The sequence below is a fragment of the Mesoplodon bidens genome (assembly GCF_964165515.1).
Source record: "Mesoplodon bidens genome assembly, chromosome: 1".
NCBI lineage: Eukaryota > Metazoa > Chordata > Mammalia > Artiodactyla > Ziphiidae > Mesoplodon > Mesoplodon bidens.
This window is the reverse complement of record NC_138176.1, coordinates 194,439,072-194,682,864: the sequence shown is the minus strand read 5'-3', so window position 1 is coordinate 194,682,864 and position 243,793 is coordinate 194,439,072. Positions and strand designations below refer to the sequence as shown.

Sequence of the window (243,793 nt, the reverse complement as noted above, 5' to 3'; positions counted from 1 at the left end):
TCCCTGTTGGTGCAGTAGTTAAGGATCCGCCTGCCAGTGCAGAGGGCACGGGTTCAAGCCCTGGTCCGGGAAGATCCCACATGCCACGGAGCGACTAAGCCCATGTGCCACAACTACTGAGCCTGCACTCTAGAGCCCGCAAGCCACAACTACTGAGGCTGAGTGCCACAACTACTGGAGCCCACGTGCCTAGAGCCCATGCTCCACAACAATGAGAAGTCTGCGCATGCAACAAAGAAAGACCTAACATGGCCAAAAATAAATAAATTTATTTTAAAAAAAAGTTTCCATTCAGGGTTTGTAAATCGAAACCCACATTTTCTTCCCACAGTTTCCATTTCCTAGCTACATTCTTTCCAGACAAAGGATCCTTCTCCAGCTTTCCCCCTCTATTTCTGTTGACTTCACATGGTAGCTAATCACCTCCAGCTGTACTGGCTCCTGGACCCTGCTGGCCTTGTTTCCTGTGCTTATGACAGGAAAACAAGGTCTCATGATTCCAACTCACTCAGTAGTTTCTAAAAATCTTTTAAAGCAATAGAAACATTTTTTCCAAATCTTTAGCTACAACTCAATCTGTAGAAACTGTGCTGATTGAAGTGGAAGTGATGGTGGTGATACTTCTCTTGCCAGATTCAGAGCCACTTCTGAGGTAGGAATCAAACTTGCTACCTGGTGAGGAGTCACACACATCCCTGTGGGGGTTTGTGCATTTCCTGACACTGTCTTCTGCCCTTAAATAGTGTCAGCTCTTCAGGAGTAGGTCCCAGAAAATCGTTGCACTCAGGTAAGATCAGTAATTCCAGTTAACTAGCTCAGAATTGGTCAGTCTGATGAGAAGGAACCAAGCAGTTTCTGGGGTCTTGGGATGGCACCTCTCACGACTGAGTGGAGGAATGCTGGCACAATTAGGAGTTAGTGAAATACGTTCAGTACTGAGAATCAGAAGCAGGTTCTTTGAAGCTGATCTCTTCCTTTTGGGCAGAATCAAAATATAAACCTCCCAGGTAGTGTGATATTGTTTTCTTTCATGAGATAGTCTGAGTTTTACAACAACTAAGCCTTGAAAATTCTGACTTATGTACCAGTCAGGCTCACAGGAAGGCAGCAGGAAGGGAGAATGAATTTCTTAGCCACTGTTAGTCAGTACTTGATCCTCACCATCAGAGCCTGGAGAAGATCTACCAGGGGTTCTGACAACACTCCCAGGGCCTGTGGCTGGCACAATCGGGACCCAGTAGGGATATGGAAGTTGGGGTCCAGAAGTTCCTGCTTTCCCAGAGGCCTGGAATGTTGTTAAAAAATAGCACACTGGGCTTCCCTGGTGGCGCAGTGGTCGAGAGTACGCCTGCCGATGCAGGGGACACGGGTTCGTGCCCCGGTCCGGGAAGATCCCACATGCCGCAGAGCGGCTGGGCCCGTGAGCCATGGCCGCTGGACCTGCGCGTCTGGAGCCTGCGCGTCCGCAACAGGAGAGGCCACAACAGTGAGAGGCTCGCGTACCGCAAAAAAAAAAAAAAAAAAAATAGCACACTGAAAATGTTTAACTTGTCTGCACACACTTTTGGCTTGTTCATGTTTTAATGTGTATTTTTATTTACAAAGTGTGATGATGTATAACATGATGCAGTTACAAACATTTGATATGTCTATTTTCATGAAAAAGTATATAAATATATTACAGGAACTTCTAGATAGTAAACATTAGAAATTGATACAGTAAACATTTGCTACCTTTTTTTCTATGCCAATATTACTGTCATTTAAAGCTTAAATACTGGTTTCAAGTATCCCCTATAAAATACCTCTAGTTTTTAAAAAATACTGGAAAATAATTTCGCTATAAACAAGATTGGTGCCTTAAAAATAGACTCAGTGTGTCCTTGTAACAATGTCAACTATAGTCAAATGCTGCCTTAATCATCCCTAAGATCTGCATTATTCAGTTAGTGTTAAAAAAATCTTTGATAATTATCACAGGTTAAAGTAGCTGTAAAAATACAGCATTTACCATTATTTATTGTTATTAAGATGCCCCTCTAAGGTAGAGGAGAATAAGCATAATGATGTTTTATGGACTTACTGCCCTGTGATCTTTATTTTAAATAGACAGCAGGAGCATCTGCTGGAAGTTAGGAGAGAAATGGACAGACATCCAGAAGGCTGTTCTTGTCATGTCATTTCAGAGGCTGGGCCTGCTCTTTCTCCTCTTCTTCAGCTTGAAGACGTGTCAGGACATAAAGGATGACTTGATAGCAGAAAATATACTGATCCTATAGCCCCCTCACCAAAAAAAAAAAAAAAAAAAAAGGAAAAAAAAAGAGAGGGAGAGAAGACTTTAGATGTATAATATGAATATATATATATATATATATATATATATATATATATATATATATATATATATAGCTTCACCGTTACTGGAAGTGATGCTTGAATAATTTTGAAAATATGAAAAATTGTGTCACAGGGTTGAATGTAAGAAGCAGGACATAGAATTGTGCACTGTCACAAAAATTATAAGAAACAGAAACCAGATTGACAAAATGTGGAGGGAAGAAGGCTTGGGGGTGGGTGGTGAGTGCTAACTGAAGTTGTCTCTGATGGGTGGACCACTTCTATTTTTTTGTGCTTTGGTGATTTTTATGATTTGCTTTTATAATGGAAAAATAAACTTCCTACAAAATTTCCTCTAGACTTATTGAACTCATCTTGATGTTTTGAAATGTCAAGAGATTAATACCCAAGAAACTACACAAAATAACTGTCTTTAAATATTTTGGAACAAAAGAATATTTTTGATTTCAAAAATCAATGTTTTTCTGAAAATTAACTTTTTCAGTGAAATTAACTCTCTATTAAGTTGATAGTGCAGGGATCTGAGTTTTCCTGTTACTTGGCAAGGAATTAATGAGCCTGAAAATAAATGGGAAAAATTCACAGTATACTAAGTGGAAAGTAACAGTAATAACTACAGTTGAATGTCATTTAAAACAGTTGTGTGCATGTGAGCACACACACTGTGCACTAAAGAATGTTCGGAATGTTGCCTAAAATGTTAACAACTCTGAAGAAGAGGAATACAAGTAACTCTTTTATTTCCTTTTGCCCATCTGAATTTTAATTTGCCCACATTTTCCACACATTTATCCTTGACTTTCTCTCACGCCACAAACAATCCATTAGCAAACACTTCACATAATGTCCTTTTCTCCCTACATCTACACTCACCACTCCAGTCTGGGCCACCACTGCTTGCAACCTAACCAACCTCCTGCTTCTAATCCTACACCCTCCTTCCTAATTCAATTTGATCTTGTTTTAACACAGCAGCCAGAGTGGTCCTTTAAAATGGGAGTCAGATCATGTCATTCTATACAGACAATCCTGCGATGGCCCCATCTCACTCAGAGGAAAGCCCTGGCCCCGTCACCTCCTCTCACACTTCCCCTCCTGCTGCCTCCACCTCAGACACACTGGTCATGATTATTCTCGAACACACAAGACCCACTCCCACCTTGGACCTCCTCGCAGGTGGTTCTGTCTGCCTGAAAGGCTCTTACCCCCAGACATCTGCGTGACCACCTGCTTCACGTCCTTCAAATCTTTGCTCAAGGGTTACGTCCTCAGTGGTGCCACTCTATTTAAAATATCACCCCAACCTGCCATGACTCATCCTCTTTACCCTACTCTTTTTCCCTCTAAAGCACTTATCAATTTCAAAGATCCTATATCGTTTACTCAGCTAATGGGTTTATTATCTGCCTTCCTCATCACCATCCACTAGAAGATCTTTGTTATTCCATCAGGGATCTTCATCTTATTCACTGATATGCTCCAAGCATCTAGAAGAGTGCCTGGCATATAGTAGGCACTTAATAAACATCTGTTAAACAAGTGAACTTCCTGGGTCTAAAGAACTGCTTATACAGATCAGTATGTTTTTGTTACCTAGAAAAATATGACTGTGAATCAGCTTAATATTTAGGAGACCTAATTTGAATTAAAAAGGTATAAGAAGGGAAAGTAGGCAAATTTAAATTTTAAAAATAGTAAACTTCTACATTCTTCAAGAGGTAGAGATAAATGAATTTATAGATATATGAAACTAGCTTCCACATCCCTCCCCCAATACAAACAAAAAGGATAATGGAACTATGCAGAGCAGACAGACTTTAAGTAATGCAGTTCCTGGGAAGAACCCAAGTCTGTAGTTCAGTGGGTGATTTAACCCATGTTTTGACTTTAGGTAAGAGAAATGAAAATGATCAAAACAGAGGATAAATGAACACTATCCCAAGAGTGCCTTCTCCAAGCTAAACAACTCCATCCTCCCTTCCTGCCTTCTGGTCAATGCTGTTGAATCCATTCCCTCTCAGGAAATTTCTGTAGCAAGAAGATTACCTTTTATCTCTTTTTTAGGTTGGAAATGGGGAAGGAATGCCACTAATTACATGCTCTCTTGTACCACCCCAAATTTTTGCCCCCAATATACCATCCTATTCTCTGTAATCTATTCATTGTAGATATTGCATTTCCTCATTTTTTAAACTGAAAGGCAACATTTTAAAAAGATAGCCTAGAAATATTTTCACAAAAATCTTCATTAGAAGGCACCAGCCAACACTCACCACTGTCTGAACCATTCCATGTCTTTGTAGTCTCATGCAGCGCACTAAATCAGAGATGTCAAACTGCCAAAGGAAACAGAATCTGTATGTTAAATAAAAAGGATAACTGAATTTGAACCCCAAAGATTCACTAAGGAGTGGCTTACATAGATTTCTGCACCCCGATCTCCTTCCCCTGCTAGCAGTCTTGAGAAACTGTTCTGGACAAAATTAAGTTGGTGAACTGACTTTGCCATCATTTGATAATTTTATTTGTTTTTTTTAAGAATTAGGAAGGTTATCCTATTTGAAAATCCCCAACAGAAATGCTCTTCACTCTGAAATTTGACTAATTTCTAATATCTCCATTAAAAAAAAAAGGCAAAGTATTTTTCCTACATTTTCCTGCTCAGAATAAAATTCCTGACCTTTTTATTTTCCCAAGGGAGAAACGGACTATTTCATTTGTCCTACTTAAATTATCATGAGAGTGTGAAGAGCAAGACAGAACTGTTTTTAGCAAATTCTTCAAGAGGTAATGATTTTAATTACATATTATGTGTACTAAGATATTCTAACATTCTAAGCATGATTTATCCTAATTTAGGTTTTAAGTAAGATTATACTCTTATTAGCTTTGTTTACTTAGTAATAATTTTAAAAATTGGGGGTAATTGTTTAGAGATAGACTATTTAGCATCAATTTGCATAACGAAGTATTTCCCACCTATAGGTAACAATAACAAAAAACCCAGTAAAATAAATATAAGTTTGAAGTATTATTTCTTCTTGATTATGGCCTATGCAGTTTTGAACGTTTACTAAAGTACAATTCTATGTAGTAAGAAAATTGTCATTCATACAAATTGATAAATAAAAAAAATTCCGAGTACTCACTTCAAGATCTTGACTGATTAATCCTAGAACCACATCTATGCATATCAGGGTCCCTGAACGTCCAATGCCGGCGCTGCAGTGTGTGGTGATTGGGCCCGATCTATGAATGTGTCTCATGTAAGAGATAAAAGTGAGCAAGTCGTCTGGCTGAGAAGGTGTACCATGGTCTGGCCAGGCAGTGAAATTCAGATGAGAAATATGTCGCACCTCTCCTGTCTGAAATTGTACAACAGAATAAGTAGATAAAGGCATACTATGTTGTTCACATATAATTAGTTCTTATTATTTTGTCCTTTTAAATTTTGACTTGGCCATTGGATTAGATACAAGGAAAAGTGAAAGACTCCATCAAACAAGACACTGAGGGCCTTTATCAAGGAGGCTACTAGATCCACACTTTAAATATTGGTAAAAACGACTTTTTGGAAACCCTAAAAGCAAATTTATGTTTTGATATGAATAGCAACCTTTTTTTAATGATCCCATTTCAAATTCACCTTAGATAAATAAAAGCCACAGTCATTGCAGTGGCTTAAAAGTGCTACATGATGTGGCCCGGCTACCTCTCAGACCTAACCTCTTGCTCCTGGCCACTTTGCTCCAGCCATAGGGACCTCTCCATTTTCTTTAAAAACACTAGGCACAGTTCAGTCTCAGGGCCTTTGCACTTGCTCTTTCTGACTGAAATGCTTCCCTCCCCCCAGATATCCCTGTGATGATGTTTTTCTCACAGCACCATCAACACCAGTATCTTTTCATTAGAAAGTAAGGTCCATGAGGTCAGGGATTTCCTTTTGTTTGTGTTGTTAACTTCTGATTCCCTATATTCCATAACAGGGCCTAACTAAGCTCTATAAACATGTGTTGATTAAATAAACAAGTCATTTAAGGAATATTGAACAATTGTGCTAGCATAAGTAATGGGTAGGCTGGTGTAAGTGAGTGAATAAGGAAGTATAATCTTTAATTCTTTGTAAAACCACAAATCAAAAATCATGAAGGAGTTTCTTAGGCTATGTTTACATGCCACCAATAACACTGAGTCAGTAAGTTTTGTTTCTATGAACGTAAAATTATTCTGTTTCTTTAACAAAGTTAAAATGCCAATAGGAAACACATTACTCAAACTGAGTATTACTGGGTGGAGGAAGGAAATAAAGTGAGGGGGTGTGTAGCTGAGGAAACAGTAGCAGCTTTACTTAAGGTATACCCACTTATCTAATTCAAGCTAAATTTATTCAGTGCTTAGGTGGCTGCAATAGGAATTACCTGAATAACAAACATTTATGCTACAATTGTTCCTGTATTACCAAATACGTTGTCTTTATGGGGGAATATTTGCTACTTAGAGGGTTTTAAAGAACAGTTTCATTGAGTCTACTTAGAGGTTTGACCTGAAAAATATATTTCCAGCACATAGCTTCTGAGCCATTCTGTGCTGTCTATCACAAAGCAAAGGATGATGGTTGATCCTGTAAAAGTCCTGTATTATCATTTTCATTTAATACAGTACATACTGGAGGAAACTATTTGGCAGAATTCATGAAGAGGATCACATTTAAGCTTATATTAGATTAAGGATAGTAGATGGAATTAGTTCCACTGAAATGGGACCCAAGAAGTCACTGGCTTTTATTCAGAAACACATTGATGTAATCATGGAAAGATTTAATCCACGTACCTGAATGTCTTCTAGGGTCATTGCCCTTACTACAAAGCCCTTTAGCTGCTGCACTCTCACAAGAGCCAGTCGAAGCCTGTTGCTGACCATTGTTGTTTTGCCTAGGACATTAGGCCAATAGCGCTGGCATTTGATTTTTTCCCCTTCCACTTCTTGGGTCATCATGGCTATCACTGTGGATTTTTGTTCCCAAATCATCTGCCAGAAATCTCCAACGGTTGTAGGGAGAGGTCCTTGGCAGGCAATGTAGACGAATTCTTCTCTCCCCACTGGTATCTTAATGAAGCTGGCGTTGATATATCCACCTTCATCTCCAAGAGGCACTCTTGTAGCATCGTCTGTGAATTTCCAACCACAAAACAGAGCCATCTATATCATGCATTTTTAAACAAGAGCCCTATAGACAAGGTGAGTCAAAGATTATTAGAATTTCCTCATAACCATAGATGAAATCACAAAAACATTTTAATAAAGGCATATTTTCAAACTGCAGTACAGTCAAATCATTTTGTACATTTCCCTCATGTTATAAGTATACTTAAGATGTCAACTCAGTTTTGGAAAAAATTAGATATTGTTCACATAGATTTGGTTGGAAAAAATCAAAATTAATAATGACTGCATTTAGAACTTCTTAATAACTAGGGAAACACAACTTTGCTACTTCTCCATTGTTATTTTAATAATGATGACAATAGTAAATTTAATATAATGAAAAATTTGAAAATTATTTCATAAAACAAAAATTAGTATTACAGTAAAACTATTAAAGTACTTATTACAAATATAATTGGCACAATTAATTCTTGCTTATCTAATTATAGTCTTTTGAGTAAGCGGCCAAAATAATAAACTAACTCAATAAATAAAAAGGTAGCACACTTTATTCTCCAGGCATTGTAATTTCATATAGTCAAAATACACATTTTCAAACCAAGCTCCCCCAGTAAAAAGTGTATATAAACCATCTCATCCAAGAGAATTAATCTGTATGTACTTATACATTAGAAGTCATTTCAATCTCACATATAACTGGTTATTTCTGTGATTACCAAATTATGACATTTAGTAATAGATTTCAAAATCCTCCATCAATTGCCCTTCTATTATTTGACTTCTATCTCTTGATCCACGGAAACAAATCTACTCAGTAGTTTTAGATTTATGGCTTATCCCATTCTGCTTTGAGATACTAGTCTGCCATTTTTTTTTGCCCGAAATAATTAGCATCTACTTTATGCCAAACCATAATCTATTCCATTTTAAAAATCCTGTCTAAGGGCTTCCCTGGTGGCGCAGTGATTGAGAGTCCACCTGCCGATGCAGGGGACACAGGTTCGTGCCCCGGTCTGGGAAGATCCCACATGACGCGGAGTGGCTGGGCCCGTGAGCCATGACCGCTGAGCCTGCGCGTCTGGAGCCTGAGCTCCACAATGGGAGAGGCCACAGCAGTGAGAGACCCGCGTACCGCAAAAAAAAAAAAAAAAAAAAAAATTCCTGTCTAAGATTCAATTCTTTTCTTTTTTTATTTTTCTCTGTACACGGGCCTCTCACTGTTGTGGCCTCTCCCGTTGCAAAGCACAGGCTTTGGACGCGCAGGCTCAGCGGCCATGGCTCACGGGCCCAGCCGCTCCACAGCATGTGGGATCTTCCCGGACCGGGGCACAAACCCATGTACCCTAGCATCAGCAGGCGGACTCTCAACCACTGTGCCACCAGGGAAGCCCTAAGATTCAATTCTTAAGGGAAGTTTTCTACGATGAATTTTGTGTCTTCCACCTTGATTGAAACAATTCAATTGTAGTATTATTTATTGCATGATTTGTCACTATTGGTTGTTATTTATCTTTGAATTTATGACTTCCTGGCAAAGATAAGGTCAGTATGTCATATCATGAAATCCAACATGATTATACATGTAAATGTGGCTTGTCATTATTATAAGAAGTTGCTAGTGTTAGTATTTTAGCTATATACATATATTCATATATATATTTTTAAAAAAACACGTCGATTGGTGAAATGGGTGAAATATGGGTAAAAAGAATTGCTATTTTTTTCTTCCTGTTATCTTAAACAATTCAAAGAACAATGCAACTTGGTAGTCCCATGGTGGCCACACACACGTATACAGCTGTTATGTACCACAGACATTTTTCTAAACTTAAAATAGTAGAATAAATAGATTTGATTGTGACACATGAACTAAGAAACTGCTTATCTAGAAGCCAATTCCTATTTTTAAAAAGACTTTAAAAATTCATCAATGTCTGAAGAAATGTTTAAGATGCCTCTAATCAATTTTCAGAATACACAGATAATTTAATTAATTAATTAATTAATTAATTAATTAATTAATTTATGGCTGCGTTGGGTCTTTGTTGCTGTGCACGGGCTTTCTCTAGTTGCAGTGAGTGGGGGCTACTCTTCATTGTGGTGCGCGGGCTTCTCACTGCAGTGGCTTCTCCTGTTGCAGAGTTCTGGCTCTAGGTGCACGGGCTCAGTAGTTGTGGCTCGCGGGCTCTAGAGCGCAGGCTCAGTAGTTGTGGCACATGGGCTTAGTTGCTCCGCAGCATGTGGGATCTTCCTGGACCAGGGCTTGAATCTGTGTCCCCTGCACTGGCAGGCAGATTCTTAACCACTGCACCACCAGGGAAGCCCCAAAGATAATTTTAAAAAATTCAGGTTATATATATAAATTTATCTGTTACTGATGTAAATCTCTGAATGTGTGTGTCTGCGTGTGTGCACACTTATGTGAGAGATAAGGTAAACTAGCATATAAGTTTTAAATCAGTTTAAATTATATTAAAATTACATTTGATTTGAAGCCTAATTGGAACTTACAGGGAAGTATATTTTTATATCGGTTCTTCCTTCTGTTTTCCTTAGTCTGTCCAATTAGACACTGATCCAAAGGTTTTAATTCTTGAAGATTCTGTAAAGCAAAAGTGGAAATAAAATTAAATTTGTTGAGATAAACAGTAATTCAGTAATGATTGCAAATGCTTTTTTAAAAAATAAATTTATTTATTTTATTTATTTTTATTTTTGGCTGCCTTGGGTTTTCGTTGCTGCCTGTGGGCTTTCTCTAGTTGCAGTGAGCGGGGGCTACTCTTCGTTGTGGTGTGCAGGCTTCTCATTGTGGTGGCTTTTCTTGTTGCGGAGCACGGGCTCTAGGCACGTGGGCTTCAGTAGTTGTGGCTGGCGGGCTCTAGAGCACAGGCTCAGTAGTTGTGGCCCACAGGTTTAGTTGTCCCGTGGCGTGTGGGATCTCCCGGACCAGGGCTCGAACCCGTGTCCCCTGCATTGGCAGGTGGATTCTTAACCACTGAGCCACCAGGGAAGCCCCTGCAAATGCTTTAAATGTGCAGGGTGCAAAACTGACTATTGATCAGGGCAAATTTGACCGTTAAGAAACAAATATGTCCTGTCAAGACAAATAAGCCTGCAATCCCAATACTAATTCAATATACCAGTTGTTGAAATATATTGTTGCAAATATCTTTAACATGTTGCAGTCAACTAACTTTGTGAGGCAGCAGTTTGTATCTTAATTTGAAATTTCAGCTTAAAGATGTGTATAATTTCATTTTAGAAAAAAACTCCACAATTCATGAAAACAATTTTGGCTTAAATTAATGAGCTGGAGCAGAATTTCTTGCATTATTGTCTCTGGGGTCACAGAATATTCCAAGTGGTAGAATTGTGGTAAGATAGTCCTAAATTCTAGAGTCAACTCTTTCTCACTTTTCATTCACTCATTAATTGATCCATCCATCCATCTAGCCATCCAAGTCAACCAATATACATTGAAAATGCCTACTATATGCAAGGCACTGTAATAAGTGCTGGGGATACATTAGAGAGAAAGAAGATATGATTTGGGCTGTCCTGGAGACCACAGGCTACTGGGAGAAAGAGGCAGTAAAAGAGTAAACAAACAAATATTGTGATATATGCTTTGAAGAAATTAACAAGCTGCTGTGATACAGAAAAATAAACATCTGCTTTATAAAGGGTTGTGATGGAAGGTCTCTGAGATGGTAACATTTAAACTTAAGACCTTAAAGAAGAAATCACGTCTGCAAAATGGAGAGAAAGAGTAGAACTTAACATTGTGAACCTGTTTCCAAATCCATACAATGGGATTTAAAAATAATTTGAGCATTATACACAAAGCATCTAGCACACTGTTGAAGCTCTCAGTAGGAGTTAGCTCCTTTCACTTCAGGGTCTACAAAAAGCTCAGGATGTGGGCAAGTAAGCAGATGGTTTGAGAGGGATGGGCAAGGTAGACCCCCAAACCACAGTGGTGCAACATTATTCTTTGGCCTAATGGTAAGTAATGGATGGGGCCAGCAAGACCACAGGAGCAAGGCCTCTGAAGCACTGCTGCTTTGAACTGGGGGGCACATTCTTGGAGCTGTATTAAAATAAAAACTGTTGCTAACGATGAATCACATCTTTAGTGTATTAACTATGAAGTTTAGTTGGATGGTTGGAATTGATACTTGACTTTTTAAAAAATCTCTTTAGCCTTACATATGAGGATAATCTTCAGGGAGATTTATCAAGCTCTGAAGCTGCTAAAGAGATCCCTTTAAATCAATACTATTAGGATCCTAATAAGAAAAATTAATTTACTGCTAGAAATGACAAGATGGTGCTTTTATAGTTGGAAGTTGTAAAGTAATAGACATTTTCAAGATTCTTAAAATTTCTCCTAACCTTGCAGAAAACTTTGTTGGAGAAAGAACCATTGTCAAAAGCCCCTTACCTCTAGCTCCTTAGATGGAATTCCTTGATCTAGTAAACCCCGCAACATTCGAATGACTGATTTCAACTCCGTACCGGTGTATTTACTGGAGGGAAGCAGTTTGACAATGGGGAGTGTGGTGAGCTCCTCATCTGTCAGAAAGGGATGACCTAACAAGAAGATGGCAGTTCATTTAAAAAAAAAAATCCCCCCAGAATTGATTTAGCCAATAAGAGAGCTAATTTTAGCCAATAAGAGAACCAATTTGATCCTATTCTCGCTTCATCTATTTTTTACAAAAGTGAGAGTCTTTGAATTAATAAGGCAATAGAACTAACAAGTAGGTAGATAACTACAATCATCAAAGGAAAATCCTGGCCATAGCAAGATCCTTGTACCCAATCCTTAAGGGAACACCTCACTGACTGTTCAGAGTTCTTAAGGCTCTTGGCTGTCAATTACTTATAGCTTTTAAAGGAGTTTAAATTGTTTCTCTTTGCTTCTCTGGACCCCAATGGCACTGTTTACTTGATAAAAATGTATTTAGTCCTGTTTTTATTTTCCATTTAAATTAGCCTCCAAGCACATGGAGAAAAGATGAAGGGAGATGCTTCAGAAATTCCTTACAAGGGGACATGGCACTAGAAACACTGATTTCTCCCCTCTCTACCCACCCTTGGTACTCAGTGCCACTATCCCTGTCACTTGATAGTTTTCTCCATGCAAATGAAATCCTAAGGGTCTTTAGGAGTTTATCAAACAAGTGCTATCAATGTCTAAGAAAAGGTATGTGTCTAATTTAGTACCTGCTCTACTTATGGAAAATGCTGATAACAGAAGGCAACTGTTATCCTGGAAAAAAGTAGGAGAGACTTCTTGCTATAGTCTGCACAAGTGTAGCTTTAATTACATCAATCAGTTGATAAAAACATTTTGATGATGCAGCTACTATGCACGCAACAGTAATTCCAGGCACTGGGGGATCTCAAGAAGCTTAAGTTCTGTCTGGGGTGAAGACTAGTTGTGAATACGAAATCCAATCATATGAAATATCTGTAAACTTTTACAGAACTGAGTGTGAATGCAACAGGAGCTCAGATGCTGGAAAGATGAACCTGGGTTACAGGATTTGAGCATTTCCATTGACACCAACAAACCAACTAAGTCAAAAAAGTGTTAATTCGACTCCTTTAATTTCTTTCAACAATGACTTCAAATTACAAAACTGTGTTCTTTCACTGCATTAATATAACATTTCTTTATACAAAGAAAAAGAAATAGAACGCTGGATAGAACTTCATTTATCTACTGGCTCAGTATAAAACAAGAGAGGCAGTAATAGTGAGGACAGACCAACTGACTCTTGCTCTTAAAAATTTTCCTATCTTTGAGCTATTCTTCCTACTTTACTATAAATAAAATGTGCTCCTAGATTTCTTATTCCAAGATGGCAAAATTGTGACTCTGTGTTTCCATTTAAAGTACTTACACATCTATTTACATGTTTTACTCCAAGCCACTGAGAATTTTAGCCTAATAACTGTGCAAATATCTGGTCAATAAATGAATGTTGATGTTTGTTTATGTGATTTAACTTTACGTATAGAACTTAATAATGCAGACATATGGTGAAATAACATATCCATATATTCTGAAAACTGTAATTTTCAAACACTTATTTTTTCTTCCTATAGTTTTTATTTTAAAAGTTGCTAATAAATTTCTTGCCTTTATTGGAATCTTCATGGTTTGTCACTTCTATTGGCAATTCATCACTTCCCCATGTTATTTCATCATCATCATCAGTCTTCTTTTCTGTTGACTTGTGAATTAAGCTATGACAACAAAACACATTTATATTTTCTTCAGTTCTGTGTCCAAAATAAATTGAAATATTATGTCCTTGAACTACATATTTCTACTACAATTATTATGGTATTTAAAAATAGATTATCTGATTAAAAAACCTTAAATCCACAATTCCTAAAACTTATTGGTAGATATAAATTAAATTGAGGTACAGAATTGTTTAATATAGTTTAAATTTTGTCCTCAAACAAATCCCAAGTCTTTGAACCTTAGGTTGAAGGAGTCCTCTTGGGGATGGAGAAGGTGGTGGTTTGTTTCCACCCTTCCACTTGGATGCATGATTACAACTGTGTAACTAGAGCTCTCTTTTGTTTTTTTTTAACAGCTGTCTACTATTGTACTGTATGAATGATTCTTCATTTAATTACAGAAGTCCCTACTGATGGACATCAGTGTTTCCCTACAATTAGGGGTGAAAAGGACACTCTGGTATCTGGGCACTCACTTAATGTAATAAAACTCAGTACAAGTTCTCATTATTCTAGGGGTGCACAGCAGATGCCATCTCTCAGGTAAGGTGGGTGGCTAGAAAAGAGAAACTAGGTAGAAGAATAACATTTAGTGATCAGATGAGATGAAAAAGGATAATGCAAAGGCCTGAATACATTTTTAACTTTCTGATGCTCAGGGGAACAAAGCAGAGTACATTTTGTCTGATGACAATATTATACACCATTAAGGCAGGACATGCACTAATGCTCCCAAAACATTGTAACAGGACAGCAATTATGCTGCTTTTATGGTGGATGCTTTCCTCTGCTCCAACTAATTGTACATCACACTTAACATGTAATTTGCAAGTTCTGCATCCATGAGGTCTTTTTGGTCTTCTAGCAAGTATGCTTTGTTTGGAAGGATATGTTTTGGAGATCCTCCCATAAGGATCCTCCCTTCTTTCTCATTCTTTTGAACAGCTGCTTAGTATTTCATTGTATGAGCACACTCTAATTTATTTTGTGTCTATTATGGTTTTTTACTACTATAAACAATGTTGCAATAAATATTCTTATAGAAATGCCTGCATACATATGTAGGATCAATTCTTAGAAATAAAATTGCTAGGTTGAAGGGAATGTACTACAGTTCTTTGAACCTATGACACGTATCATTGTAAGATATGCTATTCTGAATTAGGTCACAATGAGAGATACTTGGACTACCTATGTGCCAAACACCTGGAACAGCTGGCTGGGTTGTGGGTTCATAGACCCTGTCTTCACCCGCCAGTGACCCTGACCAGCCACAGGCCGTGAGGTCTCAGGGGGCCATTCCTGCAGTGGGGCCTGTGGTTGAAACATGGACTTCCTTGTCCCCAAGCAAATCTCTAGGAGTTTAGAACCCAGCGTTGACTAAGTCTCTGCTCGAAACCAGATCAGAACCATGGCTTAGGAGGGGCAGAGAGGGGAGACAGAGTGAATAATAAAGCAGGCAGGTAGTGAGGGCCACCATAAACTTCGCAGGAGTTCCTTTAAAGGCATTTCTGTTAACCGTACCCTTCTGAGATCTACATGTCCTTCGTGTTCCTTCGAGGCTGTTTTTGTCTGTTTTGTGGCTTTTTCCCCCTTCATTGTTATTTAAAAAATAAAATAGTTTATATATACATCAGCAAGCAGAAGAGTGTTTAGACTTTTTTTCTTTTTGGCAGATGAAGTATGGGAAGCAAAAGCCTTCTGAGGTTCTAGTCTAGTTGTGTTATAAAGTTGAGCGTGGCCCTGCGTGCCGGAACTCTTAAACAGGTCAGCTGCCGTCACCCCACTTTTTCACACAATGCCCAGGAGATAGGCTCCCAACAGGCCACTCTGAGGCCAACCTTATTTGGCAGAGAGGGAGTCTGTGAAGTCCCAGGCATTTAGGGCTGCGTGGGACATTTAGGGACTAGGACAAGGTGGTGGTAGAGGTGGACAAGTGGACGAGGCTCAGGGCCCGGCCCGCCCACCCCCAGCTTTAATCAGAGGAGTCCAGTATTTGTCTGTTTCTAGGTAGTAGCTGTATGGCCTTGGGCCACAGCACGTTCCTGTGTGCCAGATACCACTCTAAGTTCTTGAGGTGTATTGGTCATTTAATCCTCGCACAATCTAGGAGGTAGACAGATACTATCCCTGTTTTAGAGATGAGCACAGGTAATTTGCTCAAGATCACAGAGTAAGTGACAAAGCCAGGACACAAACTGGGCAGCTGGATTCCAAGCCCATGTTCTTAATCTCTACCAGTTTGCCTCCCAACTGACATGGGGTTGCTCACACTCTCTCATTTTCTCTCTTTTCCTTCTATTTATCTCCCATATTGGCCTCTGCACTTCCCCTCTGGCCCTCTCCAACTCATTCTCCACAGTACATACCTTATCATATTAGTCCACTGCTTAAAAAACTCCATGGCCCCCATTTCTCTTGGGATAAAGGCCAAGGTCCTTATCCTGCTCCCTTCTCATCTTGGGCCCCTCTCCTGTTTGCTGTCAGCCACTCTGGTCTAGTTCAGGCCCTCAGGTGGCTCCGTGCCCTCTCCTGCCCTGGGGTCTTTGCAGACGCTGTTCCTCTGCTTGGACAGCTCCACGCCATCCTTCCCCTACCCCTACCCCTGTCCTAGGCAACTCCTGTTCATGCTTCAGAACATAAATGTTTCTTCATGGAGAAATCTCACCTACTACTGTCTGAGAACATCAAGCCCCCAGGTGATATCCTCTCACAGTTTGTCATGACTTTTTACAATAAACAGCATTTTTCATGGTCTATGATGATTTATTTGTGGGATTATTTGATTAATATTTGCCTTTATGCTGGACTGTGAGTTCCTTGGGTTAAGGAACTTCTTTGTCTTGTTAACAGTGTATTTCAAGCACATTGTCTGGTTTATATTAGGTGCTCAATAAATATCTGGAAAATAATAATAATAAAAAAAGATACGCTATTACTTTGCTTACATTAAGAAATAATATCAGACTATAATTTTATGACCCTTCATGAGACGTTAAAATTTTTAAAAAGTGTTTCCAAGAATCAGTAACATGTTAATAAAATCTGTATGTTAATAGTGTTTTCAATTTGCCACCCGAAGAATTTATACTAATTTATTCTTCCTCCCTTCCCCTGTTGACAGGGAAGAACCTGTATCTTATTACTATTGGTGGCTGGCCCAGATATTTGCTAATCTTTTAAATATAAGACTATGCATTTCTATGTTAACAATATGTACCCCCTGTCTAACTTTACTTAGTGAAAAATTCACTGTCAATTTGCTTTTCTAGGAAAATGGAAATAGCTCCCTTTGACTGTTTGGTTATCATTTAATATGAAGCAAAATTTATGTACAACCACTTTGTTGGCCAACAATATATATAAACTCTTCCTGAGACATCATTTAGTGTTACAAAAAATCTTATTTTATATTAGAAACCGTTTTCAAAAAGAAAAACATTTGTGGGGGGTTTAAAATGTTTCTTACCTTCTTTGGTTTTATTTTCTTATTAAAGAGTGAAATTTGTGAAGTATAGAAAAATTTAGAGAAACAGAAAAATAGGTTACCTATAATCACACCAGGAGAAGCTACTATCATCATTGCTGGCACATTTCCTTTTAGACTTTTCTTGCATTTTTTCTGATGGTCAAGAAAATACATTGCTTTTTTTGAGCAATGGCATAACAAACACATTGTCACATGTCACTAGAACCTCCTTGTAACAACATTCAGAAACATTTTTAATATTCAACCATAGTTCCATAATCTACTCAATAAGTCTCATTTGACTGGAAAAGACACATTAATTTAAAAATCAACATCTAAATGGAAATCTTGAGAGCACTTCTAAAAAGAGAATGAAAGTGTTATAAATATTTGAAAAATAGTTTTTTTACCTTTCAGTTTTAACTTTTTCTTCACAATATTCTTCACAGCCATTCATTTTGGTAGACTACAACAGAGAAACCAAAATCAAATTAGCCCATTGTACCAAACAAACAAACCAAAAACAATCTTATATAATGTTCAATTTTATTTCCTATATTTACTGTTATTATTCATCATCATGTTACAAAGACACACGACATTCAATTAATGCATGCCAAACTGTGGCTAAGGCATCTACAGTGGCACAAGAGTTTTGGCTGGCTCCACTTATTCACCTCACACTCATCTTGGCTTTTCATTAATTTCTTTTTATATATATATAAATTTATTTATTTTATTTATTTTTGGCTGCATTGGGTCTTCATTGCTGCGTGAGGGCTTTCTCTAGTTGTGGCGAGCGGGGGCTACTCTCTCTTGCGGTGCACAGGCTTCTCATTACGGTGGCTTCTCCTGTTGCGAAGCACGGGCTCTAGGTGCGTGGGCTTCAGTAGCTGTGGCTCATGGGCTCTAGAGCGCAGGCTCAGTAGTTGTGGTGCACGGGCTTAGTTGCTCTGCGGCATGTGGGATCTTCCCAGACCAGGGCTCGAACCCGCATCCCCTGCATTGGCAGGCAGATTCTTAACCACTGTGCCACCAGGGAAGTCCCTTTCATTTCTTATATAAGGGATATGAATGTATAGAGGTAAGGAAAAAGAAAAAGGAAAATCTAACGAAACAATTAGATGTGCATATGTTTTTACACTACTTCAAATTTTATTTTATTTTTTTTGCAGTATGCGGGCCTTTCACTGTTGTGGCCTCTCCCGTTGCCGAGCACAGGCCCCGGACACGCAGGCTCAGCGGCCATGGCTCATGGGCCCAGCCGCTCCATGGCATGTGGGATCCTCCAGGACCGGGGCACGAACCCGCGTCCCCTGCATTGGCAGGAGGAGTCTCAACCACTGCGCCACCAGGGAAGCCCCCACTACTTCAATTTTAAAATCTAAAATTTCCAATGTGTTAAATTACCTTGCCCATTTATTTAATTTTTAAAATTTCAAATTAAAGTATAGTTGATTTACAATGTTTTGTTAGTTTCTGCTGTACAGCAAAGTGATTCACATACACACACACATATATATACACACACATGTATATTCTTTTTCATGTTCTTTTCCATTATGGTTTATTACAGAATATTGAATATAGTTCCCTGTGCTATACAGTAGGACCTTGTTGTTTATCTGTTTTATATAGAGTAGTTTGTAAATGCTGATACCAAACTCCTAATTTATCCCCCTCCCACCCCTTTTCCCCTTTGGTAACCATCAAGTTTTCTATAACTGTGAGTCTGTTTCTGTTTTGTAAATAAGTTCATTTGTATCATATTTTTTCCTTTTTAATTTTTCATACTTTATTCCTTATACTGATAGGTTAAGAAAGTAAAGTTTTCCTAAGTACTAATTCATAGATAATGTTTATAAGCGGGACACAAAACATTCAGTTTCACAAACAGTAATATCCAATGATCCCCTTAAATGCAATTTTAATCCTTACTTTAAGCTAAGTGCAAGAATAATACAATAAGCTAAATACGCACAAAACCTGTATATGCTGAACTACAAAAGTGGTTTCCATAGCCACACATGGTCTTAGTCAAGTACACATTTCCACAATGAACAAGTACTAACAAATAAGTTAATAAAACACTACCCCAAATGCTTATCCTGCCATCAGCTTTTTTCAGCAATGCCATCCCTGCTACTGAAAGCACTTATTTTTAGAAGCTTTGACCTGGGAAAATGAGTTCTCTTAAAAACTGACAAATAGTATAAGCCCTGAAGATTTTAAATCAAATAAGTCTTCCAACACAGAAGCATTCAAAGGAAAGTTTTAGTTTCTCAAAAATAAAAAAATTAAAATAAAAAAATCACTCTTATTATCTAAAGAAAAGAGTATTAAAACAAATTATCTTAAGACAAACACTCCTAAAAAAGGTTGTATTTTCTATCATTTCCTCCTTAAAGGTTGCATTTTCTATCATTTTCTCCTTAAAAGTCTTTTAATAACTTAAGACTACTATAATCTAAAAACTTTAGAATACATGAAACATATGTCTTAGCGATCAAAGGTACCATTGAGATTTCACATATTAAACAGCTACAGTGAAGCCTACAATGGCACAAGTACACCTAATACATAAATATTAATTCCTCATTTAGATGGTCAAAAATCAGAAGGAATTGAATGGTTTGCAAGGTACTTTGACTTACATGTGGTCATTAAAATCCAGTAATTAATTCAAAGTATGGTAATATAATGGCAGGCAATTAAAGGCTCAAATATCACTCTAAAATTGAAGACATGAAAATAAAGACTGAAAACGTTGTGGTTCTCTATCTTTCATTCACATGGCTAGATATCAGAACCTTACTGTGGAAAATATAGTTATTAAATATGGTTTCCCCAGAAAATAATGAAGCTTCAGAAAGTACAAAAAGTGTCAAGATCCATAGTTTGCTTCATCAAATGCTTTTCTAGCTTGTTTCAATTCTTCATTCATAGTAAGCAAGTCTTTAACCCTAGCAAACTTTCTTGGGTCCTTTCGAATCAAGAAGACGCTATCTTCAACTTGTACCCGACCTTGTCTTCCAATTGACATTGCCTTGTGAGTCATTTCGGTGATGAACTCTATGACAAGGTCTTCAAGAATATCTACTGACTCAGTATAAGGATTCTGGTCATCCCCAAACCCATATATCATACACTGTAATTCTTTAGAAAAAAGTCTCTTTCTTTCACCCTGTCCACCTTCTGCACCTCCTCCAATTTCTTCATTTTCTTCCTCAAAGGTGGGGTCTTCTTCTTCATCTGCCATCCCAGAAGCCAGCCACCTCCAGGGCCTGTATCATATTTTAGATTACACATATAAGGGCTATCATATTTGCCCTTTTATTTTTTAAAGCGAGGGGTGTCTCCCTAGGAAACTGAGATCAATCACGTCGTACTTTAACTGAGCATGGTGTCACAGAGACCCAAGTCCTGCAGAAGCAGTTTGCTACAACCAGAAGGAGATGCCAAGTTGCATTCTTACATGGTTAATCTTACATTTAAATCTTCATTAGGACAAATTATCTTAAATGGGAAATTCCTTCCATTTCAAGACCCTGCATTATCTGGCCTCTGTCTACCTCTACAATCCATCTGGTTTTACTCTCCTCTTCACTAACTAGGCTTCAAACTGATGGGCCTTTCTTTTAGCTCTTCAAAATCGCTCTTTTTTCACTTTTTCCTTGTTTAATCTAAGTGTCTTTACCTTCTGAGGATGTTTCCTAACCACCCAGTCTAAAAGTGGGTCTCCCTGGTATTCTCTTTCGTAGCGCTTTTTAAAACTTCATACACCTTGTCACCACTTGTAATTGTGTGTTTATTTGACCTTTTAGGTACAGACTCTGTAGTGTTAAAATGTATCTATAATTAAGTTACTCTGATATCAATTTCAGTTTATCTGAGGGAAACACAGAACTTCTATGGCAGAAGAAATAAAGTAGATTGTTTTTATCCACTGACAACTGAAAAAAAAGCTTCTTAGACCTTATCCGTTTTTTTAAAAAAATAAATTTGTTTTTCGCTGTGTTGGGTCTTCGTTGCTGCGTGTGGGCTTTCTTTAGTTGCAGCGAGCAGGGGCTGCTCTTCGTTGCAGTGTGCAGGCTTCTCATTGCGGTGGCTTCTCTTGTTGCGGAGCATGGGCTCTAGGTGCACGGGCTTTAGCAGTTGCAGCACGCGGGCTTAGTTGCTCTGCGGCATGTGGGATCTTCCCAGACCAGGGCTTGAACCCATTTCCCCTGCATTGGCAGGCGGATTCTTAACCACTGAGCCACCAGGGAAGCCCCCCTTATCTGTTTTTAGAAGCTGATAATTTTAGTCTGGGTTAAAACTTTTTTCCAAGTAAAGTCATTTGGATTTCTTATTCCCCATCATAATACTGATGTAGGAATCACCATGTGTGCAATCATTTTGCAAAGTATACAGCCTTTTATAAAAGTGTTATTGGGCTTCCCTGGTGGCACAGTGGTTAAGAATCCGCCTGCCAATGCAGGGGGCACAGGTTCGAGCCCTGGGCCTAGAAGATCCCACATGCCATGGAGCAACTAAGCCCGTGCGCCACAACTACTGAGCCTGCACTCTAGAGCCTGTGAGCCACAACTACTGAAGCCCACACACCTACAGCCCGTGCTCTGCAACAAGAGAAGCCACCACAATGAGAAGCCCGCAGACCACAACAAAGAGAAAGCCCACACGCAGCAACGAAGACCCAATGCAGCCAAAAATAAATAAATTTATTAAAAGAGTAAAGTGTTATTATTAAAATAAGATAAAGCTCAATTGGAAATACACTATAGCAATACTTGTATTAACCGATTTTTCACTATTTTTGCAAAGTTTACCTATGTATGGTTTGGGGGTGGGTCAGTCTCTCTTCGCATTCTGGATTGTAGGCTCTTTGGAAGAGGAGGAGGCTGTAGTATTGCCTCAAGGAAAAGATTTAAGGTTTTTATCATGGCCAGCCTGTTTGAAGGTTAGTTTGTAATCCTACTGCTCAAAGAATCCAGATCCAGCGACTTGAAGAGTAGAGGAGGTATCCGCTGGATCTAGGACCAGCTACATAATTTGTAGTGCCCAGTGCCAGATGAAAATAGCTTTCTTTGGCATGGCATGTAAGTCATTTCATGAACCCATCCCTGCCTATCTCTTAAGCCTTAGCTTTCAAGACACCATGTGATACCCTAATAGCAATGATTTAGTGCCCTGAATTTTCCATGTTGATCCAGACCTTCGTACCTTTGCTGAGAAGCTCCTCGGTATGGAATGCTCTTTCCCATTTTATCTCACCTATCAAAATCTTTAAAATGCTAATTCTCTAGGAGGCTTTAATAACCATACCCACATACTCCTGTATAGCCCCTATATTCCCTAATTCTTTATAATCCTCTCTGAACTCCACAGACACTCCATAAAAAAGCAGGATAAGTTTTACTATAGCTTACTATAGTTTTTTGTAGAGTTGAAAGTAAAATTATATGATATTAATTTCAATTTATTTGTGGGAAATCAGAGCTTCCATGGAGGAAGAAAATTTACTTATTTGCATGTGTACATCTCCCAAATTGACTGCTAGATTGTACAAGCAAATTTAGGACAGAAACCCTGAGGTCTCTTCTTACCCTGTTATCCCCACAATAATCAAACAAGTTCAGTAACAGCTGAAGTGAAGAGTTTTGAAACTTTTGGTAGTAATTTACAATAATGTATATGACTGGCATTCATTCCTTCATTCACAAATAACACACATTGGCCTGAAGTACTTCACTAAGACGTAGAGTAGTACCCCTTTATCTGAGGGGTGATACGTTCCAAGACACCCAGTGAATGCCTGAAACCACGGAAAGTGCTGAACTCTGTTTTCTGTTCATGTCTTCCACTCACAAATTGAATGCCTCTTCCATCTTAACTAAGCATTTTTCACGCACTGTGGCCTTAACTTTTTCAGTTTGAGGTGCAACAGCAAAACCAGCACAAATTTCTTTTTCCTTCTTCACAATTTCGCAGATAGATTTGTTCTTACCGTAGATCTTAGCAACTAACCTCAGCATACGATTTTTCTCTTTCCTTATGAAGTAGAGAACTTTCACCTTTTCACTTAAAGGAAGCACTTATGGCTTCTCTTTGGTAACATCCAGATTGCCAGCATCACTACTCTTGTACTGCAGGGCCATCATTGAATAAGAGTGACATGAACACGAACACTTCGATACTGCAATGACCACTCCGATAACCAAGATGGCTACTAAGTGACTAATGGGCAAGATACATTGGACAAAGGGATGATTTATGTCCTGGGTGGGATGGAGTAAGACAGAGCAAGATTTCATCTCACTACTTAGAATGACACACCATTTAAAACACGAATTGTTTATTTCTGGAATTTCCATTTAACATTCTCCAACTGTGGTTGACCGTAAGTAACTGAAACCCCCGAAAGTGAAACTGTAGATGGGGGGCAGGGGGCTACTGTAGTCAACTATAGAGACAATTAATTGCAGCAGAGGGACAAATGCAACGACTTGCACAAGTAGCTATCAGAGGGACAATCTTTCTTTTTAAAAAGGACATTCCTCTACTTTTTATAATACCAGTGGACAGCACCTTAACTTTTGACACATGATAAAACTTTCAGGGTTGCAAAATATACTGTTAAGAACCAATTCAGTAAATAATCATTTGTTTAGGGTGATTCCCAACGTGGCACACTTACAAAGTTCTGAATATTTAAAAAAACTCTAAGGAACTCTTAAAACTACTCAAATGTAGGTAATATTCGAGAAATGTTAAGATGAAACAAAACATTTCTAGAATACTGGTTCAGTCTTTTTTTCAGCAATGGAGATTAGTCATATTTGTCTCTTTTGAATTTGCCTTCTTATGAATATAATTACCATTGTGACTTTAACACATTTAGATTTTGAAACACATGAAACTTTTTCATGTTTTTATTTCAGTACCTTGTGACCTCTTTTCCTAAATTTGTTTTTTGCTTTCTTTGTTTTGCTTACCATTAGTCAAAATCTCTTCTAAAGCAGAAGTCTCATCTATACAAGTGCTAATTTGTTTTTCAGGATGGACTGGCCCGAAATACTTGGTCTTAAACATCTTGAATTCTCAAGACACAAATCTGTGGGCTCTATCTATACTTTGGTGGCAGGACAACTTATGTATTATTTACATAATATTTCCTAATACCTGGTAGGAATATTCTCCCCCCACGAACCTTAATTTTTAGATTTGTTCTGGATAGTTTTACATCCTAATTCTACTATGTAAACCTTAGAATGATTTCACAAAGCCACTCTGCCTCTCATTAAAACAAACAATGAAACAAAACAGAAACCTCAAAATATTTTATGGGACCATATTTAATTTAGGGGTGAATCTAGGGAGAACGTAAATTTTAGATTTTTTCTATCAAAGAACAAGGAATGTTTTTCTTGAATACTTCTTTTGTGCTTCTCTGTAGAGCTTTAAAGTATTCATAATATAAATATGTACACTTTTGGCTGAATTTATGCCTAGAGCTCTTGTTTTGTAACTATTGTGAATAAAGTTTTATTTGATTATACATATATATGTAAATTTTACATATCCACACAAAGATATGCACATGAGTGTTTTTTTCTTCTTTTTAAAAATTTATTTATTTTATTTATTTATTTTTGGCTGCATTGGGTCTTGGTTGCTGCACACGGACTTTCTCTAGTTGTGGCAAGCAGGGGCTACTCTTTGTTGTGGTGCACAGGTTTCTTGTTGCGGTGGCTTCTCTTGTTGCAGAGCATGGGCTCTAGGCGTGTGGGCTTCAGAAGCTGTGGCACGCAGGCTCAGGAGTTGTGGCACACGGGCTCAGTTGCTCCACGGTATGTGGGATCCTTCCAGACCAGGGATCGAACCTGTGTCCCCTGCATTGGCAGGCGAATTCTCAACCACTGTGCCACCCAGGAAGCCCTTGATTATATTTTATAAGTTGTTAAGGCAAAGACTGTGTTATAAACTGACCTGTGTCCCCCCAAAGTTCACAGGTTGAAGCCCTAACCTGCAATGGGCTGTATTTGGAAATAGGGTCTTTACGGAGATAACTGAGGCTAAATGAGGTCATGAGGATGGTCCTCTAATCAATAGGATTGGTGTCCTTACAAGAAGAGGAAGAGACACCAGGAGTGTATGCACACAAAGGAAAGACCATGTGAGGACACAGCTAGAAGAGAGCTGCCTGCAAGCCAAGGAGAGAGGTCTTGTCAGAAACCAAACCTGCTAACAACTTGATCGTAGACATCCAGCCTCCAGAACTGTGAAAAGATACATTTTCTCTCTCTTTTTTTAAGCCCTCAGGTTATGGTGTTTTGTTATGGCAGCCCAAGCAAACTAGAACAGACTACAAACTCAAATGCCTGAAAGAATCAGGAAAATAATATAAACCTTTGAAATGCTGGGGTGGAGAGCATAATTGTGTCTTGTGAGACCTAGAAATTACATTATAAAGAAATAGGAATCTTTGCTGCATTACTGTTTATAATAAATTTAATACTCATAATATATAGTCAGTTTAATAAATTATGGTATAGCTATGCAAGAGAATAATAGGGAAGAATTAGAAAGTATGAGACAGAGAGGGCAGACAGCAGAAGCAAAAAGAACTACAATCCTGCAGCCTGTGGAACAAAAACCACATTCACAGAAAGATAGACAAGATGAAAAGGGAGAGGGCTATGTACCAGATGAAGGAACAAGATAAAACCCAAGAAAAACAACTAAATGAAGTGGAGATAGGCAATCTTCCAGAAAAAGAATTCAGAATAATGATAGTGAAGATGATCCAGGACCTCGGAAAAAGAATGGAGGCAAAGATCGAGAAGATGCGAGAAATGTTTAACAAAGACCTAAAAGAATTAAAGAACAAACAAACAGAGATGAACAATACAATAACTGAAATGAAAACTACACTAGAAGGAATCAATAGCAGAATAACTGAGGCAGAAGAACAGATAAGTGACCTGGAAGACAGAGTGGTGGAATTCACTGCTGCAGAACAGAATAAAGAAAAAAGAATGAAAAGAAATGAAGACAGACTAACAGACCTCTGGGACAACATTAAAAGCGACAATATTCGCATTATAGGTGTCCCAGAAGGAGAACAGAGAGAGAAAGGACCCAAGAAAATATCTGAAGAGATTATAGTCGAAAACTTCCCTAACCTGGGAAAGGAAATAGCCACCCAAGTCCAGGAAGCCCAGCGAGTCCCATACAGGATAAACCCAAGGAGAAACACGCGGAGATACATAGGAATGAAATTGGCAAAAATTAAAGATAAAGAAAAATTAGTGAAAGCAGCAAGGGAAAAATGACAAATAACATACAAGGGAACTCCCATAAGGTTAACAGCTGATTTCTCAGCAGAAACTCTACAAGCCAGAAGGGAGTGGCATGATATACTTAAAGTGATCAAAGGGAAGAACCTACAACCAAGATTACTCTACCTGGCAAGGATCTCATTCAGATTCGATGGAGAAATCAAAAGCTTCACAGATAAGCAAAAGCTAAGAGAATTCAGCACCACCAAACCAGCTCTACAACAAATGCTAAAGGAACTTCTCTAAGTGGGAAACAAGAGAAGAAAAGAACCTACAAAAACAAACCCAAAACAGTTAAGAAAATGGTCATAGGAACATACATATCGATAATTACCTTAAACGTGAATGGATTAAATGCTCCAACCAAAAGACACAGGCTTGCTGAATGGATACAAAAAGAAGACCCATTATATGCTGCCTACAAAAGACCCACTTCAGACCTAGGGACACATACAGACTGTAAGTGAGGGGATGGAAAAAGATACTTCATACAAATGGAAATCAAAAGAAAGCTGGAGTAGCAATACTCATATCAGGTAAAATAGACTTTAAAATAAAGAATGTTACAAGAGACAAGGAAGGACACTACATAATGATCAAGGGATCATTGATGATTCATCAAGAAGAAGATATAACAATTATAAATATATATGCACTCAACATAGGAGCACCTCAATACATAAGGCAACTGCTAACAGCTATAAAAGAGGAAATTGACAATAACACAATAATAGTGGGGGACTTTAACACCTCACTTACACCAATGGACAGATCATCCAAAATCAAAATAAATAAGGAAACAGAAGCTTTAAATGACACAATAGACCAGATAGATTTAATTGATATTATAGGACATTCCATCCAAAAACAGCAGATTACACTTTCTTCTCAAGTGCGCATGGAACATTCTCCAGGATAGATCACATCTTGGGTGACAAATCAAGCCTTAGTAAATTAAAAAAAACTGAAATCATATCAAGCATCTTTTCTGACCACAAATGCTATGAGATTAGAAATGAATTACAGGGAAAGAAATGTAAAAAATACAAACACATGGAGGCTAAACAATACGTTACTCAATAACCAAGAGATCACTGAAGAAATCAAAGAGGAAATAAAAAAATACCTAAGACAAATGACGATGAAAGAACGACGATCCAAAACCTATGGGATGCAGCAAAAGCAGTTTTAAGAGGGAAGTTTATAGCTACACAAGCCTACCTCAAGAAACAAGAAAAATCTAAAATAAACAATCTAACCTTACACCTAAAGGAACTAGAGAAAGAAGAACAAACAAAACCCAAAATTAGCAGAAGGAAAGAAACCATAAAGATCAGAGCAGAAATAAATGAAACAGAAACAAAGAAAACAATAGCAAAGATCAATAAAACTAAAGGCTGGTTCTCTGACAAGATAAACAAAGTTGATAAACCATTAGCCAGACTCATCAAGAAAAAGAGGGACAGGACTCAAGTCAATAAAATTAGAAATGAAAAGGAGAAGTTACCAAAGACACCACAGAAATACAAAGCATCCTAAGAAACTACTACAAGCAACTCTATGCCAAACAAAACGGACAACCTGGAAGAAATGGACAAATTCTTAGAAAGGTATTATCTTCCAAGACTGAACCAGAAAGAAACAGAAAATATGAACAGACCAATCACAAGTAATGAAATTGAAACTGTGATTAAAAATCTTCCAACAAACGAATGTCCAGGACCAGATGGATTCACAGGTGAATTCTATAAAACATTTAGAGAAGAGCTAACACCCAGTCTTCTCAAACTCTTCCAAAAAACTTCAGAGAAAGGAACACGCCCAAATGCATTCTATGAGGCCACCAAAACCCTGATACCAAAACCAGACAAAGATACTACAAAAAAAGAAAATTACAGACCAATATCAGTGATGAATATAGATCCAAAAATCTTCAACAAAATACTAGCAAACAGAATCCAGCAACACATTAAAAGGATCATACACCATAATCAAGTGGGATTTATCCCAGGGATGCACGGATTCTTCAATATATGCAAATCAATGTGATATACCATATTAACAAATTGAAGAATAAAAACCATATGATCATCTCAATAGATGCAGAAAAAGCTTTTGACAAAATTCAACACCCATTTATGATAAAAACTCCAGAAAGTGGGCACAGAAGGAAACTACCTCAACATAATAAAGGCCACATATGACAAACCCACAGCAAACATCATTCTCAATGGTGAAAAACTGAAAGCATTTCCTCTAAGATCAGGAACAAGACAAGGATGGCCACTCTCACCACTATTATTCAACATAGTTTTGGAAGTCCTAGCCATGGCAATTAGAGAAGAAAAAGAAATAAAAGGAATACAAATTGGAAGAGAAGAAGTAAAACTGTCACTGTTTGCAGATGACATGATACTATACATAGAGAATCCTAAAGATGCCACTAGAAAACTACTAGAGCTAATCAATGAATTTGGTAAAGTTGCAGGATACAAAATTAATGCACAGAAATCTCTTGCATTCCTTTACATTAATGAGGAAAAATCTGAAAGAGAAATTAAGGAAACACTCCCATTTACCATTGCAACAAAAAGAATAAATACCTAGGAATAAACCTACCTAGGGAGACAAAAGACCTGTATGCAGAAAACTATAAGACACTGATGAAAGAAATTAAATATAATACCAACAGATGGAGAGATACACCAAGTTCTCGGATTGGAAGAATCAATATTGTGAAAATGACTATACTACCCAAAGCAATCTACAGATTCAATACAATCCCTATCAACTTACCAATGGCATTTTTTACAGAACTAGAACAAAAAATCTTAAAATTTGTACGGAGACACAAAAGACCCCGAATAGCCAAAGCAGTCTTGAGGGAAAAAAACGGAGCTGGAGGAATCAGATTCCCTGACTTCAGACGATATTACAAAGCTACAGTAATCAAGACAATATGGTACTGGCACAAAAACAGAAACATAGATAAATGGAACAAGATAGAAAGCCCAGAGACACACCCATGCACCTATGATCAGCTAATCTATGACAAAGGAGGCAATGATATACAGTGGAGAAAAGACGGTCTCTTCAATAAGTGATGCTGGGAAAACTGGACAGCTACATGTAAAAGAATGAAATTAGAACACTCCCTAACACCATACACAAAAATAAACTCAAAATGGATTCGAGACCTAAATGTAAGACCGGAGACTATAAAACGCTTAGAGGAAAACATAGGAAGAACACTCTTTGACATAAATCACAGCAAGATCTTTTTTGATCCACCTCCTAGAGTAATGGAAATAAAAACAAAAATAAACAAGTGGGAACTAATGAAACTTCAAAGCCTTTGCACAGCAAAGGAAACCATAAACAAGCCGAAAAGACAACCCTCAGAATGGGAGAAAATATTTGCAAATGAATCAACGGACAAAGGATTAATCTCCAAAATATATAAACAGCTCATGCAGCTCAATATTAAAGAAACAAACAACCCAGTGCACACATGGGCAGAAGACCTAAATAGACATTTCTCCAAAGAAGACATACAGATGGCCAAGAAGCACATGAAAAGCTGCTCAACATCACTAATTATTAGAGAAATGCAAATCAAAACTACAGTGAAGTATCACCTCACACCAGTTAGAATGGGTATCATCAGAAAATCTACAAACAACAAATGCTGGAGAGGGTGTGGAGAAAAGGGAACCCTCTTGCACTGTTGGTGGGAATGTATATTGATACAGCCACTATGGAGAACAGTACGGAGGTTCCTTAAAATACTAAAAATAGAATAACCATATGATCCAGCAATCCCACTACTGGGCATATACCCAGAAAAAACTATAATTCAAAAAGACACATACACCCCAATGTTCATTGCAGCACTATTTACAATAGCCAGGTCATGGAAGCAACCTACATGCCTATCAACAGATGAATGGATAAAGAAGTTGTGGTACATATATATAATGGAATATTACTCAGCCATAAAAAGGAACTAAATTGAGTCATTTGTAGAGACGTGGATGGATCTAGAGACTGTCATACAGAGTGAAGTAAGTCAGAAAGAGAAAAACAAATATCGTATATTAATGCATGTATGTGGAACCTAGAAAAATGGTACAGATGAACTGGTTTGCAGGGCAGAAGTTGAGACACAGATGTAGAGAACAAATGTATGGACACCAAGAGGGGAAAGCCACGGGGGGGGTGGGGATGGTGGTGTGCTGAATTGGGCGATTGGGATTGACATGAATACACTGATGTGTATAAAATTGATGACTAATAAGAAGCTGCTGTATAAAAAAATAAAATTCAAAAATTAAAAAAAACAAACGAACTAATAGTAAACTCTCTTTGGGTTATTTGTATGGAAATATGTTAATATAAATGTTTCAGACATTACATGAAATTCCTAAAAATCTTATAGGTTCTGGTATAATGTTATAAGTCATAATTCTAGTTTACTTTAAAATATATCTCAGAAGTAACTAAATTTGCCTGTCAATTGCATTATTATGAACTTTCATCAAATCTTAAACCGTGGTCATTTTTAAGTGTTTTGTCATTTACAGACAATTATGGGTTTACTCTGATGATTTTGCAAAAATGTTCCTATAAAAGGGTTTCATCTTCAAGGAATTCATTGAAAAGACTGACAAGTACAGGTATCTGGTAACTGACTATACTGCTGAACTGAATGAATAAGCATTTACAGAACTCTAATGGAAAACTGATGAATTCATAAAAGTGCTAACAAAAGATCAAGATGAAAAAAAATTAATTACATGGAACTGAGTGAACTGATGTGGATGATTATAATTTTTGTGACTTTCTGTTTGAATAAAAAAATGTGATGTAAATTTATGTAAAAAGAACTTAATGTAAAACAATGCCACTCTTCTCACATATTTTCTATTGTTTTGGAAAATATAGATATTTTCTGTTAAAAATGTGATTTATGCTGACACGTAATAGGTTGATTATTGTTATTATAAATGAATTAATAAATATTTTAAGTTACAAAAAGAAAAAGTATGAGACAGATTTTTACATATTTGTGTAAAGAGTGTAGTGATCAATTTTAACTGAGAACCAAATTTAGAATCACGTGACAAAATTATATTAAATTACATGTTTTCATATGCATAATAGAAGGGTAAAACCCAATATTTTAACAATAGCTATCTCAGATGAAGATGAGGAATGGGTAAAAAAAGGAGCTTGCATTTTTTTTTTTTTTTTTTTTTTTTGCGGTACGTGGGCCCCTCACTGTTGTGGCCTCTCCCGTTGCGGAGCACAGGCTCCGGACTCGCAGGCTCAGCGGCCATGGCTCATGGGCACAGCCGCTCCGCGGCATGTGGGATCTTCCCAGACCGGGCACTAACCTGTGTCCCCTGCATCAGCAGGCAGACTCTCAACCACTACGCCACCAGGGAAGCCCCAGGAGCTCGCATTTTTAAATGATTCTGTTTAAAATATTTTTTTTACAATGAGGATGTAATGTCTTCGTTATCAAAATAAAAAAAGCAACTTGAATGTAGTTTTCAGCTATAAACTTTTGTTATAATAGCTCAGTGTAAAAGAGAATCTATATTATGTTAAGCTTTTTTTTTTTTTTAAAGAAAAGGCATTGGATTTTGAAATGGCAATTAAAGATTTTTATTTACTGTCTTAGTTAAGAGACTTCAGAACATACATTTTAAGGAGTATTTTAAATAGTATTAATAAAAATATGATTATAGTATGATTTAAAATGTTCAGAAAACCTTTTTCAAAGAGCTATTTGTTATAATTATTAATATTTAGATAGTACAAAAGAACAGTAACTTAAGTAAAAACACTACAGCATGATACATTGTGAGCTATTCAATATTTGTGTAATCATTTTTTTAGATTAGGAAATACATACTAAAACAGATATAAGCTTCCTTGTATTTACACACATTAATTATATATAAGTATTTAATGAAAATAATCACGTGTATATGAGACTGTGTGTGGGTACCTGCATGGTAAGAATCCAGATCAGCTTAGTTTTGACAATTTTGAAGATGTTCAATAGGAAGAATCAGAAGCCTTGTGAGGGAAATTATCCTCGAACAATGGGCAAGATCAGATTCAGATAAATAGGGTGATGTCTAATTTGAGCAGGCTTACATATTATTTATCTACTATTTCATGCTGTTTTCTTAGTCAGCTCAATGTCCCAGAAGATCTGAAGTCTTAGTCTTAAATAAGTCTATGATTACATTTTTGAAAATTAATTGTTTCTTTCTCTTCCTTCTTCTTCTTTTTTTTTTTGGCTTGGGGAAACTTGAATAGTAATTCTTTCCCCGGCATAGGATGACTCTTAAATGCAAAAAATAAAATTAATCTCAGATGAGTCCAACTTTGGGGTTTTATTTTTTTTAAGATTTTAACAAACGTATATACTATATATTAAGCACTAATTCCTGTACAGCTTATTTTTACTAGTTTGTATCCAACTAGTTTAATGTATTATGAATGTCAGCTGTCTAAATCTTTTAAAACATGTCTCAACTGAAATTGCAGAGCAATCAGAGCAAAAGCCATGGAATAAATGAAAGAATGAGATGTTTCCATGATAATTAAGACCAAGGATCCATGAGGGGCAGAAGAAAACAGCACTCAAGGATAAAAATCAAGTTTGCTACCTAGGTTAGGTATTAACTGGAATGGGATCTTGGAATTACCAACTTTTATTTGGTGTAATAATAATGAAGCTGAAAAAAAAAAATGTTTTTGGGCACTGTTTTCCTGAATGGAAACCTTCACCAAAAGACGTTAAATGATTTAAAGGCAAGTTCTTTCTCCAAAATGAGTAAATGACATCAGTTCTAATTCTTACTGAGGTTACTAATTGGCCATCAGGATATTATCTTTAATACTTAGAAGGGAAACTGGTAGGTAGGGAGAGGTAAGCCCTCATCAGAGAATTCTAACAAGATATAGCATCACAGCGTGTTTACCTAGGTATTATCCTTACCTCCGTAAACTCTTCAGGTAAAGGTGAACCATCATAGTCTGTATCTTCTGCTCTCTCTTCAGATAACTTCCAACTGGTTTTCAATGCACCTGGGAAAGAAAGAAATAGGCCACGAGGAATTAAAATGCTCTGTAGAGGCCTTCCTGTACTCCTTCCATGTACCAACTTACTCATTCTGGTTCATCTACCTGGAGCACAGGCATCTCGTGCTGCATTATTTTGGTTTAAAAGATTCTGAGCTTCCTCATCCACAACATCCAGCAGAGACTGGATAACTTCAGCTTCTTGAGGATCATCATAAATATCATCTTCTTGTACATCAGATTCTTGAAAAACAGTAATTTACATGGGGTTTTACTTTTAAAAATATTGATATGAGAAAGAGACAATGTGTCAAATATAATATGCCAGGTCTTTCAAATTTTAAGCATCCACTTTGAAAAAGCAGCCACGACAGGAAAAGTAGTTTACACTAATGGGACCCAGGCATTTTTTAGTTCTAGAACTACTTTGGCTGTTATGACAAAAGACCACACAAATGCAACTGAATAAACCAAAATCAATCTCTGTGATAGACCTTTACAAAGGACATTAATAATTTAATGTTTATTTCCCTAACTTAATCCCAAATTGTTAATTTATAAAAGAAACTAAAGAAATTTCAACCAAAGAAGTTATGTTACAAAGATTAAGGATATAATAGGGCAGCCCAAACATCCCCAAGAAAAAATGTCTCAGTTATTAGGTAGCCAGTGAATTGCTGCTTCAAAAAATACAAGAAACAATTATCAAACAAAACTGCTATCTCTTCAATCATTTAAAAATCATTTTAATCTTAGAGATGAGAATGAATACTGGACATTTGTACAGTAGTGCAGCTAATATTAATTTTACGCTGTTCTTTTATTTCTCTGAACAATAATCTTTCCTTTTAAAGCTACGGGAACATGTAAGGCAAATAAGAAAGGCTGCCAACATTTCTTTATTACTTGAATTATTAGGGTATTTAGAGTAACTGGATGACTCGATTTGGGAAAGTACCTTTGGACAGAATCAAGTTTGCTGATTCCTTCATCTGATAAGTAGAACATTTTCCTTCAGGGTACAAAATTTCAATTATTTCTTCCCCATTAACCTAAAGTATAAAACCAAAGCAAATCATTAGTTTACTATTTTACTAACATCCAGGATTAGGGAGGGACTGCACACTGTCCCTCCATGTCCTTCTCCCCTTCTTTCTCGGTACAAAATCCTTCTTATATCTCCCCACCTTGGATCAGTGCTTCTAGGAGATACCAGCGCAATGAAATATGCAAAGGGTATGGGACTTTCCATCATCAGATATGCCTGGAAACACTAGATTAAGCAACATTAAATCAATATTTTTATTCTAAGAATTCTCAGAATGCTTACTAATACAAATTTTGAGTTGTCAAAAGAGAAATGCATTATGTAGTATTTCCTAAATTTATTTGACTGCAGAAATCTCTTTTTAAGGCATATTCTATGGGATCTGTCTTCCATAGAACTTTTTCGAAAAGTTAAATAGACCTACTAAACTTAGAAGTTCAGGGAAATGAAAAAAGTCAATCTTTTAAGTATTTGTGAAGTTGTTACATGGACATAGCCTTCAGTTTAGCAATCTGATCAACTGTTGGCTATAAAGATTTTCAAATCTAGTCTAAACCTCATCTCAATTTAAGGAAAATAGCAATGGATTCATAACTATAAAGTAATAATTAAATGGAATGTAACTTTTAAATTCAGTGGTTAATTGTGAAGCACTTCATGGCACTTAGCCTATTAAAAGAAAGATGATTAGGGCAAAATGCAATATTAAATGATTAGAATAAATTAAAATAATTTTATACAAATAAAGGGTGGTTTGCTTTAAAGATTTTACTTTTTTTATTAAGATAAAAGGTAGACCTAGAGTCTGTCATACAGAGTGAAGTAAGTCAGAAAGAGAAAAACAAATACCGTATGTCAACACATATATATGGAATCTAAACAACAACAACAAAAAAAGGTCATGAAGAACCTAGGGGCAAGACGGGAATAAAGACGCAGACCTACTAGAGAATGGACTTGAGGATATGGGGAGGGGGAAGGGTAAGATGGGACAAAGTGAGAGAGTGGCATGGACATATATACACTACCAAATGTAAGGTAGATAGATAGTGGGAAGCAGCTGCATAGCACAGGGAGATCAGCTCGGTGCTTTGTGACTGCCTAGAGGGGTGGGATAGGGAGGGTGGGAGGGAGGGAGATGCAGGAGGGAAGAGATATGGGGATATATGTATATGTATAACTGATTCACTTTGTTATAAAGCAGAAACTAACACAACATTGTAAAGCAGTTACACTCCAATAAAGATGTTAAAAAAAAAGATAAAAGGTAGAGATAGTAGATGCAATGAAATTATCTCTTCATAAATAGTGGTTACATAATGTCAAAAAATTTCACTGGATTGTAAAATTCTACTCTTCATGAGAAATTCATAGTACAGACATTAGTATTCAAGGACAGAATATCATTTGGGAGACTTCCTGGAAGATTTTAACGCCAACAAAAAATGTTCGCAGTCACGAATAACAAAAGTTCTCATTTCTTTTTCTTTTTCTTTTTAACATTCTTATTGGAGTATAATTGCTTTACAATGGTGTGTTAGTTTCTGCTGTATAACAAAGTGAATCAGCTATACATATACATACATCCCCTTATCTCCTCCCAGTTGCGTCTAATTTCTAGGGTCTTATGTTAATTTAAACAGAAACTCTACTTTTTCTCCCCTTCAACAACATGGTGATATGTACAAAGAAAATAAGCACTATACAGCATGACTAACAGTAGAAACACATGCAAATTCAGTTACTTCAGCTATGTGAAATTGGAGACTTTCTGAATAAACAGAACAAAATGTGTAGCTATATCTCAACCTACAAACATACAGACACCAAGAAATTTCTATTTTTGTGTCCCAATCATTTCTGCCTTATAATTCTTCTGTTGCAATATCTTTTCAAGACATGCTAAACCATGTCACAAGTTTGAGATAACACAGTGAAATGAAAGGCATAAAATTTGGGGCTTCTGGTCAATTAATTCATTTTCCCCTCCTACACTAAACCCAGCTCACTTCCAGAAATCTTGTTGAGCTGATAAGATTTTCAGATTACTGGGAGGGAAATGCCTCAGCTCTGGATTTTACATAGAAAGATATTTGAGTAGTGAGGTTCAGAATAGATTGCATGAGATATGTGTAAGATAAAACAGTTCCATGAAATGAAGATCCAGCTGGAAGCTGTGTATATTACATGCCAGAAAGTAAAAAGAAATGTTAGCCAAACAAATGGGTATAAATGTAGCCTTAAATAAAGAGCCTGAAAGTGGAATTTAGTTATGTATTAAAATATTTTTGTTAAAACACCTCCAGATTTCCCTGTGATAATCTTAAATGATTTAGGTTCTTTCATTTTATCATGTAGTAAAGCATATTCTATGTCTTTAAAAAAGCAAGTAAGCCTATTTCTTTTGCCACTACAGTTCTGCCTCACTAGTAGCAGAGATCTGTCATTTGAGAGTCACTGCTGGTCAATGTTAACCCACCCTTAATTACATTTTTCTCTTCTGGGTATCTAAGAGACAACCAAAAGAATTGTGCATATTAATAAAAAATACCAGCACTAAAGCTATCTATATAAGTAATCAGCCTATTTAAGAGCTGAATGTGTGCCGATGATGTAGGGTTACTTGTGTGTGGGCTTTTCATTGTGTGTTACTTAGTAAGTCCTAATAGTTCACTAAGTACCTGTATCTAAAAATCAATACATATGTCTAAAAAAGGCAAATATTTAAATATGAAATCAGTTTGGTTCAAAATACAAACAAGCTACTTATTTAGATAAGGAAGTAGGACACAAAGAAGGTGGCTTTTCACTTACCTTGGAGAATGTGTTATTAGGTGTGAGTGCTGGTTTGCCACAAGGCTCCACAATGTGATGACCTGAAGGAAGAACAGAAAGAAAAGGATGAGCCACTCAGAACCACATTAGGGACAACAAAATAGTGAAAGAAAACCCATATTTCTGTGCATGTTCTTATTTTTATTAATACACTAAGAGAGGTCATATCACAAAGTGACTTAAAATCAACTAAACGGAATCAAATATTAGAGAAGGGTTTATTCCAAGGACAAAGCCAATTTCTTAAAAGAAAATAGTTTGCATAAAAGCTCAGTTCGGGCTAAATGTTTCTAGTGTGAGATACTAAATATAGATTTTCCCAACTAAATGGAAGAGACATTACAGGTGCTGAACTATATAGTCACTGGAAAGATAGCAGGTCCTTTATCTCATTTCACAAAGACTATCAGTTTAACACAGGAAAATAAGTATGGATACAACTGGAAAGGACTTTTAGTATATTTATAAACCAAATGTGGATTTTAACTCTTAGACATAGGCATAAAAATTCAATACATATATTAAAAATGACATTGTTTCCCCTACAGTTAAAAATTAGATTCATTATTTCCAGGAGATACCTTATTAAACTACCAGGAAAAATAATTAAAAAGTATACCAAAAATGAACCACTGGTTCAAAAGAATCATATTGGAATAGTATAAAGCACAATAGTTTATTATTTGTAATCTCTCCCACCTGTTCCCCCTGTTTCTCTCTGCTCTCTGTCCCCAGGCAACCACTGATCTCCTTTGTCACTATAGATTAATTTGCACTTTTGTACAATCCTGTATAAATTGAATAATACAATATGGATTCTTTCTTTTTGTCTGGTTTCTTTCATTCAGCATACCTATTTTATTTTAATTATGTTGTTGCATGTATCAACAACCTATTCATTTTTATTGCTGAGTAGTATTCTGTTGCTTGGATATATTACAAATGGTTATTCATTCAACAGATTTTAGACATTTGAGTGGTTTCAGACTTTGGTTATTACAAAGAAAGCTGCTAAAAAATTCCTGTACAAGTTTTTGTGTGTGAATATATGCTTTGTTTTCTCTTTAATAAACAAACAGGAGTGGAACGGCTGGATCATATGGTGGGCATATGTTTAAATTTTTAAGAAACTGTCAAACTGATTTCCAAAATGGTTGTACCATTTTACATTTTCATCACTACAAGAGAGTTCCTATTATTGATACTATGTGACTTTCAGAATTCATAAAGAAATTAGGTCAAAGAATCCCATAAAGACAGATTATTAGGCAGTTTCTACAAGGGGGCAGGGCACAGCTACCCTCCTCTGCCTTGAAAGTTACAAACAGAAGTCTTCTCAGAGGTCACTAGAAAAATGCTCTCCTGACTGTTCTGTGAGGTAGTTTGACTCTAATGTGAACCAGAACTATTAGAAAGCAGCAAGAAGGACCCCTAAGGCATTCAGATAACAACAGAGAATGAAGATAATCAAACTACAACTGCAATTGGCAGATGTCTTTTAGCTATTTTGGTATTTAGATACTACTGCCTGATAACCTAAAAGTTTAGTTATATAAGAAGTACTAAGAAGTACTGGATTTACATTTCAAATACTCTTTAAGTTCAACCACATTCCCCTGTACCTAACATTCTTATATGAATACTATCAATAAAAGCTACATTTACTGAGCCTGATTATGTAAATGACAGCATGGAGGCAGACATCTTAGGTTTAAATTCTGGCTTGACTATTTATTAACCCTGTAGCTTGGGCAAGTTATCAAACTTTTCTGTGCCTTGGTTTCCCCTTCTATAAAAGGAGGATAATAGTAATACTCATCTCACAGGGTTGCTGTGAGGATTTAAGCACCTAGAAGAATGCTTAGTCCAGAAAAAGCATTAAATTAATGTTTGCTGCCACAACTATTAAGATTACAATTTCTATTACTATGCTAGAATATTAGACAGATACTTTGTTTACTCATTGCTATATTCACAATGCCCAGAACACTGCTTGGCATAGGGAAGAAATTTAGTAACTGTCTGAATAAATTATTATGTGACAATCATCGTGGTAAGTATATTATTGTATTTATGTCTCATTATAACCTTAACAGGTAGATACTATTAATGTTCTTATTTTACTGGTAGAAAATAGAGGCTTAGATACAGATCAAGGAACTTGCTAAGGTTACACAGGACTTGTAAACTCAGTTCTATCTGGCTTTAAATGCCATGCTGCTCCACTCTTTCCTATTATGCACAGAATATTAGAGATGCTTTTATTTAAGTGTAATTTTTTCACTCAGATCCTGCAAAACAGTCTGGAAGGGCAATAAAAACATTTTGGTCATAGTATCCAAACTTGCTTTTGGGGAAAAAAATAGTTACCTTTCTATAACTACTTGCTGTCATAAAATGACTATATCCTTACCATTGGCTTTGGCTGACTTTGGAGCTGAAACAGCAGACCTCTTAGAACTGGGAACCACTGGATGACCATCTCTGTGTTGTTTACAAAAAAACAAAACAAAACACAATTGCAAATTATTTAAGATGTTTGTTTAAATATCCTTCAAGCCATCTGTTAACTATTTAGCCACAGGAGCTTTATTTTAGATGGGCTTCAGGGGGTCTAGGTACTTCCTGAAGCTGCAGACAAAATTTTATCAGGGGTCATCCATACATGCTTGAGGGAGACGTTCTTGACTGAAAAAAGGTTAAGAATCCCTTCTTTACATAATCTTTCTTGGGTTTCAGTTCAATACATCACCATATTTCCCCTCTCATTTAAAACACTGGTAATATTCATGATCTAATAACTTAATTCACTGTCACTCAGGTGACAGTTCAAAGATAACTACACTCAGAAGCCACAGGTCACTAAGTTTTGCCTCTCTAAATCCCCTGATATGTGTTTTTCTTTGGAATTACTTAAAGTGAAAATCTAGACAAAATACATATATTCAAAGCATTATAAGAATAGTACCACCCAGCATGAAAAACAGTCAAGAGACAGCACCTTGGAAGAGGATTAGAATGTGATTTTATTGTTGCTAATACTTGAAAGAAAAGGGAGGTTGCCTAAGGTATACAGCGTTGGGAGAGGCAATCAATCAGCCATGGGTCCTAAGCATCCCTGTATGTTCTTGCTGGGTACCTCCGAAATGCAAAGAATCTAACCACGTTTTATCTAGGCCAATTCTCAAGGCTATGTTCACAGTGAGCAAGCCTGAGGAATTACGTAGTCTCTCTCCCCAAACAAAATGCAAGCTTTCTTACAGGCTGCCATAAAGTGGTGGGTTCCCTGGCTCTTCTTACAGTACTCTTCTCCTGTACTATAACTCACTGCATGTACAGAAACCCACTAGGCCCACATATGTCATCTCCATGGGACTTGGAGGACACGGGAACGGACACCAATACCGTGCTCATGCTGCTTGCTGTGCCTTTAGTAATAAAGTCTTTTGTTTCCGATACAGGAGTTTCATATCTTCTACCAGCATTCATAAAACAATAACTGGCTAGTTTATTAGTTTGTAAATGGGGTAAAATTACAGACACTTGACAGATAATTACCACAAGTATACAACCCTCCATTACTGTTACCCTGTGGACTTTATTTTATTATTTCTTTAATTTTTAAATAAATTTATTTATTTTATTTTTGGCTGAGTTAGGTCTTTGTTGCTGCGCGCAGGCTTTCTCTAATTGCAGCGAGTGGGGTCTACTCTTCCTTGCGGTGCGCGGGCTTCTCATTGCGGTGGCTTCTCTCGTTGCGGAGCACGGGCTCTAGGTGAACGGGCTTCAGTAGTTATGGCACATGGGCTCAGCAGTTGTGGCCTCTGGGCTCTAGAGCACAGGCTCAGTAGTTGTGGCTCACAGGCTCAGTTGCTCTGCGGCATGTGGGACCTTCCCGGACCAGGGCTCGAACCCGTGTCCTCTGCATTGGCAGGCAGATTCTTAACCGCTGTGCCACCAGGAAAGCCCCCCTGTGGACTTAAAAGAGGGCAGAAATAAAACAACAGAGGAGAGAGAGCTGGAAGAGGAATGAAGGGTAAGGTAACTATGACTGCTACTACTGTATCTTTAGTGACTCAGCAAAGATAAAAGTAGAAAGAGAAAAGAAACTGATTTTAGACCTAGGGTAAGGGGTGCTCTAGTGATTTGGAGGCAAAAAATTCATCTAGATCTATGGTTAGCAGAAATGTTTTCATAAAAACATATTCCACTTTCCTCCTCCACTAATTAACATACACCTATGAAAATAACTGTATGCCAATCTAATTTTTAGAAATATTGAAGAAAACCAGTCAGGGGTTATGTTCAAGGGAAAAAGTATACAATCTAACTTAAAGGTTCAGAAGGAAAAATGGGTTTATGATCAAATGATTTAATTAACAGTTTCTATATTTTGGAAGACATACTATATAAAACTCACCATGTATTGTAGATACAAATGTGAAGTTTTCTCTTATGTAACATAAGACTGTAATCTAGAAAGCCTGGGTTCATGTACATGTGGCAGGCAGAGTAATGGCTCCCCAAAGATGTCTGCATTATAATCCCCAGAACCTTTGAACATGTTACCTTGCATGGCAAAAGGAATTTTGCAGATGTGAGTAAATTAAGGATCTAGAGATGAGGAGATTATTCTGGATTATCGGGCTGGGCCCAATGTAATCACAGGGGTCCTTATAAGTTAAACAGAGAGGTAGGAATGTCAGAGTCAGAAAGATGTGACGATCAAAGCAAAGAGTGCTGTGACTGCTGGCTTTAAAGATGGCAAAGGGCTATGAACCAAGGAATATGGACAATGTCTAAAAGCTGGAAAAGCAAGGAAATGGATTTTCTCCTGGCGCCTACGGAAGGGAGCTTGCCAACACCTTGATTTTAGGACAAAGAATTTGTAGTAGTTTAATAGTAGTAAGAAACTAATACATAGAGACTTCCCTGGTGGTCCAGTGGTAAAGAATCCACCTTCCAGTGCAGGTGACACAGGTTCAATCACTGGTTGGGGAACTAAGATCCCACATGCCGCGGAGCAACTAACCCAGCACACCTCAACTAGAGAGCCCACCTGCTGCATACTGCAGAGCCCACGCACCCTGGAGCCTGCACCACAACTAGAGAAGAGAAAACCCGCACGCCACAACTAGAGAAGCCTGGGTGCCACAAAAAAGAGCCCATGCACCGCAATGAGCACCTCAACGAGTGCCGCAACAAAAAGATCCCACATGCCGCAATGAAGACTCAATGCAGCCAAATAAATAAAAACATTAAAAAAAGAGAAACTAACACATATTTTTTCTCAATTTATTTCCATTATTAAGTGAAAGAAAAGTTGCTATTAGCATTTTTTATAACGTGACATTGTCAGGAGGTATACTGAATGTGATAGTCTATGCCCCATTGGTTGTAGACATGAGGTTCAGGTAGGACTGACCGTGTCCCAGCTCTGGGAATTGGCCAGGACTGGCCTGGGCCAGTCAATATATTCTTATCCCTTTTCCTCATCAGGGCTGGTCTTAATTTAGGTCTAAGGCAATCAGCACACAGCCCTTGCTTTACTACAGTGATTGGAGAGACCTGTTTGAGGATTGTTCTGGATAGTGTGGGATGCAGGTGCGAAGCATGAAAACTGGCACAGACATTTGGCTACTATGAAGGAAACACATAAATTACTAACCCCCATTCACTTAGTCTGTGAATTACTAATTCAGGAATCTCTTTAAGAAAACCTAGTATCTTTTAATGGCCTGAAATGCATGTGCACACATAAACAAAATCCGTGAATAATTGCAGAGTACCTTGTTGCTTTCAGCACCACTGAAGGAAGTGACATGTCTAATGCTCTCTTAGCTTCTTCCAAAGTCATTCCTTGTGTGCTGACTCCGTTCACATAGTGGATGATGTCTAAGAGCTGGAGATTACCCTCAGTGGCTGCAGCTGACTTCGGATTGATATCACTAACATATACCACTCGATGAAGGCTGTCGTGACCTCCAGATAAGGAAAAACCTTCAGGGAACAGAAAAATATTTGTTTCCTTAGTCTTAACAGTACTTACTCTTAATCTAGCCAAGAAAAATCATACTGCACAAAGCTTGAATTTGCATTACCCAGCTCCTCTTTGTTGCATGTAAATGTAATGTCAGGTAGCAAATCAGGCAGCACTAGCATCCTGGGTAATTCTAGAACTCGGCCAAGAACTAATCTGACCGTTTGGGGCGCAGCTCGGAGTAGATTCACTGCATCTGTGTGAGTCATTTTTGTAACATCTGTATCATTAACCTATAAAGATGAGAATGGGGCAAAGTAGGATTACAATTACTGGAACACAGAAGTTGCCAACAAAATACAGTAATTTCCCTAACTTTTTATATAATTTATTTTAGCCAGTAGGAGATTCACAATAAAGAATGGTCTCTAGTTTATTGGTAATCCCCTCTACTGTGGAAATCATGAACACAATGACCAAGTAATTATAAATGAAATAATAATGTAAAATACCTAACAAATGTCATTACTTTGCTAATACAGAAAATTTATTCTTATAGCAATTTAAGAAACTTTCTCTCCCTGAGACCCAAGATAGCTTGTTTAATGCCTTAACTGAGATTAAGCATTTTCCAAATTATTACTATATAAAGGCCTTTACTTTTAAGAGGTGGAGAAGGAAAACATAAACCAAGCAGTGAAATAGAGTATTATATTAACTCAACCTTCTTGCTTTTCCTTCTTCAGCCCTGGATTGATCTTTGGCCACATTTGCACAAATAGAGTCTGCTTAAATGTCTCACCTTTATGAGCCGGTCCCCAGGTCTTAGCCTTCCATCACTTTTGGCTGGATCCTGAATGACATCATGAACATAACAACCAATACTCTGATTGCCTTTGGTTACTGTAAAACCCAGGCTTCCTTTTTCCGACTTAATTAGGGTAATGTGGAGTTCTATCTCCTAAGGGAAGAAAACAGTGATTCTTTTAGGTTGTCTATTTTGCTGTAAAGGCAAAGAGAAAGACAAATATTATTTCCATTGACTAACACAGGAGGACACTAAACCTTAAAAGGTTACTTAACTTGCCCAAGTGAAGAAGCCAGGTATGTCCAATTCTAGAAAATGCCTCCCTGCCCATGTAAGAGTTGAGTTTAAATTCAACATTATGTGCTTGTCTAGAGATAGCTGAGACAGAACTTACTCATGCTTCAATTCTTGTATTTTCAGAACAAACAGAGACAAACACCCATGCCAAGAGCAACAAAAGAAAGTTTTTTGGGGGGTAAAAACATGAAGTCTGGGTGACTAATATCACAACTTGAGGTATTTAGTTGTATAATTTTTTTTTAAGATTTCAATTGAGACAAGGTTGCTTACAGCTTACAGGCATGATGACAGACTTCTAAGGAAATCGTTCAAAGATTATTTTCACTCTGTTGCTGAGAATGAAATTGAAGATGTAGGTGCTACACACACACACACACACGCAATTATAGGAAAATGAAGTATCTGGAAAGATTAACTCCAAAATGTTTATGGTTTTTGAGTGGTGAGATTATAGGTGGTTTTAATCTTTGTTTTCTAATTTTCCTGTAATAAATATTTATTACTTAGGTAACAACAACAAAAAAAAAAACGGTATTGAAAAAGGGTGATTTTGAATTAGTGTTAAGCATATTATTCTTGGAAATTTGGCTTCCAAACTGAATTTGTAGCTTTAGAAGTTCTAGGGCTATTACTAGAGAAAAGGATTTCATTTAGGCACCCATAAAACAGTGTGGAGGAGAATAAAATTACATTCAAACTTGATTAAAAATTAAACAGGTAACTCATCAAAATTTGGGAAATAACAGTTACTGTGCTAGGTGCTCTACATACGTTATTTCATTTAATCCTCGCCACAATACTATGAGGTTACTAGTCTCATTTTAGAGCTAAAACTACTAAGACTCAGAGGATTAAGTAATTTGTCCATAGGCGCCTGCCAAACTGCAGCAAGTCAGTGGTAGAGTCAGGATTTATACCCAGGTCTTTTTGCCTTTTTCCCTAATTCTCAGCAGAGAAACATACCAGCCAGATATGTTATCTATTTACTGGACATAGATATGAGGCTAATCTAAAAGACAGCCTTTTCCCTAAAGGGAAACTGTGGAGGACTACATTTTACTTGAGAAAATATGGAATTTTCTTCATACAAAGGAAATAACTCACCAGTTCAAAGTCTTCAAGGTGGTTTTCCAAGTCATTTTTCAAAGACGTCAAGTTTTCCTGTCTAGTTGGCTCAGAAGTGTGACATATATGATATTTATCCATTGCATTAGTGGAAGCAGATGCTGACTGAGATTGACAACTCTGCCCAGGAGTTACATCCGGTGGTCGAGGGGAAGGATTACTACAGAGACAAAGTAAGACTATTTTCAAACACATTGCAATGTTAATATAGTAAGTTTGTGCCACAAACAGAAAATGCTCAACAAATATTTGTTTGCTTTTTATTGAGATCCTAAGTTACTTTTTGTCTGATTCTGGACTATGAATTTATTTCACATCTGTTCTATGCTAACATTACTGATTCTTATTCTCTGTCTACCTCTTTAAGCTGCATAAATCAGTAAGAGAAGTTAAATAGGTATACTTTTTTTTTTTTTTTTTTGTGGTACGCGGGCCTCTCACTGTTGTGGCCTCTCCCGTTGCGGAGCACAGGCTCCAGATGCGCAGGCTCAGTGGCCATGGCTCATGGGCCCAGCTGCTCCACGGCATGTGGGATCCTTCCGGACTGGGGCACGAACCCGTGTCCCCTGCATCGGCAGGCAGACTCTCAACCACTGCGCCACCAGGGAAGCCCTAAATAGGTATACTTTTGACTCCTAGTTGTTAATTCAAGGCTGAGGCTAATGTTATCAGAAGCCTAATGTGTGTTTCAACATAAGAAAAAGGAAGAAATAAGAAAAGAGTAAGTCTTATTCTTGTAGTTATTTTGGATGACACAATAGGAAAAAAACAAACAAAAAAAACTTGAACATATAGATAGTTGGACCTGAATATACCCAAAGTTGCAGCTAAACCATAAAATGTCTGAATAACTCTCACAGGTATAGATGTAGTCTTTCCCTTTGTATTCCTCTATGCTTTCGATCATTTCTTCTGGCCCCCCCTTCGGTACTCTTTTATGTCCTACCTTTTGCAAACTCTCTACCCACTTCCTCCCTACCGCTTCCCTTTATATGTCTACTCCTTACTCTTCTATCCCATCACTATCGAAATAGGTCTGTCCTCCCTCTGATAAGTAATAGGAATGATGGTGAAATACAAAAAACTTTCTTAATTACTAGTAAATATGCTCAAAAGAGCAGCAAGGCTCAGGTCAAATGGGTAGAGAGTGTGCTAACTAAAACTGTCAGACACAATAGCTAGATATCCAATAGAGTCACCTTCTGCCTAACGATTGTGAGGTTCACAGATAGACACATTTCATTCTTAGAGAAAAGGAGGTGGCTGCTCTTGTTACTAACACCAACCAGCTGCTTTGTGGGCTACACATAATATTGACAATACCTGTCCTCAAGTTCTGGTTTATTAGGTGTTTTCTGAGGATAGTAAAACATGGTACAAATGGTATTTCCTTGACTCTTGAGTGCGTCGTGTTGACTTTGTGCCTGTGACACCATGTTGCTTAGAGTCTGATGCAAAGCTGAACTCCAGCTCATATTTGGTGTCTTTGCTGGAGCTTTCACTAAGTCATCTTCTCCACTCCCACTACTGTCACTATAACTGTCTCTCCTGGATGGGGATGTGCATGGTTTCTTGCTTTTGTCAGACATTTCATTTTCATCTGAGCTGGTGCCTTGCTCCACACATGCTGTCTGAAGAGGGTCTTTACTGTTGTTTGGAGGTACTTGTGCTGGAGACTGCAGTGGGGTCTGTAATGGACACATTTAAAGAGATCATAGTGTGACAACTTATATTAACTTATATTTTCATTTGGTTGAAAATGAACTTGTTAAACATAAGCATTTCCTATTAAAATATTCAATTCATTTTTTGATAACAAAAGTAATTTATGCTCATTAGAGAAAAAATCATATATAAAAGTAACAGCTGTTAATATTGTACAACTTATACTTTCATTCATAATTAGAGTTACAGTATATATATTAATATCACACTTTGGACCCTGCTTTCAAAATTTAGGTTTCTACCGTGAGTATCTTCTGAGATCCTTAAATATGCTTTGAAAACAACTGCATAAACGGTATAATAATCTTACAGATGGCTATAGCTTTAATTTATTTCAGAATTCTTTTATTGCATACAGAGTCGTTTCTAGCTTTTCACTATAAATAGAAATCTAGAACTTCTTTGTATGTAGATTTTCACCTGAGTTTCTCATTATTTCCTTGTAATTTCCTGTAACAGAAATAGAATTTTCTCTATTCAGCATGTAAGATGTTTTTAAAGGCCTTGTTAAATACTTCCAGATTGCTTTCCAGAAAGATTGTATCAATTTACATACTCAAGAAATTTCCAATCAGTTCTTCCTATCTGGTTCCCAAAATCAATGTAGTCTCTTAAAATGCTATTTATAATGCACCTTACAGAAATGTTGCTTTCCTGTTAATGTCCTTATAATACTCCCTCTTTCTCCCGGATATAAGGGTTAAAGTTTCTGGGGCCAGACACTCCTGCCTTTCATACACAGGGATCATGTTCATTGGTAACGGAGCACTATTTTAAGTAGACAGGCCAGAGGCTGTCTTTCAATTAGATTATTATCCATCTGTGTATGGATTCTCACCTATCAGTATGCAATGTATAAATAACCATCAAAATAGATTTTGGATCCTTTAGCTATTCCTTAACATAAGAAAGGAAATGGACAAATATACTGCCTACTATGTGATTTCTAGTATTAAAAGTTAAAGCAAAAAATCTTAAATAATTCTCATTTTCATCTAAACTAGCTCAGAATGAGGATTACATTTCCAAATTTGGTTCAATGAAGAAATGGACAAAAGGTTTTTGTAACCAGTGTTTTATGTCTTTTTCTATTTATGTTTGGGAAATAAATCCCTAAAATCCTAGAATCCTAGAATCTTAGAATTGGAAGAGAGAGAAGAGAAAGTGAACTAAATTACTTTATATTACAAACATAGATTACATTCAGAGATTATGTGACCCACACAAGATAATACTCGTAGCTAAAGAAGTAACTAGGATGAAACCCAGGAGATCAAACTATGATGAAACCACTACAACTGAATTAATCATTCAATTGATACTCTGTAAATATAGAAATTACTTTTCCTAAGTCTCACCAAAGGAGCAGGGTCGATTTCTGGTAGCACACCAGGTGGTGGTCTACAGAGAAGCAAGGATACTTCTGGAGATGTTCCCCTGAGAGTGGATATGACTTCCTGTGGGTACCATGAGTGAGAAATGAAGATACAGTTAAACCAGCATTATGAAATCATTCTGAAAAGCCAATACAACTCATGAAAAATGCTGCACTCCACATGCTGGGGGCTCACCTGCTGAGACAGTCCTTTCAAAGAGGCTCCATTCACTTTCAAGATAACATCTCCCACATCAATTTGTCCACTTTCTGCTGCTGGCTGTCCCGGAAAGAGCTTTTTAACCCTTACTATGCTGATGTTCATTTGCTCGGGTATAAGATTATCTTCTCGAGAAAAACTGAACCCTAGGCCTGAGCTATTTTTAAACAATTTCACCTCAAATGTATTCTCTGGAGAAAAAAAAATATAAAGAAAGTAAATATTCTTAACAGGCTGTGTATACATATGAACATATAAACATATATACTTTTGATACATTTTAAAAAGCCCATTTCCACCATATTTACAGCTTTATATGCAATTATTGTATGCTTATTCTATATTTAAATCCTATTTCACACTCTCTATTATTAAGAAAACTTAAGCTGCATGAACTAATATGCTGTTTGAACAGAAAAGCGGGTTCTGAAATAAGGGTTCTGAAAATGAAACTATGTTTTAATTCCATATGTTTTATAAAACTGTACAATGACAGAGAAAAAGAGGGAGAAAAACAAGAAAGGAGAAGAATGAGAGAAATTCAGGTATACAATGGGAAAGAGATGGTAAGAAGAGCAAAACAGATGATAGAGAAGGGTTACGGGCAAGTGAGGTGACCTTCTAATATTTAGGTGAGGCACAATTTAATCCAGAAAACTGCAAAGCATTGTGATAAAATTCTCATCAACAAAAGAAATTAAAAGAACAATAACCCAGAAAGCATGAAAAACATATTTAGAGAAAGAGTAATGGAAGAAATAAAGAACGTAAAGCAGTGAGATTAAGTGGATACACTAATTGTATTTTCATAATCAGGAAAAATAATATAGGTTGGGATAATATTTTCTTTTTATTTTGGAGAATAATTCAGAGTTGCTAACATTTGTATAATCAAAGAAAAATTTAAAATAAAGACAAAACAATGACTATATACCACCACCACCATTTAGAAAGTAAAGGACATTTAGAACCTCAAAAGGAAGATAGATGGACTCAGAGGGCACTTCTGTACTATGAACACATTTAGCCTTATGAAAAACTCACTACCACATCAGCCTTAATTTCCTTATTTTACTTCCAATTAGTGGTATGTCCAAAGGCTAGCAAAGTTTGTAAGAAAAACCAGTATCTGGGAACTGTTAGTGAATTTCTGCCCAGGCTTAGCTTCACAAGTCCATACAATTAAACAGAAATATAAAAAATGTAAGAGTCAAGGTTTCATATGGGTTTGAAGCCATTCTCAGCAATTATTTATATTTATCTTTTTCCTGTACAAATTTTATTTTGAATTTGACAACTATTTAAGGCACTATTAAATGACCATAATTTGCTTCGTGCATGATTTCATTATCCAAAGCCTTTCAGACTTCAACAGCTATAAACGTGTCTGTTTTGTTTTTTTTTTTAATTTAGTATAGTGCTGCATCAGATTATTATTTACACTTGACAAGAATAAAGAGACCCAGGTATGAATTGTGATCCAACATGTAAAAATCACATTTTAAATAATCCAGGAGTAAGTTTAATGTGAGGTGACAGTCTCCCAAGGTCTGACCTTCAGTAACAAAGCTGTAGTCTTTGATGTGAGTCATTTTCTTCATCATTTTTTCTGGGGCTTGACCTTGGGCATCTGGATCTGAGAGGGTACACTGTGGGGTTACAGGGACATGTTCTTTGGATGCTGGAGACTGTCCCTTTTCTAACAACAGATGAACCACCTGGACAAACAGAACAGTACTTCATTAACTAAGAAGAAAGTTTTATAAGAAAGTAGGTAAGTTTTCAGGACTTTGTATAGTTGATGGTATAAAATGATTTAAAGTAACTACCTGGTCTACCAAAATACAAGTAGAGGGAGAAAAAAATAGAGGGAAAAAGCAAGGGACTGAAAATTTCAAAATCAAGGTTTTGAAAACTGTATAAAAAGATAAACTATTAGAAAGAAAAAAATTCTATTATAAAAATAATATAAACATGTTATAGAAAATTCAGGTATTAAAATAAAATCACCACTAACCTAATAATATAAAGATCTTTATAAGTAATTTGGTAAACTCCCTGACTCAAAATGTATTAGACCAATGTGAATTTAGCCTCTGGGCCGAAATAACTAGAAGTGAAAATCGCTAGATACTTGTAGATGTTTATGAAAAAATTTTAATGCAATCTGCCTCCTTCCTCCTGTCAGATCTCTGGTAATATAAGGGCTAAATGTGATAGAGAAAGCCAGCTTCCTAAATAAAAATCCTCATCATAATACTTGCTTCCCAGTTTGGAGGGAAAAATACAAGCATGTTTACACAAATAAGGCTTTGTTTCTTGACTAATAAATTTGGAGATCTCAGTGAAATTGGTATTATTCACACATTATTATGTTTTATGGTATCTAGAAAAGGTTGGTATAATGATCTATTACCTGTCCTGTATTTCTCAGTGTCTCCACAGCTTGCTTATGAGTAGCTCCTTCCAGACTAACTCCATTGACAGCTAGGACACGATCACCTACAAATTAGGCAGTAATGTTGAAAGAAGCAAATCATAAAATAAAGATCCTACATGTTCTTTAATACCATATGGTCTCGTTTTGTACTAATTGCTTGAGGAGAGACTCAGACAAATTCTGGACAAAACTGTGTCACAGAGTTTCTTTAACATGTACTTAATTCCTTTCTCAATTCTATGGCTAATCATTTTAGAACAGGATATTGTATATATTAGAAAATCAGTTTAAATTAGGGAAAAAAGATAAACTGAACTACAAATGTAGAGAGACTGGGGAGAACAAACCTAGTTAGTTCTTATTAGAAATGCAGATGTCAGTGTTTTTGCAAGGGCACTATCCCTTTTGCAATCTCTGGCAATTTGCTTCTTAGAAAGTATCAATACAAAACATGAACTAAAACACTGTCAAGATATTTTCTGATATGAGAGAATAAGCTTAAAATAAGAGTTTTTGGCCCACCTCCTAGAGTAACAAAAATAAAAACAAAAATAAATAAATGGGACCTAATTAAACTTAAAAGCTTTTGCACAGCAAAGGAAACCATAAACAAGACCAAAAGACAACCCTCAGAATGGGAGAAAATATTTGCAAACAAAGCAACTGACAAAGGATTAATCTCCAAAATATACAAGCAGCTTATGCAGCTCAACATCAAAAAAACAAACAACCCAATCCAAAAATGGGCGGAAGACCTAAACAGACATTTCTCCAAAGAAGACACACAGATTGCCAACAAACACATGAAAAGATGCTCAACATCACTAATTATTAGAGAAATGAAAATCAAAACCACAATGAGGTATCACCTTACAATGGTCAGAATAGCCATCAACAAAAAATCTACAAGCAATAAATGCTGGAGAGGGTGTGGAGAAAGGGGAACCCTCTTGTACTGTTGGTGGGAATGTCATTGGTACAGCTGCTTTGGAGAACAGTATGGAGATTCCTTAAAAAACAAAAATAGAACTACCATACGACCCAGCAATCCCACTACTGGGCATATACCCTGAGAAAACCATAATTCAAAAAGTCATGTACCACAATGTTCACTGCAGCTCTATTTACAATAGCCAGGACATGGAAGCAACCTAAGTGTCCATCAACAGATGAAGGGGTAAAGAAGATGTGGCACATATATACAGTGAAATATTACTCAGCTATAAAAAGAAACAAAATTGAGTTATTAGTAGTGAGGTGGATGGACCTATATATGGAATCTAAAAAAAAAAAAAAGGTTCTGAAGAACCTAGGGGCTGGACAGGAATAAAGACGCAGACGTAGAGAATGGACTTGAGGACACGGGGAGGGAGAAGGGTAAGCTGGGACGAAGTGAGAGAGCGGCACGGACACATATACACTACCAAATGTAAAACAGATAGCTAGTGGGAAGCAGCCACATAGCACAGGGAGATCAGTTCGGTGCTTTGTGACCATCTAGAGGGGTGGGATAGGGAGAGTGGGAGGGAGATGCAAGAGGGAGGGGATATGGGGATATATGTATATGTATAACTGATTCACTTTGTTATAAAGCAAAAACTAACACACCACTGTAAAGCAATTATACTCCTATAAAGGTGTTAAAAAAAAAACCCAACAAAAAACAAAAACTAAAAATAGAACTACTATATGACCCAGCAATCCCATTACTGGGCACATACCCTGAGAAAAACATAATTCAAAAAGATACATGTACCCAATATTCACTGCAGCACTATTTACAATAGCCAGGACATGGAAGCAAGCTAAATGTCCATCGACAGATGAATGGATAAAGAAGATGTGGTACATATATCCAATGGAATATTACTCAGCCATAAAAAGGAACGAAACTGGGTGATTTGTAGTGATGTGGATGGACCTAGAGTCAGTCTGTCATACAGAGTGAAGTAAGTCAGAAAGAGAAAAACAAATATCATATATTAACACATATATATGGAATCTAGAAAAATGGTACTGATGAACCTATTTGCAAGGCAGGAAAAGAGACACAGATGTAGAGAACGGACTTGTGGACACAGCGCGGGCAGGGGAGGGTGGGACGAATTGAGAGAGTAGCACTGACATATATACACTACCATGTGTAAAACAGATAGCTAGTGGGAAGCTGCTGCTACAGCTCCGTATAGCACAGGGAGCTCAGCTCAGTGCTCTGTGATGACCTAGAGGGGTGGGATACGTGTGGGGGTGGGGGTTGGTGGTGGGAGGGAGGCTCAAGAGGGAGGGGATATATGTATACATGTAGCTGATTCACTTTGTTCTACAGCAGAAACTAACACAACATTGTAAAGCAATTATACTCCAAAAAAATTTTTTTTGAATTATATCAAGGAATTTTTTAATGCCATAGTCTTAAAATAATTGATATGTTCTTATTTCATATTATGAATAATTTGAACGTCTGTATCAACTTTCCAATTTCTTCTTTATTTGTTGAAGTGATAATCCTATATGTAATTCCCATACACATAAACACTCTACCTTTGTGAATTCTGCCATCAGACTCTGCTGCTCCCTTGGGAATAACAGCTTTCACATAAATGCCACCATGTCTGACACTGGTATTCACACCTCCCTAAGCAAAGGCAAATAAAATAGCATTTTGTAATATGAAAAATTTCCCACTCTATCTTTCAAATCTGAGACATAGAAAGCATTCAATTCATCAGCCAAAGCAGCAGCATCACATCAGCACATGCAATTACTTCAATACCCAAGAATATTTCTAGTAAGTTTTCCAAATGTTAAAGCAGTTACTTTTTTAGAAAAATTCTTTATTCAGAAAATAACAACATGCCAGGTCTTGACTGTATGAGGAGTTGCTCTTCCTTTTATAAGTCTATACCATGCATTACGCACAAGCAGCAAGCAAAAATCCATCCATGCAAAATTAGTGTGAGAATATAACTGTCAGAAAAAACAGCATATGGAATAATATACTTCAGATCATATTTGCTAATCTGAAAGCAAATCTCATGAATCAAGGGAAAATTTTCTTTTCATTTTAAAAGATGTTGGTATAGAAGTTTTGTTACAGTGTAGATGAGATCTAATGGGTAGATTCTCCATCTCTTGTGGATATTCAGCTTTTATTTCCCTTCACAATAGGAAGATAATAAAATTCCAAAGAAGTTACGAACAAGGGGGAAAGGGTTACGGTATTATTAAAACTGAAAGAAAAGTAGGTTTGCTTTTTGATCTCTATATGTTAAGAGTGCTATTTCTACCTTACTTCTAAATGGCTTTTCATGACTAACAATATCCTTCAAATGTCATAAATGATAATGTTACACTTAGGGTACAGTGTATTCATTAATAGAATTCTAAAGTAATTTCATCAAATAGCCTATGCTCATATTTTAACTACTTTAAAAGTACTACATATATTCTTGGGAACTTCCAATATTAAGATACTAATCATATTTACATTTTAAGATGTATTATGAAGCGAAAGGCCATATAAATATTTATTAGACTTTACTTATTTATAATGTAGGTTAAAATGTATTATTCCATGCTAATGCAGAAGATGTCAAATGTATACAAAACATACTTATTTGTTAATAAGTATGTTACTTATTAACAAACAGAACATAATTTTATATTTTTCAAGTCTTGTATTCAGATTAAGCAAGTATGAGATCTATGGGGGAAAACAGCATTTGTCTAATTTCTTTTAAACCACAGGAAAAAGTGAGTAGCACACTCAAGTTTTTTAAAAGAAGTCTTAAGATATAATTCAATTTTTAATTTTGGAAATATTTGACAAGTTTCCCTTTTGAAGCAAAATAATTCAATTAATAAATTGACATACAGTAGGCTGCTGGAAATGGAGAAGAGAAAACATTTGAAAACCTTGTCAAACAGTACCGTGACACTTATCCCCAAGCTGTTTTCATTTTTAGCCAGTTCAACCTCAAAGGTATCTCCAGGTTTAGGAGGTGATGAAGGAAAAGTTTTAAAATTCATTTTGTTGGATGTATTCATTGAGGAGGAAGATTCCTTAACAAAGAAAAACAAACAAAAGGATTTCTTGTTAGAGTCAAACTGAATGGAAGATCGATATGTGTTTTTTTTAAAAAAATTAAGAAAAAGTAAGACATTAAGGGACAGAGTAGATCTGAAGATCATGAAGTTTGGAAGAGATCTTAGGGATCAACTAATCCAATGCCTTCATAGTTTATGGTTGAGGAAATTGAGGTCTAGAGATTAAAGGGCTTTCTTCAGGTCAAACAGATATGGCAGAGGGAAGCCAGAACCCAATTCAAACCTGGCTTTTACATAATCCTTATCCAATGCTTTTTATACACTCAAATTTAGAAAGTATTTCCATTTCATTTAAAAAACAATACATATCAAGCAGTAGCTTTTAACTTGGGCCTTTAAGATGAGGAGGCCTCATGTTTATTTTGCTAATGTTTACAAATCTGCTATAAACACAGACACAACAGCTAAGCCCAGTTTATAAGGACATAACTCTCTTACGAGGAATGTTTTTCAATGAACAAAGGGCTTAAGGTTCTTTTCTGAACCCGCTTGTGAATATGAGTATAAATTAATATCATTTCTAAAATTTCTAGGAAATGAACAATGTTCTATTTTGTTGCTATTATTATCATACATTCAGAACTTCAGAATAAATTAGGCTATCAGTAGTAAAGTCAACTGTCCATTATATGAACTATTTAGGAACAATTTTTTCAGATATTAAATTCTCTTATTAATATAAATATCAAGAGATAAACAATTTATAGAAAACAATCATAATCTGATTATTCATTCCTTTGTGTAATCACGTAGCACATTCCCAGAATGACAGCCATTTTGGAGTTAGTATTCAAAGCTGCTAATTTCTCTGAAAGTTAGCATCAAATGCAGTAGCAGTTAGTAGCATAATATATAAACTATTTCTCCTTTCCAGAGCAATGTACTCAGTTTATAGTAGATTATTGTGCTCTATAATATATTTGCTGTTGTTTGCTTTGTTAAGTGAAAAAAACAAAGATTCAAATTAAACAATGCCTTTTTTGGTGTTTGATGATCCCGACTGCTGGAATAAGTGGCTTCATCCATGTCTGATTCTCCACGGTCAGAGTAATCTGTTGCATCATACATGCCTGATTTTTTAGCTTTGTTTTGGTTACTGTCAGTAGAAGTCCCCTTTTTCTCAGTGGCTTTGGATATCACAGATGGGGAAGGGCTGCCGTGCTGTGATTCCTGCCAGCTTTGGTCACCTACATGGCTGACAAAGAAACCATTGACCTGGCTCTGGGACAAGCTGGCACTCTCAGTCCTGGAATCTTGAGAACTCAGGCTTCCCTCCCGCAGGCCCCCAGACAGCCCAAATGAGCTATCTGCGATGTGCCTTGGGGTGCCACGTGGGCAGCCGTGGTCCTCAGAAGAATTTACAGCACTGTCTTGAACGTAGGAAGCTTTCTTCATGTAGTTTTTCATGCCAATGCCAATGTGCACAGGAGTAGAAGGCACTGAAAAGCCAAAGTCAAAATCCGTCAATGAGGATAACAGGTTAGTGACACATGTTTGTGCTTACATACATGCACAATGTTCCCTGGTGATTGCTGGGAGGATTTTACACAGGATAACACATGTACAACACCTGAGCCAGGGCTTGGAAACATGACAAGGACTCAGCAAATGTAGCAGATGCTTTCTGTTTCCTTTGCTTCCTCTTTGGGTCTTTCTTTCCGCAGCTTCTATGCAAATGTGGACCCCCTTTGCCTAAACTCCTCATTTCCATTCTCCAAGACCTATTTCTAGTGAGTCTCCCCTGTGAAGACTTTCTCAATTCCCTAACTAGAGGTAACTTGAATCTCCAAAAATCCTTGATCCTTATTTAATGGTTATATATTTACTTGTTTTATATTGTCCTATCAGACTGCATTTTTTGGACTCCAAGTAATTATCAAGGAAGGCAACTCCAAATTCCTTACATACATAGTTCTTTCAAAAAGCCACTTACGAAAGCTTTCCTAAGACACAATCCACAGGTGACATGCGTAAAAGAATTACAGATGCAAGTTTATTAGAAATGAAAAGTCTTACATGGCAAGCAAAATCAAGGAAAACTTAAATAATATACAAAGAATTCCTAAAAGTCAGTAAGAAATATACAGTGTTAAGCAGTGAGACAGAATCTGCCCCGGACTCAGAGACCTTCCCACTGCTCACTGCACGTGCTGTGTGTGCTGCTTTCTAACACTGCCCCACCACTTGATCCTCGTGACAACTCTGTGAAAGACAGACAAGGCAGGGCCAGGTCACTGTATCCGCTTTAAAGAAAGAAAAACAACCATAGCTCAAGAGGATTTAAGTCACACAGCTAATAAGTGGCTCAGGTATGGCTTGAACTCAAGTCATCTGATCACTGTCAAGTGCCTTTTTTGTCACAACATGCTAATGGCAGGGATTATGAGACAAAACGATACGGTCTTGCTTCTACATTTCTGGTGTGCTGGTATCCTTTTCCTTTTATAATCGGGTTCACGACAGGACTTCATAGGTAACTGTTATATAACTATATTAATTAGGCAATGATTAAGAATTTTATTTCTGATTTGGCCTAAGAAGTGATGGAACACACCGAGTACTCAGAATTTAATTAAGTGATATTGATTTTGCCAACAAATCCATTTTTATGCATGTATTACTAAAGAGGAATAAGACAGAAAATCTTAGAAGTGATGAATGAAAAAGTTATGCTGATGCATAAAATTAAAGCAATCAGAACTACACATATTAAATTTTCAGAAAGGAAATAAATTTAAATCTAATTTAATGTTCCACGTATTGAAATTTTTGTGGAAAGTGAAACAGAACACACAGCTAAGAGACATTCACAACATTACCTTTGGATATCTTTTCTTTTGGCTGAGAGATAACAAGTGTCACGTCTTCAGGTGCATTTTGCAGAATTTCAATTGCAGCATGGTGGCTGACCCCCTCCAGACTCACACTATTCACAGATATCAAACGGTCTCCTGTAAAAATAGACAATCCAGTATTTTCTATATCAAAGAGAAATTCATGCTATATCTTAGAAATGCTACCTGCCCCTCATTATTTTTGTTTTGCCCAAGTTCTACTTTTGCCATCTGTGCAAATTCATGCCTGTCAGTTAAGTACTTAGGAAATTACCTAAATTACCTAAAAATAAATACCTGGCTTTAAGCATCCATCCAAGTCAGCTGGTCCTCCAGGGGTAATTGAACTAATAAATATACCTAGATCCAGTCTTCCCATTTTTTCTCCACCAATAATTTGAAATCCTGTGAAATAGCACATTTTAAAAAGATCTTCATGGGGAGAGGCAAGATAGGGGTAGGGGATTAAGAGGTACAAACTACTATGTATAAAATAAATAAGCTACAAGAATATATTATATAGCACAGAAGTATAGCCAATATTTTATAACTATAAATGGAGTATAACCTTTAAAAATTGTGAATCACTATGTTGTACATCTGAAACTTATATTATAAATCAACTATATCTCAATAAAAAATAAGTAGAAATAAAAATAAAAGGATCTTCATGATAATGGTGCTTTCAAGGACTAATGATTAGCCTTCGTGACACATAGAAGTGTAGAGTCTCATATCAAATATGATTTAATAGGTAACACATGTGAGATGGGACTTAAATTTGGTGGAAATATTGCTTGTAAGCATTTCATCTTTGACATTTCCTGACTGGGCAGGTTGGGTAAAGGGGATGCAGGTAGGCAGAAGTGGGCTGGGGCCTCAATGCCAATGCTATGCAACTGACTTTTTCTCTTTGAATTTCACAGACCTTTAAGAATCTCAGTGACTTACCTAAGCCATACTTCGTATCTTTTTTCAGGTTAACCAGGGTGATCTCCCTTTCTGGTGAAGATACTATGCTCCATCTTTTGTGCAGCACATCTATTGGAAATGCATAATTTTAAGATAAAATAAACATAACATGCTTGGGCATTAGACCGCTTGTTTTGATTTAAATAAAGCTCACTAACAGATTGCTCGGTCACTTTAAAATCATATTTTAAATAATATGCCATTATCTTATATGTTGATAGTGAGTTATAGTTTACCAAATGATTATGCTATCACATTTATTCCTTATACATGGTTCCCTGTGAAATATGTATTGATATATTTCAGTTACAAATGCATAAATAGATCTCAAGAGGTGAAATGATTTGAGCAGGTTTACTCAGCTAGTACAGGCAAGAGGTGAACCTTCAACTTAGGTTGTCAGACTTCATGTCTTTCTGTTATATGACAGGTGACTTCCTGAATTTGATACTGCTCAATATGTTAAGAATTTCCCGGGCTTCCCTGGTGGCGCAGTGGTTGAGAGTCTGCCTGCCGATGCAGGAGACACAGGTTCATGCCCCGGTCCGGGAAGATCCCACATGCCGCGGAGCGGCTGGGCCCGTGAGCCATGGCCGCTGAGCCTGCGCGTCCGGAGCCTGTGCTCCGCAACGGGAGAGGCCACAGCAGTGAGAGGCCCACGTACCGCAAAAAAAAAAAAAAAAAAAAAAGAATTTCCCACTAATAAGTGGTTGGCATTTCTACTTATAATGTGTAAAACATTCATGTAAGTTCTAGGGTAAAAGAGCAACACGAAGAAACAGGATTTATTCTTTTAAATCCCATTAATAATGACTTGGCTGGCACATTCTCAAAGGACTTCCGTTTCTTATTTTATTTGTGGAACAATCTCACGAGGTAAGCAAAGAGATTTCTAATCATTGTTTTGCAGATGAGGACTAATAGTTCATGACTTGCTCAACATTATCAGCTAGTATCACTGGCCAGCAAAATGCCTGAAGTTTTTGATAAATGCTAGCTAAATACATTGAGTGAATGTTGGCATCAGAACTAAAATTTACTTTTTCTTATTTCTACTTGGGTTTTTTTTTAAAGTAAGCTGATCATTCACAAATATCTCGTAAATTAAACCAATAAATATACCACTTAATTGTCATCTTAATAAAATTAGTTCATTTACTTAATAATTAGAGCATGTGAAAACACACACACATACACACACTTCTTGTTATGGGCTGAAATGTGTTGCTCCTCCCTTTCCTCCAAATAAATATGTTGAAACCTTAACTCCTAGTACCTCAGAAGTTAACCATATTTGGAGATAGGTTTTTAAAAAGATAAGTTAAAATGAGGTCTTTAGGGTGGCCTAATTCAATATGACTGATATCCTTATAAGAGGGAATTTGGATACAGACGTGTGTGCACAGAGGGAAGACTATGTGAAGAAAGAGGAATAGCTCCACCGACAAAACCAAGGAGAGGGGTCTCAGAAGAAATCAATGCTGTTGACACCTTGATCTCAGACTTCTAGCCTCCAGAACTGTGAGAACATAAATTTATGTTGTTTAAGGCACCCAATCTGTGGGATCTTGTTATGGCAGCTCTAGTAAATTAATACACTTCTTAACATCACCTGTAATTTAATAGTTTACACTGGTCTGTGTGTGAGGTGGTGGTAAATGAGTTCAACACACTCAGAAAGATATTTGTTTAAACTAAATCTGCAAATTCACCTCTACATAGTTCTTAAGCATATTGAAGCTTTTTGAAAACTAGAGATTATCTGCCAACATATGACTACCCATGGATTTAAAATTGTATTAATATGTTATAAATAGTAAGTCTGTTACACAACATATTTAAATGATGAAAATGTGATACTTCATATTCTAGAAATAAACTCCATTAATTTCAGAAAACAATAACAACCATTTGCTCTCTGGAGTCAATTAATCTTGTCCCTTAAACACCAAGTACTAGTGCAAGTTTACTAGCTCCCTGTAGTATACACGTCCCTATTCTCGTTTCTTTTTGACCAAAACTTAGTTATAAACTTAGTTATAATTAATAGGAGCGGTAGTAGTTCAGCATTTCTAATTAATTAATGAGATTCCAAAAAAAAAGATCACTGGACAATGGTGTGAAGAGCCTTATATATTTGGTTTATACAAACAAGCATAAAGTTCATGAATTAGTTATTGCCTAACTTAATATTATCTAGGTATCCAAGATACTTTTAGCCTAAAACAGACAATTAGGTCTAATTTTCAGCTAGAACCAAAGAAAAAATACAACAGAATGAACCCATAAAATAAAACAAATAAGGGATGAGGTCATGTTAGGTATTAAATGTAAACTTTTATCACCATTCTGAAGACAGAGTCCGTTTGTTTTAGACAGAGTGTTTCTGCCTTCAATTATAAAAGTGATCAATATTCTGAATGTTCCTAAGGAGTATCTGTTACAAGTCAAAGGTATTGATTCAAAGAATAAAAATGCCATTTCATTTCTTTATTTTCATTTCCAACATATGTACTAACAAGATTGGTTATTTATGTGGCTAATAAATGTATATGTGTATATGTATATTAAAACATTTCCCAGGTAAACAATATTGGAATATGTGTATAGACCCACACACACAAAATGTGCAATGTTTTTATGTTATTTATTTCTCTAACTAGAAGTAATAGATTAGGCTCTCTGTTTTCAAGGACTCATCAGTGAGATATGAATATTAATTCATTCAATTATACTTTCACCTTTCAGATGTTTGCTGAATAATTTTCCTGTGAAAGTCTCACATTAGGCAATTGGGGAAAATAAAAAGAGATAATATGAAAGCTGCTAGCATAATAAATGTAAGCGCAATCAGATCAGGCTAGAAGAGCAAAGATTTAGTCTGATTGATAAATAGAATGTTAAGAACTCAGAGAAATAGTTGTATTATGAAGGCATGAGTCAGCTGTAAGAGAGGAAAGGTTTCTTCTTGCCAGAAATAAAGAAGACTTCAAGGACATGAGGTAGAGTTTTAATAAGTGGATTAGGGAGATGGTTATACATAACAAGTAAGGCATTAACAAAAGCTGAGATGGAAAAAAGGCAGAAAAGGCTCTGCAAAAACGTCACAGATCAGCTTGGCTGGAGTAAAAGGTTTGAGTTGGGTGGAGCTGAATATTATTTGGGAAAGGGAAGCTTTGCTAACCTACTCTTTTTAATAGGGAACCCTCCCTTCTGCCGCCATGATATAAAGTGACTTATTAATGTGGGGATAGAGGAAGAAAGGATGTTGGTGTAGACCTACATGTTACTAGACACTACTGTGCACATGTTGAGTTTCTATTTATCTGGTATTATATTCATATAGATGTTCAAAATACTTTTCCATTGGCTAAAAATAAAAGAGAAGGAAGTATCTGAGGATATATAGTACATAAGAACCCAACTAAATTTAAAGTTATAGAATTCAATGAGGATTAAGTAGAATTTATGAATCATTGAAAGTGAGGAGCTAGATATTTCAAGTACCAAGACATTTCTGAGGTTTTTTTTTTTTTTTTTTGCGGTAAGCGGGCCTCTCACTGTTGTGGCCTCTCCCGGTGCAGAGCACAGGCTCCGGACGTGCAGGCTCAGCGGCCATGGCTCATAGGCCCAACCACTCCGCGGCATGTGGGATCCTCCCGGACCGGGGCACGAACCCGCGTCCCCTGCATGGGCAGGCAGACTCTCAACCACTGCGCCACCAGGGAAGCCCTCTGAGTTATTTTAATTACTGTATGGAAACAAGCATTAATATTCAAGGAATACATATTTTTACATCTTTAAAAGAATTTTCTTTTCCCACTAATATACTTTATGACCACAGCAAATTCTGCAGATATTTTAACGTGTAAAAGAGGCTCAAATAGAAATTTCCATTTCTTTAATTAATACATGCTGGTGTCATTCCCTATAATGTTTACCTGGGAAATATCTTAAGAATAATTGATAAATGTATAATTTAGAAATTAAATGTACACCCTCTCTGCATTTGAGATTGTTGTTCCAATGTTGCCTTTCTCATCTCTCACAAGGTTCATGTGGACATATTCAGTCCCCAACTAGAATAACTGTGGATACTAATGATAGATACATCTACGAGTAAACTATTTGAATTTCCTAGTAAAAGCATGTTTCTGATAAGGGCAAAGTCATATAATCAATTTAAGTGAGTCAACAATCTTTTTGCAAGAAAAATTCATTTTCTTGGTTATAGATCTAGACCCTTGTCAACTATCGGGCAGCTCCATGCCACTGATTCTAAGAGGAACTGGACTATATAGGTAGAGGAGGCTCCGGATAAATTCATCACTCACTCTAGGGAAAAAGACCCAATTCAAACTCGGGGATGATGGGTCAGTAACACCACATTGGTATAAAAACAAAGAGAGGTATTTTTCATTGTTATATTACTTAATACACTAACTGCTCCGGCAGTAGGTAAGGAGGATCATAATGGAAATTTTGGTGTTTTATTTCTGTGCTAGCATGAATTAGCTGAGTGAACATGAGCCATATAACATTTCTGGGACTCATTTAACTCATTCATAGAATGGAAAGGTTTGGTTTAGATAAACTTTTTAGTTCCTTTCAGTTCTCAATTTATTTGACTCTGTCTTTTGTTTCTGGTTAACTCTCATATCTGTTGAATCCTTTGTGAGCACTTTGGACTTTTATTTTTTATTATAATTTTCAACTTTGTATGTATTCTAATTAAACTTTAGGTGAAAAAAAAACTAGCATTTAAAGTTACATTGGTCCTTGACATCTGACTAAAAACTAATCTACTGTACAACATTTTATTACTAGGAATTAAGGATGGTCATAAAGACAATAATCAGTTCTAATATTGGGGAAAAAGTTTACTTAACTGTCCGTACAAGTTACTTTGCACAAGAATAAGCTTTTTCACATGGGTTTTTTTGCTTTTTGCATTTTGTTTTTGTTAAGAGTTTGGTGTTTGATCCCATTTTGTGGTTTGAACAGGAAGGAAGGTGACAAATCCAGCTAAAAGTTACTTTTCAATTGTACAGTAATCCTCAATTATAATAAAACAAGAAAAACTGCAAACCAATTTTACACAAGCCTTGCACAAGTTCTACACATTTTTTAAATGTTTTTACTTTTTGACTCTCTTAATGAGGAATATTAGAGGGGTTGATCACGATGGTGGAATAAGAAGACATGGAACCCACACCCACCCCAATGAATACATCAAAACAAGTCTATGTGTGGAACAATTCTCACTAGAAACTGGCAGAAAGACTCCTGTACAACCAAGGCTGTAAGAAAGACTCACATGTAGTCAGGTAGGAAGGAAACAAAAATGATCAGGTCAGGACCTGTGCCCCTGGAAGAGGACTCAGAGGAAAAGGGAAAATACATGGGCAGAGACCAGCTTTGGGGAGTAAGCGGTGAGAGCCGCAGACTGGGTGCTCTAGTCCTGGGGTCCTGCAAAGTGGACATGAGCCCCCATGGATGGCTGGAGGACTTTAATACCCCACTGACATCAATGGACAGATCAGCCAGACAGGAAATCAATAAGCCAACAGTAGTCTTACATGATACAACAGGCCAGTTGGATTTAACAGATATCTACAGGAAATTCCATCCCAAAACAGCAAAATACATATGCTTTTCAAATACACATGGAACATTCTCCAGGATAGATAAGGTCTCAACAAAACAAGTCCCAACAAATTTAAGACGACAGAAATTATGTCAAGCACTTAGACCTACCAAAATGGTATGAAACTAGAAATCAATTACAGAAAGAAAAATGGGAAAAGAACAAACATGTGGAGACTAAACAACATGCTACTGAAAAAACCAATGGGTCAATGAAGAAATCAAAGAGGAAATCAGAAAATACCTTAAGACAAATGAAAATGGAAACACAATTCTCCAAAATTATGAGATGTAGCAAAAGCAGTTCTTTTTTTTTTTTTTTTTTTTGTGGTACACGGGCCTTTCACTGTTGTGGCCTCTCCCGTTGCAGAGCACAGGCTCCGGACGCACAGGCTCAGCGGCCATGGCTCACAGGCCCAGCCACTCCACGGCATGTGGGATCTTCCCGGACCGGGGCATGAATCCGTGTCCCCTGCATCGGCAGGCAGACTCTCAACCACTATGCCACCAGGGAAGCCCGCAAAAGCAGTTCCAAGAGGGAAGTTTATAGTCATACAGGCCTTCCTCAAGAACAAGAAAAATATCAAATAAGCAACCTAACCTACCAACTAAAGGAAAGAGAAAAAGAACAAAGCCCAAAGTCAGCTGAAGGAAGGAAATAATAAAGATCAGAGAGGAAATTAAAAAAAAAAATAGAGACCAAAAAAACAACAGAAAAGATCAGTGAAACCAAGAGCTAGTTTTTTGAAAGATAAGCAAAATTGATAAACCTTTAGCCAACATCAGGAGGACTTTCAAGATGGCGGTGGAGTAAGACATGGAGATCACCTTCCTCCCCACAAATACATAAAAAATACATCAACATGTGGAACAACTCCTACAGAACGCCTACTGAATGCTGGCAGAAGACCTGAGACTGCCCAAAAGGCAAGAAACACCCCACATACCTGGGTAGGGCAAAAGATAAAAGAAAAAACAGAGACAAAAGAATAGGGATGGGACCTGCACCTCTGGGAGGGAGCTGTGAAGGAGGAAAAGTTTCCACACACTAGAAGCCCCTTCACTGGTGGAGATGGGGGTGGGAAGCTTCGGAGCCATGGAGGAGAGTGCAGCAACAGGGGTGCAGAGGGCAAAGCGGAGAGATTCCCACACAGAGGATCAGTGCCGACCAGCACTCACCAGCCTGAGAGGCTTGTCTGCTCACCCACCAGAGCAGGTGGCGGCTGGGAGCTGAGGCTCAGGCGTCAGAGGTCAGATTCCAGGGAGAGGACTGGGGTTGGCTGTGTGAACACAGCCTGAAAGGGGCTACTGCGCCACAGCTAGCCGGGAGGGAGTCTGGGAAAAAGGCTGGAGCTGCCAAAAGGGCAAGAGAGCATTGTTTCAGGGTGTGCGACTGGAGGGGATTCCTTCCCTGTCTGCCTAAACAAGCAGGCAGAGCACTGCCTAAACAAGCTCCAGAGATGGGCATGGGCCATGGCTATCAGCTCAGATCCCAGAGACAGGCATGAAACATTAACGCTGCTGCTGCAGCCACCAAGAATCCTGTGTGCAAGCACAGGTCACTATCCACACAGCCCTGGGAGCGTGTGCAACATGCCACGGCCAGGGTCCTGTGATCCAGGGACAAGCTGGCTGGGAGAACACACGGTGCACCTCAGGCTGTTGCAATGCCATGTTGGCTTCTGCTGCCGCAGGCTCGGCCAGCATTCCAATTATAACTACCATACCCTCCCTCCCCTGGGCATGAGTAAGCCAGAGCCCCCTAATCAGCCGCTGCTTTAACCCTGTCCTGTCTGGGCGGGAACAGATGCCTGAGGGCAACCTACATGCAGAGGTTGGCCCAAAACCAAAGGTGAACCCCAGGAGCTGTGCGAACACAGAAGAGAAAGGGAAATTTCTCCGTGCAGTGTCCGGAGCAGCAGACTAAATCCTCACAATCAACTTGATGTACCCTGCATCTGTGGAATACCTGAATAAACAATGAGTCATCCCAAAATTGAGACAGTGGACTTTGGAAGCAACTGTAGACTTGGGGTTTGCTGTCTGCAACTGATTTGTTTCTGATTTTTAGGTTTATCTTACAATAGTTTTTAGCGCTTGTTATCATTGGTGGATTTATTTATTGGTTTGGTTGCTCTCTTCTTTTTTTAACATTATTATTTTCTATTTTAATAATTAAAACAATTTACTATTATTATTTTTTTCTTTTTTTTATTCTCCCTTTTCTTCTGAGCTGTGTGGCTGACTGGGTCTTTGTGCTCCGGCCTGGTTCAGGCCTGAGCCTCTGAGGTGGGAGAGCTGATTTCAGGACACTGGACCACCAGAGACCTCCCAGCCCCACATGATATCAATTGGCGAGAACTCTCCCAGAGATCTCCATTGCAACAGTAAGACGCAGCTCCACCCAATGGCCAGCAAGCTCCAGTGCTGGATGCCCCATGCCAATCAACTAGCAAGACAGGAATACAACCCCACCCATTATTAGCAAAGAGGCTGCCTAAAATCATACTAAGTTCACAGACACCCCAAACACACCACCGGACGTGGCCCTACCCACCAGAAAGACAAGATCCAGCCCCACCCACCAGAACACAGACACCACTACCCTCCACCAGGAAGCCTACACAAGCCACTGAACCAACTTCACCTACTGGAGGCAGACACTAAAAAAAATGGGAACTACGAACGTGCAGCCTGTGAAAAGGAGACCCCAAATACTGTAAGTTAAACAAAATGAGAAGACAGAGAAATATGCAGCAGATGAAAGAGCAAGGTATAAACCCACCAGACCGAACAAATGAAGAGGAAATGGGCAGTCTACCTGAAAAACAATTCAAAGTAATGACAGTAAAGACGATCCAAAATCTTGGAAATAGAATAGAGAAACTACAAGAAATGCTTAACAAGGACCTAGAAGAACTAAAGAGCAAACAAACAATGATGAAAAAAAAAAAAAGGGCTTCCCTGGTGGCGCAGTGGTTGAGAGTCCGCCTGCCGATGCAGGGGACACGGGTTCGTGCCCCGGTCCGGGAAGATCCCACGTGCCGCGGAGTGGCTGGGCCTGTGAGCCATGGCCGCTGAGCCTGCGCGTCCGGAGCCTGTGCTCCGCAACGGGAGAGGCCACAACAGTGAGAGGTCCGCGTGCCGCAAAAAAAAAAAACACAAAAAAATGTCTATAGCAAAACAGAAACAGACTCATAGATAAAGAAAACAAACCACTAGTCACCAGTGGGGAGATGGAAGTGGGGAGGGTCAAGATAGGGGTATGGGATTAAGAGATATAAACTACCATGTATAAAGTAGATAAGCAACAAGGATATACTGTACAGCGCAGGGAATTACAGCCACTGTAACTTTTAATGGAGTATAAAATACTGAATCACTATGTTAAACAATGGAAGCTAATATTGTAAATCAACTATAATTTAAAAAAAAGAAAAAAAGCACTGTTATAACATGTGCCATTTTTTGAAAGGTTAAGCAACCTTTATTTCTTTTTGGAAATCACAATTAATCAAAGGATTGGAATCCTTTCCATATTTGTTTCACGAGATTGGAAGACTCCTTCCTTTCTTCTTTTATCTTCTAAGTTTCACACTCTTTATGGGTCTCTGAAAGTTGTAAAAGGTTAAGACTGAATTTTATTCATTGGTCCTTGTATTAACTGTTAAATAATTCAGTATTAACTAATGCTCATTTCTAATTTTCTCTTAATAATCTTGTTCAGCAATGAAAAACCCTGAAATTAGAATAAAAAGTCCTGTATTTGACCAACGGGCAAGTAATTTAACTTTTTAATCTTCAGTTACCTTATTTGGAAAAACATGTTTGCCAAGCTCTATTATGTCAAAACTCAATTCTCAACAGAGCACTAATTCAGGGCTACTTGGACAGACTGAAGGAGAATTTTGAAGAAAATATAAACTTGTCTATAAGCCAACTGGGAACACCTCCATGGGAAGGTGGGTTGGCCCCTCTGTAGTGGGCAGGTGGGAAGATGAGTGCCTGGAGGTTTAAACACAGACCCTACCCTGCACATGATGTTCATTTGGTACCCAATGTAAATTCATATTCTTTTCCATTAGAACCCAGGTAAAAACACATTTCAGGCTCTCATCCTTGAATAGATTATTATCCAGCTTATTTCAAAAGTTTATCTGGGAGAACTAATACCTAAAAATAATTAGGCATTATTATACTAGGAGACAGTCTAAAGAGTGGATTAGAGCATAGGCTCTGGAAACAGACATCCTGCATTCAAATCATGGCCCCAGCTTTTGCCAGCTCCATGACCTACTGTGCAACTCTACCTTTCTGTGTTTTGGCTTCTCATTTGTGAAAAGGAAGTAACATTAGTTCTGGCTCAACAGGATTGTTGTGGGGATTGAGAGAGAAACATAACGTGTTTAGAACAGTGTTTGGCACATCGTAAGCACTAAATAACTGTCAGTCAATGAGTACAACCGCTATGGACATGTTAATAACTGACCTATTTTAGGTACAGAGGTATTCTAACTTCAGTCCATGTAAGACATTTGGTCATCAAAAAGCTATATAACAAGGTCTTAGTAACTTAGGTCTAAGTATAAACTGACTTTTTCTTGAATGGTATGCCCTCAGATATTTTAAGGATTAATACATTAAAAAATAGGAGATGAAAAAATCTTTCATTTGCTATGAGTATTTAAGATATTATAAAAGTAAAAAGATTTACTTTTGGACACAATTTTGCTTCCAAGAAAAATGTTCCTCTCTTGAAGAACTGGTATGTGTATTTCTATCAGAGAATGAGAATTATACAAAATAGCTTACTGATGTCTGACAGTTTTGACCTACAAAAACAACCGTTTCATATGGTTCAACTAATTTTCATGCCTTCATTTTTGCCTTGGCTCTCAGGAAAATGAGAACTAAACTTAAAGCTTCATCAAGTTTAACTATATTAATACCTGTGATCAGCATATTTGCTTCCTTCTCATCACGCTTCTGATTATTACAACTTTAAGAATTTGAGGGTAAAACTTAAACATTTTTGGAGGAAAGTAGTATATACATAGTGATAATAATATTCTTTATACCCATGAAGGTTGTTAGAAAAATCAAATAATGTACATGAAAGTATTTTGTAACCTAAATTATAGAAATTGTGAACCCACTGACCTTCAAGTCATTGCACAAAGTTTTTTTCCTACAATTTTGTTTCTTCTTAGATTCTTTCTAAACTATTAATCTCAACATTTAAAGTCTTCAAATTCTTCCCAAAAGATTTATGATAAGACTCAAAGCTGGTCGCCATTTAGTTTTTGACCTTCACTCTGGCCCCAGCATACCTCCATACTGAGATTCTTACATCTCCCTGAATCTGTTATCTTCTCACAAGTCTGCATGTCTTTGATCACACTATGCCCTTGGTCTGGAATACTTATCCACACCATTCTGACTGAATAAATACTCCTTTTATTTCAAGATTCAGTTGAAGCATCCCTCAGTTAAAACTCTTTTCAATCAAAATTATCTCCTACCTAAGCTACCTTAGCTCCCCAATTAGTGTCCTTATCTCGAATTTGTCATTTCTCTAGTTCATCAACATTAGTCTAAACTACAGGTCCCATCACATCACTGAGATGCTGAAAACCACAACTCTCTTCTGACTCCAATGTAAGGCCTAAAATCCTTGACGTGGAATTGAAAGCTCTTTATTAGTAGGCCCATGACTATCTTACAAGGTACAAGAGAAAAATTATGATGGAAATGAGGGGAAAAACATTTTGAAAACCTACCGTTTTCTTTTAAGGGTACTTGGGATGAAGAATTTCCAGAACTATGCAAAGTCATTCCTGTGGTATAAATTAAATTATTAGACAGTTTAAAAATGGTCAGATACTATATACAGAAGTAATTTCTTCTGATAAATTCATAAAAATCAACAAAACATTAAGACAGCAACAATTTCTTTTATTTACACTCAGAAAAATATGTCTCCCCACAATGGGCTTTTTTTTTTTTTTTTTTTTTTTTACTACTTTTAATGTCCAAGTTAAGCAGATCAACTTGTTTTGCAGAATAAATTTAAACACAAATGTATTGTTTCTGACAATGACATTTTGATGTCATATATGAAATGATGAAACTAAAATGAGTTTTAAAAGTATCTGTTCAAATGTTAAAAGAAAGTTCAATATTCGATAAGAATGAAAATCAATCAAAAATAAATGCAGAAAATAATTTTTTTATGGTTGAATTTTATTTTACTTGTGTTTTTCTATGGAATATTCACTACTCTATATCTGATATGTGATGAATTTTTATGTAGAACAAAGCCTTCCTAATGAAAATAGCTTAGAATCTATAAGAGATCCCATTATATATGAATACACTTTGAAAATTATTTTCTGAAAGATTAAATCAGTGTCTTTTTAGGCTATTTTCAATGCATAGGGTGACCTATAAGATGGAGTCTTGTCTTTCATCTGTTTAAAGTTTTTTAACCAATTCAATTTAAATTGATGGTAGTATAATCTCTGAAAGCTGTAGAAACCTATATTAATAAAGTAATGTGACCTTCCATAAATACTTATCAATTATAGTGTAGTTCTCTTTGACTCCATTTACTCCACATATCCCCAATCCAATTACAGGGTAAGAAAATACTTTTTAACTTTGTATAGTTATGATCACACTTAGTTCCAAGGGAGAGTTAATTAGTATTATTTAGTAAAATAACCACAGAAAAGGGTATCCTTGTTGACTACTTGTCTGCCCAGCTGTTTCCTATTCTGAGTAGTCATTCAGACCTCTGTGCTTAAATGTCTACTTTTCTAAAAGATTGATTCCCATGCAGTTCACTTTTAAGATGCACAAAACAACAGGAATCCTTCTGTTTATCTTATAACATAGTGTGTATTTATAAACACAAACAACTTCTGTCTATACTTAAATAGTTCATAGGCCCCAGCTAGCTGGGAGAAATTGAGAAAACTTAAATCAACTAAGAATTTCTACCTAACAACCATAGCACATTTCATAAAACTATCTCTTTCTAGACACAATTCCATTCTGAAAGTACCCTAAATAAACTTTTCTTAAAAAAAATATAGCATTAGTGGAGTCTACTCTCACAGACTGTAAGGAAAATCCAAAGGAAGGCTATCCAAAGCCATGGCACCAGACTACTTGGGTTCCCTTGGTCAGAATGTCATGGCCTTTAACTGTGACCAAGAGAAAGCTAACAGTCTGTGCCATGAGGTAATCACTTGTTAAATCAATTTTTGATTTGACTTGGTACTTTTTAAGTAGCCTAAAATTTTATATTCACAAAAAGTTTTGGTAATTAGGACATACAACCAAAAATAATTTCCTGGTAATTAACACTGTCTCATTCACTTCATTATGAGCATGAGGTAAGGGAGAAAGAAGGTAAGCTTGTTTATGCTGACCTATAACATATGCTTGACCAGGGTCTTCAAAGGATGAGGAGTCTGATTCCTGTTTCCTCCTTTCAGGACTTCTGTTTAAACTTGCAACAGACTTTGAACTAAAGAGGGAAAAGGAAGGTGGGGGGGAAGTGTCAAGGTAAAAAAGTATGATGAAAATAATAAATTGTCAAAACAGAAACAAGAGTAGGAAATGCAGAATTTACACATATGTAGTTTGGGTTAGTTAAGTATGTTCTTACTTATTAAGTTTTGTGAATCCTGCCAAAGATTCCGTATCAGATCTCGCCATCTGGTGAAATGGTTTTCCTACCAACTCCGCAGTGGTTTGTGGTGGGGATTCCATGTTAACAATGACATTTTTCCGATGAGGATAGAGAGAGGCCTGACTCAGATCGTGGTATGATTTACTCATTCCTCTAGGCTTTTCCTCCCAAGAAGCTTTGTCACTCTTCTCTTTTGCACTGTTTTGCAATGGCTGGTAAAGCGACAGCTCTGAGCAGGACAGCCTCTTCAGAATCTCAGCTTGGACTGACAGAGGTCGAACGGCCAGTTTGTTCAGGGTGCTGCTGGCCAGACTACCAGTGCTGATTGCTCGTCCCATATTAAATCCTCTAACGGACTCTGCTTGGAGATTCAGGCTCCTAAATGAAGCTTTCTCTACAAGGAAATAGGATTGCTTTACATGATGGAAACACCATAGAACCTTTTATGAGAACAGCTATTTTAATAAATAAAAAACAGCATGCAATTTTTAATCATTTTGATTGCCATCAGAAGTAGGTAGCTTTCAGAGTGGCAATCGAGGATTTTAAAAAGGAGGTTGGAAGATTCTGGTTTTCTTACCATCTCTCCATCCTTGTAGCTTTCTCACAGCCAGGGCCTGGTCAGCATTGCCTTATTTCATCTAGTGATTTTCCTGGATCTAATAATGTTTGGGCTTCATTCAGGCTTGCTGACCCCAATACAGTTTTCAGTTAGAAAGGAGAATGACATTTGACAGAGAAAATTTTATTGCTAGTAGTGCCTCTGCTAAAATACCATCAAACCAAGGATGGGGAGAGGGAGAGATAAAACCTGGATAGGCCAATATAGTGAGATCATGCCTGAAAAGAGCTGTGCAGAGGAGAGTTTTGCCCAGAGAAAAAGTTCTTATTATATTTTTAAAAGCTTATGGCAGATTGTGGTGATGTCTGCACAACTCTGTTAACAATGTGGATATACTAAAAATCATTGAATTGTGCACTTTAAGTGGGTAAATTGTATGGTATGTGAATTAGGTTTCAACAAAACTACTACTAAAAAACAAACAAACAAAAACAAAAACACAAAAACCCCAAACCGAAACAAAAGCCTTTCATGGCCAATTTTCTGTCAGTTCATTACTATGCCAATACCACCTCCCCCCTACCTTGTAGACTTTTCCTGATTTAACTGAGGCCCAGAGGCCACAAAAGAACCACACATTACTTGTCTTTTTTGTTTCTGTTAATTAACATGATTAAGGAGCTGGGGTTCTTTTTATGCTTAAATTCCTTTCACTCCTAAATACATACCCAAAGTATTCTTGTAGGGGTCAAATTTAGAGATACCTTGTAACAAGTAATTGGCTATTATTTTGTGAGAACCAATGTCATGTCAGTATTGGAACATTTGAGGCTATAAACGAAAGCACTGCATCACAGAATTTTGGCATCAAAATCCTTTCATGTATATAAAGGACCAGAAGCATAGAATTTCAAATGGTTTGGTTGTTCATGCATTAGTAATCCACATCACAAGGCACCCTAATTGGTCTCCCCATGGAAAGTACCAATACAGCTTGACCACTATGTAAAACAGCTGTGAAAACTTGTTTTTTAAAAAGAGAATGTCAAATGTTGCTGATTTAGATCTTAAGATTCTGTTTCATTTATCTTCTAATTCCTAGGAGATTAATAATCAATATTTCATCTCAGGTGTAAACAGATAGGAAAACAATGCAACTCTTTCATATTCATGCATCAGAATGAAGTTTAAATAAACATGTCTCTTGAGGACACAGGGAGGGAAGGGGAAGCTGGGAGGAAGTGAGAGAGTGGCATGGACATATATACACTACCAAATGTAAAATGGATGGCTAGTGGGAAGCTGCTGCATAGCACAGGGAGATCAGCTCGGTGCTTTGTGACCACCTAGAGGGGTGGGGTAGGGAGGGTGGGAGGGAGGCTCAAGTGGGAGGGGGTATGGGGATATATGTATACATATAGCTGATTCACTCTGTTGTACAGCAGAAACTAACACAACACTGTAAAGCAATTATACTCCAATAAAGATATTAAAAAAAATAAACATGTCTCATCACCAGGAAAATTCAACATTCTTTCTCTGAAGTAGAAGTGGACACCAAGTTAAAACATAACAATAAAAAAAAACTTCTGTTTTAAAATTCCCAGTATAATCTTTAGCTTCTAATAGAGTTTTTATGAGAGCAGATAACATTAATTCTATTTTCTTTTACTTTGAGAGCAGACTTTATTCAAGGACGCAAAAACTGAGTCTTAAACAGATTCAACTACTGGGAAATGCCTCTATACCCAAAAGTTTTCTTCACCCTAAAGGAAAATGTAGACCAAACTTTGGCAGGCATAGGGACCACCAGTTCAGCTTATGTTATATCTGTTTTGTAAACATACCAAGGATTATGCAATTCAAATCCATTCATAGCTCATTCCTGGGTAGAACTTAAAGCATTGCACATATCCATGGGATGGAATTATAAACCACCCACTTATCTACTGTCCTACTGCCTTTCACCTGGAAAGGACTCCAACATGGACCACCAGGATGGGAAAGGACATTAGAATGAACCTACATCCTATTACTAATGTTTCAAATTTGAACTCAAAGCCTTTGTTAGTTCCACGCACAGTCTGCAATCCACACTGTGCTATTATTCAGTCTCTTGTACTTGTTTTGTATTTCCTTATACCATCAACTAAATTGTATGCTCTTTTGAGGAGAGGGGCTTCATTTATTTTTGTAACCCATAGCACCTAGCATGTAGCAAGTGCTCAGTAAATGATTATTAATCTTAACTTAATTCCATGCAAATTAGTTCTTTGGAAACTTATCAAATAGAAAGACTACTGGATTAGGAATTAAGAGATCAGGTTCTAGTCTCCTTTGACCTCTAACTATGAGGTTAAGTGAGACACTCTTTTCTCTGAACCTGTTTCCTCATCAGTAAAATTTTGGACTTAATGGCCTCTAAGGTTCTTTCTATCACCCACATCCTATGACTCTAAAGAAGCAACATACACTTGTGACCCCATCAACTTCCAATAGATAACACAGGTTATTTTCACTTGTCTAGTACAGACAGTTAAGTAGGCAGGTAGTTACTTCTAAGCTGCTTCCAAGCAGAAAATAATTCCTTTCAAGGCTTAACAAAATCAGGGAATAGATGTAGTAGATAACACCATCTTAAAGTCCTTTTACATATGAATTTAAGGATACATAGTTGAGTTCTTAGGGGGAAAACTGAGATATGTAGAACATTCCCACTTCATGGGTGAAGAAAATGAGACCTCAAAACGTCAGTTACTTTCCTAAGGTCATCCTACTACTACTATAACTAGTGGTAGTTGTGGTAAAACAATGTTGATGATGATGGTAATGAGGATAATGAATATTTATTCAATACTTATTTTGTGCCGGCACTTTTACATGTATGAATTCATTCCATCTTCACAATAACCTTATGATGTTGGTATTATCATTATGATAATCATTTTACCAGATGGGGAACTAAGGCAGAGAGTTTGAGTCGCCTGCCCACGGTTTCAGAGCTTGCAAGTAAGAGAGCATGGTTTGAACACTGGCAGTCTTGCCACACAGTTCATGTTAACTACCACAATATATCACTGAAATGCTGAGGGTGGAAAGCTGGTTCATAGTTTTGTCTTCTGACTCTTCACTATAGCACCCTATACCACATCTATAATAATGTAACCTTCAATTTTTCAATTCTGACTTGAATAGAATATTAATCTAAGTAGGCATATCAATGGCTCTCATAAGTTTATTTTACTATACTTTTTTAAAAATTTTATTTATTTTATTTACTTATTTTTGGCTGCGTTGGGTCTTTGTTGCTGCGTGTAGGCTTTCTCTAGTTGCAGCGAGCGGGGGCTACTCTTCCTTGTGGTGCGCAGGCTTCTCATGGCAGTGGCTCCTCATTCTTTTTTTTTTTTTTAACATCTTCATTGGAGTACAATTGCTTTACAATGGTATGTTAGTTTCTGCTTTATAACAAAGTGAATCAGTTATACATATACATATATCCCCATATCTCTTCCCTCTTGCGTCTCCCTCCCTCCCACCCTCCCTATCCTATCCCTCTAGGTGGTCACAAAGCACAGAGCTAATCTCCCTGTGCTATGCGGCTGCTTCCCACTAGCTATCTATTTTAAGTTTGGTAGTGTATATATGTCCATGCCACTCTCTCACTTCGTCCCAGCGTACCCTTCCCCCTCTCCGTATCCTCAAGTCCATTCTCTAGTAGGTCTGCGTCTTTATTCCCGTCTTGCCCCTAGGTTCTTCATGACCATTTTTTTGTTTTGTTTTTTAGATTCCATATAAATGTGTTGACATACGGTATTTGTTTTTCTCTTTCTGACTTACTTCATTCCGTATATTTCACTATACTTTGAAAATATATAAGAGCATACAAATTTTTTAGCAGAGCAAGCAGGGAAAGAAAAGGAATAATGAGATTACAGCAACAGTTATCATATTGTTGAGGAAAACCTGTTAAAATGCAGATTCCAGGCACCCAATGCCCAAAGACTGTGATTCACTAAGTGTCACACAGGTTTCTGGAACCTTCATTTTTAATCAGTATACAGACCCTACCATCTTGATTCTGAAAGGCTGAGAAACGTTTATTCATAGGTTGCCATCACCCCAGTCTGATCCTACATGGGAAGTTTCGGATAAAGAACTCATAGGGCTCTGCTGCACAGAGTCATCAGTGCCATTACATTTAATTTTTTAATCAAATTCTTGATTAAAAAAGTGTTTCACTGAAGTCTATAAGAATTTAATATGCAGAACTAGACTTTCTACAACTTTAATCTCTACATGTGGTCTTGCAGAGTAAGCTTTAAATATTTCAGTTCTGATTGAGATTTTCTTCAGAGCTAAATTGGTTTCTTCTGTTGGTTCCTTTTCAAAAGGAACTGAAAGTGCTCTCCTGAGCACTAATATTGGTACTATGGTTACTCACGTCAGTCTCAGAACAGGGACGTGACCAAGTAAAACTGAAATCTGTCACCCCCAAAACTGTTATGGTTCATGACTTCCCCATTCTGGGTGCAGAGCCCCCCACCTTGTTTCCCATGTTCTTTCCCTTATCTGGAAAGCCCTTCCATTTATCGTCAAGATACTTAATTATTTTTGTCCTGAAAATTCCAATTCAAGTGCCATCACTCACATACTCTATCCTCTGATCTCCTTTTCCTCCTGTAGTGTATATCAGAGACTGTACAATATAACCTGTTATTGAAACCTTACCCTCTATTGTGTATTACTGTTTCATGTTTGTTGGTCTTATCTCCCAGTGTGTAAGTTTACTATGGGTAGAGAATGTGTCTGAAACTTGTACAATATTTACATCAGCTAGCCTAACAATCAGCACAAAATAGTTCAACAGGTACTCCCTGACGGATGAGGGGTGCTGTTTTCAAAATAAACATGAAGTCGACATCTCAGCTTCATTTATGACACCTTTATGAACTTGACTTAGTCATTTAACATCTACATACCTTGTCATTTTCATCCTAAAAGTGGAAGTTCTTTTAAAGTTTGTGGCAAAAATCGTGCATCTACCCTGGAGTCATCTGACACAGTTTGCTTCTCCTTACCGATATTCTGGGCATCTTGGTTGCTCTGTCTTGCTCTCATTTGCAGCTGGAACTTATGCTGGGAAGAGCAGAGGTGCAGCAGGTACTGGCATATCTTACTGTTGTCTGTCTGGAAGGCGTGTTTTATTCCATCTGATGTATTCTGCAATGTGATTTTCTTTTTCTACGATATTAATCAAGGGTATTTAAAATTAGGATATTTTCCTATTGCTTCATTGCATGACCAAATGTTAGAAACAATGAGTAAGTACAGATATTATTTTTACTTCACATTATTAGGCATGAATACTCATTGACCTATATCTAATATAAATATAGAAAAATATAACTCTGTATTGTTAGAAATTTAGGAAATAAATGAAATTAATATTATTTGCCACTTTTAGAAATTGTAGCCTAAATCAGATTGTATAGACTGTATACCAGCCACCAGCAAGGGAAACAGTTTCCTTTAAAGATTACTGATATTTTGAGTTTACTGCAATGTTTACAAACACCAAAACTATTTAAAAAAGAAATTACAAGAAATATATGTTCTACCGCCTTAGACAAAGGAAATGAAGCTCAACAAAAACTGATATTAATATGCAATAATAAGCACTGTGATTCAATCAAGAAAAATCTTGGTGGCATGAAGGCTGGGATGGAAGATGTGGGAAGTTAAGGAAAATGTTGGAATGCAGAAACACCGGATAACATAACTGCTGGGCTGAGAGATGAAACACATCAATATTTAGAGACAGTTATTTTTGCCAAATTCTGGGAAAGGAAAAGAATCATTAATCAGTTTTATCTCCCTGTTTCTTAAAAACGAATGTTTCATATGTAAGAGGACATCCTGAAATATTGCGACCTATGTGGTAAGGCTTGCAGTGATCCATATGCCTTAAAAGACTAGCATTCAACATGTCAGGGATCTAAGACTAATGTCTCTGGAGAATTGCTCAAGCCCAGCTAGATTCTACTGTAGCTCTTGGCTTCTCTACTGTACAAATTATTTCCTCTATATCATGTCCCTTGTCTTGCTGTCAAATGCAGAAATAGGCTCAGACAAGTCAAATTTCGTAGACTCACAAAAGATATGATAACAGAGTATTACTCAAACTTCAATCAGGCAGGTGCCATCTTCATAATTCCTGGTCTTAAAAACAAAATAAGACTATTAAGTTCTTGCTAGATGTTGTTACCAATGAAATCTTGGGGACCCTGTTCTCTCTTTCTTAAGAAAAGGAAATCAGCAAGTATTAGAGAGGAGTTAAAGCTATAGTAGCACCAAACTAGTATCCTGACTACCAGTAGCATTCCTAGTAACTCTTCAAATAGTTGGGGAATTTTTCTCCTAACAAACACTGCACTTAACCACTATCAAGTAATTCCCAAGGATGTTGAACTCCACAGTTGTAAAGCTGTACAGGTTTGAAACAAATCATAAGGATAATTGATCCTAAGTGTTAACTGATGGACTGGACAAGAAATGTGCCTAAGGAAATTCAGTTGTAAGAGATGAGAAGGGCGAAGGGTAACTTATCCATCTCCCCAGAGGCCAGTGGAAGAAAAAAGGAGAGTATAAAAAAGAGAGCTCTGTGTTAGAGAAAGAACTACAGGATAAACAAGTTCTGTTAAAGACGGGAATAGTTTGCAGGGAAATGTGGGCTATTCTTTATTACTGGAGATCTTTAAAAATGAGCTAATCACAGCTAGTTCTATTTCTATTCCAGGGCTGATGTGATAGCTGGTAAATGATGGCTGAATGCTGGATGATTATTTGATTTGCTGCCCTTTTAAAACTGGTCCAAATTAGATGGGTATTTAATTCATCAAGGTTTCCTCTAGGCACTTGCTCTGCCAGCATTTTCATTGGGGAAGGTAAGTTAAACCTAGGTAATTTCCTGATCTTGACAATCTTGGAAAGATGAGGATGGTCTGGGATTTCCTGAGAGAATACATTATTATGTGGTAATCTTAGTGGTATCTCTGGGTTTCACAGGAAACCAACCAACTAACCCTCAGGTCTAGAAATGATTCCAAAGGTCTCTAGGTTGAAGATTATCCACAGTCAGTTGGGACCTTGATATTAAAAACTTATAAATTTTGTTTGTTCTGGTGAAACCATATTTCAGCCCAAATATAAACTAAAGATGTCAGTAGTCCCTGAATACCATTAGTAAAACAAATACCTGAACAGATTTTTGATTTACCTCTGGGGTTTGCCAATCACACTTCAACGTTCAGATTTTCCACCTACTTCCAAAATCAAAATATGCCTTTATAGTTCATTATCTTTCATAAACATGATTTTCTAAAAATTGCTTTCCTAACTTTATCTCCAGAGACTACACACTAAAACTTAAAACTGTAGAAAGTCCTGAGGCTAGTTCATAAAAGTCAGTAAATCTCTGGACCACTGAGATTCACATACAGTTCTGTGAGGGACCTATTACTAAACTAGACAAAGTTCACTGGGGTTAAGATAATTATCAGTCTTAAATACATTAGAGGGTTTTCTCCATGTGAGAAGTATTAGTACCCTAGAAAAAGTTCTGAATTAACAGAGAAGTCAACTTGGTTGTAATTTAACTAAAGTTAATTGAGCATATAACCAGCTAAGAATTCTTTTAAAAATCACCTTCTGAGAAAACCAAAAACAAAATCTCAATAATACTTCCCACAACTAAGAAAGAAGAGTTAAATAGTATTAAGACATATAAGCCCTACTAAATGCCGGGGTTTAAAGTTCGCTTAAGAAAAGTTAATTAATACGTTACATTTGAAATCGACAACACCAATTTAAATGTAGAATCAAGAGAGGTTAAAATGGACATACGGAAAAAGAAATCTTCTTGGTTTCCCTCCATGGAAAGCGAAGGACCAATGTGCGAATTCCATTGTGAACCTCAAACACAAGGACACCTTTAGAACAGACTCCAAGCAGTATTCCCGTTTGTGACTTTTTCTCAGGGTGCACCCGGTGAAAATGAACTCCATATTCTGTCAGTCTTTGGCAGACCTGTTGGAACAATACCATAACATAATGCACCTTGGAAAAGGTAACTTAAAGATACAGAAGTTGTACCAATGTCATTTAATATGGAAAGGATAGTCTCTTAAACAAACGTTGCTGGAACAACTGGATATTCGTGTGCCAAGAAAATAAATCTTGACCCTTACTTTAGCCAATATATGAAAATTATCCCCCAAACGATAACAGACTTAAATACAGGAGCTAAAACAAGAAAATTTAAAAAATATTTGACTGTGGGTTAGACAAAGATATCTTAGACGGGACATAAAAAGCAGGAACCACAGAAGGAAAAATTGCTAAACTGAAGCTTCATTAACATCAGAAATTTCTGTGCTTCAAAAGTCAATGACAGGGGCTTCCCTGGTGGCACAGTGGTTGAGAGTCCGCCTGCCAATGCAGGGGGCGCGGGTTCGTGCCCCGGTCCGGGAGGATCCCACATGCCGTGGACTGGCTGGGCCCGTGAGCCATGGCCCCTGAACCTGTGCATCCGGAGCCTGTGCTCCGCAGTGGGAGAGGGCACAGCGGTGAGAGGCCCCAGCGGTGAGAGGCCCGCGTACCACAAAAAAAACAAAAAACAAAACAAAACAAAAGTCAATGACAGGAAAACAAAGGCAAGTCACAGACTGGGAGTTAAGGAATCGTATCTAGAATACATAAAGAATACATACTTCTCAGATACAAAATAACCAGATACAAAAATGGGCAAAGGATTTTATTAGACACATCAACAAAGAAGATACATGAACGACAAATAAACGTATGAAAAGATGCTCAAAATAACAGTAATTAGGGAAATACAAATTAAAACCACAATCATAAACCACTGCTTACCTTATTTCAATAGCTAAAATGAAAAAAAAAAAAGAAAACAAAACTAAACATACCCAGTGTTTTTAAGGGTGTAGAGCAACTGGAAATCCCATACGTTACTGGTAGTACTGTAAAACTGTACAACCACTTGAGAACAATTTGGCAGTTCTGCAGAAGTAACACATACACTTACCATAGATCCCAGCAAACCTAATGGTAGGTATTTACTCAAGAAAAAGAAAAATCATATGTTCATGCAAAAATGTGTATTTGAGTGTTTAAAGCAGCTTTATATCCATCAACTAAAGAAAAAATAAACAAATCATTGCATATCTGTACAACAGAAAACTACTCAGCCATAATAAACAAACTACTATACACACCACACATGGATGAATCTCAAAAGCATTATTCTAAGTGCAAAGAACCAGACAGAGAAGACTATGCAATATATGATTCTTTAAATGAAATTCTGGAAAAGAAAAAATTATGGTGATAGAAAGCAGATCAGTATTTGCCAGAGGTTAGGAATAGGGGGGAAGGGACTGAATGGAAAGGGACATGAGGGAAATTTTTGGTGTTGGATGTGTTATATTTTTGGCAAACTTTTTATTTAAAGGGCTAGATAGGAAACATTTTCAGCTTTGTGGGTCATATGATCTCTGTCGTAACTACTTAACCTTGCTGTTGTAGTGTGAAAGCAGATACAGACAATAGGGAAACAAATGAGCATGGCCAAGTTCCAATAAAAGCTTACTTATAAAATAGGCAGACCACAGTTTGCTAACCCTTGTTCTTTATCATGGTTGTGGAAATGGTTGCTCAACTGTATATATATTTTCAACACTCACTGAATTGAACATTTAAAAGTGGTCAATTTTGGGCTTCCCTTGTGGTGCAGTGGTTAAGAATCTGCCTGCCAGTGCAGGGGACACGGGTTTGAGCCCTGGTCCGGGAAGATCCCGCATGCCGCGGAGCAACTAAGCCCGTGTGCCACAACTACTGAAGCCCGCGTGCCACAACTACTGAAGGCTGTGTGCCTAGAGCCTGTGCTCTGCAACGAGAAGCCACTGAAATGAGAAGCCCACGCACCACTACAAGGAGTAGCCCCCACTCGCCACAACTAGAGAAAGCCCCTGCGCAGGAACAAAGACCCAATGCAGCCATAAATAAATAAATAAATTAATTAATTAAATAAATGTATTTAAAAAAATAAAATAAAAGTGGTCAATTTTATTATATGTAAATTATACCTCAATAAAGCAGATTTACAAAAAGATATAAAAGTTTTTCAGAGGCAATATGATATATAGCAGAAGGGTAACCTTGGAAGGGTGTATTAATGAGATTTAAAAAAAAATTCTTAGGTTAGAAGAAAGATGCTCAAGCTGAAGAGAAAAGGAGTAACAGGATACATTATCAGAAGGAGAAGGGCAGCCTACTATGCATTAAGCACACTACTTATATGGGGAAAACTGAAGCTCAGAGAGGTTAAAGTACATTGTCCAAGTTTACCCAGCTGGTTGAAACAAGAATTCAAATCCAAGACTGTCTGAAAATCCCCATGCAAATTCTTTCTGCTGTGTTAATCTGTCTTCTACCTTTATTAATAAAAATATAACTTGAGGGCCTCCCTGGTGGCGCAGTGGTTGAGGGTCCGCCTGCCGATGCAGGGGATACGGGTTCGTGCCCCGGTCTGGGAGGATCCCATATGCCGCGGAGCGGCTGGGCCCGTGAGCCATGGCCTCTGGGCCTGCGCGTCCGGAGCCTGTGCTCCGCAACGGGAGAGGCCACAACAGTGAGAGGCCCGCATACCGCAAAAAGAAAAAAAAAAAAAAAAAAAAAAAAAAAAAAAAAAATATATATATATATATATAACTTGATATTTACTTCCCACAAGTATAAACATGTAATAACCGAGGAAAAAAATAAGTACATAAGGTAATGTCTTTAAAAGTAGAGTCAACTTAAAACAAAACACCCTGTCTTTCTTACCATGAATCCTAGATTAAAGGTGGTGTAAGTCTGTGAATGAAACCCCTTTACAGATATTTGTAGGGCTGGGAAACTTGGCTCCCTTCCCTTATTATGGAGCAGCAAATTTAAGGCGTGCTGTTACATCCTGGGGAGCTGCAAGAGGAGAATATTCTTTTCTTTTCTTTTATTTTTTTGTTGGCCATGCCACAGGGCATATGGGATCTTAGTTCCCTGACCGGAATTGAACCTGCATGCCCTGCAGTGGAAGCAGGGAGTCTTAACCACTGGACCACTGGGGAAGTCCCCTCAAGAGGAGAATATTTTGAAATTTCTCTTCTCAATAGAATATTATCATATATTTGCTGTTCACATTGGAAGTTTGCATAGTAGTCTTTTCTAATCATAAGCGCACTGTTATTCATCTGAGGTCTTATAGGAACATGGTGGCAGAACTGAAACTATAAATCAATTTTTCTAACCCCCTTCCCCTGTGTAAATTAGTTGGCATTAATGGAAAGACTATTTTTAGAAGATATAATTGAATCTTAAGCTTTTTAAGAAAAAACAAAGCAAAACAACTCTAGAATTAGTTTCAACTTGCCTTTCTTATCCAGACAGTCACAAAATCCAATTGTTTCTTCTTTATAATATATCTTGATTTTGAGAGTATGAAATAGGATAAAAGCATATAATCCATAGCCAGATAGATACGGGTTCAAATCATAGTTTTGCTCCACATATCAGCCACTGACTTTGGGAACATTACATTTCCTCTCTGAGCCTCAGTTCTCTCTTTTACGAGATGAGAATTAAAATACCATGGTTTTAGTCAGGAATAAGTGAGCTGAGATAAAGCATATAGCATCAGTTATTGGCACCTGAGCTTTTAGATGTATGTCTTCCAACACTTCTTCCTTACTTTGAAAAAGATAGTAAGTTTATCATTTGTAATCTTGCATGCTTACCTTTAAATATTCTAACTCTGTCTCTTTTTCAGAAGCTCCCACATAGGTATTATGCAATTTCGGTAACTCTTCTTTAATATAGGATAAATCAAGTTTCTCCATCACTCTGGGAGGTAAATAATGCTCCAGTCTAAAATAAGACACACCATGAACCTAAAAGGAGAGTGTTTTTGTAAGAAATTCTGTTTGCCCTCTTCCTCCTATCTTAAAGTTCTTGCCTCAACAAGAGATAAGGTACTCCTATTTATACTTCTCTCTGAGGAATGAGTTTTAGAGAAAGTACATCTGTCTTTCTCTTTTATTCAGTGAAGTAGAATGACTGAACTGATCAGCAAGCTTGAGGAGAGACTGACAATCAAAGGCCAAATGTCACTACAGTTAAGGATTAATGTTGTGAAGGATGCTGCCTGAGTGGCACAATCTCTTCTTGCTCCCTGCTTCCTCTTAGGTCCACTTGTATTCAGGTGCATTTGGCCTTGAACATGTGCTCTCCATACAGTGAGCTCTGCTGGGTTCTCAGCCTATTACTGCATTGATCCATGTGGAAGGTGGAAGACCCCTTTGATCCAGATTTGGCTGGTAACCCTTATGTCTAGTATCTGTTACTTAGAAATAGGGAGAAGGAAGGGTAAATGCTAGATATCCCAAAACTCTCAAACAGGATAATTTTTAAACAGAAAAAAAAAAGAAAGGAAGGAAGGAAGGAAGGGAGGGAGGGAGGGAGAGGGAGGCGGGGGAGAGAGAGAAAGAGTGAGTGAGAGAGAGAGAGAGAGAGAAAGAAAGAAAGAAAGAAAGAAAGAAAGAAATCCCACACTGCATGATTTGAAATAACCAATACACATGGGGAACTCGGTCATTCTGAGGCACAAAACTAGCCTCAAAAATCTCCAGATATAAACAGCAAACACCTTAACCAGGTTTAGTCTTTAATCATGCTGAGGATAAGACACCAATGCAAAATCTGTCGTGGAGAAAAAAATAAATCCTACCTCTGGTTGATAATCTCCATACTCAGCTTGTAGAGCCAAGGATGCTAGTAATAAAGAAGTCTCATCATCACAGTGCATCCTCTCCTCCAAGATATCTTTTCGCAGCTGAAGATAATACTGATGACAGGTCAGAGTATGTCTGGGAAAACAAATACATACACAAAACATCTAGGCTTTTGATCTTGAATCTTGGGGTGATTTTTTTTTATTGGCATATAAGTTTAGTTGCCAAGATGGCTTATGATTAAGCATAATAAATTAATAAACTATATTAAAGGAAATACTTCTTTTATGATAAAGAAGACTTTATCATTGATCAGAATAAAATAATTCAGAATAAAATAATAAGCAATAATAAATAAGACTTTATCATTGATCAGAATTCAATAATTCGATAATAAAATAATTATTGAAAATAATTATTTCAATAATTATTTGAAATAATTCAGAATAAAATAAATCAGTAAACTAAAGGGTCAAAACATCAGGGGCCAAAAAGAGAAACACAGACACTCTTGTGTACTCACTGTATTAGACTAACATCATCCATGAAAAATTTAATTCGAAAAAACAAAGTAAAATTAACGGAGGCTTTGCTCTTTTTCTTTGGTTCTTCTTTCCATCCCTCGGGGGCCACTTTGGTTAATTTTAGATCAGGATCAACAAAGAAATATTCATTATCTAGAACAGAATGAGAAATATTCAGATAAAATAAAAATACTTTCATGTTTTCTTTTAATTTCTTCATTTTTTGGTCAGACTTACAGAAAACAGTTTTACACCAGAATAAAACAGGATCGTTAAGAAGTATGACAGGGAATTCTGAGGCACTGCATATGGATGGGAGGCAGTATGGCTCAGTCTTCTATAAATGAGGGCATTGAAGACAGACAGATGTGGATTCAACCCCTGGCCACATCATTTACTACCTGGGTGATACTGAATAAATTATGTAACCTATCTAGACATCAATTTTCTTGTCTGTAAAGTCAGGATAGTGCTAATTGCTGCTTTTTAGGGTTGTTGTAGAGATCAAATGACATAATGGTTATAAAATATTTGGTAGTTTAAAGCATGTGGCACATGGTAAGCATTCAATAAATATTAGCTATATTTGTTATAGTTGAGCTACCATTGAAACCTAGAAGGAACAATAATCATCATTTTATTTTTAGTTTTAATGTCATCATTTAACTCTTGATTCTCTCCAAATAAAAGATTAGTCAGTAAAATCTGACTTATCCAGAATGTTTAAGAAATTAGATACAAAATTAGATACAAAATTCTGACTAACTGAATATTTTTATACAGATAGTATTACATTAGTCTAAAACTGCAATTAGTAAAGTGATAGAACATCAACTAATCAAATATTTATTGGATGACTCTACAAAATGAATTATTAGTGTTTAAGGAACAAGAATTCAATAAACTAAGTTGAAAGACATATTTCTTGTATGACAAAGATGGTGTTATCCTGATCTTGTAGGGTTTCAGGGTGATTTGTTCCTTCAATTATAATTTATTGTACTTTGTTGTCAAAGCTTTTTAGGTTAAATTTTGAGGTAAACAGGAATCTGAAATATTGAAGAGTAATTTATAAATATAGTAATATTAAAGAAATATTTATTTAAACCCAGCTCCAAAGGGTTTTTTTAAAAAAAAAACAAATTCTTTAAAAAAATTTATTTATATTTTATTTATTTTTATTTTTGGCTGCATTGGGTCTTTGTTGCTGCGTGTGGGCTTTCTCTAGTTGCAGCAAGCAGGGGCTACTCTTTGATGCAGTGCATGGGCCTCATTGCGGTGGCTTCTCTTGTTGCGGAGCATGGGCTCTAGGCGCATGGGCTTCAGTAGTTGTGGTGCACGGGCTCTAGAACACAGTCTCGGTAGTTGTGGTGCACGGGCTTAGTTGCTCCGCTGCATGTGGGATTTCCCAGACCAGGGCTCAAGCCCATGTCCCCTACACTGGCAGGCGGATTCTTAACCTCTGTGCCACCAGGGAAGTCCCCAAGGGGTTTCTTATTGCTATGACAATTCTAATTGATAAACATCAGCAGCTTCTACTGAATCTGTGTTCTGAGACCACCATGGTTGTGAACATCACAGGTCAGTGGATGTAATGCTTAAAAAATGTGAAATGGCTTATTTTCTGTCATCAACTGACAACATTTAGGAAGACACTGTTTCTAGGACAGTAAGCTGAAGAAGTTGATATGGAGATTCAGAAATAGGGTCCTGCTATATATTCAAACTCATATTAGTAGAATACTAATTTCTAGAGTATATATGTAGGCAAAATTATGGTCCCCAAAATATAACAATTAAAATCTATGTTTATATAGCCAGTGCCAGAGAAAAATCTTCATGATCAGGTACAGAAGATGCTAAAAAGACACGGCTATTAAAACAATGTACCTAGTTAGGAAAAGGAAGGGAGTTCCTAACTCCTATTTCTCAATGCTGACATATCCATGTAGTTAATATTTCCCAAAAGAAGGTTAGGCAGAACAGATACAGGAAGTCGTTGTTGCTAAGTTTCCATACTATACCCTGAATTTAAAATGCCTTGGTACCTTTGAGGGTAGCTAAAGCAAACAAATGATGTTCCACTAAGCCAATATGGGCCACAAGCATATCAAACACATCTTTACATATAGTTTTGGTATCACAAGTCAGTTCCAGTTTCTGTCCACTCAGAAGCATTATGTTTACTTTTCTTCGGTTATCCTCATTCTTCCCTTTCTTGGTCTACGATTGAAAAAAATGAATGGAAGTTATCAATGTAAACATTATAAGAATTTTACTGTTTTAAAAAAATCATTACTAAAATTATTTTCTAAAAGTGACACAAAGTGGTTTTATTACTTACAAGGATAGACCGCGGCAAATCCAAAGATATAAATGGTTCAATCGTCATTTTCACAAACTCAGGGCCAAAGAAATTCTGTGAATCACAGAAGTAGAATCAATAGATTTTATCATTTATTCTAGCTCTTTCTTTGAAAGGAAAATAATGTAATAATAATAATAATAATAATAAACAACTACATGTAAGGCCACCATATTAGAACTAGTGATCTGAAACAAATGTAAAAACTTTCAATAAAGAAGTACGGTGGAATTTGCCAAGAACGGGAATGGAATATGCTTTACACTAAGTGTGAACAGAAGTTGTATCAGCTTCATTTTCTACCAGCAACATAAAATATAAAGCCTGGCTTTATATTGTTTTACATAAATAAAGATTTTCATTTTTTGGACTCCAGGTAGACTCAAACTCCCCCCCTCAAAAAATAGCAGTCTCAATTATTGAAGTAATATAGAGTTGTCAAGTTCACATAAGGATTTGGTTTAATAATGCTAATGTATAAAGTTATTGAACAGAATTTCATTATTTCAGAGAATGATATTCAATTTGTCCTAAAACAAGTCTTAGTTATTGGACAACATCTATTTTGATATTACAAAAGACACATCCATCTGTAATCAAGTTCTTGGAATCCTGTACTTTTTTGTTCTAATTAGTGACAACTAGGGATATTATAAGTATCACAGTCTCTGCTCCCTATTGCTGCTTCTAGTAAGAAAATAATATCTCAGGAGCTGGGGAGAGTAGAGTCCACATTCTGCATTTACTTCTTTTCAATCTACTCTTTCCCTTTACATCTTGTATATCCAGGGTTTTCTGCCTAGAGGGGAGAATTGGTTGAAGAGATAACTTAAAACAAGTTAGACTCCAGGAGGGAGCAGCATTCAGAATTGACAGAAAAATTACGTCCAAATGGGCAAAAGGTAGAATGAATGCAGGGCTAATTTTTAGGCCAAAGGCAGGTGGTGTGTGTGTGTGGGGGGGCGAGCTTTTGTGCATGCATGTGTTTGAACTAATGGGGGTTTACTGGAGTTTTATTTTTGTTGGTTTCTTCTTTGCATTTCACTGTGCAGTTCATTTGGTTGCTTGATGTGGGAATTCTATCCAACAGCCAGGTGTGGAACATGTGACAGGTACCATTTAAGTAAAAGTTTAACAGTAAGCATTTGTTAATACTCAACGAACGAGTAGGACAGATTTTAAATGAGAATAGAAACAGAGTAGAAGGAATGACAATAGTCTGCCATGGAAAACACAGAATTTGATACAGATCAAATAAGGCAATAGAGTATGAACATTAAAAATTTGTCTGCATCAAAAATAATACAGAAAAAAAACCCTAAAAACTTATGTTTGGGTAAATAACATTAGTTCAATTGTGAAATTGTTCCTCCTAATACTAGTACTATTTTCAGCCTCAAGAATATAGCCTTCCTACTCTTTTTATTTTATTTATTTATTTATTTATTTGGCTGCACTTCACAGCTCTCAGGATCTTAGTTCCCCCACTAGGGATCGAACCTGGGCCCCCTGCAGTAGAAGCGTGGAGTCCCAACCACTGGACCTCTAGGGAATACTCCCTTCCTGCTCTTTTTTTTTTAGAAAAAACACTATGTGGTCCTTCAATGACCAATAGTTCAACTTCTCTAGTCATTGATATAGCATGTCTCTGATGAAGAAAGCAGACAGTGACTGACTGAAAGGAAACACAGGTTTTTAGTGAGATGACACATAACAGTGGCATACTATAAAGGTACAGACTCTCTAATGAGCCAAAGTTCTGCATTAGCTCTCTGAAACTACGATTTTAGAAAAAGATTTGTATATATGGTGCCTTTTATGCTTTATATGGGTCTTTAATTATTGGAAGCCCATGCTATCCTGCCTATTGCTTAATTTTGACAAATGTATTGGTTATAATGATAAATTGATGAAGCCTTATTTAATTTCTTCCCTTCAGCTTGAAATAAATTCAGTTGTATTTTATTGAAATCTAATAACTTTAAAATTAGACACTGTCTGGGCTTCCCTGGTGGCGCAGTGGTTGAGAGTCCGCCTGCCGATGCAGGGGACACGGGTTCGTGTCCCGGTCTGGGAAGATCCTACATGCCATGGAGTGGCTGGGTCCGTGAGCCATGGCCGCTGAGCCTGCGTGTCCGGAGCCTGTGCTCCGCAACGGGAAAGGCCACAACAGTGAGAGGCCTGCGTATCGCAAAAAAAAAAAAAAAAAAAAGACACTGTCTTATAAATTACAACCCAATTCCACATTTTAAAAATTAGCATAATGAGAAACAAAGTGGTTTAAAAATGTACATAAAGACATATTATTAGAAATTGAATTATTAGAAACTGAATCCAAGTCTTCTAATTTGTAGTTCAGTGTAATTTTCACCATGCAACACTGTTTCTTCTCCTTAGAAGACTATGAGGAAAATTTGAATTCTATCAATTTCAGGGTATACAAAAATGCTTTTAGGAAGATTCTTTGAAATAAGCAAGAAAACCCAAAACAGAATAAGATAATATACTTTCTTAGTGTAGGACTAAAAAGAAAAAAATCATTCTAGATTTTATCACTTTCCTAACATTTATTTTGCTTTTGAAGAATTATCTGTAAAGGAACAATACAAATGAGATACTGCCTCATCTATCAAATTGGTGATAATAATAAAAAAAAGAATGATAATATCAGAGTCAGTAAGAATATGGTGAAAACAGACATGATCAGAGGAAACATAAATTGGAAGAAACTTTTAAAGGGCAATTTGACAATATGTATAAAATGTCTTAAAAGGTATTTGCCTTTGACTTGGCTATTCTACTTGGAGGAAGTTATCTGCAAAGATTTAGCTATAAGGATGTTTATAGCAATTACAAATTAGAAACATTTTAAATGTCCAATAGCTGGAAACTGATTAAATAAATTATGGTACACAGTACGTTCACATAATGGAGTACTTTACAGCCCTTAACAATAGTATTATAAAAGTTGTAAAATGTTCATGATATTTTATATGAGAAAAGACTATGTTCATTTTGAGCTTATGCTTATAAAAATATAGAGGACATATACTGAAAGAAAAATAAACCAACTAAACACACAAAAGAAAAATTCCCCATGGATACAAGATTTGTTCTTTCTTATCTTTGGATATTGTAATATGAGGATATGATGCTTGGAGATAATGTAATCATCCTTTAACTAGAAAGAGAATTACTGTCAAAATTCTGAGAATGGCAGAGCAGAAAGATGGAATGCGCTTGATAGCATTCTTGAGCTTCTGAACCACCTCTGAACTCTCTATCTCTGATCTTCTCGGTTTGTGGGATAAAAAATTTCTTAATATTAAAAAACAACCCCCCACAATACTGAATAAAGCCAGTTGACTTTAGGTTCATGAATATATTTTTAAAATATACAGTTAAGATACTCTAACTCCATCTAATGTTTTTTAAAAAATGAAATCATGAAAATAGCTAAATATTTATTTTAGTATCAACCAACAAGATATTTAACACCAATGGAAACTAATATGAGATTTCAATTTTAACTACAGGCAACCTATAGGATACCTATAGAATTTTTAAAAAGTACTTTGTATAACATTTACCTGTGAGGCTAAGTTTAGGTGCAGTAACCTGAGAATCAACTTACTCTTAGTTTTCTTTGGGTCATGGCTGTTTCTAGGGCCATTTCTCTTAAGGGATCCCTGGTGTTGTCAAGCATGGAAGCTTTCAGTGTGTCTCCTGGATACAGGTTCAGTCGAGACTGTTTAAGGGCCATTCTGGCTTGCAGCTGCATCATTTCTTCTTCTTGTCGTTTTAGCATAATCTCTTGATTAATTAAGTTGCCTTCAAGGGGTGTTTCATATTGTCTGCTATATAGAAGAGAAAAGTAAGGTTTGGGAAGAAAACAATTACTTTAAGTCTAATCAAGAAAAGTCATGTTAAGTAAGGTATCAAGAATGTAAACAAATTTTATTTTTTCATTTCAGAAGAACCCTTGCAGTAACATTTCAGTCCTATTTTTAATATATTAATATAGTACAGTGCCCCACTTGTAGGTAGATCTACATCCTTCACCTCTTCTCTTAACATCCCAGCATCTTCTGAAAACTGCTTCCCCTGCAGTTCTCTCAGATCGGGGCTGTTTTATTCTCATAATCTTGCACCAGTGGGCCGGGACATGCGGTAGAGATTCCCCGTGATTTTTATTTCAGCTTCCAGATCATTGCTGACCCCTCCTCCAAGAGCTCCCAGCTTCCCTGAAGTACATGCTATGAACTCACACCATCCACTGCTCTGCTTTGTTCTAGACATTGTCCTGTGGTCAACTCCCCCTTATTCATGAAAGATTTAAGTGGCTGACTCAGTGGTCTTCACCACTACTGCTGTCATCATTCGTGGTGGTGTGACAGAGATTGAAGAGTGCTCCAACACCCTGGCCTCCTCCACCTCAGCCAGCAATCTACACCCATGGTTATGCTGGCTATTAAGAATAACTGCACCACCTCTAAAATTTCCTATTTCTATCTTTCAATACCCTCTCTATCTAATCTTATTTTTTCTAGCTTACTTCCTCTTACACTCCCCTTCAAATAATTCACCAACTTTATCAGGAATTTTAGTCCATTGACTCTACCACCTTCTCTCTATTAACCCTCTCTTGCCCTTACACTGCTTGAATTCTAAGGCCCATCATTAAAATCATTCCTTTGCATACGACCTCAACTCTCATGAAACTGCAGAACCATGCTGACTGATCTCAGTGGGTTCTTAGTACTGCCTGGTGATTAATTTTCTTAGAGAACTATTTCATATTTTCTTCCTTGTCTTTTCCTTTCAAAGCTCCAATACTTTCTCCCTCGTCTCCTCTCAATTGATGAATTTTCCTCAGTTTTCTTGGTGAAATAAGGAGCAATCAGGAAATAACTTCCTTATCCTTCTACCACTGGACTTTCCAAATCTACATCCGTATGTTCTGCTATCTTTTTCTGTTACAACGAATGGATCTCCTGCACACGTATACAGGTGTCAAACCTCTACCGTGCATGGGATTCCAACCCTCTCTCCCACCCAAAGACTTCGCTCCTGCAAGTACCCTCTCACATGCATCACTAGTCTCATGCACTAGGTTATTCTCATTAGCATACAAACATGCTGTACTATTTTCTACTTAGAACAAAAAAATCCTCCTTTGGTTCCACATCCCCTTTCAGATTCTGTCTCATTTTTCTGCTGTCTTTTAGAGTAAATTTCTTCAAAACTGCCCTTTAAATTTTATCTCCACTTCATCTCCCACTCTCTCTTGGACTCAGACCAATAGTTTGAGTCCTTACCATTTCACCAAAACTAGTCACAAAAATGACTACCTTCTGTGTTACCAAAGCCAAAGGATAATTCTTAGTTTGCATCTTACTTGACCTCTAAGCACCATATAACATATAGCTGCTTAAACATCCTCTTCTTAAACATCTGACTTCTGGGAAACCATGTTCTTTTTATTTTCCTTCTACTTCACTGGCTCCTCCCTCTCAGTCTCTTTTGCTGGATCCTCCTTCATTTCTAATCTCTTAATGTTAGACTGCAACAGTGCTCAGACCTCCAGATTTTTCTAGTCTCCATAGTCTTCATACCTACCTGATCTCATGTAGTCACCTAGTCTTAATTATCTTATATTCTCATAACTCCAGGCTCTCCCCTGAATTCTAATTCTACTCACCTGCCTAAGTGAGTGTTCTACTTGGATGTTAACATGCATCTATAACCTAACATGTCTAAAACCAAATTCTTGATACTTTTTCCTTACGAGCAACCTTCTCTCAGTCACTCACTGGTTGCTTAGGACACAACTTGGAGTCATTCTTGATTCCTCTTACAAATCCCACATCTGAATGACCAGCAAATCCTGCAGGGCACAACCTTGAAGAAATCTATATTTGAATCTTCTCTACCACTAGCAACCTAGTCTGTGCTGTATGCAGCTCAAATGGAGTACTGTAATTGCCTCCTAACTGGTCGTTTACTCCTGCAATCTGTTCTTCACAGAACAGATCAATCCCATTAAAATACAAATTAGATCATGGCTCTCTATGCTCTCAACCATGCAATGGCTTCCCATTACACTTAGATTCTAACATCTGAAGTGTTCACCTTAGCTTTTTATTTTTTATTTTATTTTTATTTTTTTTAGCGGTACGTGAGCCTCTCACTGTTGCGGCCTCTCCCGTTGTGGAGCACAGGCTCCGGACGCGCAGGCTCAGTGGCCATGGTTCATGGGCCCAGCTGCTCCGCGGCATGTGGGATCTTCCCGGACGGGGGCACGAACTCGTGTCCCCTGCATCGGCAGGCAGACTCTCAACCACTGCGCCACCAGGGAAGCCCCTCACCTTAGCTTTTGAGGTCTGATATGATTTGGGTCCTGGTTACCATCCACTCTGCACTTCACTCATTCTGCTGCCTTCTGTGTTATGCTGCCCTTCCTGCTATTCCTCTAACATGGACATATCTCCCCTACCTCAGGGCCTCTGCTCTTGCTGTTCCTTTTGTCTGGAACTCTCTTCCCCCTGATATCTGCATGTTTTACTTCCTTGTTGCAACTAGTTTTCTTTTCAAATGTCGCCACTTGGGAGAGGCCTCCTCTGATCACCCTACCTATGTAAACTAGAATTTGGACATCACACCCCTGTAGTTTCTATCCCTTTAGCCTGATTTATTTTTCTTCCAAGCACCATCACACTCTGATGGTGCATTACTTACTTGTTTTTTCAGTGGTTTACTGGCTATCCCTCAGCACTAGAAAATCTCTTGAGGGACTTCTTGATCTTGTTCATGACTCCATCTCCAGTACCTATAAGTACCCAGTACATGGCAGGTACTCAATAATCATTTGTTGTGCAAATGACTGAACATGATTTTATGGCTCACTCTCACTTAATGGGGTCAAGGAAAATGGTAAGAATTTGAATCTTTACATTTTAACTCACACCTGTCATTTTCATCAAATATATTAGCCTTCTTGTTCAAACTATTTTATACCAGAGCTACAAACAGGTAGCAAAAAATGACTGATCATCACTTTATCTGGCCCAACACAATATCTGGTAGAAATTCCTATAAAGACTGAAATGTTTGAGAGGCAAAAAACAAACAAACTAAACAGACAAAACAAACGAACAGGGACTTCCCTGGTGGCGCAGTGGTTAAGAATTCCCCTGCCAATGCAGGGGACATAGGTTCGAGCCCTGGTCTGGGAAGATCCCACATGACGCAGAACTAGGCCCATGAACCACAACTACTGAGGCTGCACTCTAGAGCCCGTGCTCCACAACAAGAGAAGCCACTGCAATGAGAAGCCCATGCACCACAAGGAAGAGTAGCCACCACTCACCGTAACTAGAGAAAGCCCGTGCGCAGCAATGCAGACCCAATGAAAGAAGGAAGGAAGGAAGGAAAGAAAGAAAGAAAAAAGAAAAACGAACAAAGAACTCAGAAAACCTAGATGATTTAGGAATGAATAAATAGGTTCTTTTGAGACAGAAAAAATGGTTACATCATTAAGCAGATAGGCACAGAAGCAGTGGGAATTGCACTATGTATAAATCGTACTTCAAAAGTTAACACAGAAAAAAACCTTAGAGTTGCTCTTTGGAAAACAGCTTTGAATATCTTTTTTTGGTCACTGAAAGACACTTTTGATAGCTCAAAATCCAAAAATTACTCATTCTTCTGGATCTGACTCATAACTTCCTGTTAATCTTCCCCCACCCACTATGATACAAATCAATAGCACTGTCTGGATCTGTTTTTCCATTTCATTCTAGCTAAAAAAATGGAAATTCTATAAAGAAGCAGGCAACATGTCTAAGTACAGAACTATTTATAGATCTCACAAATATGTGACCTAAAGAACAAACAGAACCTCCCGATTAAGTACCAGCATGTTAAGGATATTATCAGAAGCCTTTGTACACATACAGAAAACTCTGCACTTGAATAAGGAATCTAGACAATACTTTAGTTAATGTGTTTTTCCTTGGGCAGAAAGAAGAGATGGGGTACTCTAAAAGAAGTAGAGTTTAGCACCTTACATTAAATGTAATAAATACGCAGACCTGACAATCTACTCCTCCTTGAAATATTTTTTTTTCACCTATAACTTTATCTAATACAGATGCTTTGAACACTATGTTGTGTTTTTTACCCTCTTAAAGTGTGAAATAAAAGGTAGCTTATCACTAAATTACAATTTGATGAGCTAAGGCCTCAATGTTAATGTTTCCTAAAATTAAACCGGAAACAGTCAAAACTAAGATTCTCTTATAATGCTGACGCTTTTAGGTACCTTACCAAGAAAATTGAAATAAGACTCACAAAATGGTTCAATTTTGTTTGGAGGAATATGTATTTTAAATAACTAGCAAACTGACTATAAAATCAATCAACCAGGTTGGGAGTTTGGGATTGACATGTACACACTGCTATATTTAAAATAGATAACCAACAAGGACATACTGTAAAGAAAAAAACAGAAAAAAAAATCAATCAATCAACACATAATCCCAGCAATTCTTCCCGTTGTTATCTTTACTCCTACTTCTGATTAAGTTAAAAGGGCATCATATTAACTGTTTATAAGTTTTCTCCAAATTACATATATAGAGAAGAGTGACTTCCTCAATTCAACACAGAGCTTAGTGCAACATTTGCTTTGTATGGCTGGTCATCCCAAAACAGTTTTGCTTCTTTAACAAAATTATGTAATATCAAGCACAATCTGTCTTTGTCTCTTACCTCTTTGGTCAAAATTACCAAAATAGCAATCACAAATACTATTACCACAATGGGGTCATAAAAATAGAAAATGCTATTATGCAAAGATCATACCACTTTAGGTAAATGAATACTTATTAGAGCTTTCCTCAAAGAAAGTATCATAAACTACCTTTTTTTTTTAAGATTTTTTTTTGATGTGGACCATTTTTAAAGTCTTTATTGACTTTGTTACAATGTTGCTTCTATTTTATGTTTATGTTTATGTTATGGAGGTTTTCTGGCCTCCAGGCATGTGGGATCTTAGATCCCCATCCAGGGATTGAACCTGTACCCCCTGTGTTGGAAGGCAAAGTCTTAACCATTGGACTGCCAGGGAAGTCCCTCATAGACTATTTTAAAAGGAACAAGAGGGAAGAGAAAAACACACAAGTTTCATAAAAACTGGAATATTAAGGAATAATTTTAGTGCAATGTAATTACTTGGAGTCTAAACCCTGGATAAATTGTCTGCTTTAATCACATGGCTAGGGTTACCTGGTCTATTAATAGTTTACAGGTATGAAACAGTGTCTGCCAAAATTAATCAACTAAGGGGCAAGTTTTTGTTAATTTTCAAATGATTCTTTTGTGTGTAATGGCACTTGAACTAAATGAACTGATATCAAATTTAAGAGGAGTCCTGTCGGTTGGGAGTAGAATTTGGAAGCAACCTCTTGTTCTCTAATATCACATTATGAATTTCAAATTAATGCTTAACATTAATAATATGCTTCTGTTCACGTAAGGAACCTGTACACACCTGCAAAAGATACACATAAATATATTCACTACTGATTTGACACTTTTCAGTTCAAACAAAGTAAATCAATCCATGCCTATAATACCACCATTCTAACCCTAGCACAAGAATAATACACAACACCTTATAAGAAACCTGAGTATTTCAGTATGAAAATGAACTCTAAACAGCCCAAAGTGGGCTTTAAAAAATACAAGATGACTTCTTTTAAGCCAGGAAAGATGTAGTGAAAAATTAACTTTTTACATAATAGGTTATTCAGTAGTAACCTATTAATTATTCATTCAACAAATAATACTCACTGAAAGCCTGTTTGTTGAGCCCATTCAACCTCGAAAGAAGTATTATTCTCTTAGAAATCAAAGTTTACTATCTTCTCACAGATGTTTAATGCCGTGCCTTCAGAACTTCCTTACTGTTAATAAGTTATTTTATATTCATGTTAATTTAAAAAATCAAGCACAAACTATAAATAATCAGGGCCAATTCTAATTTTAAAAGATTCCAATAACTCAAACTACTGTAACATCTTTTACATAATTGAATGAATTTGCAAGAACTTAAAGAGAAGGAAAAGGAAAATGGAGAAAACAGAGGAAAAAGAATAATTTTTAAAAATTCTCCTTGATTCTAACAAAGAAAAAAAAAAAAACACCAGCAACAGGAAATATATTATCATTTTTTACATACCTTGGTCTCTGTGACTGGCCTTGACTTGGGGTTTCATCTACCCCTGGGAGACCACTGTTGGACTCAAATCTCTTTGACGCTTCACTTTTTCTCACTAATTGTGAATGAAACAAAAATAGTACAAGTGATAAAAATATCAAGTAATCTTACTTAAAACTCAAGCATTCAGCAGACACATAAGATAATTTTTACAAATCATATTCATGTAATCAAATTAGTGACATAATGTCAATAAACTCTTTAGAGGTAAGTCATGTTATTTTGAAAACAATTATTTTCTCTACTATGAAAATGACTACACTGCTATTTGATGAAACTGCTATCAAGTTCCTATAATACTGTTAAAATGAGTAAATGGAAGTTTTTTATAATTAAAAATTTTTATATAGAATTATTCTTTTGACACCTTATATCTCAACACTACTGAAAGAGAAGAACAATCACGGTTTCTTAAGAACATTTTGCTTGTTCAGATCCCTCTCACCTTTTCTGAAATCTGATTCAGAGGAAATAATAGATGGACTTTCACTGGAGGTACTAAAGGTATCACCGTGGTAAGTTTTGTATCTTCGAATTGGTTCTGAAAGGATTAAAACATAAACATTAGAAAGCAAACTCATTAGCTGTTCCACACAAATCAAATAAGGCACTAAATTTATTTATTTATTTATTTATTTATTTATTTTTTTGCGGTACATGGGCCTCTCACTGTTGTGGCCTCTCCCGTTGCGGAGCACAGGCTCCGGACGCGCAGGCTCAGCGGCCATGGCTCACGGGCCCAGCTGCTCCGCGGCATGTGGGATCTTCCTGGACCGGGGCATGAACCCGTGTCCCCTGCATCGGCAGGCAGACTCTCAACCACTGCGCAACCAGGGAAGCCCCTAAATTTATTCTTGTGAGACTAGAACATTTTTATACATCGCTTTAAATTTAATAGGTGGTATTCAAAAATGTGACTACAGTTTTGAGGCAGTTTGGCATACAGGTTAAGAGCCTGGACTCCGAAGGTAGATTTGCTAGGGTTTGAATCTCAGCTCCAGTACTTACCAGGTGCATGACTTTAGGAAGGTATTTAACCTTCCTGCGACTCTTCTTCTTCAACTGAAAAGAGGGTATAATAGTAGTGTGCATCTCATAGGGTTGTTGTGAGCATTAAATGAATTAATATATGCAGAGCTCTTAGAATACAGTGTATGCTATAGAAACATCATTCTTTGCACTAGGTGCTATGAGGATGGAAAATCCAAAGACACAGTCCCAAGCTCAAATAATTTAAAATGCAGAAGTACAAAATACTTAAGACGGGACATGTGGGGACGGGGTGGGGGCGGGGGGAGCTGTGTAGGGATGTACGGTGTGTGCTCTGTATGGGGGGGGCAGAACTCCACTAAAATCTAAATTTCACCTTCTAAATGTTTCTGACTCACCCCTCTTCTTTGTACTCATGATCACTATCATAGATGACTATTCAGCTCAAGCCTGGACTACTTCATGTGTCCTAGATTCCCCTCTCTGCAGTCTTGCTTTCTTGCTTGTCTCGTATTATAATGCACATTACAAAGAGTGAACTTTCCAGAAATGAAAATCTGAGCATAATACTGTATTTCTTAAACTTCTTCAAACTAGAGTCTTCAAGATACAGTTTAGTATCTCCTTAGCTTAGTATTCAAAGCCTTTCCATAAGCTGGTCCCTGACTACATTTATAGCAGTGGCTCTTCATATTCTGAAGCCATAGGTTCTTACTTGCTAGAATCAGATGAAAAGCATAGACCTCTCTTCTCTGCCTGCCCGCCCAAAGCACACTGAAATACACAAACATTGAAAGAGAACTTTAAAAACTCAATCCAGGTAGAACCCTTGTTCCAGGGCATCATCACCATCCACTTCTCCAAATTTTGCACTTGTGTTACTGAATTTACAGATAACCAAAAGCATATAAACTTTTAGATTCTTTCCTGAAAGATACTTTCCCTGCTAGAAATGCCTTTCCTCCCCTTTTCTTTTGAATACTTTTTCTTTTTCCTTTAAGAGAAGCCTTAAAGGAAAAAAATCTTTCATGTCCACAAAAGCTTTCATGACCACCTAAAGGCTGAGATAGATATTGCTTCTTGTACTTTCATATTGCCTTATGCTTAAAAAATTGTGACGCTTCCACTGCCTAATATTGATAGTTCTTTCACTACTTGTTTGTTTCCTGTACCAAAATTATAAACACTGACAAAAAGGATTGTGTCTTTTTCAGATATACCTCTAGTATCTAGCAAGTGTCTGATGCATAGCAAGCACAAAATAAGTATTTTCTGAGTAAATATGAATGAATGAATGAAATGATGAATATATGTGATACACAAAGGTCACTGATGACCTTTAAGAGGACTATTTCCATTGCACAGACAGGTGAGAGACCAAATCAGACTAAATGATAGTAAATTGAGAAAATGAGTAACATTATTCTTTCAAGAAGTTTGAGGGTTTGAGAAAGAAAAAAGATTTTAAAAAATAAACTAAATGTGACTAGATGAGTTATTAGGGTCTTTTTGGAAGAGTGAAATGTCTGAGGATGTTTTTAGGCAGTGGATAATAAATCTGTAGATGGGAGGAGATTGCAAATGATAGGGGGAAAACTGATGGAAAAATGTGAAGGAACCAGGAGGAGGAGATGGGAAAAAACCAACATACATGGGATGGTTGATTTAGCAGGGAGGAAGAACCTTTCCTTCTTAAGAGAAAGAAATGATGAACAAAGGAAAGAGTGAAAATACAGAGGGAACCCCAAGATACTCATCAGAAATTTGCCATACTCCTGGTAATAAAAGTAAATCACGGGCTTCCCTGGTGGCGCAGTGGTTGAGAGGCTGCCTGCCGATGCAGGGGACACAGGTTCATGCCCCGGTCCGGGAAGATCTCCCATGCTGCGGAGTGGCTGGGCCCATGAGCCATGGCCGCTGAGCCTGCGTGTCCGGAGCCTGTGCTTCACAACGGGAGAGGCCACAACAGTGAGAGGCCTGGGTACCGCAAAATAAATAAATAAATAAATAAATAAGTAAGTAAATAAGTAAATAAATAAATAAGTAAATAAATAAGTAAATAAGTAAGTAAGTAAATAATAAATAAATAAATAAATAAATAAATAAATAAATAAAAAGGAAATCACTTCCTGAGAAGAGTAAAGAAATTCTGCTGTGAAGAAAGTTTTGAGTCTGCAAAAAAAAAAAAAAAAAAAAAAAAGCCATGAAAGCTTTTATGTTACAGTGAGAGTTTAGATTAGGCTAGAATGCATGAATTTTATTGGAACCAATCAGAATGGTTTTGTGGCTTTTTCTAGGCACTAGAGAAAGCAGACCATGGGAAATACCTAGAACTGAGGAGTGATATGGAATTCATGGTAGCAGATAATCAAGGTATGTGAGGGTTTCTTTTTTACTAGTTTGCAAACTTGAGGACAGGTACTTCACAAAATGAATTATTCCCTTGTGCTAGGAGGTGTTTAACAGAGATTGTTAAAAGAAAAGAGATGAATAAATGAATGAAATAGTTAAATGGCACCACAGAAATCAGGCTGGAAACCAGGATGGAAATGATGGGCTGGAAAAATTGGGAGCTCATGCTGAGGCAAAGGATAGGAGTAATGCTGGGAAGAGTTGAAGGATAAATGACTGGCCATGGACTTGACAGAGAGGAAGTTGTGTATTGTTCTTACAACAATGTTTACCAGGAGAAGCATGCACAATATAGAAGACTCCTACTTTGTCCAGTTTTGTATACAGTGAACATAAGTATCAAATAATACTATAATTAATAAAAAGAGTTTTGGAATTGAAAATCCAAGTATGTACCAGAACTTAAAAAAAAAATGATTCCGGGGCTTCCCTGGTGGCACAGTGGTTGAGAGTCCGCCTGCCGATGCAGGGGACACGGGTTCGTGCCCTGGTCCGGGAGGATCCCACACGCTGCGGAGCGGCTGGGCCCATGAGCCATGGCCGCTGAGCCTGCGTGTCCGGAGCCTGTGCTCTGCAACGGGAGAGGCCACAGCAGTGAGAGGCCCGCGTACCGCAAAAAAAAAAAAAAAAAAAAGATTCCATTCTACCACAGGGAAATCTCATGGTAAAATAAATGATTAAAATAAAACTCCTCTCCGGGACTTCCCTGGTGCCGCAGCCTGCCAATGCAGGGGACACGGGTTTGAGCCCTGGTCCGGGAAGATCCCACATGCCACGGAGCAACTATGTGCGCCACAACTACTGAGCCTGCTCTCTACAGCCCATGAACCACAACTACTGACCCCGCACGCCACAACTACTGAGGCCTGCGCACCACAACTACTGAGCCCATGCGCCTAGAGCCCGTGCTTTGCAACAAGAGAAGCCACCGCAATGAGAAGCCTGTGCACCGCAGTGAAGAGTAGCCCCTGCTCACTGCAACTAGAGAAAAGCTCAAGCGCAGCAACAAAGATCCGACATAGCCAAAAAAAAAAAAAAATGTGGGCTTCCCTGGTGGCACAGTAGTTAAGAACCCGCCTGCCAATGCAGGGCACACAGGTTCGAGCTCTGGTCCGGGAAGATCTCACATGCCGCAGAGCAACTAAGCCCGTGCGCCACAACTACTGAGCCTGCACTCTAGAGCCCGCGAGCCACAACTACTAAAGCCCCCATGCATAGAGCCCATGCTCCACAACAAGAGAAGCCACCGCAATGAGAAGCCTGTGCACTGAAACGAAGAGTGGCCCCCGCTCGCCATGACTAAAGAAAAGCCTATGCACAGCAACAAAGACCCAACGCAGCCAAAAGTAAAAGTAAAAAATAAATAAAAATGCATTAAAAAAATTCCTCTGGTTTAAAATGAACGTGATTTGAAAGGATTGTAGAAGATGTCAAACGACAGTTTTATCTAATTTATTTATTAGTTTTATCTAATTTAAATGCAATGAACATAGTTAAATGGTTATGTAAGAAGAACTGCTATCTTCAAGGGGCACCAAAGAACTTTTTGTTCTATTGTACAGAACCTCCACGCTAAGGTTTTGAGGAATCTTCCCAAGGTAACTTGACCAAATGACAAACCTGGCATTGTAACCTACAGGACAGTAAAACCAACAAGGCCAAGGGAAAGACCCAAATGTACGGAGGCAATATGGTTTTACCTCACAATGAAAAGTAGGAAGTTGAAGCAAACCTATTCAGTAGACAGAGGAGAGAACTTCAGTCACTTGGATGCTAAGCCTGCAATAACAATTTCACACCCCATATTAACTGAATTTACTGCTTCATAACTATTTCTACAAAGTGGCTTTATGAGAGTAAATAAATTTTAATTTTAATTTCCATTCTCTGGTGGTGCTTTATAACTATTCTTACATTATTTCACAGCATCCACATTCCCTGTCTTTTGCTCACCTGTGTTCTGTTTCCTTTACTCTGACAACACTAGTAAACTTTTTTCAATCCTTGCATTCCTCTGTAAGACAAATTAATGTAAGTTTGACAAACTCTTCTTAAAAATATAACACCAGGACTTCCCTGGTGGCACAGTGGTTGAGAATCCGCCTGCCAATGCAGGGGACACGGGTTCGAGCCCTGGTCTGGGAAGATCCCACATGCCGTGGAGCAACTAAGCCTGTGCGCCACAACTACTGAGCCTGCACTCTAGAGCCTGCAAGCTACAACTACTGAGCCCGCGTGCCACAACTACTGAGCCCGCGTGCCACAACTACTGAAGCCCGCACGCCTAGAGCCCATGCTCCACAAGAAGAGAAGCCACCCGCAATGAGAAGCCTGCGTACCGCAATGAAGAGTAGCCCCTGCTCGCCACAACTAGAGAAAGCCCGTGTGCAGCAATGAAGACCCAACACAGCCTAAATAAACAAACAAATAAATAAATTTACACACACAAAAATATATATAACAATAAATCATCTTCCTGTGATGAACTACTGGTCTGTAAATGTTCTCAGTACCACACCCGGGGGGAGGGGGGACATTGCCTTATGATGCTTTACCACTTCAGAGTAATAGGGCACAAACACTCTGGAAACACAAACTAGATGACTAGCTTAGCAGGACAATTAAGGGGCAGGAAGAACTTTTCCCTTCTAAGGCTGGGGTAGGGGTGTGGTGTTTATGTTAATTAAAGTGGTAGGAATCGTTTGTGAGCTTCTTGTATTTGGAATGCATCTTTAAAAAAAAAAGCGTTGTTAACCACGTTCCTTTCACTTAATGGCATGGCAGATATAACCAGAGTCAAGTTCCCAGGCAATATTTACTATACAGTCATGGTTATAAAAAGGTTAGAATCAGATTAAAGTTCTCAGCCAAAATTTACTACTCAGTTGTGCTTACAAGAAAGGTTAGCCCTTATAAGCTTTCCATTTCTGAATTAAATAATAAATGTAACAGTTGCAGGAATTACTATAAAATTACATGTCCTTTACCAAGAGAATCTGCATTGGTGTATAATAGAGGCATGTTTTCCATGCTGACAGATAGAAACACTTCTTGGCTTTCTGATGACCTACACAAAAGGCACCCAGTAGACACTAACTAGATAGGTAGTAGCTTTCTTCCTCTGTTCTGGTCTGCAAAAGAAGGGTAATCCCTAATTTTCTACAAGGTGTCCTACCATTATTGACGACTCTTTTTGGAGGATCCAGACAACAGATATGTTTTCTATCTATATTTAAATGTATAATATTAGCACTTTAGATTTGGTCCAGATCCCAGGAATGTGGTATTAACTGAGTGATTAAAAAAACACACACAACTTTTTATTATGAAAACTTCTAAACAGACACAAAAACAGAGAGTACAAGTCCTCATATGTACCCATCTCCCTGCATCAACAAAACCTAGTGATTGTTATTTTAATTAGAAAGTGTCAGACTTTTTTTTTAAACAAAGAGATGCTCTTAAGTACTTATAGAATATTACAAAGTTTCCTGAATGCCAAAATTTTTTTTTTTTTTTTTTTTTTTTTTTGCTGTATGTGGGCCTCTCACTGTTGTGGCCTCTCCCATTGCGGAGCACAGGCTCCGGACGCGCAGGCCCAGCGGCCATGGCTCACAGGCCCAGCCGCTCCGCGGCACGTGGGATCCTCCCGGGCCGGGGCACGAACCCCTGTCCCCTGCATCAGCAGGCGGACTCTCAACCACTGCACCACCAGGGAAGCCCGAATGCCAAAATTTTTGAATCATGTGCAATGGACCTATAAAAAATATTCAAATACACATTTTATAAAATACACATGTGGCTACTTTCATTGCAATATTAAAACTGCAATAGCAAAATTTTAAGCTGTCACCATTACAATTGGAGAACTGAATTTATTTGCCTTTTGTGGGATAAAATTAGACTCAGCATCTAATTAGTTGGTTGGCAAATTTCTTTTCTCAGCTAGTAAATATTTAAATGAAACCTACATTGTGTAAATCAGTGTACTAGAGTTCATTTAGGATCATGAATTTCCTCATTTCACTAGATGATTTTCTTCTCTTTGACTTCCTATATGTATTTAGTTTTCAGACATGGAAAATAAAGTTGTAGTTAACAATCTTAGCATAGAAATAATAACGAGTGCAAAAGAAAAAATGGGAGAATAAAATTAGCCTGAATACATGTCACCAAAAAAGCAGTACATCAAATTGAGTGTGTGAATATATGTATGTAAAACACATAAAACACATAGGAATACAGTCTCTCCAAAAAACATTTTGTAGAATAGTGGTGAGAGAATAAGAAGAATAGGGACTAGAGAATAATGGCTTAAAGAATTAACACCTGGATAGAAGTCTAGTTATAGAGATTCTGTAATCATACATACTCTGACAATTAAAGATATATTTTAATTTCTAGTATTACTTTACTATAATTAAGAGAGTACTGGGGCTTCCCTGGTGGCGCAGTGGTTGAGAGTCTGCCTGCCGATGCAGGGGACACGGGTTCGTGCCCCGGTCCGGGAAGATCCCACATGCCGCGGAGCGGCTGGGCCCGTGAGCCATGGCCGCTGAGCCTGCACGTCCGGAGCCTGTGCTCCGCAACAGGAGAGGCCACAGCAGTGAGAGGCCTGCGTACCACAAAAAAAAAAAAAAAAAAAAAGAGAGAGAACTATTTTTTTGGTCAGATTACAAGGTATAAAAATCTGACAGGACTTCCCTGGTGGCGCAGTGGTTAAGAATCTGCCTGCCAATGCAGGGGACACAGGTTTGAGCCCTGGTCCAGGAAGATCTCACATGCCGCGAAGCAACTAAGCCCGTGCACCACAACTACTGAGCCTGCGCTATAGAGCCTGCGAGCCACAACTACTGAGCTCCCGCATCACAACTACTGAGGCTCACGCGCCTAGAGCCCGTGCTCTGCAACAAGAGAAGCCACCTTAATGAGAAGCCTGTGCACTGCAATGAAGAGTAGCCACTGCTCTCCACAGCTAGAGAAAGCCCAGGTGCAGCAATGAAGACTCAATGCAGCCAAAAAAAAAAAGAAAAAAAAATCTGACAAATATGTTATTATCCTTTAACTGTAACCTGATCCTCTAAACTGCAACTCTAACATGGTATTGACTCCACATTTATATAGCAACATTAAAAGGCAGCTTTTCAATAGGCTAGTGTTTTGTCATAAATTCTTGACAACTGAGAGTCATAATTTCCACCAACACTTAACACACTTAACACTTTAAACATATGAAGTTGTGGCATGTGGTCATGAACAGCATACTTTTAATGGTTAGGGAATTATGAAGACTTGCATGATATTCTGAGCTTATGTAGAGCTATTTTAGATGAAAAGTTCAAATCTACAATCTTCACATTAAAATGTATCTAAGCCAGTGCAAACTGTAATCTAAAAACACGTTTTACAAGTGACACATATTCAAGCTCAGACACGTAACATGAAGGAACTGAGACTCAGGCAATTGCAACATCAGGAATTAAATAACCACTTTTAGCTTGGCATTTCTTTACCTTTAATACATGACCCAATTTACAGATAAACGTTTCAAAGAGAAATGCACTAAAATGACGGGTTTTGTAGTTCAGAACTATAAAAAAATATTTAAAACCCTGCATTTTTAGAGTTATAGGTCCTAATAAAGTATTTCAACCTTCAAATAAAGCAGAGAAACAAAGGTAATAACATTATGTATTCATGTATGAAGTGTTTTCCTCTATGCTTTCTTTTGAGGGGGTTAATTTCTGGAGATTAGAGATTGTACCTTGTTTATGATCACTAGAGTCCACTGTATTCTATATTACACCATGCTGCATGATACATGAATAGAACATATTCTAAAATCCTTTGAGAGCTAGACGTGATCAATAGGATTTTTAACCAAGAGAAACAGAACACATGCAAGTATGAATATATATAAATGAGGAAAGGTATATGGAGAAATACTCTGTGAAATATAAATTACTTTATAGATGTAAAATTTGTGCAGAGTAGGAATGCAACAAGAGTGAACAGTTCCTCTATGATGGTCTTGTGTAATGCAGTAGCCATAAATCTGGGCCAGCTGTACCACTCTTCCAGCATCCTCCAGGATCCTTTGTTGTTATGACTTCAACTGCCCCTTCTAAAGCTTTCAAACAGTACAGAGTTCTAAAGGAAAGTGATTGCATTTGCTGTTGGCTGGTCAGGCTGTGACTGACAAGTATGTAATTTTCTCTTAGAGTTGGACAGAACAGAGGAGAAGGAGGTGGGATTTCTCCTCACTATATAGTATAATTTATCAGAGAATATTGTTGTATTCCATATCTGAGGTAGCGCCACTGAATATACTAAACATTTAATATTAATAGCCATGTTGCAATATTCAGTTTAGATTAACAAACACTTACTGACTATCTATTATATGTCAGGCATAGTCGTAGATACTAAGGATATAGCCATGAATTAGACCAGGGCAAATTTCTGGTGTCTACAAGAGGAGAAAAAAGCTCTTCAAAACAAATAAATTCAATGAAAAATATAGGCCAACATCTGGAAGTGGGAAGATGAGAGAAAGCTTCCTGAGCTATGCAATGCCTGAAAGCTTAGACAGTCTTTTAAGGCAGAAAGCTGCATGAACAAAAGCATGAAAATATAAAATAGCCTGTATGGAGGGAAGTTGGTGAGGGAGGGCAAGAGGAGTGGGAGGGGAGGAGAGAGAGAGCGTGCGAATACACGTGGTGTTGGAATGACTTGTGAGATGGGAAATGCTAAAGGGTGAGACTGGAGAGATACAATAATGGAAAGCTTTAAATACCATAATCTAAGAAGCCTGAATTTTATCCTGCTCAGCTGATAAAAAGTTATTAAATGGCTGAAGGCACAGAAGAAATGTATTCAAATTTGCATGGCAGGTAAACAGAGGACAAACTATAGCTGAGAGATCAATTTAGAAAGCTAGTCCATGAGCAACAGAAGGAACTGAGAGACTAGAATGAAATGAAGAAATATTTTGAAGGCTACAACTGTTGGGTCTTAAACCTTGTGATGATACTCATTACTAGTAAGATCCATTTTAAATCTTTCTTAAAACATATCGATCCATGCTTTTCAGAAGGTTTCTATACCAAACCCAAACTGGGTCTATGTTAACTATGTATGAGTTAGATTTAAATTAGGTCCCTAATTTCTGATAAAGTACCCTCTGATTTCTGTGGACTCCAAAACCAGTATTATATTACTATGATTATAGACACTGGAAAACTCGTTTTGGTTTCACTTTTAACTTTCCTTAGCATTTAAAAATGCAACTTCATTTTTTTTCACTTGGATAAATCAAAGAAGAGAAGTAAATGTCTATGTTCAGTTGTTTTTAAGCTAAAGAATGACTTACTGCATACTTCTTCTCAAATGCTTTTCAAACCAATCTTTGGTTATTTTTTACTGGACTAACTGTGTGAGAATGGTTTGAAGCTGCCCTCAATGGCTAGGTAATTTTAAATAAAATATTCAGTTCCTTAGCTGCACTAGCTACAATGCAAGTGCTCAACAGTCACATGTGGCTTGTAACTACAGAGCTGGACTTTGTAGATATAGGACATTTCCTCCATTGAAGTTCTATTGGACAATGCTGGTCTAAAACATAAATCTCTTTAAATTTCAGCCCTGGAAACATAGTAGGCACTTGATTCTTTCTGGTTAAGATGTTGAATCTATAATAGTGTGCCCTTCAGAGCTACAAAATATATTGTATTTTAGTAGTATAATAATAAAGTCATTAATACTTAAGTACATGTGATACTTGACCAATATCACATAAAATCCCTGCTTATTCATATTTACTTCTGTGGAAACTGATTATTTAAATTATTTAAGTTCATGGAGTAATCCAAATAACGACTCAATCTTTTTTTTTTTCTTTTTTGCAGGGGGTTGCTATTCTAAGGGAAATAAGGTAAAAATAAAAACTGAGTAGTTCATCTTTACCAGTTTTGGCTCTTAGAAAAGAAAGATAAGTTTTGAAAATATTTCTCTCTCTCCATAAAATGTCACTAGTAGCATCCTCTATGATGAACTGTAACATTTATGTTTCCATCCTCCTACTCTTCTGAAATCTAACTTTAAAAGTATATGCGGGCTTCCTTGGTGGCACAGTGGTTGAGAATCTGGCTGCCAATGCAGGAGACACGAGTTCGAGCCCTGGTCTGGGAAGATCCCACATGCCGCGGAGCAACTAAGCCCGTGAGCCACAACTACTGAGCCTGCGCGTCTGGAGCCTGTGGTCCGCAACAAGAGAGGCCGTGACAGTGAGTGGCCCCCGCTTGTCGCAACTAGAGAAAACCCTCGCACAGAAACGAAGACCCAACACAGCCAAAAAAAAAAAAAAAGTATATGCACTTTCAAGTTCAATGGAATGAATGTGAATGGAAACGAAACATTAAGGTGCCTTAATAATGAGAACAGGCTCACATATTTGAGTGTTTACATACTCTAGCTGCACAACAGAGTTTAAGCTGTATTCACACAACAGTCACAGAACAGCAAAAACTAGGCTAGACCAGAGACCACAGCACTGAAAGAAAGGAAACGATACTTAATTTAGACATAAAGTAGATTGACTGTTGGAAGCAAAATTCTATTCATAGTCCCCACCCAGGGTGTGGAGTGCTGTTCATACTATACTCACAGTACTGGTTCCAACTTAATCTCTCATAATCAGGAATGTGCTGCCAACCACAGAGCAATGGATAGGGAGTGTGTGGTAATTACACCACAAACAACACGGGAACAGATACTCTCATTAGAAAACAGACAATTTCTCAGATCTTGAGATGGAGTAGAGACAGGTGGAAAAGAAAATACTGGGAACATGGGCTTCCCTGGTGGCGCAGTGGTTGAGAGTCCGCCTGCCGATGCAGGGGACACGGGTTCGTGCCCCAGTCCGGGAAGATCCCACATGCCGCGGAGCGGCTGGGCCCGTGAGCCATGGCCGCTGAGCCTGCGCGTCCAGAGCCTGTGCTCCGCAACGGGAGAGGCCACAACAGTGAGAGGCCCGCGTACCGCAAAAACAAACAAACAAACAAACAAACAAAAAAAACTGGGAATAGGGAAGAAAGGAAAAGAGTATAATAGTACAGTCCAATGCTGAGGTGAAAAGAGTGAAATGAAAAGAATAAAGCAAAAAAAGTGAATGACATCAAATTTTAAAACTAGTTTCCATGAGAGAAAGCTGTTATGTTTCTTCCTGCCCCTCCCTCACTGCTTTATGAATGTAGAAAACTATTAATAATCATCATAATAATCTTATAATTTTAAAACTTCAACTACAATTTCTTTCTTGGGATCTTTTTTGTTCCTAACTTTATTTTGTTCCCAAAGAAATTAGAGCACTCAATACCAACCACTGCTTTTTGATAGTTTACTCTCTTATGCCATCAGGTACAGGATAACCATCTTACAGATCCTACCGCAGTAAAGCCCCATCAAAACACTATCCAAAACAAAGCAAAACAAAATCCCACTATCTGCCACAACAGAGGATATGACACAATGGAGCTTCATCTTAACCCATATCCAGTGTGGTTTATTGAAGGAAAAACCAAATGAGCCTTTCTTTCATAATAATATCTTGTTTTACTGTATTAAAAATTATATAATTTTACTAGGAAGAGACCTAAGGGGTTTGTTTAGGTGGTTAGTTGAGTGTCCAACTTCCCAGGCAGTAAAATATTTTCCCAACAATATATCTGAAATGTTTCTGGTTTCTGCTTGAAATCAGAATGGCAGAACGGAAAAAATCTTATTCTGGGGCTTCAGAGACCTGGATTCTAAATTCAGCTCTGTTATGATTTATGAATTATGTCTTTCCTTTGGCAAACTAGTCTACTCTGGGTGTCTGAAAATGAGATGTTTGATTTAAATGATATCCAAATTCCTTCCAATACCAAACTCCATGATTTTAATGTCTGATCTCCCCTGTGCTAGTTGGCTGGTTGATGCTGTCAGCTGAGGAGATGCTATGGAGGTGATTTAGGTACAGGCTCCTTTCAAGAGGATGGGGCCTGGGCTAAGGTAAGGGCTATACATTTGAGGTTGAAGGAGACAACTGTCTTTCCCATTAGTTCAATGAATCTCCTCACGTGCCCCAAAGAACAAACTGCAATTTAGCAACTTCTTTTCTTCTGTCTGTTGTATTATCCAAGTGAACACTGTAACACATCCTTTTTTAAAAATTAAGAGGTAACATGTGGTGGGAAATTCTTAGACTGGAATGCTGAAATCTCTCATGGAAATCTACAATCTCCCATAATAATGGAAAATTTATCATTAACCAGTTATGTGATCTTGGGTACATGATTAAATCTTCACAAGCCCAAGCACATGTGCTTTAAGACCTCTTCTAATTCTAAAATTACTGATACCCAGTAGCAACTTCCAATTGTAAAGATCACAAAAACTGTACAGAGTATTAATATCTTTAAATGCTTTAGTCCACAGAAAAGGGATCTATGAAGCCTACTATTCATAAGAATTAAATGAGATAAATGGGTTTATATTATTTTCCATTCTTTTTTTTTCTTTGTATACTAGCTGAAATCTTCATATTGGCAATCTGTACTTTGCTCGGCTAACATAAATTATCTTACCTTTAGAAAAAGACAGCACAGCATAAAACCAGTAAATTATTCAACTAAATAACTAATAAAATTATTGCTTTTGAATTCCAAACCTCAAACGTTCCTTTCAAACAATGCTTTTAGTCTAAAGCAAATATAATTTATTACTACTTGCAAGTTACTATATAATAATGGAGTTTATTTAAGGTGCTATATTTCCATAATAAACCAACATTTTCAAGGTGTTCTGTTTTCCTTAACTTGGTCATAAAATATACTCTGGGGGGAAAATGGGTAGGTTCTTTGTGGGAACAAATGCTTTTGAAACTCTTTAATACAAAGAAAGATTTCAGGATAGAAATTGTCCTATATCAAATAATTGAAAGCATATTTATTTTTAAAAAGAAATCTTTTCCTTTTCTTTTATCTCTTATAATAAACCTAAAATTTCTAAATCTGGAAATTTTTTTTTGTAACAAGTTACCATTTTGAAAAAATAAGAGTTTACAGAGATTATATATCATCTTTGCAGATATATATATGCATATCTGAAAACAAGTTGGTCTATTTGAGTTTCCATAGTACACTTACACACACATGCATGCACGTTTCCCAAGAAGATAAAAGACTTCTATGCAAACCACGACATAATTTGACTTAATACTCACTTTATAGGACATCCCCATAAATCACCTATTCAAACAAAACATGTTAAACAGACTATTTATTGCAGCATAATTTAACAAATTAAAAATATTTTCACTAAAGTTTTGATGTTTTACTATTTGACTCTCATCCAAGGTTCAAGTGTAAAAAACACTTTCCTCACTTCACTAATCCAAACTACTATTAATTTACCAAATAGTAAGTCAGATAATCTTTTGAAACGTACACCTGAAAACATTATAAATTAATATTTTAATATTTACATGTTAAGAAAATATACCGGGGCTTCCCTGGTGGCGCAGTGGTTTAGAGTCCGCCTGCCAATGCAGGGGACGCGGGTTTGTGCCCCGGTCCGGGAAGATCCCACATGCCACAGAGCGGCTGGGCCCGTGAGCCATGGCCGCTGAGCCCGCGTACCGCAAAAAAAAAAAAAAAAAGAAAGAAAATATACCAGTCAACCTTTTTTTTTTTTTTTTTGCAGTACGCGGGCCTCTCACTGTTGTGGGCTGTCCCGTTGCAGAGCGCAGGCTCCGGACGCGCAGGCTCAGCGGCCATGGCTCATGGGCCCAGCCGCGCTCCGCGGCATGTGGGATTTTCCCCGGACCGGGGCACGAACCCATGTCTCCTGCATCGGCAGGCGGACTCTCAACCACTGCGCCACCAGGGAAGCCCCCAGTCAACCTTTTAAATGTTAGAAACAGTCATCTAACTTGGTGTGTATCTTCATTATTTATATTCTGAGACAATCATGGTTTTATCTATTTGAATCATTGAGGGATTTTTTTTTCCACAACGGGCAGAATTTCTTTACATAAATGTCTCCATGAGGGAATGCTCATAAGAATGTCAGGCTAAATTATATTCATATGTTAGCTGTTGTGCAACACTAAATAGTCATGAAATACAACTTCTGAAAGGAGAGACTTTATTTTAAGCTACAAAGTGACTGCTTTTTGCTGTCACAACTCTAAAAGTTTACTTATCAGAGTTAAACAGTGAAATCATGCATAAAACAAATTTCTAAGTTTTTATTTTCTTTGAAAAATAAAAGTCTTTTCAAGTCTTTGAAAGTTTTTAGATCTAGGTTATATTCGACCATCTCATAATGCTGGCTAATGTTTTAAAAAATGCAATTATATATAAACCCGTAATATTAATTAAGTGTTCAATAATTTCCTCCATAATTTCTATTTCCCCACTAATTTGCAACTCCTGAATTGAAAAAAAAAGTGCAAAACTTCATTTATGAAAAGTAAAGCACAATGTAGGGTCTATTTTCAGTCCTAGAACTATGCTTAAAACTTAAGTAACAGACCAAACCTTTAGCAGAGTACTGTAAAGGCAACCTATGAATCAAAAATATTCACTAGGACAATGATCTTAAAAATGAATATGACCCTTGATTATGTTACTACTCTCACTGAACTAGAAGCACCTTAAAGCTCCCTTTAATCACCTATGTTCCAGGGGTCTAGAAGCAGCAGTTATAAAACTTTAATCTTCAAAAATGCAGAGGATTAGGGACTTCCCTGGTGGTCCAGCGGTAAAGAATCTGCCTTCTAATGCAGGGGACACAGGTTCAACCCCTGGTCAGGGAACTAGGATCCCACATGCCACAGGGCAACTAAGCCCTCGTGCCACAACTACTGAGCTTGCGCACCTTTACTAGAGAGCCCACGTGTGCAGAGCCCACATACTCTGGAACCTGCACGCCACAACTACAGAGCCCACACGCCCCGGAGCCTGCACACCACAACTAGAGAGAAGCCCGCGCACCGTAAGGAAGAGCCCGCACACCTCAATGAAGACTCCGTGTGCCACAACTATGCAGCCAAAAATAAATAAAATAAATAAATAAATCTTTTTAAAAATGTAGAGGATTAGATTGAAAACTCTTATTTTGCCCTCTCTTCTACTTATCTATATTAAAAACAGCCTCTATCCATGTCTAGAACATAATTTTATTCTGTTCAACATATTGTGCTTTGTGTGTGAATAGGTACTTTTGAAACAGAGCTTTCCCCTGTAAATAATAACTGATAATTTATAAAGTTATTTTATGCCCCCATAATAGGATTGTAATAATTTGATTTATTAATCATTTTACATTCATTACCCAAGTAATTTGTGTTAAGCCCATTTTACACATACGGTAACTTAAGACGGAGTGATTAAGCCCAGCTGCTGAACTAAGGATCACATAGCTACTGAGTTGGGTAAATAATTCAAGCCTAGGCTGTCTGACTCTAAATCTATAAACCTAAACACTATGATTTTAAAAATGTAGATTTAAAACTTCATTCCAGACCAAAGAAATTATAATCTCCAGGAGTCGTGTCCCAAAATGTGTTTTTTGAAGCTGGTGGTTTGGGAACCACTGCACTGTCACCAGTCTACGCTGCCTCCCTGGGATTGCTGATTTTGATTAACTGCACCTCATTTCCATGAACCAGTCCTTTACAGAAGCCTCCCACAAGATAGTACATGATAGCCAGTGCTGTGGAGGATTAAAAAGAAGTAGAAAACATGGCTCCTGCCTACCTAAAATATTGAGAGACTTATACAGCGGCTGGACTGGGTGTGTTTAGTAAGGATGACTTTGTGGTAGCACTGTACTTTGATTAGGGTTTTTGTGGAAGGAAGAACAGAAATTGACAGAGAAGAAAGAGCCTAACTTGGCTACAAAGGTTTGGCAGTGGAAATAAGACTTATGGAATGGTTTACTAACCCTTCTTTATTTCAAAACACAATTTTAAATACTTCAATTCTCTCTCAAACACACACGAAATTACTAACCTTCTTCATTCATGGCTTCTCTCAGAACCTGAAGTTTCTTTTGTCTTTCTCGGATTCGGTCCAAAGCACTTGATATTGCTGAGGAGGTGGGCAATTCTCGTGTGTGAAACACTGGATCCATTTTCTGAGGGCCAAAGATATCCAAGGCTATGCTTCCATCTGAGTATCTTGCCTCCTTTTTCCTAGGAGTAGTTGAAGTTCGTACTGTTACCGCCTCAGGTAGACAGTGTTGGTGTCTGTCAGTCTCCCCAGAAGAGATGTCTCTGTCACCTGTGCAAAGCAAGTCCATGGATGAAGCCCAAATCTTCTTCTTGGGAAGCGCATCAATGCCAGGGATAGCTTTTTTTTCTGGGCCACTAGTTTTGAACTGGTAAGGGGAGCAAGAATTTTCAGAATCTTCATGTCCAGAATTATTATCTGATGAAATGTCCTTGAAATAAACTTCTTCATATTGTGTGTCTCTGATGGACAGAAATCCCATAGATTTACTAAGCCCTTTGTTAAGAAAGGTCTGATGAGAGAACGGAGACTTGTATGTGTCTAGTACATCAGAAGTAGAGCTTCTTCCTGGAATGATAAGAATCTATCATGTATGGACAGAATTTTTAGAAAATAACTGGAATGTAACCTTATTATTGACAATGAAAGTGGTGGCAATTTCCTAATTCTCCGAATGGAGGAAGAGAGATGAAATGGGATGGTGGTGATGATAAGGGAAATGGAAAGAGATGTTATGTTTGTATAACTTTTCATAGTCCAACGTTTCTTACCTAATGATATCAATAATATATTGAATAATATATTGAATCAATAATATATTGAACTTACTTCTTAAAGTAGCATTATTTTATATTCAAAGGTGAATGATTTTATTTTCAAAGGTGAATGATTTTAAAAAATAGATAAGAGTTTCTGATACAACCAGTTTGGTAGAATATTAATTATTCATGAAACGATTTGGGGTAATAATAGAATATGTAGTATACTCCTTTAACTTCTAAAGATATAATTCAAATAGGTATTATTTCAATATAAAGCCCTGCCATTTTCTGGTCATTTTAAATAAACATGCTTAAAGAAGAAACAAAGAATTCTTGCTATATTCTGGATGGAAAAAAGATTGTAGTATTTGGAATTCTTAAGTATCAAAGTTTTATTATGATTAGATATGTTTTCAGAAAATTTGATTATGTTTGAAATCCACACAACTTGACTGTGTTTAAATTATGTAAGAAACAATTTTTCCACGGCAGACCATCGTGTACTGAAATAGTTTTTCCTCTTGAACACAATGTATCAATATTTGTCAACTAGAAGAAATTACCCATTCTTATTTATGCTTTAGTCTTTGATGTAGTTAAAACCAGTATGCCATTCTAGTTTTTTTTTAAGGCAGCAGTCTAAATGCATTGAGGCACAGCAAAAATGTCCAACCAGAATTTTTTTGAATTCATAGATTCAACAACAAAAAAAATCACACATATATATGGTTCCACTATTAAAAAGAGAAATGTAGAAAAATATAGTTACTAACCCAATAGCTCATAAACACTGAAGATTTCCTGTGTGACCTTCTGTGATCCCTCTTTCATAACCTATTTGCTATGGATACAATGTAAAATGATGACTAAAACCTTCCTGATAATAAATCACTTATTAACTCATTTGAAGAAGTCAATTGCTTCTTCAGGGTAACAACTATAAGCTCTAATTCCCTGACCACAAATTTTACCTTAATAATCATAGAAAAGTAAATTAATTTCAGAATGGCAACATATAATTGCTTGAAAATTAGATTCAAATGTTTTCTTGGTACTCATCTTCCCCCTGAACATGGATCCACTCAAGTGCAAATAAGGATAACATCGCCTATTTGGGGCACATCATCTGTAGCAGCAGTCCCCAATCTTTTTGGCACCAGGGACTGGGTTCACGGAAGACAATTTTTCCATATACTGGGGGAGGGGGATGATGGTTCAGGGGGTAATGTGAGTGCTGGGGAACAAAGGGGAGCAGCACATGAAGCTTCACTCGCTCGCCCACCACTCACCTCCTGCTGTGCAGGCCAGTTCCTAACAGGCCATGGACCGGTACCTGTTCATGGCCCCGGGGGTTGGGGACCCCTGATCTACAGAATACTGGGAAATATACCACACCACATCTAGACACATAGATTGCCACAGACTTTAGATTCTAATATAAAATAATTTTAAATTGATAAATATGTTTATCTTAAAGTATCTCAGTGGTGAATTACATTCTTAAAACACATATTGACTCATTAATTTAAAATTGTATTAAATATAAAGAACAAAGATACTCTTAAAAATTGATAGAATACAATAGATAAAAAATAAGACTCAAAAGGATTTACAGATCATAGAATCACAGATGAACTCATCAATCTGCCTTCTTTTACTATCTTGACTACCAACAAGTAGTCAAAACTTGGAGAAAATCAAACAAGTGGGTATTCTGGCAGCACCATAAATTCACGGTCAACCACTTCGGACACTCAACATCATGTGCTAAGAGTAAGTTCACTCACTTTCCACAACTGATTCATTTTTCCTCATTCTTCAGATTTCCCACCTTAACTCTCATCTCTCTTTACCTGATGAGCTGGTCTCATATTCCACCAAGAAAATAGTTGTCAGAAGACAACTCATTCTTCCATGACTAATTCTACCTATCCACCCGTGTCTGCAATCTTTTCCCTTCTGTCTCAAAGGATGAAACTTCTTACCAAAGGCCAATTCCCGATATGTGTTCAATTCCCCCCTCCTCTTAGTTTACCAACGATTTTATTTCTTTGGTTAACTTCTGCCCTCTCTGCTTCCATCTTTATTATCCCCCATTTCTACTGAGTCATTCCCATTAGTACACAAAACGTGCTCTAATATCTCTATAACAAAACCAAACTAAACAAAACCTCGCCCCTATTACCACATTTCCCCTCTAGCTACTGCTGTCTCCAATTTCTCACTTCCCATTCATTATTCTACCCACTTTAGTCAACTTCCCATTCCTCTACACCTTGGCAACTCTCATCATGTATCACTGATGATACCCATATTACCAAATCCAGTGGACACTTCTGCATCCATATCTTACCTACCTCTCAGCAACAACTAATAGTGATGACAATCCCTTAACGAATCACTTTCCTCTCTGTACAAGCTTGGTTTCTTCCTACTTCTCAGACTGCTCATTCTAAGTCTGCTTTTCCTACTCCTCTACTGGATATCCAAATGTTGGCTTTCCTCAGATGTCAGTTTTAGAACCCTATCTTTTCACTCTTTCTTTATACAATTTCACCTATTAACAAGGCTTTAAATATTATCTATATACTGACAATTCCCCAATTTATTTTCTTGGCACTGATCTCTTCTGGGAGCTCCAGTCTGAAACAACTGGACCTTCTACTAGTATATCTCAGAAGCACCACAAACTGAACATGCTTAAAACCAATCTTTTGCTTCCCATACCCAGAGATGTCCATTTACCCTGGTCTTTCCAACCTGAATAAGTGTTACCATTATACAACTGACGGCTCAAAACAGAAATACGGGCACCCTCCTGAAACCCTTCATCTTCCTAATTCTCCATATCAAACCCATCAGAAAGTGCTGGCTATCTAAATTCTCAAAGATATGTTACTCTGTTATTTCCAATTCCACTGGCATCACCCTATTCCCAATTGACATTATCACTTGACTAGATAACTGCAATGGCCTACCTGCTTCTTTTTTCATCCAACTACCCTCCACCCAGCAGCCAGAACTAACTTTCAAAAACACATTCCATGATGTCACCATCCTGCTTAATAAGTCTCAAAGGCATACTATTGCACTCCAAATAAAATCTAGACTCCTTCTGGGCATGCCACTTGAATCCTTTTTAGTCTCATCTCCACTTTCCTTATTCCATCCAGGCCACAGGTTTTTCTCTGTTGAGGTCTCTTAAATGTTAGGACCTTTCTTATGGTTAGTTGTTTCTTATTCTATAGTTTTATTTTAAATATGACTTCTTCAGTGAAGCTGACCACTATTGAAATAGATCACTTTCCAAATGTATCATGAGTCTATTACATTCGTAATGGTAAATTATTCTCTTTTAGGTCATTAGTATTTACCAGCTATCTATTGCTGGACCATGGTATCCTAAAAGAGCCATGTCTTCTCACTAGTCATATGAAGCTTAAAACTAATTGCTAATAAGGTGGCTCTTGGACAACTACGGCTTTATAAATGCTAGGTCTTTATTGTCTTTATAAAAATTACTAGATATAAAATATTTCAGTTCATGGTTATTAAAAACTTCAGAAAGTTATTTTAAATTCTGCAGGGTAGAACAAAATTATAATGAAAATAATTCATTTAAAGGTTTATATTAACTTCCTATTCTGTTTCTACAAAATATGGCTCATTTTGCTTTATATGTTTGGAAATCACATTATGATAGCTAACTTAAAATCTCATGACTGTTACTTATAAAGTAATGATTTTGAACCACAATTCTCTTCTAGTAGCCAACAGGACAAAGAAAGGCATGGTGACATAGGAAGAGGAGTGAGAAAGTAAGATGAGGGGAAGGGAAGGGAGAGGGCAGTGATACTCTTCAGGAAAACAGCAAAAAAAATTGTGGAAGTGTGAAACAAGGTTCAAAGTGGTACGTATATACTTGTTACAAATGCTCTAAAGTAAAATTGTAAGAGCTATGAGCTACAAAAAGCATTAAAGGGAGAAACTGAGTGTGGATGACCTTTTGAAGGAAAAGAAAGGAAGTGGTAGGAAAGAGATGTTTTGAGCTAAGTGGTTTCTCCAGTGGATCTTCTAGCCTAGGACTGCTTTTCTTTGATTTTGGGGAAAAAAAGGAGACATACCTTTAGGTAGAGACACAGAGAGGTGGATTTCAGCTGGTTATAAACATACTATTCTTAAATCACATATTCCTAACTGGCCGGAGTCTCAATGTGTTTTGTCATGTCAATGATGCTCACTGTCTTCAACTACACAACAAGATATGTAATTGCCTGATTAACACTTCACTGGTGGATAAAATACATATGGCATCATACACAGCAATATAGTATCATGGTTGCTTTGTGCTGCTAAAGCACTAGGGAAAAAATTTCACTAATCTGAGAACTCAAAATTAGAGTTCAAATATAGCATTTGGCCATATAAATGAGGAAAAACGTGGAATTCTAGGCCCTCTTATTAGATGCTTCAGTCTAGTAAACAAGTGAAAACCATTTACTGTTAATACCAGTGTCACCTCAAATAACTATATTTGAGAGTAGACAAAATGCAATTTCTTCAGATGCTTTCCAGATCTTTCCAAACATGTGCCCAGGCTATTATAATTACTTTATTAAACAAGCAAAAAACAGCACTGAAATCATTAATTAAGTTCACCTAATAGCTATGCTCACTACTCATTTTGATCACAGGAAATTAAACTAATGGTATTTCTGAAAGCAATGCCATTGTAGCTACTTTTTAAAAGATTTCAGGTGGAGCTTTCCGTGGTATTTTCCTATCCTGGCAGACTTAGAAGCTCCTTCATCTAAACTCACAGAGCATGCTGGACCTCTATGAAGACATTCTCTCACTGTATTAAAATTATCCATTTTATTATATATCTGTCATCACTCCTACTCATTTCCTCACCCCCACCCCCAACTGGAACAATACGTAAGGGATCATGTCTTACTCGTTTTTGTATTTACTGTTCCTGATAAAAGAAATTCTAAAAAAAATGCTTGCAGAATGGACTGGTTATATAACTTTTGAAACCTTTTAAAGTCAATTTAGGTAGCATAATCTACCAGAAAGATTACTGTCAAAAGATGGGGTTTTAACTAGCTTTGTCATTCAATCCATGAGCTGGGGCAGGCCACTTAATTTGTTTCTCACTTCCTTCATCTACAAAAATGTGGATATAATTTATGTCTTCTTCTTAGAGGTGACAGGATAAACGAACTAACCCATTTGAACTATTATGAGCTCTTCTGAACAAGTAGCAACATAAAGTTCTAAATTTTGTTTCTATTTTATTTTTCTCAGCATATAATTATCTACTGAGGGAGAATTTAAGTTCTTTTGAAAGAAAGTCATAAAACCAGAAATCAAAAGATCTCCTGGAAAAGTTTTAGATTCTATAATTTAAAAAATCAAGTTATTCAGAACAGAACAATTAGTGACTATAGGTAGATTTTTCCACCTTAAAGAATGCTCTGAGTTCAGAAACAGTTTACAGACAACATTAGATTACATACAATTATAAGTATTCAAATTTAAAATGAAACTACAAACATTTTCCTTTTGGAGGGTGCGTAGTTTGCTAAAAAGTAAATGGCAAACAATAAATAAATGTTGAAGAGCTATGAATAAAAGATTTTAAGATCATAAAGAGTATTCATAATATAACATATTCCATTTATTAAATTAAATTGAAAAAATCTTCCTTGTAAAGTACATTGTGTTTTAACTATTTTTGTTATTTATGATGAACATTATCCTTAATGGGATATCATCATTCATCTTTCTCCTCACACTGAGTCTCAAAAAATTCACAGCATCTCTTAGAAGCTAACTTCAAAATGACATTTCAGTATTAAAAGAGGCTCCCCGATTCCCCATCTGTCTTCACAAATGTGTTCAGGTACATAAAAAAAGAAACATGATATTATCAATACGCCCAAGTTCTGAAGCACTATCATGTTGATCTAATCAAGGTGTAGGCTTCCACCTTAAGCTTTCTTGGCAGGAAATGTTTGATTTCTTTCTGCTTAGTGAAGCCTTTTATCAGCACTGACAGTATTATATAACAGAGTGGAGGCGCACAGCCCACTAGTTTAGGCCTTAGCTTCTGTAACAGATCTCAGAGGTAAGATGTAAGGAGAGACCTTTTATGATCATTTACTCATAGATGAAAAATTTTATTGTTAAGTTTTAGTTGAACAATCAGATCACTTAGATACAAGGCATTATGTCTAAAATTGCTTACTTCTTTTAATCTAATTCTGTATCTCACTGCCCATCTTGACATTTTATTTATTGAGAACAGTGGTCAGGAATCTAATAAACTAAGTTATCACTACATAAAGGCTTTAGGTTGGTCTGCATCAAAGAGAATGCTTTACTACTAATGTAATACGACAACGTTGCTTTGCTGCAAGTGACCACTGACAGTTAAGAATTGGCACTGTCCAAAGGTAACACCAGTGTCCTAAAAGAATATTTCTTTTTCATGAGTTAATTTTTTAATCTTAAGAGTTATATTAATAAGTGTGTGCCACTGACTATTAGTTCCTAATTGCTTCTGTCTGGTAATGTCTGTAATTAGTATACTATGTGGATTCTGTCCTTGAGATGTGGTTTTACAAATTTATTAAAGATAAATTAAAAGAGACTTTGAGCAGTAATATTATGGTAAGCAATGGCTAAGATGGGCTGAGGATCCAAAAGGCTATTGTTTCTTTAAGTATAAGGACCTCTAGTTCTACCCCAACTACAGGAACTAATTTAGGTTTATCCTGAGTGACAAATTATAATTCCTTACAAATTCTCTTGAGTTTAGATATTGGGGAGACTGTACGCTCCAATAAGGAGATAGGATTATTAGAGAATTAAAATCTATGGACAGTCTATTTAAAGATTTATCTGTTAATTTTCTTAAGTTACTACAGTCACTTCTAGATTATCTGCATTTGGACAGTCTATTAGTCATAAGAATTCTAGAGCACTATTAGACAGTAATACTAAGTCTTAATATTACAAAAACAAAGTCATAAATAAAAGGCATTAATACTTTGGTTTAAAACTTCTGATACATTTGTTGTTATAATAAAATAGTCTAATAACGAGCCAAGATGGTGAACAAGAGTTTATTTTTTACTCTGCACACAACTTAATGCTTAAAATAGGCTATCTAAAAAATTAAATCATAGAGTCTCATAGATTTCTTTTCAGAACCATTAACATTTTATTACAAATGTATTACTATATCTAATAGTTTTATAAAACTTTTTCTCATACTCATTCAATCAACAAATATTCATTTAACACTTACAAAAACTAACATGCTTAATAGTAGATTTTCCCCATCTCTAGCATCTATGTGTCCAGAAAGCTTAATTTTGTATATGACTTTCACAAATATATGTATATATGTAAATGACAAGTAAATAACTTGCTATTTAAAGTATGCTATAGATAAAACATATAACCAACAAGGAATTACTGTATATACAGGGAACTCTGCTCAATACTCTGTAATAACCTAAATGGGAAAAGAATTTGAAAAAGAATAGATACATGTGTATGTATTGATATAACTGAATCACTTTGCTGTACACCTGAAACTAACACAACATTGTTAATCAACTATACTCCAATACAAAATGAAAATTAAAAGAATAAAATAACTTACCAGCAAAAAAAAAAGTATGTTATAGAGTTGGCATAGATTCAGTTCAATCTCTATTGCTACCTCTAAAATGTTACATAACAATTGATGTCTGAAACAATAAGACCCTGAATATCATTGAAAGTAATATAATCTAAACTATGTTAACACTTGTGAGTCTTTAAAATTTGATAAACTAAATATGGCGGGGTGATCTTTTTCTGCAGATTCTGTAGATTCATGATGAAGAGGGATAGAATGGGGGGTCTCATATATTTGGGAACATTTTTTATTCTTAGAAAAAACAAACTACCCTTAAAAATTAATAATAATATAACATATTTACTAAATCAACAAGTAACAACCAAGCATACAAACTTCAATTTATATCCTGGACACTTAATGACAGCAGGAGATGACAGAAGGGAACTACGAAAAGAGAGAAAGAACAGGAAAGAGAAATAAGGAAGCAAGGAGGAGGGGAGAAAGGGAGATAAGAGGAGAATAAGAAGGGAGGAAGAAATAGAAAGATGATAAATAAGAGAAACAAATCATTTCTTTTAAATCTAATGTTTACTTATTAAAGTATTCACTGTGGACCTCCCTGGTGGCACAGTGGTTAAGAATCTGCCTGCCAATGCAGGGGACATGGGTTCGATCCCTGGCCCGGGTAGATCCTACATGCCGTGGAGCAACTAAGCCCATGTGCCACAACTACTGAGCCTGTGCTCTAGAGCCTGCGCGCTGCAACTACTGAGCCTGTGCACCACAACTACTGAAGCCCTCATGCTCTAGGGCTCGCGTGCTGCAACTACTGAGCCTGCATGCTGCAACTACTGAAGCCCGTGCGCCTAGAGCCCATGCTCCACAACGAGAGAAGCCACGGCAATGAGAAGCCCAAGCACCGCAACAAAGAGTAGCCCCCACTCTCTGCAACTAGAGAAAGCCTGCACACAGCAATGAAGACCCAACGCAACCAAAAAAAAAAAAAATTCATTGTCTCCTTGAAAAAGACTCGTTCTGTTCTAAAACAGGGAATTGATTCAAAATTTGATAGATTAACAAAGTGCTGCTATTCTTAGCACCAAGGTTCACATGATATCTTACCTCAAATTCGAGTATTGTTTTAAGATAAAAGAAAACAGATTTTTACCTATGAGAGGAAGGTGTCTCTATATACAAGGACGTAAGTATAGTAAGAAAATACAAGGAAGGGTTAAAAATACTTTTTTAAAAATTGCCATCAAAGCATTGTAAAAACTAAGTTAAACAAAGTCTGCCTTCTTTTCTGACCCACACATAAACTAATAATATATGTATTAGAAACAGAACTTTATCTAACCTGAAGTAAATTGACTATATTGATGATATGAAAGCTAAGATACCTTTTCAGAAAAACAATCCTTATTCTCAATAAGTAAAATGAAAGTACCAAAACAGACACGGAACTAACTGCATTATTACAGAATCACTCCATTAGAAATGATTTCATTGCTTTTCTTTGACTTCTTAAGATAAGCAGTACACTTGCTTAGGGCACATCCTTCCCTCTCAGACATGACAGTTCTGAATTCTGCAAAACTTTTAGTCCAGATAATCAAATGTCTATATTTAGTTTCCACAATGAGAGTTTCTCATAGGTTTTAAATAAGATAGCTGTGCTCTGATTATCTAATTAAGCAGTTAAACATCTTAACATTTTAATCTGACTATATCAATTGGAATGTTTTATTAGAATATATTTAGGCAATATTTACATTTACTTTAACTCCAGCTTCAAGACTTAAGACAATAAAATATTTCACCCATAAAATATTTTTGTTAATGTTTAAATTATAACTATTAATATTGCTTGATGAAAAGAGAACAAAGATAATCAACAAAAGTTCATTTTATAAATAAGCCAAGCTTGAAACTTATCACTGAAAAATAAACTTTCACATAAAAATTTAGTTTTTCTACTTCCATTTCTTGTGTTTTGAATTTCTATTCATTTCCTTAAAAAATCAATTTAATAACTATGTAGAACCTATAATTATCTAATGCTATTGGCAAATAGCAAAACCACTCTTCATCAGTCTTTACTCAGTCAGCATCATATAACCTAAGTTAGTATTTGGTAACTCTAAGTCATGAAATTCGTTGGTCATAAAATCAATTTAGTGGGCTGCGATTAGCATTAAAAAAAGAAACAGAATAGAAAATAACAGTGTGCAGCAAGAATAATGTTGCTTTCTGAAACTTTTGTTTTAGTAGCATTTATGTTCATAAATACGTGTTTTGTCGTACTTTAAAATGTATCTTTAATACAAAATACCATGATAAGGTAAATAAATGATATTATTGCTACAATAACAATACTGGGAAAGAAATTATTTACCATGGTGTCCTGATTGTATTAATATTTTCTGCATAACTATCATGGATGTATATATTAATACACCTAGTGTTCCTTATCTGTACGGTGCCTCCACTTTGCACACTTATGTTACGATTATGGTCACAATTCCCAGATTTCCAAGCTAGGTTAAGTATGATTTTGTAAAGGAAACAATAACTAAGGTTAAAGCCTAAAAGTTTCCTATTAATATACTCTTACCTGTTGGTAATCCTTTTCCTCTCAATCGGTCTCGGATAGTCTGGCTTCGATCAGGCTTTTGCTCACTGTTAGGGGAAAGCTGATCCGTCTGTACATAGGTAATCAAAAGTCAAGTTTGACAATAGAATCTCCCTTTTATTTTCATGGTAATTGTCTACAGAATGACACCAGTTAGATAATTTTTGGAGAGTATAACATTTAAGTAAAAACACTCCACGTTTGTTATTGTTAATATATATTCCTTGGATAAGATTTATGTAGCTTAGTTCTGGCCAATTCATCTTCAGGAAATAAAAGCCAAGAAACATCTATCAAAGACTAATTTGCTAACTAGGGAACAAAATTAGCCAAATTAAAGTAGTTAAAATGAGTTCCATTTCAAAACAACACACTTGAAGTATTCTTTTTTTTTCCAAACTGATAACTACTTTCACCTCTCAAGTGTGACTATAATTTTAAAACCATATTAATTCTGGTATGATAAAGCTCTCTCCTAATTGCAACTATGCACTGAGGGTGCTGATTTAAATTATTTTCGAAAATAATTTTCTAGATTTTGCCTGCCAGAAATTACATTTGAGAAATATTTTAAACTAAATAGACATATTGAGGGATGACAAATTTAAATCAATACTTTTTTGAGACCCTTTAGAACAAAATGTTTAAGTAGTCTTAAACTTTAATAACTTAAACCGAGGGCATTTGTTTAAAATCAAGCACATCAAATTCCACATTACAAGGGGTAAAATGTTAGAATACTGAGTTTATTCAGCTGATCAATTAGAGTAGAAACTTCAAGAAATAAATGTAAAGAGAGAGAATGGTAAAGAGAAATTACTTAATTCTGACACCAAGAACATGCACACTTATCTGTTTACACACACAGACACACAATCATTTTAATATTCCTCCATGAGTGAAACTTATTTAAGTATGAATTAAAAATCCATTTAAGGTAGTATTTGAGGTATTATACTTCCTACCTATAAGAAGACTTAAATGGAACTATTTCTGAAATGATGTTATCATTTAAATTATATAAATAATACTGGTCCACATTGCACTATATTGGCAGTAACTGAAGAGATAAGATCCTGTATCATCTTTGTGAATTCCTGCATTGACACTACTATTAATAATAGTTGTCATTTACTGAGCAATTACTATAAAGCAGGCACTACCTGAAGTGCTTTATAATACTTTATGTTAATTATCCAAGAACCTCATGTGGTATATATTATTATTATCTTCATATTACAATAAAGGGAGAAATAGCAAGGAAAAGTTCTAAGGACCTTGAAGCAGCTCATCAACATTGAAATAATTATTTTCAAAACTGTTCAGTAATATGGGTGGATGGTATGTACCATTATTCCTATTTTACAGGTAAGTAAAATTGAGGTCAAACATGCTATATAAATCAGTGGAAAAACCAGGACAACTAAGTTGGACTACTGACTTTTACTCTATGCTAATTAATTTTAAGTAAGTAAGTAAGAATTATGGTCACTTGTCGTGAATTTCACACTGAGTGAAAGACTAACTCGTTCTATCAGCGACTGGAGGCAATGACAGCTTCCAAGGAGCATAATGGCTGACAGCTAATGGCTTTGGGGTCAGAGAGATCCAGATTCCAATTGTGTCTCTGTCGTTTACCATGTGTGTGGCCATGGGCAAGTTATTTAATCTATTTGAGCTCCAGTTTCATTATCTCTATAATGAGGATGAAATTATCTCTTGTAACCTGGGATTATGATGAATAAATGTGAAAAAGCACATAAGTCATTCAGCACAGTGCCTGGCACAAAGTAAACACTTAAAAAATGGTAGCTGTGGGATTCCCTGGTGGCGTAGTGGTTGAGAGTCCGCCTGCCGATGCAGGGGACACGGGTTCGTGCCCCGGTCCAGGAAGATCCCACATGCCGCGGAGCGGCTGGGCCCGTGAGCCATGGCCGCTGAGCCTGCGTGTCCGGAGCCTGTGCTCCGCAACGGGACAGGCCACAACAGTGAGAGGCCCGTGTACCGCAAAAAAAAAAAAAAAAAAAAAAAGGTAGCTGTGAGAGTTACTTCTGCCCAGTGTCCAGGAGACTGGCAAGAGCAGTGGATGAGGGGAGCGTTATTATTTCTACTTAGAAAGGCAGGCTCTCTACATGCTGATTCCAACTGAACTTTCTATTCTTCTCTCCCACTAAACAACCCCACAGCACACCCTATATCAGACTTATTACTGTTCCTCAAACATCCCGCTCTTTCCCATCTCACAGCGTTTGTCCAAGTTTACTTCCCTCTGCCTGGATTACCTTTTCTATCTAGGCTACAGGATCTAGCTCAAAGTGCTATCTTTCAATGCAGTCATTACTTGTATCCTTTCCCCTCAAAATCTCATAGCTTTTAAATCCCTGGCTGATTAATAGGAAACATAAGTCCCATAAAGTGAAGGAGTTAGTACAGATCAACGTTCCTCAGAGTGAGTTTTTACAGAACATCAGTATTATGAGAAGATCTGTGAAAAAAGGCCAGTGTAAGTTTGGGAAATGTTTCACCTATGTGCCTATCCCTCTTGAGGGTTAGTAATACAACTTAGTGTATTAAAGGCTCTGGGAAGTTCTACATTGAAAATATACTTAATTTTCCTAAAATAGTTTTTCCTCAACTTTATTTGACCATAGAGAAACTTTTTTAAACAAAAATATATTTCAAAATATCTGGGAAACTTTGGTCTGAATAGAGGACCAAAGTTTTAGTAGCTTTATCTTTGTTCCAAAAAAAAAAAAATCACATACAGGAATATAAACAAATAAATCAGCTCTAGTTAAGGAGGGGAAATAAGCAGCCGAGAACTCTCTTCACTTAGCATCTACTACCTCCCTTCCTCTGACTACAGAATCGCAAAGGCTCCTTGGGGTACAGTTTACAAACCATTTGCCTAGAAGACTTTATGAGCCTGTTTCTTATCAACTGGCAAAGCATGTGGAATTTGGATATACCCCTGCCAGCCATACGACATCCTGGTTAAGATTGTAGAACTAAACCCTTAGGGATGAGGAATTAAGAGGAAGCCAGCAAGAACCCTGTGTGACAGTGGTAAATCTATCCAAAGCCTACAAAAAGGAGGGGGACTCAGGCACCATAACCTAAAGGGTAAGAGCAGATAAAGTTTAGACCTACATCAAATATCAAAAACCAAGGGGGGGGTGCGTCCAAGCTAGAGCAAATAGGATAGAACATAGCTTAAGAAATGCAGCAATGGGATTATTAGATATAGAGATTGTTAGTCCTGGGATTCTTCATATCTAAGACAAGAGAGAAAATAAAGGAGTCCCCGTTTTGGGACAATCTAGTAGGGATACAAGCATGCATCCCCCTTACATACCAGGTGCCAATGTCCAAAGAAGGTAGGGAGGGTTTGAGGATACCTAAGAGGTCCAGACTAATAAGTGAGCAAGAAAGAGGTATAAAGCAACAGAAAGTGCATTTAAATAATTCTAAAACCCATTTTGCATGTCCATACGACTTTCACAGTAGGTAGAATCACTTACTGAAAGCTCCATAGGAAAAGATGTAAGAAAAGAGGCATGAAGACTTCTCAGCTCTAACATGCTGTGATTCTATATACCTGCTAGAATAAAGTTCTAAAAAAAGACTAACTCCCATAAAATCTAGGAGACTAAATTATTGCAATGGGTTTCTAGATTTTTAAGAACTGTTTCAAATAAACAATTAAAATTAGAACCTGAAATTCAATCTCCTGTTCCTAGTCTTCACTGAGAAAATGTTATCTACATTTAAAGAAAATTTTGTGAAATGCTACTAAATTTTAAAGTATGACTATAGAAATCAATTGGAACTGTGGCTTACCCCAGAAAGATTTCCCAGAACCAGTTTTACCAACTGCTTCACGTAGGAAAATGAGGGTGCACAACTGCTATTCCTAATGTGGGCACTGCAAGCATCCAGGACAGTCCGAACAGAAACCCGAGCATAAATAACATCCTCACACATTCCAAGCAGTATACTGTTGAGATGATCTCCAAGCTTGATAGGCTGCATATAAAGAAAGAAAAGGTAATGTTGGCAAGTGTGAGTAAATCTAACTAACACGAGACAAACCATTCCAAGAGTCACAGGAACCACACCAAACACACCTGGAGGAAATAAATTTCTTACCTAGTAGCATGTATATTTGACTGCATTTTACATTTTTATAATCCAAAAATTTTATTAGCACAAGTTGGTTAACAGACATCTCCTAAGATAGGAGGTATTATAGAAAAACTCCAGGGTGTTTTGGTATGATTAAGAAATGGAATGTTTTGGTATGATTAAGAAATGGAATGTTTTGGTTATGGAGCAGTTTATATATATACCCTACTTGGGGGGAATAAACAATTTCCTAACATTTCAAAAAAGGAATATATTTGATATATATTTAATGTAATTTGACACTCATGGTAACTTAGAAGAGATTTCAAATATTGCAATGACTCAAGGTCATTTAAATATGTTGTCATTATGCCGGTGAAACAGAAGCCAAAATGTGAGTTTTTTTTAATTAGTTGACAAAATTTATAGAATATTATATCTAAATGTCCAATAATCATACCAAGAAATGCAAATTAAAACCACAGAAAGAAGTCACTATATATACACTCAGTAGAATGGTTAAAATAAAGTAGTTGTGAGGAGAAAAGCATTGCTTATGGGAGTTTGAACTGGTACATCCACTTTGGTTTAAACATATGCTTTACCTGTGACCCTTCCCTTCCACTTCTCATCCATTTGGGTATTATATTTCATCTTTTAGAGCTCAGCTTAGCAGCAATGTCCTTTAATAAACCTATCCTAACCCTCCAAGTCTAGTTAGAGGCTCCAACGCGTGGTTTTCCATAGCACCCTCCATTTTCCCTAACATAGCATTTGTCACATTGTGTTGTAATTGGTTATTTTGGTTGTCTGTACCTGTGATAGGACTCCACAGACATGGGACATTATATTCCTAGTGTCTGGTACATTGTCTGACATAAGATAGGTGCTTAATAAATACTTCTGAATTAATATTAAATATTTCCAAAACAGGTATGATATCTGACAGTAAAATAGAAGTAAATGTTTATACTTCCCATCCAATTTACACATTATAGATATACTGACTTTTTTTTTCAGTTACCAGAAAAGAGAAAGTGTTAAATTATAGGCTGTGATCACATTTTACATGTAAGTTAGGTTCTATAAAACGACCCTATTATTTCCAGTAATAATTTAAGTTTCTCATTTATATTAATAAAATTGAAACTGAGGAAAGTAAATATACAGTATTTTTCATGATGTAAAATGAAACCAAACCAAGTTGAAGACTATCATTCATTTTTCATGGATCTTAAGATGTCTGAATTTTATAATAAAAGCCTAAAATACTTACTGCTTCTTAATTTGATAAAAAAAAAAAAACCCAAAACACACCTAGTTGCTTTTGTTTGGAGTTCTAAATGCCTAAAATGACACAATTCTGTATGCTACATCTTTGATGAAATAGTTATTTTTAATTTTTTGATTATATTTATTACTATGTTTACTATTGTGTCTTCCGGAAATCAGTTATTTTAGAAAATAAAGACTAGAAGCAGCCCAATGATCATCAGAGCCTAAGACCCCACAAAGTGTTACTTTAATATCTGTGTCTGCTGCTGCAGGAGTAGTGAAGTATGATTTTGAAGCGACAAGAGAAAAAGTAATGAAGTATAAACTCTGAGACATAGTTACAGCTACTATTATTCCTATAGTTTTTGCATCAAAAAAGGTTATCACTTTCTGTTCAAGAATGAATCATCAAAGAAATTTACAATCCCCCTTTATCAGTCATTAAATTAAAAGAAATAAAGTGGACTCCCATTTCTCTCGCTATAATTTTGAAGAGGCTACTATATTTCACAGAGTGAACTGTTGAAACAGGTAGTGACTGCTATAATTCTAAGAACAGTCTAAGAAAAATAATTTCTTTAGTACTTTATTATTTCATTCTGAGAGTGTGACATTATTAATGTGAACAACCTGTATAAACACTGGTGTGCCTGACAACACACTGTAGAACACATAAATACACAGAACTTCTTAAAAAGTGTAAAGTTGTACAAATGTGACAACTTGACTTACTTGGCTCTGAGGTACTTCATGATCAGCCCCCCAATACAATGTCATTCCAAGAGAATAAATATGGATCTAGAAACAGAATTTTAAAAAAATCATTTTATGTAAAAACTTAATTTAGCAAGTACTATATATTCATGACTTTGCTCCAAAGAAAGTGCAACACATGATTTAAGAAAATCATCATTCATATTTTACATTAAAGTATGTGAGAGCTTAAAACAGAAAATAAGACTGGAAATGATCAGAACAGACTCCCCCTACCCCCCAACTTTCTAGACTGTCTGCTATGAGTAATCATTTTTATTAGTTCTTACTTAAAGTTTCTTTATGAAAGCTCAAGCAAATATGAATAGTCTTACTTTCCCCTTCTTTTACAAAAGGTCAGAAATTTAAAAAAATACTCGACACCTTGCAGTTTTAGTTTAACATGACAGGCATTTCCATATCAATGTTTAGAGATCTCATTCTTTTTACTGCTGCATAGAACTCCATTTTGTGGCTATAGCATTGTTTACTTAACTGATCTGTTATTAATGGGCAATTAGAATTTTCCTAAACTTTTGCTATTATAAATAATGTTTTAGCAAACAGCCTTGTGATGTCATTTTGTACATGCAGGTATTCCTCTTGAATTGACTCTCTTAGATTATGAATAAAAGAGTAAATCATCTATAGTTTTGATACATTTTGTCAGATTTTCCCCACAGAGGTTTTATCATTTTGCATTTCTACCAGCAATATATGATTTTTTCACAAGCCTTATTCATAGAATGTGTTATGAAGATTTGGATTTTTACCAAACTGAAAAGAGAAAAAAAATCTCATTGCAGTTTTTTTTATTTTTTTATTTTTATTTTTTGCGGTACGCAGGCCTCTCACTGTTGTGGCCTCTCCCGTTGCAGAGCACAGGCTCCGGACGTGCAGGCTCAGCGGCCATGGCTCACGGGCCCAGCCGCTCCGCGGCATGTGGGATCTTCCCGGAACGGGGCACAAACCCGTGTCCCCTGCATCGGCAGGCGGACTCTCAACCACTGTGCCACCAGGGAAGCCCTCATTGCAGTTTTGATTAGCATTTCTCTTACTAAGAATGGATGGGGTAGTAGTAGATAGAGAAAAAAGTTGGGTCAGAAAAGATTCCTTTTTGTTTGTTTGCTTCTTAAAGACTGAAAAAAGGACAACATATTTTTATGCTGGTAGGAATGATCCAACAGGGAAAACTGGAACCGCAGGAGAGAGAGGAGACTGTTGGGAGAACACTGCTGAGTAAGCGGGAGGAAGTGGAAGCTAATGCACAAATGAAGGAGTTGGCTTGACACCTCTGTCACAGTTCTTCTGAAGTAGGGAAGCAAAGAATATGAAAATTTATGTAGGTAGTCCAGTTGTGGGATCTTGGGAGAAGTCTCCTGATCGCTTCTACTTTTTTCCCCCTGTGAAACAGGGAGCAAGATTATCAGCCTGAAGTGAGGACAGTTAATCCTTATAAGTAATCATTTTCCAGTTCTCCTGTTAAGCGATTTCAGAGCTAGACTTTTAGCCCATCTCTACCAGTACTGAATAATCTTACCACAAGCACTTTTTTTGCACCAATCTTACTCCAGGGCCATCTTATTTTCTTGTCTTTATTTTTTCTTTTCATTTTGCCCTTATTTTCTCACCTGTATTTTTTAATTATACAAACTGTCTCAAATCCTCTTTAGATATAGGTGAGGTAAATACAAATAAAACTGGGTATCTTTACAATCTCACAGCATTTTAATCTATTCCTAGTATTGCCTCCTAAATTATTCCTAAATTACAGATTAGTTGTTCCTCTTTTCAAATATTTTCATGGCTCCCAATTTTCAAAACTCCAAATTCTTTATGATGATATGCAAGGCTCACTCTGACCTGCCTCTAGCTCCATTTTCCAGACAAGTTTTTAAGTTTTCATTCAATTATCACTCCTTCCTCTATCACACTTAACACTTCAGAACTACTATATAATTCTCTGTTGGCAAAATAAATCTTCCTCTTTCCCAGTGCTTCTTGAGCAGTTCTTCCTACCAAGAACTTCTGTTTTCATCTGTCAATAAAAGTTCCACCCATTACTGATAGTCCAGAGATGATGTTATCTATTATGTTGCTATATAAACCTTCGCAAACAGGATAAAGCATTCTCTCTTATATGATAGTTATTATTTCATTTGTATCTCTAATGAAACAGTTAACTAATACTACCTGTAACAGTTAAGATGTGTCCTTGTTTGTCTTCCTTGAGAAAGCCTTTTTAACACATCTTAATATCCCTCTTAGCAGTTAACACAGAACTTGTACATAACAGATATTCAATACATGCCTACTGAATTCAATTAAGTGCGCATAAAGTTCAAGGCAGCATGATGTAGGCTATTTGTATCATATTTCTGTTTAGAATTCAAGGAACCTCACATGGGAACACCTTTTCAAAGAGTCTCATATATGAAAAACATTTTTCATACCTTTAGCAAAAATGACTAATTGCATACTCAAACATATTTCTCTTAATAAATTAATTTTGATTTGTGATCCTTTGAGATACTGGTAGTATTTTAAGATTGTTTACTACATTTACTTGTCAGGAGGCTAATTGAGTTATTTTATTTTAATAATTTTATATAAGACTATATAAAATTATTAACATCATTTTTAAAACTAGGTTATAAAATTATACATCTGTTGATCATTTATGTATATAGTATAATGATTAATTTTATGTGTCAACTTGACTGGACCATGGGATGCGTAGATATTTGGTCAAACATTATTCTGGGTGTTTCTGTGAGAGTGTTTTTGGATGCAAGTAAACTGAGCAAGGCAGACTGCTCTCCCCAATATAGGTGGTCCTCAGCCAATTATTTGAAGGCCTGAAGAGAACAAAATAGTTTACCCACCCCCAGGTAAGAAAGAACTCTTTCTGTCTGACTGCCTTCAAACTAGGACATCAACTTTTTGTTGCCTTTGGATTTGATCTGAAATACCAGCTCTTCCTGGGTCCTGAGCCTGTTGGCCTTCAGAGTGGAACTACACCCTCAGTTCACCTGGTTCTCAGACCAGAACTACACCATTGGCTCTCCTGGGTCTCCAGCTTGCCGGCTCACCTTGCAGATCTTGGGACTTGTCTGCCTCCATAAGTACATGAGCTAATAAGTCTCTCTTTATATACACACACACGCCCGCATGCACACAAACACACATATCATATTGATCCAGTTTCTCTGGAGACCCCTGCTTAATACATATAGATATGAAATATCTCTATATAGAAAAAACATGCAGAAATGATAGTTGCTATTTTATTAGATAGTGCTTTATGGGTTCAGAATTTTTAATATTTTAAAAATCATTTAAAATTTTGTTAAGTAAATAACTCCAGGTACATCAGATCTTTGTTAATGTATAATAATATCTGGTATCTAATATTAGAGAAATATTATTAATATTTGAGAAAAAGTTTGTACAGTATACAAAGAAAAATGCTTTACTTTTACATTTATTCCAAAATAATCTGTAAAGTAAACATGGATAATACTTCCATATACATTATTCATAAGCTTAGAGTTTTTACTGTTGATGCAACCTGAAAAGATACAGGCAGAAAGGAGATCAGTGATACTAAGGTGTAACTAAATTAACACAGTAACGCTGCAATACCACTGAGAGCACTTAGTTCACCTGGTTGATAAATAGCAATGAATGGGTTATAGTTTAGTTACAGTCATTATATGGAAAGGAGAAGGTCATACAAGGAGTGGTTATTCAAAAACAGGCAAGTATTTGGCCTTCATATGTTTCTTCAGTTTTTACATAAGCAGAAAAAAAGGAGAATATGATGGCCTATATAATACAACTAATGAATATCTTCTATTAAAGATTGGTAAGCCCAGGGATTAAAAGAAGTCAGGCATTAGAAGTTTTTTTTTAAAAAAAGGTTTTGATCTGCCTCTCACTTCTACTGCATATTTATTTAGCTTCCAAGGGAATTTTTTGCTTTGTGATCTTTGCCAAGGCCCTATTTGTATCAAAGATCTCAGTACCTATCTGTTCCTGATGGATAGCACAGAGAAAATCTATTCCCTTCCCTTAGTGTAATAGCAAGCCAGGGTGGTTTCTTGTAGAAGTGGCTGCTTTTGATAATGATGATTCATACACAGGGTTAAATGATAAAGGAACTGGTTCCAGAAGATAGCATTTATAGAAGAGCTAATTAACTATCCATTTAGTCGTTCAACATTTTTTCTGAAAGTCACTAAGCTCGGGATTGTGGTAAAATATAAATATCTCATTCTGGATCAATACTACTACCATATACTAATACATAAGAATATCAACAGCAAGCATGTACATAACGTTTACTGTGTGTCAAGCTTAGAGTTTATACTTCAGCTTATTCAATAACTACAGAGAGAGAAAGTAACTTTTGTCCAAGGTCACACAGGTAGTTAAGTGCTAGGGGCGGGATTCAAATTCTGGCTCCAGAGCCATATTCTTGACCTCTAAACCAGGGCTTATACTCCTCTGTACTACTGACGTTTGGGATCTTTCCTGTGGACAGCAGTCTGTGGATATTTATCCTGTGTAGGATAACAGTAGTACCCCTGGCCTCTACTCACTAGATGCCAGTAGAACTACCTTCCTCCTCCTCCCCCTGCCCCCCTGCACCGGTTATGACAACTAAAAATGTCTCAAGACATTGCCAGCTGTCCACTGGAAGGTAAAGCGGCCTCTGATTCAAAACCACAGCTTTAATCTGTTGTACCTTTCCTAGAATCAGAACTCTAAGAAGAAAGCTATATGAATATAGATGTATGCATCTATTAAACAAAGTAGAAGTGGTACATTTGTGCTAAGGAAATCCAAAAGGACAAGATTACTTCTGATTATAGAAGAAATTTAAAGCAGGGAGAGTTTAAGCTGAGGTTTGAATGTAGGTTATGTGTCCCCTCTCTACGTTCTCTTAATATTTTGTACAGATCCACCATTACTGTATATATTTCCATTACTATTATTATTACTATCATTAATTTCTTTTTGTCTATCTGTCCATTACACTGCTGGCCCTTTGAGGTTAAGGACTATTTCTTTTTTTTTTTTAATGTATTTATTTATTTTTGGCTGCATTGGGTCTTCAGTGCTGCATGCGGGCGGCGAGGAGGGGCTACTGTTCGTTGCGGTGTGCGGGCTTCTCATTGCGGTGGCTTCTCTTGCTGCGGAACATGGGCTCTAGAGCTCAGGCTCAGAAGTTGTGGCACACGGGCTTAGTTGCTCCGCGGCATGTGGGATCTTCCCGGAACAGGGTTCGAACCTGTGTCCCCTGCATTGGCAGGCAGATTCTTAAACACTGCGCCACCAAGGAAGTCCCAGGACTATTTCTTATTCACCTTTGTAACCCTATGGCCTAATATAGTGTAGAATATATAAGTTCTCAATAGATGCTGATTGAAAGAATGGTTGGTACATAGGATGTGGACATGTAGAAATGCAGAAGAGCACTGTTCTACAAAAGAGTGAAGCCACAAAGCATAAAACCTGTTTAATAATCACTGACTACAACTTGTGCCTCTGAAAGAGAGGAGTTGAAATATGGTTGGAATCAGACTCTGGAGAGGTTTTCTATGTTTTGTTAAGGAATCTGTAGTTAACTGAGTAAGTAGGCCCATGCAGTTCAAACTGGCGTTGTTCAAGGGTCAACCATATGTCAAAAATTTAAATGCACATACTTTTTGATTTCACAATTTTACTATTAGGAAATTATTAGGTTAATTTTTGAACCTATATGCATTGATTATGGCAAATGATATTCACAGCAAATTCTGAATTCTCCAAAGTTCCCTATCTAAATTATCACAGCTTGCTACACACAATATATATATATTTGTTCCAAAATTTCTTTTCATAGCATTGACAATGAAATTAGATCTTCTGATGTTAATGGCATTACCATCCTCAGACTGGATATTCCTATCATAAACATTTCCATCTTCATTGTTTCACCAAATCAACTGTCCAAACTCTGTCAGGTTTGCTTCCACTATAACCCCATTATCCTCACCTCTATAGTTCCACGGCATTGCATGATTTTTAGATCTTTCCCCGAGATTATTAAAGTGTCCCAGTTAGATTCTTACATAATCTTTCATCTCACCTAGTTATCCACTTTCATCAAACTTACCCTCTGAAATAACAAATTATATCATATCACTCTCCTAAAAATATGCCCGAGAAGAAAGTCTCAAGTTCTGGCATTCAAAGTGTTCTTCATTCTGACCTATAGTCTCCCTTTAACCACAGCCTTCCAGGTAGCTAATGCTACAGCCCAGCCAGTCTGATCAAACATTCCCCTATCACAGTGGACAATTTCCTACCCCTTAGCATTACACATCATAGCAACCCTGAGGGGAATCCCCATTTCTACCTATTTTCAATTTTCTAAATTCTACTCACTCTTTGTAGCTCAACACAAATGCTACCTTCTCTGCGGTATCATTCTAAATTAGAAATTGCTTCTCTTCGAAACTTCCAAACTACTTTATCCCTCTATATAGCATTCATTTCAATTTGCCTTATATTATAGATATACATATATGTGTATATATATAATCATTAACAAATTTTTAAAATATTTTCCACATGAGAAAGTGTTGACATAAAATACAAAGACTGAAAAATAAATCTTAAAATTCTTTAAGCATCTTAGAAAAACTCACCAAAAAGGCTATAAATATATTAGAAGGTCTATTTAATTAATAAAAAGTTAACCAGATAGTTGCTACTGTAAAACCATCAAATTGACAAATAATAAGAGAGAGAGAAAGAAAAAAAGAGAAGGAAAGAGAGAAGGAAGGAGGGAAGTAGGAAAGAAGTGAGGGAGGGAGGGAGGGAAGGAAGGAAGGAAGGGAGGGAGGGAGGGAGGGAAGAAGGAAGGAAGGAAGGAAGGTCCAGTTATTTTTGTATCTTCCTCCCAAGCACAGTATTTTATACAGAGCAGGCATTTAATAAGTATTTTAAAACATGAATTAATAATGGCTCACATTTTTTTTCATATTTTTTCTTAGATCCATACATTTTTATAAAACTACTTTGAATTTTTAAATATGAACTTCTTGGAATACATGATCATTTTATTTTATTTTTTAATTGAAGTACAGTTACTGTACAATATTATATAAGTTACAGGTGTACAATACAGTGATTCACAATTTTCAAAGGTTAGGCTCCATTTATAGTTATTATAAAATATTTGGCTATATTCCTCATGTTGTACCCTATTTTATACCTAATAGTTTGCACCTCTTACTCCCCTCTCCTTTTCCCTCTCCCCACTGGTAACTACCAATTTGTTTTCTATATCTGTGAGTTTGATTCTTTTTTGTTATATTCACTAATTTGTTGTATTTTTTAGATTCCACACATAAGTGATTACATGATCATTTTAAATTCAATGGATATTTTCCAGAGGGTTGAAGGTAGCCCAGTGTCTACTTTTCCTACCCCCACCAAAACAAAAAACAAAATAAAGCAAAAAAGACTTAATGTTACCTTTTCAACATCAGAGAGAGAAGTTAGTGATTGATTTTGAAGAACCTCTGGTGCAGTGAATGCTCGAAGATCCTGACTGGAAATATTTTCATCTGTAAATGACACACTACCAGATGGCAGCAATAGCAGAGACCATGGAGAAATGATGAAGCCAAGGGCAGCAGGATCAGCTATGCTTACTGGTTTGTAACCATACGGAATGAAAAGAAAAAAGAAAGATAAATGCTTAAAATTAAGTGATTATAGATCACATAAATGAATACCCCAGCATATTCATATATATGTGCAGTTACATACACCAAATCAACATGCTACAAAATGAGAGTGGGTTTCATACACCTAATACTGCTAGCATTATTAACAACAATGCCTTGATTTGGTTTAGTCTTTCAAACTTAGACTAGATGGCAGATCTTAGAAACTAGAAATAGAGAACTTTCATTGTCAGTCATAAGACTATACTGGTTCAAATATTTATCACAGTGATAAAGAGATATGAATAAGAATCAACAGTTCTTACATTTTGTTGGGTGGAGGGTGGTTCATGGATTCCTTTGAGGATTTGGTAAACACTATGGTTGAGAGAGGATTTCAAGAAAACTGCCCATAAATATAAAACCCGGTGTTTGGGGACTTCCCTGGTGGTGCAGTGGTTAAGAATCCACCTGCCAATGCAGGGGACATGGGTTCGAGCCCTGGCCCAGGAAGATCCCACATGCCGTGGAGCAACTAAGCCACAACTACTGAGCCTGTGCTCTAGGGCCTGCAAGCCACAACTACTGAGCCCGTGTGCCCAGAGCCCATGCTCCGCAACAGGAGAAGCCACTGCAATGAGAAGCTCGTGCACCACAACGAAGAGTAGCCCCCACTCGGCGCAACTAGAGAAAGCCCACGTGCAGCAATGAAGACCCAAGGCAGCCATAAATAAATAAATAAATGAATGAATGAATGAATATATATATATGTGTTCATGGATATCCTTAGAGCCTGTTTATGGACCCCAGGTTAAGATTCTCTGATTTAGACTACAGTGTTCTGAATGTTCTGAAACTGATAGAAAATAATTCCTTTGATAATTCATCAGATTTAGAATTAGTAGTTTCCAACTACAATGAAATTTTTTTTTTTTAAAGAAGATGTTGGGGATAGGAGTTTATTAATTAATTTATTTATTTTTGCTGTGTTGGGTCTTCGTTTCTGTGCGAGGGCTTTCTCTAGTTGTGGCAAGCGGGGGCCACTCTTCATCACGGTGTGCGGGCCTCTCACTATCGCAGCCTCTATTCTGCGGAGCACAGGCTCCAGACGCGCAGGCTCAGTAGTTGTGGCTCACGGGCCTAGTTGCTCCGCGGCATGTGGGATCCTCCCAGACCAGGGCTCGAACCCGTGTCCCCTGCATTAGCAGGCAGACTCTCAACCACTGCACCACCAGGGAAGCCCGAAAGTCTCCTTTTTGCATCAAGATATATATAGTCTTGTATGCATTTATTCATTATTTCAGTAGAATTTCAGGCAGCTCTGTGCTACCAAATGTGACCAATGTGGCCTCTAATTTTGCTATGTTTTGATGTTTGTCTTTATGGGTGCCTAAGAGCTCAGTTTAAGAGTATTAAAAAAAAAAAAAGTCCTTAGATTTCAGCAGGCCTCCTCTAAAAGTAAAGCTATACAGTGGGCTCAACAAAACAGACTTATTAGAAGGAATATTATTTGACCTCCCATTTCAAAAGGAAATTAAAATAGGTTTTAAGGTAAATGTTAAATAAAACTGAGTTACAGACGCAAGAAATCTCTATAGGAAGGTCACAGACGGCCGTTGCCCACCAATGCCATGATTATTCAATCTGAATGTGTTACACTGCTCTCTAAGTCAAATCATAAGAAACTGACAGAAGTCTATAGAATAGTTTATCAAACATACAGTATCTATGCTTTCCTAAAAACAACTTTCATTAGAAGTGAATCATCCATCCTTTCTGACTTTTTAACCTCTACCTATGGTCAAGATTCTGATCATCAGAACTTGACTTACGCTGATAAAAAAGTAAACTATTAAAATTCATTTCTCCTTTGAAGATTAAAAAGCCAACTGTACATCCTCCTGCATTCTTATGAATTTTAAACATGTCTTTAACAACTGTGTCAAGGAAGAAAAATGTGTTGAATGCATCTTTAATCAGTCAGCATATCTTATGTAGCCCTGAGTCCGAGTTACAGACCAGTGGTCCTCACATTCCTACTCAACCACACATCAGGTTGCTAAGAACTTCGACTCAGAATTCTCATGGCAAAATATGTTTCAATGAATCATCACAGCTGTTAAGCTTAGGTATACTGTTGCCTTTCACAGCCACTTTACACACTGTCTTTTACTTGAGATTTTTCTTGTCCCTTGAGGTAGAATTGTATTGCTATAAACTTCCCTCTAGGTTAGGGTCGTTGTGTTTTCACTGTCATTTGTTTCTAGGTATTTTTTGATTTCCTCTTTGATTTCTTCAGTGATCTCTTGGTTACTGAGTAGTGTATTGTTTAGCCTCCATGTGTTTGTATTTTTTAGTTTTTTTCCTGTAATTGATATCTAGTCTCATAGCATTGCGGTCAGAAAAGATACATGGTATGATTTTAATTTTTTAAAATTTACCAAGGCTTGATTTGTGACCTAAGATATGATCTATCCTGGAGAATGTTTTATAAGCACTTGAGAAAAAAGTGTATTCTGTTGCTTTTGGATGGAATGTTCTATAAATATCCATTAAGTCCATCTTGTTTAATGTATCATTTAAAGCTTGTGTTTCCTTATTTATTTTCATTTTGGATGACCTGTCCATTGGTGAAAGTGGGGTGTTAAAGTCCCCTACTATGATTGTGTTACTGTCGATTTCCACTTTTATGGCTGTTAGCATTTGCCTTATGTTTTGAAGTGCTCCTGTGTTGAGTGCATAAATATTTACAATTGCTGTATCTTCTTCCTGGATTGATCCCTTGAACATTATGTAGTGTCCTTCTTTGTCTCTTGTAATAGTCTTTATTTTAAAGTCTATTTTGTCTGATATGAGAATTGCTACTCCAGCTTTCTTCTGATTTCCATTTGCATGGAGTATATTTTTCAATCCCCTCACTTTCATACAGTATGTGTCCCTAGGTCTCAGGTGGGTCTCTTGTAGACAGCATATACACGGGTCTTGTGTTTGTATCCATTCAGCCAGTCTATATCATTTGGTTGGAGCATTTAATCCATTTACATTTAAGGTAATTATCAATACGTATGCTCCTATTACCATTTTCTTAATTGTTTCAGGATTGTTTTTGTAGGTCTTTTCCTTCTCTTGTGTTTCCTGCCTAGAGAAGTTCCTTTTACATTTGTTGTAAAGCTGGCTTGGTGGTGCTGAATTCTCTTAGATTTTGCTTGTCTGTAAACGTTTTAATTTCTCTGTCAAATCTGAATGAGATCCTTGCTGGGTAGAGTAATCTTGGTTGTAGGTTTTTCCCTTTCATCACTTTAAATATATCCTGCCACTCCCTTCTAGCTTTCAGAGTTTCTTCAGAAAGATCAGCTGTTAACCTTATGGGGATTCCCTTGTATGTTATTGTTGCTTTTCCCTTGCTGCTTTTAATATTTTTTCTTTGTATTTAATTTTTGACAGTTTGATTAATATGGGTCTTGGCGTGTTTCTCCTTAGATTTATCCTACATGGGACTCTCTGTGCTTCCTGGACTTGATTGACTATTTCCTTTCCCATATTAGGGAAGTTTTCAACTATAATCTCTTCAAATATTTTCTCAGTCCCTTTCTTTTTCTCTTCTTCTTCTGGGACCCCAATAATTCGAATGTTGGTGCGTTTATTGTTGCCCCAGAGGTCTCTGAGACTGCCCTCAATTCTTTTCATTCTTCTTTATTCTGCTGTGCAGTAGTTATTTCCACTATTTTATCTTCAAGCTCACTTATCCATTCTTCTGCCTCAGTTATTCTGTTACTGATTCCTTCTAGAGAATTTTTAATTTCATTTATTGTGTTGTTCATCATTGTTTGTTTGCTCTTTAGCTCTTCTAGGTCCTTGTTAAACATTTCTTGTATTTTCTCCATTCTTTTTCCAAGATTTTGGATCATCTTTACTGTCATTACTCTGAATTCTTTTTCAGGTAGACTGCCTATTTCCTCTTCATTTGTTAGGTCTGGTGGGTTTTTACCTTGCTCCTTCATCTGCTGTGTATTTCTCTGTCTTCTCATTTTGCTTAACTTACTTTGCCTGGGGTCTCCTTTTTGCAGGCTGCAGGTTTGTAGTTCCTGTTGTTTTTGGTGTCTTCCCCCAGTGGGTGAGGTTGGTTCAGTGGGTTGTGTAAGCATCCCGGTGGAGGGGACTGGTGCCTGTGTTCTGGTGGATGAGGCTGGATCCTGTCTTTCTGGTGGGCAGGACCACGTCCAGTGGTGTGTTTTGGGGTGTCTGTGACTTTATTATGATTTTAGGCAGCCTCTGTGCTAATGGATGGGGTTGTGTTCCTGTCTTGCTAGTTGTTTGGCATGGGGTGTCCAGCCCCATGGAGCTGGAGCTTGCTGGTCGTTGAGTGGAGCTGGGTCTTAGCGTTGAGATGGAGATCTCTGGAAGAGCTCTCACCGACTGATATTACATAGGGCCTGGAGGTCTCTGGTAGTCCAACGTCCTGAACTCAGCTCTCCTTCCTCTGAGGCTCAGTCCTGACACCCAGCCGGAGCACCAAGACCCTGTCAGCCTAACAGCCAGGTACGTAGGGATTTTCTTGCCTTTTGGGAAGTCTGAGGTTTTCTGCCAGCATTCAGTAGATTTTCTGTAGGAGTTGTTCCACATGCAGATATACTTTTGATGTATTTGTGGGGAGGAAGGTGATCTTCACATCTTACTCCTCCACCATCTTGAAGATCCTCCCCCACATCATCTTTTAAAAGCTTCTTCTTGGATATCTCATGCACAAATACCACAGAATCGGGGCTTCCCTGGTGGTGCAGTGGTTAAGAATCCACCTGCCAATGCAGGGGACACGGGTTCTAGCCCTGGTCCGGGAAGATCCCACATGCTGCGGAGCAACTAAGCCCGTGCACCACAACTACTGAGCCTGTGCTCTAGAGCCTGCGAGCCACAACTACTGAAGCCTGTACACCTAGAGCCTGTTCTCCGCAACAAGAGAAGCCACTGTAATGGGAAGCCTACGCACCGCAACGAAGAGTAGCCCCCACTCGCCGCAACTAGAGAAAGCCCGTGTGCAGCAACGAAGACCCAACACAACCAAAAATAAAAATCAAATAAATAAATTTACAAATACCACAGAATCCAGCCAGAGAAGAACTCAAACAAGGCAGAAGAATATTTTCTTCGCCAAAGGATGCTATTCAAAATATTGAGATTTCACATGTCATGGACATAATAAAATAGTCTGTAATCAGTTCTTTTCAAATTAGCAACTAAACGGAACAAACACTAGGAGACCAATTCAGAAGGCAATGAATTAATATCTGTTATGAGATGATGATGGCCTGGAACCACAGTGGTAGTGAGAACCTGTTGGAATGCAAGTGTATCTAGAGGTAGTGACAACAAAATTTCCTGACAGACTGGATGTGGAGTGAGAGAAAGAGGGGAATCAGGATGATTCCAAGGGTTTGGTCTCAGGAACAGTAAGGATGGAGTGTCATCAACTGAGAGTAAGAAGACTGTAAGAATAGCATAGGTTGCTGAGGTAGGAGCTGGGAGATAGTGGTAGTAATTAGAACTTTACTTTGGGACCTATTAAGTTTAAGATATCTGTTAGATATTCAAATGGAGGTGTCAAATATGCAGTTGGATCTCAAGTTTGGGAGAAAGGTCTGAATTGGGGAGTTACTGGTCTAATAGATGGTACTGAAAGCCTTATACTGGATGAGATGACCAAAAAGTGAGTTAAGATAGAAAAGAAATCAAGGACATTGGACAGTGCTGTGGGGTACTCCAACTTTAAGACCAATTGCTCCTTCTCAGTCTTTTCTTCCAGCTTGCTGAACCTAAGAGAGGAGGATGGGATTCTAACTCTCATGCCTAATTCCTGTCATCCTTATTTGGGGACAGAATTATGATTTCTGGTATATCTGTTACCATTTGAATTTATACATTATTAGGGATCACAGCTAACACAGAAGCATGAATGCCATCCAGAAGTCTAAATGCTATGTCTTGTCCTGTCATTCTTGGTACTGGTATCCACTCAGATCTGAAAAGAGCTTGCTGCACTCCTCCTCCTCGTCCCAGGCAACAGACTGACCCTACCCTCTCCTTGACAGGGTAGCACAGAACAGAAACTGTTGAAGGTGAAAGTAATCTATAATTGCTTATCGCCTTGAAATTAAGAGGTTTACTCACTTATTAGCACAATGAAGATCAGCAAAACTAATACTCTGACAAGAACTGTATCTTTCAACTTTTGCTTTATACAATGGGTTTTTGTTTCTGTTTTTACTGAACATCTAAAGTATACCCTTATTTTAAGTACTATATATTTAAACATAATATTCTCAAAATTACAAGTCATTTGTTCATAGAGTCCATAGTTTTATAGGGGAGATAAAATGTATTCATAAATAAATACAAGATAAAAAGTATAAGGTATTTAAAAGACAATACAAAAGGAAATTTAGAGGAAATTACTTCAGTTACAATGAAGAGAGAATTAAGTTTTTTCAATATTTGTGGTTCTTTAAGACAAGTAAGATTTGACCATGGTTAAGAGGGAGATTCCAAAGAGAAGAAACAGCCAAAGCAAAGGCCTATGGTCAGGAAATTATTAAGTTTGTACAAGGAACAAACTCCAAGAATTTGGAGCACAGGAATGGTAGAGAGCAGTGAGAAACAGAATTACCAACGTGGGTCATATTTTTACTTGTTAAAAAACACACATACAAATAAATGACACAGATATTTTTGTTGTTTTCAAATGTGATTTTTAAATGTCTTGTAATAAAGCTAAAGCAGCTGTGACAACAAACTACACTGTTGTCAAATTCCCAAAGCACACACACATTTAAGTGCTCCATTCTTCAGAAAACAAACCACAAAATATATTTTTCAATAACTGTAAAGGGTCATGCAAACCTTCAAGTGAGGAAATTTAGAGTCATGGCTACAATCAGTCTAATTCACCCTCCTTCTCTAACTAAAAGAAAGGAATTTAAAGCAAATGTATTCAAAATCCTTCAAAGAATGCTAACAAAAGAATATTTAAAAATGGAATTCCAGAAGCTTGTAATTTGGTGTCCCATAATGTTTTAGTTGTGTGATGACTGTCCTCAAGAATGCTATTATTGTTTAAAAGTAAATCTGATGTGAACTGATTCCAGGACTCAAATGATTCTATTTAAAGACTTTTCCAAACATTCCACAGAGAAAGTTGCTTAATCACAATTTCAAGCAGTTAGAGGCAAAGTTATAAATAAGCAGAAATTTGATATGCAAAGAAACATCTTAGAGTTTCTTTCCAATGTTCCCTTAAACTAAGCCCCATACCTATATGTTTCCCCCCCACTGAGGGGTCTTACCATTTCCTTTAGATTGTCCCCTTCATTTAATTTTCTTGGCCTTCCAGTTACAGTATAAAAATTAGAGAAATGATCATAACTGGATAACAAACATGATGAGGCAAAACAATTGAAAGTATCAGCAAATCATCTAAAACACTTAGAACAACAACAAAACCATTTTGACCTGAAAAGTCCCTTTGCCTATCTAAGCACATATATGTTCTATTATAGTACTTGGCAAAAATCTATGCAGAGGCCACTGTTTCAAACTCTGAAGGATCTGATGAAGTCATTCTATGATACAGAATTCTCTCAAAAATTCAGTTCATGTGTGCATAAAAATACACACACAGACAGTGGAAAATCAATCATCTGGTGTAACAATGTACAAACAGAAAAAAATATGGTTTAGAATATTTCCCCTATATTTTAACATTTTCTTGATAGTAAAGCTTTGTGATAAACTGTTTAAGGTTCACTGCAACTCACCAAGAAAAAAAAGGAGAGGACTCAAATCAATAAAATTAGAAATGAAAAAGGAGAAGTTACAATGGACACCACAGAAATACAAAGGATCGTAAGAGACTGCTACAAACAACTATATGCCAATAAAATGGACAACCAAGAAGAAATGGACAAATTCTTAGAAAGATACAACCTTCTAAGACCAGACTAGGAAGAAATAGAAAATATGAACAGACCAATCACAAGTACTGAAATTGAAACTGTAATTAAAAAACTCCCAACAAACAAAAGTCCAGGACCGGATGGCTTCACAGGTGAATTCTATCAAACATTTAGAGAAGAGCTAACACCTCTCCTCAAACTCTTTCAAAAATTGCAGAAAAGGAACACTCCCAGGGCCATTCTATGAGGCCACCATCACCATGATACCAAAACCAGACAAAGATACCACAAAAAAAGAAAATTACAGGCCAATATCACTGATGAACATAGATGCAAAAATACTCAACAAAATACTAGCAAACCAAATCCAACAATACATTAAAAGGATCATACACCATGATCAAGTAGGATTTATCTTAGAGATGCAATGGTTCTTCAAAACCTGCAAATCAGTGTGATAGACCACATTAACAAACTGAAGAATAAAAACCATATGATCATCTCAATACATATAGAAAAAGCTTCTGACAAAATTCAACACCAATTTATGATAAAAGGTCTCCAGAAAGTGGGAATAGAGGGAACTTACTTCAACATAATAAAAGGCATATATGACAAACCCATAGCTAACATCATTCTCAACAGTGAAAAGCTGAAAGCATTCCCTGTAAGATCAGGAACAAGGCAAGGACGTCCACTGTCACCACTTTTATTCAACACAGTTTTGGAAGTCCTTGCCATGGCAATCAGAGAAGGAAAAGAAATAAAAGGAGGACTTGCCTGGTGTTGCAGTGGTTAAGAATCCGCCCACCAATGCAGGGGACACAGGTTCGAGCCTTGGTCCAGGAAGCTCCCACATGCTGTGGAGCAACTAAGCCCATGTGCCATAACTACTGAGCCTGCGCTCTAGAGCTTGTGAGCCACAACTACTGAAGCCCGCATGCTTAGAGCCCGTGCTCCACAACAAGAGAAGCCATCGCAATGAGAAGTCTGTGCACTGCAACGAAGAGTAGCCCCCGCTCACCACAACTAGAGAAAGCCTGCATGCAGCAACAAAGGCCCAACACAACCAAAAATAAATTAATTAAAATAAATTAAAAAGAAAGAAATAAAAGGAATACAAATTGGAAGTAAAACTGTCAAATATTTGCAGATGACATGGTACTATACAAAGAAAATCCTAAAGATGCTACCAGAAAACTACTAGAGCTCATCAATAAATTCAGTAAAGCTGCAGGACACAAAATTAAAACACAAAAATCTCTTGTATTCCTACATACTAATAACAAAAGGTCAGAAAGAGAAATTAAGGAAATAATCCCATTTACCATCGTATCAAAAAGAATAAAATACTGAGGAATAAACCTATCTATGTAGACAAAAGACTTCTACTCTGAAAACTATAAAATGCTGATGAAAGAAATTGGAGATGACACCAACAGATGCAAGGATATACCATGTTCTTGTATTGGAAGACCCAATATTGTCAAAATGACTATACTATCTAAGGCAATCTACAGATTCAATGCAATCCCTATCAAATTACCAATGGCATTTTTCACACAACTAGAACAAAAAATTCTAAAATTTATATGGAAACACAAAGACCCCAAATAGCCAAAGCAATCCTCAGAAAGAAAAACAGAGTTGGAGAAATCAGACTCCCTGACTTCAGACTATACTACAAAGCTACAGCAATCAAAACATCATGATACAGATGATGCAAAAGTAGAAATACAGATCAATGGAACAGGATAGAAAGTCCAGAAATAAACTCATGTACCCATTGTCGATTAATCTATGACAAAGGGGGCAAGAATACATAATGGAGAAAAAACAGTCTCTTCAATAAGTTGTGCTGGGAAAACTGGAAAGCTACATGTAAAAGAATGGAATTAGTATACTCTCTAACACCACACACAAAAATAAACTCCAAATGGATCAAAGAGCTAAATATAAGGTCAGTTACTGTAAAACGCTTAGAGGAAAACATAGGCTTTTTGACATAAATCACAGCAATAACTTTTGTGATCCACCTCCTACATGTAAACAAATGGGACCTAATTAAACTAATTAAACTTAAATGCTTCTGCACAGCAAAGGAAACCATAAACAAAATGAAAAGATGGCCCACAGAATGGGAGTAAATAGCTGCAAATTAAGCAAGCAACAAGGGATTAGTCTCCAAAATATACAAACAGCTCATGTAGATCTGTGTCAAAAAAACAAACAACCCAATCAAAAAAAAAAATGGTCAGAAGATCTAAATAGACATTTCTCCAAAGAAAACATACAGATGGCCAAAAAGCACATGAAAAGATGCTTAACATCACTAATTATCAGAGAAATGCAAATCAAAACTACAGCGAGGTATCACCTCACACCGGTCAGAGTGGCCATCATCAAAAAGTCTATAGACAGAGGCTTCCCTGGTGGCGCAGTAGTTGAGAATCCGCCTGCCAGTGCAGGGAACATGGGTTCGAGCCCTGGTCCTGGAAGATCCCACATGCCGCAGAGCAACTTAAGCCCATGCACCACAACTACTGAGCCTGCACTCTAGAGCCCGTGAGCCACAACTACTGAGCCCGTGTGCCGCAACTACTGAAGCCTGTGTGCCCTAAAGCCCGCACACCGCAACTACTGAGCCCACGCGCTACAACTACTGAAGCCTGCATGCTCTAGGGCCCGCGTGCTGCAACTACTGACGCCCGCGTGCCTAGAGCCTGTGCTCTGCAACAAGAAAAGCCACCACAATGAGAAGCCCGCGCACCACAACGAAAAGTAGCCCCTGCTTGCAGCAACCAGAGAAAGTCCACACGTAGCAATGAATACCCAATGCAGCTAAAAATAAAAACATTAATGAAAAAAGACATCTGTATAATATAAATTGATAATGATCATCTCTTCAAAGACATTTTACATCATGTAAATTTTCTTGATGTAGCCAATCATTCAACAGCATTTAATAAACTCCTATAAGCCTTTGGTCCTCAAGAACTTATGTTCTGATATAGTATGTCTCAGACTTTGCTAAGCATCCAAATCTCTAAACTCACCTAGGAGATTTAAAAATATATAAGACAAACTGTCAGCTTCATATCATTCCTTTTATTATCTGACTTCATTAATTTAGTATATAGTCTCATTTAATAAGAGAGGCAGTAAGGTGTAATGGTTAGGACTAAAGCCAGAATCCCTGGGTTCAGATCCTAGGTTTGAGATCCTAGCTTACATTACGATCTTAAATAAGTTACTTGGCCTCTCTGTGCCTCAATTTCCTCATCTGAATAGATAAGGCTGCTGTGGGGATTAATGCAAAAAGCACTTAGAACTGTTTCTCGCACACAGAAAATGCAATACAAAAGTAGTAGCTACTATTATTTAATAAAACTCTGAAGATACCAGATGCAGACAGTATATCTAAGAAAAGTCTCTACTTAGTTCATCTTCAATCACGTATTTAGCTTCTTCCCCCACAATGGAAGACAAGGAACATACCATACATAACAAGTACTATTTCAGAATAACAAACTTCTCAAATTGCTCTATTTTAGATCTTTGGGGATTTGGGGGGCATTTCTTACCTAAAAGTCATACTAGAAATACAGATGATTTAAGATACAAAGTATCCTAAAATACTGTTTTTTTCTTTAATTCCTTGGGGAATATATCTTCTGTAAGTGTTCTATTTACTGCATGGCATTTCTAGTTAGCACAGATCCCAAATTTAGAAAAATCAGTTTAAAATTTTACAAGCAAGGAACTTTGTACTTGCTGAGTAACTAACTACACACGTGAAATTGGTTTTACGGTACCTAGTCATTATCTTCAGGTATAACATGAATTATTAGATTCATGTTAATAAAAAATTATCTGAATGTACACATATCAACTATAGTAAGAACACACAATTTTAGAAATTTTTATTTGTAATAGAATGTACAGCATTCTGATAACACAAAATTATGCAAACTCGTCAGTCTAAATTGATATATATGAGCTTTTCTTCACTCGAATAGGAAAAGACATTTTTATCTCTTACTGATGACATTTAATCACACAAACACACACATTCTTTTCTTTTTCTTTTTTTTAAACACTAAACACAAGCAAGCCACCTATCCAAACCACAACCACTGGAATCTTGGTATGACTTACGCATCAACTAGGCTTTTAGTAGTTTTGTTTTGTTATGTACTTGCAAGACTCTTGAGGTAATTCCAAACCATGCATCTTCATAACAAAACACTAATGAGATCTGAGTTTAACAAAAGTGATATATGTATGTAATCTATGTTAGTAAAACTAAATTGGTTATGATTATTAAAAGCAATAGGGTTTAAATACCTGGACAATATAGATAGAAGGCAGCAGGTCTCTTAGCCTTTGCCCTCCTTTTCAGCAAACCTCCTTGGCCACCTGATCAGCATTATAGAAACAGTTGTAGAAATATTTCTTCCTTCCGTTCTTATCATATTCTGAAAAAACTGCCCACTTTGTTCCCTTAGCATATTAAGTTCCTCCTCTCTGATTTTTCTTTAGTGTTCACCTTTCCCACCAATGTTCTTTACCCACATCAATAAAAACTGCACACCTCAAAATTATATGACAAAATACTGAACAAAATGCTTCTGTAACTCTGTTTTCACACATTTCTTCTAGAATATAAGTGGTTTAAGAATAGGAAATATGAATTTCCTAAAGATCAAGTACAACACCATTATGATAAGGTAATTGCAATACTTGAAAAAAATGAATTTGTTTACAATGCTAACTCTAGACCACCAGTCCACACCTTTTAAAGGTGTCCTCTGCCCTGATCTACGACAATAACTTATCAATTTACATTCTGCTGGTCACAAAAAAATTTTATTTTGAATCTCTATTATGAAGAAAAAGTTTTCTTTCAACTTTCGAACACCAGGAACTCTAAATTATTCACTGAGGGAATATTCTGGATCTTCATTTTATTCACCAATCTTTATTACTTGTAATTACATTTTCAAGTATGATTCAAGGGAAGTGTCAGCTTTTTTAACTGGAATACTAAAACAAACTTATTTACAAAGTATCTGATTTTGAGGGCTTAGGGGTAATTGAGAAAGCAGAGTCCTCCTGTCTCTTAACTCACAGGATATCTGTGTGAATTCTGGAGACAGGGCACAGGATTCTATACAGTATTTTCTAAAAGCTTCCTGGGGGACTTCTCTGGTGGTTCAGTGGTTAAGAATCCACCTGCCAATGCAGGGGACACAGGCTTGATCTCTGGTCTGGGAAGATCCCACATGCCACGGGGCAACTAAGCCCACGTGCCGCAACTACTGAGCCCGCGTGCCGCAACTACTGAAGCCCGCACACTCTGGGGCCTGCGTGCTGCAACTACTGAAGGCCACGCCTAGAGCCCATGCTCCGCAACAAGAGAAGCCACCACAATGAGAAGCCCTCACACCACAACAAAGTGCAGCAATGAAGACCCAGCACAGCCAAATTAATTAATTAACTAATTAATTAATTTTAAAAAGACTTATCAAATTGTATATTAAAAAAAAGCTTCCTGGGGATTCAGATGGGCACACCAATCTACCCGACACACAAACAGGAACCAATGCCCTTATCAGGGGCGATAAAATAGTATCATAGCTCAATTAAGTTGCGTCTTGACCTTGTACTTGCTCCAGCTCTATGTCAACTAACTAATACTAAGGATATCATGAGATGGAATATGTATGGCTTTAAATCCTTCCTTAAAGCTTAAATTTTTTTTTCACTTTATGAAGCCATGAATGAGGCATTTAATAAGAGATACGGTAAGCCAGAAAGTGTTATAAGAAACTATTTTATCAAATTATAATAAAGTCATTTTGTATTAGAAAGGCAGAATGACTACCAGAAATAATTTTAGACTAGAAGGGAGACCTAAACAGCTCTTCTCTATAAGAGGGAAGCTGATTAAATGGCACCAAACTGAGGATGTCATTGACTGTGCATTTAGAAATGAACTCCCTTATGCAGCTGATAAAATTATCTTTATTTGGCTTTTTTTTCTATCTTGTTCCCAAAGGAAAGCAAACTGCAAATGAACTTCCAATGCACTTTGCTTCTTTTCCGACACTTTCTTAAATCCAATGAATATCTACATTGTATCTCTTCAAACCTTGAGGTGAGCACCTTTGATCTCTTCTACCCTGATATGTCAATGTGGTATTAAGCATACAACCAGTATGTGGAAAACATCCTGGGATTAATACCCATTTTTTATTTCCCCAAGGAGGGCCTAAACTTTGAGAGCAAAACTGTTTCTTACGTCTATCATATTTTAGGCTGTAGACTTCCAATAAACAAATTTGCTTGAAGGTGGTTTCTTTCTTAAAATACACAAATCATATCTTATTTGAGTATTCCATTCAAGCAGTTGCAAAAATGTTAATCTTGAATAGTAAAGTCTATTTAAAAGCTTGATTTTATTGCTAGTTTAACAATTTTGTCTAAGCAAGCTTGGAACCAAGTGCTAAGCTTCTGAAAGCACTGGCGTTTCTGTTGCCACCTAACAACTTCATGACAGGCCCTGTAGATCACACAACTGCCACATTATATTTTGCCAGACAAAATAAATTATAACTGAGGTAATTAGCAATAGAAATAACTTCTATAGTAAAGGCCCTTTATAAAGCAGCGGGTTTGGGTTTTCCCCCCGCCCCAATACAGACAAAGTTTCAGGTTAAAGGAGATCTTCTTCCACCCTTGCTACCTGCATAAAGCTGGGGAAAAAAAGAAAACAGAATTTTTAAAAGTGAACTCACCAACTTCTCTTCACTTTGAAGGACCTGGAATTCATACAAAGACTGAAAAACCAATAATATCAAGGGTGACCGTCATTTATTTCATTTTTGAGGAACTAGATGAAAAGGTCACTGAAGATTAGTGTATATTTTCAGTTTGCAGAGGAAGAAAATAGTATTCCAGAAAGAAACTGGCTTGATTTATGATGACATGCTTCCACATAACCATGATCTGTAGCTGCTTATGAAAAACATTTTTGTGCTCACTAATGCTATTCTCTGCTGCTCTTCAGACTACCATCCTCCTATTTTACATTTTAAAGAAATTTTGCTTCTCAAAGGGAAAAGGAGGGAGAGGGCTTATTTGAATGGTAAACTATTTTTCAAAAAGAAATATAACGATATATTTCTTGTAAAAATGTTAACCATGACTGACACACATCACCCCAAGAAAAATCTTAACCTGTTACTAAATGATACAAAGCATAAAGCCCCCTTCTAATTTCTATATTTGAGAAAAGAAACATGAGAATTGCAAAACGTTTTCTTTAAAAAGCTTAGTTACATAATATGGAAAAATCTCGGTCAGAATGTTGAATAAAAGAAGTCAGACACAAAAGAGTTCACATTGTATGATTCTATTTATATGATGCTTAAAGATTGTTTAAAAACTTATTTATGTGATATCTTATAATGATTATTCTTGGTAACCAAGAATTGATTAGGAGGAAGCAGGAGAGAAGCCTTCCCAGGTGTTAGAAATGATCTAGGCAGTGGTTATATGAGTGTACACATTTATAAAATTTATCTATCAGGCAGTACAATTAATAATGCTCTTTACTATATATATATTATACCTCATTTAAAACAATTCCTGTAAGTATTAAATTAAAACAATAAATACAGTAAAATTACATTTGTCAGCAAAGATGGGGCTAGAGAGCATGGCCTGTAGCTACTTTCCTCTCTAAACGTATGACTCTTTAAATTTATAAAATGGCCTATTTGTCACATCTAGAGCCAAAAGAATTTCAAATCAAAACATGGTATACTGACAATAGTTGTAGGGGAAGGGTGGTTTACTACAAGTGCTTCATACACTTGTTAAACAACGCACATTATTCATTCTAAGAATGTCAGATATTAAATTAATTTCATGTTTCATAGTTTGTTTCCAGGGAACAAATGGGGTAACTTTACCTGGTTCAAACACATTTAACTTGAAGGACCTGTTAATTCTGGCCTTATGTAGGCAGGGCAAGATGTAGCATGTCAAAGACAACTAATACACCCTGTTAATCAAGAAAATTACTATTGTAAATAATTAGGAATGTAATATAAACAGACTAGTTAGGATTTGGTCTTTAAAAGCTGCATAGACTATACAAAGATTTACTCAAAAGCTTTTAATCCACAAAAACTTTCCATATTTCTTATAAAGGCTTAAAACAAAACAAAACAAAACAACCAGTAAGTCAATTTGAAGTTCAGTGCTTTGTCTCCTTTTTCATGCATTGAGTTATGAACTCTCCTTTGGTTCCACCAGATTGGAAGTTTTACATTTTCTCTCTTTTTGTTTTGTGATTACTATTACAAACTTTAAGGATATTTGACTATGCAAATTCTAAAGTCAAGAAACCTACCATTCTCATGAATAGAATCAAACCCTTAAGCTGTTTTACTCCTGTCATCTATCCCAGTCTAAGTCTTATTATTTATAATTTTAAATTTGACATCATTATCGATATTTTATACAGCCAATGCTTATTTAGATTTACCATCAAGTTGACTATTTCTTTTGCTTTCATTCCTTTTTGAAGGTTTCTTCTTCCTTCTGAGTTAAATTTCCTTCTTCCAGAAATACATCTTTTAGTAATTTCCTCAATAAGGGTCTGTTGGTGGTAAATACACTGAAAATGTATTTTTCATCCAAAACTGATATTTTTCTTGAACCACAGTTTAGGAGGGCAGTAAATTCTAACTGAACATTTTAGTAGCCACTAGCCACATATGGCTTTTAAGAAAGAACTTGAAATGTGGCTAAGATAAGTGAGGAACTGAATTTTAAATTTACTGTATTTTATTTTATTTATTTTTTAATGAAGTATAGTTGATTTACAATGTTATGTTAGGTTCTGGGGTACCACATACCATATATATATGGTTTATTACAAGACAGTTCCCTGTGCTATACAGTAGGACCTTGTTTATCCATCCTATATATAATAGTTGGCATCTGCTAGTCCCAAAGTCCCCATCCAACCCTCCCCTTTGGCAACAACAAGTCTGTTCTCTATGTCTGTGAGTCTGTTCTGTTTTGTAGATAGGTTTGTGTCATATTTTAGATTCCACATATAAGTGATATCATATGGTATTTGTCTTTCTCTTTCTGACTTACTTCATTTAGTATGATAATCTCTAGGTCCATCCATGTAGCTGCAAATGGCATTATTTCATTCTTTTTTATAGCTGAGTAATATTCCATTGTTTATATGTGCCACATCTTCTTTACCCATTACTCTGTCCAAGGACATTAAGGTTGCTTCCATGTCTTGGCTATTGTAAATAATGCTGCAACGAACATTGGAGTGCATGTATCTTTCTGAATTAGAGTTTTCTCCAGACATATGCTTAGGAGTAGGATTGCTGGATCATATGACAACTCTCTTTTTAGTTTTTTAAGGAACCTCCATACTGTTTTCCATAGTGACTGTACCAATTTACATTCCCACCAAAAGTGTAGAGGGTTCCCTGCTCTCCACAACCTTTCCAGCATTTGTTATTTATAGAGTTTCTGACGATGGTCATTCTGACCGGTGTGAGGTGGTACCTCACTGTAGTTTTGATTTGCATTTCTCTAATAATTAGCAATGTTGAGCATCTTCTCATGTGTCTATTGGCTATCTGTATGTCTTCTTTGGAGAAATGTCTATTTAGGTCTTCTGCCCATTTTTTGATTGGGTTGTCTTTTTTTTGATATTGAGCTGTATAAGCTGTTTGTATATTTTGGAAATTAAGCCCTTGTTGGTCACATCTTTTGCAAATATTTTCTCTCAGTCTGTAGGTTGTCTTTTCATTTTGTTTATGGTTTCCTTTGCTGTGCAAAAGCTTATAATTATTTGACTAGGCCCCATTTGTTTATTTTTGCTTTTACTTCTTTATTTCTTTATTACATACTAAAGAAGCCAAACCATATGTTCATCTCAGTAGATGCAGAAAAAAAATTTGATTCCTTAAACGTGTAAAAGTTCTAGAAGAAAGCATAGGAGACAATCATTGTAACCCTGAGCTACAAAGATTTCTTAGATATGATATTGAATGCATGATTCATAAAAGAAAACATGATAAAGTAGTCTCCAGCAGAGTTTAAAACATCTACTGCTCTTAACACATTATTAGGAGAATGAAAGGAGAAGTCACAGGTTGGGAGAAAAATATTTGCAAATCATGTAAATATGGTGAATTATAATGATTGATTTCTGAATGTTAAACCAATCTTGTATTCCTGAGGTCTTCTTGATCATGATGCATTATAATTTTTATATACTGTTAGACTCGATTTTTAAAAATTTTGTTAAGAATTTTTGCATCTATGTGCATAAAGTATATTACTTTATCTTCTCTAGTGTCTTTGTCTGGTTTTAATATTACAGTAATTTTAGCTTCACAGAAAGAGTTGGGAAGTATTTCCTCCTCTTCAATTTTCTTCAGATGTTTGGTATAGTATTGTTATTATTTCTTCCTTAAAATTTCAGAATTCCCTAGTGAAGCAATATGGGCCTGAAGTTTTCTTTGTGGCACATTAAAAAATATATATTCAATCATCTTAGTAGATATAGGGCAATTTAGGTAGTCTACTTTTTCCTGAATGAGCTTTGGTAGTTTGTGTCTTTTAAAGTGTCCATGTAAATGGTTGAATTTTTTCAAGAACTTTGTTCACAATTTTCCCTTATTACTCTTAATATGTGTAGAATCTGAAGCAATGTCACTTTTGTCACCTGATACTGGTTTTTTAAACATCCTGTTGCTATGCTCATAGGAGAGCAATCGATTTTAAAACTTTATTGTCCTGTATATATAAAGTGATTCTATAGCTCTAAAAAGGTACTGCTCATGACTTTATAATAGTTATATTATTTCTGCTCTGCTAACATTAATTCTTATAAGTCACTTAAGTTGGGTCTTGTTTCCTTATCTCTAAAAATGATTAGTTCGGTGAAATGGATTAAGATCTTTCCAGCTCGAGGAGTTTGATTCCATAAATGAAAACATATACGTGTGTGGGGTTCTGAGGTTATATATTTCTTATATATTTTTTCCTTTCAGTAGCAAGGGAATTTCCCTGAAAGTATTTATTCAATGAAAGCAATTCTATAAAACAAAAAAAGAACTTACTCTTTCACTTAATTTTGCTGATAAAATAATAGATCATTCATTCTCTAGTAAGATTGTTTTTTTAAACAGGTACCTACAAATTCTAATTTTTAAACACTTTTCAAGGAGGGAAGAGCAGAGAAGTTTATTTGATATTTACCCAGCTATCGGTAGTAATTTGTTGTTTTCACTCATGCATGTTTATAATAAAATACAGATTCCATATGCCCTGCTCTCTGCAACCTTATACAAATCTGTTTTCCAAAAACATTAAGAAATGCAACGTCTTCTCAATTTTCCAAGGACACTTGCTAGTAACTCTTTGAATGTTTTTATTTTGACAATGAATCTTGATTGTTTTTTAGCACTTCTATTTATCAAAATGCTTTATTCTATTATTTTTTAACTGTTTAATTTACTAATTTCATTAAATATTATTTTATTTATTAAGCAGGGAATCAGAAATGAGTATACATAAAGGGATTTTTATGGGATTTATATCCTTACCTAAGTAAGGAAGATTGGGTCTTTTCCTCTGATTAGTTATGAAGGGGCAATTTTAGCAACAACCAATCAACCATTCTAATACCTTAAAATCCCACAGAGTCAAAAGACCTGTTTTCTGCCAAGAGCAACAGTTTCATAACTTAAAAAAAGAAATCACTGTTTTGGGCAACTAATATAACTGTAAGCTAAATTTTCCAAGGCAGCAATAATTTCATTTCTAAAGATTATCCAGAATGCACGTGAGAATAGCATTGTTTTTTTTATTATCCAGGACCACTGAGCCCCTGCATGAGTTCATCCACGATGTAAAAGCTAAAATCTTAAGTGTGTATACATTTTTGGACATCAGCTTCGCTTTCCCAATCAGTTAATAAGAGGGACTGAGAAACATATAGTTAGAAGTCATGATACGAGAGGACCCTTAATGAAATTCCTCCAGAACTTTTATTTCAATGGCCACGTTTAATTTCCTAATTAAAGAATAGCCATCTCCTTAGTGAGGCAAAAAAGTAAAATCCAGCTATCTACTATTTAAAAGAGATATCTAAATTACAATACAGATGATTTGAAAATTAAGGAAGGATAAAAAATATACTAGGTAAATGGCAAGGAAGCAGAGGTGGCAATATTAAGAGCAGAGGGACAGAATTTAAGGGAAGGCCTTACTTTATAATAACAGAAGATCCAGTCCATTTAAATTAGTCATTAGCCATTATATGTATCATAAAATAGCACAAACACATGACAGTAGTAAGAAGACAGACAAAGACTTCATTACAGTAAAAAATTTAAACTATCCCTAAGAATCTGACAGAGCAAGTATACAAAGTAATAAGGATATAGAAAAAAATTTAAAAGCACAAACATTAACAAGCTTAAGTTATACCTTAGAAATAGAAAAAAAAACACATTCTTTTCAAATTCCCACAGAATATTACAAAACTAAACCATGTGCAAGGCCACGACAAAAATCTCAAAAATTCTAAAAAGTAATCACACCAATCACGTTTTAATATTCACAAGACAGTAACACTAAGGAACTTATACCAAAAGGAGAAAAACATATCATCATCACCATCATCTAAATGTTTGGAATCATATATTTTTTTAAACTTTTACTTTTCTTCTTCTCTGAAGAGAAATTCATTTGAAAATGATGTCTTTCAACAAGGTCATGCTTAGGTATCATTATTCTATGAATACTAACCACAACAATTTTGTCTTTAAAAAGGACTTAAATTACTAGGAACCTCAAAAAGATGAAAAAATAGATAATTTTCTTGATCTGTGCTCAATAATCCCCTAGTAGAAATGCTTACTTCCACCCTTCTATTTATAGGAATGTCAATTTGCACTGAAAAAGACACAGGAACAACATACAAGTTCAAGAAGATAAGGGAAAAAAAAACATCCAAAAGAACTAAAAGATTTTTGTAACAGACACAGAAAGACAAAGAAAATCACTGTATTTTACCTGCTGTTTTCCCCATAACACTCCTAGTGTTATTCATAAGGGTATGTACTAGAGAACCAAGTCCAACACCATTCATCCACAAAATAAGCAAACAAAATAGTTATTTTATTTCAGTTTGTTAAAATAGTCAGGAGGAGAACTTGTGGCAAAAAGACATTGTGCTATCAAATAAAAGGAATGAAAAACGATAGATTTTAGGTAAACTAAATAAAATAAGCCTAAGTTTCCTCCAAATAAATAGAAATTTCCAATTGGCAATCATGATAGTTGGTAATTTCGACTGCCAAAGAAACCAAATTCAATTTCTCTATATTACTGATGTTAGGCTGTGAACTGGACTGAAGGCCTATGGTAACCAGCTCCCACTGGACAGTGTTTAAGATATAGCTGCCTCACAATTAATTTTATGAACACATCCAGGAAATCTCTATTGTAATGTGCCAATATGTTATGCAATAATTCCATCTCAAAGACAAGGACTTAACATTCAGACACTCGATCTCTGCTAACATTACAAAATTTGAAAGAGGGAAAACACTTAGGTACTCACAGTGTGTGAAACGCTTTATATTCTATGAGTCATGGCCAGGGCAGTGATCTCGCTATTAGCATAATGAAAAAAGGTATTATCTCTCCCTCCTCTGAACATCCCTGGCACTTACTGTTTCTCTCACACACCTGGCACTGTTTTGAAGTAGTACACTTTTCATATGCATCTGACTGATCTGAGTGTATCCCTTAAGGGCAAGCAACTGTGACACCTTCTACTTACTGGCATCTCCCACACAACACCTCACAAGAAGGAGATGCTTTTTAAATATTGACTGTTGTTAATTAACTGAGTAATAATGCCACCAACATATCCTTCCATCAACAACACCTCTGCAGCATGGCTACCTGCTCTGTACTCCAGAGTGCCTATACTTTCCGAAACTTCTCTGAAAAATTCAAATGAAGCAAACAAAACAACAAGGTCTACTTAAAATAACTAGATTTTAGGTAAGTGGCATTAGATAAAAGGAGTAAGTTTTCTTTAAATTAATCCTAACTCTAATCAAAGATCTTCAAAAATCTAGGTTTCTCCCTCTGGATTAGAAAACAGAAGCAATACCAAAACCCTCCCATCTGTCCCCACTCCTCCCCTGTGCTCTAGACTTTCCTTAATCAGCGGTCACCTCTACACCTTCCAAAAGGTTCCCATGGCTCCTGGTCTTCAGCAACTCAATTGTATAATGGTTCTCAAACTTTAAAATGCATCAGAATATCCTTAAAGACTTGCTAAAACACAAATTGCTGCTCTACCCCTAGGGTTTCTTATTCAGTGGGTCTAGGGTGGGCCTAAGTGTTTGCATTTCTAACAAGGTTTTAGGTGATACTGGCGCTACTCATCCAGGAACCCACTTTTTTTTTTTTTTTTTTGTGGTACGTGGGCCTCTCACTGTTGTGGCCTCTCCTGTTGCGGAGCACAGGCTCCGGACGCGCAGGCTCAGTGGCCATGGCTCACGGGCCCAGCCGCTCCGCGGCACGTGGGATCTTCCCAGACTGGGGCACAGCATGTGGGATCTTCCCAGACCGGGGCACGAACCCGCGTCCCCTGCATCGGCAGGGGGACTCTCAACCACTGCGCCACCAGGGAAGCCCAAGGGACCCACTTTGAGAACTCTTACTACCCTCAAATCCTCCCCTATTTCTGTCATGCTTATTGTGCTTGATTAATTAATTCAAATCAATTTTAAAGTTTAATTCTTCCTTTAGATGAAGCGTGGTTTCTTTACTACGCTAAATAGGTGTTGGACATGTGGTGTGAATAGCAAACACCATCTTCGTGTGGAGCTTTTCAGCATGATAGCAAATGTTTTTAGACAACCAAAGGGTGACTGATTCTCTAACTTTTCTAGCTCCAAAATGCTACACAACCATTTGGACCAGGTAACTGCCTTTGCAGGGAAGCATCAAACTAGTTATTCAGTTTGCATTATCCCAGGGATGTGCACATAATTCTCTCTGCCAGGAATGTTTTTCCCTCCCTCTTACCTGGTTAACTTCTCTTCTTTCTCAGGTCTTAGCTCAGGGGAGACTTATACAGGGAAGACTTCTTTTCCATCCTCTTCACCAGATCTAATCCTCCTACTATGGGTTCTCACAGAGTCAACTGATTCCCCTCCCTGGTAGCCCTTGTCATGATTGCATTTTTTACATTTGTTTACATAAATATTTTATTAATAGCTATCTTCCACGCTGGACTGTAAGCTCCAGAAAGACAGGGAACGTTTTTGCTTTTGATCACCATTATATTTTCAGTGCCTAGCACAGTATCAGACACACAGAAGATGTTCCAATGAAGGCAGACAAGATCAGAGCTTTTTCAGCCCTAAGAGAGATAAGAGAAAGCATTCCTTTCTATAGTCTGCCACCCTAGCTGCTTTTCAGCTACCCCCACCTCCCCACACACACGCAAAAGGCCTTACCTTTTCTGAATAATTCTTGGAGACTTTCGGCACTTTGATTTAATACAGCCCATATCTCTTCCTCCTGCAGTGGTCCACCCCGAACTTCCAGGGCCTCAGCTAGTGTCACATGCATATTACCTAGGAAACAAGGGTAACAGATGGTCTACACATCAGCAACTTCACTGCACTTGCAGTAGTGAAAGTTCTGCATCAGTAATGAGACTATGAGGTCCCTGTCCACCTGAGTTCTCAATATGGTCTTCAATGTAAATATAATATAGTCCTACAGCTTAAAGTCACAGAGGGTAAAGGAGTTAAAGAACTCTCAAAACAACCACTTGCCCTAGCCCAATAGGGTCAACTTCAGAGATAGAATTGGAGAATAGCCATAGTGGTGGTGACTATTTCATGGGAGAAGACAGAGACCTCAGGGTACCAGAGACACCAAAGTGCACGTAATTAAATCAAAGCAGCCAGACTGAAGTGCCAGGTTTCATTCTATTCATCCTAGGTAAAAAGAATAGAGAGGAGACCCTACAGCCATGGTGGAAGAAGTTGGGAATAAGATGGAACACATTTTTTCCATTCACTAATTCATTTCTACATTTCTAATATATACACTATAACTATAAATTTTGCACTGAATGAAATTAACTATTTCTAGACCCAGCTTTGCTGCCAACTTACCATTTGCCCCGGGAAAGTCATTTTTACCTCTAAACTTCAATTTCCCATCTGTGACATAGGAATAATAATAATTGTAACAATAATGCCATTTTGAGGTGGCTATGACAAAGAAAGAAGTTATGCATGTAAACATGTTTTGTAATCTAAGACGTTATTGAAGTTGAATTAATAAAAAGTCAGGGTACTTCCCTGGTGGTGCAGTGGTTAAGAATCCATCTGCCAATGCAGGGGACATGGGTTCGAGCCCTGGTCCGGGAAGATCCCACATGCTGCGGAGCAACTAAGCCCGCGAGCCACAACTACTGAGCCCGTGTGCCACAACTAATGAATCCTACGCGCCCTAGGGCTCATGCTCCACAACAAGTGAAGGCACTGCAATGATAAGCCTGCGCACCACAACGAAGAGTAGCCCCCCCACAACTAGAGAAAGCCCGCGTGCAGCAACAAAGATCCAACGCAGCCAAAAATAAATAAATTAATTAATTAAAAAAAATAATATTAATAAAAAATAAAAAGTCAGAAAGGTGCCTCTGTGGTGACATTTCTGTAGAGTCAGCTTTTTTTTTTTTAAAGCATTCAATTAAGTAGGTGATATATTGATAAAATTTAAGATTTTCTATGGGGCTCAATAATCCTGTTTACATTTTGGAAGAGGGAAATGCAGCTAGTCAAAATCCTCCTATATAAATTTTCCTAAATTGACCTTCCTTGAAAAGAAAATTGCTCTTTGTAGTGATTACTAAGATTTTTACACTAACCAAACTAATTTAAGAATAATGTATATCTATTGATATGCAGAAGCAGTGGGTTTGGAAAAGAAACTAGAAGGGGAAGAAAATGTTAAATACTTATTTTCTGTAACTATATCCTTCATTAAATTTTAAAATTAACCTATAAAAACATCTCTTTCAGATAAAAGTCGACTTTGTTTAGTCAGCTAACAATATTTAATTAAAAGAAAGGCTAATATTTTCTTTTAATTTACATTTATGGTACTTTAACGCAGATGGAAAAAAAAAGCAACTGCAGCTCTACAAATGAGGCCAGCCTTGTCCTGTTACTTTCCTTTTCAAATGTTTACTATAGTATTTTATTCTTAGAGTCTGCCTTGAGGGGTGTCTACTTAAATGCAGAACATGGTAGTTAAAAGGGAAGATATAAGATATTGCTTTGAAAAAGCCAAAGCTTGTACAAGAAGAGATTATTATTCAGACCGCTCCCCCGCCAACTCTCTAAGTTTCTCATGTACCTTATTATATAACACTGTAATAGCCCAGTTATTAAATTTAAAAAAAAGAAGTTTCATTCCTTTCTGAAAGATATCTGAGTAATCTTCTACACAAAACACTATGTTAAATTGGAAGTTTTAACAGAAGATACTATTAGCAATCAGATACCAAAGTGACTTGTGAGAAAGACTACTCAGTAGCAAATTTCCGAAGTAATATGAATGAGATGAGAACCGGTTAGACAGCTCTAAAGCCTACACACAGGGTATAAAGAGTAGGGAGAAAACTGCATAAGGAGAATTTCTTTGAAGAGAGTTGTACTGATTTTCATGTCTCCTCCAAAGCAGGAGGGGTGTGGGAAGGTGCCTTAGAGTGCTTGGTATATGTTCCCTGGAGTTTAGGGAGGACACCACAGACTCATGTCTGATACTTTAGGGATCTAAAGTCTTTGACCATCACTCTGAGGCAGCAGCCAAAGGGAGGAGAGGGCAAACAGAGTTGCAGTGAGGAAGCATGCTGTATAGGGAGCTAGCTACTCTTCCATTGGTTGGGCGGGGGCAGAGGGTAAGGTGGACAAGGGGCAGGGCCACACAGCCTCGAGTTAATGAAATCCTACCCAGAAGGTGAAAATGTCCCCAAATTTAGATTGTGGTGATGGTAGCAGAACTCTAAAGCAGTGGTCCCCAACCTTTTTGGCACCAGGGACCAGTTTTGTGGAAGACAGTTTTTCCACGGACGGGGGGTTGGTGGTGGGGGGTGGTTCGGGACGATTCAAGCGCATTACATTTATTGTGCACTTTATCTCTATTAATATACTGTAATAAATAATGAAATGATTATACAACTCACCATAACGCAGAAATCAGTGGGAGCCCTGAGTTTGTTTTCCTGCAACTAGATGGTCCCATCTGGGGTCTGATGGGAGACAGTGACACCCGAAGTGTGTTGCTTATGTCCAGTCTACTCTGTAAGATGCGGCTTAATTGTCACTTGCCACTCACTGATAGGGTTTTGATATGAGTTTGCAAGCGATTGATTTATTATGGTCTCTGTGCAGTCAAACCTCTCTGCTAATGATAATCTGTATCACAGTAGGGTTTGCGCTCCTATGAGAATCTAACGCTGCCACTGATGTGACAGGAGGCGGATCTCAGGCGGTAATGAGAGCGATGGGGAGCGGCTGGAAATACAGATGGAGCTTCACTCGCTCGCCCAGCTGCTCACCTCCTGCTGTGCGGCCTGGTTCCTAACAGGCCCCGGACCACTACCGTGGCCAGGGGTTGGGGACCCCTGCTCTAAAGGTATATATAAATATATATATATGTATATATATATATATATATATTTTTTTTTTTCGGTACGTGGGCCTCTCACTGTTGTGGTCTCTCCCGTTGCGGAGCACAGGCTCCGGACGCGCAGGCTCAGGGGCCATGGCTCACGGGCCCAGCCGCTCCGCAGCATGTGGGATCTTCCTGGACCGGGGCACGAACCCGTCTCCCCTGCATCGGCAGGCGGACTCTCTACCACTGTGCCACCAGGGAAGCCCCTAAAGGTATATTTTAAAAGGGTACATTTTATGGTATGTCAACTATATCTCAATAAAGCTGTTAAAAAAATTCTCCCCAGAGTACCACCTGAGGTTCCCACAGTACTAACCAGAAGGAGGAGGAAGTGAGGGGAGGTGGAGGGGGAAGAAGAGGAAGTACGAGGGAAGGGAGAAGAGGAGGAGGAGGAAGAATAGTTAGGTGTTGGCTAGTGGGAGGAAAATTTTTTTGAAGTATCACAGGAAGTATAGTTCCAGTGAAGGACTCTGAAGAACCCATAAACGTACACACAAAAGAAAGGGTCAGCCTTAAGCATATAACAAGCTCAAAGACAGTGAAGCCATGTTACAACAAGAGTCAGGTAAAAAATTGTTTGCTTCTCTACCTTTCTTCCTGCCACCAGTTTAAATCCTGAAGCAGTGAAATATAGCAACTTGCAAATGGAAGAGGAAAGCAATAAAAAGAGAAGCCAACCACACTGCCTCCTACTTACTGTTAATCCTAGCTGGTGAAGGGAAGCGTTTTAGTTTTGAATGAAGACTGAAATGGTGCTTAAAATATTGACTAGGCACTTTAATTTATGGAATTGACATTGTATTTGAAACGTGATTGTAGTTATTACTATCAAAGAATAAGGAGAGAATTATGGACTTGAGTTTTCTTATAGAGGCAAGAGAATAACTTCTCCACATGAAGGAGAAAGAAGGAAAAGAGAAAGAGAGGAAGGAGGGAGGGAAGGGGGGAGGGAAAGAAGGAGGGCAGAAAGAAAGAAAAGTGATGGGCACAGTAAGATGCTTATGATTATCTATTATAAAGCAAATGCTACACTCACACATAAAAAGTGTTAAATCTTAAGATACTGGTTTTCACTTATTTTTAAAGAGATTGGTTTTTAAAATAAATTTTTCCTATAAGTAAGAAAATGAAAAAGTAAAAGTAACTTCAACACAACAGAATTTTTTCCACACTTGATTGTTCTGTCTACAAAGATTACTAATCACACCTCTATTGCTTGATTCAGTCAGGTCTGATTTATGCTATTAATCCTCTTTTAATTTTTATTTAAAACATTTTTTGCCTACTTAGTGTAGGATCTCTATGCATCTTTGGTTGGAACTTGTTAGACCACCAAAATATAGACAGAACATGTTTTTAAAAGCAATATCATCAGGCTTCCCTGGTGGCACAGTGGTTGAGAGTCCGCCTGCCAATGCAGGGGACGCGGGTTTGTGCCCCGGTCTGGGAAGATCCCACATGCCGCGGAGCGGCTGGGCTCGTGAGCCATGGCCGCTGAGCCTGTGCATCTGGAGCCTGTGCTCCGCGATGGGAGAGGCCACAACAGTGAGAGCCCCGTGTACCACAAAATAAATAAATAAATTAAAAATAAATAAAAGCAATATCATCTAGCTAACAGAAGAGATTAGGCATTTTAAATGTATAACTTTGCTAGAAAACAGGTTTAAGATTTTTTTAAACTGCCTCAACCCCCTAACCACCCAATCTCAAGACAATGTAATGTTAAAGCAGCTTTCTAAAATTCAAACAAGTAACAACATACCTATACCTTATAAATTGTCTACCATCACCAAGTTTGGTAATTGCCTATCATCATCATCTCTCTCTCTGTTATTTTTATTCACCTTTACTATAGCTCTCCAGATCAGTAGATCTAAAAGGAAAGAGAAGGGAACAAAAGAAATGCAGAAGTGGAAGAGAGATGCAACAAAAAGGAAGTGGAGAAAAAAAATTAAAAAGCTTGAATTCAACCCTTAGATGAGGGAACGGTTATGAAAATTCTAAAGAGTTTATTACTTCCACTGTTTCCTTTAGACACAGTACTAGATAACTTGGAGTGTAGATATATGACTGGTATTATTTTACTGTCAATAAGGTCCTGCTTTACAATAAACATAACCATATTATTCATTTTTATTTCCTTGGAAGTGGTAGGGTACATGATAACTACGCTTTTGGAAAGACTTTCAAATAAGAATAATTATATTACATAATCAGAATCATTATTATGTTTTTGGTTAACATAGGTATTATTGTCATGACCTTAAAACTGTGCCCACAGAGTCAGATAAAAACACAAAAGGATTCTAACAGATGTCATTTTAATCCTGAAGGATTTGTGGCACTCATAGGAAGCACATAAAAGTGATTCCAAAAAGAATGAAACAGTTAACAGTTTAACTGAATCCAATCAAGTGATACCATGACCCATCTGGGGGTAGACTAATGAATTAGGAATGTTAAAATAGATTCTAAAGAAATAGGACTATTAAGAGTACCCTGTTTCAAGAACAAAGCAACTATAAAATAGAGCTCTATGTGTGCTCTATGTGTGTCTGGGGCAAAGACACACTCATCATCCTGGCTAAAGACATCTCTGGTCATTAAGAAATCATAATGAATTGAGAAAGCAACCCCCAAAATTACAAGCATCTTTAACCCGGGATGATTTACAATGAATTTTATAAAAGCTTAAGAGAAGCAAGCCCATATATTAGTATTTTTTAAGTTAAAGAATCTGTACATATTTGGTATTTTAGCTATTTATAAAGTTTAAGAGAAATAGGTCAGTTAGAATAACAGATTTGCCTTGTGATTCCAATTTAAATAATGTAATTGAGGAAATGAGTTCAGGCTTGTATGAAATACCACTGGAACATATAAGAGAACTTAAGTCTTAGCACACTTATAAGTTTTCATTCATTAGAGACTTATTTAAGTACTCAGGAAGGTTTTTTTATGGCCGTACCACACGGCATGTGGGATCTTAGTTCCCCTGACCAGGGATTGAACCTGTGCCCCCTGCAGTGGAAGCACAGAGAAGTCAACTTTTAATTGTATGAATGCAGTTTAAAACAGTTAAAGGATTTTAATTAATAAAGTTTGAACAATGGGATTATACACTCAATCAAAAGTTCCCTTAAAAGTGACCAGCAATCTTTTCTACAAGTAAAATAAAATAATTGACCTTAGAAACTTAAGAACTAGGTTTTAGAATTTGTAATTTAATAAGAATATTCATTTAAAAATAATTTTCAGTAAGCTTTTCTATATACAGGAATACCTTGGATACCATTTTTTTTTTAAGTTAGGAGAAAATCATTGTGATCCTGGATGAGACAAATTTTTCTTAGATACAACATCAAATGTGTGAACCATAAAATTAAAAAATGGTTAAGACTTCATCAAAATTAAAACCTCTGCTCTTTGAAAATAACTGCTCAAAGAATAAAAAGAAAAGCCACAAAATTAAAGGAAAATATTTACAGATCACATAACTGATAAAGGATTTATATCCAGAGTATATAAAGTACTGTCAAAACTCAGTAATAGGAAAACAAACAATGCAAATTTTTTTAATCAAATGGGCAAAAGATTTGAATAGGTATTTCATTAAAGAAAACACATGGATAGCAAATGAGCACGTGAAAAGATGATCAACTTCAACAGTCGTTAGGAAAATGAAAATTAAAATGAGATACTGCCACATAGCTATCAGAATTACTAACATGTAAAAGACTGACCATACTAAGTGTAGTCAAGGATGTAGAGGAACTAAAATGCTCATACATTACTAAAGGGAATGTAAAATGGTACCCTTTGGGAAACTGACAGTTTCATAAAAAGTTAAATATAAGCCTACCAGATGATCTGGCCATTCCACTTCTAAGTATTTACCCAAAAGAAATTAAAGCTTATATCTACACAAAGACTCATACATGGAACACTTCTCAGAGCTTTCTGAGATACTCCTCCCAGGTTATAATCCTCAAATTTGGCTCAAATGAAATTTTCCATTTCTTAAAAAAAAAAAAAAGACATATACAAATGTTCATATCAGCTTTATCTATAACGTCCGAAAACTGGAAACAAGCAAATGTCTATCAACAAGTGAATGGATAAACTGATTTTAGTATATTCTCACAATGGAATATTAGTCAGCAATAAAAGGAATGAACTATTATTGATACATGCAACAACATGAATCTCAAAATAATTATACTGAGTAAAGGAAGCTAGATCAAAAAAAAAAGAGAGAGAGTGGGAGTATATACTTTATGATTACACTTGTACAAAATTATAAAAAATGCCAACTACAGTTACAAAAAATAGCTCAGTTGCCTGAGGATGGCACTGACCTATGGAGAGGCAGATGGGAGTTGATTACAAGGGGGCATGAGAAAACATTTGGGGATAATGGTTATGTTCGTTATCTTGATTGTGATGATGGTTCGCAGGTGCATACATATGTCAAAACTCATCCAGTTGTACACAATATGTACAGCTTATTATATGTCAATTATTCTTCAATAAAGCTGTTAAAAAGAGAAAACAAACAAACTAACTAAACCTGATCAAAGCCAGGACAGCATTCGTTTTCTTTGTCCTGTGAAGCCCCAACATGAGGTAACATATGCTTTAAAAAGAAAAAAAGTTTTCTAAAAGTTAATTTCTCCCATTAAAATAAAAATCTATAAGACTAAAGAAATCAAAATCCACGGCAAAGGTCTGAGATCTTCCCTCCTTAAACAGCCAAAGCATATCTAAGATGCCACGTAACTTATGTTACTAAAGTTAGAATGTGTAGCTTGATAATGCAATCATTTTTTAAAAACCATTATTCAAGATAGCCATGTCTTGTTTTTCTCTTAACTTCTAATTTCCTAAAGTATTTAAAACTGAAATGATAATTACAATAATTACAGGACTTTTTTTTTTTTTTTTTTTTTGCGGTACGCGGGCCTCTCACTGTTGTGGCTTCTCCCGTTGCAGAGCACAGGCTCTGGACGCGCAGGCTCAGTGGCCATGGCTCACGGGCCTAGCCGCTCTGTGGCACATGGGATCTTCCCAGACTGGGGCACGAACCCGTGTCCCCTGCGTCCACAGGCGGACTCTCAACCACTGCGCCATCAGGGAAGCCCAAACATTTTAAATAATGTGAAATTATTTCTACCTTTTATCTGTTGATCCAAAAATGGTCAACATCAAGACAGATGTGTACAAAGTAGAAATAAAAGCACTATTAGAGCTCTTGAAGACTAAAAGCTAATCTCTCTAATTAAAAAAATAAACACTAATATTTCTTTTCCATTAGGATGGTAGGTACAGCTAAGTAGTAGAGAAAAAATATTGCCTAGTATAGTTAGAAAAGCCTAAGAAAGAATTGGGATTTTAAGGAAAAAAAGAGATAAAAGTCAGTGAAATTTTAATTGAACGTTGCCTCAAGGTAGATAATAGCATGTGACCGAATATCTTTATTGAAGTTGGAGCAATGCTTAATATTTGTCAACTTTTCCGTTATACTTTTCCCAGTGAGAGAGGAGAAACTAAAACAAATACAAGTCTAAATTGCCTTTCTGGGCCTCTGGCTCAGGTCAACTACTTATCTAAATAGAAATCATATATGCCTATTCCCTGCTTTTCAAAGGACAGCTTCAAAAAACCAGAAGAAAAATTCTGGAATTCTTTAATCTTTCTCTGTATCATTTAAACTTAGGAGAAAAGTAAATGGAGGGGAAAATCCCTAATTTCACATGTGTTATATTTTTCCTCACCAACTGTGAGGTACTAACAGAAAACAATGTAATGGTATTGACAGAACTCTGGTTTCGAGTATTGTCTTTCTACATCACTCCTCCTCCACACCCACTGACTTCTGTTAAGATCATTGCTTTAGAATACTTCTGGTTGGTCTTCTTCAAGAAATCTAGATTAAAATGTCTCAGAGTGGGCTTCCCTGGTGGTGCAGTGGTTGAGAATCTGCCTGCCAATGCAGGGGACACGGGTTCAAGCCCTGGTCTGGGAAGATCCCACATGCCACGGAGCAACTAGGCCCATGAGCCACAGCTACTGAGCCTGCGCGTCTGGAGCCTGTGCTCTGCAACAAGAGAGGCCACGACAGTGAGAGGCCGCGCACCACAATGAAGAGTGGCCCCCGCTCGCCGCAACTAGAGAAAGCCCTCACACAGAAACGAAGACCCAACACAGCCAAAGATAGATAAATAAATAAATAAATAAGCTTTCATAAAAAAAAAGTCTCAGAGTAAGCAGACACTAAAGGAAACAAATATGTACAAAGCACAAAAGTCCAAGAAAAAAATCTTATTTGTCCTTTATATTGTAATAAACAAATTAATGTGGTAGGCAGAATTCTGAGATTACCCTTAACATCCCTTTCATGTTGTGAACTGACTATACAGAGGGATACATAACAAGGACCTGAGGGTGGCCTCTAGGTGCTGATGGTGTACCCCAGCCAACCACCAGCAAGAAAATGGTCCTACAACCACGAGGCACGTTCTACCAACAACCAGTGAACTTTGGCATAGGACTCTGAGCCTCAGATGATATCATACTCCCAGTTGACACCCTGATTTAAGTCTGGTGATATCCTGAAAAGGGAAACCAGATCATCTGTACCCAGAATCCTGACAAACAAGAAGTACAAGATAGGGGCTTCCCTGGTGGTGCAGTGGTTGAGAGTCTGCCTGCCTATGCAGAGGACACGGGTTCGTGCTCCGGTCTGGGAAGGTCCCACATGCAGCGGAGCGGCTGGGCCCGTGAGCCATGGCCGCTGAGACTGTGCGTCTGTGCTCCACGGGAGAGGCCACAGCAGTGAGAGGCCCGTGTACCTCAAAAAAAAAAAAAAAAAGAAGAAGTACAAGATAATAAATGTGTGTTGCTTTAAGGCGCTAAATTTGTGGTAACTGAAAGTGGGATTCGGCTATAACAAGAACTCAAAATGTGGGAGCAGCTTTGGAATTGGATAGTGAGCAGAAGCTGAAAGAATTCTGAGAAAGACTAACTTGCCTTGAACAGATTTTTAATAGATATCTGGACTTTGAATACTGTTGGTGAGGGCTCAGAAGGAAACAAGGACCATGTTATTGGAAACTGGAGGAAGGGGAATCCTTGTTAAATAGTGGAAGAAAACTTGGTGACATTGTGTCCTGCAGTTATATGGAAAGCAGAACTTACAAGTGGCAAAACTAGGCATATGGGAAGGAGATTTCCAGGTGAGGTGTTAAATGTGTTATCTGGTTTACTCTTGCTCCTCATAGTAAAATGCAAGAAGAGAGAGATAAATTGAGGAAAGTCCTATTAAAGAGGAAGGAACCAGGACTAAATGATTCTGAAAATGCCCAGCCTCTCCAGATAGCAAAAGATGCTAAAAGTCAGAAATGGTTGCCAAAAATACAATAGACAAAAAAAAAAAAAGAAAGAAAAAAGACCCTCTGCTAAAATTTCAGAAAGATCAAAAGGTCAGAGGATTCAGTCACATAAAGGGCCCTTTCTAGATTTTAAGGGTCTCTGGTAAGCTCTAGAGTTGTCCCTTAGCCGTCTCAGCAGGAGGCAAAGACAGAAAAAGCATTATTTTGAAAAAAAAAATTTGTAGGTGTAGCTTGTATCTAATATAGTGAATCTCTGTGAAACCCACATAAAGCCCAGAGTTCCTGAGAAAATTGTTTCAGCATAAACACTGCCAGGTTGGACTAAAAGAGGAAGAATATAAAATCGAAAGAGGCTGTTGGAGGTGCCCTCGATTCTATAGTCAAGAATAAGGCTGGTTAAAACCACTCAGCTGCAAACATATGCTACCGTCCTAGAAAAAGGAAGAATGATTCAGAAGGCAGAATGGAGATTCAGAAGGCAGAATGGAGACTCAGAGGGCAGAGTTGAGAGCCATGAAGGATTATTCCCAGGCTTTGGAACTTAACCAAAAAAACTCCACCTGGCATCTGCCAATCTGAATCTCAGAACTGTGATGGACCAAGTGACTCCTTTTTGACTTTCCATTCTGCCCTTCTTCTTTTTGAATGAGAATGTCTACAACAGTTATTCCATGCTTGTCCCACCATTTTATGTCGGGAATGTTGGGATAGTCTCCTTAGTTTTACAGGTTCACAGATAAATAACACATAGGAGCCTCATCTAAACCTAATGTAGATGATTTAGATGTGCCCTTGGACTTTGAGCTGATGCTTTAATAGGATGAGAACTCTGGGAACTGTGGGAGGGGATGTATTTTGCTGGTGTGTGTATGGGGTCAGAGGGCATGAATATCTGAGGGCCAGAGGGAAGACTATGGTAGGCAGAATCCTGATATGGCTCCCGAAATTTGTGCCCCCCCCATATACCAGACCTGTATAATCTTCTTTCCTTGCGTATGGGTGGGACCAACAAATACCAAGCGATAGCAGCCGACTTGATTAGGTTATGATATAGAAGACTCTGTTGGGGCAGACTGGAAAGAGATTCAAAGACAGGGAGATTTCCCCTGCTGGCCTTGATGATGCAAACAACCATGCTGTCAACTGCCTATGGAGGGGACCACATGGCAATGACCTCATGGTAACACTGCTGAGCAGAGAGCAGACCCCAGCTGACAGCCAGCAAGAAAATGATAAATTTAGACCTACAGCTACAAGGAATTGAATCCTGCCAAACAACCAGTGGGCTTAGAAGAAGACCTCCAAGCTTCAGATGAGATTTCAGCCTGGTGTGACCCTGAGCAGGGGACCCAGTTAACCTGTACCTGGACTCCTGACCCACAGGAACTGTAAGAAAATAAATGTGTTGTCTGAAGCTACTAACCTTGTGGTAATTTATTATACAACAATAGAAAACTAATACAACCTGGGTATAGATTCTGAAGAAAATGTAACAAAGTAAGTCTCCTTATTATACTTCTGAATATTTGAGGATAATGCTTTCAGACCATTAAAGTGGATCTTGTAAGAGACAGAACATTCTGAGTAAATTAATCTTGTCTTTCTAGACATCAAGTTTTTTACAAACTTCTTACTTCATGTTTTAATTGACAAAGCAATTTGCACTGAGCTGCCTGTATCATATACTGTTTGGGATGTAATGTTAGATGGTCCAGAAAAGTTGACCAAAGCTCACTCAACTCAGAAGTGAAGTAACTAGCATAAGCAAGACAAACAGTGACAGTCTATTAAAGAGGCTCTTGCTACTTTCCTGATTTTCTACCATTTAGCATTCTCAAGATCGGGCAATACTTCTACAGTTATGATCTAACTGAGAAGCAAGAAGCCAGCTATTAGACGTGTTAGAAGGAAGAAGGCAACAAACACTACCCACCTGGCAAATACTGGGTTGACCAAAAATTTCGTTCAGGTTTTTCTGTAAGATGTTATGGGAAAATGTGAACGAACTTTGTGGCCAACCCAATACTAAAAGTTGAATATTGAAGGAGAAAGTGATGTCTGTCTTCTTCTCTTCTCTTTTCTTAAAAATCTATACAAATCTTCTAAACCTAAAAATTTGGGGGTAAATTTATAGTGTAGTAAAATAAGGTAGTAGGTGTTGTTCTGTATTAATGTGGACAAATCAACTCTGATTCTAGACAAAAATCAATGAAAAGAGTAAGCCCCAATAACTTCACAAGTCACAGATGAAGCGTAACAAACCTAGGCATGCTCCAGTAATTATAAGAGTAATTTCAACTTGATATTTGGAGACAGCCAAAATTCTACTCAAACTGCTCTGTTCTAAGAGTGATTTTGATATTACCAATTTCCATTCTGAAATATTTTAAAAATGGAAATGTTGTGTAAAACATCTACTTTTTATACCTAAACAATAAATTCAATAAATCTAAAATCAAAATCTAAAACTACTAAGCAGTGACACAAGAGATATTCATACTGAATACTGCTGTTCATTTTGCCATTTTTATTTTATCTAATATAATTGTGACAACTAAATTAGATTATTGCTTGTAATTTAAATAATGACATGACTTGCAAGAACTCATGAACCCAATTTCAAACCATGTGGTTTGGGCCACTCCCTTATTTTGTGGCAATCCAACTAAATCTATAAAGATATGTTTTTCAAAGTATAGTATTCATATCTAATTTTTATTTTAATTAACTATATGGTACCCTTGTGCAACTGTTATAAATAAGAGTGATTAATATGCAAAAGCAAAGGAGCCCTTTTTACATGAGAAGATAAAAGAATTCTGGCTTATAGACAAATAATGGTAAAATCACTTTGGATAAATTATTCAAATTGAATATTAATGTATTACAGATTAGAACAACTGGAATAATGCACTCCCCTCTACAATTCACTTGTCAAAATTCTGAGTTTAATTTCAGATTACATCACATTATCTCTTTTAACTCTAATCAATGCCACTCAACATCAAAATTAATTTTAACTCATACAATCTCCATCTACTCTCATAAAGCTAGAAGTTTTCTCTATATCCAGTTTTTATTGGAGAATGCATCCACTACCAAGACTTCACCTAATCACCTTAGGGCAGATTATTCCTAAATCTATCTCCAGCCTTGAGAAAGCCTTGTTCCAAATTCTAGATTTTTAAATTTAACTACATACTGTACTTTTTTGCCTGGGTAGATACTGTCCTCTTGTATCAAATTCAATACATCTAGGGAGCTCCCTGGTGGCCTAGCGGTTAGGATTCCGGGCTTTCACTGCCATAACCAGGGTTCAATCCCTGGTCAGGAAACTGAGATCCCGCAAGCCTCGTGGACAAAAACAAACAAACAAACAAAAAAACACAATATTTTTCTCCAAATCAGCCACTCTCACCATTCCAAACAGATTAATGCAACTACTATTCCTATAGCTATCAGGCTCAAAGTCCCTCTTCTCTGACTTCTTTTTTCCTTTCTTTTGCCTTAGTCTTGTCAATAAGAGCTGTTGCTTATTCATTCTGAATCTCTCAAATTAATCTTTGTTTCAAGTCTCAAAAAGAGGAGGAAGGCAGATGAAGAGGATATGGAAGAGTTAGAGTTAAGGTCTTCCAGGCAAAGGAATACCTGTAAACCTGAAAAATGAGATATGAAACAGTAGGAGGTGTTCAAGTTCTGTAGATTATCTAGAGAAGGGCGAGGGGAGACAAGAGATGAGGCTATAGCAGTGAGTAGGTGCCAGATCATGTAAGGTGTTTTTGTGATTTGCTAAGTAGTTTGAATTTTACACTGAAACCTATGAAGAGGCATTGACAAATTTCAGGGTGAGGCATGAAGTGACAAAATTTGAATTTTTAAAGGCTCATTTTAATTATAGAGTGAAACTAATAGAGGTCTTGAACTATAGATTTGGAAGTGATTAGTATGTAAAGGATGGACAAAATCATGAGTTCGGATAAAGTCACTCAGGAAGAGCATATAAAGAAAAAAAGTCAAGTACAGAGACCTAGAGGCACTAAGAAAGCATTTAAAAGTTAGAGGAGGGGGGCTTCCCTGGTGGCACAGTGGTTGAGAGTTCGCCTGCCGATTCAGGGGACACAGGTTCGTGCCCCGGTCCGGGAAGAGCCCACATGTTGCAGAGCGGTTAGGCCCGTGAGCCATGGCCGCTGAGCCTGCGCATCCGGAGCCTGTGCTCCGCAACGGGAGAGGCCACAACAGTGAGAGGCCTGCGAACCGCAAAAAAAAAAAAAAAAAAAGTTAGAGGAGGGAAAAGAGCCTGCAAAGGCACCTGCAAAGGAATAGCCAGAGAAATAAGAAGAAAAGCATAAGATTATTATGTTAGAGAGGATGAAAGAGAAGTTTCAAACAGGAGATTGGTAGAATGCAAGATTAAGAATGTGGAGTTTTGTGCCACGTTGCCCAGGTTCAGATCACTGACTCTGTGACTTTTGGCAAATTAATATTTCTAGGCTCAGCCTTCTTCTTAAAGCAAGTTATTAACAGTTCCTATCTTATGGGAAATTGGCAAGAATTAAAAGAGATACATACGGTTCAGGACCTGATAGAGAATATCAATAATTGTTATTCATCTTTATCATTCTCAAACAACATAGAGAAGTCATGCAATATGACAGCATACATATTTGGCTCTCTGGATGTCATAGGTAACTTTATGCAAAGAAACGTTAGTCAAGTAGGAGAGGAAGCAAATTGATGCTGAATTGTAAGTGCTGATTAATTTTTGAAACTTGGTTGGTAACAGAAGGAGTAAAGTTAGGAGGATAAATTTGAAGGTGAGGGTGGATAATGTTTACTTTGACTTTAAATATATAAGGGACTCTGTGTATATGCTGAGGGAAAGAGCTAGTAAAGAGGTTGAAGGTACAGAACGAGGTGGGCGATCAGTAGGCAAGGTCACAAAGGAATTGATACCCTTCAGATGTTTCATCAGGTCCACTGAAGTCAAAGGGAAAGAAGCATGTGAGCAGATGGAGAAAAGTCAGGAAGAGGACTTCGTGCCTAAAGGCCTCATTGGCTGAGTGATGTAGTCCCCGTGACGTGTTTCAAAACGACTGGTACACATGTCCATTTGCTTACATAGTGCAAAAACTGACTTTCTTTCAGTGTGTATTCAGGAATCCATAGCTCCCCTGGTAATTCTAATATACAATAATGTTAAAGAATTATTGCTCTAAACATCTTCAGATAAAACTTTACCTCTCAATTCCAATAACTCCTATGATCATCTTGATATTAATCAATTCTAAAGAGGAGCAATCAATGTCAGACTTTCCCTATGAATCAGAGATCAGCCAGTTGAGTACTTCCTTATCATGCTCATCCTTGATTTCTAGCAATTAGAGGCTCTTAAACTAACTGATGATAAAGGGCTATTTTAAGTGGTACCATTTCAGTATAGAAAACTAGAAAACCAAAGCAAAGAGACTACTGGAGTTGCAGCATATAACTACAGAATTATACATCATATCATAATGAGAATACAGGTCCCCAGTTGGTCTATTTCATGGTTGCCCCTGGAGTCGGACAGAAATCAGTCCCTCAACAAACTAGTGAATATAACAAAAAAGAAACACTCACGGATACAGAGAACAAACTAGTGGTTACCAGTGGGGCAGAGGAGGGGGGAAGGGGCATGATAGGGGTAGGAGATTAAGAGGTACAAACTACTATGTATAAAATAATTAGCTACAAAGATGTATTATATAACACAGGGACTATAGCCAATAATTTATAATAACTACAAATGGAGTATAACTTTAAAAAATTGTGAACCACTATGTTGTGCACCTCAAACTTATATGTCGACAAACCTCAATTTAAAACAAAAAAAAAGCTAAAAAAAAAAGAAAGCTAGAAGAGAGTCAAAGAGATTGGGAGAGAATAAGATGATCCATCAACTATATTATTTAACCACTCATTCATTCATTCATTTAAATATTTATTAAAACTCTATTGTGTGCTTGGCATTGATAGGTACTAGATTTTTATTCATTAAATCAACAAATATTTAGTACCCACTATAAGCCAGACACTCTTTTAGACACTGAAGATACAGCAGTGAACAAACCAGACAAAAACACCAAGTGCCACGGAGTTTACATTCTATTAGAAGAGAAAGACAATAAATAAATAAGTAAATAGAAGAGCATATAGTTATAAAAGCTATAGAGGAAAGTAACTCCACAAGGATGGCTAATGAATACCCAGCAAGTTAGAGTACACATTTAAAATAAAATAGTCAAGAAAAGTCCTTAGTGAGAATTTGTCATTTGAGCAAAGATCTAAAGGAGGTAAGAGGGTAAGTAGAGCAGAGATATCTGGGAAAGAACATTCTGTGCAGAAACTGAAAAATCCCCGAGGCAAGAGGATGTCCCAGGAACAGCAAGGAGAAACAAACTGAGTGAGAGGAAGAAAAAATTGAAGATAAACTATATAGGGTCTTCCAGGCCACTGAAGGAACTCTAACGTGTACACTGAAATGGAAAGCTTATGGGAAGGTTTTGAGAGATGTGATCTGAGCTGTTTTAAAAGGATCACTCTGGCTGCTATTTTGAGAACTGACTACAGAAGGGCAAGGGTAGAAGCAAGGAGACAATTAGAAGGCTGTGGCAATAATCCAGGCAAGAAATATTGGTAGCTTAACCCAAGGTGGTAGCTGTGAGACATCTAGGAAGTGATCAAATTTTGTAAATATTTTGAAGGAAGGGCCAAAGGATGTCCAGATGTGGATGCTCTGTGCCCTGAGAAACTGGCAAGATGGAGTTGTTATTAAGATAGAGAAGATTGTGAGGAGTTGGTCTGGAAGCAGTTTCAAGAGTTCAATTTGTACATGTTAATTTTGCAGTGCTGATTAGACATTCCAGTGAAGATGCCAAGTAGATAGCTGCATACATGAGTCTGGAGTGAGTTTATGGGAGAAGTCTGGGATGAAGATACACATGTAGAGATTATCAGCATACAGATGGTATTCTAAAGTCCTGATATTTCATGTGATCTCTAAGGCAATACATGCAGACAGAAGAGAGGAGGATTAATAAGAAAAGGAGACTCAGTAGGAATGTGTCTTTAAAACAGTAATCCCTTACACCATTAATTTGTTTAACAAATTGGTTATATGTTTAAAGTCCAATCTTCCCCTCTCATCTTAAACCCTAGAAGCAAGTGAATCAAATGGACAGCAAGTAGGTAAGTTTTTTCTTGCCTTCATTTGCTTACTTTATTTTTTTTTATTTTATTTATTTATTTTTGGCTGTGTTGGGTCTTCGTTCCTGCCCGCAGGCTTTCTCAGGTTGTGGCAGGTGGGGGCTACTCTTCATTGTGGTGCACGGGCTTCTCATTGCAGTGGCTTCTCTTTTTGTGGAGCACGGGCTCTAGGCATGTGGGCTTCAGTAGTTGCAGCACGTAGACTCAGTAGTTGTGGCTCACGGGCTCTAGAGCACAGACTCAGTAGTTGTGGTGCACGGGTTCAGTTGCTCCGCAGCATATGAGATTTTCCCAGACCAGGGATTGAACCCATGTCCCCAGCATTGGCAGGTGGATTCTCAACCACTGTGCGCCACCAGGGAAGCCCCATTTCCTTACTTTAAAAAGGATTTTATGTATTTATTTTGATATCACCAAAGATTCTCCATAAGCCTACATTACGTATTTGGCAATTATCACTTTCAAAACTACAGTATCTGTTTTTGAAGAATTAGTCTTTATTAACATTAGCAGAAAAATCTAAGCTAAAATACATGATAAAAAGTAAAACTCATAATTAATGTTCAGATGGGTACATAGGGCATGGAATAGAGCAATGGTCCTATTTTCTATACTATACTAGTTTGAAGATAAATGCAATAGAATTTTACAAAAGCTGTGCAATTACTTAATGTGCAATTTGAAGACAGAAAATAAAATGACAGTGTTGCAGTATTAACTCAAATGACCTTTTGGAGGCACAAAACAGAGAGGATTTTAAGAAAGAATAGTGTTGAGGGCAGAATCAAGATGGCAGCATGGGAAGATGCGGAGTTCGCATCTCCCCACAACTAGGGCACCTGCTGGACACTGGTGGGGGACCTTGAAGCCCAACGAGATGGGAGGAACCCCCAAGAGAACCATTTCCTTGTCTAATTTTATTTTTTACTCTTTGTTATTTTTCTCCTTTTTTTTTTTTTTTTTTTGCCACCCCACGTGGCTTTTAGGATCCTGGTTCACAAGCCAGGGGTTTGGCCAAAGCTCCTGCAGTGGGAGCTCCAAGTCTGAACCAGTGGATTAACAGAGAACCTCAGACCCCAGTGAATATGCATCGGAGTGATGTCTCCCAGAGGTCCTCACCTCAGCACCAAGACCCAGCTCTACCCAACAGGCTACAAACTCCATTGTTGGAAGCCTCAGGGGCAAACAACCAGTAAGACAGGAACACAATCCCACCCATCAAAAAAACAAACAAAAAAAAAGAGATGACCAAAAAATGTCACAGATGAAGGACCAAGGTAAAAACCTACAAGACCAAATAAATGAAGAGGAAATAGGCAACCTACCTGAAAAAGAATTGAGTAACGACAGTAAAGATGATCCAGAATCTTGGAAATAGAATGGAGACACAGATTGAGAAAATACAAGAAATGTTTAACAAAGGTCTAGAAGAACTAAAGAACAAACAGAGATGAACAACGCAATAACTGAAATGAAAAATACACTAGAAGAAATCAATAACAGAATAACTGAGGCAGAAGAACGAATAAGTGAGCTGGAAGACAGAATGGAGGAAATAACTGCCGAGGAGCAGAATAAAGAAAAAATAATGAAAAGAACTGAAGACAATAGCAGAGACTCTGGGACAACACTAAACACACCAACATTCGAACTATAGGGGTCCCAGAAGAAAAACAGAAAAAAAAGTGTCTGAGAAAATATTTGAAGAGATTATAGTGGAAAACTTCCCTAACAAGGGAAAGAAAATAGTCACCCAAGCCAGGAAGTGCAGAGAGTGCCATTCAGGATAAACCCTAGGAGAAACACACCAAGACACACATTAATCAAACTAGCAAAAATTAAATCCAAAGGAAAAATATTAAAGGCAGCAAGGGAAAAGCAAAAAATAACAAAGGAATCCCCATAAAGTTCTCAGCTGATTTTTCAGCAGAAATTCTGCAGGCCAGAAGGGAGTGGCAGTGATGAAAGAGAAAAACCTACAACCAAGATTACTCTACCCAGCAAGAATCTCATTCAGATACGGCAGAGAAATCAAAAGCTTTTCAGACAAGCAAAAGCTAAGAGAATTCAGCACCACCAAACCAGCTCTACAACAAATGCTAAGGAACTTCTTTAAGTGGGAAACCCAAGAGAATAAAAGGACCTATGAAAACAAACCCAAAACAATTAAGAAAATGGTAATAGGAACATACATATCAATAATTACCTTAAGTGTGAATGGATTAAATGCTCCAACCAAAGGACACAAGCTTGCTGAATGGATACAAAAACAAGACCCATATATATTCTGTGTACAAGAGACCCACTTCAGACCTAGGGACACATACAGAATGAAAGTGAAGGGATGGAAAAAGATATTCCATGCAAATGGAAATCAAAAGAAAGCTGGAGTAGCAATACTCATATCAGATAAAATAGACTTTAAAATAAAGACTGTTACAAGAAATAAGGAAGGACACTACATAGTGCTCAAGGGGTCAATCCAAGAAGAAGATATAACAATTAGAAATGTTTATGCACCTAACATAGGAGCACCTTAATATGTAAGGCAAATGTTAATGACCATGAAAGGGAAAATGGACAGTAACACAATAATAGTAGAGGACTTTAACACCCCACTTACACCAATGGACAGATCATCCAAACAGAAAATAAATAAGGAAACACAAGCATTAAATGAAACAACAGACCAGATAGATTTAATTGATATTTATAGAACATTCCACCCGACAGTGGCAGAATACACTTTCTTCTCAAGCGCACATGAAACATTCTCCAGGACAGATCACATCTTGGTTCATAAATCAAGCGTTGGAAAATTTCAGAAAATTGAAATCGTATCAAGCATCTTTTCTGACCACAACGCTATGAGACTGGAAATCAATTACAGGAAAAAAACAAATACATGGAGGCTAAACAGTGTGCTACTAAATAACCAAGAGATCACTGAAGAAATCAAAGAAGAAATGAAAAAATACCTAGAAACAAATGACAATGAAAACACGACGACCCAAAACCTATGGGATGCAGCAAAAGCAGTTCTAAGAGGGAATTTTACAGCAATACAATCCTACCACAAGAAACAAGAAAAACCTCAAATAAACAACCTAACCCTATACTTAAAATAGCCAGAGAAAGAAGAACCAAAAAACCCCCAACTTAGCAGAAGGAAAGAAATCAAACAGATGAGATCAGAAATAACTGAAAAAGAGGGCTTCCCTGGTGGCGCAGTGGTTGAGAGTCCGCCTGCCGATGCAGGGGACACGGGTTCGTGCCCCGGTCCGGGAAGATTCCACATGCCGCGGAGCGGCTAGACCCCGTGAGCCATGGCCGCTGAGCCCGCACGTCCGGAGCCTGTGCTCCACAACGGGAGAGGCCACAACAGTGAGAGGCCCATGTACCACAAAAAAAAAAAAAAAAAAGAAAGAAATAACTGAAAAAGAAATGATGGAAAAATAGCAAAGATCAATAAAACTAAAAGCTGGTTCTTTGAGAAGATAAACAAAATTGATAAACCACTAACCAGACTCATCAAAATAAATAAAATGGAAAAGACGCAAATCATCAGAACTAGAAATGAAAAAGAAGTAACAACTGACACTGCAGAAATACAAAGAATCATGAGAGATTACTACAAACAACTTTTGCCAATAAAATGGACAACCACAAAGAAATGAACAAATGCTTGGAAAGGTACAAATTTCCATGACTGAACCAGGAAGAATTAGAAAATATAAATAGACCTATCACAAGTAATGAAATTGAAACTGTAATTAAAAATCTTAAAACAAACAAAAGTCCAGGACCAGATGGTTTCATAGGCAAATACTATCAAACATTTAGAGAAGAGCTAACACCCATCCTTCTCAAACTCTTCCCAAAAATTTCAGAGGAAGGAACACTGCTAAATTCATTCTATGAAGCCACCATCACCCTGATACCAAAAACAGAAAAAGATATCACAAAAAAAGAAAATTATAAACCAATATCACTGATGAACATAGATGTAAAAGTCCTGACCAAAATACTAGCAAAGAGAATCCAACAACACATTAAAAGGATCATACACCATGATGCAGTGGGATTTATCCCAGGGATGCAAGGATTCTTCAATATACGCAAATCAATCAATGTGATACACCATATTAACAAATTAAGGAATAAAAACCATATGATCATCTCAATAGATGCAGAAAAAGCTTTTGACAAAATGTAATATCCATTTATGTACAAACTCTCAGGAAAATGGGCATAGAGGGAACCTACCTCAACATAATAAAGGCCATATATGACAAACCCACAGCAAACATCGTACTCAATGGTGAAACACTGAAAGCATTTCCACCAAGATCAGGAACAAGACAAGGATGTCCACTCTCACCACTCTTATTCAACATAGTTTTGGAAGTTCTAGCCATGGCAATCAGAGAAGAAAAAGAAATAAAAGGAATACAAATTGAAAAAGAAGAAGTAAAGCTGTCACTGTTTGCAGATGACATGATACTATAAATAGAAAATCCTAAAGATGCCACCAGAAAACTACTAGAACTAATCAATGAATTTGGTAAGGTTGCAGGATACAAAATAAATGCTCAGAAATCTCTGGCATTCCTATACACTAACAACCAAAAATCAGAAAGAAAAATTAAGAAACAATCCCATTTACCATCGCAACAAAAATAATAAAATACCTAGGAATAAACCTACCTAAGGAGGCAAAAGACTTGTACTCAGAAAACTATAAAACACTGATGAAAGAAATCAAAGATAACATAAACAGATGGAGAAATATACCATTTTCTTGGATTGGAAGAACCAATATTGTGAAAATGATATACTACCCAAAGCAGTCTACAGATTCAATGCAATCCCTATCAAACTACCAATGGCATTCTTCACAGAATCAGGAAAAAAATTTTACAATTTGTATGAAAACACAAAAGATCACAAATAGCCAAAGCATTCTTGAGAATGAAAAATGGAGCTGGAGAAATCAGGCTCCCTGACTTCAAACTATACTGCAAAGCTACAGTAATCAAGACAGTATGGTACTGGCACAGAAACAGAAATATAGATCAATGGTACAGGATAGAATGCCCAGAGACAAACCCACGCACATATGGGCACCTAATTTATGACAAAGGAGGCAAGAACATACAATGGAGAAAAGACAGCCTCTTCAGTAAGTGGTGCTAGGAAAACTGGACAGCTACATGTAAAAGAATGAAACTAGAACACTTCCTAACACCATACACAAAAATAAACTCCAAACTGATTAAAGACTTAAATGTAAGACCAGACACTATAAAACTTTTAGAGAAAAACATAGGAGAAACACTCTTTGATATAAACCACAGCAAGATCTTTTTTGACTCACCTCCTAGAGTAAGAGAAATAAAAACAAAAATAAACAAATGGGGACTTCCCTATTGGCTCAGTGGTTAAGAATCCGCCTGTCAATGCAGGGGACACGGGTTCGAGCCCTGCTCCAGGAAGATCCCACGGGCCGCAGAGCAACTAAGCCTGTGTGCCACAAATACTGAGCCTGTGCTCTGGAGCACACGAACCACAACTGCTGAGCGCATGTGCCACAACTGCTGAAGCCCTGCACCTACAGCCTGTGCTCCGCAACAAGAGAAGCCACTGCAGTGAGAAGCCTGAGCACCGCAACAAAGCGTAGCCCCCGCTCACCTCAACTAGAGAAAGCCCGTGAACAGCAACAAAGACCCAACACAGCCAAATAAATAAATAAATAAATATTTAAAAAATGTACAACCAAGCAGATATTTTTGAAAAATAAAATAAAAAATAAATAAACAAATGGGACTTAAATTTAAAAGCTTTTGCACAGCAAAGGAAAGCATAAAGAAGACAAAAAGACAACCTTCAGAATGGGAGAAAATATTTGCAAATGAAACAACAGACAGAGGATTAATCTCCAAAATACACAAACAGCTTATGGAACTCAATATCAAAAAAACAAACAATCCAGTTAAAAAATGTGTGGAAGACCTAAATAGACAATTCACCAAGGTAGACATACAGATGGCCAAGAGGCACATGAAAAGATGCTCAACATCACTAATTATTAGAGAAATGCAAATCAGAACTACAGTGAGGTATCACCTCACGCCAGTCAGAATGGCCATTATCTGGCCATTATCAAAAAAGCTAGAAACAGTAAATGTTGGGGAGGGTGTGGTGAAAAGGGAACCCTCCTACACCATTGGTGGGAATGCAAATTGATACAACCACTATGGAGAACAGTATGGAGGTTCCTTAAAAAACTAAAAATAGAATTACCATATGACCCAGCAATCCCACTGCTGGGCATATACCCTGAGAAAACCATAATTCATAAAGAGACATGAACCACAATGTTCACTGCAGCACTATTTACAATAGCCAGGACATGGAACCAACCTATGTCCATCGACAGGTGAATGGATGAAGAAGATGTGGCACATACATACAATGGTATATAACTCAGCCATAAAAAGAAACGAAATTGAACTATTTGTAGTGAGGTGGATGGACCTAGAGTCTGTCATACAGAGTGAAGTCAGTCAGAAAGAGAAAAACAAATACCGTATGCTAACACATATATATATGGAATCTAAAAATAATGGTACCGGTGAACCTAATGGCAGGGCAGGAATAAAGACGTAGACATAGAGAATGGACTTGAGGACATGGGGTGGCGGGGAAGCTGGGGCGAAGTAAGAGTGGCATGGACATATATACACTATCAAACGTAAAATAGATGGCTAGTGGGAAGCAGCAGCATAGCACAGGGAGATGAGCTCGGTGCTTTGCGAGGACCTAGAGGGGTGGGATAGGGAGGGTGGGAGGGAGGCTCAAGAGGGAGGGGATATGGGGATATATGTATGCATATGGCTGATTCAGTTTGTTGTAAAACAGAAACTAACACAACACTGTAAAGCAATTATACTGCAATAAAGATGTGTAAGATAAAAAATGAAAAAAAGAAAGAACAGTGTTTGTCTAAGGGTCTGTCTGTTATGGATTCTATTACAAATGATGAATAACAGAACTTATTAAGGTCAAATGGAATGTTTTAAGGAAAAAGTCTTAGCACATCTGATATTGCTAGTTGGGTCATAGCTACTGATGTTAGGAAGGAGGAAGAGGAGAGGCAGAAGGACAGCAAGAGAGGGAAAGGGAAAGATGAATGACAGCGGAGCAGCAGCACATGTGCACTCCTGCCCAGGCTTAGTCTGCCTTCTGAGCGTAAGGAATTCAATGTGCCAGTGAGAAACTGGAAACACAAGATCCAGTTAGAGGTAGTGGATAGCCTCCGAGACAGAGGGTTACATTGTAAATCTGTGTTTTAGGGAGAAACAGGAAAGGATTCAAGAGAAACATAGGAGAGGCGTCCAAAGACAAAAGATACCTAAACGAAAACAGGGGAATCTTCAGCAGTAATCAGTTAGCTGTAAACACTCAGGTAACGAGAGGGAAAGAGCTGGAACTGCAAAGTAAAGTTATTTGACATTTATTTCTAAAATTACCTCCAGGGTAGGGACTACCTATTGGACAATATCTAAGAGTAACTGCAGACGGCTAGCACCCCAGTAATCTGGATTGCACAAACAAGACTGAAGAATTGGCATCTGATTAATGAGCACAGTAGTCAGTTAATTATGTTCTGTGTTCGTTACTCAAGGAGAATGTGACACAGTATATATGAACATTATGATTCAGAGAATATGATTCATAACATCTTGTTTTCTGTTATTTATATCATATGTAATGTTAGTGACATCATAGCCTATAGGGATTGAACACTCTCAAAAAGACCTCTGTTGTACTCATGTAAACAAAAGATTTCATGTATCTACATGGATGAAATCTCTGATCATGTTCTCAACTTTCAGTATCCTCCCAGAACAGTTCCATTTTCACTTTTTAAAAAAAGAAAAAAAAACCCTAACTTTTAAATTAGGGGTACTACACAAATACCATAAGAGATCATTCCACTACAGGGCTCAAGAGGTATCGTTTTCTTTTTTCTCTTTTTTTTGCGGTACGCGGGCCCCTCACTGCTGTGGCCCCTGCCGTTGCGGAGCACAGGCTCCAGACACGCAGGCCCAGCAGCCATGGCTCACGGGCCCAGCCGCTCCGCGGCATATGGGACCCTCCCGGACCGGGGCACGAACCCGCGTCCCCTGCATCGGCAGGCAGACTCCCAACCACTGTGCCACCAGGGAAGCCCTCTTTACAGCTCTTAATTTCCAAACACCTCATTTGAAACTGGGCTTTGGTTAAAGAGACTTAATTTTATGAAATGGTTTATCTAAGAACACACACTAAATTACTGACACTGTTAAAAAAAAATGTATCAACTCAAATTTCAAATATTATATACTCATAAGAAAACCATCACTAAATCTTGGTTCTTTCTACTCATAACTTTACAGAATAAGGAACTTGTCAAAATGGCCAATAAGCAAACTTTTTCAGTATCTCCAAGAACAGGAAAGGGAAGTATCTTTATTCCTGTTAGTCCTGTTGTAAGAACTTTACAAGTTTTAGAATATCTTTTTTTCTCTAATGCCAAACTGCAAACAAACAAAACAAAAAACAAAAAACCCCACAAAACAAACAAGCAAACAAACAAAAAACAAACCAAGAAAGATTTGGCTTCTGAAATGAGTTAATGGGCAGACTGAGTATATTAAGCAAGAGACACTTAGCCCTTTAACAAATCTGTTGGGTAGCACAGGAAATTACTGTGTTACTGCAACAATTCCATGAGGTAGATACTATGATTATTCCATGTTACAAATGAGGAGCTGAGGCACAGAGATTAAATAAATTGCCCAAGATCATACAGCGAATAAATTGTGGAGCTGGGATGTGAACTCAAGCACTGTGAATTTCTTCATCTAAAAAATGGGGACTTCTGAGTTAATACATGCAACAGTCTTTGAACATGTGCCTGGTGCATAATTGCTTAATAAATGTTAAGTATTATTATTAAAAATTAGATTAGTGAGAGATTTCAATGGAGAAATACAAAAAACAAACTGGATTTTTCAGTCTTTCTGGCAGCTCACAGATGGAAATTTGATAAAGAAAAGGAGAATGTAGATTACATTTGCAAGCACACTAGCCTGAGATGGGCTTAACCTACAGATGAAGAAAGAAAATTCAAGTTCTCTGATCTTTTAAATAACTAGTACAAAGGAAAAATTTAACTTAAAAGAGGAAAAGGCATTTCTTGCTTTTTTAGTAAGCAAATGCTGAAACTGCATTAAAATCCAGATAGGGAAGAGAGACAATTCTGGAAGCCTACCATAGCCTGAGGTCTTTCATTTCTTAGGAGAAGTGGAAAGGGGCTGTAGGAAGAGACCCAAAATTTAACTCCTATCACCACAACACATTTCTATATCTCTAAATGTCTTTTCTAACATCCCTGATTATTACATTTGGCTTAAGGTGAAGCTTTTCTAAGAGTAATGCTAGTGGTGAGAGAGAATTTCTGCAGCTAAATTTTAGAAAACTGAATTTCACAATAAGCAAGTTACTCTGTTTTAAATTCTCTTTCAATACTCCTGAGTAGGTCATGGAGAAAGTTCCAGTTTAGTGCTAGTTAGTTTTATTTGCTAATGCTCGCCTTTCAACAAATAGAGACATGTCCTAAGCTTGGAGCACTGCTGCACAGGTAGGCCACTCTATCATAGCTCGCATTTAATAACATTATGTTTTTATGTTTCAAAATGACACTGACTTCTGCATTTACCTTCTACTTACAGAACACTTTACTGGTTTTCCGTATAAGAAAATAATCCTGAGCTAAGATTTCCTTTTTAAATAAATAAAATTAAACATAAAAGTAAGATATTTAAAAATATTACGTAAATAGTATTAGGATATGGCAAAGATTATGACGGTAGTACTCATGAATAAAGTATAGGAAACACAAGCTTAAGGAAATTCTATTCTTAAGGAAAAATGGATGACTTAGCAAGATGGTTCAATTAATGGGCTCATTAACACTTACGGGCTATTTGTGCAGGAGAACAGAGCAAAAACATTCTAGAACCTCTTTCTCCAAACTTCATGACTCATCACTAAACCTCAGAATCTCCTGTCTAAATAGCCAACATTCTAATACAATGAAACATACAGTATACCTCAAATAAATTTAATATTCCAGTTATATCACAAAATGTATTTATTTATATACATTATATAAGTAAGTCCCTATTTAACAAAAGAAACAGTATTTTTACAAGATGGTTTTCCCTAAATCAGTGCATAACTCTCTCCTCTTTCTAACGGGTCTAAATTCAGGTAGAGTAGTTTCACTTCTGGGAATTACAGAGAGAACTGGGGCGGGGCACACAAGAGTGAGGCGGTGGATTTAATTGTATTGAATTTGCCCTATCAGTAGCTAAGAGGTAATTCTTCCTAATTCCCCCTTGTTTCTGAGGCAAAGGGAAAGAAATGGGAGAGGAAGAACCTGAAAATGGGTCTTTCATATTCAATATTCCACTGTAATTCCCTCCACTCCTTTCTAATTATGTGAGACATGTATCTGGGTTTTCCCTCTCAAAATTAAAGCTAAATAGGGGTTCAGCATACAAGGAGTACACGGTCAAGGCATGGAGTGTCTTAAATTTTTGTTTAATGCTTTGAAAAATATAAACAGAAAAAATGATACACTGTGTACACTTTGAATCCTCATTGACTGATGTTAAATATTCCTTAAAATACTAATAATTCAATAGAATTTTAGAAACTGAAGCACTAATAATACATATTGAATATTTCAGTTCACATCTTTGATTCCATAGCACATCACACTCCTGCTCCCCTTTATATATAATGTTTCTTAGTCTTAGGTTTCTCCAGGGTTCAGTGGGACAAAAATGGGTCCACCCTTTTCTATCCCATTCTTCATTTTCTGTGCTTGATTTCTTCCACTTTGCTTCCTCAGGTACCTTTGCTCCTATGACCATTTAAAAATTTTTGAATTTTTTTCTAGAAACAGATGGCCACTCATCTGTTCTCTTCTTTATTGTGAGTTTTTAGCATTTTTATTCCTTTACTATCATTTAAGCAGAGACTTAAGAAATCAAGTTGATAAATCTGTTAACCTTCTGAAATTGGAAATTTGAATAGTTTTCTGATGTTAACACCCTAAACAACTGTATCCTCATTTATAGGAAAAGTACATAGTACTCAGACCTAAGAATCACAGGGCAAATAATGAAAATAGAAAAATGAGTATTTTGAAAAAAATTTTAAAGAGCAGTAATGTCCATGTTGTCAAATTCAGTGATTCAATCTCTTATATTCAGTCTCTCTAATAGGCATGTCATGTATCAAATCAAAAACTGTATTTCAACTACTAAACCTCTCCTCCAGCATTCCCCGTTTTGAAATGGAACTGAGCTATTTATTCAGGCAACAAGCTTTGGAGTCACCTGATTTCTTTCCTTCCCTAATATCCCACATCCAATCAGTTAGAAAATCCTGTTAGCTCTTCTTTCAAAATATATCTTGAATATATCTGATCAGTTTCAAGACCTCTATTGTCTACTCTATATTGTCTAGAACAGTGCTCTCCAACAGAACTTTCTGTGATGATGGATATATCTTACATTTGTGCTGTCCAGTGTGGTTAAAGTCAATAGCCACACATGACTACTGAGCCCTTGAAATGTGGCCAGTGCAAGAGAGGAACTGAATTTTAAAATGTTATTTAATTTTAACTAACTTAAGTTTAAATGGTCACCTGTAACTTGTGCCTACCATAATGGACAGGGAAAGTCTAGAAACCTATAACAATATGGTTGTAACGGGTCTTTTTGCTTCCTCTCTTGCCCCCTTGTAGTCTATTCCCAATACAGTGGCTGTAATGATCCTTTTCAAATGTAGAACTAATCATGTCACTTTTCTGCTTCATAGTTTCCCACCACTCGGAATGAAATCTCAGATCCCTACTCAGGCTTACAGTTCCTTACATGATTTTTCCCCAGGCTACCTCTACACCTTAACTATTCACTTTTCCCTTCAGTCCTGACACACTCAACTCCAGCCACAGTGACTCAAGCCCTTGCAGTTGTCTACACTATTCCTACCTCAAATAACCACATGGATAAACCTCTTTATTAAGCTCTTGACCTCACAGAAAGGTTTTACTTGATCACCCAGACCCTAACTTTCTCTCACATCCTTATCCAATTTTATAATACTTCATAGCATTTATAATACCAGACAATATATTATAATTTAATTTTTGTTGAATGTCTCTCACACACAAATACAAAACTGATGAGGACAGAAATTTCAGTCTCTTTTGTTAACTGGTGTATCCCCAAATGTCTAGGATAGTGCCTGGCACAAAGTAGATTCTCAATAAGTATTTATTGAATGATTGAATAAACTTAAATTCCATTTATCCTCTCAGTCTCACATTTAAATAATAAACATTTATTTAGTGTTCATTATTTATAAGGCACTGTATCAGACAATGTGGGGAATTCAAACTGACAACACCCAGACCTTGTAAATCGGATAATCAGTGGAATTATCCTCTAAGTTCCTTAAATCTTAAAATTTTGAGTCGATGACCTCAGCTGGAAATAGTAGAGATTGTTTCCCTTGGGGATGAGAGTAGGAGTTTAGAGCATGCCTATCCTCTAATGTTAAAACATTTGCCATCTGGAAGGAGTAGTCTTTTTAGAGTATTCCTTACAGAATGCAGAATTGAAACCAATGAGTTAAAATTAGGTAGTTTACAGTTCAAAATATAGACTTTCTAACAATATAGAAAAACTTTTGAGGTAATGTCTTAAATTGGTCAAGCAGAGGGAAATAACTACATACAGGGCTGTCAAATCTTACTATATTAGGTGAGTGGGGTGGCCTTAGGTGACCTCCAACATGTTTTCCAAGTCTAACATTATATTGTCTACAAAATGTTATAATGAATGCAAGTTAATACATCCGTCATTTTCTGACAAGTTGCTTCCTGCTTGTTACAAGCAGTAAGTCTCAAGTTTGATAGACAGCAGGGAATGAAAATGAGAATCAAAGCAGAGTTACACAAATATTCCACTGAATAATTAAAAACACTTTGTACCTGTATTATAGAAATATATCCAATTATCCGGATGAATCATAAGAAATTGACAGTATTTGACCACTTTTGTGGTTCAACTTAAAAAATGACTTGCCAGACTTTATTAGCATAGTTACTATGTAATTTCTGCATCTGTGCTATTAGGAAGTCAGTCAAGTCGTAACTTAAAAGTATGCAGTTAAGGAAAACTAAATCAACTCAATAGCATATGCTTTCCAAAATTTCACTTAGACTAACAAAACATAATTTCTTAGTTCCAATCAGTAAACCATTTAATCCTTAAGATATTCAGGGGAAAAGCTAAAAACAAACTGTGTACTAAAACATATGTTAGCATTAACATGTAGTTCAGTAGCATATTCAAACTTGTTAGTAAAAAGTCAGAACCTGGATGACAATCTCTTACTTCCAATAATAATTAAATCTTAAGTAAGCAGAGAAATTATATTCCTAACAGGTTTTTTCTTCATTCAAAAATGAAGCATAATTTTTTTTTTTCCTTTTTGCGGTACATGGGCCTCTCACTGTTGTGGCCTCTCCCATTGCGGAGCACAGGCTCCGGATGCGCAGGCTCAGCGGCCATGGCTCACCGGCCCAGCCGCTCCGCGGCACGTGGGATCCTCCCGGACCGGGGCACGAACCCGTGTCCCCTGCATCAGCAGGCAGACTCTTAACCACTGTGCCATCAGGGAAGCCCTGAAGTATAATTTTTAAGTCTGTTTTATGAAGGGCATTTCAGCTTTCTTAAACCTTCCTCTACATGTTAGCAGTCTAATGTCAGAGATATTTCCAAAATCAATAATACCTTATTGGGGACTTCCCTGGTGGTGCAGTGGTTAAGAATGTGCCTGCCAATGCAGCGGACACGGGTTCGATCCCTGGTCTGGGAAGATCCCACATGCCACAGAGCAACTAAGCCCGCGTGCCGCAACTACTGAGCCCACATACTACAACTACTGAAGCCATGCACCTAGAGCCCATGCTCCACAAGAGAAGCCCCACTGCAGTGAGAAGCCCCCGCTTGCTGCAACTACAAAAAGCCCGCGCACAGCAAAGACCCAACAGAGCCAAAAAATAAAAAACAAAAACAAAAAACAAAAAATACCTTATTGGAATTAGTACCATTCTTTTAGTATGGAGATTTTTAGATAAACAAGTTTTACGTTCTTCATTACAGGACTGTTCTGTTTTAATCCATGGCCAACATAGCACAACTTTCATATCAGGAAATGAATTCTGATGGCTTTTGTTCCACTGTAAAAGCCCAAAGTGATAACATTTATCTGATAATTCCAACTGGTTTTTTACTTGAATTGACTATGATAAAAGCATTTTGTCAGGCTTCACTGGTGGCGCAGAGGTTGAGAGTCCGCCTGCCGATGCAGAGGACATGGGTTCGTGCCCTGGTCCAGGAAGATCCCACATGCCACGGAGCGGCCGAGCCCGTGAGCCATGGCCGTTGAGCCTGCACGTCCGGAGACTGTGCTCCGCAACGGGAGAGGCCACAACAGTGAGAGGCCCGCGTACCGCAAAAAAAAAAAAAAAAGCATTTTGTCAAACATAAAGGAAATTCTTAAAAGTCAAACCAAAAAATAATAACTTCATTGAGCAATGATGAAAGTTCTTATGGTAAATAAGGTGATCCTTTTTGAAAAATATCTCATCATTTTGGAAAATCAACCATATAATAGTGTAGACAAAGACTCCTGTGTGAAAATAAATTTGCAATATTACAATAAAGAGCAATTCCTAATGAATCCTGTGTGATTCCCTTGGGAGAGGGCTCTTAGAAGTTTGCTCCTGGTTTCCTCCAGGCTTTGCCACACTGCCTTTTTCCCCTCTGTGGATTTTGCTTTGCACCCTTTTGTTGTAATAACTGTATTGTGAAGAGTCCTGTGAGTCCTCCTAGCAAATCATGGAACCTGGGTTGATCTTGGGAACCCTCAACACACTAGCCAGTGAAGTGTCTATAGGCAATATATGGAACTGTGGCAGCTATATGTATTGCAATGACTAGAGTAAAAGCCTAAGGATTCAAGATAATATTCAGAAGAACAATAGGCCAAAAACAGAAAAAAAAAAAAAAGAAAAGAACCTTATAAAATGCATGACTGAGCTGCTGAACAAACATTTGAACATTCTACCTCTAGGCTATGTTCAGTATTTTAAAATAAAAAAAATTTATCATTTGTAATGGAAAGAATCTTTGTTAAGTACTTTTCCAAACCTTCTAAAGAATTGATTATGTAAAAGTAAAATAGAGTTATCTGAAGACTCTTTGGGGTTTTATAATTTTAATTTCTCCAGAAAAGCAAAAAATAAACAAAACATAGTAGGAAGATTTTTCATTTCCTAACAGAAGATACAGTAATATCTAAGTTGGAGAGTGCCTATATTTTGGTAGATCTCATTTTCTATTTCATTTTAAGTTGTTGAATTTATTGGCATAAAATCACTGATAATATTCCCTTACTATTCTTTTAATAAGTGCAGAATCTGTTGCGATGTCACCTCTCTCATTCCTTATATTGGTACTTAGTGTCTTCTCTTTTTCCTGATCAGTCTGGCTAGGGGTTTATACATTTACTTGCTCTTCTCAAAGAATCAACTTTAGGTTTCATTGCTTTTTTTTTTTTTTTTTCCTTTCTATTTTCTGTTTGATTTCTCCTCTGGTCTTCATTCTCTCCTTTCTTCCACTTACTTTTCTACTACTTATTACTTTGCTTCTTTTTCTAAGAGAAAGCTGGTTGGAGACATATTTTCTTTTCTGCTATTGGTATTTAGTGCTATAAATTTTCCCCCAAGTCTTGCTTTAGGAGTTTACATCCCACACATTTTTATATAGTGTTTTCATTTGTATCCCAAACAATATACTTTCTCATTTCCTTTTGGAGCCATGGGTTATTTAGAAGTGTGTTAGTTTTCAACTTTTTGAGAATTTCCCAGAGACACTTTATATGACGTGAATACATTTAAATGCATTAAAACTCGTTTTGTGGCCCAGAACATGAACTATCTTGGTAATTATTCTGTGTCCACTAGAAAAGAATGTGCATTCTGTTGTTGTTGGGTGGTGTGTTCTATAAATGATAAGTTAGCTGATTATGTTGTTAAACTCTTCTATACCTTACTGATTTTCTACAGGCATACCTTGTTTTATTGAGCTTCGCTTTATTACACTTCACAGATTTTGAGTTTTTACAAATTGAAGGTTTGTGGCAACCCTGCATCAAGCAAACTGATTATTTTTTCATTAAGATAAGTACATTGTTTTTCTAGAGATAATGCTACTGCATACTTAATAGGCTACAGTATAGTGTAAACATAACTTTTATATGCACTGGGAAACCAAAATATTTGTAAGGATCACTTTATCGTGGTGGTCTGAAACTGAACCCACAATATCTCCAAGGTATGACTGTATGTTTTGTCAGCTCCTGAGAGAGGCATATTGAAATCTGTAGCTACAATTGTGGATTTGTCAATTTTTACTTGCAGTTCTGTTTTTGCTTTGAGTATTCTGAGGCTCTGTTATTAGGTGCATAAATATTTAGAACTCTTACATCTTCTTAATGAATGGACTCTGTTGTCATTATGAAATGATATTTTTTCACCCTGGTCACATTCTTCATTCTGAGATCTACTTTGTCTCATACTAATTTAGTCAATTTTCTTTTAATTAGTATTAACGTGGTGTATCTTTTCCATCCTTTTACTTTCTTTTCTTTTTTGGCCATGCCGTGCAGCTTGCAGGATCTTAGTTCCCCAATCAGGGACTGAACCTGGGCCACAACAGTGAAAGTGCCAAGTCCTAACCACTGGACTGCCAGGGAATTCCCATTCTTTTACTTTCAATTAAGATTGGATTTAAAAATCAAGACCAAACTGTAAGCAATCTGACAAACTCTGCCTTTTAATTGAGGTGTTTAAGCCATTTACATTAAATGTGATTATTAATATAGTTGGATTTATTGTTTTGCTTTTTTTTTTTATTATTTGTCCTATCTGTTTCTCCTCTCACCTCTTTTTTTCTTTTCCTGCCTTTGGATTAACAATATTTTTCATGATTCCATTTTATATCTTTTGTTAGCTTTTAGCTGTAACTCTTTTTGTTATTTTAGTCATTGTTATACATTTTATAGTACACATCTTTAAATTATCCCAGTCTACCTTGATATGATATTATACCATTTCATATAAGAACCCACAATTGTATATAGTTAACCCTTGAACAACACAGGGATTAGGGGAACTGACCTTCTGTGCAGTTGAAAATCTGTGTATAACTTAGAGTCATCCCTCCATATTCATGGTTCCCCCATATCTACAGATTCAACCAACCACAGATCACAAAGTGCTATAGTATTTACTGTTGAAAAAACTGGCATATAAGTAGACCCATGCAGTTCAAACCAGTGTTATTCAAGGGTGAACTGTACTTTCATTGCTCTACTCCCAACTTTTGTGCCAACGCCATGCATTTTATTTTTACATGCGGTGTAACCTCCATAGTACATTGTATTTTTGTTTTAAAATAAATTATCGTTAAAAACAAGAAAAAGTTTATTAAACATAAGAAAATACAAGCACATTAAAAAGTAACAATCTTTATCCATAGGTATTTTTAAACCATTCCCATGTGACTTCAACACTGTTATTATTAGTACAAGTCAAATTACTTTTCCTTCTGGCTAGCTGATCTTGTAAGTAAAGTTGTAAAGTGTTACAACTGTTATTTAAAAATGAAAGAGAAAAATATTTAATAACATAGGCCTGTAGTCCACCCAGTTGGTGAGAGAACTAGCTGAGGTGATACAAGAGCTGGATCCCTGAACAGAGAGGTTCATCACCTCCCTGGACAGACAAGGGTATGTTTCTCTCCCTTCCGTAAGTCCAGAGAGCACATTCTGAACTATGTGAAGCTAAAAACAAGGTATCTGAACTCACTGGCTCCCACATCTGTGTAAATTTTATATTTAAGGGCTTCCCTGGTGGCGCAGTGGTTCAGAGTCTGCCTGCTGATGCAGGGGACACAGGTTCATGCCCTGGTCCGGGAGGACCCCACATGCCGTGGAGCGGGTGGGCCTGTGAGCCATGGCCACTGAGCCTGTGCGTCCAGAGCCTGTGCTCCGCAACGGGAGAGGCCACAACAGTGAGAGGCCCGTGAACCGCAAAAAAAAAAAAAAAAATTTATATTTAAAAAACTATTAGAGGGGACTTCCCTGGTGGTGCAGTGGTTAAGAATCCACCTGCCAATCTCCAAAATTTACAAGCAGCTCATGAAGCTCAATATCAAAAAAACAAACAACTCAATCCAAAAATGGGCAGAAGACATAGATACTTCTCCAAAGAAGATATACAGATTGCCAACAAACACATGAAAGAATGCTCAACATCACTAATCATTAGAGAAATGCAAATCAAAACTACAATGAGGTATCACCTCACACTGGTCAGAATGGCCATCATCAAAAAATCTAGAAACAATAAATGCTGGAGAGGGTGTGGAGAAAAGGGAACACTCTTGCACTGTTGGTGGGAATGTAAACTGATATAGCCACTATGGAGAACAGTATGGAGGTTCCTTAAAAAACTAAAAATAGAACTACCATACAACCCAGCAATCCCACTACTGGGCATATACCCTAGAAAACCATAATTCAAAAATAGTCATGTACCAAAATGTTTATTGCAGCTCTATTTACAATAGCCAGGAGATGGACGCAACCTAGGTGTCCATCATCGGATGAATGGATAAAGAAGATGTGGCACATATATACAATGGAATATTACTCAGCCATAAAAAGAAACAAAATTAAGTTATTTGTAGTGAGGTGGATGGAACTAGAGTCTGTCATATAGAGTGAAGTCAGAAAGAGAAAAACAAATACTTTATGCTAATACATACATATGGAATCTTAAAAAAAAAAAGGTTCTGATGAACCTAGGGGTAAGACGGGAATAAAGATGCAGATGTAGAGAATGGACCTGAGGACATGGGAAGGGAAACAGTAAGCTGGGACGAAGTGTGAGAGTAGCATTCATATATACACTACCAAATGTAAAATAGATAGCTAGTGGGAAGCAGCTGTTTCTCATGGGGAGATCAGCTCAGTGCTCTGTGACCACCTAGAGGGGTGGAATAGGGAGGATGGGAGGGAGACACAAGAGGGAGGAGATATGGGGATATATGTATATGTATAGCTGATTTACTTTGTTATAAAGCAGAAATTAACACACATTGTAAAGCAATTACACTCCAACAAAGATGTTAAAAAAAAAAGAATACATTAAAAAAAAAAATCCGCCTGCCAATGCCTGGGACATGGGTTCAAGCCCTGCAACTAAGCCTGTGCGCCACAACTACTGAGCCTGTGCGCCACAACTACTGAGGCTATCTGCTGCAACTAATGAAGCCCGCACGCCTAGAGCTCATGCTCCGCAACAAGAGACGCCATTGCAATGAGAAGCCCGTGCACCGCAATGAAGAGTAGCCCCCGCTCGCTGCAACTAGAGAAAGCCTGCGCGCAACGAGGACCCAACACAGCCAAAAATAAATAAATAAATAAATAAATATTTAAAAATTAGAGTTAAAAGTGTCATCTTGAGTGGCCTTGACCATCCAAGTAGAAATAATCGGTGATGATAGGAACTGATGATATCTGCCAAGCTGTCTGCCAGCTCCTCTTTATTCCTTCCTCCTTGACTCTTTCCTTGATCCTCTTTGACCTTTGATCACATGTTCTATACTATTTGCTCCTTCCGTGGGAAGGTAGTGTAGAAAAATGGTAAAGTATCTAAGCTTTAGAGTCAGAATGAGTTTAAGTCCTTGCTCATCCATTTAATAGTTGTGTAATCTTGGACAAGTTATTGCACCCTCATATAGCTTACTTTCCTCAAAGTAACGACAATGGTACTTAAAGGACTGTTAGATAGATTAAATCAAATGATACAGGTAAAACTCCTTGCCCATAGTAAGTGGTCAAAATGTTAGCCATTATTATTTCATTACTGCATTTTGGGATCTTTATAGAATGAATCTATGAATTCTACTTCTCTCAGCTTTTTATAGATTACCTTTTAAAGGCATTTAAATAACAAGAAAAATATCATATATATTTTACCAGTGTAGTTGGCATTTTATTTGCTATACATTTGGTATCACTTGCCTTCTGCCTGAAGGACTTCAACATTTCTTGGTCTGCTGGTGATGGACTCTTTTAGCTATTGTATCTCTGAAGAAATCTTTATTTCATCTCATTTTTTAAAAAGATTTTCATTGAGTAGAGAACTCCAGGTTGACAATTTCTTTCAGTACTTTAAAGATGTTGCTGCACTGTCTTCTTTTTTGCACTGTTTCTGACAAGAAACATACTGTTATCCTTATTTTTATTCCTCTTTTTTTCTTTGGCTGCCTTTAAGTTTGTCTCTTTATTATACATTTTGAACAGTTTGAATATGATGTGCCTTGGAGTAATTTTCTTCATGTTCCTTATGCTTGGGGTTCATTAAGATTCTGAACTGGGTGTTTATAGTTTTCATCAAATTTGGAAAAGTTTCAGCCATTATTTATTCAAGTTTTTTTCATCATGACCTTCTTTCTCCTCTACTTTAGGGACTCAAATTCCATGTATATTAGGCCACCTGAAGTTATCTCACAACTCACTGATGCTCTGTTCATTTTTAAAAATTATTTTCCTTTCTGTGTTTCACTTTGAATAATTTATATTGCCATGTCTTCAAGTTTACTAATCTTTTCTTCTATAATGTTTAACCTGCCATTAATCCCATCCCATGTATCTTTCATCTCAGACATTATAGTTTTCATATTTAGAAGTTCAATGTGCTCCTACTAACTTTTGCACATATGGAGTACAGTTATAAAAACTACTTTAGGGGCCTCCCTCGTGGCGCAGTGGTTGAGAGTCCGCCTGCCGATGCAGGGGACACGGGTTCATGCCCCGGTCCGGGAGGATTCCACATGCCACAGAGCGCCTGGGCCTGTGAGCCATGGCCGCTGAGCCTGCACATCCGGAGCCTGTGTTCTGCAACGGGAGAAGCCACAACAGAGAGAGGCCCGCGTACCGCAAAAAAAAAAAAAAAAAAAAACCTACTTTAATGTACTTATCTGCTAATTCTAACCTCTGTGTCAGTTCTGAGTTGGTTTGATCAATTTATCTTCTCATTATAGGTCATATTTTCCAGTTTCTTTGCATGCCTGGACATTTTTGATTAGATGCCATATATTGTGAAATTTATCTTGTTGGATGCTGCATATGTTTATACATATTCTTGAGTTTTGCTTGGGGATGAAGTTAAATTACTTGAAAACTTGTAAATTTGACCCTTTTGGGTCTAGCTCTGAAGATCTGTTAGTCTGGCCCAGAGCAATGCTTAATCTAGGGCTCATTGGTGGGGCAAGATTCTTTTGTGTACTGTACCTAATGCCCTGTGAATCTTGAGGTTCTCCAATCTGGTCTGTGGGAACAGGCACTATTCCCAGCCCTGTCAGCATACACAAATACTGTCCCTTCTAACCCTTTTGTATGGTTCCCCTCCAGCTCAGCAAGTTTCCTTACATACATGTACATATTGAGTACTCAGGTGAATACTCGAAGGGGGCCCTCTGTAGACCTCTGGGGTTCTTTCTGTGTGCTATTCTCACCTCTCTACTACTCTGTCCTGTTAACTCTAGCTGTCTTAATCTCCCCAGACTTTCAGCAGTATGTCCTGAATTCAGGGTTCTGTACCATTTTCCACCTGGTTTCCCACACCTTGCACCACAGTCTAGAAACTCTCTCAAGTTAGCAAGCTGAGCAGTCGTAAGGCTCATCTTATTTCCGTCACTCAGAGATATCACTGTCTTTCACTGCCTGATGTCCAGTGGCTTGAGAACTGCTGTTTCCAATATTTTGTCCATTTTTTAGCTGTTGTGGACAGAAGGATAAATCTTGTCCCTGTTACTCCATCTTGGCTAGAAGAGGAAGTTTTGCTAGTTTATTATGTTTATTTCTCTGTACTGAGCCACTGTAAATGGCATCTCAGTTCAATCATCCCTCCTGATGGATTGGGGTCGAATCTTACATGGTTATGAGGCTGCCTCCTTAGATTGTTTCTGTGTGAGTCTTTTCACTAACTGCTTTAAAGGCAGTCATTCTTCTGTTTAGAAAGCACATTTGAAAGAAATAGTACTAGGGCTAAGGAATTTTAATGCTATGGTGAAGAATGTCTCAACGTTTGTGCAGCTAAGTCAGTCACTAAGTGATTTTCATTCTATAGAGTTTCTGTACAAAAGATTTTTCTTTCATAACTCTTGCAAATGAAAAGAACATTCATGGGAAGAGCATGGAGATACTGAATGTGCAGGCAGGAAAAAGGAAGAATGAGAGACTTTGAGAAAGAAAGGGATTGAGAACAAAATTTCTCTAAGAAAAATCATTGAACCAAGTCTCTGATACATTTACACATCAGACATTATCCTCTATATATTTTAGAAAATAGTCTTATTCTTTTCTTTCCTCCCACACAAAAATCCAATGTTTATACAATATGCTAAAGTGAAATATTAATCAAGGCAGACAGCTGGAAGCATTATCATCATTATTATCCCTTAATAAATGTCAAAACAAAATATGTCAAGTTCATACAAGTGTAAGGTAGTTCATACAAGTGTAAGGTAGTTCAGGGCATGGGTTGTGTACTGGTGGCCCATGGGCTTTATTTGGCCTGCAGACATGTGTTTGGCTTATAGAGCAATGGCCCACATCATATTTTACAAAAGTGTGAATTTGTGCCAATATTTATAAATTGAAAGAGTTCACATAGAAGAGAGATTTCACATTAAAATCTTGGGAAAAAAGGAGATGTGGCGGCACTCAAGGTGGGTAGCAGATGTCCACTTTAGCTACAGTCTGAGCCCTTTAGTTCTTTACAATATCCATCCTTCATTATTGTTTTCCTCTACCCTCAACTATCTTTGGCCCTTCTTGTCCCTAAAGGTACTGAGGCTAGTGACAACTACTCAAGGGTATGTATAATATTATCCCAACAAATTAACTTATATTTTTTAAATTTATAGAACAAATTTATAAAAGCATGACCGAAATATCTATTTTTTTAAAAGGAGAGATAGGAGTCCTAGAAAGATACAATAAAAAGTGTACTTATTTTCTACCAATTTTAGGAAAGCTGCATGTGGGGCACATTTTAAAACTATAAATTCCTGAGGGTCTAGGAAGTATCCCAAAATGTTTATTTTTAACCAATTCATAGATAATTCAGCTATAGCTCACGTTTGGAACCTACAGTCTACCCTACCTTTTGCTTACATGTCAAAAGGTACACATAAAAGGAAGCACAATTACAAAAAGCTAAAACAATGTTATTAGAAAAGTATGCTCTGGCATAGTTTTCCTCCCAATGCACTCTATTTAAGCAGGAAGTAAATCTGAACTTTGGGTATACAGTAAGAGTAACTCCATACATAGTCTTCAGTTTTCATGCTTCAACAAGAAAACCAGAAGAGCAAGCACATTAAAAAAATTGTTATATACCGAATTTCTATATACCAAAAATTTTTATATATTGGAGTTTCTTTGTAACTCAGTGCTCTATAAGAGAACTGAAATAGATCTAAGTTCCCCTTTCAACTATAAAATGATCCAAGTTCAGCTGTACCAAATATTTATCAACCTCAGTTAAAAGAAAATGTTCAGCTTAACAAACAAAACAGTATATTAATGGTGAGACATTCAAGTTTGCTTTTACTAACAGATTTCCAACTGGTAACAAAAGAATGGGGGTTAACAGGTCAAAAGTGTGAGAAATGTCTGACTAATGAGGTAATCTGAGTGGGGGAGAAAAAGAAAACCAGAAAAATAAAGATGTATTGTTTAATATATAAATTATTTTGAATAGAAAAGAGCTTTTCAGCATAATAAGAGGGTACATATAAAGTTTCCTGTTAAGGAAGACTAAAACATCAGTTTGGTACATTGTTCATTAATGTTTTCTCCTGGCTCTGGTGACATTACTGAAAATGAAGGCTACAGAATAGCAGCCCTGGAGTGGACCTGGAGATACGAATAAAAAGACAACTTCAATTTTTGTACTTTTCAATCTTGTACAGTACACATGTTTTACCTATTCTAAAATATAAGATACTTTAAAATAATAAAACATATTTTACCTGCTATAAGAATTAAAGTCTGTGGGCAAGAAAACTGTTCACTTAATAAAAGATCATCTAGCTACTTGCATAAGAATAGTATACAATTCTTAAGTAGAAAACAAAAAAGGACGTGAAGATAGTTAAGGGAAAGGGTTAATAGAGATTTTTATGTTTCAAAGAACTCCAGGATATAATTCCACTTCTCCAAATAAGAGCAAATGACGGTCAATTTACATTGTGAATGAGTTTTAAAACCGTATGATGAACTAAAATTTAGAAACTTTTGGAGTTTTCCTATCAGACACTTTCTACACCACCACATACAAAGCATGCAAGCCTACTGAAAGAGTTGATTCAAAGGAGAAGAAAAGAAACTTTGTTAGCAGTCACCAACAGTTTGGGGCTCTGCAAATACAGCTGTCAACCAAACCAAAGGACAGTTTTTAAATGCACTAAGAATGGAATGGAGAGTTGGTCATAAACTGTTCTTAATGACCACACCTTAATAAGATCATTACTTCTAACCCTGAACTAAAAGTTACAAATGATTTTCACTATTAAAATTATCTAGTGTGTAGCAATTAAGTGCACAGGCACTGGGACCAGACTACCTACATTCAAAATGCTGACTCTTCTGCTTAATTACTCTGAGCAAATGAATCTAATTCTACCTCAGTTTCCTTACCTGAAAAAATGGAGATATTAGGAGTATCTACCTTAAGATTGTTTGGAGGAATTAATTTTTTACTAAACAGTACATTTTATAAGTGTGTATTATCATTATTATCTAAACATCCTTATAAAAAGTAACCCAACCTCAACTACATCTTCTAGTTTGCCTAAAGCATTAGCTAAGATAAATTCGATGTATTAAAATCAGTAAGCCCCTTTCATATTAGAAAAAAATCACCAGGCAAAATATCTATTTCTCAACTCAACAGAACAAATTTTATATATCTTTAATTCTTCATATTCTAATCTTTCTACTTCTAAAACAGGTTGGTTTTCCTTTATATATCATTATTTGGGGGCATTTTGAGTTTTTTTCTGGACTTTTTAACATTGAAAGTTTTCATAAAAAGTAAAGAAAATGAAAACTATGTCTATAATCATTCTGTGTTTACTAAATTTTATCTTTTTTCTATTTAACATTATATTTTCATGTTAAAAACCTCTTATCAACCTAATTTTTGATAACCACAAAATTCCATTATAAGGATTTAGAATAGTACTTTAAACCATGCCTCCTCTGTAAGCTATTTATGTTGTTTCCAATTTTATACCATTACAAATAATACTGTGATGAGCATATAAACATTTTAAAAAGATTTTCAAAAGGACACATTTTTGTCTTTATTTAACAGTTTATAGGAACTTGATGCTAGGAAAACCACAGGATAGTAGGGAGAAGACCTTGGGGGTAAAACAAGCTGAAAGTAAAATACACTACCAGTGCAAGAACAACTGTTTGAAAGCTCCTGAACGACTACATAAACTTAGATTCCAACATAGACTATGGAGTTCTCTTTCACACTTTCTATGTAAACTGAGGTAAGTTTTTGCCTCTCCTTGATTCTGCTTGTTTTAAAATATACAATCAATCAATCAATAACTAAATAACTAAATAAAAGATACTATTCACATGAGAAGTTATGGTTAAGACAATTGACTGGAGTCAGACAGACATGGATTCAAAATCCCTGCTCCACTACCAACCAGCTGTGTGACCTATGGCAACTCATCAAGCCTCTCTAAGATTCAGTTTTCTCATCTGTAAAATAAGAATAATAACATCTATCTCACAGATTTGTTGTAAAGATAAATAATATCCTATTTTAAATTCTTATAGTAAATACACAAAGAGTATCTCGTCATTGTAACCATTTTCACTGTTCCTTTAGGTGATCTGAAAGATATCATAAACATACATGTGTGGTTTGTGTATAAATTTTTGGCTTAATCTACAGATTATAATGGCACGGGTGCATATTTACAAACTGCTGCATCATATAATTAGCTTTTAAAGTATTATTCAGTCTAAAAGGCTAATTGTCACAATATAGAGAAATGAAAACCTTTACAATGGCCCTCATTAGGGTAGTAAAAGAGGATTTAAATAACTTCTTAAAAGATTAATAGTTTTAAAGGTATCATAAACATGAATTTTGCTGTTTATAGCATATACCATTGAAACTGTTTCTCTTGAGACAATAAATTCCTGATTAGGTCTTTTTCACATGATTAGGAGGTCAAATATATTTTAAAAGATGCTGTCTAAGTGAACCAAGAGTAATTTATAAACTAGAGTAACATTATTTCCTCTAGATTTTTTTTTCTTACAACTATTTGGTAATACAAAAAGCAGAAAAGGAAAATGCACCAGCCACCATTATATACACTTTATTAATCAAAGCAACGGCAATTAATCCTTTAGATGATTTGGCCAGCTAAGACACTATTTGTAGAGGCCTACACTGAATTTTGCTGTTACTTAACCATCAACTAGGTGACTTCAGGCAATAGCCAAGTATTTGTAGATAGCCAAGAAGTTTTGTAGTATGTTGTTTCAGGAATTTAAAAATAAATCAAGTCCTGAGTTGGTAAAATACTGAATATATTTTTGAATTTTACTTTTTACATCACAATTGGTATAGCAGATAAAACATTTATCTGAATTAAAAATGGAAAAATGAGTTTCAAAACTTTTTTAGGAGTTGATCTATCTGCCAAGTATAATGCTAACATCTAAGAAAAGGATAGAAAATTTTTTTGTAGCCAAAGCAATTTGCAGAAGAGATTCCCAATTAATTTACAATTTTGAATCCTAGTGATAACTATCATAATAATAAATAAGTACAAAGACTGACAGTAAAGTCATACTAGTGGCACATAAAAAACCCAACTGCTATAGCACAATATTAAACAACAGGATGAGATTTTTATTTAAACACTTTTTCTGAATTTATGGTTTATATGGCCCCTTTTAAATACAATCCCCAACTGCAGGTTAAGTGACCTAAGCAGTAACTAATCCACATAAACTGAACAAACATCATACTCACTTTACTCCGAGTCAAGATCCTTTGTCGGCTTGTTCTAACAAGTGGCAGATAGCAGCAAATGATAAATATCTTTGATTCAGTCAGTAGTTGGCTTATTGAGCAAATTCAGAAAGTGCTGAGTAAAATCACTTTCTATTTCAACCAATCTTCCCAGCCTCACTGAGTTTCCTCATTACTCTAGGTCCCATATTTCACTTGACCACTGCAGATTGCAATAACCCCTATACCTTACCCTTCGTTTTCTGCAGATGTGGATTTAGGCCATCAACGTTCAAATTTTCAACTTCAAAGTGATAAAGCCTATAAACCATTTATCCATCTCCCATTACTCTCCCAACAGTGATGATTTCTAACCTTTACATCTCTCTTCAAACTTCCAATTTTTCACCACTACTGAATCATAGTTAAAAGCAGACAAGCTTGCTTCTTCTGACGGCACTTTCTGAAGATAACTGCATTAAGTGTAAATTCTCTTACAGAATTCTCTTATTTTCATTTCTGTTCTTCAACAGGCCCATATCTATCTTTGTAACATTCTCTTCAATCTTACAGAAAAAGCTGCTCTCCTCCTGACCAAAGCTAACAACTCTACCTAGAGCTCACTCCTTCCCATCCAGACAAAGCCTCATAAAGAGAGTATTCTTTTTCACTCTTTCTGGAACTTTAAATCTCTTAATCTCATAGAATCTGTTCTTTCACCATCTTCAATTTTACAAAGAAATTTTTTCTGACTCATGAAATCATTCAGATCATCTGAATCTCATCTATTTTGCCACCAAATACCATCCTCCATTTCAACTTCCTTCCTATTCCTCTCCTTATCAGTATAGTAAAATGGTGTTGAAGGTAATAACACTCTACTGATCACACTGTTCTTTTTCTTCTACTTTTCTTCCATCATTTTTGTTGGCTCCCTATGGCATCTGTTGCTACTGGTCACATACTCCTTGACAGACTCTCCTAATGCATCATCTTTAACATTACACTTCCCTAGTTCTCTTACTCTTTAGGCACTTCCTTCTCTGTACCCCTACTCTTCTCACTTTCACATGCCACCTTCAGCACTTCTTAACACTTCCTCTCTCCTGAACTGACTCACTCATATCTTTTATTCTGCCCTGTGATACACCATGCTCTTTCCCAGACATTAATAACATCTTCAAGACAGCTCAAGCTCTACCCAAGTGAATCCTGTGACTAAGCCACACTTTCTTCCTCAAAATTTTAGAGCATTTATTCATTGTTTTCTAATATATAATGGCTTCCTATCTTTCCTATCTGTGTTTTTTTTAAACCTAGATTTTAAGTTTTTTGGTAGCAACCTTTTCCTTTTATTTTTAAATATTTCTCAATATACTGAAAACAATTCTGAATACAGAGCAGTCAGTCAAATACTTTACAGCTGTATAATTAGTTTATCTAAGAAACAAAAGACATTACAACAAAAACTAATTTATATTACCTGTAAAACATTTATAATTGTTGCTATTTTAACTGTAGTCAAATAATCCTGTGGGTATTTTTACCTACCAATTTCCATATTTTTCACATATTCACGGGGGCATGGCCGATTTGCCCATTTTATTTCTTTTAAGATGTCAACCATTTTAGTTTTAAAGTAAATACGTAGCTACTATGTCTAAAAAGATCTTACATGTAAAACATCTGATAACCAAAGCATAGTCAGTGACCTAATCAAAACATACTAGAGAGGCTAAAATCTGGGTGGATGAAGAGATAAGCCAAGCTTTTTTCTCAGTATAATTAATCATATTTCTTAGGTTGCTGTTTTGCCCAGTATATACAGATGAAAAGGGAAGTGAAAGGTAAAGAATTCTTGTAAAGTGAATACGTGGGCTGTGCCCAATCATTTTATATATGTAATGACTCAGGAATAAAGCTTATGCAACTTTCTGAGGTAGACATTATTATTTTCATTTTACAGATCAGACACAGAGAGATTAAATTACTTATCCAAAATGACTCTAATTACTAAAAGAGCTAAAACGCAAACCGAGGACTACCTAAATTCAAAATCAGCTGGAAGGCACACCCTTTTTTGCCATTTCCCCCATCTCTTCCATATATTCTAACTAGAAGGACAACATTTTTATAGAATGCTAGCAGCCATTTTGTAACCAAGAGGGCATCTTGAGGATGAAAGCCATGCAGTAAGGAGGTAGAGAAGAAAAAAAAGATGTCTGGGTTCACTGCAATGTCTTAAAACAGCCAGAGCAGCTCTGGAGTCGTATGCCTGGACTTTATATTAGAGAAAAGGAAATCCCTATCTTCTTAGGTCATTGTTATGCCGGGGTCTCTTGTACTAGCAACCCAAAGCAACTTCTCATTGGAAGAAGCAAAACAAATAATTCACTGCAGTGGTCTTGGATAGGGCAAACACAAAGAATATTTCCCAAATCAGTGCTCCTATTAAGAAAGATGCTAAGAGATGTACTGTGGATTCTGTAGTTAAATTGTCAAATAAATTAAAATGATAAACAGTTGGCCATCTGTAACCACAGGTTCCACAACCACAGATTCAACCAACCTTGGATGGAAAATATTTGGGAAAAAAAAAATTACAGAAAGTTCCAAAAAGCAAAACTTGAATTTGCTGCATGTTGGCAACTATTTGCATTGTATTTACAATGATTTACGCAGCATTTACACTGTATTAGATAGTATAAATAATTTGAAGATGATTTAAAGTATATGGGAGGATTTGTGTAGGTAATATGCAAATACTATGTCATTTTATATAAGGGACTTGAGTATCCACAGCTTTTATATCCATGGAGGTCCTGGAATCAATCCCATGGAGAATACGGAGGGACGACTCTATACATAATCATCTTGGAGATTCATAAGGTATATATGCTCTGCAACAAGAGAAGCCATGGCAATGAGAAGCCTGCACACCGCAATGAAGAGTAGCCCCTGCTCACTTCAAAAAGCCCACATGCAGCAACAAAAACCCAATGCAGCCAAAAATTAATTAATTAATTAAATTTAAAAACAACAACAACACATACCCTTTAAAAGAAAAAGAAAACAATTCTAGGTTATGTTACACAACACTCCTGGGGCATAGCAACATAAGATTCACAAATATTAAGTAATATATCTGTGTGACTGTGAACAATGTACCTTTAAACATACTTTATGTACCTGAGTGTTAACTTTAAAAATAGACACTTTGGGAGGATAGATACCTTTGTCCTCAAACACAATAGTATCAGAGATATTTCTGGGACTGTCTTTCTAATCATGTTTACAGTCCTATTTTAAAAATCACTCCTTTTACTTTATAATCATTTTTCATTTTAATTGAAATTATTAAATCCTCCTAAATCATTCACCTTTCTAGATCATGAATATATTATTTAATTCAATCAAATCTATTCTCAAAGAAGAGATGTGCCACTACAAAGGATCTTCAAAAACAACATGCCATATGCTCTAAAAAGTAACTCCAAAACAGGAGATGTGTAGGGTTCTAAAAATGAGTAGTTTGGGGAATTCCCTGGCGGTCCAGTGGTTAGGACTTCGCACTTTCACTGCCATGGCCCATGTTCAATCCCTGGTCAGGGAAGTAAGATCCCACAAGCCACGCAGCATGGTCAAAAAAAAAAAAAAAAAAAGGGTAGTCTGAAGAGGATGACATTTACTTTCACAAGTTCCACGAAGTGTGTGAAATTTATGCACAGGTTACATATATCAACAAGCCCAAGTAACGAGTGGAAGAAACAGAAACATGCAGCCCAAGAAACAAAGTAGGGCCATAAACTTTGAAACAAAAAAACGTATTTAAGTTCATATATTACCTTTACCCAGGGTAGTAAATAAATAAATAAATAAATAAATAACTGTTATAAATAAAAGTATACCCAAAATAATAATAGCTAATATTTATTAAATACTTAGTATGCATTAGGCACTGCTCCAATTGCTTACATGTTTTAATGAATTAATCATTTAGTCCTTACAACAATACCATAAAAGAGGCCTGGTAATTATCCTTATTCTGTAAATGAAAAAAACGAAAGCACAAGGAAAATTTCCACAAGGTCACAGAGCTTATATATCAGAGTCAGAAATTAAAACTCAGGCAGCCTGGCTCCAAAGTCTAGGGTCTAAATCCCATGCTATACTGTTGTCTCTAAATCAAAGAGGAATGGTCAACACAATGCACAGCTGCATCTAAAAACAATTCATATATATTCAGATCAGTACTCACGTTTGTAAAGTTTTTACATATGATTTAATTTTTACCTTTACAGCTGTTCTGTGCCAATATATCCTGTCAATAGATTGGTTTACTTGGCTTGAACTCAGATGATTAAATATATGTGGCCACAGACTAATCCATTTACCTGCTACCTTGGTAATGTGCCCTCTCTGTGTATCACCAGTGCCTAGTAGAGCGCCCGGCAAAGAACAGGAATTCAATGTACGTTTACTGAATACAGAACAATTAAAAAGGGGGCTGTCTAGGGCTTCCCTGGTGGCGCAGTTGTTAAGAATCCGCCTGCCAATGCAGGGGACAAGGGTTCAAGCCCTGGTCCGGGAAGTTCCCACGCGCCGTGGAGCAACAAAGCCCGTGCGCCACAACTACTGAGCCTGCACTCTAGAGCCCGCGAGCCACAACTACGGACGCCCGCATGCCTAGAGCCCGTTCTCCACAACAAGAGAAGCCAACGCAATGAGAAGCCCACGCACCGCAACAACGAGTGCCCCCCGCTCGCCGCAACTAGAGAAAGCATGCCCGCAGCAAGGAACACCCAACGCAGCCAAAAATAAATAAATAAAATAAAATAAATATATTTTTTAAAAAAAGGGGGGCTGGCCATCAGAATATGGTTATATCAGTCCAGATTCATCATTACGGCTACAAGAAAAACACTCAACTGGCTTGGTTTACCAACAGTGATTCTTTAATATCCCTTTAGGTGGAAGAACAATATCATCTATTTTTTAATTAAATCTCAGTACCTCAGTACAATCTTAAAACACCCTTGAAGTTAGATGAAGTCTTGATGTACACACATAAACATAGAGAAACATTAAGATGAAATCTTATTTTAAAAATGTAGCTCTGTTTGGTCTTCAGCTATGAGTATATTATGTGATCACATTAAAATAGTTTCTTTTATTTAAAAATTGAAGGAAATTCCCATTAAATTTTAATAATGGAAAATAATATAGTCTAGATTTTTTCTTTGTAAGTGTAAGAATTATATAACTATGAACACTGAAGGATATGTTGGCTTGAATTACAAATAAAACAGCAATACTGCCAGGTACTGTGTAATAACACATATACTATCTGTTATTTATTTCTGTATACCTCAAAGCAGTGCCAGAATTTCAAAGTTCTGATTGAATTCAACTGACTGGTACATATCCACAATATAGTTTTAGCTAGTTTTGATCTGATAATTGAATATTCCTAAACTAAATTATATCTACTGTATTTTTTTTAAATTATAAGTTATTTTGATTTTTCTAATCTAAGAGTTTTTTTTTTAATATTTTATTTATTTATTTAATTTGGTTGCACCGGGTCTTATTTGTGGCATGCAAAGTCTTAGTTGTGGCATGCATGTGGGATCTAGTTTTCTGACCAGGGATCGAACCCAGGGCCCCTGCACTGGGAGCTCGCAGTTTAACCACTGCACCACCAGGGAAGTCCCTATGAGTTTTTTTTTTAATTGAAGTATAGTTGATCATTCTTTAAAAAAATGAAACACCTATTTCAGCTTTCGTGAAGTACAGCCATAAGGATACATTTTAGCTTTTGTAAATTTTCACACAGTACTTAGAAAACTGGTATATGTTGCATCTGAATCATCGCGTGAAGCTCATTCTTTCACTTCCAGAAACTAGCATCAGAGTCAAATCAAAATAGACTGTGTGAAGAATGAACTGAGTCAATATTACGTTCAAATAATCCTATGAAATTACATCTCAGCAAAGTCAAGAATATGAAAGACATTGAGAGAATGAATTTATCATTCAAAACTTTACAAATAAGGGAAACTCCTGTGTCAAAACACTGATTATTTCTTTTCACTTCAACATTTTCCAGAAGAGATATCTGACTATACTAAGACCTAAAATAAATAATCCCTTAATAGTTTAAATGTTTATTTTAAAAATTACACTTTTCTAGAAAAAGTGCTTAAGTAATACTTAAGCAGTGCTAAGAGTAACTAAGTTTCTTAAAAGGGTTCTCTTCTTTTAAAAAATTCTCAGGCTCGGGCTTCCCTGGTGGCGCAGTTGTTGGGAGTCCGCCCGCCGATGCAGGGGACGTGGGTTCGTGCCCCGGTCCGGGAATATCCCACATGCCGCGGAGCGGCTGGGCCCGTGAGCTATGGCCACTGAGCCTGCGCATCCGGAGCCTGTGCTCCGCAACGGGAGAGGCCACAACAGTGAGAGGCCCGCGTACCGCAAAAAACAAAAAAAAAATTCTCAGGCTCTATCTTTCTTCCTAAAAAAAATAAAATAAAATACACCAACTTAGAATATTTTTAACACATTCTCAGATTATATAATCATTCTAACCTTAATTTAAGTTATTCAACAAGAATGTTTCATTTCTGTTCCACAACTACATGAGAAATAAGAGGAAAAGCATTAAAATATGAAAATGATATAGAATACAAAACATTCCATCAGACACCCTTTCAACAAAATAACTCTCAACATCTTGGATGCAAATTTTTCTGAACTGAGTAGTTAAAAAAGCATGTGTTTATGTTAAAAGAAATGAACAGGGGCTTCCCCGGTGGCCCAGTGGTTGAGAATCTGCCTGCTAATGCAGGGGACACAGGTTCGAACCCTGGTCTGGGAAGATCCCACATGCCGCAGAGCAACTAGGCCCGTGAGCCACAACTACTGAGCCTGCGCGTCTAGAGCCTGTGCTCCTCAACAAGAGAGGCCACGATAGTGAGAGGCCCGCGCACCGCGATAAAGAGTGGCCCCCGCTTACCACAACTAGAGAAAGCCCTCGCACAGAAACGAAGACCCATCACAGCCAAAAATAAATAAATAAAATTTAAAAAAAAAGAAATGAACAATCTACCAATAAGGAAAAAAAGGAACACTTTTAATTAAAAATAATGTTTCCATTTCTACCCACTTTAGTTTCTACTCCCAACACAATAAAGCAATAAAGTAAACTTTGATTTTTTTTTAAAGGTGCTAAGGGGGGTGGTGCAGCTGAGATGAACTACATGTACAGTTTCCTCTAAGCTGTGCATCAGTAGTTAACAAGTGACAAACACCATTAAAATTCACGACATAGTGTTAGCTTTCAACCATCTCAAACTGCTTAGGAACCTCATTTTTGTTGAAGGGAATGCTTTCTTGTGGGAAGAAATAGTCTCAGGACTTCCTTGGTGGCGCAGTGGTTAAGAATCCACCTGCCGGGCTTCCCTGGTGGCGCAGTGGTTGAGAGTCTGCCTGCCAATTCACGGGACACGGGTTCGAGCCCTGGTCTGGGAAGATCCCACATGCCGTGGAGCAACTAGGCCCGTGCGCCACAACTACTGAGCCTGCGCGTCTGGAACTTGTGCTCCGCAACAAGAGAGGCCGCGATAGTGAGAGGCCCGCGCACCGCGATGAAGAGTGGCCCCCGCTCGCCGCAAATGGAGAAAGCCCATGCACAGAAACGAAGACCCAACACAGCCATGAATAAATGAATGAATGAATGAATGAATAAATAAATAAATAAATAAATAAAATTAAAAAAAAAAAAAAGAATCCACCTGCCAACTCAGGGGACACGGGTTCGAGCCCAGGTCCGGGAAGATCCCACATGCCGCGGAGCAACTAAGTCTGTGCACCACAACTACTGAGCCTGCGCTCTAGAGCCCGATAGCCACAACTACTGAGCCCATGTCCCACAACTGAAGCCCACGCGCCTGGAGCCCATGCTCCGCAATAAGAGAAGCCACCTCGATGAGAAGCCAGTGCACCGCAACGAAGAGTAGCCCCCGCTCGCCGCAACTAGAGAAAGCCCACACGCAGCAACAAAGACCCAACGCAGCCAAAAATAAATAAATAAAATAAATATATTTTAAACAAAGAAAAGAAATGAAGTCCCTCATGCAACTCTATGTTCAAGTTAAAACAAATAAGACGGTTTTCTGTTGGAAAATTCAATTGTACCATATGGCAACTAAGAGTCTCCATTTGTAAAAGAAAAAAAAAAGCTTCCCCAGATAGAAAAACCTTGAATCAAATTCCAACACTTAAGTTGAAATGATGACTTTCTCTATTTCCTGAAACTGCTGTAGTACACAAGAGCAATTAAGCCGTTGGTTGGATTCAGAGCATACTAATATAAATGATAAACATAAGGACACTCAAGTTCCTCCTCTCAGTTAACTTTGAAAAGGAAAACCTCACAACTAGGTACAAGGAATTGAGGAAAGCGTTAAAAATGTGATATTTCTCCTCACTTAAATAAAACTATCAAAAATAATATATTTTAAATTATAAATCTAAAGGAAATGACTATATATATCATATTTATCTCATTTCAGATGATGGGAAATTGTAACACAAATTTCCAAACCCTTAGGTAATACAGAACTTTCTGTGATGATAGAAATATTCCATAGCTGAGCTGTTCAAAACAGGGGCTACTAGCCACAAGTGGCTACTGAGCACTTAAAATTTCGCTAGTGCGGGGAGGGAAGAACTGGGAATTTGGGATTAGCAGATGCAAACTATTATATATAGGATGGATAAACAAGGTCATACTGTGTAGCACAGGGAACTATATTCAATATCCTGTGATAAACCATAATGGAAAAGAATATGAAAAAGAATATATGTATATGTATAACTGAGTCACTTTGCTATAGAGCAGAAATTAAACACAACATTGTAAATCAACTATACTTCAATAAAAATTCTTTTTTAATTTGGCTAGTGGGAATAAGGAACTGAATTTTAAATGATAGCTAATTAAATTAATTTAAATTTAACCACATGTGCAGCTCTAAGGAACTGGAAGGAAATATTTATACCTTAAATTCTGATTCAAATAGTAAAAATCCTGTAGATGGGCATATACATAGTTGCTTCTGAAACATATTTATTTTTTTTAATTCTTGTGATTTATGTAGAGGAAAATACCAAAACACAACATAAAAATGTTGCTGCATTTGTGGGAATCAAATTTTCTATACTCACCTTCTAGAAAGGACTAGAATATTGGTTTGTAAGTTGGCTCCATATTGTAATTTCTTAGGGCGCTTCCAAAAATAAGGATGTGTGGGTCTTACCCCCAAAGATTCTGGTTTAATTGGTCTGAATTGAGTCCTGGGCATAAAGAATTTTAAAACCTACCCAGGTGATTCTAACATGCAGCCAGAGTATCACTAAACTAGAAAGAAAATAAGAAACTGTTAAGTATAGATGCAGTGTGCAACCAAAGACATTTCTTTGCTGGTAGGCAAAGAGGGCCTTCCAACAACACAGATTCAAGTCAAAACCCCTGAGGGCTATGGTGAGTTACATGTTCTAAACATTCAGGAATGATTTGGGTGTACAATCATAAGTTTTTGCTATTATTGAATGTTATTCAATTACGTAAAAGAAATTAGAAAGGAAGGAAATAAACTAAATACTGAGTGTCAATTTGCACTTGCCACTTTTGCATATATTATTTAATTTCATCCCCAACATACCTTGGGAAGTAGATAGTATTAAATTATTTAAAAATGTGGAAAGTAATTTAAAGATGTTCTCTAGGATTTGGACACACGTTTCTCTAAAGTCCACATTCTATATATTACAGTAGAATTCTCTCTGAGGAAGTTTGTTTCAATAAATTTTCATACTGGAATCAAAGAAAAATAAAGAAAAAGCAGGATTCAGTGGTGGAGCACAGGATAAGGCAAACACACTTAAACAGGTGTTTAAACCAGTTCCTGTATTTCCTAAGCACCTGATAGCAAACCCGGGAAAAAACATGTTCGTCTGTGGTTCAAATCTACAGCAGCCTCAACACTAGACCATTTAGAAGTTGCTGCCTTTCTATCCTAAGAAGTTAAGTAATTGGTCTCCTACTGCCTCACAAGCTATTAGCTATAGTTATACATTCTTCATACAGGATAGAACAGGATGCTTATTCACAGTGACTGACACTAAACAAGAATAAGACAGGGGTCTTAAAGATGTTTTCATTTTGCCCCCTAGACTCACAGGATTACTGGAATTACTCCTCATGGAGCAGTTTACAGACCACAGTTTTGATGTGACATGCTTACAGTGACTATGTAACTTTAACTTAGATCATTGATGTTCTATATAAATTACTCATTAAAAGCTTTTAAAATCCAGTTCCTGGGTTGTTCAACCCATCTTAATTTTCAAATTAAGAAAAGTTGTCAGTGGAAAAAATTGGAAATCCAGAGCAACAGACCCTCACTCTTCCTATCAGCACTAATCCTTCTATTCTGAGACCCAATATCCTTTCTCCTTTTTCAGGCTCCAGCTGTGTAAAGGGACATTAACTCAAATGAGTCACACTTGGTTACATCAGAGGCCTGAGAGGAGAAAACCTTCAATTCTCTATTCTAACTAATGGCACAAATTTCTACCAAAGCATATTCCAAAATAAGAAAATGTTGACAGGAGTAACTCCTAAATGCACAGGCTTGGAGTATGGCAGTGTTTCCTTTCGATTTCAATTGGTATTGATTACAATTTGATTATACCACAAAAAATGTTTTGTAGTTTATTTAACAATTACAAACTCTTGTCAAAAAAAAAAAAAGAGAGACCATTGTAAAGCAATTATACTCCAATAAAGATGTTAAAAAAAAAAAGAAGAGGAAGAAGCTGCAGCAGCTTATTCTCAGTAGTCCCTTTCTCTAGCTCATTTGGAATGGGCAATAAGATGAGCTGGAAAAATACATACTCAATTGATATAGGAGAAGCTACAATGCCCCTCATCCAATCCCTGACCTATTAAAAGCAGAATAAAGCAAGGATTTGACCTGTTTTTCTTAATAAAAAACTACATAAATTCCATTCATTTCAAGATTGATACCTATCATCTACCAGAAACAATTAGCCAATTCTCACATTCACTTCCTGCATTTGAGGCATGCCTCCAGAAAAACATAATGTAAGTTTTACAACTTTTGACCCCATCATAGTATCAAAATCCATCTTTGCAATTGACACTGGTTTTAATGGTTTGTGTATGCGTGTTTCTTGTGACATGAAAAGCTATTTATAAATATTTTCAGATGCTGGTAATCACCCTCCGAAAAACAGCAGGCTTTACATGCAAGTAAAAGTTTTGGTGGGACAAATGTAAATTCAAACCTACATAATAGATTTTTTTTAAAAGTTCTTGTATCAACTATACTCCAATAAAAATTAAATAAATAAAAAATTTAAAAAGTTCATGTAAAAGTGAAACACACTTCAAATTAGTTCCTTTTCTTAATAACTAACCCTAGATATTTTTTCTACTTTTAATTCCAGCTTCCATCCTACCATCTCCCCGACACATACTTCCACAAGGCCTCTAGAACATCAAAGTTAGAATACAAAGTTATTATGAAAAAAGTATAATAAACTTAAGATTGGACAATAAAGCAGTCAATTCGCCTCTCTACGAATTTACTGAATCAATACATTCATGAACTTAATAAATAATGCTAATGATATTAACATAAGAAATAATTTGTATCATAGCACCAACACAAACAGCCAATGAGCAGGAAGCAAGTTTTCACGTTGACCCTCCCAACCCAGTCAACAAGAATTTGGGAAAATACCAACGCTTGTTTCATAATACAACGACTTCCATTTTTTCCCCATCCTTTAGTAAACTCTGTAGATCTAAATTTTAAAATCTTTCTAATTAGTTACCTGCACTCTTCAACCCACAGATCAGGTGTCCTACATTTCGTTTAGGTCCCCGCCTTGAAAACAAACCCGATTGCCCCATTTTCTGAGAGGTAAATTCAGCTCCAGGCAGCTCTCCATGAAGTCACCGCGTTTGTTATTTCAAAGATGCAATTAAACGAAAATGACACAAGGCTGTCCAAGAGATTAGTTGGAAGTGTATGGAGGTGTCGACCATATATGTGTAAGGCCACTGAAAACTGCATTGCTGTTAATCTATTTTAGTGGTAATATTTCTCCCCATTACCCCTTCTCCAGTGTATTCACAACAGAGGGAAATTAAACTTTGTAAAAACTTTCTTGCCTCTACCAAACTTTAGCTTTCCAGCTTTCCGTACTACTGTATCTTGTAATGAGTAAAGGCGAGAGGGAGAGGGGTGGTTAGCTCCACTCAGAGAAAAGCAATAAAAGAGCTTGCATCAGGCAGTGTCTCTCCCTCTGCCCCCTCTTCCCTACCACCCAACCCCCTCTTCTCCGAGCCCTTACATACACACATTCTTTTCGGCGGCCTCTAACCACACCATGTCCACAATCATTTACAGAAATTAGAAACAGACTCTGGGAGCCCTTCCCTTAGCACGCACAGGGCAGAGATGTAGTAGCATGATGGGGCAATGTCACTCTCTATTACCCCACAATCTGCCCCTCGGAGTTTAATTCCCGAGAATCCGACTTTCCTCCGCGGAGAAGGTGGATCTACCTAATTCACAATAAAACATCATCTCATTCCTCCCCACCCCAGTAACCCCACCCCCACCTAACACACCAAAACACTCCAACCAAAAAAAGTTCCTTCCACCAGGGCAACAGGGTTGATTTCAGGGGTTGGGGCAAAAGCAGAGAGGAGGAAGAGAGCGAGCGCGGTGCACTTTGTTGGGCACTTTCCACACACGCAGTCCAGAGCCCAAGCCAGCTCTCGTCCTTACCTGCTCTTCCGGAGACCCGGTCCTACTACTGGAGCGCGGGACGAGGGCTGAGGGGACGCGGCGTAGGGGTGGGCAGCCGGCAGCCCCCGCGGGCGCCGAGAGCCTCCACTTCTTCTTCCCCAAGCGGCTGCGAGCGTGGGCCGAAGGAGCTGGAGAAGGAGCCTGGGGAGGGGGAAAAGAGGAGCAGCATCTCCTCCTCCTCCACGCCTCCGAAACGCCCCTCCAGCCGCGACCCCGGCCGACCGCCTGACCCTCGAGCGCTCGCGCACCCTTCCCGGCCCTCTGTTGCCCCGTACGCCTGCAAGGGCTTCGCCAAACCCTCTGGTGCGGAACTGCTCAACTCCTGCGGCCGGCTCCGAGCGCTGCCGAAGCGGCAGAGGCGGACCGGGAAGCCAGGGAGTGTTGCTCGCCAGCAACACGGTCTCTAGTGGTTGTAATCATGGTGTGTCACCCTCACCGCGCCGCGGCTGCCGGAGCTACTCGCTCCACTCGGGCTACACCTCACGCACCCGCACCGGCTCCGCCCAGTTCATGTCAATCAACCCTCCCCGGATTCCCGGAGCACAGCGGATCTCCGACCCCGCCGTCCCCTCGGCCTCATTGGCCCGACGGCCCTCCAGCCCCGCCCCCTCCCTAGGGACAAGGTCGCCGGGGAGACAGGCGCCCAGGTTCCCATGACAACCGGAGTCTTGGGCCTGGCTTTTCGCGTTCTTCTGGCTTGCCAGACGCTCAGGTTGATGGCCTGGCAGCGAAGTTCTTAGCCCCTGCGGGGTGGGCTCCTAATTTCTGGCCAAGTTGAAAATGCAGCCGACCGCCCCCACACTTCCAACTTCAGAAACAGAACTTTGTGGCCCAGCAGAGTGCGAGGGAGAGTGAAAAATGCCCTGCTCTTCCCCTGTCAATCGAAATAACCACTCCCCCCTTGCCCTCCCTTGCCTCCAGCCTTGTTTCCATATTCCCACCGGGCGGATTTGGGCTTTGAAAGGGTGAGAAGAAGAATGAGAGAAAGAGCGGGGCTGTGCCAGCTCCCTGCAGCAGTAGAGCGACTTGGAAATGACGGGGTCAATGAAAACATCTCGGTGAGTATTCCCACAGTTGTAAAGTGATCTTCAACGGTGTGGTGGCAACACTCGGTCAACCCCAAATGCCCTCAGGAAAACTCACATTCTCATATTTGTAAAAAAAAAAAAAAAAAGTGTATAAATTCTTGTAATTTTCCTTCTGAAGCTCAGATAATCCTAAAGTTAAAAAAAATAAGTAAAATGTTTGACAAAATGGAATAAGATAAAGGCATCCATTTTTCTATAGGACTACACATTACAACTTGGCAGAAGTATGTCCTAGCAGCTATGACCCTCCTGCAAGCTAAAAAGTTTGGGTTTCAACAATTTACAAGGAAGTCTTACTGAATTCATGAGCGAATGGTATCTTGTCATTTGAGTTTCAAAAGTTTGGGTTTATTCTCAGAAGTATGAGGTAAACCTGGTACAAGGGGACCTGGGAGTTAATTTAGTCTTGGACCCCTAATGTTGAGCCCTAGGTGAAACTTAACTTCATGGCTGGTTCCAAAATGAAGAGATCTGAGGCAAAGTTAGAGCTGCAACCCTAGCCCCTGAGGCTGCTGTACACGTATGATGAATGAGGGAATTAATAGTAATTGTTTACCTTTGGCGAGCCTTGAGTTTTCATTATCTCATTTACTAAATGAATATCTGTGATGGATGTGTTCAGTCAAATATGCCTTGCAAATGTGCACTGAATCTGATTACTCACAGCGCTAAACAATAGAAAATGCACAGCAGAATTTTAAGATAAGGGTCCTGCCCTCAAGGAGATAACCACAGAGCCTAAGAAAGAAAACTAGCATTCTATAAACAATTTGAGATTATAGTTAGAATGTGCAGCCAAACACTGAGTGCAGTAGTCAATGAGAGAAAGTCTGTGGTATGTAGAAAGGGCTGGATTAATCAGATTAAGGAGGAAAGGAATTTAAACTGGGCTTTGAAGGGTAGGGAGTGGGATGAAAGAAGCAAAGATGAAGAAAGACATTTGAAGGAAACAAAGTAAAACCAAAGTGCAGCAGCAGGAATAGAGTGGTTAAAGTAAATAAAATGAAGGATTGGAGCCCTTTTCCCCATTTTCTGGAGTAGTTTTTAAATGTTCTGGTTGCAGTATCAGGGTGGTAAGGTAGAGAGGGAGAGATAGTTTCGTGAGAATAAAAGCCTTCATGGAACATCTGCCTCTGTTTGACACTGAAAGAAAGTTCATGTATTTATTAGAAAGAAAAGCAGCATCCATAATACTTGGAATAACTTGTGAATTCATGTCAGAAAGAAAGTATAAAGAGTATAGTGTTGGAAATTTTCACAAAAGTAGACAAACCACAGTGTTGTGAGCATTTTTCCTTTTTTTTTTTTTTTTTTTTTTGCATTAAGACCATTTCAGGTGATTGCCCTCAAGGCTTTTTCACCAGTAATCCTTCTGTTTTGTATGAGCTGAAAGGCTGGTTTTAAAATAAATGGCTGTGATACCAAAATCTGATGAAAAGTACACAAAAGAGAAATCTATAGGTCAATCTCCTTTTGGATATAATATAAAATTTAAATACAATATTAACAATAGAAACTAGAACTACATTACAAATGATATGCCAAAGTTAAGGGGAATTATGCCAGGTATATAAGAATAATTCAATAATAGAAAACTTATTCATATAGTTGACTATATTAATAAGTCAGAGGAGAAAAGCTGCGTGTGTCTTAATTGATATTGAAAAGGATTTTGTAAAATCCAGCATCACTCCTTAATAAAAATTTTTAAAGAATGTATTTTTATATCAAAGCCAGAAACTTGCTGAATAATGAAACACTGTACTTATTCCTGCTGAAATCAGGAACAAGGCCAAGAATGCCCACCATCACACCATTAAGGCAATGACAGCCAATGAAATTAGATATGGAATAGAAACAAGAAATTAAATACTGAAAGTGTTAGGATTGTCATCTGTTTTCAAATTATATGAAAACTCCAGGGATCAATAGAAAACCTTTTAGAAGCAATAAAAGATGAGTTAGAGTAACATTTTACATTTTGATAGACAAAACCAAGAAGTGGTACAAGTTACAGTCATCCTAATACATATGGAAAGTTTGATAGTGTGCTCTGTTTCTTCACACCCTCACCAACACAGTATCATCAAACTTTTTGATCTTTGCCAGTCTAATAGATACAAAATGCTACCACATTACAGCTATAATTTCCATTCTCCTATGAGCATCTTTTTATATGCTTACAAGCCATTCTATTTTCTGTTATCGAAAATATTATCCCATGTTTTCTTCTAGAACTTTTATAGCCTTCACAGTTTATTCTTTGATCCATATGGAATTTATTTTGGTGGCAGCAGCAGCTATCCATTTGTCCCCCGAAACCTTAAAAGAATTTGTAAATTTTACTACATAACATGTAAAGCTTCTATAGAGTAATAAAATGACAATGAATATGATATTTACAAAAGAAGAAATTCAGAAAAGTAATGAATATTTAAAAATAAAACAACTGTATAAATAAAAATTAAAACAAAATGAGATATTTATAACTATCAAATTAGAAAAATATTATCAAATTAGAAAAATACTTTTAAAGACATATCTGATATTGGTGAAAATATGTGAAATAGATATTGTCTCATCATTATTGGTAGGATTATAAGTTGGCTTATTCCATTTGGGAGTGCAACTGCAGTGTCTTTCATAATTTATAATGTTTATATCCTTTAACTTACTCCATTTTAGAAATTTATCCTATAGAAATATTTATACACATGACCAGAGATATGATCAAGAATATTCTTTGCAGTATTGTTGATAGTCATAAAATTAAAAATAGCTGGAGAGGGTGTGGAGAAAAGGGAACCCTCTTGCACTGTTGGTGGGAATGTAAATTGATACAACCACTATGGAGAACAGTATGGAGGTTCCTTAAAAAACTAAAAATAGAACTACCATATGACCCAGCAATCCCACTACTGGGCATAAACCCTGAGAAAACCATAATTCAAAAAGACACATGCACCCCAATGTTCATTGCAGCACTATTTACAGTAGCCAGGACATGGAAGCAACCTAAATGCCTATCAACAGAAGAATGGATAAAGAAGATGTGGTACATATATACATACAATGGAATATTACTCAGCCATAAAAAGGAACGAAATTGGGTCATTTGTAGAGACATGGATGGACCTAGAGACTGTCATACAGAGTGAAGTAAGTCAGAAAGAGAAAAACAAATATTGTATATTAACACATATATGTGGAATCTAGAAAAATGGTACAGATGAACCAGTTTGCAAGGCAGAAATATAGACACAGATGTAAAGAACAAGCGTATGGACACCAAGTGGAGACAGTGGGGGGGGTGAATTGGGAGATTGGGATTGATGTGTATACACTAATATGTATAAAATAGATTAATAAGAACCTGCTGTATAAAAAAATAAATAAAACTAAAAACAAAGTTAATGTCCATAATGGTGGATTGCTTAAATTAACTATGGTCACCCACATATATTACCTAGTGACAAAATCAAGTGGCCATACAGAATGATCTGATTTCTGTTCAAAAGTACTTATATCTATGTATATGGCAATATTTATACTGTTAACAGTGGTTTCTATGAGGATTTTTATTTAAAATCATCACAACAAGCATGTTTACTTTTGTTTTTTGGTTTTTTTTAATTCACACTCCATTTCTTTTATTTATTTATTTGTTTCTTTCTTTATTTATGGCTGTGTTGAGTCTTTGTTGCTGCGCACGGGCTTTTTCTAGTTGCGGCGAGTGGGAGCTACTCTTCATTGTGGTGCGCAGCCTTCTCAGTGCGGTGGCTTCTCTTGCTGTGGAGCACGGGCTCTAGTTGTGTGGGCTTCAGTAGTTGTGGCACGCAGGCTCAGTAGTTGTGGCTTGCAGGCTCTAGACTGCAGGCTCAGTAGTTGTGGCTCACAGGCTTAGTCGCTCCACGGCATTTGGGATCTTCCCAGACCAGGGCTCGAACCCGTGTCCACTGCATTGGCAGATGGATTCTTAACCACTGTGCTACCAGGGAAGTCCCATGTTTACTTCTGTATAAAAAGTCAAGGGGGTTAAAAGACAAACTGCCAGCTGGAAAATAAGTTAGTCCTGGGGATGTAGCGTACAGCAAAGGGACTATAGTTAGTAATACTCTGTTGTACATTTGAAAGTTGCTAAGAGAGTAGATCTTAAAAGTTTTCATCATGAGAAAAAAATTTTGGTAAATTAATTAAATTTAAGTTAAATTAAAAATTCAGGGACTTCCCTGGGGGCACCTCAAAGGTTGAAATGAATTCTAGGCTAATCTAAATCTGTAAATAGCAGTCTTTTTCCAGCTGGCTTCTTATGTTCATCTCAATATAAAATATTTGTATTCTGGCTTGTACTAACTATGCTAGTGTTTTTTTTCCACCTTTAAACCCAGAAACATATTATCCTTTCTTGCTTACAGAGTAAGGACTGCGATGGGAACTTTGCCCAGGTGAGAATCAGAAGCAAGATAAGTAATCCACCAAAACATGAGCAGGTAACTGGAGCACAAACTCTGACAGTGCTTAAGGAAGACTTTGTGAGGCAGTACTAACACTTCCAAGTGAACCAAGAATTAGCTAGGGAAAAAATGCAGCAATGGAAACCAGATAGGACTACAGTTACCCTCAGATCCATTGAATAAGCAGGTTATTTTCTTTTGGTGGTAGCTGAACTCTCTTTAGAATGTGAGAATTCCCCTAGGATGTAGAGTTACATGACAGCAATGGCAAAGATAACTCTAAACATTGGGAGGCAGCCTTGTAGCTCAGTACACTGAAAGAGCACAGCATTTGTACTCAGAAGACCTAAGTACAAATCTTGGCAAGTCACCTAACTTCTTGGAGCATCATTTTCCTCTTCTATAAAGTGAAGGAAATAAGAATAGCTGATATGTTGCACATATAATAGCCTGTAATGTTCTTTCAGTATTCAATAGGATTACATGAAATACGTGTATGAAAACGAGTTGTGAACTTTAAAGCACTGTTTTAAAAAATCAAATACAGATTTTTGGAATTAGTGTTTTAGTCTAAATGAGAAAGAAATTTTATATAATCTCTTTCATTCTGAAGACAAACTTTAGAAAATATTTACTAGGTGCCAGGGCTAGCCAGTCCTGTGAAAGGTTGAGTCAAAAAAATTTAATTGTGGTGCTTCTGTATCTTCTGCTTTTCTTTGCTGGCCAGATTCTTGGCTCTTTTCCAATTTCCCCCTACTGGCCCCAAACTGACCAGGGCTTATTAGTTACTCTGATTAGGGCTGGCACCCTGTTAGGTTAAAAGCATTCACCCTACTCCTGCTTGATTTGCCAAGTACTCTACCTGACTCAAAATATCTCTCCCCTGAATGCCTCAGCTGGTAATTCTCACTTTTAGTCACTAATGAGTTAAACTACAAGGTGTTAACTTTAAAAGTTTGAAGTTTTACCGTCAAAAGTTTGAAGCTTTACCTTCCAGCTTTCTCTCTTTGCATATTAGTATGATTGATTTATCAGATTAAGTAGTTGTCACTTTAAACCTGGAGGGTGAGAGATACTGGAGAGGTAAATTTTAATTAATGAAGGGGAAGGAGGAATGAGGGGAAGCTAGTTTCATTATGAGTGGAAGAGAAAGAATGAGAGAAAGGAATTTGGTGGGGAAGAGGTATGTGGTATGAGGGTGGCCCTTAGGGCTGATGATCCCAAGGGAGGGGATCAGAGAAGTATATGTAGTACTAAAGGGGTGTGGCACTGAAGTCAAACTGCCTAATTCACAATTTTTTCTAGGGCTGGCCCTGTCTGACTCATTTCTACTACTTGCCCTGGCAAGTTATGTAACCGCCTCTTCACTTTGGTTGAAGGGAGTATGGCAAATAAGCACAGCCCTTCTGCTTTTTGAAACTTAGCCATGTCTCAACATACACAAAGTAATTTAATGTGAATATGCTGTCATCTAAATCTGACCTACTGGGACTTGCCTTAGGATTCATGACTGTTAATCTTGATTTTTTTGTGTGTTCCCAGAAATGGAAACCAAATCAGAAGTTAAGCTTTCTAGTTTATGTTTTGTCTTAAAGAGGGTGATTTTACACTGTCTGATGAGAGCGAACTGCTGCACAAGAAAAGGTGCTGTTAGGTGGAATTGGAATGTTTAATAAAATAAAGGATCACTTTGTAAAAAATTTCTCAAGAGTTGATTGCCTTGATTTTTTCATTCTCCCCTGTAATGTCTAAAAGAAAACTTAGGAGGAAAATGGTCTTATTTATGGAAACTGGTTATCAGTTTAGGGCAAAATCCAGGCTTATGATAACATATAAATGGGAGAAATATTGAACCTGCCACACTTTACAACCACATGAAGAGAGGAAATTTGTCTTGGAGAACTGAAGCTAAGCAGTCCTTTGGTTCATCTAAAAAGTTAAAGTAGGGAACTGTAAAAAATTATACATATATAACTTAGGCATTTTACTTTTACTAAAAACCTGTCATTATGCATTCATTAGCAAATCTTTTGATGCTGTGTCAAGGCCTTTCTGACCGTGAATCTGCTGTTTAGAGTTCCAGGTTGTCTTTTTTACATAAACCCTTCTCATATGCAAAATTTACAATTTTCTGTTTTGTTTTTTGTTAAAGGAAACATAGAACCTAAGGATACTCATGAAATAATATGACTTAGAGTATTTCTATATTTGTATAATATATTCCAGTTTTCTTGCTTCCGGTAATTTGTGGCAGTAATTTGTCTTTCTTTTCTTTTTTTTTAATTGTTTATAATTATTTCTTTTTGTTTTGTTTTATTATATTTTTTACCTTATTTTAAGGATGGGTATTCTTATTTCTGTAAACATGTCATTTCAGTTTGCATAGAATTTGTATCAAATCTGTAGACTGCTTTGAATAGTATGGACATTTTAATTTTTTAATGCCTTCCAATCCATGAACATGAGATGTCTTTCCACTTATTTGAATCTTATTTATTTCTTTCAGCAATGTTTCAGCCTCCTTTCTGTAGCATTCAACTTTTTAAAATTGTTGTAAAATATACATAACATAAAATTTACCACTTCAACTTCATTTGCAATAGGAAAAATATCTTTTACACTTATACTTAATAAAGTATATAAAATTTAAATTACCTAATTACATTAGCAAGAATAACTAACATTAAGAGTTTGGAAAACTAAAACAATTGATTTTTATGTAAGCTTCATAAGGGCAGGATTTTTGTCTGTTTTATTCACTCCTGTGTCCCTAACTGCTAGAACGATGCCTGTCACATAGTAGGTACTCAGACACTATTAAGGGAATGAATGAATGGCTCTTGGTAGTTGTAACAGCTGGAGGAAGAACAAATGTGCGTATACAATGATATAGCCCATTAGTAAACCTTCAAAGGCCACAGACCTTAGTCTGTGTGTCTTACAGAGGGAATGGAGAACATTAATCTCGTGGTTTGACTAAATGAAGGTCATTTAATAGCGCTTCTATTTTACTTTGAAAAATTCCTGTGTAATGCTGAGCACAGTATCTTATACACAATGTCTTCAGAAAATATTAATCTTTGTTGATTGTTGGTTGAAATCACTCTACTGAGGGAGGGAGAGAGAAAAAGGAAGAAGGGCAAATAGAAGAGACATTAATATTGCATATAGTGGGAGGGAGACGCAAGAGGGAGGAGATATGGGGATATATGTATATGTATAGCTAATTCACTTTATTATACAGCAGAAACTAACACACCACTGTAAAGCAATTATACTCCAATAAAGATGTTTTAAAAATAATAATAATATTGCATATATAGTCTTGGACTGTGGAGAGGGAAAGAGACTTTTCTACTCTCTCAAAACAGTTACTAAACTTTGCCATTAATATGAACTCAAAGAAGAATGAACTTTATTGCCTTTGATAAGAGAATATACTCCAATTACTTAGGTTTCAATAAGCATTCTCTTGCTTCATTGTACTTTGAATGATCTTCCTTTCTCTTGTCCAGTTCTCTTAATGGGAAGTCTTCTCAGTACCACCAATGGCGATTTGAATTAGATGAAGAGTTAAAGTATATGTTAGCTAACAACCTGTTAGCCAAAAATCATTCTTTAAAACTCTCACCAGCTTGAGGTATGGACTGGATTCCAGTCACATTAATAATACAAATTTAGCCCCTTCCGCTCCCACAGGGCCCCCAGACTCCTGATAACGTCTCACCTACTTCTCATATTTCCAGGATTCCCCAAGAGATAGTTCATATGTCCTCTGTAATGTTTGTCTTTGTTCTTGTTCTCAAACCTTCTCCTGAAAGTCTAATGCCTGAACATCACTTGCAGTAGGGAGCTTGCCGCTTCCACCGCTGCTGATATCTCCAGAAGAGAATCCATTCTGGTGTCAAGGGGATTATCTCTCAGTGCTCCCAAAGCTGCTCACCAATGAACAAGAGCTGGTCTGGGCTCAACTGTAGAAGCAAGGCCACCATTGTGCCATACTTTGTCACTTGGTTCTTGAAGCAGCATTGATTATGTTCATTATATCACAAGGTCTCTGATGAAATTAACTACTTTATGTGGATGGGGGCAAAGGGAGGTAGTCACCATGCCATGCCTTTCCCTTTACTGTCATCACCCTACACATACATGCCCTCACACACATACTACTCTTTCCCTTCAACCAAAAGTAAAAGCACTTCTGTGCATAAACTCATTCGAATAGACGCTTTGAGAGATCACCAGCCCTCCCTTTCAGCAAATAGCCAGACTCTGATAATCAAAATACTGCAGGAGGATGAGATGAGGATCAGTATCATTCTCTTTAATTAAGATAAGAGAGCTGTCTTACAGTTAAAGCCTAGTCATTGATTTTGGGCGTCTGACCATGTTTTTCTCCATAAAATATGAACTCTTTGAGGGCAGTGCATCAAATATCTATTGACTCCAAGTAATAGAATATCTGATAAGAAGTGGCTTAAACAAAAAGGGTTATTTTTCTCACATATGAAACCAGGTGGTAGGGCAACTGCTTCTGATGTTCAAGCCAGGGTCACTGCAATTCTATTTGTTTTCCTCTTACAATTATAAGAGGACTGCTATAACTCCAGATGTATGATCCTCTTTCGAGACCAAAAGAAGGATGGAAAAGGGTGGGACCAGCCCTGGTTGTTCCTTTTATATATATTTATACACAGAAAATTAAAAGCTTTTCCAAAAAGACTTTGCTCCAGTACTTTTTCACCTACATAATATTGGCCAGAATTGTGTCCTCCTAACTACAAGGATAGCAGGGAAGTAAGTACTTAGTTTTTCTACCCTCAAGAGAAGACAAGCATGGGAAACAGGGTTTGGAAATGGATATTGGTTTATTAAAGCAATCATCAGTGTCTGCTACTTTAGTATCCCCAGCATGGGGGTACTACAATCAGAGTTAAGGTTTAGTGGGTGGTGAGAGCAGGGCGAACAAGTCATACAGAAGTATTAACAATGAGATTTTCCATGAATCTTTAAGTAAACAAGAACTTTATGAGCTATTTCAATCTAAAACAAAATTTAAATGAATTATTTGTATTTTAATAATGCAATATTTTAATAAAATAATATATTAATTTTTATATCACCTCAACAATTGTATTAATAACATGTTCAACTATAACTACAGTAGTAAAATCAAAATATAAATGTAAGTTATCAACTAAAATGCAAAAATATAAAAGAGATTAAATTTAAAAATTTTATTTTTGGTTTTAAAAGTGTTTTAAAGTATCCTTGGTTTCTCAGTTAGTATAGAAAATTTCCTATCAAATTACTAGTCTTTCAGGGTCTATAGGTTTAGTTCCCAATTTCTTTTTGATGGTCATCAGTGCCAGGCCACTGCTTCTCTCTTCCCCCACAGTGTCATGTAAATGGGGATTTTTTAGATGACATAGATGATTATTTCAGTCTTGCTCTGGTTATAGATTCAGCTAAGTAAACCATAATAGCTTTGAGGCACAAGAGGCCTGTTTTGGAGGGGAAAACAAAGAGCCAGGGTAGTTAATTTGATATTATCATGAATGAAGTTAAAGTTTGTATAGTTTTGGTAAAACCAAAGTCTTGATAATATTTGCACTATATGTGCAAAAACTGTTGCTTAATTTTGTCTGTTTCATACGACTATTGTAAATCATATATTGAAAATCCTATGTTTATATTAGTAATATGGCATCCAGCCCTTGAAAATAATATAATTTTATAATGTACTTCTAAAAACATAAACAAATATGTATTAGCTATTTTGCCTTGGACATTTAAGTTTGTTCTTCCCAATAGGGATTGTTTTTTACTTTGAAAGAGCTAGAGATTACTTTTGGCTTATTTTTCTATTTTTTCATAAATGGATTGGATATTTGTTATTACTTTCACTTTCACAGTTGATAAATATTTCTTGTACTTTTGAAGAGAAAGGAAAAACTTTCAGATTTACTATGATGCTCCTGAGAATTCCAATTATACTTGACACCTGATTAATGATATTTTAACAAAAAATTAATTTCTATTTGGGCATCAGTTCTGCAAATCTTTTGGTTCACACGCCACTTCAGTGTTTGAAGAGTGATTTACCATGTTTTCATAATTTCTAGAAACTTATCAGTGCCAACTAGTAACATACAAGGACATTCAGTTCAACTGTTATGTTATGCTTTTATTCCTATTAATAATGTTTTTTAAAATTGATAGTCTCTTCAAAGCTACATATATAGATTGTATAAAGAATTTCAAATTCTTACATCTCAATCTTCACCAAAATAGCACACATATGCATGATGACAAACAAATCAAAGAAAGATAAGTTGTCTACACAAAACTGAACAAGAGTGAACATACAAATTTGTTCAGACAGAACACCCATTTGGGGGGATTTCATGTGACTGAAATATCATTGATGGAGTTTTGATAAAGTGCTTGCTGTTTTTCTTTGTTTTTAATTTCCTGCTTGTGAATATACATAATTTTCAAGGAAGAATCTTGATTTAATTTTCTTAATTAGAGAGCTGATAAAATCTATATTTTACAGTTCTTATCATTTTTTGTCTTTTTTTTACAGACTTCAAAATGAATCTCAGGGGCTTCCCTGGTGGCGCAGTGGTTGAGAGTCCACCTGCCGATGCAGGGGACACGGGTTCGTGCCCCGGTCCGGGAAGATCCCACATGCTGCGGAGCGGCTGGGCCTGTGAGCCATGGCCGCTGAGCCTGCGCGTCCGGAGCCTGTGCTCCACAACGGGAGAGGCCACAGCAGTGAGAGGCCCACGTACCGCAAAACAAAAAAAAAAAAAAAAAAAAAAAGAATCTCGGGACTTCCCTGGTGACGCAGTGGTTAAGAATCCACCTGCCAATGCAGGGGACCGGGGTTCGAGTCCTGGTCCGGGAAGGTGCCACATGCTGTGGAGCAACTAAGCCCGTGTGCCACAACTACTGAGCCTGCGTGCCTACAGCCTGTGCTCCGCAACAAGAGAAGCCACCGCAGTGAGAAGCCCGCTCACCACAACGAAGAGTAGCCCCCCCGTGCACAGCAATGAAGACCCAATGCAACCAAAAATAAATAAATTAAAAAAGAAAAAATGAATCTCTTTATTCACGCATTTTGAAAGTGGTTATTTTGTGATTCACATGCTAAAAATATGACAACAGTAGTTATATACAAACCATGCTTATGGTGTTCATATATATAAGCATAGTAACTAAACATCATCTCTTTACATTTTTTAAAAATTTATTTATGGCTACGTTGGGTCTTTGTTGCTGCGCGGGGGCTTTCTCTAGTTGCGGGAGCGGCTATTCTTCGTTGCAGTGCGTGGGCTTCTCATTGCGTATCCCCCCCCTCTTGTTGTGGAGCACAGGCTCTAGGCGCATGGCTCACTGGCTCTAGAGTGCAGGCTCAGTAGTTGTGGCGCATGGGCTTAGTTGCTCCGTGGCATGTGGGATCTTCCCAGACCAGGGCTCAAACCCGTGTCCCCTGCATTGGCAGGTGGATTCCTAACCACTGCGCCACCAGGGAAGCCCATTATCTCTTTACTTTAAATACGCTTTTTTTTTCTGGAATTTTTGAATTTTATTTATTTATTTTTTTATACAGCAGGTTCTAATTACTCATCAATTTTATACACATCAGTGTATACATGTCAATCCCAATCACACCCCACCCCCACCCCCTGCAGCTTCCCCCACTTGGTGTCCATACATTTGTTCTCTACATCTGAGTCTCAATTTCTGCCCTACAAACCGATTCAACTGTACCATTTTTCTAGGTTCCACATATATGCGTTAATATACACTATTTGTTTTTCTCTATCTGACTTACTTCACTCTGTGTGACAGTTTCTAGATCCATCCACGTCTCAACAAATGACCCAATTTCGTTCCTTTTCATGGCTTAGTAATATTCCATTGTATATATGTACCACAACTTCTTTATCCATTCGTCTGTCGATGGGCATTTAGGTTGCTTCCATGACCTGGCTATTGTAAATAATGCTGCAATGATCATTGGGGTGCATGTGTCTTTTTTAATTATGGTTTTTTCTGGGTTTATATATTTTGGAAATTAATCCTTTGTCCATTGATTCGTTTGCAAATATTTTCTCCCATTCTGAGGGTTGTCTTTTTCAGCTTGTTTATAGTTTCCTTTGCTGTGCAAAAGCTTTGAATTTTCATTAGGTCCCATTTGTTTAGTTTTGTTTTTATTTCCATTACTCTAGGAGGTGGATCAAAAAAGATCTTGCTGTGATTTATGTCAAAGAGTGTTCTTCCTATGTTTTCCTCTAAGAGTTTTACAGTGTCAGGTCTTACATTTAGGTCTCTAATCTATTTTGTGTTTATTTTTGTGTATGGTGTTAGGGAGTGTTCTAATTTCATTCTTTTACATGTAGCTGTCCAGTTTTCCCAGCACCACTTATTGAAGAGACTGTCTTTTCTCCATTGTATATCCTTGACTCCTTTGTCATAGGTTAGGTGACCATAGGTGTGTGGGTTTATCTCTGGGCTTTTATCTTGTTCCATTGATCTATGTTTCTGTTTTTCTGCCAGTACCATATTGTCTTGATTACTGTAGCTTTGTAGTATACTCTGAAGTCAGGGAGTTTGATTCCTCCAGCTCCGTTTTTTTCCCTCAAGACTGCTTTGGTTATTCAGGGTCTTTTGTGTCTCCATACAAATTTTAAGATTTTTTGTTTTAATTCCATAAAAAATGCCATTGGTAATTTGACAGGGATTGCATTGAATCTGTACATTGCTTTGGGTAGTATAGTCATTTTCACAATATTGATTCTTCCAATCCAAGAACATGATATATCTCTCCATATGTTTGTGTCATGTTTAATTTCTTTCATCAGTGTCTTACAGTTTTCTGCACACATGTCTTTTGTCTCCCTAGGTAGGTTTATTCCTAGGTATTTTATTCTTTTTGTTGCAGTGGTAAATGGGAGTGTTTCCATAATTTCTCTTTCAGATTTTTCATCATTAGTGTATAGGAATGCAAGAGACTTCTGTGCATTAATGTTGTATCCTGCACCTTTACCAAATTCATTGATTAGCTCTAGTAGTTTTCTGGTGGCATCTTTAGTATTCTCAATGTATAGTATCATGTCATCTGCAAAGAGTGACCGTTTTACTTCTTTTCCAATTTGTATTCCTTTTATTTCTTTTTCTTCTCTGATTGCCATGGCTAGGACTCCCAAAACTATGTTGAAAAATATTGGCGAGAGTGGACATCCTTGTCTTATTCCTGATCTTAGAGGATGTGCTTTCAGTTTTTCACCATTGAGAATGATGTTTGCTGTGGGTTTGTCGTATATGGCCTTTATTATATTGAGGTAGTTTCCCTCTATGCTCACTTTCTGGAGAGTTTTTATCATACATGGGTGTTGAATTTTGTCAAAAGCTTTTTCTGCATCTATTGAGATGATCAGGAGGTTTTTATTCTTCAGTTTGTTAATATGGTGTATCACATTGATTGATTTGCATATATTGAAGAATCCTTGCATCCCTGGGATAAATCCCACTTGATCATGTTGTATGATCCTGTTAATGTGTTGTTGAATTCTGTTTCCTAGTATTTTGTTGAGGATTTTTGCATCTATATTCATCAGTGATATTGGTCTGTAATTTTCTTTCTTTGTAGTGTCTTTGTCTGCTTTTGGTATCAGGGTGATGGTAGCCTCATAGAATGAGTTTGGGAGTGTTCCTTCCTCTGCAATTTTTTGGAAGAGTTTGAGAAGGATGGGTGTTAGCTCTTCTCTAAATGTTTGATAGAATTCACCTGTGAAGCCATCTGGTCCTGGGCTTTTGTTTGTTGGAAGATTTCATTTCAATTTCATTACTTGTGATTGGTCTGTTCATATTTTCTATTTCTTTCTGGTTTAGTCTTGGAAAGTGATACCTTTCTAAGAATTTGTCCATTTCTTCCAGTTGTCCATGTTATTGGCATAGAATTGCTTGTAGTAGTCTCTTGGGGTGCTTTGTATTTCTGTGGTGTCTGTTGTAACTTTTCATTTTTCATTTTTATTTTGATTGATTTGTGTCCTCTCCCTCTTTTTCTTGATGAGTCTGGCTAGTGGTTTATCAATTTTTCTTATCTTCTCAAAGAACCAGCTTTTAGTTTTATTGATCTTTGCTATTGTTTTCTTTGTTTCTGTTTCATTTATTTCTGCTCTGGTCTTTATGGTTTCTTTCCTTCTGCTAACTTTGGGTTTTCTCTAGTTCCTTTAGGTGTAAGGTTAGATTGTTTATTTGAGATTTTTCTTGTTTCTTGAGGTAGGCTTGTATAGCTATAAACTTCCCTCTTAGAACTGTTTTTGCTGCATCCCATAGGTTTTGGATCATTGTCTTTTCATTGTCATTTGTCTCTAGGTATTTTTTGATTTCCTTTTGATTTTTTCAGTGATCTCTTGGTTATTTAGTAAGGTATTATTTGCCTCTAAGTATTTGTGTTTTTTGCATTTTTTTCCCTGTAATTCATTTCTAATCTCATAGCGTTGTGGTCAGAAAAGATGTTTGATATGATTTCAATTTTCTTAAATTTACTGAGGCTTGATTTGTGACCCAAGATGTGATCTATCCTGGAGAATATTCCATGCGCACTTGAGAAGAAAGTGTAATCTGCTGTTTTTGAATGGAATATCCTATGAATATCAATTAAATCTATCTGGCCTATTGTGTCATTTAAAGCTTCTGTTTCCATATTTATTTTTATTTTGGATAATCTGTCCATTGGTATAAGTGAGGTGTTAAAGTACCCCACTATTATTGTGTTACTGTCGATTTCCTCTTTTATAACTGTTAGCAGTTGCCTTATGTATTGAGGTGCTCCTATGTTGGGTGCGTATATATTTATAATTGTTATATCTTCTTGGATTGATCCCCTGATCATTATGTAGTGTCCTTCCTTGTCTCTTGTAACATTCTTTATTTTAAAGTCTACTTTATCTGATATGAGTATTGCTACTCCAGCTTTCTTTTGATTTCCATTTGCATGGAATATCTTTTTCCACCCCCTCAGTTTCAGTCTGTGTGTCCCTAGGTCTGAAGTGGGTCTCATGTAGACAGCATATATATGGGTCTTGTTTTTGTGTCACTCAGCGAGACTGTGTCTTTTGGTTGGAGCATTTAATCCATTCACGCTTAAGGTAATTATCGATATGTATCTTCCTATGACCATTTTCTTAATTGTTTTGGGGTTGTGTTTGTAGGTCCTTTTCTTCTGTTGTGTTTCCCACTTAGAGAAGTTCCTTTAGCATTTGTTGTAGAGGTGGTTTGGTGGTGCAGAATTCTCTTAGCTTTTGTATGTCTGTAAAGCTTTTGATTTCTCCATCGAATCTGAATGAGATCCTTGCTGGGTAGAGTAATGTTGGTTGTAGGTTCTTCCCTTTCATCACTTTAAGTATATCATGCCACTCCCTTCTAGCTTGTAGAGTTTCTGCTGAGAAATCAGCTGTTAAGCTTTTGGGAGTTCCCTTGTATATTATTTGTCATTTTTCCCTTGTTGTTTTCAATAATTTTTCTTTGTCTTTAATTTTTGCCAATTTGATTACTGTGTGTCTTGGTGTGTTTCTCCTTGGGTTTATCCTGCCTGGGACTCTCTGTGCTTCCTGGACTTGGGTGGCTATTTCCTTTCCCATTTTAGGGAATTTTTTGACTATGATCTCTTCAAATATTTTCTCACGTCCTTTCTCTCTCTCTTTTCCTTCTGGGACCCCTATAATGTGAATGTTGTTGTATTTAATGTTGTCCCAGAGGTCTCTTAGCCTGTCCTCATTTCTCTTCATTCTTTTTTCTTTTTTCTGGTCCGTGGTAGTGAATTCCACCATTCTGTTTTCCAGGTCACTTATCTATTCTTCTCCCTCAGTTATTCTGCTATTGATTCTTTCAAGTGTATTTTTCATTTCAGTTATTGTAGTGTTCATCTCTGTTTGTTTGTTCTTTAATTCTTTTAGGTGTTTGTTCTTTAATTCTTCTAGGTCGTTGTTAAACATTTCTTGCATCTTCTCAATCGTTGCCTCCATTCTTTTTCCGAGGTCCTGGATCATCTTCAGTATCATTATTCTGAATTCTTTTTCTGGAAGGTTGCCAATCTCCACTTCATTTAATTGCTTTTTTGGGGTTTTATCTTGTTCCTTCATCTGGTACAAAGTCCTCTGCCTTTTCATTTTGTCTGTTTTTCTGTGAATGTGGTTTTCCTTCCACAGACTGCAGAATTGTAGTTCTTCTTGCTTCTGCTGTCTGCCCTGTGCTAACTTATTTTTGACAGCTCTCTCTGCTATTTTCTCTCCAGCTCTTCTTTTCTTTGAGGTTTTATATCTTTAAACACTCCTCTTCTGCTACTCATTTTTTGATGTTTTGTGAGAGAGAGGGATAAGTATATACATGTGTTCTATTCACTATCTGTTACTTAAGGTATTTAAAATTTGGAGGTCACTGCAAAGACTTTATTTTTTTAAATTCATTTTATTTTCTATAGACTTCTCTCCATAAAAAAAAATTATCTTACTTTTTGTATAAAACAATGCAACTTAAAAAATGAACAGTGTTGGGCTTCCCTGGTGGCGCAGTGGTTGAGAGTCCACCTGCTGATGCAGGGGACATGGGTTCGTGCCCTGGTCCAGGAAGATCCCACATGCCGTGGTGTGGCTGGGCTCGTGAGCCATGGCCACTGAGCCTGCGCGTCTGGAGCCTGTGCTCAACAACGGGAGAGGCCACAACAGTGAGAGACCCACGTACCGCAAAAAAAAAAAAAAAAAAAAAAGAACAGTGAACACAGTGATATGAGAACATGTAACAAGGACCATGTCCATAGGAGGAATAGAGATTACAGTGTCTTCTCAGTAGAGATCCCTACTCCCACTCACAGAGCTCTTCCACAACTGGTTATACACACCATCAGGCAGCTGGTTATAACTGGAATCTAGTCCATGGTAGGAATATCCGGTTAAACATCCTCACCTCTTAACTAATCACATTGAATCACATCTGGGCATCTGCTTACCTGAGGACCTGAACTAACCCACCAACCATCCTTGATGATCCTTCTGCCCATCATCCCTTTTGTTTTCTTTGCTCCTACTTAGTTTTTCAGACTCAGTCCGATGTTCTTCTCCCAGAAGGCTACCCTGAAACCATGACACCAGACTGATTTGGGTGTTCCTTCCCAATGTTTTCACAATATCTTAAATTCTCAAGTTATATTCTCTATCACTGTATTTACCACATTATATGTTTAATTATTTCAGGATTCAGCACACTTTTTCTGTAAAGTCTACAGTTGTAAATATTTTAAGCCTTCAGGCCAAGAGGTAAACCCAAAGATATTATGTAAGTACTTATATAATAAGAGAGAAAACAAATTTTAATCATTTTCATTGACAAAAATGAAAACAATTGAGTACACTTGTTTTTGTAATACAGATAAACTTACTGGAAGAATGGAATTCTTTTGGAGGGGATAACATTGCTTTTAATTGTGGTTCAAAGTTAGTGTTCTCATTTATCAAGTTGATTTCAAATGTTTATCTGTAAAAACCATTTTTAACTCACAAGCCTTGTGAAAACAGGCTGTGAGATTTCCTGACCTCTGTTCTATTTATTTAACTCCTTGTCTCTACTGTATTTTGAGATCTAGTACCTGTCCTTGGTCTTATTTATCTTTCAGTTCCCAGGCAACGAAATGCCTGGCACATTATAGGTGCTTAGTAACTTAAAAAATATATATATTTTTTTCAGACAGTGAAGAGATCTGACTTTTATCTTGATGGATAATACTTTGACTTTATGTATTAGCATTCCTATAAGGATTTTCAGATCTGTTATCTCATATCTATTATCTAATATGCAATAAGAAAAGGATTGCTATTATTATTCACATTTTACTGATAGAAAAGTGACACAGTAGTATAGCCAAGACTAGAATTAACAATGCTGATTCTCAGTTATAGAAAGTTTTCAGAGGATTACAGTACATTCTCAGGTATATATGTCTCCTGTCTATTTCAAGAATTATCAATTATCAGAAAATTCAGAGGTGTAAGTAAACCAGAATGGGCTGGTACAGATAAGGAAATTATTATAGCACTTAGGGGGAGAAACACTAAAAATCCAACTACAACTTAAATAAAATCTCTAGAAATAATGTTCTGTACTGAGTTTTCCAGTGTGAGACATCATACCTTTGAATAATATTTTTATATATAGTATGTAATTTTAAAATGCAGTCCTGAAAGAGGTATACCAAAATGAATATAATTACCATAAAGAAATGAGGAAATAGGTGATTATTGTCAAAACATGGTATAAGTTACTTTTATATCTAGGGAATTTAGCAAAGGAACAGGGTGTTTTCATGTTTTTGTGGCCAATAATTTCCTAAGAGATCCCAGGCTAGTCTTTGTTTGTCATATGTCCATTATCATCACATCAACATTATTATCTGTGACAGTATTATTGAGTACTTTTTAGTTCCAGTTTCTGTGTATAAAAATAGACAGTAGACATGATCCTTGACCTTGGGATGAGGGAATAAATATAGGCAGTATAGCAATGGATGGAGGCATGAAATAAAGACCAAAAGGTAGTCTTGATAATACTTGTTAGAGTACAGGAAAGGGGGTGTTCCACAAGGGTGTGAATGTGTGCAGCTCTGTTGGTAGGGAGAGAGTTGGGAAAGGCTTCATGGAAGAGGTAGCACTTAAACTGCATCTTCAAGAAAGGTAATAGATGACCGCCTGGAGTGGGGGGATAGGGAGGGTGGGAGGGAGGGAGACGCAAGAGGGAAGAGATATGGGAACATATGTATATGTATAACTGATTCA

At 37.1% G+C, this 243,793-nt stretch overlaps 2 protein-coding genes across 9 annotated transcripts; both read right to left on the bottom strand.

Moving 5' to 3' along the window:
* Nucleotides 1–1,578: 1,578 nt before the first annotated feature.
* PTPN13 (protein tyrosine phosphatase non-receptor type 13) lies at nucleotides 1,579–223,889 on the bottom strand. 8 transcript variants are annotated; one of them, XM_081238122.1, is made up of 48 exons: nucleotides 223,391–223,889; nucleotides 165,305–165,424; nucleotides 141,563–141,741; nucleotides 134,012–134,077; nucleotides 131,720–131,905; nucleotides 127,862–127,949; nucleotides 116,848–117,414; nucleotides 99,834–99,929; nucleotides 99,350–99,443; nucleotides 92,741–92,963; nucleotides 89,086–89,160; nucleotides 88,790–88,964; nucleotides 86,741–86,894; nucleotides 86,214–86,352; nucleotides 85,225–85,377; nucleotides 81,275–81,457; nucleotides 78,451–78,613; nucleotides 72,787–73,204; nucleotides 72,548–72,645; nucleotides 70,892–70,948; nucleotides 59,445–59,534; nucleotides 58,791–58,898; nucleotides 58,479–58,610; nucleotides 56,635–57,098; nucleotides 55,468–55,614; nucleotides 54,094–54,187; nucleotides 51,529–51,614; nucleotides 50,668–50,830; nucleotides 49,089–49,303; nucleotides 48,876–48,974; nucleotides 47,116–47,480; nucleotides 45,772–45,952; nucleotides 44,362–44,520; nucleotides 43,681–43,852; nucleotides 43,369–43,579; nucleotides 39,993–40,063; nucleotides 37,559–37,620; nucleotides 34,655–34,748; nucleotides 33,802–33,939; nucleotides 33,614–33,702; nucleotides 17,665–17,720; nucleotides 13,676–13,782; nucleotides 11,969–12,117; nucleotides 10,036–10,126; nucleotides 7,189–7,526; nucleotides 5,508–5,723; nucleotides 4,632–4,694; nucleotides 1,579–2,273 (listed from the first exon to the last, which is right to left on the bottom strand). In XM_081238122.1, exons 2-48 carry the CDS (start codon nucleotides 165,417–165,419, stop codon nucleotides 2,178–2,180), a joined length of 7,485 nt encoding a protein of 2,494 aa, XP_081094248.1. In that variant the 5' UTR covers nucleotides 165,420–165,424; nucleotides 223,391–223,889; the 3' UTR covers nucleotides 1,579–2,177. The 8 variants fall into 8 exon arrangements, with proteins under 8 accessions (XP_081094248.1, XP_081094250.1, XP_081094249.1 ...); XM_081238124.1 differs by having other exon boundaries at nucleotides 55,483–55,614; XM_081238123.1 differs by having other exon boundaries at nucleotides 92,741–92,960.
* LOC308619523 (transcription initiation factor TFIID subunit 13-like) lies at nucleotides 20,044–20,529 on the bottom strand. The gene has a single exon (XM_081238410.1). It carries the CDS (start codon nucleotides 20,511–20,513, stop codon nucleotides 20,139–20,141), a length of 375 nt encoding a protein of 124 aa, XP_081094536.1. The 5' UTR covers nucleotides 20,514–20,529; the 3' UTR covers nucleotides 20,044–20,138.
* Nucleotides 223,890–243,793: the final 19,904 nt, after the last annotated feature.

Bases quoted from the DNA above. Each gene is read 5' to 3' on its own strand.
- LOC308619523 (XM_081238410.1), bottom strand. From the start codon at position 20,513: ATGGCAGATGAAGAAGAAGACCCCACCTTTGAGGAAGAAAATGAAGAA.
- PTPN13 (XM_081238122.1), bottom strand. From the start codon at position 165,419: ATGCATGTGACACTAGCTGAGGCCCTGGAAGTTCGGGGTGGACCACTG. The intron at 54,188-55,467 runs GTTTTCAAATGT...GCCTTTGCTTAG, and splicing joins TCACGGTACTGTTTGACAAG to GGAGGTGTGAATACCAGTGT. The intron at 12,118-13,675 runs GCAAGAAATTTA...TCTTCTTGTTAG, and splicing joins CCATGAAGATTCCAATAAAG to GTCATCCCTTTCTGACAGAT.